This window comes from Anser cygnoides, chromosome 3, assembly GCF_040182565.1.
Source record: "Anser cygnoides isolate HZ-2024a breed goose chromosome 3, Taihu_goose_T2T_genome, whole genome shotgun sequence".
Taxonomy (NCBI): domain Eukaryota; kingdom Metazoa; phylum Chordata; class Aves; order Anseriformes; family Anatidae; genus Anser; species Anser cygnoides.
The window spans coordinates 72,726,218-72,965,890 of record NC_089875.1 but is presented as its reverse complement, the minus strand read 5'-3'; the positions used below and the strand labels follow the sequence as shown (position 1 = coordinate 72,965,890).

At 40.9% G+C, this 239,673-nt stretch overlaps 4 protein-coding genes and 6 long non-coding RNA genes across 15 annotated transcripts; 6 read left to right on the top strand and 4 right to left on the bottom strand.

Annotated features, from left to right (window-relative positions):
- Positions 1-5,848: 5,848 nt before the first annotated feature.
- Positions 5,849-14,339, top strand: LOC125185035 (uncharacterized). Its single transcript, XR_007169879.2, has 3 exons — positions 5,849-5,990; positions 10,667-10,790; positions 14,209-14,339. It is a non-coding gene; the product is annotated as an uncharacterized lncRNA (long non-coding RNA).
- An 11,660-nt stretch (positions 14,340-25,999) lies between these two features.
- CDK19 (cyclin dependent kinase 19) lies at positions 26,000-153,729 on the bottom strand. Of its 3 annotated transcripts, XM_066994423.1 has the most exons (13): positions 153,470-153,723; positions 135,042-135,117; positions 105,900-106,010; positions 93,953-94,093; positions 62,812-62,869; positions 61,486-61,617; positions 44,173-44,316; positions 43,851-43,920; positions 42,593-42,665; positions 39,566-39,663; positions 37,936-38,014; positions 33,778-34,044; positions 26,000-30,151 (listed from the first exon to the last, which is right to left on the bottom strand). In XM_066994423.1, the coding sequence occupies exons 1-13, from the start codon at positions 153,595-153,597 to the stop codon at positions 30,020-30,022; spliced, it is 1,509 nt and encodes a 502-aa protein (XP_066850524.1). In that variant the 5' UTR covers positions 153,598-153,723; the 3' UTR covers positions 26,000-30,019. The 3 variants fall into 3 exon arrangements, with proteins under 3 accessions (XP_066850524.1, XP_066850525.1, XP_047937055.1); XM_066994424.1 differs by lacking the exon at positions 135,042-135,117 and having other exon boundaries at positions 153,470-153,729; XM_048081098.2 differs by lacking the exons at positions 135,042-135,117; positions 153,470-153,723 and adding an exon at positions 122,662-122,811.
- LOC106032588 (uncharacterized) lies at positions 122,977-126,048 on the top strand. Its single transcript, XR_001204947.3, has 3 exons — positions 122,977-123,096; positions 123,870-123,975; positions 125,931-126,048. It is a non-coding gene; the product is annotated as an uncharacterized lncRNA (long non-coding RNA).
- Positions 153,730-156,202: 2,473 nt separating the features above from the next.
- Positions 156,203-168,407, bottom strand: LOC125185039 (uncharacterized). Its single transcript, XR_007169890.2, has 4 exons — positions 167,017-168,407; positions 166,722-166,934; positions 161,509-161,561; positions 156,203-157,900 (listed from the first exon to the last, which is right to left on the bottom strand). It is a non-coding gene; the product is annotated as an uncharacterized lncRNA (long non-coding RNA).
- Positions 168,408-169,863: 1,456 nt separating this feature from the next.
- On the bottom strand, positions 169,864-182,905 carry LOC106032587 (uncharacterized). The gene is made up of 3 exons (XR_010830423.1): positions 182,766-182,905; positions 174,820-174,906; positions 169,864-173,362 (listed from the first exon to the last, which is right to left on the bottom strand). It is a non-coding gene; the product is annotated as an uncharacterized lncRNA (long non-coding RNA).
- Positions 172,628-176,397, top strand: LOC125185040 (uncharacterized). The gene is made up of 3 exons (XR_007169891.2): positions 172,628-172,766; positions 174,426-174,555; positions 176,233-176,397. It is a non-coding gene; the product is annotated as an uncharacterized lncRNA (long non-coding RNA).
- Positions 182,439-199,458, top strand: AMD1 (adenosylmethionine decarboxylase 1). Its single transcript, XM_066994425.1, has 9 exons — positions 182,439-182,897; positions 192,092-192,178; positions 193,670-193,796; positions 194,286-194,388; positions 195,199-195,241; positions 195,332-195,476; positions 196,472-196,564; positions 196,644-196,799; positions 197,319-199,458. Exons 1-9 carry the CDS (start codon positions 182,767-182,769, stop codon positions 197,457-197,459), a joined length of 1,026 nt encoding a protein of 341 aa, XP_066850526.1. The 5' UTR covers positions 182,439-182,766; the 3' UTR covers positions 197,460-199,458.
- An 860-nt stretch (positions 199,459-200,318) lies between these two features.
- Positions 200,319-224,348, bottom strand: LOC106032584 (uncharacterized). Its single transcript, XR_007169877.2, has 3 exons — positions 224,263-224,348; positions 214,414-214,524; positions 200,319-200,457 (listed from the first exon to the last, which is right to left on the bottom strand). It is a non-coding gene; the product is annotated as an uncharacterized lncRNA (long non-coding RNA).
- Positions 220,060-227,186, top strand: GTF3C6 (general transcription factor IIIC subunit 6). 3 transcript variants are annotated; one of them, XM_048081096.2, is made up of 6 exons: positions 220,060-220,216; positions 221,022-221,102; positions 223,923-223,986; positions 224,543-224,587; positions 224,731-224,841; positions 226,538-227,186. In XM_048081096.2, the coding sequence occupies exons 1-6, from the start codon at positions 220,154-220,156 to the stop codon at positions 226,909-226,911; spliced, it is 738 nt and encodes a 245-aa protein (XP_047937053.1). In that variant the 5' UTR covers positions 220,060-220,153; the 3' UTR covers positions 226,912-227,186. The 3 variants fall into 3 exon arrangements, with proteins under 3 accessions (XP_047937053.1, XP_047937052.1, XP_047937054.1); XM_048081095.2 differs by having other exon boundaries at positions 224,728-224,841; XM_048081097.2 differs by having other exon boundaries at positions 220,077-220,100; positions 224,728-224,841.
- A 1,327-nt stretch (positions 227,187-228,513) lies between these two features.
- On the top strand, positions 228,514-239,351 carry RPF2 (ribosome production factor 2 homolog). 2 transcript variants are annotated; one of them, XM_013175575.3, is made up of 10 exons: positions 228,514-228,689; positions 228,860-228,992; positions 229,826-229,863; positions 230,533-230,572; positions 231,539-231,620; positions 231,729-231,805; positions 233,246-233,345; positions 237,690-237,792; positions 238,787-238,931; positions 239,085-239,351. In XM_013175575.3, the coding sequence occupies exons 1-10, from the start codon at positions 228,667-228,669 to the stop codon at positions 239,262-239,264; spliced, it is 921 nt and encodes a 306-aa protein (XP_013031029.1). In that variant the 5' UTR covers positions 228,514-228,666; the 3' UTR covers positions 239,265-239,351. The 2 variants fall into 2 exon arrangements, with proteins under 2 accessions (XP_013031029.1, XP_047937051.1); XM_048081094.2 differs by having other exon boundaries at positions 228,661-228,778.
- The last annotated feature ends 322 nt before the right edge of the window (positions 239,352-239,673 follow it).

The window sequence follows — 239,673 nt, the reverse complement described above, 5'->3', positions numbered from 1 at the left end:
TGTCACTCGTAACGCAATTTAGTAAGCTTTTTTTTCTAACAGTAAGGTTTCGCATTTTCAGATAGTAAGGTTTTTCCCCCCCCCAGAGCACTTAATTTCCATTCTCGGTTAGATCCAGGTCCCTGCGCTGAGGGACCAGCCACGCTCCAAAGCCTCCTTCGGAGCCGAGTGACCCTGCGGCTCTTGGATGCAAGACACATTTCCAGCAGGCTGCGTGAGCTCTGACTGGGCTGCTCTCCTGAAAAACAGGAAGAAAAGAAAAAAACAGCCAAATCAGTTCCATCTTACCGTACGCATATTTTATTTTATTTTTTTAGGAAGCGCAGAAAAAGCTCCACAGAATAAACCACAGAATTTTCTTATTAAGTCCCTTGAAGCCAACCTTCCTCTTCCAGAACGTGCCCCAAATACTGCTGCTAGCACTGCCTGGCCGGACTCGGCTTCGTGGGGCTCTGGCACGCAGCAAGCACCACAACTGCTGCTTTGCACGGAGCAGATGTTCGTGCTACGTGGTGACAATCTGTCCCAGTGCAGACCTACAAAAAGCAGATGTTTGTCAGCCCCCTTGGCTCCGAGTGGCTCCTGAGCGGACCAGCAGTGAGCAAATACCACGTTACGCAGCCAGGAATCTGAAGAACAGGTCCAGGAGAGGATTCCTCCTCACAGCTACTGTGGTATATGCCCCTCATCTCACACAAGTTTAGAAGCATCGCTGTTTGACAAAGCTCACTGTACATCTTTCTGCATCTGCAAAAGGTTTTTAAAATACAGAGCCTGGAGTGTGCTGCTGCTACCTCCTTAGGGTATGCGAACCAGTAAGTCCAAGGACTGATTTGTTTGTTTGCGGTAAGATTTTTTGTATTTGTTTTTAGCTTAAAAATATCAACATTAAATTTAATCGACCTTGTTTTTCTCTGGAGAATGTTTTTCAGGTCGAAGTGGTACGTGCTTGAGTGCAGAACTGGTACTTTCACAAAGTGTTTCTTTCTCCGAAGAGCCACACTAGTTAAATAGTTATTTGCAAAGCCAAACAGCAACGAATAGTAAACACTCTGGCTAAATATTGCATTGCTGCTCTTCTGCCTGTTTTTAGTGTCTTGCCTCCTACAACAAGTAAATTCATTAGGTTTCAGCAGGAAGATCTTTTTTCGGTGTAAAGGTCAAGCAGGAAAATAAGAGAGAAGTCCCCTTCAGCACCATTTTTAAACCTAAAAAGATCCAGAGTTCTGCAGAATCTCTCGTAGACATTCCCGCACACATTTCTCTCTATGCCTATGTCTTTACAAATATCATGACTTTACTGCCTGTATCAGAGTAAAGATAGGAAATTGGAAATCACTCCTATTGAAGTTAATACCAACTCCCACATGTCTGCGTTTCCAAAAGTTATTAATGTAATGTCTGCAATGCCAGCTCTCTTAAACATGTGGTGGTCACAGATTCACCTCCTTTCTTTCAAGCCTCAGAAGATGCACTACATGCTTTAAGGCTGCCTTCCCACTATCCTATTACACCAGTGCTACACAAAGTAGTAACTGTGCTTTTAGCTGCTGTTACTCCTCACCGAGTTGTTTTTCACCAGAACCACCTAGAAACAGTTACAGAGGTCCTTCACTGGCTTTGTTCACAGACAATACACAGCTTTCTTTCACTCTTTTTCTGCGTGATAAATTCTCGTGCTACAGAAAATACAGGGAACATCTGAAGAAGAAATGGAAGATGTCTGTAATTAATATGGTGTCAAAATGAGACCATTCACATTCATGCTCTACTTAGAATATTAGGGATTTTATTAGCAGAAGGAACTGAAAGGAGCTTGTGATCCCTTTCCTATAATATCTCTCGAAACCACTGGGATGGGATGACCGAGGGTGATCACAACATTATCCAGGATATTCCAGAGGTTTAAAATGTTGGTTTTTTAATCCCACAAGGGGAATATGCAGTGGCTCATCTCAAAAAAAGAACTTTAGTTACAGGTTTAACCTCATTTCTGGCACTTGCAAACAAGTTGATGTTCAACAGAGGCATTCAATATTGCACAATCCTTGAGGAAGAAGTGATCTTAGCAACTCGTAATGGGAGAAGAGATGGCTTGCAAAATAATCTCCCTTGGTTTGTCATTCCCACTGGGAAAAATCTGGTGTCTACTGGTACAGACTGTTCCTGGCCTCCCCTTCTGTAAGTCAAATTACAGTGTCACCAAAATACGGAAAGTGTATGAGGAACATGCCTCTGATGTGGATTTACTGTACGTGTTCCGATGCATTCATACATGCATGCCGAGCTTCAAATTACAGCTGAACCCCAAATACCAAAGCGGAGTGGCCAGTAGATAACTGGTAGCATCACCAACACCTTTCCATAGACACAGCTCTATTTAAGAACTCATTACCTAATTTCCGACCCACCTGTTTCCCACTTCTTCTGACGTGGCTTGTAACCCACAGATGAGGTATTACAGGGAGCGCAGGAACTTCAGCTGTGTCAAGTAAGAAACACAGGTGGTCTAACTATTGCCACCAGCACTCACGTACACAGGTAGAGTCCATCCCTGAGTGGTCTCCGATGTCTGTTTTTGTCACACTAAGGAAAAACAAACAAAAGCAAACAAACAAAAACACTGGAATCAGCCCTATGATAGCTTGAACATAACATTCTCCCCTCCTGTTTTGAAGTTACCTACCTCTGTTCCCTTCCAAGGAAAGCCAAGCAAGTGGCTCCTAGTTGTGCTCTGGACATCTGCAAGGATACGTTTATCTATGACCCTTCAGTGTGTGCTACTTTAGCTTCATATTTTCAAGAATTCTTCTTCCACAGTACTTTTTTGTCTGGAGTCATTTCAGCTGTACAGGTGATTAAAGCATATGAACAAAATCATGGAAACTTTCTTTACTGGTCCAACATGAGTAAACAGTCTTGTTGAATAATCGAAAATAAATCTGAAATTCAGAAAAGAAAGATTAATGTGCAGGAAAGCAAGGAGAGCTTTCTGGGTCATTACTCCATCTAAACTCTTCGGGTTGACAGAAGCCCATTAGTCTAAAAGCAAGATGGCAATGAGAATTTATCTGAATATTGTTTTAGTACATGTAGACCTTGCCCCCTGTGCAAAGCAGAAACTAAACTCTGTGATATCTTTAAGACAGAGTACTTCACGGGTTCCTTGTAAAAGTCAGAGAAGTCTGGTAGACATCTTAAGAAATACATCTTTTAGCAAAATCTGAATCTAAAGAGAGTTCCAATTAAACATAACATGGTACGCTCAAAATCCCAAGTCCCTAATTTTGTTTCAATTATTATTCTCTTAACATGTTTCCTCCTTTCCTGTGAGCGGAGGGATCACATATTAACTAGGGCACAGCATCAGAAATCTTCCACAGAACACAGGGCTTAGTGGCAAGGTCTGGGCAATATTTTCTCCTGCTCCATGTGCTCCAAGGTTTTCAGCACAACTCCTAATCATTAAAGTGACCGGGAGAGGGACAGCTCTGCCTTGTGAACTCCACGGACAGCAGATTTGATTGCAACAACACTGTTGTCAGGGTTATAATATTGCTCCCTGCCAATCCATATTTAATTGGGGAACAAAAAAGGCATCCTTAGAATATGCACCATCTAGAATATTCTGCACTTCATACTAGAGAGATTTTGCTGGTTTGTACTTCTTACAGATTTTTATCCACAGGAGAACAGAAATAAAAGGTATTGGGAGGAAAATTCACCAAAGAGGGGGAAGCGAGCTCACAGTTTAATTCTGTAATCTTGTTAGAGGTTAAAAAGTGAGTAAAAGTTATGCTGCATTAAACTTGAGTAAGGAAAACATACAAGTACCAAGAGGCTCTTTACGCTATCAGAGACTGAGATAATATACGCCAGAAGTTAAAAGTTAAAGCCAGATTTATTGAAATGAGAAAAACAGGTCCATGTCCATAGCAGAAAGTGTAAATAATGATTGGAACCATGAACCAAAGAAACTGATGGATTGTCCAATCCTTGAAATTTTCTATCAAACATCATCAAATGAGATGTTTTTCTCTTCTGCAAGTAGGCAGCTACTCTCATATATATAGACCTTCCCTTACATATGGATATTCCATTACACAGGGAGAGATGTGTCAAAACAAGTTAGTACTAAAACAAATTGGAAGTCTAGGTTCTTCGCTATGCAAGCAATCAGCCATGCAAGTAGAGCCTTCTAGCTTGTGAATATATTTAGTGAGAAAACTGAAGAGAGGAAAGCTTTGTTGCCACTGATGGATTAGTTAAACTGATAGATTGGGAGTGCAGGCAATGACCAAATTCCTGTTGCAGCTGCAATGCCAATATATGGAGCTGGCTCTGAGAGCTGGAGTTTCTCCGGGACCTCACAGGCAACCACTGTGGTTTCTTAACAGTGCAGAGCAAACATGGCAGGCAGCATATCATGTTAGCTTCAACTATTCAGCACAAATAACCGAGGACTCAGTCGAGAGAGATCTGACAGATTTAGATGAAGTGACTGAAGATGATACCAATACCAGCTGTCTGCTTCGTGGCCCTCTACTTGATGCCTCAGCGAATATATGGTCTGTGAAACAGGCTGGCTGAGGCACAGATTTCATATTAGTTGGCCCTGTCTTTGCTGGCAGAAAGGTGGGCTGGACCCGAGTGCCAGTTACGTCTTAAACCGCTGCATTTTGGACTCCCAGCTCCTGTCTGTTGGTGGTCTGCAATAATGAGGATGTGGCAGCACAGATTTCAGAGCAGGAAGGACGCCAAGCACAAGTGCCTCGGGGCTCTGGAGTGCATACTGTGTGTGCTGTACGCTGAGAAAGAGCACCCAGGCTAACAAAGCAGACAAGCAGAAATTACGCTCTGCACATCAGCAGAAGCTACTTATTTCCTAATGTAAGATGACTTAAACACAGTCGTGAAGAGCAGTGAAGCATAATGGTTTGAGAAAAGCACTTCCTTCTTACAGGAAAAGTACTAGAAACGAGAGGTATATTTTGCGTGTGTTTGACAAAAATCAGACAGAGGCTGTACGCAGATACGCAGCCAGGTCATGTCAGGTGCTCTCATGAATAATTCGCATTTAGAGGCAGAAATGTTAGGTAACTTTGCCAGCAGATTCAAAAGCTATTGCTACAGACAGTTAGAGAATCATTCCCCCCCCGCACACTAATTAGGGGTACAAAATGCCACTGGTGAGTTTGTATTCACTGCACTGATTGCATTTAGGCTATGAAGAGCCGAAGGAAAAAGAGGCTTGCTCAGCTGAATCCAAAGACACATCCAGGCACCCCTCAAGCCTGAAAATCCAATCTCAGGCTGACATTGGCCATGTAAACACTTTAAATCTTTAAAGTTTACTGCAGAACCGTGGCAGGTAAAATCCACAAATGGCTAGAAAGCAAATCCAAAATCTAAATACTGCAATTTCGTCCAAGCACAACCCCATAGAAAACCTCATGCAAAGTCCTGTTGCAACAGCCATCGGTTCCTAAGAGATACGGAGCAGCCACTCGCATCAAGCAGTACTCCAGATGGGTTTTCCCACACAGAAGCAGTACAAGTAAAGCAGGAGCAGATGAAGACAGTGCCAAAGAGATGCAGCACAGATGGCAACGCTGCAGCACGGACTTTCCAGAAGTCCTACCAAGCAGCAGTCTGGTCTCTCCTTGCAGGCACACCACCACCCCTCGACATCAGGGGCAGGAAAAATGGCACGCTTAGCCACAGTTCGTTGTTCTTCGGACAAATGCCACTGTGAAAGTACTACATGAACTTTGACAACATGCTAGCAAAGCCGGTAACCTTACAGCGTTTCCGCTGTCTTTATGAGGGTACTTTGCTTTCCCTTTGACACAATTGCCTCTCAAATCTTGCAGTGGAAATGAACCGACTTACACTGATTTTTTTGCAGTTGTTTTTCTCCAGTTGACCCAGTTTGTCTTGTACTGGATGTGCTGACGCCTGCTATGTGTTGCAAGACCACAGCGAGGCAGGTATGCTCAGAAAGCTCTTGCCAAACCTTTAGGATTAACAGTTTATTTAGTATTCCTCCTACAGCCCGTCACGCTGGCCTGTGTGAGATTTCACGCAGAAAGCGGCAATTACTTAGCATGCTTCCACTGTTACTTTTAAATTCGTTTGGCTGACTTGAGAGGGACTGAACTAGGTCTGCCCATGCTCAGGGACTTCCAGTCCTCCCAAGGCAATTATTTTAAGGTACTAAATATCGTTTCTGTTCAGAACAAATCACAGAGGGTACACAACTGAAGTTTCCAAAGGATACCGTCAAAGCACACAAGGCTTAACATAAGCACTTGATTGCAAAAAATATAATCCAAACCACTTGGTATTTTGACAACTGTAATACAAGCAAGTCAGGAAACTACGGGAGTGACTTTGTGCACCAACGATACATCTTATGCTTCTCTGAGATTCTCAAGTGTGCAAACACAAATCATCCCAGGTCCCTGACATAAACTTCAGTGAAGGGAAGAATCAAGTCCCCGACTCCTGTTGCTGATTCAATTCAGGTAGAGAAAATGGGCAGCATTGTGAAATGAAAGAAGCAAAATAATGAAGCTCTGGATTTTCTTTTTTTCTTTTTCTTTTTCTTTTTCTTTTTCTTTTTCTTTTTCTTTTTCTTTTTCTTTTTCTTTTTCTTTTTCTTTTTCTTTTTCTTTTTCTTTTTCTTTTTCTTTTTCTTTTTCCTTTTCTTCTTTTTTGGGAAATATCAAATTACGATCAATTTCAAGCACACAGAAAAGAGGGGACAAACTCAGCTGGTTTTGGCTTTGGCTATGTTACTGAAGTCCCTGTTCCAGCAGGCTATGCCCGTTCCCTGGCAAAGTGCCCTCTTCTTCTGTTTCCTTTTGTGTGTCCGCATAATTTCCTGATTATGCAAGTGCACAGCAAAAACAATTCATCTGAAAATGAAAATCAAGACAAAACACAAGACTGAGCTGGTACAGGAGGTTTTTGTGTCATATGTCTGCCATTCCACAATGGAGAGCTGGACAGTCTGAGTTACAGAGGACAATATTTGAGCGTGAGGGTGAGCAAAAGCCTGAGCAGCAGAAGCAGGTGATGTTCCAGCTTTCTCCTCTACCCTTTTCCAGCACAACTCCTGCCGGACTGCTAACGTTCCTGTGAGATTCCCCACGGGTTTTCCATGTTTACCAGATTTTGTTATTTTAAAATTCCAGATTAAGCTATAAACTCTATCATGTTTTTTTTAGAAGAATTAGGCTACTTGTTAATCATCAGGAAAGATGGCAATCAGATGGCTGAGGGAAAGCTTCCAGATGGCAGCACCACGTTCAGAGACCCTCCTCCTTCCCAATATGCTTTTGAGCACCTTCCTCTTCTTTTCCTTCACACAGAGCTGCACTGAGCCTAAGCACTTTATCAGAGGCTTTGTTAGTCATTTGGAATGAAATTCTGGAATATGAAAAGTCCTCCCACTCTTGTGCCAATCCATAAGGTGCTTCTGTCTTGAGCATGCATAGATTCGGTCCTGAAGGGCAAAGGCAGCCATTTTAGCATCTGAGGGCATCAAAGCCCCCCAAGGGCTCGAGCCTGAGGGAGATGGTACCTCTCTCCCATACGATAGCACTCTTTCCCAGCCCAATATCTGTTTCTCTGTGGTCTTTCTGCAATTATCCTCTGAAGGGCTCAGATTCTGAAACTACAGCAGGGGTGAATGGTGTCATTCAACTGATGCACTCGAGGAAGGTGTCCAAAGGTTTAAAACAGGATGAGAAGCTATCAGCTATTTCATTTCAAGTGGAAAAGAGAGGTCGTTAAAGGGGCTTGGAGGTGCCCTGTCGATATTAAAGCAAACTGAGCATGGAGGCAGGCGGGCACCGAGATCCTCCCCAGAGCCTGGCTTCTCTGCCTGCACCAAGAGAAGTGCCTGCAAAGAGACTCTTCTCCTTCAGCTCTGTAGCATCTAAATGGAGCAGAGGAAAATGAGCTGCCTTGAAAAAAATACATCCCTTCTGTTTGGAAAGCAAGTGTGGTCAATTTTAATCACTAACAGGGTTAGTAATTGCATGTTATTTTTAGTGCTTACGGTGATTTGTAGACAACTAAGAAGCAGCATTCCCATACATTGCTTGAAATAAAATCTTCATCAGAATTTGCCAACACATTTAAAGGACCTGTCAAAATAACAGAAGCAATATTTGCATTTGCTGACAAGACTTCCCTCATATGAAGATAGGGTTAATGTGCCTATCCACAGTTCTTGGCTATCTTTTCAAGTGCAGTCACTTCGCAGGAAACGCTGGGGACATCTGATAGGAAACATATCTGGTGGCTGAGCTTACCAGTTTTCCCAGATGCCATGAGGATGATAAAAAGAGGCAGTGAGTGTTGAAACATCTCAGCAATCAGTTTTCTTGCTAAAACTGAGTAATGCCATTTTTTTCTCACAGTTAGAAAGATAATGGCCCTTTCTGCCTCCGTGTTCTGGACCAAATCCTTGTAAATAATTTAAAGGGAAGCCTGTTTCTACCAAGTTTCTAAAAATCTGCAAGGAAACACTAGGTGAGATAACGCTGATAACTCTTAATTACACTGAACTAGATCCCACTTAGAAATCAAGTACGTAATTATAACCTAAACCGTAGGAGGCACATTTTTAATCCTAGCTACCTGGTATAACAACATCAATGCTACTTATATGGATGTTAGTAACACAATAATATGAAATCACTCCTCTGCTAGCAGGGAAATCGTTTGGATTTGTAACAGTGCAGCTGAGAGCAAGTCAGAGCCTCATATTTATTGAGCTTATTCACATCCAGTGCAGCCGTTGACACCAGGGTAGCCATAAACCCTTGTGCTGTTGTTAACCAAATGAGCGAGACTTTCAAATGTATTTCTATTCATAATTTTACAGCTGCTACAGCTTCCTGATTGAAATAGATAAATATTTGTTTAAGGATTATTGTAGCAGGATTATAACATGTCTAGAGACAGATGTAATATTTTTTTTTAGTATCAGACGAAATCCTTAAATCCTGAAATACTTCTTCTGCCAGAGCACGATTTGTAGTTTGCATCTTGATTTCACCACTGACTCAGCAGAAAGGTACTTCAGGGCAGCTTTTCCAAAAGCTCTTTACTGTTTTGAGAAACAACATTGCATCAACGTTTAACGAAGCTTGTATGTCCTGGAATGGCTGCATCGTTTTTTACAATCAGGCCTTGGGTTGCTAAGCCACTGGGGAGCTGCCAAAAAGCAGCTCTTCCTGGGTTCATGTCCATGCACTGAGTGGGGCGGCTCCACATCTCTGAAAGACCCAAGATGTTCTTAGGGCCTGAAAGCTTTCCCTGGTCTTGCAAATATCCATGTGGTGGAGATGTAGCTTCATAGCGAAAACAATACTTTGGTTGAACATAACAAGTCACAGTAACACCAACCGTAGCGACGGGTGCTCACTGCCAGAGGGACACTCACGGAGTGGACAAGCTTGGTGTGAGGACCTCAGGTGAGGCACACCCTTGTGCCTGAAGAAAGACGTCCTGACAGCACTCTCCAGACTATTCTTCCTCCCTGCATTTTGAAATGAGGAGAAGGAGAAGGAGAAGGAGAAGGAGAAGGAGAAGGAGAAGGAGAAGGAGAAGGAGAAGGAGAAGGAGAAGGAGAAGGAGAAGGAGAAGGAGAAGGAGAAGGAGAAGGAGAAGGAGAAGGAGAAGGAGAAGGAGAAGGAGAAGGAGAAGGAGAAGGAGAAGGAGAAGGAGAAGGAGAAGGAGAAGGAGAAGGAGGAGACAAAGCTAAAATTAAGAATAAAAAATCCTGCAAGGCAAATGGTAGTGCTTCAAGGTTGCATAACTATTGAACTATGAGAAGCTCTAGCTAAAAGCCATGGACCATTTTCAAAGTAAATCTTAACCAAGTGGTCATGCCCAGCGTGGAAGCACTGATCAGCTCCTCCCTCTAGAAAAAGAGCAGGGCATGGCTGGCACTTCCCACATAAGCATGTATGTGAAAAATGTGGTGTCAAAATAATTTCTAGACTACAGCTCTCCTTAGCTGGCCTCCTCAAAGATGGGGATTTTTAAAAACACAGTAAAGTCCCAGCTGGTCATTTCCATGTTATATAGAAGTGACAAAATGACCCTGTTCCTGTGTTACATATTTAGTTTCTTCTTCACTACAAGAATCACAATGCTGTTATATTTTGTTTCCAACTGTTGTGTACCATCCCTGCATACCATCCAAATACCTGTGCTTGCAGGGTGCATGAGTTGGGGGCATGGGTATTTTTTAAAGTGTCTCTCCGTATATTTATGGTCTTGTATTATTCTTCTGCAAAGGAGTGAAGAAAGTTTTATTAATAAGGTGTTCTGAATGTTGATCTGCTTGGCACAATCAAATGGGCAACTGAATCCAAAATAGTCACTGCAAAATATATTTCGGAACATATTTTCCCTCTGATCCAACATCAGCGGTTGCCAACAAAACAGTGAAAGATGGCTGAGGCGCAAATTTTCATATTAAAAACATGGTTTTTTTTCAGTTGTTGTGTATTTTCACAATGCCTTTCTTAAAAGTTTATGTTGTAGAGCTCTTCAGAGAAGCCTAGGATAACCCAAATTCTCAAAATAATGCCTGATTTGTTGATACCCTTGAAAGACTGCTATTTTTGTTTTTCCTTTAAAGAGACAGTGAAAGTGAACTGCAAAAAAAGCACTTGTACTGGAAAAAATAACCAAGTGAATGATCCATGGACGTGGACAAGCATTGCCAGTGCAGTCCCTGGGATACTGAAGGAGTTTTTCAACGTGTAAGGAACACAAAGCTGTAACTAAGTCTCCCTCATATCTCACAGTGGTACAGGGGGAAAAAACAGTAAAGAAATGTAGCTCTAGCCTTGAGATCAGGCATTACCTATTTGCAGTTCTCATCATCTTCATTTGGCTCCAATGAAGATCAGTCAAAGCAAAATAATCGGAGAATGAGAACAACAAAAACCTTAATGGTTGTAGCAGCAGTGACCTGGTGAAACACGCCTCTGTCCCCCTCTGCTCCTGGGAGAGGCAGAAGGCTGCTGCAGCTGCCCTTGCTGTGGGGTAGGAAAAGCTTTGCTGCACCTCCCAGCCTGGGGGCGGCCCCACGTCCCCACACGTGCTTCTCCACTATCCCAAAATGACGGCTGCTTCGCATCCGGGCTGTTGTCCTCCTTGCTGGCTCTGTTCCACAAGCCGCACCGCTTTTGTGGTGGTGCATAGACAGGCGTGCAAAACCAGCAAATTAAAGAGGGACATTTTGTTTTTCTGGCAAAACTGAGAGCCAGGAAACTATGAGAAACCAGATTTAAAGCTGTCCCCGGGCTCTTGCTCCTACACCTTCAAACATTTGCCCTGGGAATTGATCGTATAGCACAGTCATGTAGTTCAGTGCCATATCATAAGGCACAGGTTGAGCGATTTGCAAGGGTCGCCTTTTAAAGTTAAAGAAGGAAATTTTTTTTTTGCAACTTTAACACCCTCTCCTCCTCGTGTCATGTGTTACTCACAAGAGAAGGGTGGGTGAACTGGGGAGCCCGTGAGTTCCAGGCTGGGAGACTCGCTGCCTTCCCCCAGGTTGATATACCAGGGTTGTGTGGCCCACTGAAACCCAAAATATTTAACTGTGCTGTGACAACATCAGGGGAGCCCCCGGCACCGCCTGCTTCCTCCTGGCTCAGCAGTTGCTCCTCCAGCCGCCTGGCACAAGGGACAGCAACTGCTTGGGCCAGGGCAGCAGGCTGTTACTGCTGCAGCATGCTGCAAATGCCCCAGACAGCGTAAAGAAGAAAGGGAAACAGCACTGATGTATGGACAGGAAGGTTCATCCTGAGCAGTATTTTCTTGAAGCCAAGCGGTATTTCTCTTGGCTTTCTGATGGGCTTTTGCAAACAGAGGGAGGTGATGGTTGTAGTGCCTTCTGTAAGAAAAAGCATACAACAACCTAACGGCGGGGTGGCTTTTTGTTCCTCTCCCCTCTGTGGTTGCAGCCCCAGCTGCAGCCTCTTGGAAGAGTGTTAGGAGATAGTTTAGAGCAGACCCTTTCAAGTGGCAATCAGAAGCAAAGTCAAGATTTGGTAGAGCCTGGTGGTGTCTATCCTAGGAGGCAATGTGACCTGTCTGCTGGGTGCTTGAGTTCCCAGCAATTCCTCTTAAAAGTGTGCAGCACAACGGGTCCAGGAAACTTGGGAAGAAGCAGCACGCCTCCTGTGCACCTTTACTGACACCTGGCACCAACGTAGGCACAGCGTGCCTGCCCACACTGAAACCTGGCTGCTGGCGGCAGCCTTGCAGCAGTGACGTGAAGATCAGCACAAGCTTCAAAATCCAGCCAGCAAGTAGGGGAAACGCCTGTGTGGGCAATAAAAACTGAGCCCATACTGTAACCTCCAGGGTGGCTGCCACCTCCACACGCTCCACACGTAAACCAAAGGCAAGGTTTTATTTGAGGGCAAAACACTGTGGGGAAGAGGGACAAGAGCTGCTGTTGGAAGGAGATTCCCTCCATCACTGTCCCCAGCCATGCTCACCCCTGCCCTGAGGTCTGTGCATGGCTGTGGGACCCCAGACCTCCCACTGGGGGGCTTCTGGAGAGTGCAGGCAAACCGTGGCCACGCTCGGCCCCACTCCTCTAGCAAGTACAGCAGCAAAGTCGTGGGCTGTGGAGCATCCCCCCTGCCATCAGAAGATGACTCCCAACTCCCTCCTGGTCACCGTGGCTTGTCACATCTCCACCCGATTGCAGCAACCCATCAACAGGCATGAGTCAGGGCAGCAAATAACATCCCCCTATCTTCACACACGCCGCACTGGGTCCACTGGTCACTTTGCTGCAAAGGGCGTTGCAGAAACCGTATCTTTCCTGCACTTGGCACCTGGCTGTGATGGCCGGGAAGCGTCCCAGCTGGCTGGAGACCTGTGCCCAGCCCCTGCGGGGACAGCCCGGCTGCTTTCTGGGGCAGGGCACAGCCTTCGCCGTGTCCCATTTCCAGGCACCAAGCCACCACTGCCCCAGCCCATTGCAGCCTCGCCCAGTACGGCACGCGGCCCCTGGGCCAGGAACATCACCCTGTCCTGCACACGAGACCAAAAGCCGCAGGGTGAGGAGGTGCAAAGCAGAGCTCTGAGCTCCTTCCCTCCCTCCCTGCAACGTCTCACACAGGTACCTGGCCAAAGCATGGCCTATTCCCTCATTTCATTACCCGCTGCGTTATTTTACCGTTATCCTTTTGGCCGCCAGTAGATGGTGATGCTTTATCTGCATCCAAGATACAAGCGTACATCGGAGAGGCAGGGGGGCAGCATTACAGCCTGTCTGAGGAAAGACTGAAAAATGAAAAGAGCATATAAACCCCAGAGTAAGTCAGTCAGTCTCCAGGCAACCTCCTGCTTGTGCAGACACTGATTTCATAGAGCCTTGCTAATATCCCTGATCTCATATGGGAATCCCAGCTACTTTCCCAGAGGTGCAAAAACTGCAACTTCGACTACATCCTTGCCTCCTGGTGTGTTAAAATGAGCACATGTGAGAGGGCCTGAAGGCCTCGCTCTTCATGGGCACGGTGCAGTCTGGAGACCAGAGAGATCAAGCAAATGTATTTTTTGCTGAGAATGCAAACAACATCCATCTCCATCTGCAAAGAAGCGAGATCCCGGAGGTATTTTTGGTGATTGCATTCCCTTGAAAGCCTGCCTGGCCCTAAACCCCATGGCCTTGCAGGTAGGCTAGTGGTGACTGGGAAAAACGTGGACCACAGGAGATCTCTCCCCTGCTGTTGCTCCAGCTCCAGGCCTGATCGTTCCCTCCCAGAAGCTCTGTGGATCCTGGGCTTACCACGTCCTGAGGCAATCTGCTCCATAGGCCTCACCCTCTCGGTGGGATCCTCAGAGCTGGTTTCCAGCAAAGTGCTACTGCTAAAACTGAAGAGGTCCCGCTGTGGGCATTAAGACAGCACCAGTGTGAGCCTGTACCAGCTCTCCCTCTCACCCAAAGGCTGCAGGTCACCCACTGAGTGAGTGTCCGTGAGCAAAGCAGCCTCGGGGAAACCTCCCGAAAGGGAGACGGCAGCTGTCGGCGTGCTGCCAGCCTTACCTCCTGCACCGCTCGCAGTGGCTAGCAGCACGGTTTTATCTCAGAGTACAATTTCCAGACAACTAATTTGGACTCAAAATCTGTCTCTCTCTCTCTATCTCTAGGGTTTGAAGTGGACAGAAACCCAAATTCGAGAGGAACCACCTGGATTTAGGAAGAGGCTTTTAACATTTTACCAAACGAAGAGAATGAGCATTGGCCAATAATTTTAGGATACCATAAAAGAGACAGAAATCCAGCCAGGCAGACCTCAGAGAGAGACTTCCAAAATACAGATATAAAAATAGGAGGTAAAGCAAAATTCAGTCCCTGGGAGCTGCTGCCCAGAGCAGTGAGGTGGGGCTGTGCTGGTCAGGCCGCACCGCGGCGATGCTCACCTGCTGAGACACGAAGCCCTGCTTTAGCTTTGCTTCGGTGCATGGGGAAGAGCTCGCTGCAGCAGCTGGCAAATGGCTCTTGTGAGAACAGCAAGCGCCACCATTAAAATTAAAAAAAAAAAAGAGTGAGAGCAACAGATATGTTTGACAGAAAAATCGCACTGGAGGCAGGTTACGGGGAAATGCCTGAGGAGAAATTGCAGTATCAGGCTGAAGCAGCGCCTGCTGTGCCCATCATTAGTTAATTACCTTGGCCCCCAGCCCTTTCCTGGCCGGGGGTCTGGCCCTGGCCCCTCTGCCTGCCCAGTCCCACCAAGCCCCTTTCACCTGAGAGCCCACCACTAGGCACTCACCGTGCCGCTTCAGCATCGGAATTATTATTAATTATCAGTGTCGTTATTACACGGCGCCTACGAGCCCTGGCCACCCAGCAAAGCCCCGCGCAGAATATTAAAATGCTAATTTCCCTCTCAGATGAGGCCTTGCTGCTGCCTCTCTGCTCATTTGCTTGCGGATGCTGTTTCGCTGTCAGGGCTGTGCTCCCTGCAGGCACGGCACCAAAATGCTTGCATAAACAAGCCCTGTTCGAGGAGCCACGTATCTCACACATTCGTGCATTACAGCCCTAATTGGGATTACTGCCACACCAGGAGAAAAACACTTTGCTTGGTATGACACGTTTTGAAGATGCCATCGTGTCTTCAGCGTGCCGTGATGGATCGGCAGCCGCGGGATACATGGACGAGGGCGCAATTTTCCTCCACAAAGCGTGGCGTGGCTGCCCATAAAAAGTTATATCAGGGCACAGCGCGTTTCTGTGCCCCGTCAGAGGGCCCCGGTGTCGGGTTCCCCACTCGGGGAGCGGGCGGCTTTGGGCAGCCATCCCGGGCCGGCAGCCAGCGACACGCTGTGATCCTCCGTGCGGGTAAGGAGGCGGCCGTGCAGCAGGTGGGGAGGCTTGCAGGGGCTCGGGCAGCGCTGCAGAGGCCTGCCGCCAACTCCCACAAAGAGAGCATCTCACCGGGGTGAGCCGTCCTTGAACCGCCACCCCAGAGAGCACAGGTCAAGCAGGGCAAAGGCTGCAGCTCTGCAAACGTGCAGCAGCAGAGCTGAGAGGAGCTGCTGCCCCTTCCCCACACACACTGAGCTTCCCTGGAGAGCTGCACGCGAGGTGTTGACATCCTGAGCATCATCCGCACATCACCTTCGCCTCTCACTGGCGCCTGGATTCTCTTAGCTCCTCGATTTTCAGCACTTGGTGAAGCAGAGGCATTGCTTCAGGCAGCATCTTTAAGGTATATAAAGCAGCACTCAGCCATACAGCAGAGGGACCAAAATCATTCGGCACCAACAAACACAAAGACAGCAGTTCAGCTTAAACAAGCAAGGAAATGAAACCAGCATCTCTCCCTGCAGGTATTTTTTTGTAATAACCTGCCATTACTTTCCTTCTGCCATTAAGCAAGAATGGCAGCGTTTTCTTACATTGTGCAAGATCCCCAATGTTTAAAACTATTTCAACAGCTCTGAATCATGGCGAACAGAGAAACGCAGCCAGAAACTATCTTGGAGAGAAAGATGGTCAAAGTTGTACAGCATTATAGCAATCTTCTCACACACAGATAGCACAGGACATCTCGTTAAACAGCGCCTTCCTTCTTTTTACAGCACCTGCAGCCATCCCACATATAAATACTGCATCTGTCTGCAGATGCTGCTACAAAGAGATCGCAGTGGGGCACCCCGTGTCAGGTACTCATGCCCTCCCAGGCTGGGGCAGTCGTGTTTGTCTGCGGTGTATTATTACAGGAGAGGCAGTGCATTGTTACAAGAGAGGCATAACCGAGCAATGCAAGAGAGTCAAATGGACTGTGACAATTTGTACATAAAAAAAAATCAAGGTTAAGATGCAGTAAAAAGCACACCAAGTACTTGCTCCTGCAATTTTTGGAGCTAAAGAAACCACCGCCGCCACAGCCAGATGTGGAACCCGGGGCCGCTTGTCCCCTGGTACCAGAACTGCTCCTGGTGGCGTTTCTGAGCTTCCCACATGTGGCTTCAATTCAGAAGTGGTTCAAGGCGTACAGCAGACACGCTGGCTGGTTTTGCCTGGACAGATGCACTGGAATCCCACAAATTTCTCCAAAAATCTCACCAAAAGCTGTTCTGCACCACTGGCGCTGCTCACAAGCAGGGTCCGGCACTACTCCAGACTGTCCAGCCACAAAACCCATCCTAATTCAGTCCTGGTGGGAAAAAAAGGAAGGGAGCAGAGAAATAAAAAAACCAAACCCACAACCACAGTGGGCAATGCTGAATGGTTCAGCGCAGCCCAGCTTTTCACAGAGTGGGACGAAGTCCCAGGCAAAGAGAAGCAGGGACGAGCCAACATCAGGACCAAGGTCTGGGTCTGGCCTTCTGCTGAAGCCCCCGCTTGCTGCCTGGGGACTGCCCAGTGTCCTCTGCCACCATCGGGATGCTCCAAGCAGCTGCCCCAGCAGGAGGGGCAGGCACGGGCCCTCCTTTTGCAGCTCCCTCCCAAGCTCCAGCCATCCCGTGGGATTTGCCAGCAGATGGCAGGCAACCCCTGGCAGAGGTCCTGCTCACCGGGCTTGGCTACTGAGCTCCTCAGCCCCATCCAGACGGCAAAATGGTCTCCTTCCAGCTCTCCTGCCCCTTCCCCTGCAGGCCGGTGCCAGGCACCACACGCAGCTGACCACCTGGAGGTGAGGATGGGTGCAGTGAGGTTTGGTGGGAGCTGGCAGCACTGTGAGGAGCTGGGTGAGGAGCCAGTGCTCAGCTGAGCGTGCACACAGGCGTTTGGTTTGAATGCCAGCAGCAAAAGAAGGGAGCCACACTCAGTCAGCCCAGCAAAGCACCTTCACTTCGAGATTTAAAAGGAAGAAAGAGCAGGCCAGGTACCACCTGGTTAGAGATGTGATCTCTGACCCCACATGAGGTTATCCACTCTGATCAAACATCAACAGCAAATTCTCATTTAGTCTCTGGAGTAAAAGGGGCCTGGCAGCAGAGATGCAGGGCCAGCACCAAGAAACAGGCCGATGCTGCACTCCAGATTTGGGGTCCTCGTACCAACTCACCTGGGTCCTGAGTACTGCTTTTTGGCCAGAATGCAGGCAAACAAAAAACACATTTACAAACCCCATCACAGGCCTGTGGAGGCTTGCCAAACAAAAATAAAAAAAAATAAAAATAAATAAAAATAAAAAAAATAAAAATAAAAATAAAAATAAAAATAAAAAAAAAATAAAAAAAAAATAATAAAATAAAATAAAATAAAATAAAATAATAAAATAAAATAAAATGGGCAACTGCTGGGGCATATATTTTGTTGTATATTTTGCTTTCAAACCTCAAGAAGCTGTTTGCAAAAGCCAAATCAGACTGCAGCAGCTTTGCTCTGAAGCCAGCCAGTGAAGCCAGCACAAGCCTGCTCTCCAAAAGGCTCTGGGAAAGCAATTGGCTCTGACCCGTGCTAAAGCTGCTTGTGGTTTATGTGATAGAGAGCCCTTAGCCAAACTCCTGTCAAGAAACGTGAATTTCAACATCTGCATGGAGTTCTCTATCAAGAGGGAAACCCACAAGACAAAACCCCTAACTGATAAGCAGCGCTAGCTTCCTAAAGAGACACCCCGTGCTGGCAGGGCAGCAAAGCCCCGGCTCTCCCCAGCTCTGCAGGAGGATGTCCTGGTGCTTGCTCCGCCGCCATTTCGGGGGGCTGGTGGGCAGCAGCGCTTCACTGCTCTCCCCGTGCTTCAGCTTGCAGGTGCTCTCGCCAGCTGCCACGAGGCAGCGCAGGTAGCTCGTACGTCTGTATCAAACAGGTCGGAACTGACCCATCCCTGCACGCTTTGTAATACAACAGGAAAGGCATGGATAGCCCACATGTCTCCGGACAGGGGGTGGGAACCACGGGTCCGTGATGACCCCGCCACCTCTGAGGTCCAGCAACCACTCAGCAGGGAGAACGAGAGTGCTGATGCTCCAAGAGCCCGGGAGAGGACTCAAAGTGGGGATGCTGACGAGAGGACCTCATGCAAAGACCAGAAGCCAGGAGAAACTCCCGCAGCATGGCGCTTGCTCACTCTTCAAGCCTAGGCAAGGTTGGTCCAGCCCGCTCCCACCGGGCCCGCTGGGCCTCGCGCGCACACGTGGCTGCTGAAGCGTGCTCTGGTGACAACGCGGAGTGATTCAAAGGAAAGTAATGGGGCCGCTCCCACCTGCCCGTGCGAGCGTGAATCATGCGTGCTCGAACCCCAGCCAGATGCAAATCAGCAGATCGTAAACGAAATACACAGGAGCACCTCCTGGCGCCCGCCCCCGCCCCTCGCAGGCCGTCAGCCATCCCAGTGGGCTCTGGCAGGGCTGGTTCGTGTCCTCCCCATGCTTTTCCCGTCAGCACCTGCAAAGCGAAGCCAAAAGCCTTGTCCCAAGGGCTTCTTGGAAAGGTCCGGCTATCTTCTCGTGGAGTGGGAAGGTCATCGCAGTCGGTGCAGGTCTTCAGGTGTTTGTCCTTCCCAAAGCTCTGGGTCAGGCAGGCAGGTTTGCAGAGGGAAGAGGCCAAGGTGATGAAGCCGGGGCTGGTGGGGTGCTGAGGGCCCCTCCACATGGAGCATGAGAGGTGGCCAGGCCCCTCCTCACCGTCAGAGGCCTCAGGTCACCCTGCAGCCTGGACACCTTGCTTCACCACCCTGTGGCCTCCCCTCTGTCAGCGGCAGGACTGGGCCTCTGACTGAGGGCTTGTACAAACCTCCCGCTGTGAAATCAGGGCTGATCAGAGCCCTGCACCTTTGCAGGCTTTCTTCTGCCTGTTGCAACCACGGAACTCACATTTCTCTCAGCTCTTTCTGCTTGACTTGCAGGTCACAGAGATGCAATTCCTCAGTTAGACTCGTGTCTTCTGAGCAGCAGACCCATCTCATGGCAGATGATGCCTGCAGCACACAATGCTTCCATCTGCTGACGGTATAATATGCAAGAAAACTTGAAGACAAGAACACCAAGAGAGCTCAGGGCATGCATTAAAATGCACCATACCCTTAGACACCCTGACAAACAAACACCAGAGTTGTCAGCCAGCTCCCTGAGACCACCAGGACCCAGACAGCACTGGTGACAGGACAGCCCTTCTGGCAGCAAAAGCAAAGTGAAACAAAACACCCAAGGGCTCTCTGAATATACTCTGGTTTGGTGCATCTACCATTGCCTGCAAAATTGTATCCAAGAGTGCAGGCTGCAGGGGGTCAGGAAAAGAAAGGGCTTGAGTAGGATTATACCAACAGGCCTGGGTGAAGTTGAGCCACAGTATGAAGTGAGGCATTTGGCCAAACACTGCATCCAGGAGCCAAAGCTTACAGCTGCCCTAGCAGGTGAGCAGAGCTGGAAGGAGAAGATGCAAGAGGCTGAGGCTTTTCCCAAATCCTTCCAAACCCAATGAACTCCCAGTTCCAGCATGAGTCTTCAGTGAGGCAAACACAACAAAATGAGGTCTGGATCTGGGACGCTGCAAAGAAACAGAAGGACATGCTTCAAAAAACTCTTCCTAAAGTCCTACTGTCACCCAAGCATGGGACTTGTTGGACCTTCCTAGCAACATCAGCTGGCACATCGCTACTGGCCCCAATCCTTTTCACATTTTCAGCTGCTTGTTCTCTCCTTGGCAAAGGCGAGATTAATGATCGGACTTTGGAGAGTTCAGAGAGTTTGCCTGAAGAGTCAGAGTTTGCAAAGCGTCCAAGAAAACAGACCTGAACACCAGAGCCTCTCCCGCCCCAGCAGCGGCAGCACAGCAGCAGCAGCACCAGCCCCTCCCGGCTCACCTCAGGTACTTCTGGCACCTTTCCTGCGACTCCCACTCAGCGCAACGCGTGTTGACAGGTTGCATAAGGTGGGCCCGTTGCTCCCGGGGATTGGATAATCATCTCCCTTTCCATCTCCACACGTGGGCCTCACAGTTGGAGCTGCCCCATGACAGCGCATTGCATTCGTGGCTGGAGCAGCAACCCCAAAGAGGACCTCTGTGCCACCCACACCGCTTTCCAGCCGTTCTTGGAGGACCAACTCACTCAATACTTTGCAAACACTGCAGCCCACAGCCACATGACTCTTGCAGACAAGATGGTTTGGGCTCAGGACACCCAGGTCTCGGTCAGATAACTGAGTTACCCAGCAGCAGCTACAGCGCTGGTCTGGCACCCCGCTGCAGGAAGCGCTCACGTTACGTGGTGGGGGACATCTGGCCTGGAGCATCCGAAGCTGCCGTGCGTCGTGTAAACCTGAAACCCATGATGAATGCTCAGCACGGTTATATTTAGTGTGCATAGCTCTTTTGGCTACGCAGGGTATCCTGTTTTGTCACTGCATTTTTGGGGAGCAGACTATTCCTTAACTCCATATTCGGATACGTGCACGAGAGGAACGAGACATAGGAAATTTGGTCTTTTTTTTTAACTCAAGAGAAGACTATCACAGTCAACATGGCTTTATTAGCCACATCGGCCTAAATAAACTTAGGACATTTCCTAATAACTTAAATAAGCATACTGCTGAAGTTCGCCTGTGTTGCAAGAGCCTGAAATCCAAAAGCACAAGTGTCTTTCGCTTTGACATCCACACGTGGCATACCCAGAGACCATCCCCGATCCCACAGAAGTAGGGACCCTTCCCACTCTCTTGCCCTGTCCTCTCCACATTCATGTCACATCCCATGCACCAGAAGCTCAGGGCATACAAGGGCAAAACTGAATACCGCTGTGGTGCTCTTTGGATTTGATTTTCAAGGTAGTCTGTAGGCTACACAAAGCCATAGACCAGTGAATTGCTGCTGTCCCCACAGTACCATGCAAAACATCATGAAGGAGCTAGGTAGAATACAAATGGATTACCTCAGCTCTGACATACGAGAAGTTGCAGCGATAACACAGTCTTGGAATAGCACAACCACTGTGTATTAATAAAAGCATGACGCACTGCAACTGATATATGAGTTTGGCACATTAGGGGGGAAGAATATGCCTGCTTCTGATCTAGCTGGCGGGTCATTTCTTACATCTTCCAGCACACACAGCCCACTGACAACTGTTTTATAAGATTTACATTAGCAAATCCTAGTCGAGCCTTTCTCCACAGACCGAATATATGTAAACGTTATCATGCAAGGCCGAGTTCTCAGAGATGAAAGCATGCGGCCAGTATGCAAACATGATACACGTCAGGATCTCAGATGACTCAAATACACTTAAGCAGCTCCAGTATCACTCTGGATGATAACAGAAGTTACTTCATCCCTGCTGCCTGGACCTGACTGTCTCAAAGTCACAGGGGACTTCCAGCTTTCACCCGGCAACAGCACTACGTAGAAGAAACTCTTCTTGTAAATCCCCGCTGGGACGTACCCACCAGGGCGTGTTAGTAGATGTCTCCATTGTTTCGTTACATGGGTAGGGATTTGTTTTCTGTGCTTGTGGGATACTGCAAGCTACAGAAAACACCCAACAATAATAAGAAAAGCTCTTAAACAAAGGCTCTATTATTACCAGGGGGAGTATTTTGAAACCATAAACTATGCAAATATTCATGCATTTATGGGCTGGTAAGACCAAAGTCCATAAGCTTTTTGACATGAATGATTGAGTCGGTTTGCTTGCTGTGTGCAGAGAACTTAGTAAAGGTGACTCATTTATGTCAACTTACCTACGTACAGCTTCTACAGTTGTGATCCTATACTTGAGATAGATGATGCTCTTTAAAACTCAAAAGATTTCAAAGAACTGCAGTTATTACACAATGCCATAATATAACACTGCCTGCTTGGATCTCTGCTGTAACAAGAGAGGGCACCAGCAAGGGAGAAGCCCTGATCTCTTTTAGTTTCTCTTTGTTAATATTCAGAGTTTCAGTGCCAAAACCAAAGTATTGGAAACTGTCCTTCTTTCTTGTGTACCACTGCAAGAATGACTCATACAATTCAAATAGGTTGAAAACAGAAAATCACAATTTCACAAATGACTTGTTCTACATCATATTAGATAAAGGCAAGACCAAAACCAGATGTTTTTGTGCTGTACAGTCTAGCACTAATAACACAATCTGACGATCTACAGACATCTCCTAGCACTATCTATCAAACAGAGCTATAGGAGACTTGTGGTAAGACTTTGAGCCTTTTATTTCGTAGTTCTCTGGTTCACTTTTCAGCCAAGGAAGTAGGATTTCTTTAAAAATCAATTGCTCTTCCACAGACCTGTGAGACCTAAGTGCACAGGTTAAAGGTCAGTGTCCACTTGTTTAAATTGTCTACAAGGCTCCGAACTGACAGCCATGCCCCTGGCCAGGCCAAGCTTTCAGAGCAAGAGGTCACCTTGCCAGAGCTGGGCTGCGCCACGTTCCACAGATAACAGTGGGAAGTATTTTTAATGTATATGTTAAAAATACATTTTCAAATGTATTTAACAGTTCGTCATGTTCTGGAGAACTTCTGGCACCTAAACTTCATAGCATTATAACTTGTATGATGATAGCATTATAACTTATATGATCAAAAGGCCACCATATTGTCACTCCTTTGCTTTCTAACATCCCAAGAAATTCCTACAAGTGGAAGGAGGGAATTATCTTACCAAGCCACGCATCATTCAGCAGGACCTGGTCCATGATTAAAACTTTATTTGCTGAGGATAGCTATGAAGAATTCCTTTCTTCAGTGCTTTGCATGTTGGGTTTTTCATTATGTAAGACACTTTATTAGTCTTGTGAGAAAGAGAGTGCATAGAACATGCTGGTCACCACACCACTGCTGGTTACCACACTACATCCAGGAATTGGTTAAAAAAAAAAAAACACCTGCTTTCTTTGTTCCTCATTTTTAAAAAATGGTATTTAAAAAATAATGCGGATTCTCCTTTACTAATTTATTGTATTTTTAATAACCTTCACTGCTAGTATTAACAAAGCAAAATTCCATTCTGAAAACAGACTGGGACAGAGTTGGAGGTTCACATAGCTTCTTGCCAAACAGCATTAGAAGACCTTTCAGCTAAAGGAACATACTGCTGAATATTTCCTGTAGCTGTGTGTTTGCTGTATGCAACACGCCTGTATAGTTTACACGCTCCCAAATTCTCTACCCCCTTCAAGATACTTTGAAGAACATGCTACGTATTAATCACAGAAATGGCCTCTTACAGACCATGCAACACACTTAGCAGTACAAAGCTGGAGAAACTTATCCTATAGTATTCCAATACAAGCACATTATATAAAAATTATTAGGCAGGTTGGCATTGCTTTCGGACTTTAAATCCTAATGGTTATATTTTTCAAAAACATCTACCGTGGATTATCTTGAATATCTGTTACATACAGCTGTGGTACTCACACAGCAATTTCAACAGCTCAGCTATAACCGCACACATATCTTTCATAACCTTGTTGGTGGTTTTAATCTACCTCAAACAATTATTGCTCTAGTAAGTATTTATTTGGCCAATGAAAAAATCGTTGTAGTCATCATGCAATAATATTTTTCTTTGTTCCTATAAAAATAACAAAATAAACCGAAGCTGTTTTTTTTCTTTATTTCTCTGAAGTCTTAAACAAGGACATGAAGTTCTCTGGAATGCAAAAGATGTATCCACCTGTTAAAAAACATTACAGGTAAAGCACTGAAATTTTTTGGCTACTGGAATGATGCTTGCTGAAGTTCCACGTTTGGCCAGATCAAACTGATAGTATTTGGCACCAATACGATGTTTTCTGTGTTCAAACAGCACGTGAAAATTGCTTCTCACACTACTACTGCATATTGACCTGCAGTAAAAAATGGGGCATTCCAGTGATCGTTATCTGTAATACAGAGTGCCTGCAAGCACTCGTCACGAAACTACTGCATTCGGACAAACTGACCCTTCCTGTCCCAGGGAGCTTAAAATGACCACGCAGAGAGGTGACGGATGGATAGAGACAGACTGGAGGGTACAATGAAACGCCGAGGCAGCATCCATTAACACGGTAGGTACGTACGACGCATAGCACACCAGTTGCTTAAAATATTAAACTTTCATAGATATCAAAGCTGAAGTGTTTCGATGACGGATGTGTAAGATACCTAGCTGGGAGGGAATTTTTCAGAAGCTTACATGACAGGTCTCCAGGAGCACCGATTATGATGGGCCTGGATTAGACTGTAAATTGCACAACCACGCAGAAAAAGCAGCGAGAGATGCTGTAGAAGAATGAAGACTGGAGCACAGCCAACATAAGAGGCTTTAAGAAGGACATCCACATTGACGCACTGGCTGAGCACAACCTTACCAACAGACAGAAGGCAGAGGCAGAACTATGAGGAGTGCGGAGCTGGTGGTGCTCAGCTGTTCTGAGGCCAAAGCAGCAGCTCTTCATCCATGAGGCTAAGCTCTGGGTTTGGGCAGGAAACAGATTTGACAGCAGGATTGTACTCGAGTTGCAGATACCAGAATTGGGCTCTGATCCTTTAGTAGCCAAATTAGCACCAAAGACAATTGCAATCCGATTGCTTGGCATTCCAAAACACACCACTTTCCTTTCTTAAAATTACAGCTAATGAAACTTGCCATTCAGCTGATCGTTTAGCATTACATATGAATCCTTCTGAGAATCCTGTGCCCCGTAAGTATGGCCTGAAATGCATTTACATCTTTCTAGGAGAAAGACATTAGAAGTATAAAAACAATCCTTGGAAATATCATGTACAAATCACTCATGATTCCTCTGCTAGTATTATCCTTGTGCAAAAGGCTAATCCTGACCTTACCTTTGTGCAAAAGGCACGTAGGGAAGTGAATCCTCCTTAATGCCATCTGTAGTGCAAGTAAACCCCAACCCTTCTAACCTGCATTAAGCATTATGGAGAAAACAGTGGGATTTTTGGAATAAGTTAACTGTCTGCGAAACAACAATTAGATGGGATAGAAATACACAGATAAGCAAAGCACACAAAAATCCACTTTGAAAAACACCAACGTGCTCTAGCTCCCGCTCTCTCCTTGTTGCCAGCTGAAATCCTTGAAATCCTCCAAGGTCCAGTGGGAGGAATAAGTAAGAGGACATTTAGGCTCAGCATGCAGTAACAAAGCGTTTCTTTCTATTCCATTTATTTATTTATTTTTCCTCCCAGAAGACAAATCTGTAGGATCGTCACGCTGGTAACAATGGATCTCAACAAGTGGCATCAGTGTGGCACGCTGGAATACTTTTCAACAGAGGACAAAACCTAAAGAGAACCATTCCGTCCATTCTGTTTTCCATAAGGCTTCATTCTATTCTGATAGACGCATAACCATGAATATCCTCGTGGGCATTTTAAAAGCTATAATTTCAACTCTGAGGTTTTGCAAGCTTTGTTTTGTGTGGTGTATGCTATCATAAACATCCTGAATATAATTACAACTGCAATTTTGTGGGCTGTATTCTTCCCTCTTTGTAGCCCTAAGCCAATGTTTACAGAAACTTTTCAGCACGCTTATGTGATTTCAACTTTTTATTATTATTACAAATGTATATTATTTTATTAAAAAAATTCACACTGAAGCAAAGTCAATTCCATTTCATTACAACCAAGAATATAAAATAAATGCAATGAACTCATAGTTTAGTTTTAACAGTCATTTTGAGAGTGACATCAGGACAACTTAAAAGCAGTAAACTCTTAACTCTAGAATGAGAAAAGTATTTCGCTTTGTGGTTTTGCTAACCCATCGACATGGGCATCGCTGAATGTGGCCACCATTGATCTGAAGCGGCAACGTTTTGTGGCAGCATGAGGCGCATACACAATAATTCCTAATGAAAACTACAAAAAATGAAAGATGCGTGCATGAAATTATTAGAAAAAAATAACTGAGTAGAGACAGGCACACTTCCACAAATAGTAAACATGGGAAAATACAACTAGAACAATTTGAAAAGTATACTACCTTACATATATAAAAAGTTCTTTAAATTGCTGTTAAAAAGGACACGTTCTGTCCACATTTTGTGTAATACTTTTTAGTGTCTACACAAGACAAATTTTTAAAAAAATTAAATAGTATTAATTTACTACTAAATATTTAGGAGATAACAGTGCATTAAGGACTTCTTTTCATATAGTAATACACATCGCTCCTGTCTGGCGACATTTTTTTTTTTTAGAAGATTACGTATGGCCTTATGTACAATACATTTATTTAATCCTAAAACAATTCTTTGCTTAATGGTGTTAAAGTACCATTCCTGAAGATTACGAAGGGGAACTAAGCTTATTATGTTCATATAAAATATTATACATACGTGAACACTTGTAGCTTCCCGCCACCCCTCCCGCTAAGGATGCTCTTCCCTCCCCCTCCCCAGGTACAGTGTCACAGATACAGTGCAGGACTCGCAGCTTTCCTTTTATTTCTCCTTCACCGTGCAGTTCAGCGGCCTGCTCTGCCCCCCTGCACACAAAAAGGAGCGCCCACCTCTGCTGGCGTCCCTCACCTCTCCACGCACCAGTGAGAAACACCGCCGTGGGGACAGAGCTTATGGGCAAAGGCAAAGCTGGGAGTACTAGCCAAACTGCACAGGCGGAAACTAATATAAAAGTGACGTGGTCCTGGCTTCCCATGACACACTACAGAGTTCACTTCCTAAAACCTCAAGAAACTACCCCTGAAAAGCAAGGCTTCTTTCACAATGACTGCCATCACCCCAAAAATGCGCAGCAAGCTCACAAGAAAAGGCAAATTATTTCCCAACCAGAAGACAGAAAAGCTAGAGGAGCGTGCACGGCTTACACTTTCCAGCAGACGCCTTTGCGTTTGCTCACTCTCCTTTCAGTTGTTCCTTTGAAGGCAACAGGAGTCAGCTCAGCTCTGCATGTGTGCACGGAATCTAGAGGGGACTGGGCAGGGCCCATCTGTCTGGTCTAGCAGATGCAGAAACATCCGTTCGGCTTGGTCACAGGGCATGGCAGTTGCTCTAGAAGCTGGAAGCTCACTCAATTGAAGGACCTTACAGTGCTGGGAGGTTTCACACTACACACAGACTCATCTACACCATGATTTTGCCTCGTTGGCACCAGAGCCCAGCGTAACCACACAGTAACGTGTCTCCCCGCCACTACGCGAATGCTGATCGTCAGCCTCAGGTCACGGCAGGGAAAAGAAACGTCAGGAAGAGACAAAAGGATCTGGGGCAAACTGAAGGCTGAGAAGAACAGGAGGGGACAACAATTACTCTGCCATGGGTTAACTTTCAGAGATGTGAAATTCATTTCACAAATATATTTAAAAAAAAGATGCTTCATGGCATTGAGCAGATGTCCAATAGCTCACGGTACCTCACGCTAACGTCAGTAAGAGGTGGGACATTCGATTTACAGGAAGAATGTAACCCCAGATTCACTGCAATGAAATAAACGATTAAAATCTGTCCTTCCAAACAGGTTACTGGGGTACATGTAGCATTTCAAGGGCTACACATTAGAAGTATCCTCTGGGAGACCATTTTTCCCCGGAAAACAAATGTGATTATTTTTCTTTCAAATTGCTTCATTTCCTTTTCACCACCTTCTTACCTATTTGATGACAAAAGCAGGTTTTGGTCACTCTTCTAGAGAAGCTGGGTGTGGTCAAAACCACATGATGGTAGATATGTCCAAACTAAGCCAACAGCTCGCAAAAAAGCATGAGAACAGCATTTTCGATAGGGAAAGGGGCACTAAAGGTGACCAGGAGATCAAACCCAGTAGAATTAAGTTCCAGTCTAGCTGTGATAAAAAGCATTCTCCTGACAGCAAACAGATCCAACAGCATTTTGCTGGGTCTGATCACAACTGCAGTGTGAACGTGTGCAGGTATATACAGTATTTTCTTTTTTTTGTATGGGTACAGGACAGAGGAGAACACGGTATATATGATTGTAACATTGACTGTTTACATATAAACTCATCTCACTGTACCTCTTCTCTGAACACCAATTTTAGAAGCTCACAATGTTACATTGCTGGTAGCTTTCTAACCTCACTAATATTTTTTTCCAGGTTTTCTGCAACAAGAATCAGCCTTATTTCTGAAGGCTGAAGGAAAAACGAAGCTGTCCCAAATTATACGTTGTGTCTCTCCGAATAACTGTGGTTACAGAAGTTGGACAGTGATCCTCTGATTATGCTTCTGAACTCTGCTTAGTTACTGGGGATTTTCTGCCAGCTACCCATCCACTTACAGTCCTTAGGCACAATCAAAACATGTTTGCTCTAGGGAAAAAGAAACATTTCAGTGCAATCAAGCGCATCTGGTGTAACTAATCTGGGTTAATCACAGCAATGTGAGGGACATAGAGTATGCATCACAAACATGAAAAAGGAAGAATTTTTAACATGCTTCTCAAACTGCACAGTAATTTCTCTTAATTATTAATTCTAACATAAAATGATTAAATGTATTTGTTTTTATAAGTCTTAGTATTTCTGTCACACTCAGGAATGTGAAAGAGAAGCTAAGTTTACAGAACTCTCGCATACATTAATCAGCTGCTTAACAGAAAAACAAGCCACCAACCACATTCCTACTGAAACTGGAGGGCAGTAAATACATTTTCCTGACTATTTTGGTGTCCAGCCTGGGAAGACATTCCATTCTTCTGTTCCAACAAATCCTGAAAGCATCTCCTTTTTCTGTGACTGTCATGGTCTCATTTAAAACAACGCTTAATTTAAAACCAGTCAGAGCACGATCACTGTGATTTCAAGAATTCAATGTGAATGAGTTAAGAAATATCAGCAATCTTCTGTTTGGTGTTCAGTCCAGTAGCAAGAAGCATATTTGTCGCTGCAAAGACTTGGGTTGTTTTTTTTCTTTTTCCTTTTTCTTTTTTTTTTCTTTTTCTTTTTTAATTTTTATTTTTTTTAAGACCTCGCCTGAAAACTAGACTAATAAAAACAGAATAGTAAAATACTCTGGAACAGTAAAATTTTGCTGTTCTTGACATCCATGAGCAAAACAGTAATATCCTGTGAAAATAACATAGTGCTTTAAAAAGGTGCAATATACCTGTATAGCTAAACTGGTTTGCCTAGTATAAAACTAACTATATACAAGCTTGAAAGCCTGGGAGTTCAAGATTTTAAAACTTTAAAATCCCATCAAAGAGATTGAAAAGACAGATTTATGGCAATCACTACAGCATAAGGAAGGTGCACCAGGAATCCTTCAAAATTCCAAAGGTTAAAGAAGTTAAGTGCTGGGTTCAGATCAGAAGGGTTCATTAGAGTAACCACAATGGAGCACATGCAAGGGAGGGAGGAAGGAAAACTTCACGAGAATCTCCTTTATGGCAATAAAGGGGCAGGAAAAAAAAAAAAGTCTTCAGTAAGTAAAGTTTTCCTTTTGCAATTGTGAATTTTAATTCTGCATCATAGTTTGTGTTTTTGGTTCTTCTCATCATTATGAACTTCATATTGCTGGAGTCTTCTGGCTTTTAGTCCGTTCTTTTTTTTGAGTGCAGTCTCTTAAGCCTCTCAGTACCTGTGAGACTGGTGAGATTGATGATACTGAGAGCTCTGCTGAGATGATGTGGAATAGCCCATTGTACTCTGGGACTGAGAAGATCCCTGAATGTTGCTTTGGTAACTCAGGCGTGAGCTGGAGTGCTGGAGAAAAAGAGAATGGGAACAGGGGAATGAAAACCAGCCTGTTAGGACTATGCAGCGCAGGAAACTTTCAGCCTCTCTGAAGCTAATTAAAATTTGACTGTTGGAGAAACTAACTAAACAGTGTTACTGTTTGAAGTCCCATAAAATCTGATCTGTAATCAGGCTTAACACACCACAGAAAGTATACCACGTCACTGGCAGATATCTAGAAGTACAGCATGGACACACCTATTTCTGAAGGAAAAATACACACGACAAAACAGAGAAAAATGCACAAGACAAAAGAGAAAGCAGCTGTTTCTTAAACTTATGTCTATCATTATTGTAAGCACTATTAATGCAACAACGAACAACTACTAGTACCAAAAGCACCCTTTTCAAGATAGGCAATATTAAAACGTTACAGAGAAATAACTTACTCTGTTCCTTAGAAAAAGAAAACCACGACTTAAGAACTACTTAATTTATCTAACCAAGAAGATGTCCACTAAGATAAAATATTCTAATTTTAGGTGAGTCTTTCAACCTAGTGATGGGTGCATGTATGTTCAAATTTATATGTATGTGCTAAATGTTTTTTTCCCTCCACTCTTTGAGATATTAGCTCAGGGGACCTCAATCTCAGCAAGCAAAATTCATGGATCATTTGTGACCTCCAGCCTGCTTAATTTGCATGTTTATTACCATATCCATTCCTCGTCAAGAATTAATAATGACCTGCAAAATCACGTAAAGCTGCAAAATCACTTGTATGAAAAGTACTGCTCAGTGTATAGGAGACTCTCTAGCAAGGTAAATCCCATCCCAATCCACAAGAAAGGAGCGTCTACAAAAAAGGTACTATTTAATCAGCAAACAATTTCTTTTCAACAAAGTTAACTGCAGGGTCAGGCATCCATTCAAAAAAGATTACTGTTCACTGTCTAGGGGATTGTTCTACCTGGCTATGTCCAAGAATCATCAGCAAGACTGGCAAACTATGATCATCATAGAAAGAATGTTAAAAAACTACATTCTGATTAAATATAAAAATTAGGAGTTACAGAAAACCTCTGGAGAAGTTAGAATTCTGAATGGAAATCCCACAGATAAAGCAGGTCCATAGTACAGCATTCTCCACAACTGCTCAGTGAAGGTAAGAGCCAAGTCAGTGGTCTCATCTACCCACCAGATCCCAACTAGGAGAGCTGTGAAAGCATCCTGGCAACTTCTCAGCTGGATGATGAAGAGTAAGAACCTAAAGTTCAGGCAATGTAAAAACTTCTGCCCTTTCTTTTCCTGTGTGTAGTTTTATACTCCTTAATTTCACATAAACTGGAGAACGGACTAAAACCTAAAAATAATTGCATTACTTTTTGTGTTCTGCCTAAATACAGGAATATGAAGGTTGCTTTCAAGGTGAAACACAACATTGCTGACTGTCCAATCTTGCAGACCACTGCTTCTCAATATGGTATCAATATAACCGATAGATTGTACTGAGTAACTTCACTTGTTTGCAAGGGTCAGTCTGGGAAATAACAGCTCACCACGCTGGCTTTGGGAGAGATGTCTCCCAGTGGCACACATGCTCTTAACCAGATTTGCTTGAACTGCGTGATTAGATTGTTTACAGTGCTTACAAAATGGCTGAAACATGAAATTTGCCTCAAAATTCTGAAAGTTTTTACAACTTTTAACAGGAAAGAAAAAGAATTGTGATAAATACTATGACTTTATAGGAACTAGTTCTGGATGAAAAGCAGCAGCTTACTGTGATAAGCAAAAAACCTGAGGTCTCATAAGGAATGCTCAGTAAAATACAACAAAAATTCCTATTGTCATTTTTAAAAGGAACATCTATTGTTGATGGTGAACTACAAAAAAAATTCAAGTTAGATTTTAGATCACTGTCTAAATGAAAATCAAAGCAAAAGGATTCTTCTTCCTACTTCTGAGTATGATAAAATGGAGTAAAATTAATGCGGTAAGACTACAAGAACATATTAATTTGCCCGTGCTTATTTTTGTTCTGCAGAAGAGAATTCGCCTTTTTTTTTTTTTGAACAAAGTCAGACTTGTACGAATTGCCGACATTCCTTTTTTGAACCGACGACAGTCAGCTAGAATTTAAGGGCAGATAGCCAAATACAAGTGTAAAAAATGATAATCAGACCATACAATTTAGCAAGTGACGTAAAGGGAACATACAGATCGTTATTTTGATGCCTGTGCTGTTAAAGCTTAGAAGGAAGGACCATAGGGGGTAAAAAAGAGTCTATCTATCTCAAAAAATGGAATTTAGACAGCTAAAAACTTGTGAGAAGCCTGCCGACATTTCAGAGAGCTCTGTAAGGATTCTATAATGGACATCATCAAACGCAGCACACCAGTCCTCAAAATACAGACCAAAACAGGCCAGCCATAAATACTGTGTAGTCAGACAGCTGTAGTGATCTGTCCAGACCTCAAGGCTGTCTGGAAGTTTTCAAAACAAAAAATAAAACAACTAAAAACCCAACCTTGTTGTCTTTACCCTTAAGTTGCCCTCAATGCCTTCATGATCACTTGTAATTAAGAGTAAAACAGAAATGAGAGAAAAATGTCTGGCACTGAGAAATCAATTGTGTGTGGAGGAGGTCTGGATGGGTAAGTCAAAGCAATTCCAGAGCTGTTTTTTTTTTTTTTTAAATTCATCTGCTTATTTAAGTTTAAAGTAGCCTGAACAGCATTCTCCAAGGTTGTATCCTCTTGAAGCAGAGAGAATCCCTAACATCTGTCAAAATATACTTTTACTAACTACCTTTCTATTATTCTACTTTCAACTTATTACTGTTCTAGTGAGCATATATTCACAAGTATTGAAGAGCATGGTTAAATCAACACTTTGTACATTTAGTGCAAGTCACTTTTTCAGTGGAAAATATTTTAGTAAGCGTAGACAAGTATGCAAGTCAAAAAAAAACCTCAGTGATACTGCTTTTACTAAAGAATGTTACTGCACTGGAAAACATGAAATCCATTCAATGGTCACATTAGAAACAATGCATGTTTATGCCCTGCTTCAGCATGAATCATACTGATGAACCAAAACATCATTCCTGTGCTAACATGCATTTTCTCTTTAACTTTAGAATTAGATTTAACAAAATATTAGAATAAACTACAGAATTATTCCAGACGTTTGATGATATGAGGTAGAATGAAGCAGAAATCAAATGGAAAAGCCTGGCTCTAATTTTGCTTTCACACAGGATTTAATTTTGCCAAGAGCCAAGTATTCTGAGCTTGATCTAACGCAGCGTTTACACTCATGAAATAGTTCCACTGGTTTCAGTATGATTACTTTCGAAGAAACTTAAGCATGTGTTTAAGTGCTTTCCTGGAGTGGACTAGTCCTCAACCCTTTACAGGGTGCAGCAAATATAACTCATATTCTATTGAAAATTACTCACCATAGCACAAAACCTTTTTACTGCCCTAATAGGCTTTAAGCCTGCATTTTTATCTAATGTATCAGAGCATGCCTGCTCAGGTTACAAGAAAAAAAAATCATTAAAACACAATTCGTTCTTGCAGCGGGGAAGGGAGAAAATGACATTTTGGCTCTACGTTATCGGAAGCGGCAAAAACTCGAGAGGTACCTGATAATCTGAAGGCATGACAGGCCCGCCTGAGTTAGCGCCTGAAGGCCCTATGCGTGGTTTCTTGTTTGGAGGCACCTGGTTGAGGCTGGAGTCCTGGCTGTGCTGGAGTCCTGCGCCCGCGCCCCCGGCGCCCGCGCCCGCGCCCCCGGCCGTCCCGTTGGTTTGGGTGCTGTTTTGCTGCTGCTGCTGCGGCGGCTGCGGCGCGGCCTGCGGCTGCTGCTGAGGTGCTGTTTGCTGCTGATGTTGGTTCTGCTGCTGCTGATTCTAGGGGGGAAGAAGAGACACCACGCCGTTATTTCCTCCGTGACCGTGGTGGGGTCACCGAGCCGGGCGGCGCCGTGCCGATGGGGCAGGCCCAGCTGCTCACCGGCAAAGCACGGCAAGGCTTTCACGCCTCAGATGGGGGTATTCCGCTTGTGGTTCACCTTTATTTTTTGTTGTGGTTTTGTTCCGTGAACAAAGCAAGCTTGACTAAAACTGGAATGAGAGTCTGGTGATTTCTGCAGCTAGCCAAGCACTCAGCCCTGAATAACAGAGAGGAGGGTGGAAGGAGCTATTTATAAAGCAGTAATCACCTAATGAGCTGAATCAAAAAACCCCAAAATTTCACTAGTGCTCAGTGGCAGATGTGGTGAACCACAGTAAATTATTGTAAGTGCTTCAACAGCCCCATTCACCCAGAATCAAAACCACTTTTCCAATTTTCACAGATGACACAATAATGCAATAATGCAAATAATCCGAAGGAGGCTGGCAGCGGTATTGCCAGAAAGGTAAGCAAACCGAGACTGGAGAAATTACATAATTTCTTCCAGGTTGCGAGGAAATTTTGTGGCAGAACCAGCGTAGTGTCATACCCCTTTTGCTCTCCAGTGTTTTTAAAAGCACCTTGGAAAAAGCGGTACACTGGGAATGCAGTCCAGCGTGGTGCCTAGGTAGGGGGTCATAAAATCTTATTGAAGTTGCAGAAGGTGAAAATCGACCAGAGAGAACCAGCTGACGACAAAAGAGGAGGCCACAGATGAAAGAAGAATCTGCTAAGAACAAGTGAAAAATAGCAAAGGAAGAGAAGCCAGCGAGTTAAGATGATACAGTGGCCTAACAGGAAGAGAGACAAGAGAAAGGTGTCACAGAAGGGAGAAAAAAGTTAAGAAAGGAATCATAGGAGCAAATGACACTGTACTCAGAGGGCTTCCGAGGGCTACGGACAGAAAAGAGCATTAGAAAACCAGCAGAGTGCATCTCTGCCCTCCACGATCAGACACTTAGAAGGAAACCCACCCATTTGCTTGCTTGCAAGCACCAGGGAGGGCTCCTCCACAGAGCAAGTAAGAGAAGAGCAAAGAAAAGCAATTTTGCTCTAAATGTGAGATACGTACCTTGCTCATCGTGAAAAACCCTACAGTTTTCATGGCTTGAATTAAAAAGCCTTACAGTTAAGTAACATCCCCCAGACAGACAGACATACACTATACTGCCTGGTAATATGGAACATTTCAGGACAGTCTTTTCCACAGAATATCTGCTTACGAAATTTTCAAAGCTTTGGTATGGCAGCCTTTCATCAAAACCTCACATTATCACTTTCTCGGAAATCACGACAATCAATTGCCACTAGCACAAAATTGATGCTCTCCATCACGAGAAGGCATTTTGTTACCTCAGACAAATGACAAACATCTGTAACTGCAACATCCACCACCACAGTTTCCCAAGGTACATTCAAATCAAATTTGCCATGATATATTTAAAGATTACAAAGAAGCCTTGCATCTCCGAGGACTTAGAGATGTCTTGTATTTCCATTCCACATTTAGCAAGAACAGGAATATATCCTACCATGAGTAGTCCTCAAATCCCATCCCAGTTGGATTCTGCTTCCAGGGGGATTTAAACTCTTAAAAGTTTACGTCACGCTAGCTTGTCATAAACTTTGTTAAGAAGCAATTTATCTTTTAAATCATGGTTTGGGCTTCACTTATACAAACAAGCACCAATAACTAAGGCAGTGTTTCTGCTAGATTCTGAGATTTGTGTTTTCATAGGGATGTTGGGATGCGAGTGAGATGGTTGCTACTGTGAGAGCTGAAAAACTGCAGTTTTGTTAACTGTAAAAAAAATACAGCAGGAACTCTCACAATTAAGCATCACGGTTTGTCATGGGTCTAATGTTTGGCACTTTGGACATGAGCACAAAGTTTACCTAACTAGCTTGCTCTTCTGTGCAGCTACCACTTCTACTGCCTTGGTAGAGACTGAGATCTACTCTATTGCATTCTGGCTGTTGCCTAACTGCACCACTTCAACACATGGACACAGCTCACAACTGCAAAAATACCCACAGGTCGGTTTATTTCACGTTGGTTCTTAAATAAACACTATACAAGGTCTAAAGTTAGCAACATATGACCATGTACCATCTCTTGGACATGTCACCAAAATTAAATTCCGATCCTGACAGAATTTTAATGAGGGAAGAATCCTTTAATTTTGTTTTACAAACACTCAGCTTAGCTTTGCTGACTAACAATTAGCCACGTTGAAGAAAGGATGCTTATGTTAAAGATTATTCAATTAAGATGTGAGTTCCAAATAAACAAACAGAACTCCTCCATATTTCCTAAGGCTATACAAGGGCTTTTGTTTTAAAAAAAGATCAGAAACTAACTCTATCATAAATAAATAAATAAGTCCTTCCACTTGCAACATCATCAGAAAGAAACAAAGCATGGAACAGATCCAGTTTTCAGGATATTCTTTACCTTCGCGTTTTCTACACTGTGAGAACAGATTCAATGAGTAATGCTTAACTTAAATTACCTACACGGTCTGAAAAAATTTTATTTGGAGTGTGCATAAATACGTGACTGTCCCCAGCGATCTCAAAGATTGTTTATATAATGGCTGTTTTAAATATAAACATTCCATTGTTTTTTCTTCGCAATACTCCCATGGAAAAGACAGATATTTACTTTTAAATACACTGCCTAAACAAAAGCCAGAGTAATTTTAATTCATAAGGCTTGTTCTTATTTTTAAAGTTGTGCGAGTTAGAGCTACATCAGTAACTAAATCACAGTCAAATCAGTATCACGACTTTGACTGTATTTTTGCTTAGGTCTTTCAGTTTCCTCTTTTTGAATAACTATCTGGACAAAAAAATCCAGGACATTACCACTTGTTCTCAGTACAGAAGAATCCACAATTTCTGTTCTGAAAACAAAATCTGCTGTCTGAAATGCATCACAATAGGCACACTTTTAAACTCAGCTGGTTTCTCATGCTACAAAGAAAATCTGAAAAGAGAAGCACGTAGTCAAAAAGTTTCTCAAAACAGTAACAGTCCTCTAGCAGCCCTCAGATAATTACAGTTTATGGTTGTTTTCTTCACATTTTGCTAGCTATACGTTACAATTGGTGCCTCATTGTACACTCTTAAGAAAAAATACCAAGCTGGTTCATCACACACTATAGCAGTATTGTTCAGCCTTCACACTATAATGGGACAACCACTGCTGTCACGTAGCATGGCTGAACTCAGATAAGTTGCAAACACACCAAAACTTACTACGCAGACAAACAAGCTCTTGCTCGTGTCTAAGGGACTATGGGAAAGAGGGTATTCAGAGTGGATTGTCACTACAGAACAGTTCATGCTCCTTAAAACTCTTTTGTCTGAGGGCCCTTAAAACACGATCAGGAAACGGCGTGCAGATGGATGAAATGTTCTGATGTAGTGCCAGAAGCAGGCTGCCGCTATTTATTTGAGACCCTGACAACCATCTCCTTTCAAATGGCTGGATGCATGCCATTCATACAATGGAAATGCCATTCTTTTCCCGTGATCGCAGTGTATTTTCATTGTGCAGGAGGAGGTAGGCAAGGTCCTCCTGGAATGATGGCAGCTGAAAGCAGGCAACTGCTGACAGAACTCAGCCAGCTCATTCCCTGCAGGTCAGGGCAAACGGCTGGTGATACCACCCAAGACACCCCGAAGTCATCTGATACTTACTTTTAATCTCACTGGAAAGTGGTTTTAAGACAGACTTGCCTGGAAAACACATTTTTGCTTAACTGTTCACATTTATTAGTTTTCATTTGGTAGCACCATAACTCTTCCTTACTGCACACTTAAAAAAAAAAAGTTTATTATACCTTATCCCCTTTCTCTTCAGGTTCATCTTCATTAAGGAATTCTCGTTTAGGATACGGAATCTGACAGCCAGCAAATACACTGGAACACAGTAAACACACAATAAATACATATGACAAAATACATATGACGTACATTTACTTAATGCTATATTAAAAATACAGATATAACACAATTTAATTTCTTTTATTTCATGATTCCTGTTTCCACAAGCGAGTGGCACTGAACACCCAAGCAGCAGATACCAGCAGCTAGATGCTGATCATAATGTCTTATCTCTTTGCTGTTGGCACGAGACCATCATTTAGAAATCATGGCATGGTTGAACATGCCCAAATGCCACAGCAACCACTTGTTGATTCCGATGGCAAAATACAGCGTCACAGCAGCCAGATGTTCCACAACACCTGGCTGGAGCATGCACGGCTCACTGAATAAAGAGCCTGATCCAATGAGAGTTATTGCCTTGTAAGCCCCTACTCGACTTACAACAATCTTAAATATATTTGCCAATCACAACTACTGAGTTATGTTCAATTAGCTTCTCAGGTCTTGTGTAGAGGGAAAAGACAGCTTTTAAATTCGCCTGGCTAATAGGATTTGGAACATTCCTTTATGTTTATGGCAGATACTTTATCATAATGTTATCCTGTAATCCCTGCGGAGCTATAGGCCTATGTACAACTGCATAATGTAAATGCTACGTAGAAAATTACTGGTAGATGCTGACCAGTATCAATTTCTTATACTTCTGTGCCAGCATTCAGAATTGCCGAAGGCATTTAGAATATGATACAATCAACGTGGCATATTTTTTTGAAGTGTCTCAACAGTGCCTAATCCAGGTGCTAAGTAGTGTTTTGACTTATCTAATCAGAGGAAAAAAAAATGAAGGAAGAAAAAACTAGTTTCAGCTCAACTTCATTTGCGCTCCAGTGACTGTTCCCTCCTTTCAGTGTTTGTTCCCTGCTCGCTGAGGAAGCAGTGAAAGCAAAGGTGGAAGTCTCTGTGCATCCAGCTCCTACAGATCATAATCCTTCTGAAAACTGGGAAGAGAAACTAGAAGGGGAAAGTCTGCCAGTAGCAACTGCATCTATCATTTGAACGTGTCATGACAGTAAAATATACAGATACACAAAATCTGTACTCTCCAGCCCCTTGAACAAGGAACCTGTGGGACTTGTGGTAGTCATTGATCCCTTTTCTCTCCTCACACTGTTATGACCCGACACAAAAGGGCATGGGAACAGGCTGTAGATCGGAGAACAGCCCTAGTCCTAGGGAGAGAGGCAATGAAACGAAGTAACAGAGAGCAGGGCTCTGTGAGGTAGAACAGAACAGGGCACAGATGAATTCTCTAAATACTGTCATAATACTGCCACTGGCTTTGATAGCACATTCAGAATTACAACACCAGTGCGACAGAGCGTTGTTGCCCATGACCGCTCAGTTCTGGCACCAGTAGATAAAGACACTGCAGCTCTACACTGTTTCTACTGAGCACGCCTGAGCTTCTGCATCTTGTGGACACAGGTGGGCACCTGTGAATTCTTCAGCTGTCATCTCATGACAGGGACTGGCATTTAGCAGAAAGTAGACCTTCCTGAAAAGCACAGAAGAGGGAATACATACTCTGATGTAGGCAGAGGATCCTCTTGGAAGTAAGGGTCCTGCAAAGCCTGCTCTGAGGTAATTCTCTTTGTAGGGTCCATAGTAAGAAGTTTCTGAAGCTGTAAACAACATTACAAATAGCAAAAAGCTTATCAAACTATCACTTTTCAAACATACAACTTATACAAACGTTAAATTATCTGCGGCTTTTCCAGACAAGCCTAAATTAACATTTCTTGTTAATTACCCAAGAACTAGAATGAATATTCCCAAGAGCCACAAAATGCTGTGGCTGTGAATGGCTCTCACGTAAGAAACGGCTAAGTGTAGCAGGCGGTATTAATTGCTAAGGCCAAACCACTGTCCTAAAGTAACATTAAATTCAGCTATTTCAGGTTCATAAAGCATAATTTCTAAATAACTGTGCTGTGACACACACATAACTTTTATACTGTTCTACAGCACTGACACAACAGGAAAAGCGTGTCAGAAGAGACTGAATATGACCAGACTCTCCTCATCACTTTCAGCCATAAACAATAAATCTTCACCTCTCTAACCAGCAAAATTTCAGAGTCAGAGCGCACAGGTCCCAGTCCTACTCTAATTGGTTTTGAGATGCGAAAGAGGAGGAACATACCCTTCCTAGTAACCTTTTTTCCTTACTAGGCAATAACAAATTTATTAGCTAGAATGCTGCTGAATGCAGCAGGCTATAAAAGAGGATTATAATATATTAGTAGTATTAAACAGGAATTATAGGGATAACATGCCCTTTCTAGTCATTTATCACATTCTGATAAACTCACTGTGGGAAATTTGGGTGCTCAGATTATATTGCACGGTGTCATGCTCTCACATAAGTCTCTCTTAATACAAGTTAACAGTGAAAATAAAATTCCTTCTGTAAATGGCATTGTAGCCCAAACTATCTTCGATGCCTCCAACAAGAATACTCAGGAAATCCAGCAAAAGAAAATGACATATTTCACCCTCATCAAAGGCTGCCTCCAAATATGTTTTGTATTCTTTTTCATTTAAGGACAGTGTTATTGTACCACAGCAGAGAATCTAAAGATATCCAGAACCTTTTAGAGGTCTGCTCACAATCTTAATCATTCCCCTCTAACCCAGAGGATATAACGAGTTTGTCCATTCCAGGTGATGCTACACACGACATCACTCTAAGGGAGACACCCTGCCTATCAATGATACCACTCCGAAACAGCTTTCTTCGTCTGGTTTTCTGTAGCTTCTGTTGCTTCTAAGAAAATGAATTTTAAAAAAAGTCTGGATGCAATTTGTTTTCAGGTAAGCAACTGCTAATACGATATAGAGAGCCCGTGAGACTCGACTTCATCAGTGTCTCGTACCTCTCAGCAGCTCTCAAGCTCACTGATTGTCAGACTCTGGCTGGCCTGACATGATAGCTATAAATACAATGCTGGTAACTTTTCCAGAGCAGCAAGAACAGATGCATCTCCCTGGACAGAAGACATTCTCCCTTTCACGTGGACATGAACATTCAATGTCAGTCAGCAGAGTGGCACAGTATCTGCCTCTTTGTCAAGGGTCATTTGCTACCCTGAACTGGTCTACTTGGTACCATATTCACCAGTTCTGTACGTGCCACACATTCTGTAAATACTAGTGCAAAGTCTTGCCCAATGAAGCAGATGTCTTATAGGTCATCTTGCAAGGTGCAGGTTACCTCAAGAAATAACATTACTGTCTTTGATGTGAACAAGGAGTTTCAGGGAGTCTGCTTCAGAAGCAGGTGCATTTCTAATCTCTCTATTTGGAGGACTAATGCACACCTTATCTCCAAACTCCGCTGGTTTTAGAATCTTTCACAAGATAAGGCAGCTACTGAGGCCCTTTGCTATAGAATGGTTAAGGCAATTTAGGTACGTGGACCTCCTCAGTGCAGAAATGAGTTATCAAGACAGTTGTCCGTGCTCCTGAGCACTCATGCAGAGCCCTGGGAGGCTCACTTATTTGAGACCAGCCTCCACCTCTGTGGTCAATGACTAAACTATACCTCTATCCCTATTCATCCCTGATTATTAATAGTGAAAAAAATTTGACTACAGAAAACCTACCTTGCTAAGTGAACTAAGTCTTCTTTGTGATGTTCAGAAAGAACACTGAGACCTTAGGAAATCTCAGTTCTCATGCTCACAATTATACAGCAGAACACATAGGTAGACACCTACCTGTTTAATCACCCTGTAATAACCCTGCCTCTCTACTTCTCCATCATGAAAACCTTATTTGCTTTTGTAATATATTTTTGACACCCTTTGGTAAGTTTTTATTCTTTAGAGATTTAGTTAATATATGCCCCTGGAAAAGCAGCCTACCCACCCCAGATGATTCAACTTGGCATTCACAGCCTTGATGAATTAGCCATAAAATCTGTCAGCAGCCCATTTCCTTCTTTGCCCTTCCACAAAAGCAGGCTTTCTGGTGGCTTTCACCTTTAGTAGGAAAGCAGGGAAATTCAGGGGCTTATTAATGATGTCTGTTATAACTGTAGTCTCTTCAGTTAGACTTCTCCTCCAGATCATTCTAATTCTAGCCCAGAAAGCTGAGTTTAAGAAATTCTAATTATTTTTTCTTGAAGTCTCACACTTCTTATGTGAATGCCTCCCTTCACAAAAAAAAAAAAAAATTCTTTAAGATGTTCCCGAATATGCATTTTTATTTTCCTTTCCTCTTCCCTGTATTTCACAGAAGTCTTGAACTCTTGGGAGCTCTTTAGCTCTCTGAAACCATGTGGGACCGAGGGTTTGCTGAGGCGGGGTATACAAATGCCTTGCAGATCATAAGTACATGAAAGCTTCAGATCTGGAGTACAAGCAGTTTAAACACGCCCTCAGCATGAATGTGAATGAAGAAAACGTATCTTAAAACTAGCCAGTTGGTGATAAATAGCTTTGTTTTTTATCAGTGTTCAGTAGAATGAGGTAATAGAACAGACACAGACATTAACATTAGAAATGCATTTCACTCCTGTGATCACAGTGATTTTCAATTAGTACCTACCAAAAGAAAAACTTTGCTGTCAGGCTTGACTTTGTGTTTCTCCATGTATTTTATGAGGCTACTATTGGCATATCTGAAAAATATTGTTAAACAAAGACATTTCTGAAATAATATAGCATTAAGAATATGGGAGTATACCAAGTCACCACAAAACCACCAGCCTTTAATACGTGAACTGTAAAAAGAACTACTATCAGAAAATACGTCAGATACTTATCAAGCAGTTGACACTATGTATGCTTTTCACTAATAGCATTAGTATCAACTGTGTGCAGATTATTTCCATAGAACATGCAACTTTTTATAGCGTATGGATAAGCTGTTGACATTGGCATATGACAGTGAAACTCAACTTGAAGTTCACACTTGTTTTCCAAAGCAACTCCACCACAGAACATGTACAGCAGTTTCTAACAGTTAAGCTATTGTTTCCAGTTGAGATTTGGCAGAGAAGTTAACCTTTCTGTCTCCTCAACCTGCAGCAAACCACAGTCCTTATAGTTTCCAAGCTCGAAAACGCCCCAACTATGTATGACCTGTGCCTGGCCTTGAATCTGCAAATCCAGAGGTTAAGTACAGCCATTTTCAAAAGAAAGAAGCCTTGTGCACAGACAGCTTCACATCTTGTCTAAAGCCAGCATAATGAATCCATGGCAGAGCTGGAAACAGAACCCAAAACTCCCAAATCCCTGTCCCTTGCATTACAGCAGAAGTCTATGTTGCTCCTTACACCCTCTGATCTATCACCACCCACTACTGACTAATTTAGCCAAAGCCCCTGGCAACACTAAAAGAAGGAAATTCTCAGATCCCGGATAGGCTTTACATCACAACCTACTGAACGCATGACCTTCGTACAGAAACTTCTGCCACTACTTCACTGTCTCCAGATCTACGCTGGACAAAAGGACCAAGAGGTGCTTCCCTCTTCCTTCTCACACAAAATGAATGAAGTTACCTTGAACATCTAATGCAACTGGTTAAATCAACTTTGTCTGTCTGTGCCTGCCGTAAATCAAATTGCACTTGAAATGATCCCTTCTAGAGAAATAAGGAGGCAACTCAGCTGATGCTTTTAACAAGTTCCTGAGGGAGAGAACACCATTCAAGCAAAACACCTGATTCATAACAGAACATGTCACAGCTTTGGAACCCAAACACTCCAAAATCCCACCCCCCTGAAAAATTTTCAAGATAGTAGGGGCCAATTTCTGCCTATCTCCTACATTCACTGAAATGTTGTTTTATCATCACTTACGTTGTTCTCCTAAAATCTTTCTGAAGAGTTGGATATTCTGGCATCTTTCTTATGTCTTCCCAATCTTTATCTTTGGTGGGGGGAAAAAAAGAGGAGAAGCATTTACAGTTCTGGAAGTGAATGTTAAGTAACACACAAGAAGAAATAACTACAGAGGATGTTTAAGTTTGTTGGCCAGTGCTATTGTTCCATAACTGTCAGCATTTCCAAATCTATCGAACTGACAGTTTCTTCACACCTATGCAAACAACTAGTCATTTCCTTTAGGAAAAAAAATCAACCTAGTAGCATTATGCCTGAACCTTTAATGAAAATAAATTACCTGCAGGGAACCCCATTACGCTGAAAATGCGATCTAGCTGATCGTGATGAAAGGGATTACTTGTTTTGATGTCCTCCTGACGACAGTGAAATATAGGTTCCGATGTCAATAGTTCAGCAAATATGCAGCCAATTGCCCAAATATCTAAGGAAGAAGGAAGATCATTCACGTAAATTTACTGCACATCATCACTCTGATATTCATTTCTGTACAGTTTCTCAAAAATATGTATAATCACAGTAAGATAAAATGCCTCACTGTATGATTTCATATAGTATTTTAAAAATACATTAGTATAATAAATTAAAAAGGATAAAATCTGGGGAGACGGGTGTTTTTTTTTCCCCAAGCAAAATTAGACAGTCTCCAAATGCTGTTTCAAGTTGTATGCTGGCAGTCTAGCACCTAATGTATTCACAATTAAGGCAGAAACCTACGCAGTATTTGTTGACGACATACCTTAAATGGCATTAAACTGACCATCCAAACCACAACATTAATCCCCCATAAATATACAATGAACTAAAAATTGTATCATTTTCAGAACAATTCTAAACCGATAATTGATAACTAAATACATGCTAATAAGGAAAAGAGCCAACGATTCACATGCATAGACAAATAGTGTGAGCTACTTTAAATGGAGAAAAAAAGAGCCTAATTTTAATTAAGAGTAGAAGAGTGATTAATAAATTAAAAAGAAAAAATCATACTTGACAACTAACTCCCACTGGAACAACACTGGAACCGTTTCATCTGTATCTCATGCACATACACAGAACAGCATAATTTACTATGCTTTTATGAAGGTATCAACTGCTTTTTCATAAATTTCTCATTAATATGCTTTTCAAAATTAAATATATTGTGGACAAGAACAATAGCTTCATTCACAGGAGAAAAAATCTCTAGGTTTTATATAATCACTGCAGTTATTACTATCACCACCATCTTAGTGTTCTGCATGACCCAAGTGCTTTACTATGCATCTTAAAACAAAAGTGTGTATTTGTCAGTGAGAAAAAGGTTACTAGCAGAAAAAAGAAAAAAAAAAAGGAAAGAAGAAAAGGATTTGCTACATTGACAAATGCAATGTGTCTGGGGTATAACTCTGGAAAAAGACATTGAGATAGATGAGTAATGAACACTGCTGAATAAAAGACTGGAACCTTGCTTAATAGTTGAGGTTAAAATAGATGACACTGGGAAACCTTTTGGATTTTATTAAATTATAGGATAAATACAGAAAGCAATTTATTCCTATTTTTAAAATCTAATAGATAAAAAAATTACCTAACCGGAGTTTGGTTTATTAGATTCAGACCAAAGACAGCATCAAGAAGAGTCTCTTGGTTTTGTTACTTGCTTGCAATTAACCTGAGACCCAAAATCCCACCTCCTGTCAATGGTGCTGTTTAGATTATGCCACCTAAGAGAAATGTGGTCTTCTGAAGAAAGCACACCTCTCTTCATGAAATCATAAGGATGAAGAAAGAGTCATTACACACACTGTGCAAAAACATGTCTGTTCCCTTTCCATTATATTACAGGTATGGAGTTTGGGCTTTTAGGGCTGTCCCAATTTCTAAGCCTTTCCACCTACTTCTTTTACTGTCAAGGGTGGTAATGAAATATTCAGACTTTACAGTTTCAACAGGATATAACTTGCTCCATGTATTACATCACTTTCTAAGGCTTTTATCTTCCTTTGATTCTCTCATTAGCCTTATCTGCATGAAAACAAGATCTCCAGCTCTTGAGATTTTATCTGCTGAAGCAGGTAATATGGCATATTAATCACAACTCCTACTTGGGCAGTCGGTATAAGTTATCTACTCCAGTATGGAAATTATTTATTATTTGAAGAATAACATGTTAATTTAATAACATCTGTTGACTCATTTTCACACTAGATAGCAAGCCCTTTTGGAGATGGCTTATCTAGAGGCCCAAGAGGTTGTAACCCCGTTGGTTACCCTGACTTTCTGCAGTGCTCACTGACATAGTCAGGGTAAATCTGGGCCTCTGCTCCTTCTTCTATTTGCAACTGCTGTGTCCAGACTGATCTTTTCCATTTGAAGAATTGAGAAAACAACAACAACAACAACAACAACACCTAGTATTCTGTTGACAGCAAAGTTGAACTAGGAAATGTCCCTGACCTGACACAGCAAACTCTGTCCGTTCATGAGATGAACCGTGCAAGAGAATTATCACTGTGGCAATGAATTCCCACTCCTGACTCTGTGATTAATACAGAGAGCACATTTTAAACCCTTTGAGAATTCAAAAAAAAAAAAAAAAAAGACATCTTAGTAACTGGTAACTGAAAGTTGCATCTGAACAAACACTGACAGCTCCCAAGTTGGTGTTTTATTTGTTATGGGATGGCATTACTAGACAAGTCAAGCATGAAAACACTTCAACCAGTCATCTAGTAGGTCACAGTACTGAGGCTCAACCCTTTAAGTTTCTTGCTAGATACCCTGCAGCTTCAAAGTACTTAGTATAGAAAACCTGAAGCTTTCATTTCCGTAAGTGAAGATTAAACAGCTGGAAAAGGCCTTATAGCCTTGTAGCTCAGGCAGGTCAGGCTCTTCTCTTTGTCAGTCTAACTTCTTTGTAACTTGATCTTGAACATATCCTTGGCGCATATTGAAACCATTCTCACTGTTAATGAATTTCTGCCAAATTTGTCTAGTCTCCCCTCTTTTTTTTGGTTTTATTAATAGCATTCATAATTTACAGTGACCATTTACCACATGTGGCATTCTTCTAGCAGGAACACCTTGTTAAATTCTGGCTTCAATACGAGCATCCCTAATTGGTATTTATCTCCCACATTGTTCATGTTAGTCAACCAAATACAAACTTCAGATCTGACTACGGAAATATGTGGCAATAATTAGAAATTTCCCTACCAGGTGCCATTTTAAATGGTTTTGGTCTGTGATCCCCAACAAAGGTTAATGATTATTACATGATATTAGAATCAATGTATTCCACATAAGAAGTACTGCCCCTCAGAAGTAGGCCTTTAGTGATTACGTGTTTTAAGCTTTGCTTCTGTAATTTTCAGCCACAGTGCATTATTACTCTAGTGCGCGTCTACCTCTAACACAACAGGAATTTCTGAACTTGTTATGAAATTTCTTTTAAAAAAAGGCAAAATCTTCTAAGAATTGCTTTTCTCAATCCCATTAAATTAATAATCGAGAGGTTAAGTTGTTTCATTGCTCCTGAGCCAAAGCTGAACTACATACTGTATCCACTTTAACTTTTTTGTCCCAGAACCACTGAAAACTGCGCCACAGAGGACCTAAAAGGTTGCATTGGATACTAAATGTTTTCCAGTCTGATGTCTCAGAAGGACCCTAATGAATTTACCAGAGTGATACAACCATTCCTGTAAGGTGGGTTCCATTTTCTACAGTTCCCTCCGCTGTCATTAGGTTTCAGAAATGATCTGTGGTAAAAGGTTTCCTCCTTGGTGAAACAGCTCAATGGAATAAGCATTCAGGAGGTAGGCTGTACAGAAAATATCCGTAAGCAAGGCTCTTGTGGAAAGCAACAAACTTCTGAAGGTCCAGAGACTTGATTGGTTATATGTTATACAGAATATTTGTATGTCTGTCCATGTCCCAGTTTTAAAACCTGTGACCGTGATAGCTTTATAGGTCAGCAACTAAATCTGAGAAAATCCTACATGACCCACTCTACTTCAGTGCTGTAGCCAAGGAGCAAGTACAAAAGGATGCCAATAAAGCTCATGTAATGATAGGGTTGACTAAACACACAAATGCTCATGTATTCTTTCCTTTCTATGGCAGAATAATCTCACTGCTGTATTTGTTTCAGTATTTTGCAAACATTCTTTAAGAATACTAAGACAATTTAAGACAATAAGACAATTCATTGAACAATAGCCTTGATTCTCAAAACGAAACATCTTTTCCCATGCATATTAACTAAAATGTTTCATTTGAAGACAGGACTCATTCTTTAATAAAACTGTTGAAGAAAATAAGTTAGGAAATGGAAAAAAAAAAATCATCAATTCAGCTGCAACCAATAGGGAACTCAACAATGGCAAGGTTTCATTTAATAGCATCAGTAGTTCAACCAACCTGGATTTTTTTTTCTGGTTTGAATACAAAGTTTAGATTTTAAAATATGTGCGAACACTGGTAAAGGAAGAGAACAGAAAAGTGATGCCAGAATACAGCTTCTCTGGGTCTGTCAAGGGTTAATGCTACAACCAGGGTACCAGTTATCTAGTTAGGAAAGGCTAAAGCCCAAACGAGGCACCCCAGGTCACATGTAGGAGCTACCATGTTTATGTAAGATTCACCAAAACCTTCAAATCAAGACAAGGACAACAAATAATCCAAGACACTGGAAACCTGCGAAGGGGCTGTGCAGGCAAATGTGTCTAATTTTTTCAGATAAGTATCAGTTGGTCTAATCACAGAATCACCTAGGTTGGAAACAACCTTCAAGATCATGAAGACCAACCACCAACCTGACCTACCAAGCCCCTCACTAAACCATGTCCCTTAGAGCCACATACACGTGCCAAACACCTCCAGGGATGGTGACCCCACCGCCTCCCTGGGCAGCTCCTTCCAGGAGCTTAACTTTAACTTAAACACCCTCAACACGAGGAAAATTTTCCTGATATCCAATCTAACCCCACTCTTGGAGCAACTTGAGGCCATGTCTTCACGTCATGTCACCTGAGAAAAGAGACCAACACCCTCCTCACAGGTAGTGGTAGAGAGTGATGAAGTCTCCCCTCAGCATCCTCTTCTCAAGACCAAACAATCCCAATTCCCTCAGTCGCTCCTCATAAGTCTTGTTTTCTAGTCTCTTCATCATTTTTGCTGTTCTTTGAACGCATTCCAGCAACTCAGTATCCTTTTAGTAGTGGGGGGCCCAAAACTGAACACAGTGTTCGAGGTGCGGTCTCAGCAGTGCTGCGTATAAAGGGACAATCACTTCCCACGTCCTGCTGGCCACACTATTTCTGATGCAAGCCAGGATGCCACCAGTCTTCTTGGCCACCTGGGCACAGTGCTGGCTCACGTTCAGCCAGCTGTCAACCAACAGGCTATCCTTTTCTGCTGGGCAACTTTCCAGCCACACTTCCCCTATACCGCTTGAGTCAAACTTCCCCTATACCACTACACCTACGAGCATAGAGACCCTGTAAGAGTTTATTCATTTTTAAGCTCATTTTAAATGCCTAGACACTAGATTTAAAAAGAAATAATACACTTTTAAAGGGGAATTTCTCTTTTTTCTCCAATATGGTGATTACCTGTTGCTATCACAACATACCTGTTTCTATCACATATGCACACACAAAAAGGTCTTCTCTTTCTTGAAGAGGTCTCAGTTTTTGTATATTTCATTTAAACTTCAGTCAGCAAAATAGAAGGCTGAGGAAAGAGAGGTCACTAGCCTTTTAAACCTGACACCTATGAAGAATTGATAATGGGTCAAGCATTTAAATGTAACAGATTTTTCCAAGGGAAGCAAAAAACTGTGTCAGGTGGTGAGCAAAGGGTCAGAAATTGGATATCACTTGTTCACAAATTAGGCAATGTTTTACTGATCTTTAACAACCAGCGCTAACAGAACTTCACTGAAAAACAGAAGTTTATACTGTATTATTTTAAGTTGTTGAATTATTCTCCCACTTAAATTTCTATTCCTCAGTATATTTCCATTAAATGAAGAACCTGGGATCATACGACTTCAGACTTCTGCTGTGCATTAGACATATTAATTGGCAAGACTACACTTAACTTACTACAGTAAGCATGACAACACAGCTATAGTAGACTTAGTATGGGGAGTGGCAGTAAGATGAGGGGCACTAGTAAGTCCTTTTGTGAAGCAAAAACACAACTGCAAAGAATCCACATTAAAGAACTTAACTTTTAATTTACAGACATTCACATCCAAAAATTTAGAAATTCCAGATTTATGAGTTTATATGCAGCTTTCTATTTTCCCTGTACAACCCATGTACTGAAGTAGACAGGCATCCTCAAGGCAGGCAAAAGGCAAGCTTAGCAGCAGTCATAGCATAAAGCAAAAGAACTGAACTTTTACCATTTTTTTTCGTTTTCCAATATTTTCCAAGTTTCCAATATTTGCCTTTGCAAAATAATAAAAAGTAACATTCTTTAAATATACCACTTTTATAATGATTTTCATTGCTTGTCCCCAGATCCTACATATCATATTTTCATCAGCAATTCTTAAACTCTTCAGTTGTATTTCCAAGACTACTACTGTATAAACTACAGCTTAACTACATCAAGGTCAGCAGTAGAGCAGTAACATCCTTGAGAGAAAGAATAGAGTGGTGGTCACATGAAAGCTGGCCCATCTTTTTTCTCCTCTTTTCTCAGTTCTTCCAGAAAATGGGGTGAGCTCCAACCTTCGGTGATGCCACCTCAGGGCAGGGAATTAGGTCACTGGGACAAGTGCTGAGCTCTGGGGAGGGCAGTGTGTTACAGCCTTGTTTTCTCCCTAATCCTAAGCCTTCAGATGCGTCGGAGAAGGCAGAGGGATATTATTTTTATGTCAGCTACGGTACCTCCAAGATGTAGTAAAGCACGCACTGCTGCTTTTGTTCCAGCAACTGCAGCGCTTATATCTCGGAGGGTCCAAGCATTACGTTGGCAGGCTGCCAGAGCTTTGCAGGGAAACAAAAGCAGAAGAAAAATGTTCTTTCAGTGACAACTCATCAAAAGCACAAGAAGTGTAACGGGTGACACAAAGGGCAGCTTTGTAGCCGGAGGGCTACTTCCCCCTACTAAATATCAAACAAGTGCAGCAAGTAAAGGAAGTAGGAAAGCTTTCCATCGCACAGGTCACAAGAGCCTTTTATGCTCCAAAGTACTACGCACATCTAATACAGAAGTTGTTATAATTTCCTCCTACAATGAGGAAAGAATTAACAACTGGCAAGATTTGCCACTATTTGGTAAAACAGTATTTACAAAGCTTTTCAGGGAACACCCACAGTTTTGCACATTCACTTCATCCATGCAAAAATGCTCAACAGTATCACCTGGTCATAGGGCTGGAAGGCCAGGAACTCCTGATTCCTAATTACGGTGCTTTACCATTAATTTCCAGTTCCCACTCCATCGTTTTCCATCTCAGTCCATCACTGTAGTTAACGTGTCCAATACTGTACAATCTATATTGCACAAATAGCAGAGCACATTAGAAAATTGTTGCCATTTTCTGTGCTCTTCTGAACTGTAGTGAATGAAAAGACAGCAGTACATGTTCTTTGAAAGGGAAATACACTTTTATTCTCATGCCTAATTAAATGCAGAATTCTGTATCAGAGTATCTTAACAAAACAGCTTTTCTGTTCACAATGGAGCTCTTTGGAGGTTAACTCCATGCTAAATGAAGAGGGACAATGAGTTTATAGCCTGTCATGTCCTCTCATTTGGTTTGTGTAAGTAACTATTACAACTATTTTTACTAGGTCCGGCATGTCAGCACCTTCTAGTGCTAACGTAAGATGAGCAAAAGGCCTGCTATCTGGTAGTCTGAGTTATTACAAGGAACACGTGTGGAGAGTATTTTCATGGCCTCTTCCATTCACAAGTCAAGACGTTCTTTTCTGGGAATTACTGAAGTTTTTGATGCCTACCTTATTTCAGTCAACAGAGAATGCGCATGAAGAAATCTCGTCTCTTAGATCCACAGAGAGGCCCCTTTTTCCCTTTCAATAGAACCCCTCATGATCTCTTAACACTTCTGTTACTAAGGAGTCCAACCTTACAGCTATTTCTAATAAGGTACTGGGAATAACTCCTACATAATTATAAGCGTCTATATTGGCTAGGCAACGAAATAAACGGCTGTGAAATGCAATTCTGCTGTCAGTCACAGCTACTGCCAAGACGTCTACTTGTGAAGCAATCCCAACTGTCCTGGTAACGAGTCATTCTACTGAATCAGTACCGCAGTGTTGAAAGTTTCAGTTTATATTGCTGAAATAATTGTGCCTGAATGTCAAACTGATGAATTAACTGAAATATTCCTCCACACCTTGTTATATTGGTAGGTACCTGGTTTCCAACCCAGTTCGAAAAACAACTTTTGTGAATGAACTGTTTAGATTTGGTAGTAAATAGAGCACACTAAAAGCCTTCACTACTGCACTAGTTAGCTAGGGCAAAATGTTTACAGAACCAGGTTTTGTAACAGACCACCTTTTGGATCTTTAAATGATAACCTCGTGTTTAATTTAAGAAAATAAAATTAGCCTTTGGTACATTGCCTTGTAAAGAAAGGAGAAAAAAAAGCAGCGCCAATCATCTCTAAGATGCAAGCTCAATTCTGCACCAAACCATTCACCTGTTCATATGTATGTACAAGGAACAATGTACTTGCAGTACATTCCAAGGAATCACAGTTTATCCTGACACATACAGAACGGTGCTAAGTATGAAGAGAAGGTGGGCAAAATGCAACTCAGCTTCCTCCAAATGCTGACTCTTGCTTTCTCATATCATCATTTACTTTCCATTTCCACATTAGGATCCATTATTTAGTCTGGGCTGTGGCAGATATTGCAAAGAGAACTTCTGTCTTACCCACCCTAAATCATTTTTTAAACTGAGCTCCTGGAGCAGGCTGCTTGGGGGGGGTGTTAGAGAATCAGTGGTACTGCTGCACAGCTCATCTGCCTGATCAACAACAAACTCGGTGAGATACAAGGGAAGGGAAACACAGGACATGCTTGCTCCTGAGGCCCCATGATTGTTAACAGCTGGGCAGAACATGAATCTGACAGGCTGAGGGAAAAAGAAATTAGAAGAAAAAAAGAAATGGGCAGACTGTTATGGGCAAGGAGGGTTTTTTGGCCCATAAATCACAGACAATTTTTCATGTACACTGTGCTAAGCATAGATGGATGTTTGAAAGCACCTCTTGCTGAAAGTGGTTTCTCAACATAAAGTCATTGCTACAGAAGATATTGTGCCTTCTAAATATTTTTGATGTTATTTTTCTACTCTAAAACAATCCACATACAGTTAAGTCAGAGTAATCACCATGCAATAGCAAATCTGCCAAAGTATTGAATAAAAAGGCAAAAGCATCTGTTTTTTCCCCTCAAACATTTTGAAGAAGAAGAAAGAATCGTAAACGTATAAAAAAGTATGGGGTGACCACGGGTGGAAATTTTTAGATTAATTTATAGAGCAATCTAAATCAGAACAATCGGCAGACTCAAGGTATGATTGACAATTCAGTGGGGTATCTTTGTTTGCTTGTTTTTTTTAAGAAGTCCATAATGTATTTCTTAACAGATGCTAAATAACATCCCAGGTTCTCAGGCAAATTTTTACAAAAGTTCTACAAAGTTAACAACAACCAAAAAATTGATAACACTTTTACTGGAGCTCCCTATTATCATTAACTGATTCTGTCTTCAGGACGCTACCATTAAGTAGCATCCCCATTTTATAGATAATGAAGCAGCACATGGGATGGATTAAATGACATGGTGTAAAAGACCTACAACACTTGGGACTGAATTCATATTTAAATCTATGTCTCCAGAGACCCAGCTTATTGTCCCACAAGATAAAACTTCTGTATGTCCCACATTAGAGTACATCCCATGGATTTACATCAGAGACGGGTCTGACCCACGGCACTGTGTGCCAGTTCTCATTCTCCTAATTCTTAAGCTAATGGACACTTGAACACATATCCCAGACTCTTCCGAGTTGACAACTGCCACAGGCTTTACCAGCTTATTTCTAGACATCAATATATTTGAGAATACATAATATATTTGAGAGCAACCTTGCAGTTAGAAGAACTGCTATGATGGATCTCAAAGTAGTTGAAATGTGTTAAACTCTGTAACAATCCCGTGGATGGTATCCCTTGAGATGCTGTCAACATCTCAAGTTTCATAAAATACTAATTAATGTAGCTTTAAAACGTTCTATTCAAATGACCTAATAAATGACCCTTTATAAAGCTTCACATTTTTAGGTGACTGCTATGATAAGATTGTGGAGGATAGTAAATGATTTTTCTTTTTAAAGAAGTGTATACTATTTCAGAGATCACTGTCAAGCAAGAGGAAAAAAACAGCAGTAAATCATGTAGTACCTACAACAACTAGATAAGAGAGCAACAATTAATCTTCGGTATTTAAATGTTTTGCCTCTCAGAAAAAGAATGAGAACAACTGTGATAATCAAAATGAAGAAAGTTTACCGCATGCCAAAATAAGTTTACCACAAAATATCATCTGAATCCAATTACTTCCCATGTCGTATAACATTGCCCAGGGCATGAACAAGGCTCCCTTCCTAGTGTATCCTGAGTTTTTCTTTTCAGAGTGCATAAATGAGTATTTTCTAAACTTCTCTATACTTTTTCTTTTCTAGTTTTCCAACAACCCCTTACCCCCCAAAATGAAAGTCTCTGACAAACAGGGATGCAGATCCCTATGCAGCAAACAGAAGTTAACTGACTATAGATTTGCCCTTCTAAATTACCTCAGGGACATTTAAAAGCACTCCCCATACTCCCATGGTCCACAGACCACAGGTGGGGAACCCCACTCCTGCATTTTATTTTATTTTTTTTTTCCTACAGACTACTCAGCCTTCTGGTTGGCCCCATTTGTAGTTTCTGGTTTACCAAGATTTTCCAGATAGGTCTTATTTCAACTCCTCCCCACACACCCTCCCAGAACGAGGGACCAGAAGAAGCTGAGGCATTGGTCCAAGATTTCCAGAGGCCCCACGGCAGGGCCAGCATGCCAACAATCTGCGCACATGGCGAGTACATCTGATGCATTCAGAACGTGCGGGACTCGCTGCACGGGCAATATGGAACACATATGCACATATTTCCATCCTAAGTCCTACCTAATACACCCCAGTTATTTCCCTTTCTTCTTTTCCTGCACTGAATTGAGTTGTTGAAGCTCTAAGGGACCTCAGCATTCAATATAAACTCCTTCCCTTTGATACAACTAATATTTTCCTGTGACGTTTGCTTTCAAAGGCATTCTGATAGCAGCTTATACCTTTCACACATTTCCAGCTCCCATATCCATATGTCAGTCTGGAAACAGAACAAGGTGACAGCGTGCAGCCCAAGCTTTATATTATGTTTTTTCTATATGTAAATCTTGTTTGGGCTGGAAAACACAGTTGCCACATGGCCATTGCTGACATCCCTGCTGATTTACAATCTAGACAAGTGAGGAAAGGTAACTAGGCTGAAGAGATACCTCAGGTTCTCAGATTGGTTTTTCATAACAAACAACCCCATCCTTCTCTGGGGCAGGACACTTTTAGTCTTACTAAGGGGGTGGCTGAGGGATCATGCTAAAGAACTTTTTATGCCAACAAAATCCAAACAATCTAAAATTCTATAAGCCATCTGCTACCATTTATCAAATATACTAATTCATTAATTAAGGCAAGTGATAAGGAAAGGTAAGATAATGTTATCTGATAGCACTGCTAACTATACAAGCTACAACTTGATTAAAAACAAGCCTTAATTACGCTCTTTGCTTGGTATAATGCTATAAGATGTCCCAGAATGAATCACAGTAGACTTACATGCTTTCTTAAAAGCCTATGACAGAAAAGTCCTTACTTCTTATTTTACTTACAAAGTCACTTTAAAGTCTTGTCTATTTTGATATGCCTAGAATGTAAAAAATCTGGCTAATGTCACTTTTCAACCTGACACCCAGTTTACTTTCTCCTTCATTTTGTGTCAATCACTTCCTTTATTTTTCCTTAAAATTGTATTGCAGAAGTCTTTGCCCATCAATGAAAGGAGTATTGAACTTTGTGGCTTCAACCTTGTTTCTTTAGTATTTTCAATATAAAAGCATTTTCTGTTGTACTGCCAAATTTTTGAGAGTTCAATAACTTTATTAATGTTTCCACGATCAAAAGCATTTTATATTTTTCCGGTCATGTGGTTTCACCTGAAGTTTGTTCAAGTTACTTTTCTTTGCATGTTGTACTTCTTTGTTAGAGTAGTAGCATATAATAGACATATGGGAACAGATTCTGCTTTTGAATTATGGTGCTGGAAATTCAAACCAAGGCTTGCACAGGCTACAATAAATTTAGTACAGATTTATATTGTGGTAATAGAATAGAAAGTGAACTTTGACTTCTACAACACCATTTCTCCCAGTTCGTATTCCTCTGGTAAATTAGTTGCTTGTAACTATGGTAGCAGATTATATAGGAAACTTTATTAACAAGTAGGGCTTAGATTATAAATGTTCACAGTTCAGGAAACTTATGTTATTCCCCATGAAACTAACATAGACTTTTTACTATCCTTTTAACATGCAGAAAGCAAAAGATATTTCTCCATTTTTAGCAACCGTACTTTCCTGACTCCTGTGTCTCCTCGAAATATGATGTTATACTTGTTATGAACAACTTCTTGTTCGACAAGCAAATAAATGAAAAGTACAGTATTTCATGAGGATGAAGGGGAATACTAAACAAAGAGAAAAATGTCAGTAAAAAAACTACCACTTAAGCAATGAAATATGCTTACATATTGTTTTGTGTAATACTTAATTATTTCTATACAGATTGTATTGAGTGCAATTTTTCCCCAGAGTTAAATCCACAAAATGTAACTAACATCAGGTCCAGGAAACAAGACAAAAGTCAAATTCTTTTCATACTTTGATCACATACAAGAATTATTTACATGTAAGCAAGCATATACAAAGGCTTTATGACAAGAATAGAAACAAATTGGACACTATAGTTGGCAGTGTCCAGGATATTATGAATACACTACCAATAATTTCAGAAGCACACTTGCTGGTATGCACATTATATGTGAAGCTAAGATAAAGAAGAGTATGAGATACAGAACATAGAAAATACACCAAAAAAATTGAAACTAAAAGCCAGTAAAAACTTAAGCAAACATCTGAATTTTGTAGCAACTGTGCTGGACAATGTTCAATGTTCTGCAGTAGAGAACCTTTGACAATGCATTCCTTGTAAATTCAAACAAAAGCATTTCTCACAGTGACAAAATTGGAAAAGAATAGACCAAAGTTGATATGACCACGCTTTTAGCCTGATTTTATTGATATTTATAATTATACAATTTTTTGTACTATACATAAGGAATAAAAAAACAGCTATGTAAAATAAACTATACCAAGTATCCTGCCATTTACCTTTTTGTAAGTTGCTGTATCAAATCAAATTTCTTTTAAATGAGTATGTTAAACTGAACAGCAGTTAAATTAGAGGCTTATATAATTTATGAACAATTACGAAAAGTGATACATCAGGGCTCCTGAGGATCATGTAAATTTTAAGAGACGTTAAAATTGTATTTCTTGCACAGAGATTTAAGAGAGCTTTAAGAACTGCATCCTCTGCCAAAAACCTTCATGTTAAACTGCAACTCTCACTAGTGTGATTAGCTCATTAAGTCTGCCTTTTTATAAGTACACATAACGCTAGAAGCAAAACACAAGTCTAGACTCATTAAGTACGTTAACATCACTGCTGTCATTTTGTTACTAACTTCTTCCCTTTACTTAAAGCTGCAGACAGATAGCCCCTATTCATCTTTTTTTCTTATCTTCTTCAGTCATATACTCTTCTCATCTTCTGTTCAGCCTACAAACCTTACCTTGCAGCTCTCCTCATTTCCATTTCCATATTTTTTACTTTGCTAGCCAAGCAATTTTGAATGCCCTCAATACCACACTGCATGCTGTGTACTACCCATTCAGTACCCATTCACACTCCTCTTGGAGATTCACGGGTGTACAAGAAATACAAGCCTTAGAAATAAGAAACTACTAGGAAAAAACGATCTCTCTGAAGTAGCATTAATGTCCAAAATTTCATAGGGACTCCTGTCTGTGTTTTGGTATAGACTGCACATCCCTCAGGAAAAGAACCAAGTAACTTATGACATACTAATAATAAACAACAACAACAAAATGGCATTGTACTAATTCATTCTTCAAACAGAGATCCTGAGATAATGTTACTCACCAAATCTGCAAACAATAACTATCAAAACTGGGTAACTGCCAAGTAAGGTAACTCGTCACTATCATGCACACAGATCAACCAGTAACCAGCTCACATCAGTGTTTCACAAGATCTATGGGGGCAGGGCAGTTAAAGTATCTCATTAATTTATAAGCATTTAAAGTAATTCCAATGATATTTTCTTTAAACACTCCTAGTAACTCTTTTCATCTGACGCAAGATGCAGCAAACAGACTTTAGAGGCCAGCTGGCCAGTCTGCATGGTGGCAGATGCAAAGTAGGCCCTAAAAATCTGCTCCAGACAACGAGGGATTGTGCAACACCCAGGAAGGAGCAGGGGAACACACTGCAAGGCTCCATTTCCAGCACCCACTGAGAAGATACGCTGGGAAATCAGAGGCCTCAACCAAGGCGGAACTACAGAGGGACAGTGGTGACACCCAGGACCCTGGCTGCAGGGTGACACTGGCCTCACCCGCCCGAGGTACGCTGCGGAAGGAGCTGAGCAAGATAAGCAGCATCAGGGAGAATAAACAGGAAATGAACACGGTCGTCACAGGGACTTCTGGAGAATACTGAGGTGAATTTTTTCACACAGATGCTGCAAATGTCATCTCTCAAATGTCCTACTTAGAAAGAAGGAAGAACTGGGTTGGGGTTGTGAAAATCAATGGCAGCTTTAGCTGTGACACCCACAAAACAGTGGAGTGATGAAGGAAAGTAGCAGATTACAGTCTGAGAATTTCAGGAAAAATTGTCTTGATCATCAGAGTCTGAGGACAGTGGTTAATTAGTTATACTCTGCCTGAAGGCTGATTACAAGAGAAGTAACAAAGAGGTCTATGGGACATACCCAACTTAGTATCTTCATCAGTGATGATGAGCTGGAGCAGGTCCTTCTCAAGTTTCTGGAGCATGTCCTTCTCAAGTTTTAGATAAGGGAAAACCAGGGAAACAGTCAATATGCTTGAATGTAGAGCTTACGTTCAGAGGGAGCCACATAGGCAGGAGGAACAGGCCACAGGAAACTCAAGAAGTTCAGCGAGGACAAATACAAAGTCCAGCACCCATGATGGACTAACCCTCTGCAATAGTACAGGTCAGGGACAGACCAGCTGGGGAACATCTCTGCAGAAAAGGATGTGGGGTGTCTGGTGAACATCAGGCAAAACATGAGCCAGTGATGAAGACTAATAGCATCAGTAGGATCTGTACTGGAGCACAGCCAGTAGATTCAGGGAAGTGATGACTCCTCTTTATTTAACACTTGTTGGATGAAACTTGAGCCACTGTGGGGGCCTGAATATAAGACAGACTTTAATAAACCAGAGCAAGTTCAGTGGAGAGCTATCAGGGTGGTCATGGTCTGGAGCACCTGCCCTAAGAGGAGAGCCTGAAGGACAGAGACTTGTTCAGATGGAAGAGAGATCTATAAGCAGCCCCCCAACTCCTATGAAGAGGTGACTGAGATGATGGAGCCAGATTCTTCATGGTGGTATATGACAGGAGAATGAGAAATTATGGGCATAAATCGAAACAGGACAGGTTGACTACACGTAAAGAAAAAAAATCTTTACTGTGAGAGTGATTTAGCACTGAAATAAGGTCATCCAGAAAAGTTGTGAAATCTTTTTCCTTAGAGGTTTTCATGACCTGTCTGGAAAAAAATACCTCAGCAGCATGCTCTGAATTCAGAGTGGACCCTGCTTTTTTTTATTTTATTGTCCCAACCAAACTTCTCTCAGAGTACACAAACTTAATTCCTTTGGCATGAATTAAACCAAAAGATGTGCAACAGCCACTGATGAGCAGTAGTCCACTGAATCACACCAGAGAAATCCCAAAGTACTCCCTTTTCTCCAAACAGTCTGTAATATGGGTGCTAGGTACTCAGTACCATTTTGCTTTATGGACACACTTTCTCTTTGCCACACTACTCGCTAATGTAGACATTGCCATCTCAAGAGTTAAGTTTTTCCACTTCAACAAAGGAAAAGGAAGCCTATCATATAAACCCTTTTTCCCTTCTTCATGCTGACAAATTTGGTCCAAAGATAGAAATGCAGATCACCTGCCCGCAAGACTGAATCTGTATATCCCCAAAAATGGGAACACGCAGCTCTGATGATAGAAGGTTTTCTAGCTATGATCATTGACTACAGTTATGGTGAAGTCTTTTTGCCCTTCTTTACAGATCCTGCACATTCTGAAGGCAAGATCAACAAACAAGCATTTTGTGCAGCTCAGCACTGGATGGATGCTCTGCCTAAGCGGCAGAGAAGAGAAGTAAAGAAACGTGAAGTGCAAGTCCACATCAAAAGTCAGGTGATTCATTTTTAAAACTTTTTCGGTATACTCATAGATAAGAGGACAGTTTGATAAACAACTGTTATTTGAGACTATGAAACCTTATTTAGTCTACCCAACTAAGATGCTACTTGAACATGGTGTTTTGTACCTTTCTGAACAAAGGCCCACATAGCATGTCTGAAAATTGCTGTAACAGGAAGATACCTGCAATTGCCAAGAAAGCCGACCTCTGTACAAATAGGAATGATTTATTTCCTTTCAACTTCCTTAGCAATTCTCTTCTGATACAATCACCTGCACAGACAGGATGCCTCCTGTGCATCTCAGTGTTTTTATTCTCTGAACATTTGGACACTAAGGCTGATTTTGCTTCTGGAACCTATGAAATAGGGAGGAAAACAAGAGCCTAGCTACCAGCATTTCCTGAAAATGGAGCTTCAGAAGACCTCAGGAATGAGTGATCTGCAGACTGCACACATTGCAGGAGACTGCACTTCTCTTTATCAAGCCATACACTTCACAGAAGCACCTGGATACGTAGCACTCTAGATGAAAAACATTTTAACAGCCATAGCTTTTTCCCTTTTGAAGATTTGAGAAGATTCTAAGACCATAACAGAAAAACATATAGACCAATCCAAATAATATTTTAATAAAAAAATAAAGAACAGAATACGTTTAAAATATGTACCATTAATCTCAACTCACATTGAAAAAATAAAAGCACCAACTCTTCAAGGAGTTTCAACCTGGGTTAATTTTTTGTAGATTGGATCTATCCACTACAGACTGGATCTATCCCCTCTATCTACTGCTACTTCAGGAAAAAAAACAGTTGGTCAGCTTATCACCATATCTACTACAAGGCTACCTTCCAATAAAAAAACTAAAGCCTCATTCTTACACCAAAACTTACCAATAGCCTTTGTGTAATGTCTGGCTCCAAGTAGCAGCTCTGGAGCTCTGTACCAGAATGTCACCACAACTGGATCCAAGTCTGCCAATGGCTTCAAAGGTGAGTTGAACAATCTGGCAAAACCCATGTCAGCTGGAAAATGCAAAACAAAAAAGGAACATTTCAAATTTTAATATAAATAGCAAGTCAGAATTTAACAATACTGCAAAAAGACTATTAGAAAAAAAAAGCTCAAAAACATTAGAACATACAAATTAAAGTTTCTAAGTAACCAACAGGTTACTCATAACAATACTGGGCCAAATTTATCTCAGGCTGAATTCCATTTACTTCCTTTATAAGACTATGAAGGAAAACATTTGACTTTTAAGTGCTTCCACCACGGTACTGTTAAACTATTCATACTACAGATGCCCATTTATTTAAATAGAACTGAAATAGAAACCTGTTTAACTAAATTCAATAGGAACTGCTCTCTAAACCCAGCGTGCCCTTTCTCTTCCATTTTCACATACAAAGCTATTCTGAAATGACATGCCTTGTGACTGCTACAGCTTTATCTGAAGTGCAAAAAACAAAATAACTACAGCATAGATTGTTTTGCCTCATCTTTGATCTGGATAGACTGCCTTCAGGATCAGGAAAAAAATATTTTCTCTTTCAGAGAATCAGAATAAACAGGAATTAATGAAATTAGCTAGTGTACACGGCTACAGAGAGATATATGAAATGAAAGCAGGGATTTTACCTAAACCTAAAATTCTCTCTAGAAACATCCTTGTAAGTAACTTTAAGAAATGCTAGAAGAGAAAATACAGAATGTATGTATGTATTCAAAACCACACATTTTATCCAAATCTGAAACTTATCTTTTACCCAAACTTCACCTCTATCTTTCTGCTTCCAAAGTTATGAAATGCCATGTACGTTTTTCTTACAGTTACCGATACTAATACAAGTATATGAATACAAAATGGTTAACTGAACATTTTGAAATACGACAGAAGTAAATGAATATAAAAAGAGGTTCCAGTATATTACTACTTTCTTGATGATTGCCACATGCTTTATTAAAAAAAAAGTTTATATCCATATGACTACGGCTTACGTTCTGCACAGGTAATTAGATTTTGGATAAAATCCATCACACTTACTGTGGTTTCCTACCCTGATACCCAATAACCTTTTGCACAACAAATCTCTGGACCTCTGCAAACATATGCATGATATTTACATAAAAATAGTTCAGAACAAACACAATATATAAATAGCAATGCTATAGTAACTAATCCGAGCTGTGCAATGAAACTTTCTCAGAATGTTTACCTATTTTGACTCTTCCTCTTTCAGGACCTTCACCCATTACCAGAATGTTTGCTGGTTTCTGAAAAACCAAAAGCAGAATGTTTAGTTGACCAACTTTTGATGATTACCTTTAGGAATAACAACAACACGTATATTTATTTTACAGAAATAAGCATTTGCGTAAGTGAAAAATAAACATTTCTCTAAGTACTTTTAGATGTCTAAAATTACCACACAAGTTTTGCTGACATTTGGTTTTTATTCCTAGCTACCAATTTCACAATTAGAAAAACTGTGAAGTACTTCAACATTTCACAATAAGAATTGCAATCTTTATTTAAATTTGCACTCCCACTTTTACCAGAATGGTCATGTTCATTTGTGAGATTTTCTTCTACAGGAAATTTTTTTACCATGTAATGTTTATCCTATACATCCATAATACAGGAAGAATTACTTTTGCCAGTATAGCTTATTGAAAATTATGCCTAATCTTAGTATGCTAGAAATGTATGAATGCTAGAAAATTCCATTGGCAAAAAACATTTTTTTCCATAAGGTTGATTTCATGTGAATTTAGAGAGAGAATTTGAGAGATTCTCAAATGAGAATTTACTTAGAACAGGAATATAATGCAGCTACATCCAGGAACTTTTTTGGACTGTAGACAGAAATATATACAGGTAGAACAAAATCTTTATAGGCATTTTGTGCAATCTACGGTTGTTCCCAACAAGCTGTTTGTGAACACCATATAAAATCTGCACAAGACATCACAGCATTTGTTCTGCATTTAGGATCTAGATTCCCTCAGACATCAACAGGCATTCCTTGGAAGCCTTTGCCCTATTGTGCTAACAGCTGTAAAAAAAGTGAACAAGACTGAAAACATTAAGTGGTTTGAATGAAGAGATACATAAACTTTCAAAGCAGAACTTTTGGAAGGTTTTCATACAAACATTAATTATACTTTGATTCACAATCTACAGTCTCTAGTGCCCAAAGAGGTCTGCTCAAACAGGATTTGTTCAAGGATCAGAAAGAGACATCAAAATCTCACTTCACTTCTCGATTCTTAATGTTTGCCATCATTTACCTGAAATAAAACAGTCAAACTAGGATTGCTAGTTTGGCTCAAAATTGCATGCAGCCAGTTATTACATTTATAATTTTTTTTTTTTAAAACAACAACAACAAAGCTCCTTCCCTCCCTCCCCCCAAAAAAGCAAAGATAGCACTATTTCAGCTATTCTACTTCAGTTATTCTTTCTCCTTACTATCTGGTCCCGTGAAGTTGTTCCCCCTTCCCACCCCTGCCCGGTGCCAGACATTGCTTTTTCCTTGGCTCCAACCATGGTTTCTCTTTCCCCTCTCCTTCTAACCCTGCTCCAGATGCCATTGCCTCAGTCCTCCTCCTCACTTTAAAAATGAGCACTACCTGCTGTTTTGTTTTGTTTGTTTGCTTTTTAAATCTCAGGATAATTTCCTGAGGGAAAATGCACTCCCTTCTTGGAGAACGCAACAGGTATTTTAATTACCTGTAAGTTAACACTCTTCAAATTAACTACTAAAAGTTTACTCATTAGACACTCCTTTCCTTGAGTTGATTAACACTGATAAATCACTGATCACTTAGATATCAGTTAATATTGGTAAATCAATAATAACGACAATTTTTAAAAGTAAGGAAGGGCTTCTGCTAACTTATCTTGAGTCATCTGTCACCAGCAAACCTAGGAAAGAGAAAGATGATTCTTGCTCTCAGCAATATTTAGAGATAATGAAATAAAACACTTCAAGGCAACTGGTCAAACTCAGTATTATGCTAGATTCAATCTTCTGGCGAGCAGAACAACCCCATTCTTCAGCAATCGAAGTACACAAGTTTGTAAGACATTTTATCTCTGTTAAGAATCACACAGCTCTAATTGTCCCAACCAAGGCAGCAAAATTTCAGTTTCCTCATCAGAATTCTTCCCTAAACTCCTACCCGGCAACCTTGATTGAGACTTGATTAGAAATTAAAACGACTTCTAGAGACCTTTACATTCAGGGTTGGATTTTAGGAACTAAAAAATGCAAAATAACTTTATTTTCAAATAAAAGGAGCTGATTTTAAAAAGTGGTTATTGCAATAATTTCTAATTATTTTTTTCTATTGAAGAATTTTGTTGTGAGAAATAAACTGTGTAACACCAGGAGTTGTGCTAAGATAAAATTTTAAATTTAAGCAGATAAAACAGGATTCTCACAACATCTCGTAAGACTCATATTTTATCTGCAATATTACAAGGTTCTTCAAGCAGCAATTTCTTCACAGAAATAAGCTCTATTTTACCCGCTGACAAAAAATGCAATAATCACGGAATGGCTGAGGTTGGAAAGGACCTTTGGAGACCACCGAGTCCGAGCCCAGCAACTAAAAGCGAGGCCTGCTGCAGCAGGTTGCTCGGGGCCGTGTCCAGCTGGGTCCTGAACAGCTCCCCGCAGGGAGACCCCACAGCCTCTGTGTGCAGCCTGCGCCAGTCTTCGGCCACCCTTACAGTGAAATAAATAAATAAATGGCTTTTTAGCATGCTTAGTGGAATTTCCTGTATTGTAATTTACACCGTTCACCTCTTCCCCTGTCACTGGATAGCACTGAGAAGAGTCTGGCTCAGTTTTCCCTCCTCGCCCTTATCAGCTATTTATACCCATTGAGAAGATCTCACACGAACCTCTTCTTCTCGAGGCTGAACAGTCCCAGCTCTCTCAGCCTCAGAAAGATACCCCAACCCTTAAGCAACTCGTTGGCCCTATTCATACAAGGGATACGCTAGGTTAGAATCCATGGAAGTAAAAACTTGAGGATGCAGGCAGCATCCTGATGCCGGCAGGGTCCCACTGGTCTGCAGGCCACTGTCTCGTAACAGCTCCTGTCATGGCAGCTGAGAGGCCTTAAGCCAGGGGGAGCACACATCCAAACCTGCTTCTTATTTCCCACTTGAGCACATCGACCTTTTTTCTTTTTTAATCGGCCACTAATAGATTATAACTTTGGAAGTTCTTCCTGGTAATCAGGGCTGTTCTGGTTAGAAAAGCATTTTAACTGCAGGTACACCGAGCCACATGAAGAGGAACACTACCCCGATAGTTAGGACACACCTTCCTGAGATGAGACACGAGATAGTCAGTTCCTGTGCCCACGGATTTTTATTTAGTCAAAATAAACCGCTTCAAAGGAGCTTAAAGCATAGGCTACGTGTTTTGTGGTCGTTTTTATATAATGATGGCTCAAACACCAAGAAGTAAACCCCACACACACCTCCCCAGTGTCTTCACAACATGCAAGCTACACCACGAGGAACCCAACCGGTTCCTGCAGAGAGCAGCGATGCTTCCCCCGGGCCTTGGCTTCGCTGGCAGCACCAAGGCAGAGTGGCAGACCTTCAGGTGCTCAGGAACGGAGAGAAGACTGCATTATTTCATGGGTTTTCATTTGGTATCAGAGAACCTCATTGCCGTCATGAGGTAGGAGAGAGGACGGCTGAAGGGAGTGCAAACAACTTCTGCTTTTTGGAGAAGGAAGAGTGTGGTGGTCTCATCTCTGGGTATGCAGGAGGTGTTAAGTGTCAAAACATTTTACTCAGAGGTAGTCACTTAACAGCCTATTACAGAATTATAGTCTACTCTAATATAGTTAGTGTACAACTGCAAAAATCAGAGAAATTAAATAGCTCCATACCTCAGGTACGTTCTGAGTATGTGAAGGTCATAAGCACGATTCGAGTTACAGAAACAAACCTTACTGTTATCCATGTGATGACGAAAACTCCACTTTAGGTGGAAAAAGGCCCAAGCAGCTATGAGATCCAAATTGACACTCAACAGTAAATCACACCTCATTACCAAGGACAGAATTTCATTTAAAAAAGTTTGAGACACCCTACTTAAAATCCTTAACTAACTCCTCTGTAAAAGGTGAGGTAATCCAACAACGACTCGCCTTCAGAACCAGTTACATCCCAATTAAAGCATCCCCTATTTTCCTAAAACCCCTCTTGCTGCGAACACAAAAACACCAGCTGCGAAGCAAAGTGATACTGCTGCATTTCCACATCTTCAGTTGCTATAGAAACCTCCGAAACAGTACGGGTTTGGGGTCTCACGTGTAAGATCGGCTATAAAAATGAACAGGCTAATCCCTGCTGAGAAATGCGGTTGAGGTTTGACTGTCTACAAAACATGAGAAAAAAGGAGCAAGGTCAACAGCAACCGGAGCAAAAATCTGAAATATCTGCAAAAAGATGTGGATGTAGATGACTATGATTTAATGGGTCCTTTAGAAGTACTGAGCATAGATACTGGTATTTACTTCTCTGCATCAGGGGGACAGTGGGAATAAAGCAATTAGCAGATCTTGGTGGGAGAGAACTGACTGTGTTGGGCTAACAGGCATGTTTTTTATAAATAATACACATATCATGAATGAGATATGAATCCTCATTGACATCCATATTATGTGAATCAATGGGCTTCCCATTTAAACATTTAGACAGGGGACTAGAAGAAAGGTGAAGGAAAAGAAGCCATCTAGTCTTGAAAGAGAGTAATGGGTCAAAACAGGAACAACAGCTGAACAATAGATGGCAATGCTTCAGTTTTAATGGTTATTGTTGTTATCTCCTTAAGTACAGCGGTGACACAATTCTTAAGAGATTTGGTGCAGAATTACATTCCTATGAGAAAACCTCCGCAGGGACACGCCACTTTCCATACACCATTCTTTATTGTTTATACCCAAACAAATGTGTTTCCCTTTTGGAATGTATCACTGGACAAAGAATGAGCTGAAATTAGGAGGCTTCCATTGTAAGAGATATTGCAAGTCTTCTAAATAAAAGTTCTCTCCACAATTAAAGAAACTGGCTTGTGATGAGGTCTTTCCAAGTCTTAATCATTTAAAAAATTGCAGACAGCACAGTGTCATACATAGATGCGCTTTCAATTCACAAGCAAAAAATGAAAAATAAAAAAGAAATGTAGAAACGTTCCCAAAGAAGAAGACACATGGGCACTGCTCAGAAGATCACTGAGCCATAAAGTTCAAAATGCAGAGGGAGCTGCAGAGTTTTCACCTAAGTTTGCAAAAAAAGGCTTTTGCTCTTCTCATCTGCAAGGAAACGTAGGCACGTTTCTGTTTTCACCCAATGCTATTCAAGCCCAGACATTGTCTTCAGATAAATATTGCATACTCCTACTACTGCTTTTGATAGCAATTGATCTCATTAACGTAGGATTTGAAAAAAAAAAAATTGTTCTTTAAAGATTTTACCATGTACTGCAAAACTCCAAACCATTATCACTTCCGTTTCATTTTCTTCTACATACTGAAATACATAAAGAAAATGTGTTATCATCACTTTCCTCTCCTTTTTTAGAAAACCATTTGGTCAACATTTTTTCTGACACTGAAGCAGTAGACAGAAATGAACCACAAAGAGGACCGTATCTTCACATCTGTTTCTCTTTAGGACCCGTACATTGTGTGAACTCCTATCGGACTCACTGCTCTGATTACACAGCATCACTCTCAACTCATTTTTTCAGCTGAGTTAGACTTAACTTCACGAAAAACTATTATATTATCTGTCTAAATGTGTAACCCATAGTTTTTTTCCCACTATTTCTCTATATTACTGAAATGCTCTACCTGACAAAGTACTATCATTAAAAATCCCAACAAGATATTTATCATTTCATTCCAACCAATGTTTCTAGAGATATTATCAAATTGAGCAAGGCCAAATATAAAATCAATCACTACAGCACATGGACTAAAAAGGCAGTAAAAAGGACTGCGAAAATGTTTTGAAGTAGCAATCATTAAATGAAATCAAAACTTATTTAAATCTAAAGAGGAGAAAAAGAAAACAGAGGCAAACAAATTAAGTAAATATATGACAACACAGGAACCAAAAAATACCACGGAAAGCTTTTAAAACTAAACTAAAAAAAAAAAAAGAAAAGAAACAGTCCAAGAGCCACTATGTAATAACAATGAAAATACAAACAAATGCGGGCATGTAAAACTTTACGCCTAAGTGTTGCCAGATTTTTGCCTTTAAAATGCATCAATGGCATACTTGATAATCACCAGAGGAATACCGGTGACAACAAAAACATTTTCAAATGCACTCACGGCAGTAATGCATAGAAATGTTTTTATTAATATAGTAATAAATATGTGCTAAGACTATTTTTATCTCCACACTTGCTTCTTATAAAAATAATTTCAATATGAAATGTATACAGAAACATAGAAACATAGAAACGTGTGCCACTATTCGAGAGCAAAAAAAGCCTTTTGCATCATTCTGAGCCATGGAAACTAGATGCCCCATCATAAACCATGGTGTCAGAGAATGTTAGGGACTTATTTATTTCATAGCTGCTGAACTGATATGGTCAAAATAGTCATTAGCTTCAGATACCAGAAATTCCAATAGCAACAAGAAGCGCAGAATTTATCTTGGGCTCTGGGACTAACAGTGAAATGAATTACTGCTAGGAACAAACTATGGAGAAGATATCTGAAACATTTCTTTGGAATGTCTTAGATAAAGATTTTGGTTAAACACATTCCTTGCCCGTATCCGTTACGTGTTGAGAGGGGAAACATAGTGTTTTCATATCAAAGCTATCTATCAAAGAAATATTTTCATGTTTATATATTCCTACGAAACTCCTCTATGCAAAGAATGCAAAAGCAAAGGAAAGCAGGAACACCAAAACTATGCCCACAGTGCAACCACAGATCTGCACATATTAAAAATAATAATAGTAACTAAAAAAAATATTAAAGAGGCCCTGCGATAAACTTGATATTATCTAGCCTACAGCAACAGCAAAGATGCCTACGTGGGCTTCAGCATGGACCAATTTAGACAAGCCTAGGACTCTGAATACTTACCTGAAGAATGGGTTAAAAATCATACAATACTTCGAGGGATGGGACCTTTGGAGGTCAGCTGGTCTCAAGCCTGCCCAAAGCAGGGCCAGCTTCAAAGTTACAGCCGACTCTGAAGCTGCATCAGGTTGCAGAGAGTCATAACCAAGGGAGCTGCAGTCCTCCATGGCTGGAGATTCCTCAGCCCTTCTGGGCAATCCACGACCGCCCTCATGATGAAAAAAAAATGTGCCCATCACCTAATCAAAACGTGTCCTGTTGCAATTTGTGGCTGTCCCCCCCTCCTTCCTCTGCATACCTCTTCAGATTCTCTGTCACGTCCCACGGGGCAGCTCAGCCCACACCAGAACGCCGCACACTGCTGTCTGAGCTCAGTGGCACGAAGCTGCTTCACGCAGAGCTGCCTCGGTTATCCTGTTTTGCTCCTACTGCACCTCGGCTCAGCAGCGACACCGCTACGTGCCCAGCACTGCAAACACGTGTCTGAGGTGACAGAGTCAGCCGTCAGCCTAGAAGTCCAGCCTGAGGAACACACTCAGCATAAATGTATTCTACCATGGGAAGGAAGGACTTGTCCTTCTTTTTACCCAAATCACGTATAACAGACTCATACGATCTAGTCCATTCTGTGCAGGTTGCTATGCCTTCAGTTACTCTAATATCCATCCTTATGATAACGAAATCAGTGGTCAAGTAAAGTATTCGTTTCTGTTTTACCTCATTTTTCGTAGGTTGGGTGTTCTCATGAGAGCTGTTTAAGCATCTACCTCAACTGATCGTAATTCTTTAAATTCACTCCCGTCGGCGCTACCCAGGCACTCTCCAGAAATGGCCAGGATATTTGGGCTCCTTATGAGAATTTTCTGCTTCAAAATCGATTTGAAACAATGGCTTCATAGGCAATTGCTAGAAAGACCGTTTAATTTATAAACTCAAGGTGTTTGGTCATTGTTGACGCAGGAAAAGTCTATTAGCCAAACTCTATTCCCTGGCTAACCAATGCATAATGAAGTTGCAGCTGTGTCACTGGAAAGCGGGTTGCCAACACAAGGGTTATATGAAATAACAGTAATCACAAGAGGAGAATGTAATGTTGGGCTACATAATAGCTCAGAAACGAAACCATCTTCCTTTCATACGCCATTTCTTGCAGGTTTCTTATGGCTAATGGTGCATTAAATTACTGCAGGACAGAACTGAAAACTCCAGACAACTCTGGACACCGGGCATTGCTTCTACTGTAATAATCTGCACAATGCACTTGTGGTTTCAACCCAATCCATGACAATGCAGATCAAGAGAAAAAAGGGGAAAAAAAATGAAAAAAATGCACATCAGGAGAATGCCAAAACATTTGACACAAATTAAAGTTTATGTTGCTATGCAACATTATCCAGAGCATTCTGCTGGTGCTGGTTCACAACAGCATGCTCGAACAGAAAACGTTACGTGTAACCTTGAGGAGGACAAAGAAGGGGGAAGACAGATGGAAACAAAGAAAAATACCATCATAAATCATCAATGAAAAATTAAGCGTCATAAAGCAAACATTTAAATAATACGCTGAATTCTCATTGTTCCTGGGATTTTCAACACGTTACAGCACACGCTGCAGCAAAATTCCCGTGCAGTTGCTCCGCAGTCACTGCGGGCCCTGTCTTCAGATCTCGTCTGGGCTCTGGGGGCAGCAAGACCAGTGGGGGACAGGATCCCTGCACCTCTACTACGTTATTTCTGAGCAGCGCAGAGGTGCAGGCCCGTCATGCACGGGAACAGAAGAAAGACTCACCTCAAAAGCAGTTAGGAAAAATGTTCTGTGTTTTCATAGATGACAAAGAGGAAATGGAGAGAACAAATTTCCCTCCATGAAAGCACAGTTCTTCTGTTGGGGCTTCAGGAGATGCCCTGAATGGCCCAGACACTACAGTGAGCCAAGCCAGTGCATCTCCGCCATGAAGCCCTGGCTCGGCATCCTTCACCATGGAATAGCTACCTGAAGGCAAACAAACTGAGAAAGCATTTGCACACGTGGAACACTACAACCAACTTCTTTACCCTTTTAAAAGCAAAACCTAAGACCCAGGTCTGACAGAATACTAACGTTGGAAAGCTTACGATTGCACTAAGCTTGAAATGAGAAGCAAATGACATAGGGTGATTTATACCTGTCTCCCTGCTGCTGGAGCTCTTTGTTTGCATAACTTTGTTTCTGTTACAATATCCTAAAAATTACACGCCATAATTGCTATGTCTGATAATTCTTCCAGCTACAGCACTAAACTCCCCTATTGTCAATTTCTGGTATTTGTTTTATACGACATTCTGACTACTCCTCCCCTTTTAGTAGTGTTATTAAGGCAGACAGATGAAGCTGCTAGCCAATCAATGTACAAGCAGCTGACAATGAGACTACTGACACGGTCGTAAAACATTTTGTTAATTGCATTTCACAAAGTATCTTCGGCAGTAAAACTCCAATACCTCCATTCCCCTAGGACCCTGGTAGAGTCAAAGAATTAACAAAGCTTTTCTGAGTGCAGTAAATAAACAGATATAAATGTAACCCATTTTCATTACAAATATGATTCTGCTCGGATAGCTTAGATTGATTGAATTAGGTTGAAATACTAAAAGTCCTTTAATGGAAATTTCAAAGGAGAAGAAGAATAAGAAGGTAGCACAGTTATTTAGAGAGGTCGCTTCCATCTTGAGTGGGTTTTAAGTGTCCTTTTTTGTCTGCATGTGGACATGGGAATACAGCTTGAGGGATAGAACAAGAAAATTATTTTATTTTATTTTAGGGTAGAAAGTTTCAGCAAGATTTTGAAAAAAAATAAGTTTTGAACAAATCATGTTTATGTCTAATTATATTTCATATTGTTAAATTAATTCTTGTCAGTTTATTACATACACTATTCTGCAATATTACACTAAATTATTTAACCGCTTTTCATATATGCTGTCTTCCTAGGCTCATAATCTCAAGGAAAAAAAGACGAGGACCCATCTCCCCTCCCCTTTTTTCATGCTGAGTATAAAGACTAGAAAATCTAATCCTTACATAGGTGATGAATGTAAATTTCTATTTTACTGTACAATCAACTTCTCCTTCACGTAGAAATAATTTAGATCAGCAATTTGCAATGTAACCCCAATCTTCCTGTAATCTTTCTCTGAGTATCTTCTTGAAGCAAGTGCTTGCCTTCCAGTATCTGCAGGGTAAGTTACTTTCACACCACGGACCATCCAGCAGATCAGTGCCCAGGCTTCAGAAGAAATACTGTCACCCTAATACAAGTCCTGACACCTACAGCAATACCAGTTAGGATTTAACAGTCCGCTGGGGTGCAAGGGCTCAGACTAACAATCCAGTCACCATGTTACAGAGGACTTTTCAGTTGCAAGTTGCATAGAGGACTGTTGGTTGAAGCAGCACGACCTCACTTGGCTTGCAGAGGAAAAAGGCAAACTATGGACTGCAAAGCAAACAGATTTAATTACAAATTAAATTAAGCAAAACATCTCCTTGAAAAAACATCCTAACTGGAACTCTTTCCCTAGCTTATCACCATCACTCTGCTCATCCCAGACCCCAGACTAAATCTCTCTACATCTCCCTGTCAGTTTACACTGAAACTATTCCTTTACTCTTCAGTTTCCTGACTTTTGGGGGATCCTTAGGCCCATTCAGGCTCTTATTTTTAAGGAGAAGAGCACCAATGGCCATATTCTTTAGCAACAGTCATACTTCAAATCTAGTCTAGTATCACCAAGTTGGAGAACGCTGCTTCTCCTAATTTCCCTTGGAAGCTGTCTCCCCATTGGAACAAGCAGCTATGGGGTTTTAAAAGTAACTGGTAAATTTTGTCTGCTTGAGGTATGCTACAACTGTGGTAACAACAGCTGAATTTTGCTTCCACCATCATTCAGACAAGTAATTGTTTCACAACACCAGAGTTCATGGGAGTGCAGAATCCCCAAATCCTCTCAAGCTCCATCCTGCACCCCTTAAAGCTGGGGCCTCCAGGGAGCCAGCATACCCCACAAGCCCCCTGCTCTTGTGCTGGAGCTGCTCAGTAATGGCTGGGTACACATTGGTTTATTTAGAGTGAAATTCAGTAATGAGATTTTAAGAGGTGGTGAAACCTAACAGGAGACACAGCAAAACATCTTTCACTCACTGCCATTCCTTTACCCAGTACTAGACCTCAATATTACAAAGTTAATGAAAGACCAACGTGATACAATGATCCTCTTATGACTTTTTCTTCTACATGAAAATAGACTAAAAAAGTTAGAGGTAACAGAAGATAGGTTTGAAGATAGATTCATAAGTTACAGGATTTCTAGGTCTTTTGTGAAGCCTGAGATTATTCAGTATCTGCTAGTTTTAGGTATTCCCACACTCAAATGAGAGATGAAGATTAGTAAATGGCTTGCATTTATGTTAATTATGACTTTTTAATGCATGTGAAATTTAGAAGAATACTGCACTCCCTTTCTGCTCACTTATTCATTAAGTGCTACCCCTATGGTGGGTAGATCTGACTGAACGGGTAGGGCCCAGGGTTTAAATCAACACAGATTCAGAATTATCAACATCTTAAAACAACTTGAAACATTCTCAACATGAAAATATTCTGGGTAAATTAAAGGCCATGTGCTTAAACAGATTTTCCACCAATTCAACGTAATTGTCTAACAAACCAGGTAGGAACAAGCACAAACCATTTCAATCCAGCATGTATTTTTGTTAAACTGTAAACAACTGCAAATTACAGGTCTAGAAAACTGCTGTTTCAAACATGACTGACATACAACAAGGCACATTCCACAATAACCAAATTCAAGGAATTTATTGTTTGTTTATGCAGCCATTCTGGTACACCAAGGGCGAAGTGTACTGAAGTGTACTGAACTAATAGCTAGTAGGCCATGAATCGGAGAGGGACAAGCCAGAAGGATAAGAGGAGGGAACACGGAGCAGCGTGTGCTGTGTGGGGAAGGAATGCTAACTGCACAGATGGGGCTTGGGGAGATTTGTGCAAGGCAGGGCACAAGCTCGGGGAACGTTATCTTATCATAGAAGGGCTAAGGTTGGAAGGGACCTTAAAGATCACCTAGTTGCAACCCCAGTCTTGAGAGGTTCTCTCAAGCAAAAACAGTCTGGTAAAACAGCAGAGTTGGCAGGAGCAAGGGAAAGACAAAGGGAATGAAGGATCGTGTCTGCAACCACTGGCAGAGCTGGTGGAGATGGAGAAAGGGATGTGAGCAGGAGGGAAAAAAATGGCTCGGAATACAGAGATTGAAAACCTGAACTTGGTTCAGAAAAAAACAGAGCTATTGATTTGATAAGTCAATTAAAAAAGTAATGGAGACCACAAATTATCTTTTTTTTTTTTAAAAAAAAATGTCAAGCATTTACTACAGTTACTTAGCTGCCATAGGTATAGCCCAAGATAGTTAAGTTTTCTTATCTAGAAAGGGAGAAATATTTTGGTTTCTCAGTTACCATAGTATTTATGCCGCTTGATAAATATTGATTTTCAATATCGTTTTAAACATAAAACAGTTCTTGCTTTGTAGAATGGCATCAGTAACTTGTGTTTTAGTATCAAGTGTCACAGTCCAAGGCAAGCTGTAATGCCAGTACATACACTGGCATCTTGGACACGAAAAGTACTTTGCCCTACCCATAACTGCTTCTACAGCTTCCGGGTTTTAACTCCGAAAAACACCCCACCTTTTCTGTAATATTTCCTCACTCAGAAGAGAAGCTGTCTTTCTGCAGAGTATTTTGCAGCCATTCGTTTCAAACACGGGTCTCCAAGATTTCAAAATAAAGACTTTGCAGATACCAAGGCAAAGTATGCCGGAGCAAACCTAAGGAAGATTCACAAACCCACACACAATATTACCATTTGAAAGTTGTGAACACTGCTCCTTCCCTTCTATCCCATGCATCTCTTACTAGCAACTGGAACCGGAAAGTAATGAGACTGTGTTTGCACACGAGCTTAGACCTCCTGTTCTTGAATCTACAAACCCTGACCATGAACAGCTCACAGGGCACTTTAGTGCCTTGTGGGAAAGGCACTGTCCACTCATACCTTTGCTAGAACAACCAAATGCAGTAGTCTTCGTACGTTTCAACAGCATAAATGAGGTTAAATCCCTTTAAAATGGTTTACATAGATATCTGTTAAATAGTCACAGTTACATTCTTAAACTTTTCTACAGGCATTTTTGTGTGCAAAATGACCCATTTAGAATAGCCTTAGAAATTCATGCAGCTAGATGAACAAATTATCTGGGTTAAGTGAAAGCGTGAGCTGTCAGCACCTCAGCTAACATGTGGGGAACTGCCATGGGCACACTCTTATCATGTGGTATCTTGCAGCAAGCAATAAACAGCCTGCTTCTTTTCATGAAGGAATAAAGGTATCTCTTATTTACCACAGGATGCCACTGGTAAAAGTGTGCCCACAGGCAGGTAGAACAGCTAAGAGGTTTCCAGTGCATATTCTCACTTGTACTCACAATAAAGTTGTCTCCACCAAGAAAACATGCTTGTGTTCTGACCTGCAAGACTGAAGAGGCTCTCCAGTTTAGAGATTCCACGTGTCTGATAATCAAGTTGCAGCAGAGCAGTGGAGAAATCTCTTCAGAGTAATAATGGGTTTATCTGTCTGCCCCGATTTCTCACTGTATTTACAAAGTCGATGTATGATTGATCAACAACACTTTGTCAAATTCATGAATATTCCATTAAGGCTTGCATAATATTTATGGCATCTCTCAGCCGTCAAAGTAAAAATAACCAAGGTAAGTTGAAGAAGAGCATTTGTACTGAGCATATTTGATAGAGTGGTTTGAAGTGTTTATAGAAATGGCAACAGTTCATTAAAAACTGCACAGTAACTAGTAAAATGTTAATCTTTCTGTCCTAAAACTGCGTCTTGATTCGTGAAAGAAAACGGAAGAAAAAAAGATGTTGGCAATCAAGCCAAAATAATTTATGGAAAGAACAAATAATTTCTTTGCTTCCATTTTGGAGAAGTGTAAAAGAAATTGGGGGGGGGGGGGGGGGGGGGGGAGGGAGGAGATACACTAAACATACTTATTTCACAGTATTAGCCCTTCAGATTCCAAAAGTTTGTTTCCTTAGTATATTGCTAGTATCTTTATTTTTTTATTTATTACCAAATAAAAATGCATCAGAATACAATTATGTTAACACATGCTTGCATGAACAAATATGATAGGTATTACTCGTCCTCATTAACGCAAACCAAAAAGTAGTTCCTGGCAGGATATAAATTGGTGGTGCTTAAATATTTTAGGTAGCCAACTTAAGAAAAGTTAATAGAATCATAGAATCGTTCAGGTTGGAAAAGACCTCTAAGATCATCTAGTCCAACCTTTAACCTAGTACTGACAAGTCCACCACTAAACCATGCTACTAAGTTCTACATCTAGATGTTTTGTGAAGACCTCCAGGGATGACTCCACCACTTCCCTGGGCAGCCTGTTCGAATGTCGCACGACCCTTTCGGTAAAGAAATTTCTCCTAATATCCAACTTAAACCTCCCCTGGCACAACTTGTGGCCATTTCCCCTCATCTTACCACTTGGTGCTTGAGAGAAGAGCCCAACCCTCACCTTGCTATAGCCTCCTCTAAGGTAATCGAGTGCAATAAAATCTCCACTGAGCCTCCTCTTCTCCAAGCCAGACAACCCCAGCTCCCTCAGCCACTCCTCGTAAGACTTGTTCTCTCGACCCTTCACCAGCTTCATGGCCCTTCTCTGGACACAGTCGAGCACCTTGATGTCCTTCTTGGAGTGAGGGGCCCAAAACCGAACACAGTACTCAAGATGCGGCCTCACCAGAGCCTAGTACAGAGGGGCAACCACTTCCCTAGTCATGATGGCCACACTATTTCTAACACAAGCCAGGATGCTGTTGGCCCTCTTGGCCACCTGAGCACTTTGCTGGTCATATTCAGCTGGCTGTCGGCCAGTACTCCCAGATCCCTTTCCACTGGTCAGCTTTCCAGCCACTCTTCCCCCAGCCTGTAGCACTGCATGAGGTTTTTGTGCCCCAAGTGCAGGTCTTAGCCACGTTGAACTTCATACAGTTAGTTGGCCTCAGCCCATCCAGATCCCTCTGCAGACCCTTCCTACCCTCGAGGAGATCAACACTCAGGCCTAACTTGGTGTCATCTGCAAACTTACTGAGGGTGCAACCGAGACCCTCGTCCAGACCATTGATGAAGCTATTGAAGGGAACTGGCCCCAATACTGAGCCCTGGGGAACACCACTAGTGACCGGCCTCCAGCTGGATTTAACTCCATTCACCGCAACTCTTTGGGCCTGGCCACCCAGCCAATTTTTAACCCAACGAAGCGTACACTCATCTAGGCCTTGAGCAGCCAGCTTCTTCAGGAAAATGCTGTGGGAAATGGTGTCAAAAGTTGAGGGAGTCTTTTGAAGATTAACTACTTTCAAATGACATATGCAGCACAAAATCAAAAAAAAAATTCATAAACTCATCTTATAAAATTTTAACCTAACACTTTATCAATTTGTTTATTAACTTGATCATGTCTCTGGAGTTACTTGCAATACTTTTGTAAGAGTTTTATAGTAAACATCAAGACTCCTCTTATATTTTGTACTGCTGTGTATCTAATACCTTGTGAAAAAGCCAGTTAATTATTGATTTGGAACACCTATATCGAGTTTTCAGCAGAAACTGTTAAGAGGCTTTAAAATCAATCACTAATCCAGGCCAGTTCTGCACTGAAGTCTATGGTTGAAGATTTTTAGACACATTTACAAACTTACTGCACAAAATGTTTACAAATTAATTAATGACGATTTGGGATCAGGGATCAGCTTGACACCTCTAAAAACAGTTTTCACATATACTTCCCATAATACAAATACTACAAACATTTCTGGAAAGTTAGTTTTTATTGGTCATTTTGGTTAGTTGCTTTTTGTCTTTTTTTTTTTAAAGTAGGACAAAAAGTCCAAAAAATCTAAAATGGATAGACACCTTTTCATCTCATAAGGGATTTTTCCAATAGTCTCCAAATCCTTTACAAGAATTAAACTATTACATGTCAGAACTATAGACTGTAATAGCTTAAACATACACGACCATGATGACACTAGTCATTCTTAAAGCTACTAATTGGAGTTAAAATTTAGAAGGCAGAGAAAGATTATGTACATATAATTAAGTAGGGAAACACAGGAATGCATTTGGGGGAGATATATGGGAGGACAAAAGCTTTAAGAAAGCTGTCCTGAGTCTGTTTAAGAATTCTGTTCTGAGCAGAACCACCGTGGTCAGGACCATTACCAACTTCAGAAAAACAGAACTTACAGAGCTCTGCATTTTAATGAATCTTTGAAGTTTTCAAATGAGTACGTTAACTTTTAACTAGATCCTAAAATAAAGGAGGATCACTGCATCTGGAATGAGAAAGCTTTTCCTCCCATATTGGTCAAGGTAAGAAATGCAGAATTCTACCTGCGATAGCCACTGTAGAGCTCGAAGTTGTGAATGCCAAAGGGAGGAGCAATAATTACTGTTGTGAAGATGAAGAAAGAGGAGTATTTCAGGAAAGTCAAAGCTGAGTCAAGGTTATATGAGTAATGTTAAAGAGATGGCAAAAGGTAGATCAACAGATACAGGAACGTGGGCAGAGGAGCAGGAAGCTGGAAGCAAATGAAAGATTTGCGTCAAGAAAGAAAACAGAAAAGAAGAGTTGTGAAGAAGGCCGTGCCTGCCAAAACCAAAATCTGAAATAGTTCAGAACTAATTATAATATTTTTCCATTCAACAATTATGCCATTTTTAAAAATGAAAAACAACTTGCATAGGCATGCAGTGGCTGTGAGATACCGCCAATTCCTGAGAAATGTTCTGTGATTCACGCCAAAAACATGAGCGTGTTCAAGTGTGGCAGGTCAAGCTGTCCTAATCTTTTATTTTATTTTTTAAATTAAACAACTCCAAGCACATAGTACACTTTCAAAGAAAGACGTGATTGTCCCAGCAGCAGCAAAGTGGCCTCAACTTATCAGGAAAAATTCTGTGTTGTTAGCGCTCCAGATTTATGCTTTACCTTGCTATTGATGTTGCCGGCAAGTCCTTGGACATTTTCACAAAACATCGAACGCTTAAAATGCAAATAAACTCCCCAGGGGATTTTTTATTATTATTATTATTTTTCAAACTGCATAAATAGGCTAAGGGCTCAACTCCTATTCCTCAAAGCCAGATTACAACTTCTTAAAAGCCTGCAGTGCAACTAGTTATCTCTGAAAAAAATAGTTTTCCCAGCATACCGTAAGAGCACTTTTACTCTGAGGGCATACGTCCTGGTTTCAGTTGCGATGGAGTTACTGGTTTTCACGGGGGCTCACAATGCCGTGCTTTGGATTTGTGATGACAATAGGGGTGATAACACGGGGATGTTCCAGTCACTGCAGAGCAGCGCTCGCACAGAGCCAAGGCCTCTCCTGCTCCTGGTGCTGCCCGGCCAGCGAGGGGCTGGGGGTGCCCCAGGAGCTGGGAGGGGACACGGCCAAGACAGCTGGCCCAGGCTACCTGAGGTTTTACTTTTTTTTTTTTGATTCTCCAGATTTCCAATTCTTAGTGGGATTCCTTATCCCACTGAGCGGGGAGTGAGTGAGCATCCATGTGGTGCTCAGCTCCCAACTGGGTTAAACCACAACATACTGTCTTATATTTTGCATATGCTATGCCCACCAGCTAAAATTATTCTCTGTATTTGCAACAACCATTTTGAAAATAGTCAAGTTACAAACTTCAGAACAGGGTGAAAGTCTAAGGAAGTTTTACTAGAGTCAATAATAGACTTAACAACTGTAATGTCCCTACTATTAAAAATCCAAACACTGTCAGCTGACATGGCAACTTGAAATCTGATATTAATAAAATGAAAAGGGATACTGAGCCCTGCTCCTGAACACCATTTTTGTGAGACTGAAGCGATTGTCCCATGTTAAACACTAAACTAGACATGAACTACAGGAGGACTGTGCCCTAAAGGATCAGTCAAGCTGAGCTCTACAAGCTCAACATATGGGCACCAATCAGGAAAAAAAAACATGCCATGAAGTCATTACATATTTTAGTTACCAACATTTTAATGAAATAACCATCAGAAACAATGTAAAATAGACACTTGAAAAATAACACAGTATCTGTCCAGTTTTAACAATGGTAAATATTGGGCAATTTTATCTTATTCTCATTAAACACGGCAGTATCAAAGGACCGTGCATCTTCTGCAGGATGAAAACACGCAGCTGAGCAGTTAGTACAGAGTGGCTAATGCAGTGCAAACCCACACCCTAGGCTGCCTTGCTGCAACTTGTTCACGCAGCCATACCCTCAGCGTTAGTATAGGATTTTCAACTACGCTAAATTAAGACTACCTAAATACTGAAGTAGGGTTCCAAGGTGCGTGCACCAAGAAAAATAGCTGCAGCAGTTGAAAGCCTTACTGCCTGTAGCAGCCCGCACTGTCTCTTTGCTGGAGACAAGCGCCCTGACAGCAGACAACTGATGCGAGCGCAGAGCAGGACAGCCCCAGACTGCAGCATCTTGAACTGGCGTGGACGAATCGAGCACCACTCGGGTTTTCAGACTGCTCAGAGCATCCCCAAAGAAGGCTGGTGTGATTTAGGTGACCTATTTCAACAGTTAATTAATACTTTCCTGAGCACTGCTGTGCACACAGCCCCAAGGAGGGAGAGATGAGGGTCTAGTATTTTCCCGATGAAGCAAAAATAAAAATGATGAGCGACAAGGACTGTGGAGATGACTGCTTTAGCAAGCTACATATTATCGAGGAAAGAGGGATAAAAACAAGCTAGCATCAAAGCTTCCACCATGGGAGAAGTTGCTGCAAAAGGAGAGAACCTAGAAAACAGCTTGATCTGGTGTTTTTTCAAACTGAACACTGCATGCAGGTGGTTTTGTGCTACATCAGAAAGATGACTTTTAGGTCCCCCTGTCCATTGCCACGGCAAACCTCTGGCACCCAGCAGCAAGCACGGAGGAGGAACAGCAGCTCCCGAGCAGAGCCAGGAGCCGCGCAGAGAGCAGCAGGCTCCCGATCCCCATCCTGCCACCAGCGGCTGCCAGCCAGCAGCAGCCTGCGGATCTGCTCATAGTAAAGTCAGCAAGAAGAGACTGCGAAATTATTACACTACCCAGGTAACCAGAATTTGGAGCATACGCATTATCCAAAAATTAAATGAGTCTGCAACTCTCTTGGTTTCAACTATCAAGAATTCAAATTAATATTTGCTTGACAGGCAATCAGATCTAGGGCTGAGACTGAAATTCACATCTTGAATTTAAAGAAGTAAAAACAACTTAAGGATCCCATTTAGAGACTTACTTTCAGCTGAGCTGGCAAACAGCTAATCATACCCACAGTTCAACGGCCATAAAAATAATTTTCATAGCATTACAAGTCGATATCAGCTCATTAAAACATAGTCTACTGGATTTTGCACACATACTTCTAAGAATCATCATCCACAACTGCTACATCAAAAGTAATTATATTAAAGGCAAATCAAAGTAAGAATGTACAAGCATGTTTCACGGAATAAAGAAAAAATTTAGAACAGAAAGACACATTTGTGAAAAACCCACTCTTTGGCAGTGATTACAGCATAAGACAAAATGGCTTGGGCAGCTGAACACCAAGGGGAATTTAGGAATGCAAAATATTGTCTGCAGAATTATTTTCACAGACATGAGTTATATGTGAGAACAGCAGCTATACAGAACATAACCATGTTACAGGTTGGGATTTTGGCTCAATATTTGAGCAAGTACAAACACTTAATACCATCTTATTTAATTTTTATTACTATTTGGACTTTTTTTTTTTTTAAAAGTAAAACCCTATAAAGAAGTGGTTAAATAGAAATAAAACTAATATAAAAACCCTTTCATTCAAAGCTTATTATACCAATAAGAATCAAAGCAACACAGTGGGGGATTACCTCTGGGGGTGTGACATTTGTTTGAGACTGCAATATCACAATCCCAACATTAAAAAATATTTTTTAAAATTTATTAGCTTAATTAAAGAGAACAAAAGAATTTCTATGCTGCCTTTTGTGTTTTTGTGATTTTTTTTTTTTTGTACTTTACCAAGTAGCACACGAAGGCTACTAAATTGCTAGGTAAGTGCTCCCACAAGATTCCCCAAGACACTAAAAATACAAGCGAGGATAAAATTTAGTTGTGCTCTGGTATCGCTGGGGCACTGAGTGAAGGGGAGTGGGAGCCTGTCTAAACGCCTGTCACACGTCCAGATGGGCTTTAACTTGCAGAGAGCAGAGAAACAGAAGAGCAAAGAAAGAACAAATGAAATGGTTAAAGCAAAATCCTGTTACTACCTGGGTTTGGTATATGGAGAGCTGTGTGTGTTCAGAACTGGCTACTTGCTCTATGACTTCTTCACTGACTGGAAAGCTTTGCTACCTCACTGTGAATAGGTGAAAGAACATTAGAAATACTTTTACCAGTGGTCTAGATTTGCTGAAGGTTTGTTCCCGTATTTCTTAAAGTGACTTCAAAAATTAATTCAAAGGTGTTTTTACACGTAATTCAGGAAAGCAAATGTAAGACCGCCGTCATCCTCCCTGAAGAAGAATTTGAAGACCTAATGCCCTGTTTCTGAGAGGACTGCCTCACACAGTTGGTCCCTGCACAGCTGGCACAAAGTATTTCCTTCACCTTCCTTAACTGACGTGGCTGTGTTGTTTGGTAGTGCAGCTACAGCAGGAACGATGATTTCTGAGACATTAGGCAGAAAGCAGAAAAGGAGGGATGCTGGAGGAGACAAGGAAGCCTTGAGATAAGCTGTCAGCGAAATACCAGCCCATCAGTCACTTACTGCAGCAGGGTAAGTTTCTTTGACAAGGTTCACACAGAATAAAACTGAGAAAGAAATTAACGGCCTTTGTTAGTCACTGCAGCTTACTGGATCCCGGATCAAAGATACTTAATTTAAATGCAAGACAATTTGCAACATTATTACAACATCTTAGTGGAGCACTAATGACTTCGGCATGCTTGCAAATGAAGAGAAATATGTAAGAGAATGCACAAGAAGGCAAGCGACATGAACAAATGCAAGGAAAAATGAAAACATTGCACTCTCATACGTACATTTAATTTTCTTGAATATTATCTTGTCACATATAACTTAGCTATCTTCAATGATTTTAACATACTTCCTTTAATCTTCATGAACTTTTGTTATTGTAAGAAAGAACATGCCAGCGATGGGGTGACAACCCTTTTAACCCTGTTCAGAAAGGCCAATGAATCCAAACAGAAAAGATCTGACAGATAAACTTGCAGCCATTGATATTAGCCCAGAAAAAGCTACTTTCTCCAAGGGGAAAAAAAGTGATAGTCTTTTATAAAAGAAAAACCTCTAAAAGCTGTTCGTGAACTGTGCATTTCTCATTTGGAACATAATGCTCAGTTTGCTCACTCCAAGGGTCAGCTGCACCAGTATGATAAATACATCACAGATTTACTAGAAGGCTTCCCAGAGAGGATGGATTCTGAATTGGGGCTATTGGAAAAGATGACATTTTCCTTCTGTTTTCCCTTTATCGGAAAAATAAATAAATAAATTCTGGAATTACTTTTATATTTTTGTTCCCTTCTCGCCCTTTTCCTACCTCAGGAAAAGAGATATGAAGCTCACAGGAACCATATGTCATCTGTTGACTTTAGCAGCAAGACCCAGCCAAAAGAACATTAAATCAGTACCTTTGTTTCTTCTGACTCATCTGAATTTATATCCAGTCAGGGTTTTATGGGCGTAAGCTTGTTTCAGAACCTGGGGCAAAACATTTTTCTTCAACTGTAATTATTTTTATTAGTAAAAATTAATCTACAAACATCTTCTTAATACTCTTGCCAGCAACCAAAGGTATGCATTAGTCAATCTCTGAAAAATTGTTGTTTCCACGTACTCAATGGATGCGATACTCTGTGCGTGTCTTCTCGAGTCGTTCTACACCAGGTGACGATCAGTTTTTACAGCTGAAGGAGAAAAAGTTCTGAGTAATGAGAAATGTGTCATTTCTGAGCAGGTGCCCCTCAATATATAGAGAGCAGAATAGTTCGGTGTGAAGGGACCTACAAAGACCATTGAGCCCAACTGCCTGACCACTTCAGGACTAGGGGAAAGCAAAAGTTTCAGCATATTACTGAGAGTGTTGTCCAAATGCCTCCTGAACGCTGACAGGCTTGGGGTATTCCCAGCCACATCAACCCCCTCCCCATGAAGCTGATTCCAGTGTTTGACCACTCTCATGGTACAGACATTTCTCCTTATATCCAGTCTGGTGCAGCTCTCTGCCAGCCCCATGCATCCTGTCGTTGGTTACCAGGGAGAAGAAACCAGCCTGACATTTTGAAGAAGAAGAAAAGCATATGCTGATAAAATGGTTTGCTTTTCAGCATGTAAAACTTTCGGTTTGTTTATCTATCTGGAAGCACACATGCACACTGACAAATATATAAGCACACATAGACTGTTGTTCCTCAGCAGTAAAAAAAAAAAAAAAAAAATGTATCTTCTCTCTCTCTAATGGGATCTAAAAGAAGAAAATTGTGTTAGTCTTTCTTGCATTAATCTTTCAAATACCAAATTCGGATCACTTTCTAAAGCCTCTCTCTTCAAACACATAGGTGCAGCTTCCATTTCCTTTATTTTGGAAAATCTACGAGCTGTGTATAATCACTAATAAGGTTTTTTGACAGTCGACAGTCCCCTTCACAGTAATGGGATCGCACAGATGGAGCAATACGGGCTTCAGAGGCCCTAACCCTGCCTGCAGAACACAACACGGGGCTAGGCAAGAACGTCAGCCAGGAGCACGTGTAGGCCCACGTTCACCCGTCCTCTCACACACTTACCCGCAGGCCCTGGCCACAGAACGGTGAGGATGACAATTAGAAACTGTTTATAGAAGTGTGAAGGCACTGGCAGGCAGGATGACCCGTTACTTATTTATAGGAGCTGGGGTGCCCGAGGGGGCACGCGGGGCCGAGCAGCCTCCCGAGCCAGCGCACGGTCCCTGGCAGGGGCAGGCCGGCAGCTCGGCATTCCTGGCTGGCAGCAGAGGGCTGTGGCAGTCCACGGCTAAATTTACTGTTGATATCAGCCTGTAAAAATCCTTTTTTAGAAGTGCCGCTGAAACAGGGGGTTCCCGCACGCGTCGTTTCACAGTTTGTCTTTCAAAAGCACAGTTCACTTGCCTAGCGAAATGCAAGCAGCGTGTTCAAAACCCACGTCGGTTCTGCTGCAGTTTAGGTAACTTTTCTTATTGTTTACTGGCCTGGAAAAACTTCTTGGGAGGGCCAAGGGAAGAAGAGGACAGAGTAGTTTAGTGTTATAAACCAGTAGTAATAAGCACTGAGAGTCTTTTCTCATTTCAAAGGCTTTGACATGAAAGCAGAGGTAAAACGTCAGTATCCACTTAAATATATTTTTTCTTTTTTTTTTTGATGTCTCCATACAACATGTAATTTATTTTAATTCCTAGTCTTTGTTAATACTTCCGTCTCATTAGGATAAGAGTATCAAACAAGAAAAAAAAGCTAACGACATAAACCACACATACGCTGCTTTCATTCAAAGATTTCGTAGCACGTAAAGCAGTAAGCTACAAATTAAAGCCATAAATAGCTACCAGATTGGGAAACGGAGGCTAAGGCAGGTTAAATGAGTTGTGTAATGTGAGAGCAAAGTTCAGAGCAGGGTCCACTATAAGAGACTGCAGATTTACATCACGGCTGGAGGAGCATTACTACGAGGAAATAATGACTGCATTAAAAGCCAGCCAGTCAACTGGAAATCTGAAAAGCGCTGGAGCTTTATTGGATTTATTAAAATTGAAAGGATGAAAGCCTACTGAAATGTTGCTATTCTATACAAATACCATGAAGGGTCATCTAAAATACTCATTTGGATAATTTTCTGAATAATTTAATAATAGATTTTTTTAATGTCACAAATTATCAGCAGAGTTAGATGGAAACACCAATCAGCTGAAGGACTTCTGAAGACGCTGAGCCTTTGAGGGAGGCTGAAGTTGCCAATCCCCACAGAAAGTCACCTGGCTGGTCGATTCACATCAGGCTTCCCCCCTCCAAGAGTGGGAAAAAGCCAGTCTCCGGACAGCTGCAGCCTCCAGGCAATCCCATAAGAGAACAACCACTACATCTTCCACCACACGCCGCTTCACAGGAGATGCTGGGCTGCAATACCAGAGGAAGCAGCTTGCTCCACGCACCATACAGGCCAGCTTGAGCCAGCACCAGCCACTGCACTGGCTTCTGGTGGCTCTGCTAAAGATGTGCCCTTGGAAAGAAAAGCACTGGGCTTGTTGCTGCAACAGCTGGCTATTCGGGAGTCCTGGTAAGAAGCCCGGATCTGGGAGCTTATGTGTCTGGTCATCCTAAAGGCAGTGTACAGACAATCTCTATATGAAGAGACACGCTGGCTCAAAATTATACCAAACCTCAGCTGTCTGCTATGTCCTTCCACTGAAAATCACCAGATTAGCACTCCATAAATTCTGCAGGTGACAGAAGCACATGAGTGCTTTGTAATCCACTCTGGGAAGAAACACAAACTGATTAGCTGAAGCACTCAATGAAAATAGCTTCAGCTATTACAGATGACATGGTGCAGTGAAGAACGCGATTCCTCCCCCCTGCTTTAAGAGAAACAGGAATGGTTAAATAAATAAAAAAAGGTGGAGATGGAAAACTAACAGCAAGTTTTTAATCCACCACCATTGGATTTGTCCTCCGTCCCCTCTCAAAAAAAAAAAAAAGAAAAAGTGGTCATCTGCTGTCTCAAATTAAAACCCACCTCTATGATTTTTAGCTGCAGAGCAGGAGAGGAGCCCCTGAGGAACTCTGGGATGAGTTGATCAAAGCAGGGATGCACAGCCAGGAAGGTGCTCTGGTCCCAGCCCTCTCCCTAGGATGCTGCACTTGCTAGGAAAGGGGATTGATCCTCCCTACTCGTTTTTGTTAGTCTGAAGCTCTGTACCTTCCAGGGAGTGGCAGTGAGGTGCAAAAGATGAAGAATACTAAAAACGAAGGCAGGGAAAACAAAAAGCAGGGAGCTGCATGCTGGAAAACCAAATCTACAAAGTGAATTTACTGAAATAAAAGGCAGAAAGTTGCTTTGGAGAGAAAAGGTTACACTGAGAAATACACGTGGGCATGGAAACATCACCAGCTCAGCCCTACTTTGCAGCTGAAGTAGTGGGGAAAGGCCAGCTCAGGTGAGATTTGGGTGTGACTGGAATGGTGGGGTGGAACACGACAGAAATCCTGAGAAAAGCAAGCCTTCACTGCCAGTGAGGAAAATGATGCACAGTGGTGTAGCTTACAGGGCACGTACACAGAGACTGCTGAAACAGAACTGTAGAAAGAGGAAGGTTCTCCCTGTCACCGGTTCTCCCTCCTCCTCGCTCTCTCCTTTAGCTGTCTTCTGAAAATATCCATCCTTGTTTTAGTTTCTCACTGAGAGTCCTTTTACCTGTTTTCCTTCCCCATTTTTAATTTCCATCCAATATCTCTTAGTCATAAACCAACAACAAGACACTCAGCTGACGTGTGCATCACCTTCAGAACTCTAAAACATTTGTTCTCTAAGCGACAAAAACCATTCTTAAGCTTTCAATACATCTGCCTTTCTTCACCGAATAATACCACCACAAGGGCTGTTCTATAGCGCACAAGGACCCTACAACCAGAATTTGCTTCAGGATTAAGTCACTCAGTTGCAGAGAACTGTGATGTGTTACCACCACCTATCCACTTCCACAGCAAAAGTAGAAAAAGTACCTCTTCCTTGCCACCACAGTTCACAGTTAGGATATTTGCTTTAAATGCCAAAGAAGGTGTATTTATACCGGCATGGTAGACCATAAACTTGACAACCCAAGATACAGGTTCCCTCTGCTTTCTGTCACTGGCAAAAATATGATTTCCAACAACTGTAACTAGATTCCTCACAAAACACAATTCAAAACCCCCAATCTCACATTTCTGATGGATAACATCAATATGTTGAGAGATTTCAGATGCTTGTTTTCACTAGCCAAAAGGAACCAGGAAATTTACAGGTATCAAAATCATTACGGAGGAGAAGGATCATAGATCATAAATGTAAAACTGCCAGCAAAATACGACAATGTCACTGAAGATGGAAGTCTCCCCTCCCCTTACGCCCCATATCCTTGCCCACACATAACACACCTTGCCCATACACCCATCTTACGCCAGCATTGGCGTAACTGCATGCTGAACCAGATCAGGGAATGCACTCACATACAGACCAACGCTTTCTTTGTGAGTCTCCTTTTAAGTGAGCTTAGTTTTGCAACCCCCAACTTGGAAGAAGAGGAGCACAGGGGAGCAGAAAGGAGCAGAGGCAGCACGGCCTCCTGCTGCATCGACAGCAACTTACACATCAAAGAGCTGAGGGAACCACCTTGTCTAGAATCTACGCTGCCTTGTGCTTTAAACACCTACATCTTCTCCTAAGAGGAATAACACAAATGATTAGAATGAAATGGAATGTTTTATATCTCTGCAACGTTACGACTCACGGACACCTTTTGTCAGAACATGTTGACTCTGCCCTCTCTATGCAAATCAAAATTGCGAGTCTGAAGGCGTGTCAATTGCGGAGCCTTTTCACCCATATCGCTTTGTTCCATCTATTCAAAGTTTTTTTTTTTTTTTTTGCTATAAGTGCATCTCCTTAATTGTAAAATGACACACGGTGTCAATTTAAACATTCTAAAGCTGTAGAGAGGCAAACGAGAAACACTGGGAAGTTATTAGTCAACAAGTATTTAATAAAATAATAAAAACACTTCAGGAGGGTGGCTCATTTTGTCAAGTTAGTTTACAGGTCTATTACAACGAGCAAGTTCCCAATGAGCAGGTTTCCAGTTTCAGAATGTGGAAAGCAACTATTTAACATAATCTCAGGGGAGAAAAAAAAAATCCTTGTTTCTCTGTAAAGCTTAATTTCCAACATTTGTTTTCAACCAGTAGTTTTAATAACATTAGGCATTATTCTAGAGACATGCTCAAGGACATAAGTAGAATCTTAAATGAATTCCTCAGTATGGTTTCTGTGCACTTAAAACATCTTGTAGATAACGTCCCGCTCCAGGAGGATACATCCTATTACAAATAGGAATGACTTTTATCAAGTTCTAAGGGAAATGGTCTCTGCCTGTTTTTATCCATAAGCAACTAACACCATTTACCAAAGGGTTATTTAACACAAGAGAAACTGCCAAATTCCTTTCTTTTGTTTACGTGAACCCACACCGTGAACAGTACATGGAAGATCTCCATTTTCAGATGCCTCTGCGAAGCAGGAAAATACAAAATTATCTTTGCCCAACAATACGCAATCCGATAACAAAATACCATTCCAGGTGACTTGAGAGGACAGCAAATGTATGTGTTTTTATAGACTTACATCAATTCCACAGTGAATAAACTGACACCGTGCTACCCAAACCAATCAGAAACCCTAATGATCTTGTCCCATATTCTGCACTGATTTGAGTCTTGCAGTATAGGAAGTTACTGCGAAGTATTTTTAAAATGGCAGAATTTAACAGCTTAGTAAAAAAAAAAAATATACCTAAAAGCCAACCAGTACCTTTCAGGATGAGAAAACCAGAAACAAAATTTCCCTAACATTACAAGAAATTAAACTATACACTAAATTAAATTACTTTCATATTATTAGAAGTATGAGTACAAGCTTATCTGGTACTATAATTTCCCTCAGTTTGGGCACCTTCCTGAATTTGGACTTGTGTTGACAGTTAAATCTGATGTTAGTTAATCTGATGTGAGTTAAATCTTACACCAGAAAAGATTAAAGGTAGACACAAATTTAGAATTACAATGGAACTAGATCTTTTAAACACACTTGCACTTTCACCTAAGTTTAAAAAGTGCATTTTAGCAATAAATTGATCTGGTCTAATGCTAGGTGATGCCAGAACAACCTGTTCTGCTTTCTGACACTGTCTGCAATCTCATGCTGCCTTTGCACCAACCAGCTCCGGCACACATCCCACCTCCCAGTGAGATTGTTCAGGGAGCTAACCTCACAGAAAATTCATGCTTCAGGAGAAAAGTGAATACTTTCTCTGCATTTAACTCCCTGAATGAGCTTACCATGAGTTAGACGAGTGTCATCCACCAGCTAATTAAAATGGGTGGTAATGCCTTGGTGGTATTGAAGAGGAGACTGAGACTGTCTCCTTGTGGTAGAAACTATCCCTTAGCTCAGCCCAAGGACGTGATGATACGTATTGCAGGTCTGCAAATTCACATAGTTCACATGCATTATCACTCTATAACAATTTTGCTGGCTAATGCTGATCTTAAAAATAACTTCAGGGTATTTAACAATACGGATCCATTGAGGATGAGATTCTTTAAGAAGCAATTTGGTGTTCTATCTTCTTTAAAACGTCTTTTGATTTAAGACACCACCAAATTAAGATTTAAACCCTGCTCCTCAAATACCTCCAAGCAAGTACCTAACCTCTCATGTTTGTATTTCTTATTGCAACACTTGTTAAATAAAAGGCCATTTCTGTGATTGAGGAGAATTTAACTAATACTATGTTATATATTCTTAGAGAACCTGATTTTCAAACAAAAAAAAGCAATGAAATAAGCATAACACGACTTTTATGGATGTCACCATCTTTGGTCTACATCCAAACACATGCTAAAAATAGTAGGAACAGAGTTATATTAAACCAGGAAAGTACAAGGTGTCTTGATGCAAAATATTGGCTTACATAAAATAGAAAAATATTTTTCCCGTGGAAGTAAACTAAAGGAGCTAAGGGAAAAAGCATCAGATGAACTGTACTTTGTCTTAAGAAGACGCTGGAGATTTAGTTCTTGTTATTACACAAGAAACTGAACCTAGTGAAATCGGACCTGAGGTATGATTCTTAGACGCAAAAATCACGGGTATGAGTGTATGAACAAAAATAATACATATATAAAAAAATAGTTTATTTGAATTTAAATTGATTACTAACTGATTGTATTAATACTAATTTCAAGAGCAGACATGACACATGCAGAATACCATCACTTGGTTGGTGTTCAAGATACAAACCAACAATTTGAAATACCTGAATTCTTCAGAGATCCGCAATGATTTAAAAAAAAAAAACAAAAACTAAGAATTGTGAATATACCTTTAAATCACCACTGTACCAAAGCCATTTTCAATGTTTTTCCTTTCTCTCACTGAGGTAACCAAGAATTAGTTTAAACTTATTTGCATGACAAGAACACACTAGACTTCACAAATTTCTGTTCTTCTCCCTTTGTAAATATAACATCAGTCAAACACTATCATTCCAATGATATGAAAAATGGTCTTTTTCATAAAAGCGGTCCTTAATTCCCAAAGTTCAAATAGAAAAGTGAGAGACAGTACGCACCAGCTTTGCTATAACACATAACAACCAATACAACCTGTAAAGTAGCAGCACTGGTCATACAAAACACCTGGTGTTGCAGACTGGAAACACAAACACTTCAAAGAAAATTCTCTAGGGTATTTGTTGTTGTTGTTGTTATCCTAAATACCATCTTGTATTTCCTATCAAGATAACAAGTTCATGTATGGCATTTGACTGCATATATACTTCATAGTTCCATGAATACGTAGGTTTCCCTTATACATAGCTGAATATAGACTTTTCAGGTGTTCCTTTTAACCATATCTAACATCTCAGAATTCAGGCAAAGCAGCAGCTGGCTCCTTAGGAAAGCAATGATTGTAGCATGAGAGTCGAAGATGTACTTGCTTCCTGCTTTTGCTCATTGCTACTCTTCCAAAGAAAAAAAAAAGGCCTACAAATATACTAACATCTGGAATTTAACAGAAAGATCAACAACAAATCCCACAGAACGAGGTAAAAAATGATCCATACCAAAACCTAAGCCCCAATTCTGGCCACTGTTACCACGTATTATGACTAAAATTAAATAAAATTTATTTCAGAAGACATCTGTAACTTCCAGAGCTGTCTTAACTTATTCGTACCTCTTAAGAAAACATTTGATCTGCATCCAAAAATGAATCTAAGCCCCTTAATTATTATTAAAAAACCTGAGAACACTCTATGTCTACTTACTAAACTATAACAGTGATTATAAGCTCCTGGACATGCATCCCTGGTTTGACTTACCAAGGTAACTGAGAAACATCCAACCAAATAAAGACAGGGGCTTCATACACAGATTACACTGCATTTCCCACCATACTTACTACCAATCTTACTCTACCAATGCAGCGTAACTACTAGAACAGATTTATCATATTAACCACCATGTTGTTTGCCTCACGCCAAAAATTCTGGCTATAATTTAAGTGGCAGCAGGCACTCTACCCATATGAATATTCTTCTTTTTGTAACCATTGAGAGCAACTCACTGAAGTATTAGGAGTGGTGGGAAACTTTAAGGGAAAAGGGTAACTAAGACAAGGCAACTGGCTGCCCTTGTAATCTGCAATCAACTTAAAGAGCCACTTCAGGTCATGAGAAATTTCTAAGATGACAACTCCTTCAAAGTTCTCTTCCCACGGTCAGAAAAAATATCACATGGAAAAGAAATATTCCATGAAAAAACTACTCTTTCACTAGCTTTTATGGTAACTTGCACGTAAGCCAAACAATGTACAAGAGTATCAATCACTTTCCTAAGTGCCTTTTCAAAGTAGTGCACAAACCTATAAGAAAGTTCAACGAATGTATACCAGTTGGCTCATGTACTGTTTTCGGATATTGATATCTGCAGCCCTTTTACCGGATCTAGCGTCATTGTCCGAGCTCAGATGACTCAGACAAGAACAATGTAAAAACATCGTTTGTTTTCATGTTTAAAATCTCCATTGGTCTCCCACAACAATAACAGGAAGAACTGTACGGATCGATATGCAAGATTACTAATAGGGACTTTTCTCTTCCTACCCAATGACAGGCACGTGACACTTTCTTAACCAGGTAAAGCATGCAACACTTACCAGATCTCTATGAAGCACCCAGTTTGCATGGAGGTAATGGATTCCATCAAGGATCTGGTAGAGTAGTGATTTAACCATAGATCTTGGCAACTGCATGGGCTTTTTGTTTGCTTTTGAGGCACGGTGAAACTTGATAATATGCTAGAAATAAAACAAGTAGAAACATGAAGCTTGTTAGATAACCAAAAACCTTTCTTTTAAAAAAAGGTACTAATACTAAATAATGGAATGAAATACAAAGTTCGTTGAAATTTGCAATTAAAAATAATAGTGATGTACTTCCAAATTTCTTAAATTGTTTTTATCTTCCAAGTTGCTTTAAAAATAGCTGTCAAGCTCTTGATAACATCCGAAGACTGGCTACTTACCTCCAGTAAAATTTCTTGGACATTCTCCTCCCTCCCTCCTACCCATTGGGGATCCTCTTACCCACACCACTGCTGGATCAGAAGCTTCTAAAACCAGTAGCATATACTGCAAAGAGGCCTGTGCTCTATGCTTTCACCCCCTTCCCTCCTCTCCAAAAACACCTAGGACAGAGCACCTACCACACTTGAGCGTTCCCCCCCAAATCAGAATCCAGCAGAGAAAGAAGAAACAAAAACCCACATAATTAGGGTGAGACTATGTGAAAACATCTAAAAATGTGGTTACATTCCCACTTCCAAGTTTTGGCCATATACTTCATTGATGATGACAAGCAAGTCATTCCTGGGTTACAGAAGTCAGTCAGTCCACAAGAGAACAAATACCACTTGAAACCATGGAATGCAAAAAGGGACCCTAGCATTAGTCAGTTGAAAGAATGAAAAAGAATGAAAAGACTGCTGAGAGACCATGAAATATTCATAAACTAATTAATATTTATTGTAAGATCAACATGGAGATGATGGGTTAGTTTTGGTTTTGCTGCACCATATAACAAGTGGGGTGAGGCCCTTCTACCTGTTCAATCCTCAGGCAAGGTGATGCTACTCAAGGGGCTATACAATCTCAACATACCATCATTAAGCAAACAACGAAATCTATTCATTCAGATGAAAAAATATGCACCCTTTTTGAAGGAGGTTCAAAGAAGCATCACAAATAACGAAATAGTTTCCAATTATGTGCTTTTTGTGAGACAGAGGTTGCAAAGGCAGTTTGCATTTTTAATGAAAGTGATTCAAAATGCTAATCTGTACAGCAACAAGACTACTGATTACCCAATTTTTAAAACAGGATTTGTCTAGCTCGAGATCATCCCCCTCCAAGCGTAAGAGAGAGCCAATGCCTGTGCTTTCATTAGACCTCTGCTCCCTCCAGCACCACCCTCCACTACATCTGTCACTAACGATCCCAAGGAAAATGGTTATGGGTTAATGTTTCCTCATGGTTAATGTCATCTCTGGCTTTCACCGAACTTCAGCCACTCTTAACGCTTCAGTCACTGTTAAACTGCACTTGGCAAATGTGTAGATAATATTGTTTAAAGAGAACTAAAAAAAAGTAAATAAAAAAACTGCTTAGTCCCTATTAACATTAAAGTTTCCATTGATCCTTTCACTCCTACATGTAACACAGCAGTGGCTGTCAGTATATTAAAAAAGTTTGAAAGAAATCTACAAGAGTATTAGATTAATATATAAATGAGGACCAGCAAACAAAGCACTTAGTACCTGATTCTGTAATTATACAATCACTCTGAAAAGTATAGTGGAAAGCTTTAAGGAATTATTTCCCCAGAAAAGTTTTCTTGCTGTCATGTCACAAAGTGATCTTGCGTCAAATTTTCAACTGGGAGCCCCTACCCTCCAGTACTGTACAATGCTCACAGGATAACCACCTTCATGGGTAATTACAGTATGATTTAAAAAGCAGTAACCATACTCTAACATCCAAAATTAATATCTTTATTAATACACGGTATTATTTTATTTTTTTTTAAAAAAAAAAGCACCAAAAGGCAACGGTTATATACAACACACAGACCCCCAAACCAAGCTCAGCCCTTTTTTCAAAGCACATGCAACCACTAAAACAGATTTTTATGCCTATTTAAGAACTGACTAGGATCCACAAAAAACATTATAACACAGGAATACAGAAAATGAAACTGCAAAGGTTCTCCTAGGCCACAACGTGACTAAATCAACACCTGGTACTTCCAGAAGGAACTCTACCCTTCTGGCCCCAGTAGTGCTGTCTCAGCTGCATCCCCTGAGTGCAAAGGCACTAGGCCCCCTGCTTTCTGTCTCTGCCCTCTCATGTTGCTGCCAGCTTTCTTCAAATGAACCAAGAATGAACCAAGAACCCTGCCGAAGGCTTTGTCCCTTGAAATATTAAAGGACTAAGACTTTTGAAGTAATGGGAGAGCCGCAAAGGAGCGGGATGCTATTTATTAATGAAGCAACTAGTAGCATGCCAGGACCACCCACTGGAGCAAGACCTTTGTGAGGGTGCAGGATGGGAAGGTTTCCTGTTTTTCTGCCGTTCCATGAGCATGCCTACCTGAACTTTTGAGGCAGGTATCCACCCTTATGTTGAATGTGAGGTACCTCTAAACCAGAGCTAGCACAACTGTATCAATGTAGAGCTAAGGTGAAGTACCCTGCCTCTCAACCAGACTTCGTAGCTCAAGCTACCACTTCAGAACACGGAAAGGACGAGCTTGCTCTTTCTTGGCCGTCCACTTGACATACCACTTCGATATATCCTACATCATTTTGCTCATTTGCTGGTTTGTCCCAGTCAAAGGCTAAGAAAGCATGTTCCTTTGTCTGCTTTCAGCTCAGCTACTTACGTGACCTTGTTTCTCTCAATCCGCATAGCATTGTCATTTAGTGGGGATCCTCAGGGCTCCATTTTGGGGCCAGTTCTCCTTGATGTTTTCAGAAATGAACTGGATGCAGGACTTGAATGCATACTAAGTAACTCTGCAGATGATACTCAATTAGCAGGAGCTGTTGGCACCCTCGAGGGCAGAGAGACCTTGCAGAGGATCTTGACAAATTAAGAGAGCTGCACATGTAAAGTTCAACAACAGCAACAGACAGATGCTGCACCTAGGACAGGACAACTCCAGCTACACATAACACGCTGGGGAATGAGAGGCTGGAGAGCAACCCTACAAAAAGGAAGCTGGGGGCTCTGCTCAGCAGTGAGTTGAACACAAGCCAGCAGCGTGCCCTAGCAGCCAGATGGGCCAACCATACCCTGGGGTACATCAGGAACAGCACTGGCAGCTGGTCGAGGGAAGGGATTGTCCTGCGCTGCTCTGATGCAGCCTCACCTTGAGCACTGGGTGCAGTTTGGGGTGTCACAATTTAAGAAGGACATAAAACTATTAGAAATTGTCCAGAGGAGGGCTATGAAGATGGTGAAGGACCTGGAGGACAAGATGTATGAGGAGCAGCTGAGGTCCCTTGGTTTGTTCAGCCCCGAGCAGAGCAGGCCGAGGGGAGGCCTCATGGCGGCCTGCAGCTCCCTCACGAGGGGAGCGGAGGGGCAGGCGCTGAGCTCTGCTCTCTGGGGACAGCGACAGGACCCGAGGGAACGGCATGGAGCTGGGACAGGGGAGGGTCAGGCTGGGGGTTAGGGAAAGGTTCTGCACCCAGAGGGTGGTCGGGCACTGGGACAGGCTCCCCAGGGCAGTGGTCACGGCACCGAGCCTCACGCATGGTCTGATTTTTGGGTGGTCCTGTGTGGAGCCAGGAGCTGGAATGGATGATGCTTGTGGGTCCCCTTCCAACTTGTGATATTCTGTGGTTCTATGATTAAAAGCCCTGCGCGTTGCTGGCTGTGAACTTTTTCCAGTCTTCTTGCAAAAGAATTAGGAAAACTCTTGCTCACAGCTATGGACAGCCCCCGGTCCCCAGGTGCCTCAGCATGAACAGGGCCCCTGCTCTGCCAGAACCACACACAACAAATGGCTCGTGTGATGTCTAGCGAGACATCCCATGGGACAGGTTTACATCACCTTCAAAATTTCCTATCCTCAAATACAATGCAGAGGGGAAACAAAAGAAATGTCAAAAACACCGCACAACTTTGACAGCAGCAAGACATTCAAAATTAATAATACGAAGATAAAATAGCTCTATCCAAACAGGGTTAACTTTACATGTCTAAGTGTCTACTGTACATATTTTTGAATTTCAGAGGAGAATTACAACTGATAGTTCTGCTTTATAGCAAGCAATATCACCACTAAATAAAATTCATTTTCCTACAAAAGTAAATAAAAATTGTTGCATACTTTGATATAAACAATTTTATGTTACTCACAAGAGCTAATTTCACCCCATCACAGTTTAATTTCTGCTCAGTTCAAATCTAAACTGAAAACATACCACAGGGCCAAATAGTAAAGGGAACTGAAAAGCCGTATTTGCCCCATGCCATTGGAATGCATCCACAGTGCTTGTGATCATGGCCAATTCTCAAGGGGTTTGTGAAAAAAATAGTTGTCCAAATTTCTTGTATGCAACTACCCAAATATATATATTTTAAAAAGAGCATTACACACAAGCAGCACTAAACAGCAATTTTAATGCTGCTTTAAAAAACAGAAGGGGAAAATGGTGTCATTACTGAACGGCATCTTTTCTACTGGTGGCAACAAGCCCAGGCTTTTACTCATTACTTTGTAACTTCAGAAATAAATCTGTGTAGTCCCTACCACTGTTGTAGGAAAATATTCCTCATATAAACATTAAAAATAAGAGCACTAAAACAGAAATAAGTGAATTGTCATAATTTGACAAAAGTTTCTCAGATCAGGCAGGTCACGTGCATAGCCAAAGATGCTATACCACCACAACTATACTAAGGGAATTTTAACCTGAGCAATTCTGCTGATTTTTGCTACAGCAAGGAGATGCGCCTGGCAAGACCATCTTAACTTTAGCAAATCCAAGACCATATAAATGGCAATAGATAAAGAAAAGAAATATAATTAAGCATTCTGAATGAAAATACGGTTGCAACTCATGAAACAGTATTCAATCCAGTAGTTCGTGTGCCTTCTGTGTTGCCCAAAGTGTTGAAATTGGCTTGAAAATTGGCTCGAAAATTGGCTCATGAGGAGCCACATACATTTTCTAAAGCTTCCACTGTAAGTAACGCAAGCAGAATGCAAGATAATATAGACCAAATTAAATTAGTTTTTCCATGAAAAGCCCTAGTATTTACATCAAGTAGTTAAATGAGCATTCAAAAAGATCCTTATTTTATTCTCCTTGTAAGAAAGTCAAGCTGATATAAAACACACTACGTTTGTTTCATCCCATTCCTGATTTCAAGAACTGCTGTTCGGTATGACAGTGGTTAAAACCAAGTTAGATCTGGCAAGTTTTCATGGAAGCAAGTCCCTAAAGCAGACATTTCACATATATCTTACTAAAAGAAGTTACAATACAACTGTCACCTCAACAGACATGAGATGATCCATACAGGAGCTTGACCTCAAGACACAACTTCCTAGAAAAACTGATTTCTTGAGTTCTACTGATCAAATAGTTTTAAAACTACACGCATTTCCATCAAAATGAAATTTTATCTTGTCAACGCAGATGCTTCTGCCCGTTGATGTAAATTGTCTGCCTGCTCCTGCACTTCAGCAAAACCCTTCTTTCTATGCAAATCCTCATCTAACTTTTGAGAATAAAACACAAGCCATGTCAGGCAATTCCAGTGCACCAGTAAAAAGTAAAATTAGGCTTTATAAATAAAGCGATGCAGGTTACATACACATTAAATCTGTGCCAGGGTCAAGAAAAAGGTTCAGAATATAAGGCTTCAAGTCTCACTTTAAACCTCTCTTCAGCAACCAATACTCAAATGAAGGTGATTAGCATTGTTATGTGTTAAAGCACTTAAACGGATATAGAAAAATAAAATCTAGAAGTGGTACAAAAACTAAATGTGCATTGTTTGCACAATTTTCAAAAACTTGAAGCATTTAACCTGAGTAACATTTCTTGTTGCAAAAATAAATCACAGCTTCACAAGCCTAAACTTAGAACTAATTTCAGACACCAAAGTTTAGACACAAAAAATCCGTCCAGGGTATATCACAAGCAAACTAAAATCGTATCAAAACAAAAGTGGGTAGAAGTATTTCTACAGAGATTAAGTTTCCAATTTGGGGTGCATTAAAACATCACACAGTGGTCCTTAGAAAGAGGAGGAGAAAAAAATAAGCTTCAGCACCCTCTCTCTAAACAATGCTGTTCCGCAGCCATTCTTAAGTATCTTCTTTAGAGTCCCATTAACCACATAGCCTGACAAAAAAATCCATTTCCAAGTGAAAAGAGGTCAACATTTTAAGTAACTTTGAAAGGAGCTTTAATACATTAAGTTTTGCTGAACGTTACTTACTCTAAATAACTAAACTTTGAAGCAGAGAGTAAACGTGAACATAAAACAGATTCAGTATCTCTTTCCCAGGTTTTGCAGGAGTCTCTACTTTTTCTAGATCTTTAAGAAGTAAACCTTTTAAAAATTAAAGTCCATACAATAATCTTAAGAAGTCAGGATTCAATTATCCTTTCAGCATATATCTGAAATAACCAATATTCATGCTACTGTTAAACATAAACTACCCTCAACTCCCTACAGCTTTAGCAGAAAAAGCCAGAGAAATAATCTAAATCTTTTGTGATAATGACAAGTGCATTCTCAGAACAGACGGCGATCAACACGGAATAGTGTTGCTGCCTCTAAGTCCAGCTATCACTTTTGTGTCAAAAAAAACCACCCTGTCTACTATAACTGGAAAGGATAAATCATGGTGTAAAGACAACCTTCTGTAACAATGGCTGATGATAGAAATTATAACTTGAAAGCAATCAAAAACTATTCCAGCCCACTCCCTTGAATAAATCTTACATTCTTCCCTCATCTAGCAGAATCCTGTATTGGTAAATATGTACACGACGGGTGACTGTACAGAGAATCACCTCATGGACTGGGACTGAATTAAAAATATACACATGACTACAAGCAATTAGAAGAGAAGAATTAAACTGCTACACTGAGAAAGCTATCTTCAAGTAAGTAAAAATATTTGTGATTGACTAGCATTTGGATTATTCTCATGATTAAAAGCTAAATTGAAGCCTAAAGGAAGTTAAGAGTTATAACTGATTACACCAGATCTGAAGACTTAAAACTCAGATCTATTAAAAAACATTCATATGATTAAACAAATTTGCAAGGTTATTGCACAAATCAGTATGCAACACCCTCATAATTTTATTTAGTATACAAGAACATAATTTCAGTTATTAAAGTACATTTTTTCAGATATTGAGCGAGGCAGAGTGTTATGAAATTCACATACTGGAGGAGTATTTTCTCCTTTTCATTAATTGATGATTATTTTTTTTAAGTACACATGACTACCCCCATCCTAAATTTAAATACCCATGACTACTCCCTAAGCTAAATTTTAAAAAAGCAGAATACATATGCAACAAATATTTCATATAGCACAAAACCAGTCTGCCTATATATTTTTTATTATTATCAAAGATAACTTTGAGCTGAATTTTCAGTTTCTCAGTGATATTTGCTATTAAACAGTTACTTCTTAAGAGGTCACTGGAATCTAGTAAGATATAAACATTCAACAAAACCTAAAAATACCCAGATCATTGTTTAACTAGTCTTAGACAGCAAATGTATGATCACAGTCAATATCACCAAATAGTTTTTAATAATTTAATCACTTATTAAGAACCAGGAATGTTTTTACAGCTATGAAACACATTCAACACATTTTACCATGATAAAAGTGTCACTAGTTTTCAGAAGGAGTTTAAAAAAATTTTTTGAATCATTCTAAATTATAACATAGATTTCCAGAAAGGGGAGACCTTAAAACTTTGAAATTACACATACATGTTAAATAAGACTGTGAATTAACTCTGTACTCTGCAAGAAAAGGAGACACCCTATTAATTCAAAATATAAGAACGAGTTATAATATCATTTTTAACAATGTTAAAATCCTTTTTAAAGATAGAGAGACTGTGGAATTGAACACATTGATCATGTGCTTGTTTGCAGTACTTGAAAAACGTGTGCTTGGATTACTACCAGTATTAAAAAACTGATGATGTAGAAGTATAGGAGACTAGCTGAGAGCAAAACACAATCTCTCAGTATTATAACCTCTCCAATGGCTAAAAGTAACAGTAACTACACTTTCAAGAAACAGAATTCATCCTTAGTGCAGATCTCACTTGTATCAATCTTTAAGAGAAGTCCAATTAAGTAATCATCATGCATTTAATGCTTTTAATATAGTTTTTAATAATGACTCAAAGTTTTACATAGGAAGTTCTGAAACAGTAATACACTGCTTAAGACATAACGTATATGAAAGTTGTATACAAATGTTATTCCTTAGTGATAAAACAACAAGACACATGCATTCAAAATAACCTTTTTTTTTTTTTTTTTTTTTACTTTTAAGTCATTAAAAAACATAGAAGAAAAAGAGATGTTATCAGTTAAAGGAATGACACTTGTTCATCCATGCATAGTTTTACTGCAAGACTATGAAGTCTGTGAACTGGAAAAGGTAATTTTAAAATAGTATCAATTCCACCCGTGGACTTAAGATTAATTGAGGTATATGTTAACTATTAAGTTACTTATATATATATTTTTAATCTAAACATGAATTAATCGAGAGAAAATCTGGATACAATTTGAATGAAAAGCATCCAAGACATTATGAGTAAATATTGAAAAAGGAATGTTCCTCGCTAGAGAAGGAACAAGAGACAGCTGGTTCTCTGGCTGTGAACATCTGAAGCTGAAGCTTTCAGACAATCAAAGCACATAGCAAAGGTGTGAGACTGAAGCAAATTATCAAGAGTTAAGAAAGGATGTGGCCCATAATGTATAAGGTATTCAATAACAGCTGCAGCCATGCACCTTTATAAACCTTCTGTCAGATGCTTCCTTTACACATAGTGAGGTACAAGCTAAGGAATCTTGCATATAATTCATAGCATAAGCATATGTAAGCAGCGATGACACTGTAGACAATACGCTCTAAGTTAGCATATGTGGCACATTCAATATCCCAAAGAACTTTACTAGTTGAGGCTAATAGCCCAGAAAAATCACAAGGAAATCATCTGTGGGTTACACTGAGAATTTTGGTAATTAAAATAAACACAAGGTATAAATCAATTCGTCAAAAGATCTACTAAGTTCTTAGCCATTCTGCACTGTAATCTCATGAATGATTGATTACACATTGCTTTGTATAACGTAACTTGAGAGGTGATGAAGGAAATATCTGTGATAGGTTTAGCAGTCAAACTGTGTATGTTTGTAGGCAATAACAACACTGTAAGTCTTCATCAATACCTGTCAAAACTAGTTCTAAATAAGCATAAGCTTTCTTCATCCCCTGGTAACAATGTCAACAGGAATTACAGCAAGTTATAAAGTATGTTGCTATCTTAATTCAAACTTCAGATTTGAGCAGTCTGATCCTTGGAAATTAAATGCAAAGTTAAAAAAAAAAGTTGTTGCTCACCATAAAAGAACTTTTTAATAAGCTTAATTGGCACCATCACTTTTCCTCATTAGAATGGGACAGTTTTTTTCAGCATTACAAAACGAACAGAAAAAGATAGCATCTAGTACAGTTTATTCATCTCTTGCCAAATGTTTCCAGTACAGAAGCTGAAAATGTAATGATTTTAATTAATCTGATGTTTATAAGTAATGAGCATTTACTCCTCTCATTGAAGCCAGTAAGAGTTACTAAAGCCGGGCAGCTTTGAACATGGACGATTCCCATGCTTAAAGACAAATCTTGGTAAGTAACTCTAAGATACCTACATTTACAACTGTTTGTCTTTGGGAATCCATGTTTCTCTAGAAATGGTACATCTATCAAAACCTAAATCCTACACTGATACCCACGATAAACCAACTTACTTTGTTTTTAAGTAGTGCTGGGGGAGCACGCGGTGCAAACCAGTAACAAAACGTTACCAATCCCCTAGCACAATTTCTACCCCAAACTGCTGAAAGGGCACAAGCTGTAAAGCACAGGAAATGCAAAACACAACACAACACAGACAGAATGACAAGTGGTTGTTATTACTGAAATGCGTTACAAAATAAGTGGATTTTTAGGAGGTTTTTGAAGGAGGATAGTGAAGGATCTTTACGTACGTTAATTGGGAGGCTGTTCCATGTGTAGGAGGCAGCGTGGAAAAAGACACAAAGTTGGGAGTGAGCAAAAGAGACAAAAGGGGAATCAGGAGTGATGCTTGGGAAGTGCTGACGGTAAAGGAAATGAGGACCAAGGTTAAGCCAGAACCAAGAGTGCCTTGAATATGGCTAATTTTATGCAAAGAAGGAAAAAGAATTCCTGTAAAGGCTAAAGAAGCAAGGAAACATGGGCAATTATACAGGAAAGGAAAAATGATTTGTGTTGTATGTCTCATAGAAAAAAAAAGTGTTAGGAAGTAGGAGACCAGTTCACATCAAATAACTAGTACAACATTCAATCTCAAATAATGGAAAAGAATTAACTTCACAGAGATTATGACCAATACCCAGCCAGATGTAACAAATGGTAAGAACATCAGACCGCAGTGAGTCTTTATCTAAAGCGTTAAATGATGTGAAAAATCACCATGTAGTGTAAGAAGCACATGCCCCAAATAAATTCAAATGGAAAAGTTTAGAAAAAAGGTGTTTTAAACAAGTCACTCAATGTAGCAGTAAAATGTGTTTGCTGTGGTTGGTCTTTAAGATGAGTAAACCCAGCTGATGCACAAACAATTTCTACCCATACAGGGTTTTATCTGCTGCATTTCTGTTCATCTTCACTGTCACCAGTTGTGAGAAATACACAAACTCTGTGTACACTGAAATTTGATGAAGAAAACTAAAATACAAAGCTGCTGCCGTACAAGAGGAATCCAATTATTTTTAAGCATAAGAAGGGGCTGAAATGTCATGACTTTAATTGTTCTGAGCCAAAAATACCTGTTTGCATGGTCTAAGTTTGTCCTCCAGATTACATTTTTGTGTCATTTACAAGTGCACATGCTCTTGAACAAAAATGAGCAACCACTATCATTATTAATATCAACTTGTGTATTACTGAAGCCTTGAAAAAGCATTATCAATATTAATATTACCACCTTCTCTCCTTCACAGTACTATCAAAGGAAGAACAAACATATTAGTTACTCTTAGTGTCTGATACCTTTTGGGTTTAAATTCTAACCCAGGTCCAAGCAACTCACTTCTTTGAAAGGTTTGAAAGGTTTAGAGCTTGAGTATTTGTATCTGAGTTCAGCTCATGCTGTCACTCATGTCCACCTGTACAATAGATTAATCGAATCCTATCACATTTTGCTGGAAGTTTACAGACATCCAAGTCTCCACTCCCCTTCAATATAGTGACAGCACGTCAGTAGGCCCAATCAACAGTGTTTAGTTCTTTTCTTATTTTCATTCCACTCATTCTGCCAGAAATTCACCATTCAGAATTACATGACTGAATGTTGGTCACTTCCACTGTATCTCAGTGAGGGAACTCAGTGAAGTAGTTCCTGTCCCTCTTTTTTTTTTTTTTTTTTTTGGCAAAACTGTAGGGAAAAGAAAATATTAAATGCACTTCCAAACCCTATTTTGCAAGGTTTAATTTAGGAATACCCTCTTTAACTCCAATTAAATGTTAAAAGAAAATTGTTTTAGCTTCAAAACGAAGTTTGACATTTAAAAAAAAAACCTACACAGCTTTTTGCATGTTTTAAAGGAAAGATCAAAGTATACTAAGAACAGGATGTCAGTTAGACCCTTAATTACAGAGCAAGAAATTTATGCATCTGTGTTACATGAAGGTACACCAGACACACTTCAGTTTGTTCAAGCTTATATTACACTATCTCAAACGCTCAGGGAAATCTGTACTTACCCACAAGTCATGCTCAGCATAATCAAACAGCAGCCAAACCTTTCTGTCACTGTGAGAAAGGAAAACCTTCTGTAACGCAATCACGTTAGGGTGCTTCAACTCTCGTAAAAGCTGCAAAGAAAGAGACAAGCTTGCGTTATTTCTATGCTTGTTAAAAAATAAAAAATAAAAAAACAATAATGGTGTCTTACCACAACTAAACAAACCAGCAATCCTAAAACAGGCCCTAGAAGAAAAGGTGCCACTGACCCAATACCTTGTCTCTAAAATGTCGAAATTAGGAGGATACAAATAGCCTCCATAGTATGGGCTTGTTGCTCTGCAAGCACAAGTTGACCATCACTAGCCACATTGCTCTCTTCCAGCTTATCCCATCTGTCCCACTCACCCTCAGCTTCTATCTTAAAGATATGTTATACAGTTCTCTTATCAAAAGTAAACGTCAGAATTTAAAAAAAGCCGAAGTGAAGCTTGTGCAGCTTGCCAGTTCTTCATGTGAACAGTCCAGTTCCTGATTACCACACAATTCCTGCATCACCTATCATTTTTTGCATTGCAATCCTGCCTCACTTGCCTAGAAGTCAATGAGGTTCTTGTTTTCAGTACATAAGGGTGTTTTCAAAGGAAAGTTTATCAAAAACTGTTTTTAATGGTTCTTTCAACTACTTTCCTATAACCCAGAAATAAATCCGAGCTTATTTTTGCTTGCCAGATTAAACTAGGTCTTGTGATTACTACACTCATAATTAGAGAGCACATTAAAGCATGCACTGCTGCTGAAGTCATGGCTCTGACAGATTAAATCAGTCCTCAGAGGGACCTAGGAAGAAGTATTTCCAAAAATATCATTTCCATGGAATCTTTTTTTCTGAGACACTGTCTTCCCAAAAATGATTGATCACTTCTGTTTTATCTGAAAATTGCTTGCATCTGCAGCACTACTATATAAATTGCCAAGCATCCGTTTCAAATGGCTAAACAGTAAATAGAGTATGTCACAAGGCACATCTGAGAGACAAATCTACCCTTTTCTCCACAGAGAAAGTCTTCGTCTTCAGATGTTTATTTCATGGGAAAAAATAAAGAAAAGGCTTAATTATAAATTATACTGTCCTTTGGCTATACAGATATCTGCCAAGACAAGAGATCTGACAAGATCTTCTAAAGAACATTAAAACTGTTTAAATCTATTCCACTTTTCCAACAGATGAAATAATTTAAATACTGCTTCTACCATGCAGGAAATACTCTTTGTTTCTTCGTCTCCCTAACACCAGGGGCTTCTAGCTCTGAAAGAAGTTCCTGCCTAACAAATTGATCAGTAGTCATTCCCAGGTATCACTAATATGATGCAGTAAAAAAATATTATCACCTAACAAATAGTAACATTACTTCTCAGAATTATAAGCTACCAAAAACTTACAGATTAAAATTGCAGCTCTTTGACAAGTATCAACACATATTGCCGTATTTCCTTGTTTTTAATAATACTAAAAAAATACTTTCCAGTAGGGATTTGATGTGATGCTTCTGCCTTTTATGTAATTTAATATAATCTTATAGAAGGCAACTTTATTGTTATTATTATTACTATTAGTTTTTTTCTTAAAGACACTGTTAGCAGCAATACTGATAAAAAATAATTTCAAGTTTTCAAATCATAAATGAGACGAAGTAAAGCATTCTCTCAGAATAACTAAAACTTTGCAGGAAGAAACAGGCAAAGAACATACAGTTCCATATTGAATGGCAGCATATAATAGAGAAGTTAACCGAAATACTATGTACAGCATAAGAACAAAACAAATGCCAAAGTATTCTGCATTAACTGAAAGGTGCCATACAAAAAGGAGAGAGGCAGCGTATATTCTGTAGTTCTAAGCAACAACGCTGCTCAAGCCAGTCTGAACAGAGGACTTTTAGGCAGCAGTGGTCACCTACCAGAACAGCCTGATTAATAACCAAAGCCTGAAACCTTTCCTTTTCGTGAAAGTCATGAAAAAGGAGGATGCTTTCATATTAACAAAAGTGGTAAGTTTCTTATCCACAGCAATGATATGTGCTCATTTATAAGGAGTAGATTATTTTTAATGCATCTTTCGATTCACCTCAGGTAAAACATCTTTATTTAAACAGAAGTTTTCAGAGTCAAGCTCCTATTGATTTCTACGAAAAGCATGGGGAAAATACATTAGTTTTATGTTACACATGTTGAGCTTCTACCAGATTTTCTGTATCAGACCTGAAGTTGAAGAACTGAATACTGTAAGGCCAAAGAAAGCAAAGAAAACGTATTACGTGTGTCTTTAGCTACTGAATGACAGTTTACAGTTGCGGTCAGATATGGAAAGAGTTTTCACCAAATTGGCAAGGTCTGCTTATGCACATTACAGACACACTCTGCCTGCCTGCTTTTTAAGTCTGCTCTGCTCTGAAAGCAAATTAAGACTCCTAAAGAATTTCGAGAGGCTACCTAATAATTTTTTCCAAGTCATACTGTAAATGAGCATATTAAAAGCAAAAATATTAAAGTTGCAATCTAAAAGAATATGAGATGTTCCCAAAGCTTTGATCATAGGGCTTACACCAGCCTTATAAATAAAGATGTATTTTTTCCTCAAGAGAAGCAGTTACAAAGCAAAACACTTCACAGGCATAAATGCTTACCAAAACATCTATTAACAGTCATACTTAAGGGGATATTTATAATTTAACACAGAACATTCATAGAATTGATTGCCTGACCTTAAATCATTCTGTAGTTATATTAAACACCAACAAATATTAAAAACTAGATCAAAAACTTGTCAAATCTCCTTGTTCTATCTAGAAGTATGTGACAGAAAATAGCCATAAGTTATTATCAAGAATAGATAAATAAGGTTGTTACCTACACTGTGCTCCAAGAGATGAACAAATACATTAAGTAAGGAGAAAGACAACTCAGTTTTTGTGTTAGTCTCATATTCCTATCTTAAATGAATGCTTTAGTGATTACCACGGATAATCATTTTGGAAGTTCTTTTATAGTCTTAGAGAATAACAGACCTTTATACCTTCATCTTCTGAGCCACAACCTTAACATAACAGCAGACCAAAGGAAATTTCATGTAAAACTCAAAACTTCGAGTGGAAGAAAAGCTTTTCAAGGCTTTGTTGCACACTGGCCATCAGGAACATCGGTCCCAGAGCAGCCAGTGCATTACCGGCAGAAGCCAGACCAAAGAAACAGTGGCTTTGAAGTGCTCCAACACATTGGGTCAAGAACACTAACTCTGTTTTAGCTAAACTGGGTTTGCAATCATGCTAGATGCCGACTGGACGAGATAAAAAACTACAGCTTAGGGTAAAAGCATGAGTCATGAACAGAAATCTTAGAGAGAGATGCCTAAAAATCATCCCCTCTAGAGATGGACTGCAGCAGAAGTGAGGGTGGCCACAGGGACCGAACTGATGTTACTCGTGGGTGTTTAGAGAGCGAGGGTGAGGAGAATGATTCAAGAAGCACTGGGAAGACATGTTGAGCAGAACCAAAAAGCACAGCCATGGAAATCAGCATGTCTGAGACAACTGTTTCAATGGCAGGTATTGATCTAAGATTTAGCTGTATGAAATCAGACTTTGGAAACAGTAATTTCATTACAGCTGACAGGTAGAAGCCAATAACGTGAAACACAAGGATGTATTTAAAGCTATTTATATCTTATTTGTATCAACTACATACCCTAATGACTTCCGTGTTTAATTAGAATTTTGTCAAAACATTTACCTGCTACGCCAACCATTGAATCGTGTCATCATTATTTTGTGACTAACTGGCTTCGTAAGCATGTGTTGCTTTAAAGGAAGCCAGGGTAGCATCTAGTTCTTCAGTTACCCCTACTCTTGAAAAGAACAGCCTAACTCACCTCATGCCAGATTTGCCACTTTTGCTTTCCTGTCAGTTTCTGCTCTGACAGGAAGGGGCTGCCTTTTGCCTTCGTACAGGTGGAGAATTAACCCAACCCGAAGTTCTTCGAATGAGGGAACAGAAGTCACTTCTACATACATTATCCAAACAGGAGATACAAGGCAGAAAAGGAAAAAAAAAAAAAAGATTTGGAAGACTACAGTTAGGTAAAATTGCAGCCTAGGGGCTCTCTAATGGCTCTCCTTGCAGTTTCACCCCTCCAATACTCACTTTATGAGCTGACACATGCCAAACATGTCTAACAGTTAAGTCATGCACCCTTTCTCTGAAATGGCTATATGTCATTTCTCCACCATAAACACACTTCACAAACGTGCATTTTAGTTACACCTAAAATCCCAAGACAACTTCACAGCCACAGTAAATCATTCTCTACAGCCTTTCTGCACCGCGGATTGCTGTATAAACTTTAAACATATAAACTGGATTAAAGAAACAGAATACCATTTTTCTTAGGTCTTGTGCAGAAGTAAATCAGCTTGGAGATTTGATTAATTCAAGTCTAACACCAGAAAGAAGACACTAATACACTGTCCTAGTACTTGAAAGACTGCAGTGTACCTGATGCACCTTAATACAAGGCAACAACCAGAACACAAAATGGATCTGCAACTGCTAAGTGAACAGAGCATCTTATTTCAGTAGTTCTTCAGCTTACTGTTCCTCCTCTACAATTTAATTGCCATTATACACACCTTAGAGTAAAATGCTAATAAGAACCTGCCTCTCAGGAGACTTACAGCACCCTTCTCTCTTGGTAACAGCACACAAAGCAGTTTAGGCAGAAAGCAATTGAGAAAGACGTCAGTTTGCACTGTCAACATCCTGAGCAACTCTGGCTATCCTGTACAGTATCTCTCTTGCCCTTATTAGATACTTATTATTATTAATTTGAATTATTACTTTTTTTTTGTATTATTCTTCTGGTCAAGAGAACTGACAAGGCAACTTTGCTTGTCACAGCTCCTAGTTGATGTCATGGTCACCAATTTTAAAATGTTGCATTTGGATAGCCCAAATAGGATGAAACAGCTTGCAGGATTCCTGGCAGCTACACAGCGTACGTAGAACTGGTGGTCATTTCTTCTGCTATTTGATGTCTTTTTCCCTAGGGACATTCAGCATTTCCCTCACAAGTGAACGTCTCTTATAGCAGAGGAGGGCTGGGGGCCACAATGGGAAAGCCTGCCATGTTGGAGAAAACATTAAGTTGGCAACAGAACTTGTACAAAAGCATAAAGGGCTGGAAATCCAAGCTGTCAGGGGTCAGGCAGAGTTGGACTTCGCGTGGAAAGTCAAACAGAAAAGATTGTCTAGCCAGGGAGAAAGCATAAGAGAGCACGCAAGCACAAGAATAAAAAAAAAAGTTAAAGAGGGATATTATCTTGTTAAAAGACAAAAATAAGTAACCAAATTAAAAACTCTTCCGTGACATAGTTTTGAAATACTATACGTAGTTTTTAACTATGCTCAAACATCTCCTCATCCACACACACAAAGAGATTAACTCACCCTTATACAGGGAAAGGGTGATTAAAGGAGCATACAGTCCATCCCTCAACAGGAAGCCTGCTCCATTACTGTAACAAATCAACTATTGAAAGGAAATAAGATTGATATCCACTAAAATACAAAGGCGTAAACACCAAAGACGAAAGACATAATTATGCTAAATGGCAACAATGGTTGGAGAACAAACAGATACAACTGATAACAGATAAATTTACCCTGAAAGATGGCATCTCATAAATATGAAGGCTCAGGAACAGCTTCTCAACAGCCGAGGAAATGGCATATCTCATTTGCAGCTCGATCATCGTAGGAAATTCATTACCTGATGAGTTTGGTTTAACAGTCCGCCACTAGATCCAGTGATGCAATGTCTGTGTAGTACTGTGTTTTTATAGAGGCTTTCACAAAAGGTGGTTTTGGTGGGGTTTTATTGTTGATACCTTCAGCAGATTAAAAAAAAGTACCAACAGCCAGCTCCTACAGTAATTTGTTTTGAACTCTTTGAACTTAGCCTACAAATTGTCTATCACTACAGCGTACAAGTAATGGTTGCATGACTACCAGCTAGGAAGTCTCTTGCTGTTTGAGGTATAGAAAGTTCTACTTTTTCTCCCCAAATTAAAAAAAAAAAAAAAAACTTCTGTGAGAAGGATGGAGGAGAGTTACGCTGTTAATACTGTGAACAAAATGATCAATTATGAAGGCATTTAGCACCTTTAAAAATAGTCAGACCATACATTCCTCAAGGAAATAACTCAGAAATGTGTTTCACCATTGGATAAATAACACTTTCTAGCTACCACCTGCCAAAATGGGGTGAAAACAGACACTTTCAACTCACTGTGAAGGTAAACTAAGAAAAATCAGAGAAAACACGAAGACAAATACTGCTTTCAATATTTACACCAGTAAATCTTGCCATAAACATGTATTTCTGTGTCAGTGAAGACAAAACTCATAATCACCTTCAGAAACGCATTCTGAGATCACATCATCTCATCTAAGAGGTGTTCACATCTTCCACAAAGTTCACTCTGGCCTTCTGATCTACTTAATCTGTTCAGGAACATCCTTGGTAGTTTCTTTCATGGAAATGCAATGGGCAATACATTGACCTGCTTCCAGGGTTAGAACCAAGACCTTAGACTGGCAGAGATGTGGATCTAAGCCATCACAGGAAAGACCAAAGCAAAAGCCTGATGGCTCACAAAAGACAGTCGGACATTGCAGAATTTTAAAGCCGCCTACTTGTGTGATGAATATATTCAAAGCCTCTTAGGTCACTGAAATTTACAGGCTGGATCGGGCTTTGAGCAACCTGATCTAGTGGGAAGTATCCCTGCCCTTGGAAGTAGGGGGTGGGGAGGAATTATATGGTCTTTAAGATCCCTTTCAACCCAAACCATTCTGACTCTACGATAAATTGGTTTTAAGTTGAAGTTCAGATTTTCAAAGGAACAAAGATCACCATTTCACTCCCACAGAGGCTCTTTAAAAATTCCAGCCTATTCAGATGCCATTAATCAAGACTCTGTCCTTTCCTCCCTGTTATTAATATTATTCTTTTCACATAGACCCTCTGATGCCTATTACCATACTGAATTCATGCTGCAGCTTTTCCCTCAGGGAGGTAATACGGGCATCTCTCAAAATCAAAAAATAAAACCAAGCATCCATTAATTTTATTTAACTTGTAAGAACCACCCTTTGTTAACTTTAACAAGGGTGCTACAGATCCCAAAATTATCAGGCAAGAATAAAAAAAAAAAAGAGGGGAACAGGGACAGCGTGCCACATTAAAAAACTACTCAAAATCCAGCTTTGTTTAGCAACCCAATTGATGCTTAAGCTTGGGATTTTCCAGCCTGGATTCCCTTTTCTAGCTGGGGAAATTCCATTTCCAGAGCTACTGCACAGCTGAAGTAAAAAAAGTCTTTACTCAGTCATGACTTCAAACCAAACTGGTGCAGAGGTTCACTTACCAGCCCATACAGCTGTAAGCTGCCTGTGGCAGGCACACATATAAGAGGTCTGACAAAAAGTTGTGGGCAGCATATACAAATGGATATGCATACGGGGGGAAAAAAAAGGAAAAAACAGAAAAACTGCCGGAGGAACTCAAGGAGAACGCTCTGCTTCAGCGGGGAGACATCCTCCGTATGCTGGTCCGTTTATCCCTACCCATAGATAGCCACTGGCACACAGAACCAAGGCGGGTAGGCAGACTGAAATGCCAAAAAAACAACTGGCATTCTTACATGAACTGCTATGAGTTCTGCCTCAGTTTACAAGGCAGACTTCACATGAAAATTGACAAGCTAAAGTATCCTAAAGCATGACTTCAAGCTGACCCTTGTTCGCTCTAATTCTCCTATTTTATCCCAAGCAGATCCTTGAAGCATCCCCCGAAGTCTGCTTTACACTTCCTTCAACCTTTTCCTTCCACACTTCCATCCATCTAAATCAAGCAGCCCCTGAGCTGCTGGGACTCCAGACTTCCACAAGAGAGGGACAAAGAAAATTCTAAAAAACAAATACAGAAAGACATTGAAGAGAATTCTAGCCAGTAACTCACCAAATGTCAGGACAGGAAGAGGACAAAAAAGCTGTCACACCCTGCTCCTATGACAAGGATCAAGAAAGTATTTATAGAATAAATATTTTCATTTCAGGAGCTCAAAATGGTCTGGCATGGCTAAATAACATTATTCAGAAACAAAAGCTTGGCAAAAGACTTTTCCAAAATATTACATTTTAACTAATGTAAACGAAAAGAAACTAGAGTAACTACATTTTGAATTCTTGAGGTTCCCAGAAAAAAAAATTAACTAACTTTAGCCTTTTGCTTTAAGAACATATGAAGAAATACTATTCTTTCCATTTCTTGGTAACCAATATGGTATAACATGGCATGGATTTTTCAAATAGAAAGGACTATTATAAAATTACACCTAAAACAAGGAAACTTCATTTTTAATACACCTATGTAAGGAAATGCTGACATTAAAATCATACGATGGTAACTTGGCTCCAATACATAGATCATGTATATCATTTATTTTCATGGCTTTGCTATGAAATAAAACATCTAAATGAATATTAAATATCTGCCTCTGAAAAAAACAAGTTTCCTTTATGATGTGTCAAATATATTAATTTATGAGGCTCAAGAAATACATTATTTCAAAACATTATTTCAAGAACCAGCTTAGTTAAATCAACTGAGTGCAAATTTGCATTTTTGGACCAGAGGGAGGAAGAAAAGCACATTTTAAATGGAACCTCTGGTTCTTTTTTCTATTTTTGTTTTGTTTTTAAATCAGATGCCATGCTCTCTCTTCTCTTACAAGATTGGCTTTTTAGTCAAACTTGGTCAGCCTGCCACAGAGTTAACAACCATTTTCCTTCCAATGGAAAGGTATAGAGAAATTTAAGCTCTCTCTCTCTTCTCTACAGAAGATTTTTCTCTTTAGTTGGCGTACAGCAAAATGGAAGAACACTCATCCACTCAGATTATACCAACAAATAAACTGAAGTCATCTAGATAAAGTAAACTGCTGAAAAGCAATACAGATTATTTATCACTTCTGAAGATTTTCAGGTATTTTCAGATTTTTGGATTTGCTTTTCAGTTGATTAGAAGAAATTCTTCCATTACTGAAAAGAGAAAGGACTTTCCCATCAACATAACAAAGATACTTAAACCTAAAGCCATCTAAGATCAGTCTTTATAATGAGGGGGAGGAAAAAAAAACACTTTGGTAATGTACCTTTAAAATTCAGAGGTACATAATTCCACAAACCTAAACATTCAGTCTGGGTTTTTAAATTGCAACTAGCCTACACTTAAAGTGCTTATTCTAATGTTTCTGCGCTTTTCAGATTCCTGACAACCTCTGCTCTTGCACTGTATCTCACTAAGAATAAACGAGGCCAGCAACTGATGTTTTCCAAAACACCTGTAGAAGGTCAATGAACAAGATCAGACACCAATTATGATCAATTTTCCATTTTTCTAGGAAGGTTTTCCTCTCAAAAGGATTTACAAAAGAAACATTAATAAATCAGAATAAGAGGAATATCATTTCTGCTTTTGTAAATTTATAGAAAAAAATGTTTGTTCAAACCTACATGTGACAAACTATCACTATTTTTGACAGTAATACACCAAAAGCTACAAGACTGATACCAAGTTAACTGTTCACGACAGTCCAGTTTGGGTTCCTTGCAAGCAAAACTAAGGGAGGTGTGGGTGAAAACATCCCAAACATTTTAATGTATATAAGTGGAGCAAAACAGTGGTGAAAAATTATGTTTGTCCAATTTGAACTCAACTAATTACGGCATCACAGCAATGCATCTTTCAAGAGGCAATACATCTCTAACCTATGCCAAGGATTGGGTAGTGACTGCGATACTATCCTGAAAATTCACATCTTAAAGAGAAAATGCATTTGATTTCCTGCAGAAAAGAAATACGTATAATGCCACTTTGACTCATTATATATGTGGACCAGACAATAGAGAGATGTTCTCACTGTCTAAACTATACTTACTGTAAAAGTTTACCTATCCATGGACCTCAACTTGGCTGTATCTCGCAGTTGTACATACCAAGTAACTAGACATCTAAACGTAGATTTACACAAACTTGTGCAGCGTCAAAGACTGCTGAACACATTTAAAATAGCAACAGTAGAAGAAAACAGTTTTGTCCTACAGTCTGCAATGGGATACTTAAAATATACGCTGCACCCCTATATCCAAAATCTCAGCCAAAGGCACCTGTAAAATCCAATCTACAAGGGGCTCCCCCAGACTAGACAAAGCAGATTATGCTCAGTAACAAAATGGCTGGGAGACTGCCAGCACCTCCTCTTAATCTGACAACTCAGCAACCAAAGCACTCCCACGAAGGGGAAACCTGGGTTCAATTTTCTTCTCTCCTTCGCTGCTCTGCTGAGTGAAAGGACACAGTGGCTGGAAGGACAGAGCTCAAGCGCGTAAGACTTCATGACAATACTTCCCAGAAAAGGGAGGTGACTCGCTGCAGCTTGAAGGAAGGTAGCCCAGCCCTGGAAAGGCCATGAAACGTTGCACACATAACGTAATTTAAACCCTGGTAGCAAAATGACACACCTCCTCAACTGCGCATGCTGAATGCTATGAATCCATCTCCAGAATTTAGCTCTGCCCCTGCTTTGTAAAGGACAAGTGTATTACTCAAGGTCAAAGAGCAGGCTACTAGGGAGTACTGTCACTGAAAACAATTATTTCTCAGATACAAAAACACACGGGAATGTAAATTAGGTGGTATGATTAGGAAATGCGCCAACAATAATTTTCCAATACTACATGAGAAAGGCAGTCTCATAATACCAAGTATTAACTCAACACACCTATAATTCAGAACTATCTGGAAATTTGTGATGGCTTAATTTCACATCCACTGGTTGCATGCTAGGTCAGTATCTGCTATCTTGCATAATGCCAGCATAAAGCCCATGATTAATGCTCTAAGAAACTAAAAAGAAATGAAATCAAGTGTTGGTGCCCCATCTGGATCAAAGACTGGCGGGTGACCCAGCAACGCAACGGCAATCTCCAGGTAGCGTACACTTCTGCTGGGTTCTACTTCCATGATGTAGAATCAATAGAAATAGTAGATGTTTCAGGAAGAAATAAAAAAAATCTTGGTTAGTTAAGTAAGTTTTCCTTGATAGTATTACGTAGCATAAATATCATGTATTTTTGCTCTTCAGGGTTAAAAGAAAAAAACATTACATTCTTACAGATAGAGAGAAAAAAAAGGAAAAAGGGGGAAAAAAAGGAAAAGAAAAACTGATAATTATTCTTCATACATACTCCAGACTGGGAGGCAGAAGTTTAGATTTTTAGTTCGAGTCATCATTAAATGGAAAATTAAATCAAATCAGAGCTATGAATTCGAAACATATTAAGCACATTAAACCTGTGTTCCTTACGTGAATCAAGTTAAAGCTCCTTTAGCTCTGAATGACAGCATCCATTAAAGTTTGATGTACTTGAACTGATCTGCCTAATGTCTTACCTCTCGTTAAGCAAGCTAATAGACAAGCCCACAGTTGCAAATATAAATTCAGTTTAGCACCATGCTCACAGTGAGAAACTCGCCTGCAGACTTGAGGAGAGAATATTTTGGGGGTCTTGACTTCCTTTCATTAATTTGGGTCTGTTTAAAATGGCAAAAAATTTGCACACAGTTTTACAATCAGGTTTCTTGTTTGCTGTTCAGGATAACACTCACTTGAGAATATTACTCTTTCAGAGCTTTTATTCAGGAATTATAGAAGTGATTAGTCTGCTGACAGTTATTTACAAGAAACTTAGCATTTCGCTCTGGAAGCACAAGGCTAGAATGTTCTTTGAGTTTATTAACACAATTACCCATTAGATTTGTTATGCTTTTGCCCACAGGTTTTCACTTCTTACCCAAATCTTCGACAACCTTTTAGACACACGTTAGATAAAACCAATGCGTGAAGCAAGCTAAAACAAGATGTTCACTGGCTGTCTCCCAAGTCATTAAACGCCTACCACAAGATTCCTCTCATACTCTCAGGATCAGACTGCAACTGGAAAAAAAAATCCGTTTGTAATCTAAAGTCTGCTATTTCCTCATTCTTCAATTAAATATGAAAAGTTCTCCGATGAGGCGGTAAACGCGGCAAAACCAGTATTTCCCCAGTAAATACTGATAAACTCGGGAAGGCTTAAGAGGTGGCTAAATGCAATTCACAAAATTCAGTAAGCAGAGATGAAAATATAAACAACGTATTTAAATACGATTTTGTGGCAACCCATAAGGACTCAAAACAATTCCAGTTTTCTGGAATAGATTTTGAAACAACAGTAGGTAATAAGATGAAGAAACTAGTAACTGGCTAGTATTTACCACCATGACAGCATTCAATCTTGCACTGAATACAACCTCTCTCTAAAGTAACTTCTGCTTCAAAGAAATGGGTACTGAACTGACTTCTTGCCCAAGGCAGCAAAAGCAATGCAGTGCTGAAAATAACATACCGTGAACACTCATGTTAGACTTTCTTCCTGGGAACCAAGAGCAAATACTTTCCCAGATATTATGCAGAAATGAGTAATTGGAAGAAGTCATTCTTGAGACCTACAACAGACCCGGTGTATCTCATTAAGTGTGCAATGAGCAGTACCAAATAGCATTTTTATAATGCCAACCAAAACGACGGGAGTTCATTTCTCTGCACCTTCCTTCTGGAATAACAACTTCAGACTGCCTGGAGAAAAAGAAAATCTTTCAGAAATTAGTAAAGTTTCTTACACAATTATGCCATAACCCACTACTAAATCCCTGAGACTACGGCAGGCCTCCTGCCTTTTTGCTACCTCTAACTTGGCCAAATGAATTGTTTGGGCTGAAGTTTTCCAGCCCGGGTGCTAGTGAACATCTGATTGTTCGCAGAAGCCATTTACGAGCACACCATTGAGAACAAAATATGCAGTGCAGGCGTGTTCTTACTCAAAGAAAGAAAAGCTGCTGTACTTGACTCAGACTCGAGATTAGTTTTGAGTCTGCTTACTATCCTGTCCCTGACGCAGCTGAGGCTAACGCCAAAGAAAAGAACACGTAAAGCAGTGCGGCCACAGCGCGAGCCTTCGTGGTATGCACAATCAGCTTCCAGCAATCCTCCGCTTCAGGGACTTGAGAACCACAGGTTAAATCAAGGCCCTTCACTGGTTTTGCTCGATTAGCCCTCAAACACATTCCCCAGTAATATATATTCTTAAATGTAGCCCTATCCCTGTTCCCTACAATATTTAGAGCTGTGTTTCAAAATTAACATGGTACTGGGGAGAGGTTTGCTATTTTCATTCAGTTGCCCTAATTGTTCTGTTCTGATAAACACTGAATAACCATTCCCTAATTCACTTTCCCATATAGTTTCTTGATTTTAGACCTACATTTTCCTTTGGTTTTCCCTCCTTCCAATACATTTTCCAATAGGAGGAAAGTTTTTTTCCCCATGTGCAGATTCCCAGACGACTTTATGTGTAAGGAGGTAGTTCTGTATCACCAGCTTTGTTGGCTCCCCTTCTCTTTACCTTCTCTAGTGCTGTTGTATCCTTTCTGAGGTGAAAAGGGAACTGAATGACAGGCATATGAACACACAACATCTGAATGCACCAGGGGTTTATGAGGTAGACCGAGTCTCCTTTGTTCTCAGGTCTTGACTTCAGTACCTCACTTTAAAGTAATTCTAGTGACCTTGAATTTGCCTTTTTGACTGCTCCTGAACTTGGAGCTGTGTGCAGAGGAATAGCGATAAACATCCTCCTCCTACTCTACCAGTAATGATCATTCAGATCCATCACTATCTGTACATAGATAGCATGGCTTCTCTCATTTCCACCACATTAAAATTCAACACTGATACACACGCACATTTTTATCACAAAAACTACTCAGTATTTTTGCACTTCTACATAAGTTAATAGAGAAACAAAACTTAGCCAAGTAATTTTGTATCATCAGCAAAATGTCACCTGATGCTTCACTTTCTCTTAGTGAAAAATAGACTTAAGACCTTTAAAGCTGTTAAACAATGCGCTTCAGAGACAGCTCTGGCACTGAAACAGTGGAGAAAGGTTCACCCGTTTTCCTCCTGCTTTAGTTCGGTCCCTGGGGAGCAGGCTGCTTTCTTCTGGAGCAAGGGCGATGGTCACTTCAGGAACAGGAGAGGCAGGAAGAAGGCGTAGAAGGAACAGGCGAGGAGAACCACCCCAAGGAGAAGGAAAGACAAGCAACAGGCAGGAGACAAGGACACAAACTGCAGCCACCAGAGCTGGAACCAGCAGAGAAGAAATGCAAGACCTTGAAGAAGGACACCAACTAGAAAAGAGACTGAACTGGGCTGAAAAGGAATTAACTAGATAGGAAAAAACAGACTGAGGCAAAAAGACTAGTGGAAACAGTAAAGATAGTAAATGTCAAGGGGGTAGAGGCACGCAGAAAAGTGTCCAATACAGCAAATCCCCCTCCTAACCTTGGTGCAAAATCCAAAGCCCCACCAATCCTCTGGCAAACATGCCCTTCTTTCTTCAAACATGTCCTCCTTTCTTCTTTTACGCCTTAGCTACTCTCAAAGAAGGGCTTCTTAAGCCAGGATGCTAATGCCTGTGTTGAGAGCAGAAGGTCAGAAAGAAGAACAGAAAATGGGCTATAAGAAAAGGGAGGCACTGCAGACAAAAAAGAGGATGTATAAGGAAGAAGCTTCTATTTCCAGGATAGACAGTGGAAGAATATACAGTAACTGTTCAATTCTTTTTTTCCTTACAGCTTGACCTTCAGAAATGAAATCAGTCAGATTCATACAAAAAGGGAAGACTGAAAAAGCAGACGGCTCTAAGAATATGTCAAGAGTGATAAAAAGAATCTGGGACTGAATATATGTAATACAATTAAATTGCAGAAATAAAAAACACTCACGAAAGCAGGTGCCAAATCTGCAGAAACTGATTGTAAAATTTCATTATAAGCACCCTAGCATATAAATGGAGCAGCAAAAGTAGCAAATATTGCTGCTGACAGACCCTGTGATAGAACAGGGAAACATGAGGAGAATCTAAAAGTGCATCAACAGAAGAAAAGCAAACTGGAAGGAAAGGATATGAGAAGTCATGAATACTTTTACACCAGAAATCATAAGGAAGTCTAAGCACCAGAGTTTGAAGAATACACCATGTTCCAAGCCATTATACAACAACAAAGTTTTAGAATAAGAATTTGAGAGACAAAAATGTTTGACCAGGACAACAAAAGAGCAGCTCTGCTAGTAAATGTGAACATTTAAGTAGTGTTTCCCCTGACTGAAGAGGCGAATACAAGCTAATAGTTAGAGAGAGCTAAGGAACCAGATGCATCATCTGCGTTAAATTATAGAGGATGAACACAGAAGAGTTCGCAGGAAGAGAACCAGGATCCAGGATCAGAGGAAGAATAACAAGCAAAAAAGAGTAGAAGTTATATGCAAGTAGCCTGGAAAGAGGATTAGAAAACCCTGCAAGTCATATTTCTCCCTACTCTTGACCACAAATGTTTTACAATGGTTATTGAAATAACTGAACTTATTAAGACATTTTGTCCCAATCAACATGTCACTACTATACAATAGGATAACTTGGCCAAATAATCCAAGAAGTGCAACATGCATTTTGTTTCCACTCATTATGACATTTTCCACAGTTAGATAAAAATCAAAACATCACGTCCTTTATCAGAGCCTTATAAAAAGAGAGCAGGTCAAGGATTCTTCCTTTATCCTATTATTGCCAAGACAGAAAACATGTTTTTGCAATGCCCTTCCTAAAAACAGAGAAGGGACCTTTTATATTTGGCAAGAAGCATGGAAAAGTTCAGGCAAGGGGCCAGATGTTTTGTTAAAAATGCATAATGGTATGGCTTAGCTTCGCTGAGGACCCAAAACCATGCCCTGAGAAATCTGGTCCCAACGCTCTCTGTTCTTACTTAATGCCCAGCACCAGACTTGGTTCCAGAGGTGTAAGAATGTATTTTATAACAGCTTTTGGGGAGCTCATACAAAGACAAGAGCAGAGGTCACTAACCTGTGCTGGAAAGGCTACAGTAATTTCCCAGGAAGACAAACCTATAGCCACAAGCATATTAAATACTGTAATTTGTACATGAGGTTACTTTAGCACAACATACAGCTGATGAGAGCTGCAGTGGCACTCCTTGTTCCACACTGCCCCTTTCCCTTGAAGCTCTCCTTTTTGTCTTTCTTCCCGCTGTCATCAACTGCTTTTCCCACAAAACACATGCTATGTCCCCACCTAGGCAGAACCTAGTAGGGTTTCATCTATACACCTCTGTTTGGCTCTACATGCCTCTTTTGCTCCAGCTTTGGACGGTGCAATTCCTATCAGAGTAGCCGTACCTGAATTTTGCCACTGAACACCAAAATCTCAGAAGAGATTTACCTAATTTAGAGAAGGCCCTCAGTCTCCATTCCAAATGTCCTTTTACCCCACTGGCCTCAGATTTTTAGGAATTTTAAAGAAAAAAGGTAAATTAACGTGATATTACACTGACTTGATACAGCAAAAGGACTCAATCATGAAGGAGACATTATAAAGACTAAATAAAAAGACTGCACGATAACTGAAGAAAATACGATAAATGGAAGTGTGAAAAAGAACATTGATGAGTGCTATTTTTATAAAAGGCATATATTTTTCAAATACCTCATTCAGAAAATGGCATGCGAGGAAGATTCCTTCCTTTAAATTTTCTTTACTATTCATAGCCTATGAATTAGACCGTATGCAACGACAGAGCAATTAGTTTAAATACTGCCCATATTCTCCCTGGCGATAATTGGTTGCTTCTTGTAAGAACATCTGTTCTGTCTTTCTTAAGAAATGAGGCACAGACCCTGTTACCTAGACAACAGAATCCTTCGGAGCATCACACGCTGCAAAAGGGTAACACCGACCTAAGTCGCACTTCTTACTCGTTCTCCTCACTGCTCCCTTATCACTGTTAGCATAACCAAACGTCTTCACTTTTTAGCATGTCCTACCAGATCTTGACGTTTCGGCTCTGTCTGCTTGAACGTTGTCCAGAAACATCTTTGCCACCACGGCCGTGGATTACTGGAGTTAATCCATCTCATAGTGGTAGGTGCTCACTAGTGGCCACCAGTCAAAATTAAAGAGGGTAGCAACAGGTTAACCTTTGGAGGACGCCTTCTGTTGCCTGAGCAAACTCACCACAATGTCATAAATACTGATGAAACACGAAAAACAATGATGTGCACCAGACGACAGATTCCCCCACATGCTTTAGTTAGTTGGATAGCTGGTTTTTTCTCTCCTATGTGCACATGATCGAGGACCAATGAACACGGAAGCTCAAATGATGTGTGAAACCTAAGAACTAAGCACTCACAAAGGAAAAGACAACTCACTGGGGGAAAAAAAAGCTGCAAAGCAAACACCACCAACCCAACATCTCCTTTAAATTCATACCACTTCGTCCTCCTTCTGGCAATGCCCTAAGCTACTTTCCCTCCTTTACCTTCTTCCCTTCTTGACTGAAAGATGAGGAGGAACACCATTATCTTCAAATATATGTGCTATAGCTGTCCCTGGTTGGAATGGAAACTTCTGTAGGAGAACCCCTATAGCTTTTACAGTTGTTTTTGCACACACAATAGCAGTCAGGCCCTGGGTACGTGTTTAAGGCTTCAAGTGAGTCAGACAATACAAGTCAATAGCAACAGAAAATGCCAAGTAAGAAAACGAGGAAACACTATTAAACCAAAATATAAACAAGCAGTTTACCACAGACCACACAAGAGAATTTAGCACTTCAGGACTCTACTAATGCAAACATGACTGATATTTTTGAGAAAGCTCTGACAAGTTGTATTTCCACGTATTTCCACTAGCATGCAGAACAGCCCAGAAGTAATTACTTGAACATCTGATAAGTGAGTAGATGACATTTTGAACATTCACTAGAGTAACCAGGAATATGAAGTTTAACCATAGAAGGTAAGACTGGTTTTCATTTGTTTTGCAAATTTTCGCATTTTTAGAGGGGTCTTCCAGTCACTTAACTTGTAAGAGAGAACAGGAATGGTTTAAAGGAAGACTTCTATAGCAGTACCTTATACAGCACTGTTTTATAGGAGAAAGATACCACTGAAAATAAACCAAGTGGGATTCTTTTTTCAGTTCTATATGTGCTGAAATAAAAAGGAATTCTGGAAGCACAAAAAAACAGCGCCAATCCAACAAAGTAAGAGCTGGAAAACGGTCCAAATTTGAAATGCCCAGAAGAAGGAGAAATGAAATAATCCTTCTGGCCTCAGACTGAAAATCTGAACAATGGAGATAGCTGAAAACCATTAAAACTTAAAATCACAGAAGAATTCCTTATTTAGACTACAAGAGTTTGAGCAAGTTCAGAGAATTTCAGATGTGGAACAGTACCAAAAAAAATTTGCTAGTGGTAAAATATTTAAGCCACAAATATTATAAATGGTTATAGAGAGAACGTAAAGCTGCAATGATCACTCCACCTCAAATAAATAAATAAATAGAAACCCTAGATAAAGCCCAGGCAAGAACAAAATCCCTAACCCATAACAAAAAGAATATGTCAAAAAGGAAAGAACAATTATTGCTCTGAAACACAAAGATGCTAAGGCAAACAAGGATACAGAACAAACCTTGGAGTTTGGTCAGAGAAAGGTCATTAATCACAGTAACAAGAACAGTTTCATTAGAGTAGAAGCTTAGAGAAGTCAAATCAAAACAGATTCAAGACAGAGCTAGTGGAGAGGAAACCACTGTATTGCTTGCAAAAATTAAAGGCATTTGGAGATAAAGGGAGAAGAAATCAGAGAAAATAGTACAAAAGGCAACTGAGATAAAGAAACTAAGAGTAATTTAATAAGTAAGTAAAAATACAGAAAGACAATGAGAGATGAGAAAAGCTCTGCAGGGGCCATGAGATGGGAAACACTTGTTAGTACAGAAAGAAAAGGCTTCCTCAAATGACTTCAAGAACTGGCAGCATTTGTCAGATTTCATAATCTGTCTATAATCAAAATTATTTTACTGATAACTTCCTTTAATATGCTGTTCACATATTCCAAAAACCAACTTCTTTTTCTAATGGTATGGCCTGTCAAGACTACCCTAATTTTAATACCCTCAGATGAATGCATAGAAAAACGCTCAAGGTCAAGCATACTGACCATCAACGCACACCCACAATTTAGTGCACGCACAACATACAGGCAAAGAGCAGGTAAAAGGCAACATCCTGATGCTGCTAACAAGCGTAGGAAGGATGAGCATGATGTTATTTCTACAAGGCAGGAGCATTTAGCCAGTCGGACAGCAAAATACAGCAGAGAACAAATCCGTGATGCTCACACTTTATTTTTCAAACTCATCAAATGCTACACAGTAATAACAGAATTCAAGATATCCAAGCAATTCATTTGGTGACTGCTGTACTGTTAACTGGCTTGCAAACAGACTTCGGAAAGCACCCCTGTGTCTCAAAATACCCACACAATAATGTATCAAATCCTCGCGAAGACGAGGAAAGTCACAGGAAGATTTAATGGAAGCTGTATTTAAACACAGCTGGTTTTCGACTTACAGAAATAGACACAGAGGTTCACATGAAAATGAACACCATACTGAAAGTGTGAACATAATGAAATTCAATGAGTTAGTAAAGTTTCAGTGCAAGGTACCAAGACATCTTGCCTGCAATAACAAGGCTGGCTACAGCTTAGATACAAAACCTGTAGAGTAAACAATTTTAGACCCAAAACTCTATTTATTTAACCATACACAGAGTTGAAACCAATACCAGGTGAACTACTGAAAAAGTTACCTTTTCATTAACGTTTGATGATTTTCCCACTGATTTTCTATTCTCAGTTCAGCTAAGGAACTACTAATACCATTTTATTTCTGCCTCACAGACTCAATGGGCACAGAGAACAAGAATGATGAGCCTCTGTATCCAGTGTATGGAAATACAGGAACACTGATTTTAAGAACTGTTATTATTCTGTATTATTTTAATAAAAATGTTTCATCTCTAGCCAAGTTAACTAGAAAAACAGTTGTAGACTTGATAACACAATCAAAATTTTTAATGATGATAAAATCTATTGTAAAGAATGTAAAAATCAAGACTATTACCCTTTAAAAGAAAAAAAGTGCTCCAGGGCTCTAACATTCTGTACTCTATAGATTTGTAATTTATTCACAGTACAAAGTCATTCCCATTCCACAGTGCAGGACGAGAAACCACGAACAGGGATGGAAAGCAGAGGGTGCACGATGAAAGGATGAGACACCCCTCAGGACCAATAAATCAGAGCAAACGGAAGCCTATCTCAAGTGTACGCACACTGATGCGCGCAGTCTGGGAAACAAGAAGGAGCAGCTTGAGTTCTGCATGAGGTCATGGAAAAACTGGGACATGGTGGGACAGCTCAAGAAGCTGCTGAGTGCTGCTAGGGGCAGTTACATCCTCTCAGGAAAGACAGGCAGGAATGGAGTGTTGTCCTCTACGCAAAGGGACAGCTCCAACGCATGAAGTTTCTGTGTGGGACAGATGACAGGCTGGTCAACAGCTCGCAGGTCACAGGGCCAGCAGAGAGACCACTAGGGATGCCATCCTCTTGGGACTGTTGCAGAGCCACCTGATAAGGATGGAGAATCAGATGAAGTCTCTACACCTCAAGGAAGTCTCTGAATCACAGACCCTGGTTATTATGGGAGACCTCGATCTGCCTGACATCCACTGGAAGAGCAGCATAGCAGGGTGCAAGTAAACCAGGTGATTTCTGGTGGACATCAGGGACAACTTCTTGATATACTTACTGGATGGACCAAGAAGGCTGGCACACAACTCTTCAAACAATGAAGAGCTGGCTGGAGATGCAACAACCAATAGTAGCCTTGTGTGTAGCAACCATCAAACAGTGTAACTCAAGATCCTGAGCAAAGAAGTCAAGCAGCAGAGTACAAATCCAGGGCTTTACGAGAACAGACTTCAGCTTATTCAGGGAACTGGCAGGTGGCCATGGGAGGCAGGCTCTGAAGAGCAAAGGAGCTCTGGAAAACTGGCAGGTCTACTCAGAAATACAAATATCAGAAGTCTGGCTTGGCTAACCTAATTGTCAGAGCACCAATGGGCAGTATAGAGACAGGGCTGGAAACAGGGATGGGCTACAAAGGAATAATTTCAAAGCATCACCCATGCATGGAGGGATCACACGAGGAAAGTCAAAGCTCATTTAGAATTGACACTTGCAAGAAACATCAAGGGCAACAAGAAGAGTGTCTACTACTACATTAGCTGTGAAAGGCTGAACAAGAAAACGTGAGCCTGGTGCTGCAAGAAGCAGACGGAGTAACTGAATACAGAAGAGTCCTGCCTTAAAAAGAATCTATCATCTGAAAACCCATGCAATCGCCTTTCAGTCTGAGGCATCAAAAACAACCACACACGATGTTAAGTTAAAGAAAGACTTGTTGTAAAGTTTTGTTGTAAAGTTATGTAAATCAAGATATCATGCAAACAATTTTACAACGCTACACAGAATTAACTGAAAACTTATATAAACTAATTTTGCTTGACTACAGAGAAAGGATAAATGGAAGAACAAAAGGATAATATGTAATGAAAAACATACAGAAGAGAAAAAAGGTAGAGGACAAATTCACAAAACAGGATTTTTAAAATGTACCATCTGAAGCATTAAAACATACACAGATATGTTTTTGTACACACACACAATCTTGCAAGGAATATTTGAGTTTGGCAAATAAGTACTTAAGTTTTTTTCTATGTTATCCGCGACTCTTTTCTTCTTTATCTGAGTGATAAAGCAGCTGTTTCCTTTCAGTGAGTTGCTGCCTACAGCTTAACTTAAAGAGGCTTGGATTTGCTCTTTTTGTTCATTTCTCTCGAAGTCACCATCACTTTGGGTGCTTCAGGATGCCAAGTCAATACCAAATTTAAAGTGAAAACAACCAAGTTGCAACAACATTAAACATCAAATTCCCCAACTCAACTTCACTGGGAATTTGGATTATATCCTAAATGATGTCAAGTACCGAATTCATAGAGAAGCTTCTTCTCTGCATTGGAATGGGGCAAAAGCTTTCTTCTTAAGAAGCTTGCCACAGATTTGTTGATAGTGGTTTCCTGCTCTGAGCACAGAGATACAGTTTCAAGAAAACGAAAATAACTTGTGTGAAAAGTTTCAAATACTGTAGCTAGAAAGCAACTGGGTACTGAAAGCAATGCTTCTCTTTCTTTCCCCTCTGCATGCCCTTTTTGTTAAACTGCTGAAGGAGGTGGTTGTAGTTAGATAATGGAGCTGACCGGCTTCTTCAGATGACACTCTACTTTTGTCATAAATGACAAAATATTGTACTTCAGGCCTGTGAAACCTATTTTCATAAATGTTACAGTGCTTTTGTGTGCTGATAAAAGTCAACTTAATTGATTAAAATAAAAATCTCTTTTTATTTAGCAGATTTATTACCTGTATATTTTTTCTATTTTATGAAGTTAATTTTTCTTTCAGATAAAATAGAATAGGACACAAAATGTCCACAGAACCCTTTTGAAGAATAACCAAAGCAGGAATTTAGGTACTCCCTTACACAAAAAGCATTTAAATTACACAGATTATACAAGATTAGGGCATGTAATTCAGAGAGCTCTTATTCATCCTATGGCATGCAAAACATGAGTTGTCATGTAGCTGAACCAAAACCTCCCTTCCAGCTGATTCATACTTATAAAATCATGATAGGCAGATACCTCTAGCCAACACATGCCCTAATTTTCTAATAAAAAATCCTTTAAAAAAAAAAAAACAGCACACGCCTTACACTTATTTCACTACCTCCAGCTATTGAAAGAGGGAGCAGAGTTTCAAAATTTCCACAAACAGAAATGTAACAATCTCTTCTAATTAGGTGGTAGAGAATTTATGGTGAGATTTTATACTGCCAAATGCTTTACATGTTCATATTATCTTGGCTAAGGGAAAGCAGTTCTGACATTCAAAAGGAATCTCCTACAGCAAATGTACTGACAGAGGCACTTTTTTTTTTAAACACCCTGTTTTACCTACAGTTGTCTTAAACAAAGCTAAAGGCCAAGGTTAAAAACTTATTTGTCTACGTAACAGCAAATACTGCAAGCTGCTGTGATATTTAAAGTCGATGAAAGTGTAACATAACCAAATCAAAGGACTTGTGTCAATTACGAAATTCTATGTAACTGTACTTGCAAGGAGTCAATGGTGCTACACATCTTCGGAGTGGTTTATTGATACCAAAAAGTTATCATTAGTCCTGTACAACAGCTGACCTCTTCTACATCCCTAAGACATATAGAGACAGGTCAAAAGGTTATTAGGCCAGCCCGAACCAGGGTCTCAAATTAAGTAGCCTAATGCTTAGCTCATTTGAGCGCATGGTTTCCAGCCTGTGAGGTGAGAGCAGCTTGCAAGCGACGTGCAGAAGCTTTCCCAGTGCTCTCAGCAAGGCACGACCTTGAGCACCGTGCACTGAGCTGCTGGAAGCGCACAGCAAAGACACAAAGGCATCAAGTCTAGCTGTACCTCCTTGGCTCAGCCTCAGCACCATGACACCACGGACCCCAAAAGCCGGGAGGGGCGAGAAGCAGCCCCAGAAGAGCTGTCTACATCCTAGGGAAAGCCAGGGACAGCAGGGAGGAGGAAAAGAAGAATACAAATACTGAGGGGACAGAGCCTCACTCGAGAGATTTGAACACACAAAGATTAGAAAACCATCGTTTAACCAGCCAGGCTTCTAAAACATTGCCCACCCTTGGAAACCGAGGAGCCCAAAATATTTGTACCCTCTAGCACTTGGTAATATACTTTGCATCAAGAGGCAAAAGGCCTGAGAATAATTTGTGCAGGCTAAATTGTTTGAATGAGCTTTCAGTAACTCATTTAACATCGGCCTGAATTATTTTAGCCTGTACCCGTAAATGCAAGCCTGAACACAAAGGCCAGCTAATGCTCCCACCAGCGTCCCACAGCGCGCTGGCACCACGTCAAGGTCTCCCAGGAGGAGCAGCCTCACTAACAGCCGGCACACACAGGCACAGGATGTGGCGGCTGAACGGGTTACGCATCCCAGACCCCAAACTCGCACGGGGCAGAACTGCAACAACGCAGAGCACTCATGAGCAAGGCTAGGGGAAAAATGCTGCTGTTTCATGGCCCTGCTTCTCCCGTTTCAACCGTCTGTAACGGCCTCATCCCCCCTGCCCACGAAAAAAGGCTACTGAGCTATAAAAAAAAAAGTGCTGTAACAAAAATCCAAAATGAAGCTTAGAATGAAGATCACCGTTTATAGAAAAGATGGCTAGCGCTGATCATTTATCCCCGGAAGAGGGTAAATTCTCGGTATCAACGGTGGGAGGGAAAGCTGGACAGAACCAGGAGCTGACAGCCAGCCTCCTAGCACCTAATCCAAGTCATTGGTTTGTGGGAAAAGAAACCTTTATTAGTCGTCACCTTTGTCTACAGGCTATGCATTAGGGGGAAAAATTGGACTTGTAAAAAAAATCTTATAAAAAAAAAAAAACCTTCTTCTTCCCCTTTTGGATTAAGAAGAATTTCAGAGTAAGACTGTACACACTGTGGTAGAAGTGATTTACAAACACCCATTGGTTTCCAGGACAGTTTTACTACTACATGCAGTACTGTCTCGGTAGAACAACAACCAGAACACACTAAAAACATTGACTGCTTTCCAGAAACTTACTTCTGATTTCTCATTGCCTTTTTTGAAAATATGCTTAACTCATACCAGGGAACTGCTTTAAATATTAGGTTAAGTGTGTGCTTTGGTGAGAAACTGAGAAAGAGATCAGGAAAAAAAAGGGGGGGATAAAGTTCAGACCTTTCAAGAAAACTTCCAAGAACTTTGCATAAGATACCTAATTTCAGTGACCAGTCAGAAACAGCAACTCAGGATAGAATCAGGAGACCAAAAGGTACCTGTATCTTTTATTGGAACAGATCAAATAAATGTTTCTTCATTGTATTTCACTGCAAAGTAGCGTATAATCATTCTATTTTGTTACTGAAAAATATTTATCTGCTTACTAGAAATACATCTTAAAGGCGTGGCTCGATTTCTAATAAATGGAGAGAAATACTAGAAAATTGTTTTACAGAATCACAGAATGTTTCAGGTTGGCAGGGACCTCTTAAGATCTGGTCTAACCCCCCTGCTCAACCAAGGTCAGGTAGAGCAGATTGCCCAAGTTGTGTCAAGTTTTGATCATCTCCACAAGTGAAGACTCCACAACCTCTCTGGGCAATGTGTACCAATGCTCAGCCACCCTTGCAAGAAAAAAGTTAACAACAACAACAAAATGCTTAAGCGTTCACATGGAATGTCATGTGCTTTAATCTGTGCCTGTTGCCTTTTGTCATGTCACTGAAAAGTGTCTGACCCTCACTTCTGTGCACCCTCCCTCCAGGTATCTACAGACATCAATTAAAAAAAAAATAAACAAACTTCTCCAGCCTCCAGTCCCAGCTCTCCCAGCCTCTCCTCATATGAAAGATGCTCCAGTCCTTTAATCATCTTTACAGTCCTGCACTGGACTCCCCAGTTGCTCCACGTCTCTCTTGCACTGGAGAGCCCAGGCATGGCCTCACCAGCGCTGCACAGCGGGGAAGGACCACTTTTCCCAACACTGCTGGCAACGCTCTGCCTAATGCAGCCCAGGATGCTGTTGACCACCTTCGCCCTGCGGGTGTATGACTGGCCCATGGTCACTTTGCTGTCCACCGAGGCCTTCCATGCACAGCTGTTTTGCAGCCAGTCAGCTCCCAGCACGTACGGGTACCTGGAGTTAGCCCACCTCTGATATGGGACTTGGCATTTCTCTTCATGAGATTGCTCCCAGTTCGTTTTTCCAGCCCAGCAAGGTCCCCCCAACAGCAGCACAATGCTCTGGTCTATCTGCCACTCCTCTACTTTGTATCACCTGCAAACCTGTTGAGGGTGCACTCTGTCCCAGCATCCAGTTCAGTAATGAAGGCTGTGATCCTGCTTCTTGCTGGGCTCACTTCTGGGATCCTAAATGCCACCACCTCACCTAAATAAGCCAATAACAATAACACTGTAGCTCCCCAAGTTGTTCAAGACTTGAACCTTTCTGAGATCTTCTGAGCACTGAGAATCCTCTACTACATTCAGCCTTATGGTTTCTGCAATCCCTCATGTGAAAAGCAACAGAAAACCACAAATTCTGAGTGACTCAGCCACTAACTCTCATTCATATTTTCCAGCTTTACTTTTCAAAAGTATTTATGCTTAAGCCCAGCAATAAACTGTCTGACAAGAACACACAAATAGTTGGCATTTCAGTTATCTTCAGAGTAGACTCCAGTTACAGAGAATAAACTAACTTTTTGGTTTTTGTTTTTGTGTGTTGTTTTTTTAAGATACAATTCTTTACCGTATAGGACTGTCCTCTAGCATTTTCACATTCTAGCACAACAGAATTGGCTGCAATATGGATTCCTGCTTCGGCAGGTATCACCCCACAGTCGAAAGAAAGTAATCATCACTCGCCCCGGGAACCACTGCCTGTCTGATGTTATCACTGACATACGCCTTCTTCCGTGAAAAACCCATAGTAATAACGGCAAAGGAAGCTTTATGTTTTCCAAAATATGAAGCAAAGACAGACCAATTTGATCTGTAACGCCAGCAGAGATGAGTAGTCTGCCTTTTATCTTAGGGAAAGATAACCAGTAGATCTTATTGTGAGTATGTAGGCAAGACCATACACAAACCAGGCTTGGACCACAACACTGAATGCCTTTCAGTTCGGCAATTTATTTCTCAAGCACATTGGCTACGTCTTCAGGTTGCAGAACTACTGAAATATTCTGAGCGCACACAGAACCAAGTACACGGATGTTTCTTCCATGTGAGAATTGGTGGGGCATGGTAAGTTAGACATCAAAAGAACTACCCACAATATTTTAAACGTGGCCTCTTTCCTGGCTTATAATCTTCATTTAATCAGTAAACACTACCTGTTTTGCTACCTGCTTATGCTTTTAAGGACAAGATTAACTATTAATGCATTAATCATAAGTCTGCTTCTCTTTGCGGAAAATATACTCGATCCTGCTTGTTTTTGTAAGGAAAAAAAATAAGATTGTGGTTCTTTTTCAACTATTTCACCTTTACCCTTTACATATTTCCAATATTTGACTAGCCTGAAAATTCACTGAGGCAAGCAGTGATTTGCTACATTATCTCAAGTTATAGTTTTACTCTGAAGTTTGGAGAAGAGTAAAATAGAATCCATGGAAAAATTAAAGGAGGAACTATTCAGAGGATTTAAACGATTTATGGAGTAGTTATGATATTTCCCAGGTTTTACTGAGCTTTTTGTACAAAACACAATCAAATTTTTAAAAAATAAATAAATAATCAAGAATGAAATGCAGATGTACTGTCAGAGGACAAAATTATTTGACACTATTTCCTCACGATGTTGCTTCTAAATATGACAGAACCATCTCCATACCACAGTGCTATCATGACAACAGAAAAGTCTCCTGTGGGCTATATTCCACACATTGATTCTTGTCTTGAGACCAGGCTGGATGTGGCTTTGAGCAACCTGCCTAGTGGGAGGTGTCCCTGCCCATTGCAGGAGGTTGGAATTAGTTGATCTTTAAGGTCCTTTCCAACCCAAACCATTCTGTGATTTAGTTTTTTGTCTGTTTTAAATTATACTACTATGGAGACAAAGAAACTGAAAAATACTCCACTGCTGTCAAAACAGACTTTAAAATAAAAAGAATATGATCTAGTCTTAATGTTAAAGGACTTCTTGTTCCCTTTAAAGGCAAAAATATTACCAAAAAGGTGATTGAATAGACTGTGTGTAAATTAACTGACAGCAACAGAGCCACCTCTCAAATCCAGGAGTGACCTTGACCTTCTAGTGACAAGCACTTTGAAAAGATAGTACTATTATCTGCCAAGTCTCTTGATAAAGCACTGCCACGTGCACTACACTACACACAACACGGTGTTCTGTTCAGTTCATGAACATCACGAGTTCCTAATGCTTCACACCTGAATACTGTATTTCTATGCAACACTAACAGATCATAAAAGCTTTGGGCACAAATCTTGTGTTACATTTCAACAGCCCTCAGCATAGTGACAGCATTCAAACAAGGTAAATATTTAATCAAGAAAACGCACTTCTTTTGCAATGCAAGGAATTCTTGCATTACAAAATTTTACTAAGTGACTCAGCACTTTGACAATAATGTACATTTTCAGTCATAGAATAAGCATTTAAACAGATTTAAATTCTCTCTTCATATAAAAATATGATTCTTACCTCCTTGGAAGGACTTTAAATAGATATATAGATATAGATATATATACACACACATATATGCATGGACACTACTGTGCTCAGACGTGAATCCATTTTTTCCTCTTAAGATACATGCGATAAAAACACGATTAAAGCTGTTTTTATTTTGCTATCAAAGTTCTCTGTACTTAACAAAGCACATAGAGAATGAGGGGAACAAACTCATCAGGTACCAAAGAAGAGTAAGCTACCGTTAATCTGAATAAAATACACTGTTAGCAAGCTGACTGGTAATGGCAGTTGTAATCTTTCAGAATCTTTTTCCTACAAGTTATTTTAAAAACATCTGGGCTTAAAATAAATCTTCATTAAAAGACTCTCATTTATTTCCCTCAACACATAAAAGCATATAAAACAAAACAATACCCTGAAAGAGGCATTACCATTAAACTAGCAAGAACACCTCATTCCACACCCAAAAAAAATTTGTAATATTTACAAAGCATTTTATGGAAAGCGCATGTTTGAGTAACTTTCATGCTTGCATACTTCAAGGAAAACATTTACATAACCTTTCTGTTATCTGGTGTAGAGAAAAGAAAATATCTGTTGAATAATAATGTCAGTAAAAATACTTTCATTTATGCACACTTACTGCAATCTCTCTACAGGCCGACATGGATATCCCTGTACCTTCAATTTGCTTCAGTGCATACTCCTTTTCATCTTTTCTGTACAAAAAAAAGAGAGAAAGAAAGAAAGAGGGGAATATTTTTAGCTCTGATTTATATTACACCAATCAATACAAGTATAATGATTTATTTTGATTTGGTCTAGATCAAGAAGCTGAAAAGCCGATCTGTTTTTATGTATAAATTACACTTTGGTATTAAAAGCAGGTTTCCTTTTTAACAGAGACTTCCAAAAATACACACAAAAACTCCTGTTTAAATAAGCTTTGTTTACCTATTTCCACTTCTCTCTAAACCATCCTGTTAATGGAAAATACATCTATAGGGTATTTTGATGGACACTTTTCCTGAAATTTTCGAATTCTCTCTATCATGAAAAAGCAGCACATTCACATCCCATGCCTGAAAGACTCCCCTGGAAGTACCTAGAAACTACAAGGATCTTACTTGATTTTATGAGCCAGCATCAATTGACTTTTAATTTAAAAACATAACAGCATTTCATAAGTAATTATACATTGAAAGAACATGAATTTCACCGGGCAAGTCTGTGTTTGCCAGCCACAGGACTCCTGTCAAGCACTCACTACTACGGACCCCTACACAGTACGTGAAACTGCTCTGCCTGAACATGGTATTATCCTTTTAAATAAACATAGTTGGAAGTAATTTCTGGCTGTCAGGGAAGACAACCAGAACAAGAACATGAGGAGTACCTCAAAGCCCTTGTGACACAACATAATCACCTTAATGCCCATGGTAAGGTTGGGTAGGATTCAGCTGGAAGCGATGGGCGTTGATAAGCAGCATTACCCACAGTGCTGACGCACTTATGCGGGCCCACCGACTACAACTTCTGGACCACTCAGTAGTCCACAATCCCCCATCCAAATTCCCTACAGCATCTCTGGTTGACTCAAGTTTCCCCCTTTTCTGGTCCCACACTGTTTCATTTTGCTGCCCTGGTTTCAGTTCGTCTTGCTCCCACCTCCAGGTCCAGGTCCTGCCCAGCTCCAGCGTCCTCGAGAAACCCCATCTCTGAAACTCGGTATGAGCGGAGCGATGTGGGGAAGGGATGGGATTGACCAGAAATTAAAACCACCTACACATGTTTGTAATTACCGATTATCGTTTTTACCAACAATTTTCAGTAGCAATTAAATCCACAAAACGTATCTATAGCTAAGATTGTGGTTAGCTCCCATTTTACCTGTTTCACACTACATTTTTTGACGTGAAAATTCAGCAAGAAAAATTCCAATCTTATTCTGACTACAAATTAAGTTGGTGCACTGCAAGCTTTGCAAAAAGGTAAATCCACCTCTGAAGATGAGTCATCCAGCAGCTGTTCCAACTGGAAAACCTGGGCTCTGTTATTTCACCCTAGCTCAAAAACAGTTGTTACTCCTCTCTCAAACAAGCACCTACGTGAAATCTTTGGAAATCATTTGCTATGTTTGAAAAGATATCCCCTCCAAATTAAAAACAGAGAAAAATCAGTGGTAATGGAGTTACCATCTGCTTTATTTTAAGCTGGGCGTTTCATTGTGTTTGGGATTTGGTGCAACAGCGCTCCCAAAGCAAGCAAGACTAAGCATGTTAGGCTACAGGCTCCAACAGGCCTCTCTCTACTGATAGGCCTGGAGAAACAAAAGGTCCTTCTGCAGCTGAAAAGAAAGAAATGGGTTACTTTAAGGTGACCTACATGATTCTAGAACTGCCAAAAGGAAGAAATACCTTCTCATTCTGCACTGATCTGTGGAGAAATACAAAAGGACAGTAGCTTACACCGTGCCTTGCAACTACATCAGAAATATTCACTTATTCGGACACTTGGATGCAAATCTTAGCAACACATATGACAAATGAATATAGCAAGATTAGACTCTTCCCTTCTAAAAGAGGCTCTTGTTCCTTTATGCTAAATAAATTAAATGCTTTATAACACACTATTTTGAACATATAACTTCAGATTCTGCACTGAGGGGAAAAAAGAGTTTAAGAAGTTACCATTACTAAGATTAGGCCACCCACTGCATTAACACAGATAATCCGTAAGAGCTGCTCACCAAGGACCCTTTTAGGAACAATTTCAGAAATGGAAGAGCCTCCTTCCTAAGCAGGACTCCTCACCAGGATCTACTGACATGATAAATCAGATTCCATCTTTGCTCCCCATAGAGCAGCCCTTTTTTTTTTCGTGAATTAGTCATTTACAAGAACTTGGATCACGACACAGATACAGAACCAAGAAATCTGTGCCTTTACAGGTGATAAGCTCATATTTTATCTTTTAGAAATTTAGATTTCATTAAATTTTAAGAAGTGAATAATAAATGCTCATCCCCTCTCATAGAGGGTTCTACCTATGCAGATAGAGATTTACATAAAGTGCGAAGTATTAACTTCATTATTTGGATCACGTACTGAAACTATGAAGACAAAACTGTGTTGTCTGCAGAACCCAAACCAACTCCAGACATTTAAAATTGCTCACGGGTTTTAAACTAGAGTCATGCTCACACTACACAGTACAGAACGATCCTGCGCTTACCAGCTGAAGTCCCAGTACAAAATGGTCACTACAAAAGTGAAGTGCGCCCTTCCTTCGGCACATCTCCTTAAGCAGGCACACCACCACACGGATACAACAGCACTGACCTAGCTCTGCAAGGCAAGCATTAAATTCAGTTACCCAGGCCTGGGCAGACTGAAGGACGCTGCAGAAAACGGGTAAGCTGTTTGGCATACACTGCATTCAGCAGAATTGCTTAACACCACTGCAAGTCTGTCATCATCTAACACCAACCATTCCACATAGGATTTTAAGATACAAATGAGAAACGATGAAAGATGCTTAAAAAAACAACACATCACCATAAGACATTAGAGCACGTGGGTTAAGAAGACAGTATCACTAAGCAGCAAACAACATGCTTCTAGGACATCGGGTTTTGTGAACAGTGAGCAAAAATGGGGATAATTAAAACACCTAAAATAAATGGGCATCAAGTACAAAGAACTCCAAAAATACCATATTCTAGGTCTCACAAAACATCTGTTTGTATTTTACCAACAATTTCAAATCATAGCCTCCTTTAAGTATATCAATATCATTTACTAGTTTTGGCAGAGAGGCAAGGTTATATGAATATGTTTCCAAAGTTAAAGGTTCTTATTAAGCAAACATAATGGCTGCTTAAAGCACTTTCCAAAAGATCTCCACCAACTGGTACTTTAACAATATTTCTCATTTAAGAGTAACCTCAAGATAATTTGAGAAAGGAATATATTTAAATCATCGACACTGAGTCAGTCCATGCAATCTGATGAAATACACAATTCTGTTCACTCAATAAAATGGTCTTAAACAGCCAAAGAAAAAATAGGTACTTTATTAGCTATTTCTCTGCTGTGAGAGTTCCATAAATAATGTAAAACGTAGTGATATGCAAGTATACTGTTCAACTCCCTCGAGACCTGTGCTCTTAAGAAACACCGTGGGCAGAGGGAATTATTTCTGCTTAATGTTGAATATACAGAAAAGCTCCAGTGAACCTGAAACATATTTCAGGAACTCATATGGAACAATACAGTTTTCATTTTCATAAATTCTTCTCTGACAGATGCTACATCAGTGCATTTTTCATTCGAGAGTGTAGCAAGCAGGAGCCAGGTTAGAAAACAAAGCAGAACAATGAGCTCCACAGGTCTGGGAAGAGGCAGAAGGCACCATGACGGGGGCAGCCAAGCAGAAGCAAGGTCCCTGTGCGAAGATACTACCCTCGGGTCCACACTACCAGTGTCCTAGAAGCCAGCCCACGTGCCAGGAGGTCCTGCTCTGCCCATTTGTGCCTGAGGGCAAGGGAGAAGGGTGCATGGCAAAGCTGGACCAAGAGGGTTCAATTAGACAGCCACCCCAGCACAAAGGTGGCAATGTGCTCTCAGGTCCGAGGGAAAACACAGCAGAACGCAAATGGAAAGGAAATCTGTCCTTTAAGAGGCTGCAACTTGGTTTTTTATTAAAACTTTTCAAAACAGATGCAGAGGAGTGTGACTTACAGAACGGCTTCTCTCCAAGCTCTCACTTCCCTTATCCAAAACTAGGAGTAGAAATTAAAATGAACGGTGTTTCTAGGCTCAGAAGCATTACTATTCATACTACTTTAACAGGAAATAGCTTCTTACAAAAAAAAAAAAATGAGACTGATGATGAGTTACTCCTCAAAACTTCCTGACCATGTATTCCACATTACCGAGCACAAGGCTCCCTCAAAGCCTACCAGCAATCGTTCAGAACATCTCTCTGAGAAAAACCCATACCGGTGTAAGGCTGCAGCTTGGTCTTTCAGCTTAAGCTTTCGTCCCTCACCAATAAAGATCCCATTCTGTAACTCCTCAAGGTTAATGTTAACATTTTAATTTGTACAGTGCAAAGGAAAATTCTGTCCTTTCCCCACAAAAACGTACTTAGCTGGCTCAATGTCCAGTTACAGCATTCAATGCAGAAAATAAGAAATGTTACCTCCTGGGTAACACTTTCACTTTTCCTTTTCCAGATACTTTAAAAAAAAATCACCTTAGAAGTGTACAGTTCGGATGACTTACAACACAACAAGAAACAAGCCAACGGAAGACTAGAAACAGCTTGTCCAAGACCATAAGGAAAAAAACGGAGGATCTGAAAATAGCACATGGTTCAAACTATTGTTTTATCCATATTATTCAAATTTTTCAACTTCTAATGATGGTCCCTCTTGAATTCAAAAAAAATTTAACATACCAAATCCATAATTAATTAGCCACATCAAAGAACTGGCCTGGAAACCTATAATCATACTTAAGCTACAACTGTGACTATTATACCAGTTAATACAGATATTAACATTATACCATATACTAATTTTCTCAATTAAGAGCAGAGCATTGAAAATAGAAAATAAAGCGTGCAATGCCTTAAACAAATAAAGTACGCAATAAACATTCCAAGACCTAGCTAGAAAACACTAACAAAATAACAAGTCACCCTTGTAAGCAATGCTAATGGAATAATCACATTTTTGTGGCGCGCATAATTGTGCCTTTATAGGGCAAAGGCCGGGAACACTACACAGCCCAGCGTCCTTGAAGCAGAGTGCTGCAGGAGCACCACATTCCCACAGACAGCCAGTTCGACTCTAATCACTCTGTTTAATTGTGCCACTCAGCAAGAAGTTCAGCAGTCAGCCAGAGATCCCCAACAAGAGTTACAAACGTTTTATCCCCTAAGCGATGACAAAACCATGACACTGAAGAACACCTAGAAATTAAGTGAAAAATCCCTCCGTGGTATTTGGCTCACGAAGCTTTCCAGGAGCAAAGCCACTAAAGGGATCCCATTCGGCACTGGCTAACGGGCACAAGCTGCCCGCAGATACAGAGCACGTGGCCACAGCCCTTTAAGAAGGTATTAGCAGCAGTAAAAGTGAAAAGGTCCAGAATTGACTGGAAAAGGTGTTCTGATCCTTCCAGGAGGACAAGTGCGTTGGGCACAGGAAAGGAGGACAAATGTGTAGCACACATGAAAGGACCATTCATATGGATACAGCAAACACGCATCCCTTTGCGTGCTTGAACCTGGGCCTGGCTTTTCCTCTTCACAGACAGGTAGAAAGCCAATTTCCCTAGCAGGCAGCAGCTACGCAAGCCCAGCACCATTTCAGAGTCCTGATGTCCAGCCCGCAGGCACAACTACCACATACACTCCTCTGCTGGTGCCATCCACACTGCCTGCAAGACGGTGAGGTTCATCCCTTCCGGGATGTACTCTCTGAAAATACATGCCAGTGGTTGGAGCGTGGTGTCGAACAAGTCCTAAATTTTCTACCTTCAAAAGATGGCTGTAGGAAGCTGCATTCTTCAAAGCCTTTCATAAAACACTGTGACACTAGGAATTACACAGAAACAAGGTGAAAAAAAAACACAAGAAATGGTGCATTCATTTTTCCAGAGGGCTATGAAAAAAATAAAACAGCAATTACAAACACATGCTCAAAGGTGACAGACAGAATATGACAAACCATTTTAGGGGATTTTCTTTAAAAGTTGCTATCAGTGAAATGGAAAATGATATGCAGACTTAACTGAAGTCAAGACCAAAAAGGGTTGCAACAGAAAATATGCTATTATGCCCCCTAGAATTAGAGAAACTATTTCTACCTCTAGAACAGGAGTTAATGTCTCATTAGTATTAGCATCGTTATACTAACGAACTTTTTTTTTTTAAGCAAATCTTTGCTATGGTTTAGAGCCATATTAACCAAATGCTGCTTCTTGGTTTTCACTAGCAGACCTGAACAATTTGTGCCTTTTGCATATGATTGTTGCAACATCAGACCAAAAATCTTGGGGTTGAAAAGCAACCAATACAGATTTGCCTTTAAAAAAAAAAAGTCAGCATCACCAAATAGAACTCATTTTGCACTCCAATGTATACTGAAGCATCTCAGTAGCATGAATCTTGGAGGACTAAGGAAAGAAAAAAAATAATTAAAGCTGAGTTTGCATCTCCTCTGCAACTACATGGCTAAGTAAAGACATTGCAAGATATGTTCAAACATGGAGCAAACTGCTTACAACAATTAGCCTTAAAAATAATAAAAAAAGACTTCCATCACATACATTATAAGAAACACACAGGAGAACAATCTCACAGAGCTTAGCCTGCTGGAAAATCTGACACATCCCAGCGATGTAAAAGAGCTCATATTACAAGTACCACTGGCATCAGGCTATGAAAAGACACTCAGTGTTATCACACTACCCTATTAGAAGTTGAACTATACCCTGATTTTGTTCTGTTATCTATAGAATATCCTCGGGTGTACCTTTAAAAACCACTATTGATATGGCTGCTCTTCTGTCTATTTATTCCTCTGCAAACCAGTCTATGAACTCAGGAGGAGATCTGTGCGTTAAAGAAGAAGGCAAGTTCTCAAAGTGATGCTGGGGTACTTGCCTTTAAACATGACACCCTTATACTCTGCCCTTCCACAGAGCCTCACAAAATATGCAAAGTAACCATTAAAAAAGAAATGATCTTCACAATACCTATGATAGACACTCTTTATGTATGAGAAGACAACTGATTAAAAAGACAAAAGAGTGAATCTGAGCACTGCTAACACTCTGTATGTCTTAAAAAATACTCCATTTCCCCCCATATTAATTTGATCAGACTGGGAGTGGGGAATAGAGGTCTCTTAACATTAACATAAGACTAGGACTGTTCCAGCACCATTAGACTTGACCTAACCAGATCCACTACCTTTTTCCAGCAGTTCCCAATTCAGAAAATTAAAAGCAAATCTTTATAGCACAGATACCGTCTATCTGTTAACAACAGTTAGAGACACTTTCACAGCCGCTGACAGATGTTCAAGATCTCTCTAACAACAGAGAACTGGAAAACATATCAGCCATAGCTAAGCCTTTACATAATAAAAGGCAAGGAAAGAGAGCACTTCAGCCACTGCCACTCAAAAGCCCCTGGAGAAGACCCAGAGACCTCAACCAGCTACAGGGCTTGTGCCACTGCTAGAACCAGACTGGCTCCAACGAGTGGTTGAGAACCATCAAGCTCATGCGAGTAGGTTTATTTTATAACAGATTGGCATAAGCAGACTCGACAGCTTGCTTATAAATGTGAAAACCAAAGTGTTCACATTCAACTTGCAAAGTTGTAAAATTATTCTGTCACTCCAGGTAACTTCTTTCAGCATTCGTTGTATTAAAGCAGGGGATGGAATGGTACCTGACCTTATTTATAGGTTCAATTACAGCTAATTAACAGCTTTAGGAAACACCTCCTTTCTGGAAAGGCTACTGATTATTTGTTGGATTTTAAGGATCCATATTTGAGCATTTGTTACCTTGAAATAAGCAGCAGCAGCAAGAAGAAAAAAAAACAAAAACACTGAAATAAGGAGAAAACGAGCTTTTATTTATCAGTGAATTATGTTTCAAGGACACAGATACAGGGTCCTTTAGACTATGCCAAAAAGAAATCTGCCTTTTGTTTCATAAAATCACTTTTGAGGAGCATGTTTGTGACTGACCACAAATGTCAATAACATTAGCCATCTGTTTTTCAGTAATTTTAAAAGTCCTAAAACCTCAGTGTAAAACCATACTGTAAATACACAGCTCAGCTCACTGCACACCATGTCTCTCTCTGTAGTGCATATCTGGTTAAATACTGCAACTTGGATAGGTGGGAAATTGCTATTAAAACAACAAACACTATGAAGCCTGTGTTTGTTTTAAGTCTCTTCAGCAAGAACCTCGGTTTGAAACACAGCACTTTTTTTTTTTTTCTAAATTAGTATGATGCATTAGTTTCACCCAGAGCAGGAAGAAATTATTGACTCAATGTAAGACTTAGACAACAGCCTAAAAACTGCACTTATTTAGTTTTCCTTTCCTGGTTCATGACACAGTAAGTGTCTCCTCTAAAGCGTGTAGGAAGCACAGATTTATCAGAGATCTGTCACACTTCTGCTCTTCTTTTTCTCAGATGTTTCAGCTCAACAGATTGAACACATGAAGTCTTCAACTCTCTTCACTAAAGCTACACGAAAGTTCACACAAAGTGAATGTAATTCTTAGTTAATAAACTAAGTTAGTTAATAAACTAGCCTTTATGTCCAAAATCTACAGTCCAAATCATTAGCAAGAAGCAAGACACAATGTTTATGAAGCATCTCCATTTTGCCTGAGGTTGAAGCAGAGAGGAAATTAGAACTCCACACAGCTACAAATGTCTTATTCCAGCCACTAAGAGCATCCTGCTACTTCCCAGCAATTAGCGAAGTCTTGAGTTAGCAACCATCTTATCTGTTCCCAAGGAACCCCAGTCAGGTGCTGCTTCCTTTGAACTTTAAGCCTGTGCATGCTCTCTTTTTGGGTTAAAAACTGTCTGGATGGCCAGGTCCAGAGAGTGGCAGTGAACAGAGTTAAGTCCAGCTGGCGACCAGTCACGAGTGGCATTCCCCAGGGGTCAGTGTTGGGGCCCATTCTCTTTCATATCTTTATTGATGACTTGGATGACGGAATTGAGGGCACCCTCAGTAAGTTTGCAGATGACACCAAGTTGGGGTGAAGTGTCGGTCTGCCAGAGGGTAGGAAGGCCCTGCAGAGGGACCTGGACAGGTTGGGTTGATGGGCAGAGGCCAGTGGGAGGAGGTTCAACATGGCTAAGTGCCGGGTCCTGCACTTTGGCCACAACAACGGTACAGGCAACACTACAGGCCTGGGGCAAAGTGGCTCAAAAACCTGTGCAGAGGAAAAGGATCTGGGGGTGCTGACTAATGCTTGCCTGAACATGAGCTGGCAGTGTGCAAAGGTGGCAAAGTAAGCCAATGGCATCGTGGCTTGTATCAGGAGTAGTGTGGCCAGCAGGACCAGGGAGGTGATCATCCCCCTGTACTCTGCTCTGGTGAGGCCACACCTCGAGTGCTGTGTTCAGTTTTGGGCCCCTCAGTACAAGAAGGACATCGAGGCCCTGGAGCATGTCCAGAGAAGGGCTACGAAGCTGGTGAAGGGCTTGGAACACAAGTCCTATGGGGAGCGGCTGAAGGAACTGGGGTTGTTTAGCCTGGAGAAGAGGAACCTCAGGGGAGACCTTACTGCTCTCTACAGGTACCTGAAAGGAAGCTGTGGGTCGGCCTCTTCTCACAGGTAACTAGTGATAAGACCAGAGGGAACAGCCTCAAGTTGCTCCAGGGGAGGTTCAGGTTGGAAATCAGAAGTTTCTTCTCAGAAAGTGTAGTCAGACATTGGAATGGGTTGCCCAGGAAGGTGATGGGTTCACCGTCCCTAAGGGTGTTTAAGGAAAGGTGCTTAGGGACATGGTTTAGTGGATAATAGTGGTAGTAGGGGGACGGTTGGACCAGATGATCTTGGAGGCCTTTTCCAACCTTAATGATTCTATGATTCCATAGTGAAAACAGGCTTCTCTTGAGCTCTTTCAGTAGCCTTTAAGGGCAGCTTGGATCAAGTTTTACACCAACATTTTCTCCCTACCACTGAACCCATGCTAAAGGTAGAATAAATGGCATTCAACGGGTAATGGTCTTTTCTGACGTGAACTGAAGTTCAAATTAAATTTGGTAGTTCATCTACCTCTGTTTCTCATTTGGAGCATGACAGAACTGGGCCAAGAAACACCTGGTTATCCTCTGCAGTGACTGGTTTTAATCAAAGGAATGAACACAAAGCTAACTTTGAAGTCTGCAACGTCCTTGGGAACATGGCAACAACTCACACAGGAAGTCTGTTTCAGGAACAGAAGCACTCGAAGACACAGGCTGAAAGCCACTGCTGCACCAACAGCACTGAACACAGCCACTTCGGAGTGAGCGAGGTGCTAAGTCTTATCGTGAAGCTGTGGTAATCCATGGAAGCATAATACTGGTGAGAATTTTCTCTAAACGCCTTTGAATTTGCAGAATTCATGAACCACAAGACAAGAGGCTCCTCTTCTAAAACAATCTGCTTCGGAGTCAAACAGCTCATCTGACGCTGCCAGAACTTCACGCATGAGCGGCCTTTGTATCATCAGATCTCTTCAGGCACAGGGGCCCCATGAGACAGCAAAGCCACAGGAGAGTCAAGGGCACTTGTGGTCGGAGCAGTCCCAGTGCTACCAGTCTGGGTGCTCTGAGCACTCTGGTAAGGGCAGGGAAAGAAAGAGCGCGACAGAAGAGGCAGAAAACCTTTTCTGGCCACACAGAGATGACTGACTCTTTCTGCAATTAATGCATGAGGAAACCAGATACATTGCTTCAAAACAGCAGAGTGTCCTACTTTACCTCTGGACGTCGTTTCCTTTCTGGAAGATCTAGCTTCTGCCTCCCAATCAATTGCCTATAACATTCATTTTCACTTGATTATATAAAGAAATCAATAGCATCTTCCACTTCAGTCAGCAGGGAATGGCAATCGACAAAATAACCTTACTGTACACGAGGCCCAGTTTATGAGAACATATGTTTAAATCCATGTTGTCTAAGGCTGTCCACAGTTCATACTTGTGCTCTTATTTACACCAGATCCCCTACCTGTAAGTGAGAAATTCAACACTGCTAACACGCACGGGGAGCTATAGCTGCTGCTTTGCCTATCGGAAAGCCTGACCTCTGTGTGGCTTCATCTGCACAATGCATGACCCCAGAACTGTTGAAATCCATAAACTCTGTGGAAAACAGATGACAGCTGAGGGAGAAACAAGAGGTTATGCAAAAGCCTCAACCTAAAATATTCATTAAAAAACTGCTAATCCCAAAAAAAGACAAAAGTAAACAGAAACAATGTCCTTCAGAGATCACCTGTTCCAGTAACCTCTGCTCCATCAATCTTTCTCACGGTAAGAAAAGGTACTTATACTTTCCAATTCAAAAAATAAACATGAAATAAGACACCCATTCTGCAAAGATCAGTTTACACAACCTCAACAACACTCCTTTCATCCTTATCAGGTACACTAATATTTCATAAATCCTTTAAGAAAATACTGCTAAACCAGACTTGTACTCCCACAGAAAAGCCTAAGGAAACATTAATGAAAAATTCAGATATAGAAGTATCCATTGATTTAAAGGCTATCGCAGGATTTTGTTAATAACAACTAACTTTGATTTGAAAGGTTTCCTTTTCTGTAGTTTATTTGTTCTCGAATCTACTGAGATAACTGAAGCTCAGAAGAGTCATTATTTCTAATACCCTCACAACTACCATTTTTATCTGTCAGTCAAATCAGACTATCTTATAGTCAAGTGATCCATATAAACAAAGTCCCCAGAGCAGGGAGGTCTTTTATAAACCTAAATTATTTAGATACATTCACTCATAAGTCAAGCCAAAACAGTAAAGGTTTTGTCTCTGCTATACAAGTAGAAATTGTTCTTCATTTCCTAAAGTGACATTCTGAGCTAGGCAATTTAATCCAAAAGCAGTTGCCCTGGACCAGCTTCAGCATTCCTTCAGGCAAACATACTGTTGTTGAAACAAATAATTTTTATTTATTTTTTTTTAAGTTCTGATACTTTGCAAAAGAAACTAAAAAAAAAAAACCACAGCCTGTGTCAATTCTTGAATACTCGGAAACAAGCTCAAGAAACAACATATCTTTGAAAGACAAAGGCAAGAGCTGAAAATCACTTCTCCTAAAGATCCTTTCCTGTATCATACACATGGACCGTGCGATATCCTGAACAATACTTCAAGCAGCAATAAGCATATGTAAATATAAACTTATTTTGCAGCATAGAACTCGTGAGTTTAAAAGAGAGGAAAAAAGATTTGGGTCAGACAGACAGCATCTGTACAAGTCACAAGTTCGATTAAGGCCACAGGAGAGGCAAATGCTCTTTCAGGAGATACTTTCAAAAGGCATAGGAAAACGTTACGTCACTAAATGAGTCTCTAATGAAATTTGGTTAGACCATCTCACAGAAATTCTGATTACATGTGCAACTAAACATGAGGCATTCTCAATCTCAGCAATTTTTTTTTTTCTTAAATCATGCATGATGTGATAATCTTGAAGGTAAGTTTATGAAAGAAACAATTCTACCTACAAAGCAACAGATTAGATAGGATGACCCAGAAATACACCTACATGTTAAATTTCCAGGTGAGGTAGTTCATGTGAGAAATATTTAGCCCCTTTTCTATCTTGCTTTGCACCTTTTTACCAAGTGGGGTGCCAAAAGCAATCTCTTCTCCCTCCTTTGCTCTCACTGCCTTTTCCTGTAGCGTTATTAGAAAACTCTTAACCCTCTCCCCCTGTAACAGGAAACTTCTTTAAAAAAAAAAAGAAAAAAGCTAAATCTTGAGAGATTTTCCTTCATAGCTTATTCTGTGCTACCTTATGCATGAGTCCTCCTCTGCAAGCTTGGCAAAAATCTTCATCTGCTTCTCTCTCAAACTCAACCTCTTCTGCTTCTCATCACCCACACTCATCTCATTTCTTCTTCCATCTCCTACCACCACCCCGATGCCTCTGCACTTGCCCTAGCAGAAAATGAAACACCAGCTGAATGCTGTTTGCGTTCTGGCAGGCCACGGGCCACACGGCTCATCTCTGTGCTCAGAGGGCAGCAGAAGAAAGGACAAAAGCGCTATGGGGGAGACCATACGCACTGTGGGAAAAAAAATTACTCATCACCACTCACACTGTCCTCCTGGGCAGGAAGCTGAGCCACCAGCGCAGCTGGACTGCCAGCTCTCAGCGTGGCTCAATTATGAAATACTAACGAGCTCTTCCTACTTCAGGGGAGAAGGCATTGCAGACAACTAGTTAGACAGGTTTGTTTTAATTCAGTTTCTTCTCACACATGTTAACAGCGCTTGCTGCTATGAAGCGTTGTCAGGATTTGCATGTAAGCCTCGTATTTAGGCTTCCTTAGCGAGGAGAGATCATAGCAAGGCATGAACACCTTTAGCTATTCAATCTTCCCCAGGGTGGCAAGTTTCATCAAGGGGGGGGTACAAATGATGAAAGTAAGGAGCAAAACACTGCTTCTCACGTATCATCACAGGTAGAGATGTTGCTGCAGAGAAAGGTAACTGGTCAGGATCCGTCGCCTTCTGACTTGGGTCAATATTGCTGTGACGGAGCCTGCCACAGGACTGTACTAAAAACAGCAACCCCCACTGACAATTCAACTCACTTAAGTTCAAGACACTGTCAAACAGAGAAACTGAAAATTAAGTAAATAACACATCACAGACTTTCAAACATCTTACAAGCACTTACTTGCACTGGTACATAACTCTCCAGTTTCACATCCAGGAGAGTATAATGCTTGCCACATCAAGGAGCTGCCTCTCTCAACAGTAAACCTAACTGCAGTATCCAAGCTCTCGGTTCCCTGTGATTTTTACCCCCAGCACTGTTCATTCGCAGCACTTAGTCAACTCCGGTGCGAATTTCATTTCCTGACACAGTTGTGCTCTGTTACTTCAGCAATTTAAATGCTGAAGAATAGCAATATGGGGAGAACTGTACACAAATTATTGCTATACTAATATTGATTTAACAGAATAAACAGACTGCCTCTGCCTGTTCTACATCGAAGGTTTTCTGCCACCGCAGTGATCTCAGCCGTAAGTGTGACCAGAGGCAACCTCTGAACAACCCAACTCTGTTCGCTGAAGCCACGGTGAGTCGCAGCAGGAGAAAGGCTGTTTTTCCAAGGCATCTGTGCCTTGCAGCATTCCTCTTCTCTCTTTATCAATATTTTTCACTTCTGCTTCAAGCAAATAAGATTCATAATATAAATAAATAAATGAAAGTGAAGGTTCCTTGGCTGGCACCAAAACCAGCATTCCTAGGTTAGATTAAACACTTGCTCTGGCTACGGACTTCCCCTTCCTTTCTCTTCCCATGCCCTTTCCCTGAAGTTCACCTGACCTTGGGCAGACTTAGATGCTGTAAGCACTTCAGATCAGCTTTAAGGACTTCACGTTCACACTTCTACACACCAACATCACACAGAAGAGAACAGGCTCCCCCCCTTTAGTTACAAGGCTACAATACTCAAAAATGGGGGAGGAAGGGTGAATTTATTCATTTCCCCCCCTCCTATGACTGTAATTTACAATGATGTTTTTGAATCCACGTCACTGTTGCCCAGTTTCCAGAAGGGAATTCTGTACTTGGCAGTTAAGGTGGAGCCTGTTTTATACCAAATCTTATTTGGAACTTCAGGATATTAATAACAGTGCAATCTGACAACTTACAAGTTGCGACTTTCCTTTTAAAAAGTGTATTACTCTATCGGCACATAAATCAGTGCTCTTCAATCAGCAGATACATCGTATTAATCAAGAGTGATTTTATTACTGCAGCAGAGCACCGGGCAGTGCCAAACTGTATATACTTGCCAAGCATTAAATGGCAGGGTGGTCACTGCTGTCATTCTCTGCACTTACGTGCTTTCTAAAAGGCACTTTGAAACATGAGGATTAAAAATATTACATGCATTGTTATTTAGGGAAAAAATATATCATTTGTAATTGTATTTTAATAACTGCTGTTGCCCAAACCCAGGTAGTGAGCCAAAGAACAATAACGTGGCCGCAGCATGAGGGAAAGCCGACAGCTCGGTTGTTTGCTCAAAGGCAAGCAGGAGCGGCAGTACTAGAAAGGTTTTATTCACATGGAGCACTCAGGACCAGCTTCGGCTTTTACAAGTGTTACATCTGCTACTGCAGAACGAAGAACAGAGCGGCCTGTTTCCCGCTTGGATCCTGAATCCCATTATTCCTGGCGCGTCCCTGACTCGTCAGCAGCGGTACCTTTTCAGCTTGCTGGCTTGTGCAAACACCCTCCTGCAGGTGAGCAGACATTCAGATGAAGGAACAGAAATACTCTGCAGTGGCCTGAACTTACAGACTGATCTTTCCCGAAGAGTAAAGGGAAATAATTCAGACACGTACAACAAAAAAAAACAGAAATTCCAATCCACACGTCATCCTAAAAACTGCCTCTGATAGAAGTACATGAAGTCAAGCAACTAAACACACCATGGCAGCTTAAACCGTGGTCAAAGTAGCAGCAAGGAATGTAACGAGGAGATGTAAGATGTGAAACTAATCATACTTTCCTAGCCATGACTGGAAAAATTGCATTATTTTCTCTGTTTTACTGGACAAATGTGAACCAGTGTCCAAAGAAGCGTTAGCAGGAGTCAGCATGACGTATTTGAGGTAATACGCACACAGAAAAATAACTACAGATTTTCCAGCTACATGAAGAGCTAAACACTTAACGTTGGCAGCTGAGTTGCCATCCCAAGGTTTATCTGTATATCACTGTTCCCCCTCCAGTGATTTCAGCGTCCACTGAAATAAACCATGGGACAGCTTATACAGAGACCTGTTTTCTAGCCCTACTGGACTACAAAGATATCACTGAAAGTTTTGCAAACCCAAGTGCCTAATTTAGCTGAACACATAACAAAGGTAATACTCCAGACCTTGTCAGACCACACAAACACTTCTGAAGTAAATGGAAGCTGCAGGTGCTCAACATCTTTAAAAAAAACACACTCATTCAGTACATGCAAATGTCAGACCAACTATTTTTTTTTTTAATAGGCAGTCAGGTTTGAACAAAGTCTTTCATAACTTAACTTTCACAGAAATCAATTGGCTCACTAGAAACACGCCCAATGATACTGCATTCTAGGCTGAAAAAGCCAAACTACATTGCTATTTGTTTAAAAACTGCTTTTATGCCCAGGCCATTCACTGAAATCTAAGCAATGCAACCCCTTTTTTTTTTTTTTCCCTAAGCAAGCATTTTATCCAACAGCTTGCCAAGCTCCGTATAAACACATTTTACTATTTCATAAAGTTTATATGCCAAGTTTTTGAAACATGAAGTGACAAGCTCTCAGTGGAATTTCTGCAGAGCTACATGGTTCTTACTGCTCTCAGCCCCCTGAGACTGCAAATTGACTATGAGAAGCAAGTAGCCAGGATCTTTTTAGTTGATACAAGAACGCTTTGCAAACTTGAAATACTGAAATAGTCTCTCTATGATCAAGCAAAGAAGAATCCCTTTACATGTGCCTCAAAATCCCCCAGTGATCAGCACGCTATAAATATGCATCACTGCTGGGTTGCTGTTGTTGCCAGCACTGGAAGAAGTTTCTCTCTGTCATTAAGAAACCCTTACATTTAACAACTAATGGTAAATATACTCCGCTGCACGTTTTAGGTAGCTTTATTAGCTTTAGGTAGCTTTATTTCATAAAGAAATCACCCCATCTTTATTATTTAGGTCACTCTCTACATTTTCCTTATGTCACATCTCCGTTTCACCATAGGTCCTAACGTCAAACAGCAGCAATTGAGATTGAACTTACTGATGGTGTAAAAAAGGGGGTAACAACCCAGTTTCCGTGCCTCATGAAGTAAAACCTCTGACTACAAAGTACAGTTGCATTTGTGCCACATTATATTGCATTTCAATCAAATTGACTGCCTACTGAAACTTTTCACTTCCTTTTACCAGCAGGCCTAATTACAGCTCAAGGTCTCCCTTAGCTAATCAGTCAGAGCTGGAGATAATCTATCTTTTTTGCCATGTTTACTTTTGGTTTATTGCCCATTTGTATTTCTAATACTATTATTTATGGATTTTGTAGACACGTTCTTCATGGTGCTTCGCAGCATCCATGCAATCCTTGCAACAACGTTCCGTTACTACTGAAGGAAATGAAGCAGATAAGTTATAGACAGACATCAAACTTCTTTTTTTTTTTTTTGGTCATAGAAAGAGTAAACTCAAAGTTCCAACTCTTTTATGTTTTTCTTACAAACAGTAATTTTAGGACTACTGCATCACAGAGCAGCAGCAAATATTTTATCAGCATTTTGGGTATTTTTACCACAGCTTCCTCTCATATAACTTTTATATATGTAATATATCCACTTGTGAATAAGTAACTTAAAATTATAAAACCAAGACGACTAAATCCACCAATATTAGGAGAACTTGGGGGCATGCGTAATACCCAGAAAGGCTTTAAAGTTTCTTTTTCAAGTACGTTATGTGTAATTGTTTTTTTTAGGTTGCAGAGCCAGTTACAGTCAGAACCAGAGCTCCTTTCTCAGCGTTCAGTCCTCCACCTGAGCTGGTGTGCTAACTTTCAGTTACTGATCTCTTTGATACTGCGTCTTCTTAACTGAGGGCTTAGAGTCGAGACACACATGAATGCAATTTACTCCTACAAAAAAAAAAAAAGAAAAAGAAGAATATCTGGGTTTTTCTATTAAAGTTAAAGCAGCATTCCATCAATCACTTCCAGAACTTTGTAAAACAAACAGAAGAGGGTATTTTTTTTTCATATTGAGGGGTTTTCTCTTTCGAAGTTTCGGTTGCCTGGAGAGGAAGGCTCTTCAGCTTTCTGCCTGAAGGGTACCGTGTGAGATCTGCAAGCATGTTTTGCAAGTCTTTATACAGCACGGTTGGCACGCTTCTACAGACACGGCCTATGTCATCGCAACGAAGGGGAAGCGCTCGATGGCTCCCGTGGAGGAGAAGGGTCACTGCCAGCCCCTGCACCTGCACGGGCGCCTTTCTGAGGCCTCAGCCCCGCTCCCCGAGGACCCGGCGGGGTCGGGGGGCTGCAGCCCGAGCCCGGGGCAGCTCCCGGCCGCCCAGCACGTGGCCGGGAGCCCCCGCAGCACCTGCGGGAAGGGGGGCGGCACCCGGGGGGGGGGGGGGCCGTGCGGGGAAGCCGGGCACCCCGCAAACTTCGGGGGGGCCGCAGGAGGAGGAAGAGGAGGATGAAGGGGGGAAGGGGTGAGGGGACCCGGCGGCGGTTGCCGGCCTTACCCGTCCTTGCGGCGGGCCTTGTAGACGTGCCCGTAGGTGCCCCTGCCCACTTTGCAGCCCTCGTACTCGAAGAGGTCCTCCACCCGCTCGCGCTCGGCCGCCAGCTTCGACTTGAACTCGTAGTCCATGTCTCGCCCATGGGCAGGGCGGCGGGGGGGAGGGGGGGGGAGACCGGATCAGCACCCCCGGCCGGCGGAGCCCCCTCCGGCCGCCGCCATTTCGTGGGGGTGCGGGGCGCGCGGGGGGTGGGGGCGGGGGGGGCGGTTTGTTTTTGTTTTGGTTCGGGGCTCTGCGGCGGGGGGAGGGGGGGGAGCGGGGGGGAGGGGGCGCGCGCCGCCGCCGCCCGCTTCAACTCGGCTCCCGGCGGCGCGGCGCGGGGGGTGCCGGGAGTCGTAGTGCGGCGGCGGGAGCAGGCCCCGGCGGCTGCGGGCGGGATTTCCAAAGGGGGGACTACAACTCCCAGCATGCCCCGCGCCGCCTCCCTTTCACTCCCCTTCCCTCCCCCGAGCCGGGCGGGCGGGTGGGCGGTGTCGGCGCACTGCGCTCCCCGGAGCCGGGCTGAGCGTGTCGGCGGCCGCGGGGAGCCCGCCGGGCACCCGGCGCTGCGGGGCGGGGGCGGGAGCGAGGGGAGCGCTGCCGAGCCCGGGGCCTCCCGCCGGGACGGCGCCGCGTAGCGCGGCCGCTTGTTTACCCAGCCGGCTGCCACTCAAAGCGTTAGCCCCGCCCCCCGCTGGATGCCGGCCCCTGATTGGCCGGCCCGGCCCCGCCCCCGCCGCCCGGCCTCGGGGAAAGGCTTCGCGCCCGCAGCCGGGGCCTGGGGGCGGGGCGGGGCGGCCGTTGGGGCCGTTACGGCCGTTGGGGCGCGCGCGGGGCGCGCTGAGGGGATCGGAGCGGGCTGAGCGGGCTCGGTGTTAGAGCGAGGGGCGCGGGGAGGGGCTGACAGGGATCACACGGTGACCCGCTCTTGGTCATGAGGTGTGGTGCTTGGGGATCCTGACAAAAAGCTTCAGTACCAGCCACAGAGATTTGGGGCAAAGGTGCCGCTACCTACAGGATCACGTGTATAAATCACATTTCAGTCAATTATCCCTTTTAAAATCACATCTCAGTCAATTCTCCCAGGATTTCTCTAAAAATATTACTCTCTGCACGCTGCCTTGCGTCACAGAGATCAGACCTCATCCCAAGGTTATTTCCTGGCACACAAGCAAGCTGTGGCCCCTGCCTCGTGTGCTCAACCCTACCTTACAAGTGGATGAAACCAAACGAATCAGATGAAGGAAAGAGTGGAAAAGGAGGTTGCACGTAGACAGAAACCATCCCGTGCCCGGCCAGCCTTAGCTGGTTACCTGCATGGAAAGTTTTTCCAGGTAGCGCGGCGGCTGGGAGGGGTAGGGTGGCTGATGGGGAGCCGTCGCTGCTGACGAAGCACAGGGAGGGGTCCGCTGCTCGGGGAGGCACTGTGTGATTACCAGCACATAGCTGAATCATGAGGTCCCGGCCAGGAGTTTGGTTCCCAAACAGTGGCAGGAGTATCACCGTTTTGAGGTGATTATTTCTTCCAGAAGGCAATGGCTGGTCCAATGTGCCGGGTATCTAACAGTCAAAATTCTCAGAAAACTGTCACTCCGTCACCAAAGTAATGTTTGCCACAGAACCACAAGTACTTTTTTTTTTTTTTTTCAGCTGCAGATACGGATCTTTCTGAATGAGACCAGATCATGAACTGGCAATTATCCTAAACACAGCAGAGAGTGGGCCATTTATCTTTCAGCATCAACATTAAAGACCTTTGCTAAAATTAGAGCTAACCGTTTTAATTTTGCAAAGCTCTCACATCTTTAGTCACCTGGTAATCAAATCCAACGTTGAGAAGAAAGGGACACAGACTCACAAGGACAAGCATGTAGCTGCTGCAGGAGGTTGTGCTACCTAGGTGCATTAATCCAGACTTAAAGTCACAAGGACTAAGGAATACCTTGCTGTCAGTAATAACAAACTCTGTGAGTTCCCGTTGCCCTCAAAGTAATAATTGTTATTTCCCATTTTCATCAGTGACAGTTGTTTTCTTCTCTTTCCATTACACCATGCAATGAAAGCCTGCTTCTTGCTATAATTTGCTGCGTGTCTGCAGCCCTGGTTAAGAGGGCTGACAGCACACCCAGGTACAGAAGGTCAGCTAGGCTGACATTTGTAAGCCAAGGCAGCTTAATTCCCCTCTAACCTGTACTGTACCCGGCTCCCTAGCGCTGCAAATAGTTTTATCCTTTCTTCCATAAATCGATTATGCTTTGGCAGTCAGTATTTTGCCCCTCACTGCTGCTCCTGGGAGCCTGCCCGATAGAAACCTCTCTGCCAGGTGGAAGCCTTTTTTTAAATTCCAAGCCTGTGTTTCCGTGTGACCAGCCTACATCCATCTTTTCTTCCCATGCAAATACTGCCCTAAAGTAGCCTTTCCCTCTCTCCTGTGTGTGTCCCCTGCCAAAAGTATTTATAGACAGCAATCTCATCCCCTCACAGCCTTTTATTTTGCTGGATTAAACCAGCCGAGCTCTTCTCTTTCCCCTCATTAACTCCCAACCCCTCTTCTTTTGATCATCCTGTGGTATTTGCCAATCCTGCGAAGGAGAATTTACATTAAACATTTCATGTAGCAAGCATGCCATTGCATCTTAAACGTATGTTTTGTTAGAATCTGAAATGACCTTATGAATTCTCATAGAAACAGTTAAATAAAATGCATTCCTTTTTATTTAGAAATTCATTTTCACTTGTTTTACCCTTGAGAGGTTTGTGTCTGTTTAATAATAACACAAAATGGGACTCCCTCTGATCACTGTACCAAAAATGGGAGTTTGGCTGATTCTAAGCAAGATAAGTAAAAAGCAAAATGTTATCTGTGCTCCCATTCCTTCTCTCATGGCATAGCCTTACTTCCAGTTTCTGAAACCTTCTGCTGAAAATGTAAACGAACACGTAAAGCACAGCATCAGCTCAGCATCAGCTCAGCATCAGCTAAGATTAGGCCAGCTCAGAGGGCGGTAGGAACGAGGGTACCTCCTGCAGAGGTTTTATCAGTTCATGGTTAGAAGATGGGCACATTTGTCTCGTCTGGAAGTTGGGGCACACGGCAGGCTTCTGCCTCAGCTCCATAAAGATGGAGAGTGTCGTCGTCCGTCTGGCACAGCCGCCACGCTCGCTGGAGAGCAGCTGCTTGGCACCCCGTCCGCGCTGTGCCCCACGGCGAGCAGCCCTGCGCACATCCTGCGGGCAGCAGCAAACGGGCTGAGGGAGGGAGAGCGGTGCTGTGCCACGGCCGCTGCTCTTCCTAGCGTGGTCGCGGTACGGGTCATACACATCTTGTAGCACTCACTTTTCTAAAAAGTCCAGCAAACAGACTCTGGCTGAGTGGAAAATACGGGTGGGAGGTAAAAAGAATCAGATTGTATTTCTCCCCTACTTGGACAGTCTCCAGTTACTGAACTCCACTTTGACACTGATCCTGTTCTGAGAGACTGTACTCCCGTGGAAATGGCTGCTGCTTATTCAGAAGTTTTTCTACCGTTCTTCACTCTGGTTTATTATCGTGTTATTCACTTCTAATCAGAAGACAAGCGAATGTAACACTTTAAATATATAATGCCCTACCCTTTGCTGATTGTGCTGATGCAGAAATTCTGAAAAGCCACATCAAAAATAGAAAGTGAGAGGCTTGCAGACTGCAAGCATGATTCTGGGGGGCTGACAGCCTAACTGAAGATGCAGGGCTGTTGCTGGTTAGAATCACCATTTCTTCACAGTCTCAAGCTGCTGAGGCTAAGGAGTGCCCAGGCTGTTGGACAGGAAAGGTGTTTAGAGCAAGTCTGAAAGCTGAGGAATTGCATGTTCTCACCAAGTCTCTGTTCAGTTCTCCCAAACAGTAAGACATGCATTTCTTGTGAAAATAATAATAATAATAATAATAATAATAATAATAATAATAATAAAATAAGACAAACAAAATAAAAAGCAGAATTTGTTTTTTAACCCTTCAACATCAAGAAAGTGGTACAGACCATTTTTCTTCTTTTCAGATTGCCTTACACACAAAATACACTTTTTTATTTCCACTTTGTTTTAAATTAATTCCCTGTCTTAATTAGTTGCATTTTCTGTCTTAGCCAACCACTTACTCTTTCCTGTTTGTGTATGGGTGAGACCAAAAAAAAAATAGTTTTTTAATTTTTTTTCTAGGCTACATCTGGAAGTAGTTGCACCTTTTGTTAACTTACTCTTTGTAGATTTTACTTGTTAATCCAGTAAGAAATTTTGGACTCTTAGGGATCAGGGACAGACTTTTTCCAGTAGATCTTGAGTGGGACATTAATAAATGTATGGAAGCAATGGTTACTTACGTCGGTCACATTGGAGTTGATGTTACTTCTCATGCATCTCAGAAGCCAAAGGAAATAAGAGTAGAGAAAATTCAAAAGGAATAGCAGTTTCTCATGAAGTGCATTGTTATCTCTACAGACACAGAGAAAAACTAATGGTTCTGCCCCAAAGTGTAGAAATATACTTGGGAATTTTAAACATATTGGCATGAAAGTGTGAAGAGCCTGATTAGAGGCTTAGAGCATGTCAGAGGATTTTTGGTAGGCATAGCTTAAAAAGTCTTTGGCTGTACGTTTAGGTGTTTTAATTCTCAGTAAAACTCTATATTTTGGAACCTTTTATGTCAATTAACTTCAAAACACGTATATTAAAAGTATTAACTTTATACATTTAGAAAATAAAGTACAGCACTAAGGCGCTCTATCAAGATTTTGCAGTAAATCCAGAAAGAGTGCTAGGAATGGAAGATGGGAGGCCTGACTTCTGCTCCCATTATATAATTATTTGGCTAGCTCTGTGTTTTTTAAATTTGTTTTTTACAGTACCTTAATCCAAATACTACTAAAATAGAAACCTTGTGTTGCTTTTCTTGAGTATAATCCAAAAAATGGGTCTCAAAATAGGCAGCACTGCTTTTAACCATTTTTTTTTTTCTTGAGAAAAAGAGAGCCCTCACAAAAACTCACAAAAGCTTCTCCCTAACTTCTCTTTACAGACAGGCAAGACTGAACAGTTACCTCACAGAGACAAAGGAGTTCAGTGTTCAGCAGGTAAAAAAGCGGGACACAGCAAAGTAAATCAAAATAATTCTGCATTGCTTGGTGTGCAGCTACGATTCAGCCTTATCACTGACCCACCAGTGTCATCAGGCGTGTGTCTTAGCACATCCACTCACTCCCTATGAATTGTGAAGCAAGATGTATGAGCTCATTTCAGCTGGAAACACAACATGCAGTACAGCGTGCTTGCTTCAGTTTGCCAGAAAAGGCAAAAAGTCAGAGGATACAACTAACTAATGCCATCACGTTCACATAATGAGCCTGATAGCTGGTTTAGAGGGCCAGTCATTACAACCAACGTTAAGCAGGGATTTAGAGAAAGCCTTGAACTATAAAAATGTAGAATCTGCACTTAATTATGGAGAAAGCATAAACTTTAATTCTGAATATAGCAGCCAAAGAATTGGAACTGGGAGCCATGCAGTCAGTGTAACTGAGTTTCCTCGGCTTTTTCAATCCACGTGCATCATTGGCATTCCAGCACTACCACTTTGTACCTACTACTGCTTCCCTTACGATGGTCACAGTTTTCAGAAGCTAAAATAATTCTAAACTTCCCAGTAGAATACACTGACTTTTTTTCCATGGACTGGGAAAGACGGTAGTATATAATGAAAAACGAAAGATGTTTCTTTAATTTCTAGGGAAAATACACGTGAAGAATACAGAGGAGAACGCATCAAAACAGCCCAGTGGGACAGCTTTCTGAAGTTAAATCTGTTCCCACAGACGAAACAGAACTCTGCTAAACAACCTCAACCTTACTGAGTTCTATTATTCCACAATAGTAACTGCTATGTTTTCAGCTGTTTCCACTGAGTATAATACATTTTATACCAATTTACTGGGAGAACCCATCCTATGGATGGACAGCTATGGCTATGGAGTTGTATTTCATGACAAGTCTATAGGACAGTATTTAATTTTTGTATTCCTTTTACCCAAATAGATTGTGATGTCCTTATTACAGCAAATGTTCAAAAGGGCTTTAATAAATCATCAACAGATAGGAGACACTGGACAAGACTGGACAAGATATAACAGAATTCAGTTGTACCAAGTGAGATTTATGTATAGAAAAACATCTGAGCAGTAAAGGTATTTACATACTTGAATTTTCTGGAGATAGTCTGTAATCATTAGATTAAAATCATTAGATATTTTTAAGAAAAGTTTAGATAAACCTCAGACAGAAATTTTGTAGGTAATGAAGGTCAATATGATGAGAGGAGAGGGGATAGAAATTAAATTTCTTGCTTTTTTTTTTTTTTGTATTGCCCTATTTTTCTATGACACTGATTCTATATGACATACAAAGGAGTGTCATCTCATGGACAAAGTTTAAAGACAAAAGACAGAAGTAAACCACGAGTTTCGATGACAGAAAGGTTATCCCATATGGATTGCTTGAAGCTGAGTCATTCACAGCTCATAAATGGACTGGGAAAAGGAATGAGTGATGATGTGACAACATTTGAAGAACATATATAACAACTCAAATCTAAAGCTGATTGAAAAGTGCTGCAAGAGAGACTCCCATGACACCGTGTGAGTAGTGGTAGCTGAAAAGCACTGTTCCAAAGTGCAGTGTAATGCACACGAGGGAAGAAAAAAAAAACTTGCATACGTGATGACGGACTCTAGAATAGCTAGTATCAGTCAGGAGAAAGTCTTGAAGTACAGAAGGGGTTATGGCTATGTGCTTGCCCTTTTCTTGTTCTCTTTCATTTTTTGCTAGATGGACCACTGCTGTGAACTACTACAGCCGTTCTTATCATCCAATGAGGAGAGACTAAATAAATTTGGACCAGTTAGATGGGAAAATGAATGAGTAGGGGGTGATGAATGATCAAGAACTAAACTGATTTGAAAGAGGTTGGATAAACTTGGTTAATAAAGTGTCATTTGTGGCTATTATATACAGTGTTTCAGAGGAAACTACCAGCTCCAAACAATTCAGCTTGGTAGAAGCTGAGAAGATGAACTGGCAAAAGAAACCAGCAACGCAAAAGCTGATTCCATCCTGCCTGGGAATGATTTTGAGCTTCGTGAAACTATGGTGGAATTAGACTCAAGAAAACCAGAGAAGAACTCTTATGTTGAGAGCCTTGATACATTACTGAAGTTCTGTTTTTCTTCTCTAATTTTATTATTACCTAATTCTATCCATGTCTCAGTGGCAAAATCCTAAATTATCTAGGTTCCAGAACTATATTTACAGCCAAATAGGAAATGACAGAATTGGCTGCTGGCTCATTATGCTGAAGAAGTTGAGCAACTCTGAATTTTAGAAGAAAGCCAGATGGTCTAATGGGAGCAGGAGCCAGAAGTGCCATTGCCATGCATTCTTTTATTTGGGTCCAGGCTTTCTATCTGTAATATAAGGCAGCGTGCATCCCCATCTTTAGGAAAACTTTCGGATTAAGGTTCTACCAAAACTATCACTTAGCTTTACTAGCTATGTCCGTCCACCAGTAAAGAATTTGCAGTAGGCCAAATGTCAATCAGCCTGAAAAAAACAAGTGACCAAAATCTTTTTACAGTTCAGACTGTGATCTCGCCACTACAACTCAGTAAAAAAGATTCTCCTGAGACAGATGTCTACTGCTAATGCCATGTAGAGAGAAAACTAAGCACCAACTGTTGGAGCAAACCTACTTCTTAAAGCCTTGCCACCAGACCCTCAAAATTTTATTGTCAAACACCTGCAGTGCTTCTCTCGGGGTGAACTATCAAGGAGAAGGTGACTGGTGACTTTGGCCTGCCAGAAGGTGCAGAAACAAGGGTTTATGCAGGAGAAGAGCGGGATTGATGCATCCAGACACGATAACTAGTGGCTCTTACTGCAGTATGTTAAGACCTTTACAGCAGAGTAAGACTTCTTACCTTATCACCAGTTTCTGTGTTCTTCTTACTCCATTGTACACATAGAGACTCAGCTAAATTAAAGAAACCAAAGGTATTAAATTAATGCACCTAAACTGAAGCACTTTCAACTGCCACACTAATGCTTCTTTGATGTATAAAGTGCCCTTGGTTCTCTATAGTCTGTGAGAGCGTACTGCATCTGGCTGGGATGGAGTTAATTTTCTTCACAGCAGCCCGTACAGTGCTCTGCTTCAGATCTGTGACCAAAACACGTTGATAACAAACCCAAGTTTTGGCCATTGCAGAGCAGTGTTTGCCCAGCATCAAGGCTTTCTCTGTTTCTCACTCTGCCCCCGCAGCGAGTAGGCTGACCCAAAGTGTCCAAAGAGATATTCTGTGCTGTATAGCGTTGTTCCCAGGAACAAAACTGGAGTTTTTGCAAAGTAGCCTTTGCTCACAGACTGGCTGGGCATCAGTCTGCGGGTGGGAGGTGATGAGCGAGTGCCTTTGCATCACTTGTTTCTTTTCTTTTTTTTTCTTTCCTTGACTTATTAAATGTCTTTATCTCAAATTTTGTCTCACTTTTGTCCTTTTAATTCTCTTCCCTCATCCCACTTGGAGCAGTGAGCAAGCAACTGGGTGTGGGTTGAGCTGCTGGCCGGGGTCAACCCACCACAAATGGGCAAGGTCTGGGAAAGAATGAGAAGGAGGGGGATGCATCCTACCTGGCTAATTGCCTTGCCTGACTCTTGCCTTCTGCAATGTGTATGGGAACTACCAAATCCCTATTACTAGGACTGCGTGGAAGAAGTCACAGTTACTTTTCTCCTTCTTATCTGCTGTGTCAGTGAGAAGATATTATGGATCTCAAAAGGATTCACAAGCTGGTTGTTGGGTGAAACAACCAAACAAACGGGCTGCTTCTTCCAACCTCTAATGCAGGCATAGGCAGCCTGTAGCTCTTAAATCGCATGAAGCTTATGTGTGGCTTCTGCAAGAGCTACACCATATGACAGACAGCAGGCAGCGTAAGTACAGAATTTCCTGCAAATTCTGTGTGTCCAGCTGTTAGAAAATGCAAACACTGGAGCTGATGAATCTGGAATTACCCTGTTGCCTTGGACCTAGCTCTACTCTGCACTGCAATGTCTGTGACAGACAAGTCTGTAAAATCGTTTTGCAGTTCGACCACTCCTTTGGCATTGACAAGATGCCAAGTGAACTTAAGCTTTCATCTCTCATATTCCTCATCTGAAACTTTGATACTGCACAACCACACTCAGACTCCATGACAGCCAAACTGCAGTCTTCCTCTGATGGGAGTTTTCTTATTAGGTAAACTTGCAGCACAATAGGCTCCTCCACCAACTCCGTGACTCCTGACGAACTGTAGGAATTTGGATTCTATGGGTGCATGAGCTTTTCAGGACTGTGTGGAAGAAAAAAAAAGTGGAAAGTTTTGGATTTTTTTTGTTTGTTTGTTTGATCATTTTTTTGCCTTTTTTTTTTGGTTGGTTGTATATTTTTCCTCAGAGTGAAGAAACTTAAGTTTTAAGGAGTGAAATTCATATACTGAGCTTCAATAGTAACTCCTTGGAACTGCATTTACCCCAGAGTCTATTCTGAACCTCATTTTCACCATTGGAAACCTCCATTATTCATGTTTTGGTTCTTATGTCTATAAAGAGGAACAATAGACATCCTTAATAGGACTACATAAATTTAATTGATAACCTTGGGCAGAAAGCTCAAAGCTCAAAGTATTAACCATTATTTTATTGCTATTACTTCATTATGGCAAAACGATAGTTGCTAGTGCAAACAGGACTTCCTTCATATAACCTATAAGTCCATCACTTACAATGGATTCTTTGGTCTAAGACCAAACAAAAGGAACTGAAACTTTAACATACTTGTTATAGAAACAAGCATGGCTTGACATAGAAATTAGTGCGTTATCAGTGGTAACAAACGGTAACAGTAGACAAGTATCAAGTTAGCAAATTGTTCAGATAAGACGTCCGAAATATTGCGTGTATTGAACTGGATGCTTATGGAAAAGAAGATAAAGTAATATAAATAAAATTTCTTTAAATGGTGACCATTTTGCTGGTTCTTTCTGGGTGTCAAGCCCCTTCAGTCTGTCTAATTTGGTCGTGATGCTTTTGACTCGGGATATTCCCATTCGAGTTGTGCTGTTACGAAGAGGCAGAAATGAGGCCCTGGCTTCTCTGGATCTGCGTGCCATCCTTTGTCCCTCCCCTGTGCCACAGCTCGGGCTCGGCCCATCATCCATCTTCCCTTCCCCCAGTGCCCCCAGCTCCCTCCTCCTGCCTCCCAGCTCCCAGCTGGTGACAACCACTGGGATGTGGCTGCTTTCTATCCGGGCATGTGCAGGCTGGCAGAAAAATAAATACAATAAGTTTTGAGCTCAGGCATCAGCCTTTTCTTCATGGTAATAATTGGAAGGAAGTGATCTTTCTTTTACAATTCACAAACTTGAAGGAATTTCGGTTTCTGTTTCAAACGAAGTTTCCTGTTTCTGTATCAAATGTAACTGCAATAAGCTCGTGGGTTCAAAAGTTATTAGAGAGGGTCTGACAAGATCAGCAGGCAAATGGCATTATCACCTAAACCCTGTTTCCTAAGGCTTCGAGTCAGGGAGAAGTGCCCTCTGATGATAAAACAAATATAATAACGTCAAGGACAGGTCTGGGCAACAAGGAAAATCTTGGTCTCCGGAGTTTCCAAACCATTTAGAACATTCAAGGGGGTTCTCCAAAACCATTTAGTGGCATCACAGCAGAAAAACTATAATTGTTTTGATTTATCAGGATTAATACAGAATTTAGTAGAGACCAGGGTGGCATTTCAGGAGCCAGAACTTGAGTCTTTGAAAAATGTCCTTGAATCAATTCCCAAACAATAAAATTGTAGTTTGTTGTCAAAAACCTAGGGCTTTTTATTTTGAAAAAAAAAAAAAAAAGTATTCATAGGTGCTACTATTTGGAATTGAAAGATTCATTGGGAATGAAAGATTCCCACTGCCTTTAGAACTTCTTGTGTATGAAAGGCCTTCTACGTGACCATCCATAGATGAGAATCATACGCCATGTATGGGTGTGTTTTCTGCCTTTATTAAGTGCATTCTTCTTTCACATTGCCAACATCCTAGACTGTATCCGGCTTAAATTCAGATACAAAAAGAGCTAGTTTTGGCACAGCACAGGTAACAGATGGTACCTGTTCTATAGTATGATAAAACTGAATGCTTTCTTTTGTGTGTAATCTCTTTTCCTTGATATCACTTAAATGTTGATACCACATGTCATCCTTATCCCTCCCAGAACACATTAAAAGCGAGGGGAAAAAAAAGCCAAACATCAAATTCACCTTGGTATGACTTTGATGGAAGTAAGATAGAGAGATTAGATGAACTCAGTGGCTTTACAAATTATTTTATTTTTGTCTGTCAATAATTCAGTTTTCATTGAAAGTCTGCCAGGTCACTGAAATGGTAGAAAAAGCCATCTAGTGTCAAAAAGATGTCTAAGAAGAACTTAATGTGTGAAAGTAGTATCGTGGTTATACCAACTATGGATGAACTGGAAGCAGAGAAGTAGATGTGATAAACTCCTGGTGAGCAAACAGGATGCAGTGACTATAGCTCGTATTGGTCGGGTGGTCGGGCACATAATACACTTTCACAGAGAAGTGATATAATATAGAAGTTCTGAACATCTACATAAAAAAGGCTGAAAATAAAGATAAAAGATGGAGGAAAGTCCCAGAACACGGGGAAGTTAATTTCCCAGTTCAGTCTGGTCACGCAAAAAAGCAGATCCAAGTGCTATGATGTGAACACTGCAGAGCTTTAAGTGGGACAAATCCTGTAGAATCCCCTCCAGAAGCTCATTCCTACGTCCATAAGCTATACGGAGTAAATTCAAGCGATGTTAACTACAAAAGTTGAATTGTTGTATGTGGTTTCTCTTCTGTTGACTTAAAGCTGTTTGTACCTGTTTATTTTACAGTTACACCTTTAGGCCATGAGCACGAAGTAAGTTTGCAGACAATTGTTCCCTTCAGAGATGCTACCACTCCCTACCTCCTCCTCACCGACCTTTTGCAAAAGGCCACCTAGTCCTGCAGCTCTGCCGGCCTGCTCCAAAACGTGCCAGCCTGTGTCAGAGGAGCAGCTCCCAATGAAGCCCCCAAGGGGACAAGCCAGGGAGCACCGACACAAGCCCTGCCACCAGGAGAAGTGGGTGAAGTAACCTGCTGCTGGGGGTGACAAGCCACAGGACATGTTATCTCTTCAACTGTGCCAGGTATGTTGGGAAGGGAACAGCAGCCCACTGCCCCGCTGACAGCTTAACCCGTACAAACAGATCTAAACCGTGCTAAAACCTTGCCTACACACAGCTCTGTGTACTATTCTTGCCATATTGATCTGGAAAATCAATAGAGCTGACGTGGTAAACCCCTCTTCTTGAATAGAACACTATACATAAAACTTATTTATAGTATTCTACAGTTATTTTTTTTACTGATGTGATATTCCTATAAATTTAACTCTAATACAATGTTATTTTATCATATTCTACAACAGGAGGTTGTGTTGCATCCTAAGCCAACGTAGAAACATCCTAAGCCAATGCAGAAGCACAAAAGAAGATAAGTATCTCATCTTTACTCACATCTTTTATTTATCTATCATCTCAAAAGACATTTTAAATTTAATCTTGTCTTAAATTATACTGTAACATAAAGGAGTACAACTTTAAGTAGTTCTAGGAGGTCCTTATTACCCTAATGCACAACAGGAACAGCGGGAAAGCTGCTGGGCAGGGCCAAATGAAGCTGCACCACAGCTGGCAGGGCTGCGGGTCGCGAGGTCGCTCCCTGCTAGGTGGCACACTGAGGGGGGCTGAGAGCCCCCAGAGGTCTCCTGAATGCCTGCTGGTGGCATTGGAGTGGATACAACTTGAAACCAAGTAAAACAGCAGAAAAAATAGCAAACTTCTCATCTTAAAATCCTTCAGTTACACAACATATTTCTAAATGATGCTCCATATTTAAACAGTATCTCTTTCTTGAGAAACCTAGCAAAAGCCATTACTATATACAAAATACATTCAATGCATAAATGCATAGCATATAAAAGTATTGTGTTTCTCTAATTATAAGGTTTCATTAGCAGGGGTAAGATGAAAAAAAAGGCTCCTTACCTGCTCTGATTCTTCTATCTGTACATTCACTTTGAGGGTGTACTCTATGGTTGTATTGCAGGTTATCAGTTTTACAGCTGCAGGATTATTGCCCGAATTGTAATCTCCAGGTGCAGTTTAGCACCATGCCACCCACATATGTACGTAGTGTCATCAGGGTCTGTTCTTCCCTTTCAGTTTCCATGAATCATGTGCTCCTCATGACTTATCTTCCTGCAGAAGGAAGTGAGCTGTAAAGCTATACACACACACAACAGACCTGCAGAAACAATTCTTAAAGGCAAGTAACGCATACTCAAGCCCTTGTCAGTGCCTGTGGCCACACAGTGGGCAAGTAGCGCCATACTCAACCCAAGTCCCTAACAGAGTATGAACTGTGTGACGGTCTTCCCAAGGGCAGCATCAGAGTTAGAGACTTCAGAAATGGCTTAATACTTGGTAGAAGCCCCACCTAGGCACTCCATACATCTTAGGAATTCAAACAATTTGCAGCACTCTGTTCCTAGTAGGAGGTTCCTTCTTTAATCTCATAACAAATCCAAATGCAATCATTTTATTCCGTGGGACAATTTCCTCATGAAAATAGCAAACTCGGATATCTTTCTCAGTCAGAGGATTTAGAGCTTAAGTCATTCTGAAAGCCCCACTCTAATTAAGAGAAAAAAGAAAGTGCCTGCTTGGCAACCAGCATATGCAAGCAAGCTTTTTTTCTTGATTTAAGTAATTTAGATAGAGCAGCAATTTTATTTAGGTGAGACATTACAAAAATCATACACGAAGACAGGAATCCATCTGCTATTTCTAGCCAAGGTTCAGTTTACCAGAATAAAAGCATTTTGACAGGTATGTACCAAAAAGTGGTGGCATGAGGTGATACCCTGGTAATGATGGTATATTGTATCAGGGTATATCCCACAGGAGAGGCAACTTCTGGGACTGCATGCTAAGAACCATAACAGTTATTTAATCCAGAATTGCTTTGCCTGCCCTGGAGTTAATGGGATTGCCACTACCCTTTCCTGTTTTTTCCTTTAGAATAACCTTGCGTAAACAGAGAGTTTGATAGAGAGTGTACATAGCTTCCCAGCTCAGGAATCAGAAACACATGAGAAGGACCCTGAAGATAAACTACCCCTGCAGCAAAGATCTAGCATTTCCTGTTAAAATTCAAGATACAAAGAAAGCTTGACATAAACCCTGTGTCGGAAAATGTTTGACAGATCTTGACTCCATACTTCCCGTCCAGTAGCTCGAAACAACTGGGGCATTTGGTGCTCTGGGTAGGTGGCCTGCAGGGGATGGCACTGCCTGTGCACTCTCTTGTGTAGTAGAGGGCACTTTGCACCACCCCCTTTGTTGATAGAAAACAAGGGAGTGGTATATCCCTTTTTTTTCAAAACAGATGATCTCAGCTCCTGGCACAGGACATTTGAGATGCATTTCTCTGAGTTCAAGTAGATCAACGTGTGGCCTGTGCTGTACCAGGGACTGCAGCCCCTGAGACTGTCCTTTATCTCTGTGAGATGCTTATCTGTCACTGCTGAGACATTTATGCAGAAAATGCAGGAACTCTCAGCAGCTTGTCCAAGGAGTGTCCCTGAAAGACATAAATACCTTGTAGCCATTTGCATGAAGTTTAATTTACTCCATTCAATCAGTACAGACAAACTTGTACCCCAGAAGAGCTTAACAAACCCAACCTTGAGAGAGCTGAATTTATACAAAAGCTTTGCTGTTCCTCGAAAGAAGTCCTGCTGGAGATGGGGTTTGAGAGGAAGATAATCTGTTGTTTAACTGGCAGACTTAAGGTGTATGAGAGTCAGCTGTGACTTCCAGAAATTTAGCATGAAATCGATACTGGTGTATTCCATTCTATGCACTTGTGTCATTAAAAAAAAAAAAATCAATAGCTGCATTATCTTTAGATTGCCTCATATATTGTGGCACTGTGAGAAACTAGGTGTAGGAAATAAAACCTTAAGCCACCCAAAGCCACTGCAGTTAATCATATTTAACACCTGGCTAAACTGGGCTCACCCAGAGCTTTTGGGAGGGTTGGGAATAAACAATCCTGCTCGAATCGCTCTGTTGTATTACCTGAGAGCCCATTAATAGGTGCAGTTTCTATTAGAGCCGTATGTAATTGTAGAAGCCATGGGCCCTGATCAAGTTTAGGACAATTTTGTACTTCTCATTTTTCTGTTCAAGCACACAAATGATACAGCAACCCTTGGAAGGGCCTCCCATTAATTTTTCTATGACCTACAGACAGACTGACTATTGACCATAAATCTATTTACTTTTAATTAATATAGATTAATTAATATATCATTATGAAAAGTACATGAGAGGAAATTGCAGAGAGTACGCTCTGCTGGTCAAACTCCATAGCGATGCCATAGCACCGAGTTGCAAAAGCTCGGTGCTTTGAGATTTGCTCAGTTGCAAAAGAGTTGTTTACTCTCTTTAATCTATAACGTAAACGCACGTGCTCTATGACAATTTCCTCCAAACTGATATAAAAGCTCATCTTTTGTGTTGCCTGAATAACATAACTTCCGTGAACAGCTCACACTTCAAGAGGAACAACCAAAACCCTCTGAAGAGCAGAGGGGAGAACAAAGTGCCAAGGTAGTGCAGGCACCAGTGGGGAGAGCCAGTTCTTTGAAACAGCATGGGACCAGAGACAGATTCCTGGAAGAGTCAAGATGAGTACAGCAAGGAAAGGGGAGTGGAGCTCAAGGATTTCCTGTTGCATTTTAATTTGAAATGTATGCTTTTTCATTTGCAGCAATGCTTGAACCTGACTTTTTCCTCTCAAAAAGACTGCCTTTTCTTTTTTTCTGTGGCTTAGCATAACAAAGGGACAGGCTTTTAATGGCAGCTGGCTTTTCTTTGCCTTTCAGACAAGGGAAAAAATCTGATTACCTCAGAATATGTATTTTAAGTGTAGAAAAATGTCCTTTTTATCCTCCTGGATCCTTACTGATCCCTTCCCATACTCGAGTTCCCAAGCTGTTCTTATCTTTACCCAGTGAAGATAGGCCTTTGGGTACCCGGGCGCTTGTCACTGCAGAGGACATTATGGTGGCCATAAGCACTGCTTCCCGTATTAACATTGCCTCCACTGCCCCAGTGCTCATACTTCAAGGTCCCCTGTATCAGTTCCCCTTCCATAGGACTTTGGGCTCACAGGCAGTCCCTGGCTATTTAGCATCCCTGCAGCAATGCTGATACCCAGAGCAAGCTGTCTGGAAGGAAACAGACCCTCTGTCTTGTATCTGGAAGACCTTCATGCAGGGAAAGTTATTTAAAGAAGTTCCAAGTTCCTTCTCCTTCCTGTTAACGAGCAAATCTTAACGATCTCTCATTTGACAGACGGTCCTAGAAAACCACGGTTTCCATAACTGCTGAAAGACTGACATAGATTAAGGGGAAAAATGGGTTAAACAAGGGATAACGTGCTTCCAGAGCCTCTTTATTCCATGGAGAATGGTGATACAGATGAACATATGCAACAGAGGGACAACATGCTGGGGAGATCACAGAAAATATCACGTTGCTGAAAAACAACATCCTTCAAGAAAAACAGAGAGGCAGATAGGTGCATCTGTTATCAATCACCGCTTCAGACAACAAGTTTAGGAGTCACGGAGCAAAAGAAACAAGCCTTCCCCCCAAGGCTCAAATTCCTCCTTGGAATTTCTTCAATTTTCGTGTCTGCAGAGCTGTATTTCCTCGTCCACCCCGTGCACAGCAGCTATTGCCAGCCTCTTTCCCAGGTTGACTGCCCAGCCAGGGAAACCAGCAGCATCTTGACAACAAAACGCACTGGCTGGCTACGAAAAGACACAATTGCTTTCACAGTGCATTAGCAGCTTTAGCCCATTAATCTAACAATCCCAGAAAGTGTTGATCTATTCCCAATCACACACGTATTCAATCATTGATTTTTTTTGTCTGTTTTCAGTAAGAATATTTAAATTACAATATTAAATTCCTGTGAAGTTGTCTATAGTACCGGTTTGGCTTGAGAATGTAAAACTGTAGAGTGCATTACCACTGCACCAAGTGCTCATATATTCACGTTAAAAACAACCAAAACCCAGCAGTTTCCTTAGTGTAAGAATAGGCTTGCTTTGGAATTCCAATACTAACTGAATAGCAAAAATCTCTGTAAACACCACTGCATTTAAAGCTGGAACATGTGTATTTGTATTATTTGCAGTCTTCAGGCCACTCTGTTCTGGCTCCCAGCTCCCCCCCCATTCCCAGCTGCCGCAGGTACACGTGTAACCCTGTCTCTCCCTCCAGGCAGCCCAGTTTGCCTTGCCCTTTACTCGTCCTTCCCGAATTCCCGAAGGCAATGGGGGACTTCTCGCTGGGAGAATGGGGCCAGAAGCGATGAGCTCCTGGGAGGGGGAGAGAGGGGAAGTGGACCGCAGGGAGATTGGCCCAGCCATATGGAGAGGGCAGCTTCAATAGCACTTGGTTTTGGAATTGGAGCTTGCTTTTGAAAGGAAACTTTTGATTGTCCCCATTCTTTGTACCATGCTTTGGTCCATGCTGTAGAGTGGTCCTACCGTACACAAACTAGATTTCTGTAGGCTAAAACTGTATGTGAGAGCACACTGCAGGAGCACACATTCTGTTTTTTAATGGATATTCAGTCTTGGGAGCAGACTAGAAACAATCCAAAAGTAAAGACCCCTGACATTCACACAATATGGATACTGAGCTGTCAGAACCAGTTCTTTTGTTCTGCAGACCCGTTCCCAGAGACGTGCCTTACGGTCGTGTGTACATCAGCAAGAGCAGGACCTCCAGCAGTACCCTGCGTTGGTGCTGTGCGCTCCCTTTGCTTCCCAAGTCTTTTATTTTGCTCCTGGATATTTCCAAACACTCCTCCAACCTACGGACTCCAATCTCCAACTGAGGAGAATTCAGTAATGAATGTAGTTAATTTGAAACTGATTATTTTTTCTAAGGTCAATAATGGGAAAACCGACTATCAAGCAAGAGCCCTCCTGAGAACACAATACTACAGGGATCTAATGTTACCCTTAACAAAGCAATGCTATAACAACTAGCCTGATGTGTGCCTGCTCAACCTGACAACCTACTGCCAAGCTTTCCCTATTGCTTAAAGCAGGCTTCACAAAAACAGAACTAAAAGTACCCAGTGGTTACAACAGCATGCTCTCTTCACTGCAACTAGTCTTAATACGATGTGTCGCTTGTCAGTTTTAAGTCATCCAAAGTCACCTCGCATTTGCTGAAATGAGCGTTGAATCTCTTGAATCTCTCCTTTTTGGTTTCTGCATTTGAGAAGGAAAGGCTAAGTTTCACTGTCCATGCTTCAATTAAAAAACAAAACAAAACAAAACAGTCAAAGATAAATGTTTCCTGTAAGTATTGCACGTCTTTCTTGATCAGCCAGGGTTTACATCATGGACAAATATGCCTATTTGTATTCAGAGGGTGCAGACTCAGGATGCGTCCCGTCTATTTCCCTACCACAATCTCACCATCCCCTGCTTCAGATGGCTCTGTTCCCCAGGCACCACCCTGAGTCATAATCTTAGGAAAGTAGGAGATACTTAATGGTCTTGCAGACCTGCATGACAACTGTCTTTATTGTGGATTTTCCAGCCCAATTGATTGCCCACTGTCTGGTAAGCATGCTAGCAATGCAAACTTCTAGAGCATGATTGGTATTTGCTTATCTGTCGTCAGAGTGGCTCTCGCTCTGATGTCTCTTTGATGAAGGGCCAGAGCCACTACCTCTTCAGCATGCAATTTCATTTTTGTGGCTTTCTTCATTCTGAATTTCTTCATCCACCGCTCGTCATCCAAAATCTGCAACATGCACTTTCACCCTCCGGTGTGTTTTTCAGGCCCAGAAACATTATTATTCCATGGTCTGAAGTTATTTTTTTTCTCCTCCCCAGAATTTCGTCATTCTTCTCCCATTACTCATCACCATTTTAGAAGGGGTTGCTGAAGTCCCACGTATATCAGAGATATGCGAACCAGAAATGTAAGGTACATTAGCCTTTGCAGATCTCATGTTGATGGCAGAGAGACAAAATAGCAAAATATAGAACTAATAATTAAAAAAAAAAAAGTTTTATTTTAGAAAACACCATGTAATAGAGAATTGTGGGAGACTGATCCTAATATCTTGACACTGGAAGAATTCTGCAGAGAAGTGCAGTACAAGTTGGTACAAGGATGCCTCCTGACATTTTGCTGTGGCTCCACCCAACACAACCACACATAGTGAGGCTGGGTTGTGTCAGGCTAAGCGGCTACGTATAAATGTACTCTGATGTTGCAGCGTCAGCTGTTGTAGGCTGACAGCATACTTGCTCATGTAGTCATATCTTTAAACCTTGGGGTTGTCAGTTACAGACTCGAGGTCTAGAGAACTAGCTGAGATGCAGACATCAGTAATGCAGACATCTCAGGGCAGATAAGACAAATTCCAGTGCTGATGCTGTAAAGGCGGAAGACAAAAGCTCTCAGATCGATGTAGGGATGTACACCTGAACAGGGGTATTTGTAGCCATTCTTCATAAGTTTTCTAAGAAACTTAATATGATTTTCTCTCCAGCAAAAATGCATCAGTCTTTCAATCCCTGAAACAGAAAGGCATGCTTTGATGCAGCATTCATGCAAAATCATTGGCAAATAGATTATGTTAATAAAATAAATTATTCCATATATTATTTTTTATTATAACTTAGCTTGTAGTGCTCTTGAAAATGTGTAAAAAGATTGTTGCTGTTTCTGCATAGGAAGTTAAGTTCTCTGCTCACTCTTCCCAGACTGGCCATAGAGTTTCACTACCTCCCTGATGCCTACTCTTCCATGTTTTTAAACCTTTCATGAGCCCTTCACAAGAAGCTACTATGGTCACAAGAAACTATTTGTGGGACTATGCCTCATTTTTGAACATCAGCAAACACCATTCTATTGAAAGAGGTTTGAATGAACTGTGACACTTTTCCCTGTTTTGGAAAACTGCATGGTTTCAAATTAAACCGAAAATAAATGCCCCAAAAACTAAGTGATTGTATCCTGAAAGAAATGAGAGAAAGTTTACATGCTGTACTGTTGGACCTGTAGAACAAGTAGCCCCTTTGGTGTACCTAGAAAATTTAATGAAACCTTGTCTAAAACAGATCAGGTGATTCATGCCCTAGACATACCTGTTCTTCTACGCTGACCACCAAGTGAAGCACTGGGTGACAGGCTAACTTATCAACATCTACATTGCATATGTAAAATTAAATGTCATGAATTTCTCTGGTTGCATCTGTAATCACTTCAGACATTTCCTAGCAAAAAAAGAAACATGATACCTTCCAAAGAGCTCAAATGCATGGCTTTTGAAAGGCGAGAAATGACTTGGAAGTTCTTTGACCAAAGGGAAATATCGATCAACTTTTTCATGAATAGTTTTGCCACAGAGCAGTTGGACATCTTATAAGTGTCCACAAAGTAAGCAGACACAGACATCGTTGAGAAGAATACTTCAACAGGGAAAGGTGCAAAAATACGGAGCAGACAATCAGAGGCAGAGGAAATAGGCGGAACCTGGGCAGAACTTATTGAGGGTCTGTATAAAGAGTATTTTCTATTTTTCTATGTAAAATTCAATACGTGAAGTTTCTCAAACTAAAACATGTTCTGTTCTAGGCTAGAAAATTAAACTGAGCAACCAGTAAAACTTCACCACTCCAGTAGTCGTAGGAAATGACATAGTGATAGCATGCTGAATTACATTATTTTTCTGACATAAACAGATCTGATATGGATATAGAGGAAGGTAAATAAATTCTTAATTACTTGTCTAAATCTTGCCTTTTTTCCTTGTAAAACTAGAGATTGAAGAGAATGGCTAAATTAACACCTTTAAATCACAGAGAAATCAGAAGTAACATTTGTACATGACGCTTTACAATTTGAAGACATAATATTAAGTTATTAACTTCTTGTACTCCCAAGTACATCAGGTGACTGTGAGTCAAGAAAATGTATACTGTCTCCTACAATTGTCTGTGTATGTCACTTACTACAAGGACCAAATTACCTTTTCTTGGGCAAGTTTGGATGTAGAGTATCCAGATCAGAGAAGTTCTTCAGATGACAAGTCTTGAATACCTTGTTGAAATATGAACTAAAGAGAACAGAGAGAAAGTAGGAGGGAGATGAAAACAGAATCATTACTTTTTATAGTATGTTATATGTTGCAACAAAGGTTAATATATATATATATATATGATTAAACTGACTATATTGCTTAAGATGTGCCTTTTTTTCATAACCAGACAGCATGTAGTCTATCATTACACATGAAAGGAAATTGCTATTAAGAGATATTCTATCCGTTGATCAAATGACAAAAAGACCCTTGAGCTTGCAGTCAGTAATATGTGCAAAAAGGTTCCATGTCTGTCATCTACCACAATGAGCCTTACTGGTGCACAAGTTCAAAGCTGCAGCCAAAGAAAGTCGTGCATTGCAGACCTTAGTATTTTGAAAACATAGAGGCAAGGGTAGCATTAAACTACTAAAGAAACATTCATGAACGGTAAGGGCCCAAAGTACACTACAGTTTAATTCAGGACTACTGATCCATGGCAAAAAGGGCAAAAAGGAGACAAGAAAAACTAGTATTTTTTGCCAGAACCTTGTAGGATGTTAGCAGCAGCAGCTCCACTTATGTACAAGCTTTGCCTTCCAGTCTTCAAAATGGATAGATTACTTCTTTCTGTCATACAAAAGTATGCGCTCTGTCATGATTTATCCTAGACCAACTTTCAGAAATGAGTCACAACCTTTGTTTAAAGGGTGTTGGGTTGTTTTTTTTGAAATGCTGACACAAGCTCAGCTACTGCATTGTCAACAGGGAACACTACTGCGGAGAGACGTAAATGACAGTCGCACAGAGTAGAATAAATTAATTCAATTGTAAAACAGCCAATTATACATTACATCTGGTATCTACTCTTCTTTGTTATAAGACAGCTTTTTTCATGCTATGGATGAAATATAGCAGCCTGCAAAAGCAGTGGTAGAGCCATTTTGCTTTTATCATATCAATACTGTTCAGTGTCTTATTTTAAGGTTTGTATTTCTATTCATGTGATAGCCTCATGTTTTCTTTTGGCTTCAGTTTCAGAGTTTTAAAATTTTGCCATGTACACATTGAGAAATACCCCAGAGGTCAAATCCCAATTTATTGATGTCTGAAATCTCATTATTTTTGAACAAATCTCATTAGTTTAAGACCTAACTGGTGATTTTTTATTCTTAGGCTTATTAACATTGATAATAATATAACTAATGTATATCTCTTCTTTATATAAATGAACAATTAGAAACAATATAAGCAATTGCAAGCAATATAAATATTTTTTTTCATTGCTTTTGTGACAAATGTGATGAAATTTTCCCTGAAGAGGGTTGATTATAAATCAATTACAATCGGATGTCTCTGCAGAAACGACCAGTATGAAGAGGAGGCAGCCTGGTTTTCTTCAGTCAATTCAATAAAGAATGAACATGCTTCACCGCCAGCACAGACTACATGAAAACAAAAGGAACATTGTCTTAAACTGAACTTTGGGTTTACCTGTGCACTCTTTAGGAGAAACATATTTTTCACTGTTTCAACGATGACTTCCTGAGAATCCTTTTAACTTCAACTATAGGCCGTGCATGTCGGGTCATAAAAAAAAGGGGGGGGTGGGGGAGAGAGAAGGTAGGGTGCATCTCTGTTAACTCTGTGTAAATAAAATTCCTCCATATGGTTGAAATTCCATCCTTCCCAGGCTGGGTCCTTCAGATAAAGCTCTTATAAAGTCCAGACTGGATATTTGAAAAGTTGGAGTTTTGACTTTTCCTTGAAGTATAAGTAATTTTTGCACTTTTTGCTGAACCAAATCATCTGTTTTCTCTCTTGACTGCTATGACTATTTTGGTTTACCTGCTTATCAGAAGATAATGGAGAGAGGTCTCAGGTACAAACTGTTAATGATCTAAATGAAGGAAATGAGACAAACTAATAAAGATGTCTTGTGTTTTCATTTAGCATTTAACTACAGCACGTGTCAATGCAAATGTTAGAAACTATTTAACTTAAACATCTAATTTTTGGGTGATGTTTCTCTTATGCACTGGGTATGGGTGGGTAGAGTAGTAGGTGGGTGGGAAAGTAGATGCGACCTGAATTCCTGTTGTGAATACAATTCCATTCTACTGATTTCTTGACCAAAAAAAAAAAAAAAAAAAAAGATAAAAAAGAAAAAGGACAGCATCCATATTCCTCTGTGGAAGCCCTCCTTGAAGGTCACCTCTGATTATCTTGTATCCTGATGACAGAATATTATAATACTAAAAAATTACCCTTTTTTCCTCTTAAGAACCTAAGAGGAATCTGCTTTTCTCATTGTTGTCCATGCTAATACTTCAGTACATGAATTGCATCATAGATTTGTGTACCTCTATTGATTTCAAATTAGTTTAAATGTTAAACATATAAATGTTTGCAGGAGCAAGGCCTTTGTTTGCCTTTGTTACTCCTTTAGACTGGAATCTCATGACCGATATGATTGGGGTATCTGGAGATTGCGTTTGGTCTTAAAGTATGTAAGATTTCTATTGACTGAAAGCTTTGTTTTCAGGTGCAATAGGAAGACTAGGGTCATAAGGAAAGCTGTTGGTTTGCCTCATTTAGTAAGGTAATCTTGGATATTTTTAGGATCTCAGATGGTAATTTTCTTGCTTTGTAGCACTGACTGAAAATCAACATTGCTTCAAAGTTACTACTGATGCCATACCTCAGAGTGGGGGAGGTTTAGGAGAGTCAATTTATTTTCAGGAACACAACTGCAAAACATCTCAAGCAGCAGTTTCTGTGTGGTTTTTAATTATCCCAAGGTAGGGATTGATACACAAATTCAGAACACTGAAAAAATAATATCACTATGAAAAAAAAGGATGACTACCTAAATCACTTTTTTCAGTCCCCCTTTGAAGAACACCTATAAACGCAAGTTTAGAATATGGTTAAATTAAGACCATATATTTAATAGATTAAATATAAATTAAAAAGTGAAGTAGAATATAACTCCAACTTAGATAAAAGCATTTATGAGCAATCTTCATAAAGACAAAACATTTACATTTTAATCCTTACATTGTGAATTACATTCATCATTGCATTCAGTGCATTATATTAATTAATCAAATGTGTATAGGCATGATAGTCACTGCCTAAAAAATAGGAGTTCAGATTAATGACAGAAGAGGGCTACAATAGATAGAATTTGCTTAGGTCAAAATTGATTTGGGGAAAGATGGTAAACGCTCCTACTCCAAGAGTAAACAATACTCTCAATTTCAAAAAGACAAGTTTGATAAATCAAGGGAACTTACCTGTGAAGTCAGGGACTGAGGAATCCAAATGCTGAGGATAATGTAATTATTTTCTATGAAAAGGATCATGGTATGCAGACTTTTTGTCTTAAGAAAGCAGGGAAAGTTCTAGAGAAGGGCTGCAGAGCTAGTTCAATAAATAGCCATAAGCAAAAACTGAAACACTTAGAAAATGGCAAAGAGGACTAAACACAAAGGAAAAGTTATCTGAGGGATCACGAAAAGGAAGGACAAAATGAGAATTGCCAAAAATCAAGCTGAGTTAGACTTCAAAAAAGATATGAAAAGCAAACAGCAACAAAGTTTCTTCATCCCCATAAACAAAAGACAATAAAAGACTGTAGCTGCTATGCAGTGGGAAGTGGACAGAGATGGAAGATAATCTTGGCAAAAGATAAATTGTGCTTCACTACTGATCTGAAAAAAAAATAATGTGCCTCAGTTTTTAATGAGGACAATGACCGATCATTGGAGCAAAGATGGTTTAGATATTAGCAGGAGTATGGAAAAGCATAGTTCAGAACAAAGCAAAAATCAGGAAAAGTAATGCAGTCTGTTCAAGAGACTGCATCTTGAGAGAGACTTCTCCATCTCCACTCCATTTCTGAGAGGAACAAGCATGTAAACTCAGGGGTCTAGTACCCAACGAATGGAGAGAAACCAGTTTCACACCTATCACCAAAAAGGTGGCTAACGCCTGCAGTGGTGATTTTGTAGCCATGACGTGTGGGCCTCTAGAACACAAACTATCAACTACACATTAGTTCAGAGTTGAAATTCTTAGTGTGTTTATTTCATTCACATTTTCAAAGTGGAATCAAGTGGTTATTCTATTGGCCAAACATTTGCTCCTAGACATTTAAGCTAAACTTTGAGAATCTTCAGTAAATTAATAATAAAAAACAACATACAATGTCCAAGTATCAAATGAATGTTACGTCTACTGTTGCTATTCAATGTATACAGAATTTTACGAGAATTAATTAATTGTCAAAGTTTCCTGGGTTTGATTGGCAATTGCCATTTGTTGGCAAAGTGAGTGTCAGCGCTACATTTACAAGTTCTGTCAGTCAAATCTGAGCTAACTGCAGTGGAAATCATAATGGCAACCTGAGAAGGATTTCATAGCAGGACAATTCTTTGTATTTATTTTTCTCATTTAATTTAGAAGGATATTTGCTGGTTGTAGACAAGAAGTAGGAAATAATCATTTGAGATACTTGCGATTCCAATTTTGTGCTAAAAATTGCTCGAGTTACTAAAATGCTGCTGTTGCTTGTTACTATAGTAAAACAACTCAGAACTTCCGTAACGTAAATGAACAGCCCAGATTTGCTACAAAACTGCTCCTGACTTTTGACTCACTGAAATGTGAAGTTGGCTCTTGTTGCCATTCTCCCTGCAAGCAGAAATCTGAGAAGCGGGGCAAGTAAATTGAAACAGGAATGGAGGAGCAGGGCCAAGTTGGCCATATTAGAGATGAATGCTTTTGTTTTTTAAAAAACATGGGGGAAGTGTCGTGAAAGTCATGCATTCTCTGGGCATGCACTGGCTTTCTAGAAACTTGCTTTTTTGTTCTTTTTGTAGCGACCATCAAAATGATTGAGGAAGGCAGCAAAGGTGCTCCTCCTCCTCACAGCACACTAGTTTTTGTTTCTCGTGGTCACATACCAGGGTTGCAGAGAACTAGCGTAACATTAACCTTTACATAAATATTACAATGAATGTTCTCCTTCACAAAGAGTGAGCATGAGCCTTTGCTGCCCGTTGGGTGGAGGGCTGGTAAATGAGGCTTTATTCCATATTTGAATCTTCATTATTCTTGGCAATGCCTCTCATCTAAGTTGGCAGCTCAGAATTACTTTGCTGCCACAGCCCCCTATGGATCGTTGCAGCAGCTCAAAATAGCTGTTCAAAGTGAGGAAACCTCTGCACAAGGAGTAGCCTCGAGGGAGAAATTTCAAGAACTCTACAGCCCCTTTGTGCTACTGGAAAAGTGTAAAGAGACTGGGTAAGAATACAGAATTCATCGTTGTCCTTTCCTCACAATAAAACATTCATACTTTCTCATCTTTCTTTCTGGACTTGGTTATTTGTTGACACTAAGCTTGCCAGATTCAAGAATACGGGTAAGAGCAAAGACTGCTTCTTGCTGGCTCTGGGAGCTCTGTGTCTGGCAGCTGGTTTGGTAAGGAAAACGGGGAGCAGCTTCTGCGCCACACAAGTCTGCATCCTGTTTTGGACTGTCCAGAAGCTCTGTTTTGGCAAGCAGCAACTCTGAATCATGCTGACTGCTGGGCTCGGTTACACACCTAACAAAAAACAAAGTAAAACCAAGCTGATACAATGACATCAGTTTTGTACTACACACAAATTCCTCCTGTTTACGGGGTAATGCACCTGGCCAGTTGCAGCCTGCTGCACCAGCAGATCACTACAAAGGAGCCAGATCATAAATAATTTTTGGCCCTATGTCTCACGATCATATGATGATGCCTGAGCCTTCCTGACTTCCAGAGCCTGCCTTCCTCCAGATTCAATTGTTTGACTAAGGTTATTAAATCAATTTTAAAACTGCTGTGGTTAAATTAGTACGACCCCTTTGACCAGATATTTTGAAACCTGCAAGTCCTTCGGCTCCATTCCCATCCCTTATCTGTGGGTAATCTCACTTGTAAACATGAATTCAGCTACCATCTTTCCAACGATGACTCACAGAACCTCTCTCTAATCCACAACAATCTCCTTCTGTCCTTCCTGAAACCTCAGCCTGTCCCTCAGACAATACTTTGTTCATGCCTACTTGCCAGTCAGGCTGAAAAAAGGGCTTTCACTGCTCTTTTCTCTCCTCCACCTGCTCTCTCTCTATTTTTCAGCAATCAAGCCTCTCATGAAGGAAGGCCTGCAGCCTTCAGCAGTAATATAAATCACTCTTCAGGTGTTCGTACCCACACTCTCTGGCTTCAGATATTCTACATCGCCCTGCTGCTTTTCCATTACATCAAAGTACTTGTCTTTGTTTCCAAATTCTTTCACGGCTTCATCTTACTCAGTGCTGAGATCATTTCCCTCCTCACATCAGCTGGTGACACTGGGATGCATTGTCACATGTTAAACTTTCAAACCAGTGCTTTCCACTGCTTTTTAGGTTATTCCCTCACATTGAGAAGCTTCCTAGAAATAAGAAAGAGGGACTTTTTTGTTGTTGTTGTTGTTTAATATCGTCCTTTTCTGCAGTGTCTTAAAGGTAGTCTTACGGATGATTGCTGTGCCTTAAAACCAGGAGACAACTGCCACAGCTAGTAGGCTAGGCCCACTCAGACTAGCGTCTGGTAGCAGCTGGGAAGAAATTGAAGCCCAAATTGGAAAAGTAAGAGAAAGTGGTGGCTGAATGGGGCAAACAAGAACACAGAGAGCCTTTGGGAAATGCTGGAGACGGTACATACACACGTGGTCCAAGTCATGGGGTGAAACTACACTGCAGTCAAGGGTCAGCAAGGCAAGGGCTCCAACCAAGACAAGACGATGACGCGCCTGGATGGAGAAACATCACATGGACCATTTGCAGACAGAAAGCGGGATCAGCCAGATGACTGAAAACTAACATCAAACTGACAGAAGATGGGATTTGGGATTAGTGTGATGGATGCAGAAACAAGTGTAGGGGGACTAGTACTAAAAATAAACGGGGTCTGGGGCTGGACAGAGTTCACAACCTCACGGCTTTGGCTTCATAAGCACTTTAAGGTGATATAACCTTTATAACTACTGGAACAAGTGGTCCTGCACTCCCCACCGGAGGTTTCTCGTTTGTGCCCTAGCACAATCTCTTTATGCCAGCACAAGCACTCATGTAGCTGGGACACGGACCAGCTCGGGGACCCGATGCAGGTTAAAGCCGATCATGACTAAAAACTATTAACCGTGATTAACACCGAGCAATGAGCATTCAGCCTGACGCAGCGGGGAGCACACACAGGGCGGAGGGGGAGCGCTTTATTTCACAGCGGTGACAGCTCGCACCGAGTTCGCCGGGACCGCAATGGGGGAGCTCCCCCCGCGCCTGAGGAAATGGCACCGGGGAGCGGCCGGGCCGCTGCGGGCGGGTGGGGCCAGAGGAACCGGCATACCCCTGACGGGCGTCCGCGCCAGCCTATGAGAAGCGGCGGAGGGCGGGCCGGAGAGGCGGCGGGCCAATGGCAGGCGCCGCCCCGCCCGCCCCGCCCCCGCCGCCCCGCGGGGTATAAAAGCGGCGGAGTGCGCGCTCAGCCCTCGCTTACACAGTATGGCCGGCGACATTAGCTAGCGCTCGCTCACCGCTCTGCTCTGTAACAGGGGAACGCACGGACTGCAAGGAACCGCACCGCATCGCCCGCGCCCCGCTCGGACTGTAACCCCCGCACGCACGCTCACGCCGCCGCCGCGCACTCCGGGTGGTTTAAAAAAAAAAAATAATAATAATCCTTCATCTTTTTTTTTTTTTTTAAATTAATATTAAAAAAAAAAAAAAAGAAAAAAAAAATCCCCCCCCGGAGGTGAAACCCGCGGCGGGGCGGCCGTTAATTTCTGTGGTTGTTGGTTGCCGAGTTGTCTCACCATGAAGGAGAACGGTGCACACTTCTTCGAAGGGACCGAGAAGCTGCTGGAGGTGTGGTTCGCCCGGCAGCAGCCCGCGCCGCAGGAGCCGCACCAGAGCAAGGGGTCCGGCGACCTCCGCACCATCCCCAGGTCCGGTAACGGCCGCCGGGAGCGCGCGCGGGGAGGGGTGGGGGGGGTGGGGGGGAACCGTCGACCGTTGGTCGCAACGGCCGCGCTCGCGCCCTCAGGGCTGCGGAGCTGGCTCTCCGCGCCCCCCCGTTTTCCAGTCAGTGACAGCGGGGGTCACCTTGGGCAGCCCCCCCGGGGTTCTCCTCCTTCCTCCTCCTCCTCTGAGGTAGGGCAGGAGGCCGCCATTCCGCGGCGCCACCGCGTGCGGCCCGGTGCGGTCCCTGCTGGCAACATGTGGCGCCGCCCGGTCCTCGTCCTCCCCCTCTCCACACCCCGAGGAGCCCCCACAGAGACCCCCCCCAAAAAAAAACCGGCGGTACCGGGAGGGGGGAACCCCACCCCTGTGGCCGGCACTGGGGGGGGGGTTGGGGATCGCCCCCTCCTCCCCCCGGAGTGCGGCTGGAGCGGCGATTTACACGTGAGTTTCTTGGCGCTGCTCCCAGACCGCGCCGCCTGGCTTTTTTTTTTGCCTTTTTTTTCTCTCTCTCCTTTCCCCTCTCCCCCCCCCCCCCCCCCCCCCGCCTCATTGACAAGTTGAAGCCAATGAGAGCTGGGCGCCGCCGAGGGGTGGGCCCCCGCCTTGTCACCCAATGGGCATCTGAAGAATGTGCTGGCGCTTCTTTCGCTACCACCCAGCGAGGCAGGAAGAAAGGCCCGCGGCCCGCACGGCCCCGGCTGCACACGTGTTCCCCAGGCGGGCCCGAGGGCAGCCCCCGGCCCTGCTCCCGCGGCCCTGCTCCCCCGGCCCTGCTCACATTAGGCAGACGGGACCGGCTGGGAGGCTGCGCTCCTGTCAGTGGTTCATTACCAGGCTGGCGCCTGGAGGATCTGGTGTCTTCGGTGTGTCCAGATTTGCACGTGTATATGGCTCTGATCCGGTGGTCTTTGGTCAGGGAGCTTGGAGGAGATGTTGTGATGCGTTGGGTGCATGTACTGCCATAGTCGCTTCTCCATTCAAAGGTACATACTTAGGAAAAGGCAAATTCCACGTGCTTTGTCTTGGCATTTCTCAGCATCTTTCCTGTGTAAATGTACTGGTAGAGTTAGCTACCCAAAGATCTGAATCACCAGTGAGCAGATAACTGCCTTTCCTGAAATAATGAGTGTCTGCCTTGTGCATGTCTGTCACTAGCTCACAGGTAGAAGCTTAATTTCTGCCATGACAAAAGCAGTGCATGATACGTGTTTAGCTCTGACCTGTTGCGGTGTGGTGTTCTCGTGTAACTCTGACTTGCAAAGCTGTTCAGATCGCTTTGACTTTACGTTTGTAACATGGCAATGATGAGATATAGGTGGTTACACAGTTCTTTGCTACATAGCGGTACTGCAGATACTATAAGGTTAGAATTTGTATAGTTGATGTCCATGCAATCCTGGAAGAGCAAATTCTTGCTGAAACGGGTGCTGCTGATCTGAAATATTATGTAGGCACTTCAGGGTTCCTGTCACGTTTAATTTCTGTAAATGTGAAAGATTCCAAGGCTTGACTTCGCATTCATGTGCTGGTGTTGGAATATGCACATCTTCTAGTTTAGGGATGGCATTCTGCAAATGCTTTCCTCATTGACGCATTCATACTTTCTAGGCTGTTTGTGTTCTGAGGCTCGCATTAAACCAGCAAACTGAATTTTTAAAATTGCTTAATACAATTTAATGGAATTGTAAGGCAGGTACTTCCTCAATTCCTTTATGAGGCTTAGATATGGCTGTAAAGTTTTAATAGGGCAGATACAAACTGTTAACTGTTGAATACGTGGCCTTTAACACGGTTTCAGAGCTGGGAGCAAGCTTTGAAGGTGTTTGCGTTAATTGGGTCTTAATACAAGATGTTGATTGAAGCCGTCTATCTTTTGGGTAGGGGGTGTGACATGTTTGAAAACTGCTGTTAACCTGTGTTCAGGGGTAATGGTGATACTGTGTTGTTAGCATAAAAGGCAGTTTCATAAACATCCTCTTCTAGAAAAATGTTAAAAGGAAATTATTTCACTACAGCTAATACATGCAAATGAGAAGATTCTGAATACAGTATACCCCACTATGCTAATTCTATAAAGGCAATTGAATAAGCTAGTTTTTTGAACAGAACTTGAAATCAAAGCTGAAACTGAGAACAATAGCTAAATTAGAGTCAAGTTGCAAACCAGTTGAGCTCGCCTTTTGTACAGTAATACCTGCTTAGTAGTGAAATGCTAGCCATTCATCTACTGAATGACTAAGCTGGTGTTCAAAGCCAAAAATTTCCATGTTGTGTGTGCTTGTTAGAGATCAGATAGTTTGAAGTCTTTGCTGGATATTACCAGCTATTAAGGAAAAAAGTTCAAGCACTGGTTAACTAAGAAATTCTTCACAACTTTCTCCTGTGAGCAGGCCTGTGTTCAGAAGAATAATTTGGATAGAGGTGTTTCAGAAATTGACCTGTAATTTTCTGTTTCAGTACCTTCAGTAAAAACCCCAGCTAAAAACTCAAAATGAATTATGGGCTTGGCTTTGTTGAGATTTGGGGGCTTTTGGTTCGTTTGCTGATCGGTTCTGCAAAAATGTCTTGTGGTTGAAATAATGGCCAGCATCTGAAGATGCCTACCCCACTCATACCGAGAAGTGGAATGAAGTTAACGTTTTTGTGGTTTCAGAATCATTTGCTTTAACTTAGTGCGTGTTCTCACTATGCTATGTAAAGCATGCTTGTTAAAAATAGTCTTCAGCTAAGGATGAGAATGAGGGCTTGCTGGAAACATGACGAACACGCTGTGAGTGGAGTTCTGTGATGATTGAGTAGCGCCTTCACTCTCTCCAGAGTAAAGAATGCAGTTTATGCCTTCAGATGATTGAGCAGCTCTGCATTTCCTTATCTCAAGGCTTATGATCTTAATTGTACAGGCATTCGAAGCCACAGGTTAATGATTCTAGTATTTGGGAGCCCATGTCTCAAGCATTCAAATCTGAAAGATACTCTGAAATAATTTATGGACTTTTCATTTGTTTCTTTGCACACGTATTATGTGGCCACATGATAAGAAACTGGAAAAAGAACAATGCAGGAATGAGCAATAGGGAGTGACACTGATACTATGAGGTTCTCAGCCTGTGCCAGATGAGAACTCCTAAGCAACTGCACAGTCAAGTATCTGAACCAAATTTGTACAACACCCTGCAGCCTGAGTCAGCTCACTGCTGTCGTGCCATAGTACCTCCCTCTTCCCCCAGCCCTGCAGACCGTAGCGGGGCTCTCTGCGTGTTTCGCCACGCAGTGGGGCACCAGGAGGCTGTGAGTCTGTCCTGCCGTGCTCGTGCTCTGCCAAGCTTCTCAACGGTGCAGAACTGGGTGGCACCTGCAGAGGGCAGTGCGGGGAGGTGATGAGGGCTCTGTCACGGTTCTTTCTGAGCTCTCTTGCATGCAGTTGAAAGATAATGCGGAGAACTTTATCAAAGAATTCAGTCTTTCCCTCATCAAACTGATGTTCTTAGAAACCAGATTATTGCAGACAAGTTCAAAATTACAGATAAAATAGGTTTGCCTGTAACTCTCAAATGATAGAAACGAGCCCCTTTATGCTCAGTACTACTACTAATTGTGATACTGCTTGCAGAAAGTTATGACTTGCACCAAGGCTTTTTGATGTTTTCCTACCTTACCACTGAAACTTCTGAAGGACTTGGTTAGTCACTTCCTGTCAAAGATCTGGTCCCCTAGTGACACTTCATAGAGTATCCTGTTAAGATGAGTAGCTACTCATATGTTGAAATGGCTTTCCTAATGGCTGTTTTCTCAGCCAGGAGAGCAGGAAGATTTGAGGCAGGTACTTGTTGTCTTACAGCACGTTCCTTCTGGAGAAGGTTAGACTGATACTTGCCCCAAAAGTTGCCTATAAGACCTAAGTTGAAGTTCTGAGGTGCCTACCTGGGGCTTATGTGTCCTGAAACATCTTGTGTGTCAGGTGAGTTTCCTACTTTGGCAGAACAGGACTGCCCCTCAGATATCTGTGGATGTAATGGATGGAGTCCTACGATAGTAAAGGACCTGTGAGAGTAGCACTTTGCAGCCTTTAAAACAATAGGATTCTCTTTAGTAGTTGGCTCAGGATCTTGTAGGCAAAAAGTACCTGGTGGGGAGTGCTGCTCGGAATTGCTAGTGCTGTGGATGTCGTTTGCCATTCAGGTGCTTGCCTTTAATTTGAGGTCATGTGCGTGCCCCTGGAGAGTTTCTTAGGCTTAAGATAAGGGAGATGCAGATGGTCTTTCTGTGCATCTGTGTGCAGAGCATATACAGGGTGTGTAGGTTTTGTGCGCTCCACAGATACTGCAGCAGTACAATTATCAAGTTGCAACTGCCTTGTGTCTAAACTCAGGGTGGATACATGATTCAAGGTAATCTATATTCTACAACAATTTATAAACTAAATTACAATTCCAATAGGAAATTAACTCACATAATTCACATCTGTCAGTTTGCAGGGGGGGAAAAATATCGGCTGCTAAGAGATGTTTTAAAAAGTTTCATTTGAGTAGTTGGCCTGTACTGCTTCTGCCTGTTTCAGAATCCTCATCAGTAATATTGCAGCTCTGGCACTGGTCTTGAGTCAGCTTCTGTGCTCCTCACCTATAGCTCCTGTGCACAGGTGGGTTAGACAAGGCATTACACTTCTGACTGTTCTGGATCTTGAAACTGGTAGGAATTTGCTTCCTGAACTGTAGCCTGTTAATGAGGTAGCTAATGCATCTGTTGGCTCCCAGAAATCCTCAGGGAACAGGTGAGGGAATGAAAGGTGTTCCTCCAGCTCAATGCTTGACTCCAAACAGGGTCTGAACAGTAAAGTACAAGGTAAAAATTGGTGATTGTTTGCTTACTACAGGCTATTGAGTTGTCTTACTTTAATTGGAAGTTTTGTAGACATTTTCCTTAGAATTCCTGCCTTGCTGCAGAACAGTTTTTTTTCCCAGTGCTATCTGGGTTGCACTAGCAGGTTGTACCTAGGTACTCTTACTGGACTGGGGGGGGGGGGGTATGTTTTTTGGAGGCTGTTGACTGTTTAGAAGAGCAAGTGCTCGAGATGGTTCCAGATCAGTTAAATTGCTGGTACCCCCTTCCTAGTTGGCCTGAAATGCTGTGAGCAAACATGATGGTTTAGAGCTTTACTGAGATGGACCACTGACTATTCATTTCATTGCATACTAAAGCATATACCTCCTAAAACTAAAAATACCCTTGAGTTCTGATAGGATTTCCTTGCTGACATGCCTGGGTGGAAGATTGAAAGGAAGTTATTTGCATTCTGGCAATGAGTCCACTGATAAGACAGTAAGCTTTGCAACACAGGTGTAGGAGTAGATTGCTAAACCTGATTCTTTTTCCTTTTTAGTATAGTTTACTATTCAAGTATAGAACAAGTAGCTGGCTATCATTTAAGTACAGACAGTTGTTCACACTTGAGCACATGTATTCTGGTTTCATTTCATATTCTCTGGGCAGGTGTGACCATTTAAGAAGTACATTGCTTGCCTACTGGAGAAACTGTGGAATTTCAGTGGGTGTCAATTATTTTATGTTTGAGAAAGAGGACTTTATAGCTTTGGAGGGGGTAATAGGTTTCTGTGACTGAGTAGTGCTTTGTCAGTTTGGAGTTCCAGTGGATGCAGGTCTGCTACAGAAGTCACTTAGCTGCCAATGATACTCAGGCATCATGTTCTCATATATTTAGCCCAGTTATAGGGAAGCAGGCTCCAAACAAAGTGTCCAGGGCTGTCCCAGTGATGTCTGGCTACAGAAAATGTGGGAAATAGTAATGCAATCCTCAGTTCCCTTGAAGGGGGAATTTTGAGGAGCAGAAACCTGTGACGGCATCTTATTGAAAAGTAGTCTTGCTTCTTTTTCAGTTGGAAGTTTTGCTTCACAGGTAAAAGTTAATTATGAAATAGGATGTAATGTTCTTAGGTCTTTCACAGTTAATAACTTTGAGGTTCTTCTGCTTGACAAAATAAAATGGGATTAATTATAATACATATACTGGTAATATTGAATTGCTGTTTTAAGGTGGTATATGTCTCCAACCTGAAATACTTAAATAATTCTACAGATTAACCAGAAGGAAGAAATGCAAGAGTTAGAATTTTAGTAAACTCTAAGTGGTACAAAGCAGTCCCAGATGTTTTTTAGCTCTGCTTTAAACAATGGAAAATGTCAAATACTAAGGTCATCTTGTTTAAATAGATTATATTGAGATCAAATACAGCATGTTAGTGGCCTTTCGGTAGTTTTTTCCTGTGCTTAGCTTCAAAATGCATATAGATACAGGCCAGTATCTCCACAAAACTCCGCAATGTGGCCAAGTCTCATCCTGGCTGCTGCAACCCGGTATTTTATGTATGTTTCTGGATCAAGCTTGGTATCTTGTGTATTTCTCAATATGAAGGCTTTTTCTTTCTCAATGCAACCCTTATCAGATCAAATCGCGAACTTCATTCCCATAAATGAATGCATGAACACGTAGCATTTGCTTAGCTATGGCTTCTGTACTTGGATTAGTGAAGGGTTGAGCAAAGCTTTAATATTCAAACATCTTGTGCAACGGTTGTTTTCGGCAATAGAACCTAAATATCAATTACAGTACTAACTAACATAAAGTAGACATGCTCTGCCTTGGACTTAACATGCAATATTGCAGTATGCTGTACTGATCCCATCACTGTTGGGCTTCTTGAACACCAGAATTTTTACGTCTTCCACTAATATGATTGAAACTTGGGTAAGCCATTTTCTTGAAATGTCCAGTGCTGCAGTACACTGCTAGTTAGAAAACTTGTTTGCCTATGTAATGCTAGGGCTTTGACTGACCAGGTGTAAGAAGCCTGTGAAGGCAGAGACTTAGGCTTTTGCAATGCCTGAGATAGTTACGTATCATTAATGCTCAGACTAGTACAAAATCAGATCTGTGGTAGTGTACCTGTAGGTTTACTGCAGCTCAGCATCAGGCAGGGTGAGGGAGCTATGCCTCAGCTTTCCCAAATGCTGTGTTAGATGCTGAGTATTTCTTTAGTGGCAGATAGAATATCAACAGGAGTGCTGCTGAAATGTTTTGGATGATTATTCCATGATAGCAAATACAGCTAACACATCACCTAGTTCAGTTCACAAGAAGATAATAGGATGTTACAGGAAAGTTACTAAAGCTAGCAAATGTATGCAGGTATGCTGTAGCTTCCAGAGAAAACCAAATCCTAAAGTCCTCTTCTCATCAAAATTGCCTGGTTGTCTAGGAATTTTTTTCAAGTTTAATATCAACTATTTCAGTCTTTGCATTTGCCAGGTTGCTCAAAGATGAGCAGACTGTTGTATTTTCTTACACACTTGAGTATCAGAAATGGGCACAGCCCATAGCAAGAGCATAGGATCTAATGAATGTGTGCGTGCATTAAAAACAAGCTGGCTAATTTGATCTGCAGGTCTGAGTGGGCTGTACTTTCATGTCTCTCTAGCTGCTGAAAAGTGTTTCATCAAGGTTCACTAACTAGAATGGTAGGGAGAAATTCACTTTGAATATCTGGATGGCTAAAAATCAGAGTTTATGAACTGGATCAGATGTGCACTTAATCACAAGGGATTTTAAGGTGCAGAGAATTCTTTTAAACTCATATGTAATAGCTTCACTTTTATCTGAAAGGAGGCTATAGAGAGTCTGTAAGTTAAGTATGTTCTGGTTGACTTGTATAACAGTTTAGTCTAATACAGACTTTAGAAGAGTAAAAATTCTCAAGTGTTAGTAACAAAGGTACAGAGTTCAGTTGTAGGAAGCATTTTCAAGTGAGGGAGAAATGAGAGGCATTTTTGTTGGGGTGTTTATAAAAGCAAAGTGCATCTGGATTACAACTGAGATAGCATCTAATAGTTCAACTTTGCCTTGAGGTTTCACTTCAGTAAATAGGCTTGTTTTCTATGGGGAGGGATTGGTAGCTGCTGGAGGAATCCTGCTGAAAGATCTAACAGTGAGTGCTTTGTCCTGAAGTACAGCTACAGAGCTTTTGCAGTGCCAAAGGGTGAGAAGATCTGACTCCTGAGGAAGGATTAGGCTGACAGTTACGTGAGCAGCTTGGGCCAACCTAGGAGCTTGCCTGGTGACCAGAAAACATATTTTCCTCCAGTCTCCCAGCTGTGAGGAGGCATCTACCTTCTGGCTGCTGGTAGAAGGGTCTTCAGTTCTCAGTTGGTTCAGCTCTGTAACCTGGTGGGTAGTTTAGCTTTATGCTGGGTTAGTCAGTTCCCTGGCTCATGACAGGTCTGAGCACAAGAGCCAGCACAGACCCACAGATGGGATAGGCTGTGGGAAGGGAGAGACAGGAGAAGCGGGAAGCTGACAGACAGTCCTGTAATTTTCTGACTTCAGGAAGGTGTATCTGTTCCTGCCTGTTCTGTACCAAACTTTACTTCTATATTGGACTCTACTAATCTATGTAGACAAGAGTGAAATGACATGCATGGTTCTTGCAAGTCTGTCACTTCTCATGAGTGCTTGGGAGTTTTCTCTCTCAATTTGAGCCTTTTGATTTTCAGTGTCTTAGTAGAATTCCTTGTAGACTGAATGATGACAGTAAGTAATTGAAATGTTAAACACACTATCGTAGTGAAATCTAGCAGTGTAGATTCAACGTCTTCTAGAGGTAGAAGGAATTCTATAATCCAGATTGATCAAAGAGGAGTTCAGGTCATTGAGATGTACTGGTTCTTAGGGCTGATTTTCAATTAAATTGTGCATTTGAAGCTGTACAGATAGAACCTATTAATGTTAACATGTTGTTGTATTGCATTAATAGCCACCAATGGCTACTGAAATGGAAAGAATGTGGATATTCAATTTAAAGCATACATTGCTATAATAGTGAATTTTATTTTCCTATGCGTAGAATGTAGGACATGAGATTTATCCTGACTTGTCTTGTTAGAAACTTGGCGTTGCTGTTTAACAGTTGCACTCATGCAGCAGAATTGGATATTGCTGTATTGTGATATGTGCAGTTCCTATGTGAAGTCTTGAGTTGCTAAATCTGAGAGCGTGAAAGGCGTGGATGAGAGCTATAATCCTGTTTGAGCTATGCTTTTTTTTGAAACCAGTGTTCCAAAAAGCTTCAGTTTAACCTGTTTGGGCTCTTCTGTAATTTCTTTGCAGGATTGAGTGGGACAAACTTCTGGAGAATGTGCATTGTTTGATCATAAGTGTGACAAAAACTGACAAGCAGGAAGCTTATGTACTCAGGTAAGCCAGTGGCGGCGGCTTATAGATTCCTGGAGGTAAAACACCTAAAGCTGTTGTATGGGATATGTTTGGCCAAGAATCCAGTCTTGGGTTGAGATCCTGCTGTTAACAGCTACAGCTTGCAAGGGCCTCCTAATCATAGTGCTGTCATGCTTGTGTTCTGTAGCAGAAATGTTTTCATAGTAATTAGTGTTTGTACTTTTACTTTCCTTAACAGGATTAAAGGCAGGTATTTCTGCACCTGATCATTGATTTTTTTGTCCTGGGATAGATAATTATTCCCCAGTTAAGAGTCTTAAGTTACAGAATTACTTCAGCAGAACAGTACATTTAAGTATTACTCTTAGATCAGCAAAAACTATCAATAAATTGGCTTTAAGGCCAGATAATGCAATCAATGGAACAACTACTACAGCTGAGGTAAGGACATCTGTAAAAAATGTAGCTTTCCTGAAATCTTGGAATTCTGATCTTGTGCAGCAGTTGGTCGTAAGGATACTACTTTTGCCATGTGTTTTTCATCTTGCAAAATATTTTCATGCTTTTTCTGCATGAACTTTACAGACATATTGACGTTCTCTGCTTTACTTCAGATTACAAAAACTGAAGCTTTTGTACTCGGAAAGACTGCCTGGAGGGCAAGGTTGGGTTAACAGCAAGCCAGTCAAAAATTGTGCTGAAGTTTTGTTTCTGCAAGCTTCATATTTAAAACAAAATTCTAAAGGGGAAAAAAACGTAACAACTGACTTGGATAAAATATAACCTTTACTTTGCAATCTTAAACAGCCTTCCAAACGAAGTTAAAACTATTTAATCTAGACTTTTACTACTGTCTGGTTACTTGGTGAGAAAATACTTGCTGTACACTTCAGCATACTGGATATAGCATCAGTGCTTATCTCCAATTCAGTGGGCCTGTAGATTTCTTTAAGTCACAACTATATGTAAACTTTATCCTATGCGTAAGGCATATGATGGAGCTGTGGTTATACTCTGTGATTTCCTCTTCCCATGGATAGGTGCTGATTTACCACTTTCTAGTAGTTAGTTTTCTTAGAAGATGCAGCCAGACATACGAAGTTCTGATCAGGACTTTGCCTTCTCTGAGTTGACTTTCTCAAAGGCCTTATTTCAGCTGAGAAAGTCAGCTTTCAGGTCTGACCCTGTTCTGCAGCTGGGTTAAGAATTTCATGCTTTCTGTGTACCCACTTCACAGCACCTGTGTGTTTCTTGGGTAGATTGAATACAGATTTTTCTGTAGTGTGGTAACTGTGATAACACAGCTAGAGCAGGTAGTTTTAGGAAATCATAATAGATCTCATGCTTGTGAAAATTAATAAATTTGACCCATTTCCCATTGTGTTTATGCATTATATGCTGAATGTTCACTTGCAGTAGTGCATTTGGTTGGGATGAGAACCAAGATCTAACCATTCTCTCCTGGTTTGTTTTAATAGAGTGCCTAACACGTTCTTCTTGCATCTTTTACAGTGAGAGTAGCATGTTTGTCTCCAAGAGACGTTTCATTTTGAAGACGTGTGGTACCACCCTCTTACTGCAAGCACTGGTTCCCCTGTTGGAGCTTGCTAGGGAGTACAGTGGGTTTGACTCAATTCAGGTGAGGTCCTAAAAATGCATCTCCCTTGGAATGTACAAAATGCTTTTTATTATTTCATATTCACTTAAATATTCTGAAACTTTTGCCATTTGTGTATGGTTCCTGTAACAGGCTGTATATGATTGACTGCTCTGCTAGGGGATTTATCTCTCTATTTGCCTATTAAAGGATGGTACATTATGAATGCTGCTGTGTTGAGTTAAGGTTACTTGAGCATGAAAGACTTGAATGATTTTAGCACTGACAAACATGGGCATGGATTTCTTCTTGTGGAAAACAAATTTGGACGTAAGCTGTCTCTTGTAGCTTACTAATCAAACTAGGAATAACCGTATATCTCTGAAATAGAAGTCTTATATACAGGTAGCAGCATTTTTGACAATGAAAACTCATGTCCTGTGAAAGCTTATGTTAAATTCTCCAAATTGTTTTTAGATTTCTAGGTGGACAGATATACTTAGTATCTAAAATGCATCTTTACTTTTTCAGAGCTTCTTTTATTCACGTAAGAATTTCATGAAGCCTTCCCACCAGGAGTACCCACATAGGAATTTCCAGGAAGAAGTAGAATTTCTTAACGAAATTTTCCCAAGTAAGTTTATAAAACTTAAGCAAAGTTGCATAGCTTGTGTAAAGTGTTGATATGAAGGGAGAAGCAGCACAATACAGAGACTTGTGAGGCCATTGATTTAGCAGACCTTGCACGAGGTTCAACTGCACAAAAATAAAAAGCTATACGTAACTCTTTGATGCTCACTTGCCAAGATTGAACTTTAAATCATACTAAGCTTGACATCTAGCACCTTATTTTAACAGACTATGTTCAGGCTTCTAAAGGGAGTATAGTGAATAAGCCTGCAGAATCCAGCTCATGCTGACCCTAAAAGCCTCATCACAAAGGCAGAGTAGTAATGTAAGGTAACCAATGCACTGAAGAAAAATGTAAGCTTTGCTCTAAAGAAACAATGCACTAAAGATGGAATTCAAACATTTAATAAAATCTAAAGCCTACAAGAGTAATCTTAAATATTAACTATTGGCAGAAAAGTTTTTTTTGAGGGAATGTGGAAACTAGTACTTTAAAACTGAGTGTTTTAAAAGCAGAAACCCTAGCAGTCTTGAGCATCTATCAGTGTGTAGCTAAAGCTATAGTATGAATTTCCTGCTAGTAGGCTCTGAATTGAGGGTGCTCAGGCAACCTGAGGGAGCCTGTTTTTCTGGCTGTTGGCTTTATGCTCCCGAAGTTAAATGTCTGCTTATTTGGTACAAGTGCTAGCTGTATCAGTGAACCTCTTAGTGTCCTGTGAAAGACTTAAACTTCCTTTAGATATGAAATGAGGCAAATCTCTTACATAGGGGATCAGCTGTGGTATGTTAACTGGAGCCTTTTTGTCTTTACTAGATGGAGCAGCTTATTGCATGGGACGTATGAATTCTGATTGCTGGTATGTATGACAAGACTGAAATCTTCGGGGGCTTAGAGTAAACTTGGTGCTGTTAATACCTATTACACAAGTGCTTTATATCATGCGTAGGTACCTGTACACCCTGGATTTCCCAGAGAGTCGGATATCCAATCAGCCTGATCAGACACTGGAAATTCTGATGAGTGAGCTTGACCCAGTTGTTATGGACCAGTTCTACATGAAAGATGGTGTTACTGCAAATGATGTCACTCGTGTATGTTTGCTTGAAAACTAAATACTTTGGGGGTGGTGGATATTAGGTAACAGAATGCTTTTCTTGCATTTAATATAAGCTTTCTTTTATGGTAGGAAAGGTCTTATAGAAAATGTCAGGTTAACATTTTGGGGTTTCTCTGTAATTTTTCCAATGTCCTTGCTTTAATATATTGAAAGGAGCAATTTGCAGTGCTTGGAGTGATCGGAAGCCTACTCCTCTGGAAAATAAAGGAACAGGCATAAAGGCACAATTGAGTAGCTTCCACTGAAGGATGGAGATGACAAGAAAGTAAGGTTTAGACTGAAGATAATGAATAGCAAAGGAGTCTAGCTGTCAAGATTAAATCATGGAGCTGCTTGTATGGTTTAGGAGGTAGTATGAGGGAGGGTTAAGGCTTAAGCATAACTCGATGGTTTTGCCTCCTTTCCTCTGATTTTTTTTATAAACAGTCAAGTCCTGTTACATGCATGACTTTCACTGATAAGTACATTGACTTCATCTGTTTTTTCCCCTCTTAAGCTTTGATTCTTATTACTGTATTTGCTACAGAGATTTGGCTGTGGCTCAAGTACTGTGTGGGGAATCAAAGTGCTTGGGATTCTGCTGTATTCAGAGTATAAGGAAGTATATCCATATTCGAGTAAATGTAAACGGCCTTTATTTTGTGAATACTTGTTGATCAGGAGCTCCATTTTAGTTGCACAAGCAGTTCTGCGCTATAATTCTAGGCTGCTCCCTCTTGGAGCTATGCAGCTTGGTTCTGTGTGTGTCAAAATATCTGATAATTTGCATGCAGCTCAGCACTTAACAGATAAGTGATAGGATGCAAAGCAAGTTTATCTACAGTGGTACAAATTATCAGACTTCATTGTTATTGGAAGAATTCTGGTGTCATAGGTTCTAAATTGGTATTCATTCTGTTTGAGTTAAACAAAAAACAAGCCTAAGGATATGTGATGAATTGAGTGGTGTAATTTTAACTTCTCTTTCAGATGAGTGGAATTCGTGACCTGATACCAGGTTCTGTTATTGATGCTACAATGTTCAATCCTTGTGGGTATTCAATGAATGGGATGAAATCGGATGTAAGTTTTTTTAATCTAATGAGAAGTTACATTAAGTTTTAATTATTTGGTGGTGATAACTTGCTTTTTTTTTCTTCAGGGAACTTACTGGACTATTCACATCACTCCAGAACCAGAGTTTTCTTATGTTAGTTTTGAAACAAACATAAGTCAGACTTCTTATGATGACCTGATCAGAAAAGTTGTGGAGGTTTTCAAGCCAGGAAAATTTGTGACAACCCTCTTTGTTAATCAGGTGAGTACCCTTGCAGTAGCATGTTAGCTCCTGAAATGCACATAGAAATGTGAAGTGCTAGAGATGTTTTTACTGGGGTACTAGTAGTCTTCAATTTGCCACTATGATTGGACACTGATTTGTTTGGAAAATAAAAGTACTCTTCAGTACTGCTCTGGCATGCTCTAAATCCAATCTCCAGAAAAGTAAAGACATTTTAAGATAAGGCAGTCCAAATTTAGTATTCCAGTGATATCCTGTAAAGTCTTGTGTAGGTGTAACTTGCACTTTTCTGAATTGGCTACTTTAGTCAGTTGTAGAAGTGCTGCTACCAATGGTAGTGCTGCCAGCTAATGATTCACAGACAAGCAGTACCCTATGTAAGGAGCAAAACCACTGCTTGGGGTTGAAACTTCCAGCAGCATTGCTATGCGACAGTTGGAAGCATGTTACGTGTCACAGGAACCACACATTAAATACATACAGTGCTAGTCTTAATGCTAGATTAAAATGAAGTAAATGTCACTTTTTGTTTTCTAGAGCTCTAAATGTCGTACAGTATTTTCTTCCGCCCAGAAGATTGAAGGGTTTAAACGTCTTGATCACCAGATTGCTCAATTCAGTGATTACAACTTTGTTTTTACCAGTTTTACAAAGAATCGCCAGCAACAGCACAGTTGATTAAGAATGAAGAAAAAGCGCAAAAAGAGATCCCATAGAGAAGGTGGTGGTTGCTTTCTAGTTAATGATTCAGGGGGCCATGCTTTCCACTCCCACCACCTTGTAGTTGTGGAAAGCCCTAGGTGTAATCATAGTATAACCATTTTGAATTGTATGCATTATTATATCAAGGAGTTAGATATCTTGCATGAATGCTCTCTTCTGTGTTTAGGTACTCTATGCCACTCTTGCTGTGAAATTGAAGTGCATGTAGAAAAATCTTACTGTATGAAACTTAACAACACTTGTAAAAATGATTCAGGTAGAATTACACACAGTATAGTTTTTCTCCAGGTATCGCCAAAAATTCCCCACAGACAAGGCTTTCGTCCTCATTAGACTTCAGCCTCAACCTACTCACTGGGACAGTTCTTTGTTAAATTGTCACTGTTTTTTCATGTATGTTGTGACTTCAGTCTAAAACAATTTTTGACAAACTTGTATGATTTGTAATGAAACTGATTCCTAATACTTTCATGTTCGGAGAAAGTTCTTAAAAACAGTTACAAATGGTTTTGCTACTACAGGTGGTGGTTGATTTATTTTTAAATCAAACTGACTTTTCATGCTCTAATCAAGCTTATAGGAATCTGTTCAGCTGTACTGTAACACTGGGCTAATGCATTGGTCTTTCACTTTTTAGAAACTTGGGTACAGGTACTAATGCAGGTTAAACTTCATCTTAGCTTAATGCTGATATTTATCTGTCCACATCTAAAGCTGTCACATCGCTGCACAATGGCAGAGTTTGAAGAAGGTCAAAGACTTCATGGGGGAGGGCTGAGGCAGGATCTAAGTGTTTTGGCATAGTTGTGTGACAGCTTTGCAAAGTGCAAGTTCACGTTGGCACCAGACATTTTTCTTTCCTAATCACCAGTTGTGACTGACTAAGAAGCTGGTGCTCTTGAGCGCTGGCAGGTAGATCTAGCAAAGGAGTGGAATTTGCCAGGCTGGTGTATTGATTGGTTTGGATTTTCTCAGTAAAACTTCTGACCTACCATTTCTGACTGTAAAGAGTGCTTCTAAACTGCTCCAGTGTCACTTCATTTTGTTGTTCCGAGCAAAGCTAATGCCTCTATCTTGTGACAGTCCTGTGACATTGTTGTGCATGTGACTTATGTTGTATTTGAGTGTTGTGACTTCATCTGTTTTTTCCTCCTAATTTCTAAGGTGGTTCCTCTTACTGTGACTTGAGGGCATTAAGTGAAGGCATAGAACAAGAACTGTCTGGCACACCTGGACAGAAGTGAAGTAGAATGCTATTCATAGACCATGAATAAGTGTAATTCAAAGTCACTTTAATGGGTATTGACTAAAATGCAGACTTTAAAAAAGCTGGCAGACTTTCAGCTATGCCGTTTGCAAATACTGGGATTTTAACAGCTGCGAGACCAGCACATTACCTACAAAATTGAGTGTTTTTTTCTCTTGTCCTTGCAATGTTTTGACTCTTTCTGGTTTGACGCAATGGTTTTTTGTTCCTTCCGTATTTATAAATGAAGCACTTTTTCAGTGCTTCTAAACTAAAGTCTGCTTGGTTAGAAACCAAGTGGTTGGAACATTTTGAATTTTTTATTTTAAGCATATTGTTGATGTTCTTTACCAATGTTATCAATTACATGCTGTAAATGGCACTAATGCTTTTTGGTGTTAATATTGAGGACCAATATTTCAGTGGTTTTTGTTCTTAAATGTTGTCCCGACTGATCTGACATTTGGCTTGAGGTCCTTCAAGTAGACTGAAGATCCCTTTTCAAGTAATGCTGAAATACACATTTTATAAATAGAAGCATAAGCCTTGGCTATAAAAATGAAAGCTGTTGAACGGATTATTGAACTATCTAGGGTGATCAGGATGGGGGGAGTATGGTGTTTATAATTTCTGTGGTGTTAGACTTTGATCATTTAAAAATATCTGTACCACAACTTAATGCTTCAATAAAAGTTTGCTTAAATTGTTTGTAGTGATGATCCAGCAGTTTTGCCACATGCACTCACATGCTTTTTGGTACCACTTGGTTTAATTCTGAAATAGGTTTATGTATTCCTTATCCTGAATTACTTGACTAAATTCACTTTGCCTTTGTAGGAGATGCATCTCAACTGTTCATATTGGTAGTTCAAAGTGAGATGGCATGTCAGAGGAAGCCAAATGAAAATGTTAAGCTGCTCTTGAGGCTAAAAGTGTCTATAAACAAACACAGATTTGAGATCTGTCATAATCTAATCTGTATTTTTCCTTGACATTAAATATTTAAAATACTCTTCTGAATTAAGCCAGTTCGTGCTTCTGCTGGTCTTATGTAACAAGCCTTGACATGTGTTTATGGTACCTTAAAGTTTATGGTACCTTAAAGCTTAGACTGACTTTGAGAGTTGAAGGTGAAATTTGTCTCTTGAGATGAAGTAGGCATGTACCTAAACTGGAGACTAAACGAGACTGGAAGCTAGTGGTTAGGATTCTCATTGCTAATCAGATGCAAGAAAGATTAGTGAAATTTCCACATTCCATGTGAACAGTCCTGTAGAAATAGCAGCATCAGTTTAACCCTACTTACAGTTAACCCTACTTACAGAGCTCTAGTGATGCAGATATCCACAGCAATCAGCTAGGTGTTTAACTGAAGTAACCAGGTATTTAACACTGTTGAAAATGCTTATTTAGGCCTCTTTAATTAAAAGACGACATTCCAGGTTACAGCAGTGAGATGCTGTCTAAATCGGAGTAGTCTCAGCTATGACAAATTAGCAGTAACTTAGCTCTGAAGAATATTTTCCAGACTGATGTTTCCAAAACTAAAGATCCATCTCCAGTAGTCAGTGTTCTTCTAGTTTGGCTCACTTTGCCTGAAGTTCCCAGATTTCCTGTGAAATTACTCATCTTCACATTTTTCATCTCCAGTTGGTTCTTCAAAAGCATTTTCACAGTAACCCTTCTGTCTGTAAATGGTGCTGGTGTCTGACAACAGAATACAGGATCTTTGTCATTCTACTTATCGCAGCAACACACAGGTGAAACAGATAGACCAGTAGAAGAAACAACTGGTTGCAAGTTCATGTTTCTTCCACCATTTTACAGAAAGGACCACTGCAAAGGGGTGGATGGCCTTGAGGTAGCAAACTGGACAACAGTTAAGCCAAGCTGTGTTTAACTCCTAGTGTAACTGATACACTGGGCAGAGTGGAAGATGTTGTAAGGACTCCCTGTAGATGACCCATTCTCAGATGAATTCCATCCAGTCCCATGGGTTTGTGCATGTCTATTTTTAACAGTCAAACTTAATGCCATCTGTAGTGTAGGGAGTGTATCTCTTTCCACAAACTCTACTACTAGGCACAAAGCTGTGTGGTATGAGAGGAGATGGTCTTGAGACTTAGTTTTTTTCTGGTGCTGTCACATGCTTGATTTAGCAGTTTAAAAACAACTTGGCATTTCTAGTTTCATTTCTGCATGCCTAGAAACTTCCATATTTTTCTCCTCAGTAGCCTGTCTTTAATTCGATATCTTGTGAACTTTTTGCCTTCAAGCCCCATCCAACCTGATCTTAAGCACTTCCAGGGCTGCTCTCAATTCATTCTCCACCCAGCCTCTATTTGTGCTTGGGACTGCCCCAGCCCAGGTGCAGGACCTTGCATCTGGCCTTGTTGAACCTCATGAGGTTCACATGGGCCCACCTCAAAAGCTTGTTATGGTCCCTCTGAATGGAAGGTCCCTCTAAATGGCATCCCTTCCCTCTGGTGTATCAACTGCACCCTCAAAGGTGCTGAGGGAGCACTCACTCAGGTTCCTCAGATAAGAATGTTTATTCAAATAGTCATTAAAAGCCACATGGTTTTCAGTCCAAGGTCTCTACCTTAATGTTTTGGCCAAAAAGATGGAATCTGCACTAGTACTCGGACTAGTACTCGGATGTGAGTGCAGAACAACTCTAGGAAGGGGTACCTGTCAGTCTAACTTTTGGGGTGGTGCAGGATTAGCTATTGGCAAAGAAATGTTGAATTGATTACTTCTGCTCAGGTTTCCCACCTGGGGTGATACAAACCTAATTTGCCTAGTGATAGTCCTACAAGCAATGCAATGTGCCCAAAAGGCACAAGGCTTGGAAATGATGCTGAGAATCTTTTCCAGAAGTGAAATGTTCTCCCAAGCTGTACAGCCAAAGTTGTTAGAGGTGGAAAAAATTGCTTCCATATCCATTATACATAATGTGAAGCCTGCTGAAGCGTTAAAGCAGAGCCTGCAGCCAAAGCCTAGAAAGAACAGGACAGTTGAGCAATGACCTGCTAAGTTCTGTGCAACCACAGCAATGACAATTCAGTAGGAAAGTTAATGAGCAACTGAAGAACTGCACTGACTCAGCTATAGGAAGCTAAGCAAACAGGGTTCTTTTGAAAGGAATGCAAAGAATCAGCTGCATCTTCTTAAATACGCTCAAGTAAAAAACATTCGGATTTCAAATGCTTGCAGAGCTGCAGTGTGATTGTGCCTACAGACGAGCACTTGGAAGAGAAATCTGTCATTAAAAAGCTAGTGAGACACATTTCTTGGAAATTTGTTCCATTTGACTTTCAATTACAAATTTAATTTCAGACTAAATTACTCCTGCATTTCATGCTGTGAAATTACTCCTGCTGTCCTAGTCCAAGGGGTGTTTCGCATATTGAAGTTCAGGCAGGCACCTGCTTTTTGGGGGAAATTGGATTAGTGTAAAAATTGCTTATAATATTTGCTGTTAGTACATTTCATGCCCGCAAGAAAGTACCACTGAAAACAGTAAGGTTTAGCCAAATTCCGAGTTAACGGTTCAGTTTTCTATTATTTTTTGTTACACACTGTACTTAATACCAGAGCTGTTGTTACATTAAAAAAATAAAATAAAGCAGGCCCTAGAGTTGCTTCTGCAGCTGCCTGAGAGCTGTATCTTGATAAAAAGTTTATCTGCAAGGTGCTAAACTCTGCCCTTTGGCAACTGGCATCAATTTTAAATACATATATGCACATGCGTAGTCACATTTAAGAGCAAATTCAGACACATGAATATAATAACCTTTGCCTTTTTCATTCCTGGATTAGCTGAAACACAAAGCCATGTTTTTGCTGTTACTTAGCTCCTATTGCGCATGTTTCATTTAAACTGTAAATTCAAGTTACGTAATCTAAAATGTCCTTGTTATTTTCCCCACATTCTTTTTTTTTCTAAATTATGCCAATTCACTCAGTCCGTTGCTCTAAATTCATCTTAAATATTTAAAATTTACGGTGCCTGCCCATCTGAAGACAGGCACTGGAACTACTGCTTTTTAAGCCTGGAATGAGCAAGGGTGCCAGCGCAAGGTTGCTGATGCTCCATCCAAACCCAGAAAAAAATCCATTAGCCCCAGGAGAAGTCAAACTGGATCCTTAGCCAGTGACCTTTCCAGGCAGGGAGCAACGTGTTCTGTGACTGACATCCATTTGTTTAGCAACTTGTAGGCTTCCTTGAGGAAAAAATGTATTTTGTCAACACCTTCAAAAAAGAGCTCAGTTTGCTGCCAGTCTGAGCTGGGTTCATTCCAGCTTTAATTTTTCTACGGTCTTAAAAGATAACAAAAAGTGCAACTTCTTCCTCTCCTCCATCCCTGCTATCCACTGATTTTTACTTCACTTGTTTTAATGAGTAGCAGAAACTTAAATTTAATTGCAATAAACAGGAGTCCAGGTACAAATTTCAGATTATCTATAGTATGTAACATAATATTTTGTGACTTGAAATGTGTTTCTGACTTGAAATCTTTTCATTTCTCTAGTACCACTTGAGTATGTTATGTTCTCAAAAAAAAAAAAAAAGATTTATAATATGCAAGGTGTTTGACCTCAGAAAGGCTAAATTAGAAATCCATCTGGTTTTCAAAATGTTCCTCCACTCTACATTTTGCTTGACTGACTGATACGTGCAATCTAGTGGACTTAAGTATCACCTGTTAAACATAGCTGGAGTAAACATGTAGATGCTGGCACATCAATTACTGTAAACTCGTAAACAGCAGCATGGGTTAATTAAGATAACTTTTACTAGGCTACTGAGAGGATTGCTCGAGTGCAAAAACATAAAGCATGTGCGTGACAGCCAAACCGCACCCGTAGACATACGCACAGTCTATGCTTGCTATTTTTCTGCTTCTATTTGAGCAGAAACAAAAGCTCTTCAAACAGGCTGCTCAAGATGAGCTCCGTAGCACTGGACCTTCTTTTGAAGGCTTCACTGACCAAAAATATATCCATTCCTGAAGATGTGTTAGGAAGGCAGCTACCTCTTGTTTATAGCTTCCTAAATGGTTTGCTCCAAAGTAAAACTCTGTGTGGATGCAGCACTTGGTCTCAGTGATCCAGATTGCAATATTTAATTTGTGTTTCATCTTGAGTAAGATGATACTTAGCAACATTATTTTGGAAATGCAGAGAGATTTTAAATTGAACTTCCCTTAAAAATAAGCATAGATTTTGACTTTGAGACTGATAAAACAATAGCATTATTGTTAATTTTGCAACTACCACAAATAAGTTACAGTTATATTATTTCACATTTTTCTCAAAAGGAAGACAGACCACACACCTGTTAGGCAATTCCATATTATAGCTCGTCTTTCTGAGAACATTTTTTTTTGTATTATATTGTTATGACATAATGTGATTGTGCTCATATTTCACAGTTACAAGGAAATTATTGTGCAAATGATTTCTATAGGCTCACTGCTTTTTGACTGTAGGTATGTAGATACCTGCCTCCACGTTAGAGTTCTGGCTTGTTTGTGAAATGACCATAGAAATGGAAGTTCTGGTTCCATTTGTTTAATTCCCATCTGTTAAATCTTATTGTCTTTGTGGGCAAAAGTAAGGATTTAGTACTTGTTTTACTCTTTAGCAAGCTGTACCAACAAAGCTAGGAAAATTGAGAAAAGCAGAACAGGACTGAACAGAGCTGTTGGTTGCAGTTCAAGGACTAACTTCCATCCTCACTTCTGTGTGCTGTCCGGTCCGTCTGTAGAGGGGAGCTGAACAGACAAATGTTGAACAGACAAAATGTTCCAAGTCCATTTTTCTTGCTCATAAACTTTAGTCATAAGGGGCCTCTTTGTCAACTGCTTCTTTCAGACAAGGCACTGGCCTCTGAACCTGACAAAGGTTACTCTTTAAAAGCAGTGCGTGTCGGCCCCATACCCACAGCAGGCATTGTATCTTCATGGCCATCTCCAGTCCCGAAGATTGACTTGTATCTTACAAAGAGGAACTTCATGTGAATCTGTCGGCTTCACTGGATTCATCTTTAACAGCACATGATATTAGGGTTTAGAAACTGTTTAGCCAAATTCAAGGTAAGATTTCCAGTTGCAAAGTGAGAATCCAGGTTATAAAAAGGCAAATAAAATCAGACTGTGCTTAAGTAGAAGATGCCTTCTGAGCTGCTCTGGTATCCTGCAGCCACAATCCCTAACAGCCTCTGCAGCAGTAACATGCATTTTCCACACTATTTCAGGATGAAACCTAAAACTAATCAGAGGGAATAAGCCCTTGAGGGCCATTCTGTGCTGGTAATCCTCTCCAAACTCACTGTCTTCTCTTTGTTTGAGATGACTCTCTCCTGTTTTTACTTTATGATGTTCTAGAGCAAAGATAGTACTGCTGCATTAGCTGAGAGGAGGGAGGAATCTGGGGTTTTTCAATTATTAAGGCATTCCCAACACCGCTACAATATCCAGTAAGGCACTTACGATATGGAGAACTCCTTATACGTTCATTTGCCTAACTGGACTTTGAGATGTGTTGTTTACGTGCTACTTACTGCCTAAAAGCAGTTACTAGTACAGTTACAGATAGGATGTGCTGTCCCAACCATCTCCCTCACAGCCCAAATTTGCCAGTTTTAAGGGTTCTTACGGACTTGTATTTTACAGACATACTCAATACACATCTATATATATAATACATCAGAAAAAATAAGGTAATCAAAATGACTCCTTCCCGTTACAGAAGATATATTGTACCTAGTGCACTGTTGCACTATTGGGAAAGCTGGCACATTTAAGAAGATGACAAAATACTGAAGTCTCCAGGCTGTACCTGTTGAAGCTCCAGTACCTACAGCTCATGGATACTGAGCATGACATTGACAGGACTAGTGGAAACAAGTAGAAATGATACAAAATGAACGTGTGAACAGCCACCATTGTGATTGACGGTACTCTTCAGTGATTAATATTGTTTTTAATGTTAGTATTTAATTTGCTCAGCTGTGCTTTTACTGGTTTTAGCAAGATAATCGACTGTAAACTCATAGTTCTAACATTCTGGTTTTAAACTTTATAAAAGGTTTATTTGCAGCTGTACTATGTTATTAAGTGCCATGACATGGAAAAGCTGAACAATTTATACTGGTGCCTTTCAGCTCTTCCATTAATGTGCTGCTACAGAACAGGAGGATATGTTTTCTGATTACCTGCTCCCTTAACATCGTAATCTCTCAAATACTTCATTCCTGAAATATTTCAGCTATGCAGACCACCCAGAAGGGCTCAGCAGACAAGAAGTTACAAACTGGAGACTTTCTCTTCAACTCCTCGTGTTAGTGGGCCAAGCAGTAGGTAAGAAATGAAGCGGCTCCTGGAGAAAGCTATCAATTTTTAATGAAGAAGCTATCAGAGACACAGAGAAGTCACCAGCTTTCATAAAACTGTCCCGTCTAGCCCCTTTTTAAAGAACTGTGATCCAGCTGCAAACTTGGACAATTGCCATCTCATTTAGCCACTTCTCGGTTTCTTGCAGCAGTAAAGCTTGACTATCGGATTTTAGTGGAAAAGCCGACCTACGGATTACATTTGTTTCCTGACGTTACAGATCTCAGTCAAGCAAAGCCAGGAGAGCACTTCATTTTACACAACATAAATACACCTCTTTGTATGCTGGAGAAACATGCTAGCACTGTTTTTAGTCAAGCTATATTATTATGCGTTTGGTTAAAAATGTCAAAACCTATGTATAATTACAACCACTCCTTGTCCAGGTCAAGAGCTCTCAAAATATGTCATTGTCTAAAATAAACACGCATCTGTACAGAAATCAGAAGGGTGTAAGTGGAGGGTACTGCTTGGTGTGACTGCGTGCGTATATTGAAGAACCACTACAGAAATACCTACAGGAGGAACAGCCAGCCACAGTCACAGCAGGGCCAGTAATGACTCAAAGAGAAAAGCACAATGATAAAACTATTAGGCTGAGTGCTAACTGAAAAAGAATGGAAGCTCTGAGAAACTATTCTGCTTGATCTCTTCTGTGTTCAGAGAAGCAGGACTCTGTATATCCTTTTTGTTGCAATATTGTATACAAATCCCTGGGGAATGTGGCAGATTTGGGAAGAAGGATTAAATCACAAAACATAGGTGGTTACATAAACAGGTGGTCAGTTCATACTGAATCTCTCAAAATATTCTCTTTCTTCAGTTTATGTGTTGGTGATTCAAAAAAATACAATCTCTATTCCACGTGATACATATTTTAGATTTAAAAAAATACACCTGCATATACTTGTATATAAATATGCAAACTATAAACACAACATATAAACAGTTTTAATATACTATTTGCTAACAGCCCACCAAGTGTCTTATAATTCTTAATATTTGAGATTGTTCAAGACTGAAGACTCTTTAAACTATTTTGACCTCTCTGTTTGCAAATCTAACCAAATTTCCCTGTGGCTAGCAGTAGAGCCTGATCTCTATAAGACACTGTGATGTGAAGTTGCTGTTACTTCAGGAACCGTGTGTCCTGTACAATTAGATTTCTGAATGGACCTCTACCCTTCTGCAGCAGGATACATTTTATGCATCCTGGAACAGAAAGGGAAAATTTAAAGTTAGGCTTTTGCAAATGATGGATCGTACTTTCCACCACTACCGGGACCCTGCAGGGGTGTGAGGAGTGGTTGCCTGCTTGCCTGTGAGAACACAAGCGCGATAGGCATCTCTCCCTTGAAGAACAGGCTGAGTGGACTCAGTCTCCTAAGGAACTACTGCACAGCATGAAGCAAAAGTACAAGATGCCATACAATCCAAAGAGACGTGCAGGATTTTACTCTGCTGATAAGCTTCCTGAAATACAATTAAATCTGACGTCCTCTGAAACCACCCAGGAAGATGGCCAACTATCTGTCCAAACTTCTGAAGGACCAAATGGGAGTGAGACGTGACATATGGGTCTTCCTTCACCTTGACACCCAGACTTGCAGTGAGTCAGTACGACTGTCTGCAGGAACTGAAGTCCTTATTCTTTTCATGATCTTATAAACCAGTTGTTCAGCATGGAAATAAGGATATTCTACTTCACTTGACACAAGCACCAGTGGCAACCAGGATGCTAGAAAAGTGGCAATATGCAGAGGCTGAATGAAATGGTCCCTCATTAGCAATGACCCTGAGTCCCCAGTGTAATGAGGATTCCTTTGATAAGACAATCTTAAGGCTACATAAGAATAAACATATGTGTCCTGAAGATCAAGAGGTCTGATGCTCTCTCTTCTGAGAAACCAAAGTGACATTGATTGAAGTCACCAGCTTGAAGATGTAGAGGTCGACTTTTCTGGAAGTATAGGGTAGATCACCACCATTCTCCAGCACCAAAGATACTCATCAGAGTATCTCTTGTTTCAGAGCTGCATGAGGATTAGTTTCTAAAATTCTTGAACACACTTCCTGGGGGAAAAAAAAAAAAAAAAAAAAGGATGCAGCTGGGGAATTCCATAGAAGCAGCAAAGCCAACTACACTTTGGTCACTCTGCATCTGCTAACGTGGGAGGAAGAGCTGACTGGAAAGGCACAGAAGAAGGCATGAGGCATTTTCTCTTCACTTTTTGCTTCTAGTCACAAATTCAGGGCTGTTGCCTGCAAACTCTGAGCTGATTAAAGAAACTGAAGTAGAGAGAGATGTTGGCAGTGACCACTGTTCCTGCTGGAAACGCCAGAACTGGCCATTTTGTAGCTCTTGCCAAACACACAGTCCTTTGCCCAGACCAGTCCAAAGCTGGACTGATACCAGCAGAATCTTTCCATCTGGATTGTTCCCAAAATGAAGACGACAGAAGGGTTTTTGTAATGCTTGTAATGCTTTTTGCCTTGCATTTTGTGTTTGCCAGAACAGTGAAGGCTGAACAAGCTTAAAGAAACTCAGATGGAGCCAGCTACACACATCATTACGTGCTTTAGCACACTGAATATAAGGGAGAGCAAGTCTAAAATGCTGCTCTGTAGCTTATACAATGGGAAAAACTTTTCTTCTTCCAGGTACTGGTCATGCTTTCATATATATGCATAGTAGAAGTGTATGGTATTAGTCCTTAAAGACAGAATGACTTGGGTTTTGCCATAGCACCTTTTTTAATGTCCCCTTCAAAATGAAGTATTTTGGTATGTTAAAATACCAATTTTAATTAATTGGTGGGTTTGTCATTAGGGCATCTGCATCTAAAAGCCAACACAGACTTCAATTTATTAAAACAGATGGGAAGAAATCTCTTTCTTCTTTTCAGGGAAATCCTGAGCCCATGATAGATAGTAATAATGGACCCAAATGCTAAGAGGTTCAAGTCTGACATTTGGAATGTCATGCTCAGTCCTTTAGGGAGGTTAAAGCAATAACAACAGATCAAAACACAGATATGTATGGCAGTTTAAGTTTAAAGGGTATTTTCTCTCATCTCCTGTAATTCTGTTGCTCAATTGCAGTGCAAAGGCCCTGCCAGATAAATCAGTACTTAACAGCAATCTTGTAGTATTTGTAATAACTCAGGTACCGTGTTTAAATGAATGTACTTCACTATCAATCGCCATTCAATGAACAATATTTTATTCAGTAGGAACTAATCAGAATGCAATAAATGCAATTAAAAGGCATAAAATTAGTTACAAAAGAAGGTATTGGAAGCTTGCCCACTGGGGAGTGAATGAGTCTGACTACAATGCATGCTTACAAATTTAAGTAATGCCTGTTTTAAAACTCTGGTTAAAAGGATGTACAACATCCGCTGCTCTGTATTATTTTTACTTTGATAAAGTAACAGATTAAGGTTTTCTATCCCTACATAAAAATAAAGTACCAAAGACCAAAGCCAAATCTAACAAGAGTGTTTCTAAATGGTCTGTTTTAGGAACAGCCCATAGTGAATATGCGGATATTAAATGTTCCCTCTGCGTGTGTCCCTCCACATCTCATCCTGAGAAAAGGATTTGTTGGTGTTAGACTAAAACTCATTTTTACTTCTATCAAGTAGCTATCAATGCATTTCCATTTCCAGGAGCAGGGGAAGAACAAATCACCAACTTAAAAACAAATTGCAGAATTTGGACAGCAGAACGATCTTGACAAACAAGAAATATCATACAAGACCTTACTTAGAAACATAAATGCAAATGAAACTATCAAAAAAAAAAGATTTGTTATTATTATTATTATTATTATTATTAAGAATAATATTCAGTATTTAAGAATCATAGGATCACCAAATATCCGGAGTTGGAAGGGACCACAAGGATCATGGCATCTAACTCCTGGCTCCACACGAGACCACCCAAAAACCAGACTGAGAGCGTTGTCCAAACACTTCTTGTACTCCATCAGGCTCGGTGCCGTGACCACTGCCCTGGGGAGCCTGTCCCAGTGCCCGAGCACCCTCTGGGTGCAGAACCTTTCCCTAACCCCCAGCCTGACCCTCCCCTGTCCCAGCTCCATGCCGTTCCCTCGGGTCCTGTCGCTGTCCCCAGAGAGCAGAGCTCAGCGCCTGCCCCTCCGCTCCCCTCGTGAGGGAGCTGCAGGCCGCCATGAGGCCTCCCCTCGGCCTGCTCTGCTCGGGGCTGAACAAACCAAGGGACCTCAGCTGCTCAAACGTCTTGCCCTCCAGACCCTTCACCATCTTTGTTGCCCTCCTTTGGACACTCTCTGATAGTTTTATGTCCTTCTTATACTGTGACACCCCAAACTGCACCCAGTGCTCGAGGTGAGGCCGCACAGCACAGCGCAGAGCAGGACAATCCCTTCCCCATACCGGCTAGCCGTGCTGTGCCTGATGCACCCCAGGGTACGGCTGGCCCTCCAGGGCACGCTGCTGGCTCGTGTTTAACTTGCTGCTGACCAGAGCCCCCAGCTCCCTGTCTGCAGGGCTGCTCTCATTCAAGTCCTGCATCCTGGTCATTTATAGAAGTATTGAAGAGAGCTGGCCCCAAAATGGAGCCTCAGGGAACCCCACTAGTGACTGGCTGCCAGCCTGATGTAACCCCATTTACTATAAACTTTCAAGCCCCATCCGTCAGCCCATCGTTCATCCATCATACCATGTATTGGTTTAGCTGTGTGCTGGATGTTTTGTCCAGAAGGATACTGTGAGAAACAGTACTGAAAGCTTTGCTGAAATCCAGAAAGATTGCATCTCCCGCCTTCCCTTTGTAGAACTGAAATTGGAAAGGGACTCCTGAATTAGCGATATGTAGAGGATATAACACATGTATTGCTGCTGACTATAAAAGACGGTCCTAAGTAAACAACATGCCTCCAGAATCTCCATGAGAGCAAATAAAAAGAGCTAAAAAGACCAGCACCAAGGGGGTTTGATATCTTCCATTTTTATTACAGAACTGCATAGAGTGGCTGAAGAAGTCTATTCACTGTTTAGAAATCCTCGAGAGAACTTATAAAGTTTTCTGTCCTCAGAGCAGATCTCCACAGCAAGAAAAGAATCAAATCATCGGTAGGTACTGCCGAGGTATTTTCAGACAGCTAACCACTCCTCCAGAGTTTCCTAGATTCAATTTGGAATCTGAGCTCTCTCAATTGCTAGCTGGGAAAAAGCAGCTATGTTTCCCTGCAAACGTAAGTAATAAAGGATGGCGAGGTCTCTAAGCCTTAAGGGTAACCGACCTTCGGTTTTTAAAGTGTTCATTTGGATTTCTAGGGAAAAAATCTTTAAAAGGACATTTAAAAAAAGAACACAATTTTGTATAGTTCAGAAGTCAAAAGTGTGCATTCCTCAGTATTGAAAAATATCACAAGCTCACTGTTAATTGAAGCAGTTGTCAGCACTGACTTTTTCATTTTTAAATACAGGTAAAAGTCTCCTTGACAGCAGCAACAGAAATATAGAGAAAATCCCTCAAATTTAATCTCCTGACCTGCATTTCTGAGTAGCTTGCAAGCCAGCACAGTCACGTCTTTGCTCTACTCCTGCTTTGAGCCAGCTGGACGGAAGACCAGCGCCTTTCCAGAAATCATGTGGCCACATTAGCACGGTTCTGAGACCGAGCTAATACATCCTGCCTCTCAGCCAGCCTGAGCTAATAAGGCTGCAACACATGCACCACGGCTCCACAGCTGCTAGATGGGAGCTGGCTCCCAGCTGGCTGGTTCAGGGCACAGGCGGAGAGAAGGCGTCACTGCCTGCACCCATCCATGTAGATGTACCCTCACATGACCCTAGGCATTGTGTGCTGTAACAAAAGCTTTGTTTTGTGAAGTGGTTCTCCAAATAATTGCACTTTAATTACATAATACAAACCACATTGAAAGTGAAACAACAAAACCTTACAGGATATGGTGGTGTGAGTATTCATGTCAAAACAGCCACATCAGCGTGGTACCTGGTTGTGTCTACGAGCCAAGTCAAAAAACACTGAATAGAACCATTAACTTGCTTTATACTTTAATTATTATTGAAAATACACAAATATGCATTGTCTTGCAGTAGGAAAGTGATACTTTATAGAATGCTACTTTACCAGCTAATACTTGAGACCACGTCATTTCCATTGTTGCATCTGAAGTGTTACTCTCCTCTTAAAACAGCACTACGTGTAAGATATTTTAAGATCTAATGGGAATGGAAAAGATTATCACGTTGCATTAGTTTCCTTGCTTCCCAGACACATTATCTATCAAACGAGGCAAACCAGGAAAGCAAAAACTACTGGAAGTGTGGTTAACTATAGCAATTTCCTAGCTTCAGCTTTTTGTTTGTCATTTCTTCCTCAAGAAGTGGAAATGGTACAGATTTGCTACAGATTCAGGTCCTTCTTTCCCCTCCTCCCTTCATCCTTCCTCTTAAAAACAGAAGCAAGATATGCCGTCAGTGGCTCAGTGCACTGGGTTTGCATTGGACAAAGCCAGCGTAACTCCTCAAAATTACTTTTCCAATAGCTTCAAAGCCTTCAAAATCATTCACAACAGTACTTGTCACAGTCTTCCTCTACAGAATTCCTTAAGAGCTCAAAAAGAGTCTTTGCCAGGTAGTGATGCCTTCTTAAGTAAAAAGCAGTAATTGTAAGCGTACCAGCTGCCATGGTATGTTAAGTGACAGCAGGATCTTTGCAGTGATCTCCACCGTTCATTCTGTCATCTGCTGTGATTCATCTACTGTGTTATATTCCTCTGCTTCTGCACAAGTTGAGTTAAGTTGCAGGAAAGAAAAAAAAAAGAAGCTACTAAACAGAATCTAGGAGCAGATACAAGGGTTCACCTCTGGGTCTAGTGAAGAACGTAAGTACACACGGTGTACTCCCAAATGTTCTCAGCTCAGTTATGTCCTGAGTCTGGTAAGATTTGCTCATTTGCAGTCCCCAGTGGATCCCTCTTTCAAGTACTGGTCCAGTCTCCCATTGAGTCCATTTACAATTTTAGGAAAGGAGTCTCACAGGTCTGTGATCTGTTTTGTTTGTCATTCTGAATCAAATACTTAAGGGCCCAAAACGGCCATGTTTTGAGCTAGATCAAAACATCCACCAAGTCAGTAAGTAACTTTGTTGCCTAAATCAGCCCATGCTGAATGCCTGGAAGAGAGCACAATAACAGGCAGGACCAGCACACAAAGGTATTTCACCTTGTCAGTCTCAATCCTCAGCAACCTTTGGCTCAAGACTTCCTAAACCAGAGAATGGCTGAAATTCACCTGACATTTTATCATCCAGACACTCATGTGTAGGTCTTCGCAGGAGGCTTTGATTTGTACAACCCCAAAAACACTGAGTTATCATCCACTTTCTTTTTCTTTTTGTTAAGTAATTTAGGAATATTTTTAAGAGTACTAATTCCCATAGAACTCTGCTAATGATCTCTTCATTTTGAAAAGAGACCATTTACTCCTACCAAAACTCCTTTTGTTTCCCGCCATTTAACCATTTGTCACTCCCTAAGAACAACTTCGTATTACAAGGCAGCTTAATTTCTTTTGATAGCCACAGTCTGCAGCACTCATTAATGCAAGCAAATCTTCATTGTGCTGCAAGAGTATCAACGGCAGGTACACTCGGACCAGTATTTCAGAAGGGCTCTTTCCATAAAAGCACTTTGAAGCTGACCACACACAATGGTGATCAAGAATCGAGCCCAGAGTTAGTTTCTATCCTGTGGGTTCCTTCACTATTCCCTCCAAGAAGCCCAAAATTTATGGCACCAAGAATTTAAGTCTCATCATCCCAATCAATATGACATTTACCTAGAATACTCAAGAGTACTTGAACAGTATTTTCTTTTTCATTTTCTGTTTTACAGTGCTTGATTTTCCATATCAGGAGGTGATTGGCACCATCTAGGTATTACAGTCCCAGTAAGATACTTTTTCTACTAAGGAACTGAATTTCAATTCACAGCACTTGTATATAAATTATTTTTAAAGATGTATTTTAACTCTGATTTGACTGAACACTCTCCAGCAGTGCCAAAGGCTGTTTTTACCATCTCTACATGTTTTATACAGTGGCATGTTCCAGTGGTTATCCTCCCACCATCAAATGCCTAACATACGTGGTATTGCATTATGTTGATTTAAGAACAGCTCTTCCTATTCTCCTACTCCGGATTTGGGTTATTCTGGTGCTTATGGGGCAATGGATTTTTAGTACTTACAGAGATGCACACACAGGTAACTCAGCACATCCTTCTGTATGCTGCTTAACTGGACTTCGTTTGTTCAGATGACTCCACTTCCTACTTCACTTTTGGCAGTTCTGTCCTGTTCTTTGAAAATACAGAACATTTATGAATTCACCCACATAGTAGGAACTAACGTTTAAGAAGCAACATTCTAACACCTTGTTGTAATATCATAGTAAGAAAAACAAATTCATATACCATTTACTCTCCCTCAGGCTTCAGTAACAAGATTCTTACTTTTTATACTGGGTGAGAAAAACTTTCTGTAGGTCAGTGGACATACCCACAAAAGCACTAAACTACCAGGAATTCCAAATCGCTGCCAAGTTACACCTCAATAAAAGCCTACTGAATTAAGACTCTGATGTTTCTGATGCAGATTGACTAATAAGTACTTTTTATTTCCTGAGCTGCAAGCCACTTTGGCAGTTCTTGAGGTGTGGAAAAAAAAATGCTTTTAAAAGCACTTCACTAACAGGCAAAGCAGTGTTCATGTATAACGAAAACAAAACACAATTCAATAAAAATATTTCACTTTCATAAAACTAAGCCCTGGAAGCACTGATCAAAATCAGTAAATAAATATGGAATATAATCTGCTTTTACATAAATTGTATGGAAAAAAAAAGCCAAGTGCCTTTTATATCAGTTTGTTTTAAGCATTTTTAAACAAATACAGAGAAGCCAGCTGAGGCCATAAGAGCCTGGCCCTGAAAAATAATGAGTATTCCCAGTGACCTCTGAAGTCCAGGGCATCCAACTGCTTTCAGCCCAACAGGTGTAACAATTTATGTTTATATATCTCAAATAACTGATGCCAAATAATCTGAGGTCACGTAAAAGACTCCAAACATTAACATTTCGTAAATTAACAAGTCACTTCCATAGAAAGCCACCCTATTCTGAGTCAGCTGGATAACAAGTAAACATCATTTACTCTCCATTTGTCACCAGTTGCTTCAAAAGACGATCAGCTGCTGAGTTTTACTGGGAGGGATCCCAGCTCTAGGACTCCACGCAGGTCACTGCAGCAATCCTGAGCTCTGCGCTGCCATTCTCCTCCTGTCCCATCACTCACGGGCTGAAAGACGTCTTCCTCCTATTTATGGATACAGCACCAAGTTCCCCGGGATGTTCCCATTGCTATTCCCCTCATACACCCCAGGACTTGGTATCAGCAGGAGACAACTCCTCACTGGAAGTAAGGAGTTGCAAGCTCTGAGCTGGCTGTGCGCAGGAGGCAGCTTTCATTGCTTTTAAGAGCTGAGCCCTTTTCCCACAAGGAAAAGGCAGCGAGACAAAATGAGCCATCTTTGGCCTCTTCCAGGACCTGCTTGGTGGAGTCCCATGGGATAAGGCCCTGGAGGGCAGAAAGCTGGTTCATATTCAAGAGTCACCTCCTCCAAGACTAAGAGTGATCCATCCCAACAAGTAGGAATTCAGGCAGGAGACCTGTGTGGATGAACAAGATGCTCCAGCCAAACTCCAATACAAAAAGGAAGTGTACAGAGGATGAAGCAAGGATGTTTAACATGGGAGGAATACAGAGGCATTGTCCAAGCATCCAGAGGGGAAGTTAAGCAAGCTAGAGTCCAAATGGAATTGAATCTGGTCAGGAATGTAAAAGGCAACAAAAAGTGCTTCTGTAAGTACATAGGTGACAAGGAAAATGAGGGAAAATGTGGGCCCATTGCTGAGCAAGTCAGGGGACGTGCCTTACACAAGGCAGGGAAAAGACTGAGGTACTGAACATCTTCTTCTCTATTTGTATTAGCAAGACCTGCCTTCAGAAATTCAAGGTCCTAGAGACCCAAGGGAAAGGTTAGGAAAAGGAAGATGTACCCTTGGTAGAAGAGGATTGCATCAGGGAATATTTAAGGAAACTGTAAGTACACAAGTCCCTGGGCTCTGATGGGATGCACCCACAAGTGCTGAGGGAGCAGGCAGACAGATGTCATTGCAAGGCCACTCTCAATCATCTTTGATCACTCGTAGTGACTGGGAGAAGTGCCTTAAGACTGGAGGGGAGCAAATGTCACTCCTACCTTCAAAAAGGGCAAGAAGGAGGACGCAGGGAACTGCAGCCCCACCTCAGTCCCTGGCAAGGTGAGGTAGCATCTAGTCACTGCTTCCAGGCACATGAAGGAGATCATCAGCGGTAGTCAGCATGGATTCACCAAAGAGAATTCATGCCTGACCAACACCATAAGCTTCTGTGATGAAATGACTGGTTTTGGTAGATGAGGGAGAGCAGTAAATCTTGTCTACCTCGACTTGAGGAAGGCGTTCAACACTGCCTCCCATGGGATCCTTACGGAGAAGCTGCTGTGATACTGGAGAGATGAGCAGAAGGGGAGGTAGACTGAAAACTGCCCGAACAGCCGGGCCCAGAGAATAGCGGTGAGTGGCACAAAGTCTGCTTGGACGCTGCCAGCTGGCAGTGTTCCCTGGGGGTCAGTCAATACCAGATGATCCTGATCAACATCTTCATTAATGATCTGGATGATGGGGGCAGAGTGCACTCAGCAAGTTTGCTGATGACACAAAACTCAGGGGGAACTGGGACAGCCCGCTCTCTTCTTTGAGGAGAGGCTGAGAGAGCTGGGGCTGTTCAGCCTGGAGAAGAGGAGGCTCAGGGGGATCTCATCATAAACACCTGAAGGGAGAGTGCAAAGATGGAGCCCAGCTTTTTCAGTGGTGACAGAACAAGAGGCAAAGGGCACACACTGAAACGCAGCAGCTTCCATTTGAACATCAGGAAACGCTTATTTTTACTGCGCAGGTGACTGTGCAGGTGAGCGGGGAGGTTGTGGAGTCTCCTCCTTGGAGATCCTCAAAAGCCACCTGGACATGGTCCTGGGCAAGCAGCTCTGGGTGTCCCTGCTTGAGCAGGGGGTTGGAGCAGGTGGCCTGCAGAGGTCCCCTCCCACCTCACTGATCCTGTGATCTCACAGGCTGTTACTTGTATTATTTTTTTTTTCATGGGCTGTTTATGGTAAACTTCCAGATTAGGAGTGATGAATCCCTGGCAGTGGCAGAAACTGAAGTGCACTATCTTAGCTGCTGAACTGGTTATAACTTTTAAGGATCTACAAGTAAATGCTGGAATCTGATTTCAGCTAAGATAAAAGCAGAAGCCCAGCAGAACACTGTAGGATCATTTGTGCCCAAGAATCCCTCCCAGCCTCTCCCTCCCTCCTCCTACCATGCTTTTGGTATGCTGATTCCAAGACAACTGGAGTGAGAGCACCTAAATTAAGAACTTGGAATAAAAAGGACTCCCTCACTCAGCTTCTTCTCTCCCTCCTACTGTGCTGCATCTCACTCCACAGTCTTCGATGAGACATACTAGATAGAATAAACACTGTGGAAATAAAACACCCCCTTCACTTTACTACTTTTCCCTGGCTGTGCTTTGTCTAACAGGGTTGCTAGGATTTCTTTACATGATCTTTAAGGGGCTTTTCAAAAAGGCAAGACAGACACAAAGGAATCTGGCAGACTTTTTTGGTGACCCCTATGAGCAGGTTTGGCTTGCAAATTCATAAACAAAGAGGCTCATCAATGTAGCTTTAGGGAAATTAAAATCATCCTCTGTAATACTACCAGCAAATTACTTTTGTCCCACAACTGATTTATGTTTTGTAACCCTGACCTCCTGTCCAAGGTCTACAGCCAGAAATACACACTAGTCTCTCACAAGCCTTCTTCTGTGTCTCTTTGCACCTCACAGCACTGTATTTAGCCATTTCACACAAAAGTATTTTACTGAGGAGTCCCTTCTGATACTCACAGGCAATCACGTTTTGTCACATTATCAATTTCAGTTACATTTCCAATTTAAAATAAGCCTAGAAACTACAATGCTCTTCTGAAGCAGACAATTCTGCAAACAGTACAGACACACTGACTATATGTATATATACAAACATACACATGTATACCTAAATATATCATCTATTATCATTTTGGACTACTAAATTCTGTCTTTTTTCACTACAAAATACAAAAGGGTTTTGACCACAGGCACTCACCATCTAAACAGACAGATAAAACTCAAAAAATTAAACAAAGACTCTCTCTCATTCTGTGTTTTTAGAGAACATTTAACTTTTTACTTAGACAAACTACAGCCAGGGCCTCACAAAGAAAGTAAGTGTTTAGGAGGGAATGAAGAAAGGGCAGTTGCTTTCTGCAAAAGGATTGGGAAGGAATTCCAAGCATGAAGATAAAAATCGAAAGAAAATGGAGAAACAAGAGAAAATAGAAAGCCAGATTTATTCATTATGTGTTTTGGTGAACTTTTTCTGATTTTCTGTAAAGTAACTTAACTGCAATAATGTTTATTTGCTAAAAAAGGAAGTCCAAGTCTCTAATCTATGATCTTCCACAACTAAGGTGTGCAAACTTAGACAGCTCAAACTAAAATATGCATTAACATGCTTAAATTGCAAGTAAACCCACAGAAACCAATGCATACATATTAGAGATGTAGATCTCAAACATAATTGTTTAAATTTACCATTTGGTTGTCACTGACTCAACCTGACCTATGTACCACCTAAGTACTTGCCTCTTGCAGCATGCACAAATAAATCCCTTCAAGTACTGACAGGATTGCTAGCTGAGGCCACAGAAATCCAAGCCCTGGATCCTCAAAACATATATTTCTGTGTTTATCTCATCAAGCAGTTCAATCTCCCTGGCAGACTGCGAGGATCCTTACAGCATCATTTTCATCCAACTCATTTAAGAGAGAAATTGTTGAAATATGCTTGCAAGGATATGATAGACCAAGGCAAATCACCACTGCCCATGGCAAGTTCAGCTTGACAATGAGCTAGAGCCTCTTTTAAAATACATTTAGCACTAATGCACCAAAAATTTCCCATCACCCAACCGCACACCCTGACTCAGAAGACTGAGATGACCCCGGTTACTACATGACACTGAGGCTGGTAATAAAAGCAAAGAAATGTACTGGCTCCTTTGTTAGCACTTCATGCCAGCCTGTGATTTACACAGGCTAATCTAGCCCACACTGACGTTCTCATAAGGGCTTTCAGCACTTTTAGAAAGTCACTTAAATTAAAAGAAGACAATGGTATTAATCAGATGTTATAGAAGCTCTGTTAGTTATGATGATTTTTAAATGTGTATTTAGAATAGGGTGTTTATTCTGATTTATTCGGGCAGATTTTTTTTTAGAATCGCACTAATTTTACCTGAAGACATAAAGACCTGGCCCAAAAACGTAATTATCAAATACAACCATTCAGTAAATAGAAAACAGTTAAGAACCATTAAAGGGTGGGTTCACTGCACATGTGCTTGTATGATGCAGGATAAGGTCAACTACCAACATTTATATACACCTTTAAAAGCTACAAGCTCATTAAAGAACTCTCCCAAAAGCGTTCAATGAGCTAAGCACCTATTTATCTATCTCATTCTAGTGGCAGGCCATGAAATTAGATACTCAAAAACTTATTTTTATTTTTCTGAAATCCTTAAATACCCATACAACCTCCCCAGCCCGCTCCCCCCCTCCGCCGCCAGGGGGCCGTTGCTGCCGCGCCGCCATTTAAGGGCCGCCCAGGCGCCCGCCTCCTGCTGGGGGCGGCGGGGGGCGGGTCCGCTCGCCCCCTAAGATGGCGGCGGTGCGGTCACGTGGTGTGCGCTGAGGGGAGGGAGTGGGGCGGCCGTCGGCGACATGGCGGCGGTAGAGGGAGTGAAGGGGGGCGAGAGGAAAGAGGAGGACGAAGAGGAGGTGGAGGTCGGTCAGCGCGCCCCCCGGGCTTTCCCCTTCCCCGGAGCGGCGTTAGGGGAAGGGACGCGGTGTTGCCGCCTCCCTGTGGGGCTTGTGTCCCACTAAGGGCTGCCCGGGCCGCGCTGAGGGAGATGGCGGTTTTCCTTTTCTCCTCGCGTGTCTGTGCGGCTCGGGGAGGCCGCGGGAGGAGGCCGGGTGTGTGAGGAGGACCGGGGCGAGCAGCTGGCATGGCTCCCCCTGGCTGGGCAGGGCAGTCGCGTTGCCCTCAGCCCGTTGTGTTTCTCTGTCTCGTCAGGGGTCATGTTTCCAAAGTTACATCCTTACGGTTTTACTTAAAGTTTGCTGGAAACCAGTATTAGCAGAAAGCACTCTCCTGGTAACAGTTGTTTCTTATCACTGTAACGTCTGAAAAGATGAACTATTGCTTTTTCTAATCTTATGTATATTCACATTTACTCAGAAGTTTACAGTTCTTGAAAGCTTTGCCTTCAATAAAAATACTTAAAAGTTTTTGTTTTCTTATTTTCTTTTTGAATTTTCCTCACCCCAAACATCAAGGAGTTGCGAATAGTAATGGATTTCAAGACAGTGTGTTGTAAAGAGTTAACAGTGGTCATATCATACAACATTTGCTTCACTTAACCCCTCATTATAATATCTTGTCTAGGTAAATACTTAACGTTTGGAAAATGTAGGCAGTGCAGAATAAGTTGTTTTGAGGGTCTGTTTATTCTGAAGGTCTTCATCTTTGTATGTTTTCAAGAGTTCAGATACATCAGTTACAGATGTGTGTTATAAACTTATCTTGTAGGAGCAGCTGGTCATGGTGGAACTGTCAGGAATTATCGATTCAGACTTCTTAGAAAAATGTGAAAACAAATGCAAGATTTTGGTGAGTGATTACAGCACAATAGGAAAGGGGTAAGTGAGTACACGTGTGAGCAAGGGAGTGGGGATGTTTCCAAATTCCTTAAAACTGATAACATTTGCATCAAATCTTTAGTAGAGAATTGCATGCACTCTCTTGACTGTGTTTGGTTGCAGGTTGTGGTCTCTCACTGTCAGAAGTGGCATGTTGTTTCTGAAAACAATACTACACAAATATAAAGAAATATTTTCAGAGGTATCTATAAGCTAGGACCATTATTCCCTCTGCTTTTAAGGTCTTAGTTGGGTATTAAATAATGTATTTTACACATTTAAAAACAAAAAGAAATGTTTAGCACATTTCTTAAAGAAACTTAGACTCAGCTTAGAGGCAAAGACCACATCTGTCTGTGTTGCGCTGTACTTAAAATGTTTTCTTGTAGATACTGCCTGACAGGTTCCAGTGTTGTAAAGGATAACTCAGTCTCAAGCCTATGGTAAAAAGTTTTGGATGTGTGGTTGTTTGCTTCTCTGTGAAGTTATTGTAAGAATTAAGCTTACCTGTCTTTCTATTTTGAGTTGTTTTAATCATTTTCTCTGTATGGGACAAATTTGATTTGCCTTTCAAAAACCTACTCAAGCTATGAGAGTTGTGTAGATTGTACAAGTACTACTGACATGCGGGTAATTTGTGAAACCAGACTTCTATTACAGGTTGTCAGTTGCTAAGATGGAAGAGTACATCTCAGAGCATGCCATTGATCAGACTGTCGGTGAGGTGGTAAAGTCAATTTTGAAAATCTCAGATGTAGAAATACAATCCAAATTCAAAAGTTAGCCATTACTGGATGGTTATGCTTTTATAAGCAAGTGATTTTATAAGTAGGTTTTCTTGGATCTAACCTAAGTCAGCTGAAATGTGTTAAATTGATGATTTAGTACTGGTTGTTGGATGGCTGTATGTTTTTCAGTAATGTTAATGGGATGCTTTTAAATGTTGTGCTTTGAGATTCTCTTATAATGCTGCTAGAAAAACATTTTAGTATCTTCACTGTATGCTACTCATACAGAAATCCTCTTGCTCTCACTCCACAGAGTAAGCATTCCTTGAGATTTTTTCATATATAATGGGAAAACTTCCTAAATCTCCAATAAAAGATTTTGCTTTGTGGTATTCTGATCATCACATTTTCTGTGATGCTGGTCATATAAGGGGAAGACAGTCTCCATTTTCACATGATCTAAAAAAGGACTTCCAATCAACCAAAGAAATAAAGTATAGAATATTAAAAACCTTATAGCTGCAGCATAGTACTGTTCAACTTTTTATGATTTTCCTGCTGTATAAAATAAACAGAAATTTTACCTGCTAGCTTACTGCTATTGATGTTCTCAACCTCAACTGCTGAAAAAAACTCACAGAACATTAATCTTAGGTACTTCTATTCATTAAAAGTATGAGAGGAAAATTGCACAAATTCCTGTTAACTTGTATGATACTTTGCATTTTACGAGATTTACTACATGGTGCCTCATCTTGAAAACTTTTGGCATATACTTATGCATAATGTTTTTTTTAATAGGACACTGTAAACATTTTGCCTTAAATGTGTTCTATCCAGGTGATCATTTTTATATATTAAGAAGAATATTGAGTTCCTGGCCTATGCGTTTGGAAAGGCTTAGTGTCTGTAGAACATGGGAGGCTCTGCTGTAGTGTCAGGAACAAGCTGATAGAAATGCTGCCTTACTCCCCCATCCTTGTTTAATAACAGCAATTTCCAACTCCTGCACAGTAATGACAGGAGTTTCTGTGACCCTGCAGTTGAACCGCTGCTTTTGTAATGCTTTATGCTGGACTCTTTGTCTTTTCCAAAAGCTTGGGAGTTTTCCTGCTCTGCAGAACTTGTGTTAAATGGAGCTTAGAAAATAACTCTTTTTTTTTCCATGCAAACTTTTTTTTTTTGTGAACTTAACACTGGGGTTAAATCAATTTCTTAGAAGAAATAAGTGTTTTAAAATTACTTACTATAACCTAAGTGGATAGTTTGTTGAAGTTTGGTCTACATTCCTCTGGTCCTTTTTAACATACTAGAGCCTTTTCTATACCAGTTCAGCATTATTGATTTTGCTGTAATTAATAGACCAGTATTATCTGGCTATTTCCTTGCATTTAATATAGTTAAAGTAGCACGTATGGTGGTAGCCTGAAAAAATTGTCATGAAACGTTGTTTTTGTTGTATTTTAACAGTACACTGATTCTACAGAAAGACTGCCTATACCATTTGTAACAGTTATTAGCACTGTTTAACTAAGCCTCCCAAAAAACCTGAAAGAAAACTCATCCCCTTGCCCTCTCACCCCTGGGCCTAACATTGCAGAAGGCTACAGGGCCAATTTAATGACTACTTCTATTATGTTTTATGGAAACTAACAAATATTAATTTAATTGTATCTCTTCACCTTCCAGGAATCTGCTGGCTTCTGTAAAATAATAGGCTCTGCTGAATTCTCTAATTCATTTGCATAAATCTTGTTTTAACGATGTCCTTTTCTTCACATGAAGCTGATAGTTTGGGAAAGGTTTACAGTCTGGAATGCACTCCTCTTCTCTAATACCTAAAAAAACTTCTTACTTCATATGTGTAATGTGATGGAGTACTTATTTTTATTGTTGCTACCTGATGTTGTTTTGTTGTTGTTGTTTTTAACCTGCATTTATCTTTCCAAGGAATTAACGTAATCCAGATTCTGCTATATCTGTCTGCTCTGGTCCTTGAGTAAGAAATTTGCCTGGACTAACAGACACGTAACATATATGCAATTTTTTCCATCTTTTTGTAGGGAATAGAGACAGAGAGGCCCATTTTACAAGTGGACAGATACGTCTTTGCAGGGGAATACGAAGGTAGGAAAAATAATATATCTCCTTTTCACGTAACCCAAAGAACTTTCTTAATATCAGTTAATTTCACTGCAAATGGAAGATGTGAGACCCTTAAGCAGTGAAGTTCTGGATGGTGTCTGAATAATACTATATAGAGCAGCACCAGCTAAACTAGCCATGCATTCACGTTTAGTTATTGGAAGGTGTGCCTGGAAGCTGACTCTGGGGTGTACCAGCTGTATTTCTGAAAGAAAAACACAGAATATAAAATGCCCTGGAGTGCCCCCTAATGCTTACTGTCTCGCATACAAGCAGGACTCATGTGCTGTGCAGTCTGCGGCTTTCCTGTTTGCCCCCTGTGGTGACAAAATAGGGAAGAAAACAATCTGGAACCCTCTCATAGTAACATTCAGTGACTGTGGTGCTCCTGTCTGCTTCTGAGTTGGCAGTGGTTACCAGGTGCAGGGCCTTTAGATGAGGCTGGAAATCAGAACATTCCCCGAGCTGTTCCAGTGGGTGCGGTATCTCTGGCTGATGAAAGTTAGTCTCTAAGGCTGTCGCACTTTGTTTTCCACAGATGCCTTGGGAACCTGCGTGGTCTTTGAAGAAAACACAGAGCATGGTAATTGTTACGATTTGATGTCCTGTTTGCTGTGGCAGCCTGTGAAATTCAAAATAATTTCATCTTGTTTCAGCTGATAGTGGAATTCACTATAATGATTGGGCTTTGGGTATTGTTTTTTTTTTCTCCTCTTTTCATAGTAGATGCAGAAGGCAACCAAAAAGTACAGCTCAAGTACAAGTGCCATACGATGAAGAAGTTGAATATGACACGGACGCTTCTGACAGAGAAGAAGGAAGGAGAAGAGAATGTTGGTTAGTGCCTCTGTGCTCTTACTCTTCTAAAAGTTCGGCACTGGTTTTCAAATCTGAGGCAATATCTTTGCATTGAATTGTTCTTCACTGATTTTTTTTATTTCCATCAATATATGGAATGACTTCTTGAGTCTATGTAGTAGTTGAAAATTCACAATGTCCTTAGCAAGAAGTTCCATATTTTATGTACTATAACTAAATTGTTCTTAGTGAATTTACCGTTAATTGTACCTGAATTTAACTTACTTGCAAGGATATACATAGCAGAGAATACATTTTGGTTTTTCATTCTGTAGGCAGAACTCAGTGCTTGTATGTTTGCTTTACTTCTGTGGAATTTTTTTTATACAAAATTCTCCTGCATATTCAGGTACTGGGTATCCACTACATACAGCAATGCTAATTAGCAGCATCCTGCTTTTAGTTGCTGCTCTTCACTCAAGTCAGCGTTGCTGCTTCACATTTTAAGAACACGTAGCCGTTTAATGTTAAATGTGAGACAGTCAGTGGGACATTGCTCATGGGAGATACAACATGAAATGTTATCTAGAAACTAACCAGAGATCAGCGTTCTTATCAACACCGTGCATTCTTCCTCTCCGTGTCATTAAGTAGGACATACTAACACTGAAACTATTATTTTTGAAGTGACATTAGCTAGAGAATGTGCTGCTTAATAAAAAGGCCGATTTATTTCCCAAGGGAGCATCACTGCTACCTACTGCAAAATACTTTGTGTTTCTATACCCTGAAGGAAGCTTAGTATTGTGCATGCAAAGTAACTAAAACATCTTGCGAATTGGCAGTGTGTATTGCCTAAAAGTCGGTTGAAGGGGGAGTGGAATTGCAGTTCCCTTTGGGGTCTGAATATGTATCGCAAGAGCTTGATGCTCCTGACTTTGGGAGGTGGTGCATTGGTTGCTCTCTGTATCACTCCCTGTCATGTTACTAGATGTTCTGAGAATCAGGTGAACAAACATTGCGTTCTCTTCATTGTATTTGTAAAATATTTTCTTTGTGTTTTGAAAGATATAAACATCCCTCTGGGCTGCCTCCTCCAAGTAGAATTCTAATCTCTCTTTTAAGTCTCTTTGGAGCTAACCTTTTGCTTTGACCAGTTCTGCTTTCTCTCTAGTTTTACAGTATGGGTTGAACAGGGCACAGTGTTTGTGCCATGAGCATAGCATAGTTTTGTGCTTTGTCATAATGACGTTCCTACTCTTCGTTACTTTCCTAATAATTGCACCTTCCTTGTGACTGTTCTTTCCACACTGAGCTGATGAGTTCAATGAATCATACACAGTCATTCCAGTATCTTCTCCTGAATGACAGCAGATAAATACCCATTGCTATATAATATGTCTTACTGAAGTAAGTTTAGCCTATGCATATTCTTGTTAATTTATCAACAGCTAAGTTTATCTCTATTTTAAACAGGTCTTTCTTTATCGAATACCTTTGTTATTCATAGCCCTGTATTTCAAGGAAAATGAATGGTATGAACCTGGGGTGAGACTCAGCACACAAATTGGTGTTGCTCCAAATTTTTGATAGGTATCTTTGTATCCCAAGTGACTCTTGTACTTAAATGTTTTTCTGGCTCAGGGTTAATAAACAACAAACTTAAGCTAAGAACAAATGCTGTTAAGACTTCACTTCTTTAGTCACTAATATCAGTTTTCCTTCTTTGCATCAGATGGTGTGGAGTGGTTACAGATCAAGGACAGAGACTTCTCCTACAGCAGGCCTAATATGATTTGTAGCTTTCTGCATGAAAAGGAAGATTCTGATGAGTCAGCTCAGGCCCAAGACAAACTAGCTGAAGAGTCGGAGGGAGAGGTGAGTGACAAAGGAAATTCTGACACGAACTGTGATCAGGCCCAAGACAAACTAGCTGAAGAATCAGAGGGAGAGGTGAGTGACAAAGGAAATTCTGACACGAACTGCGATCTGGGAAAGCAGCACGGCTTGGAAGTAGATGCCTCTCCTCTTCCTCTGCCTCATAGTCCTGCTCCTGAGGCAAAGGGTTCTCCTTCTGGAAGCGTTGCCTTAGATGATACCCCTCCGTGATGTCAGCTCTCATCTCTTCAGGATTTCTTCGTGGAATTAAATGGGCCAGCTTTTGAAGACCAAATGTATATGCTATGACATGATTTCCAATTTATCTGAGCAATTAGCGGGGGAAAAACTGACGTGTTCTTGTGCATTCCTTTTGTGTTCGGAGTTGAGTGGGGAGAGGTGTAGTGCTTCGTTTGTTTTTAAATGCCAATTGGAAATGTGTGTATCTCTACCTCAAATTGAAGAAGAGGAAACAGCTACATAATTAAATGCCTTTGAAAAACATTGATGTATTGTACTGTTTGGGATGCTTTGTAAAAAGGGGAAAAAAAAAAACATTGTTGAAAGTCCTGAAACTCAGGTATAGCTTCACCTTGTCACAGCTGCCTACTGTGTGTGTTCTTGTACTGCACTGACTGAAAGAAAAATTCAAATAAAGGTGGCTTTCATAAGGTTTGATAAAATCACTGGTGTTTGGTTACTTGTTAAACTACTTGTTAAACTTACTTTGCTTTTCCTTTACTTTGCTTTTCCTCTAGCATCTTTTGTTTCCCTGACTCATCTGAGAAATATTTCCTGTAGGAAGGGACTTCAGGAGGTCTCTAGGTTGGCTTCTTCCTTAAAATAGGGTCAGTGCTGAGTTCAGGCCAAGTTGCTCAGGGCTCTGTCTAGTCAGGTCTTGGGAACCCCTGGGCGCTAGTCAGCGGCTGACATCTAGGGCATAACAAGGCACCCGCCACACTTCCCTTCTCCATTTTCTGTATTGACATAATGTGTTACATAAAAGGAATCTGTTTTTCTCCCACCCCAAAAAACTTACGGGCTCTGGTCTTTTCATATTTTTCTGAAGGTTTTTGTGCCTACACTCTGTAACTGCATCGGTGGTTCCTAAAGTGAGCCACCTGACTGTATGGTGGTACCCAGCTAGTCTGTGGGTTGATAGTGCATACTAACACAATTTATATTGCTTATTGTACTTTCATGTAAAAAACGAATGTGTGGTGCATTCATGACTTTTTTTTTAAACCCAGCATTTTTAAGTGCTACTGATTTCACCCCAAAAAGCCGAACATGTTGGCTATTTGGAGTACAGCTCAAAATTGAAAGGGGGGAGGGGGGCTTAAACTAAAAAGGGTACTGGGTAGATGTGGTATCTGAACACAGAACTACGGCAGTCATCATCCTCGTGGGGTTATCTTATACTGTTTGTGCCCGTGTGCATGGATACCCGACATCACTACAGCCAGCTGCCCTGTCTGACATTAAGCACTGCGTGACAGTTGTCAGTGTGTGCAGCGTGCTGACTACTGATAAAACAAGCATTCGGTTTTGGTATTTGCACTGAAAAAAAAAAATACCTAAAAACCTTTGGAATATATTTGGAGGCAACCTGCCCTAGGGCAGGGGAGTACAGAAAGCGGAGCCGTTTCGTTTCAGGAAGGGTACGAGGTGATTTTGAATTAGTTGTAGGTGGGCAGGGGAAGATTTTTCTGCTTAATGTCTGAGCATTTTATTGGCGAAGCGTCCCCTCTTGAGGGTATTTGGTGCGCTGCTGACAAAGTGCTTTCTGTTAGGGGTGTTCTGGCTTTCTTGTGCCTTCAGCTCACAACCGCGTGCGCGCCCGAGGAGCGGAGCCCTCGGCCCGCGGGAGCGGCGGGGAGCAGCACCACCAGCCGGCTGGAGGCCGCCTGCTCGCTGCCGCTCTCCCTGCGGTGGATGTGACGTGCTAAGGCCGAGCCGGCGGCGAGGAGCGACCGCGAGGCCGCGATGGACGCGCTGGAGCGGGTGGTGTGAGTGCGGGGCTCCGGGCAGGGGCTGCCCGCTGCCGAGCGCGGCCTCCCCGCCGCCTCCCCTGCCGTCCTCCCCCGGCGAGGGGCAGGCAAGGCTCGGAAAAGCCCGGGGCTGGGCTCGGGAGGGAGTTACCCGCGCGGGGCCCTGATCTGGTCGTGTCTCCTTACAGGAAGCCCAAAACCAAGAGGGCGAAGAGGTTTCTGGAGAAGAGAGAACCCAAGCTTACGGAAAACACGAAAAATGCCATGCTTATAAAAGGGGGAAATGCAAACTTAACGGTGACGGAAGTGCTCAAAGACATTGTAAGTTGTTGGGTGCGTGCATGCGGTATTTCATTGTATCGCCTGTCGCACTATACTGACGTACCTTCCCTTTGCTTTTCCTTACAATTCACGTGTTGTATGCTGCAATATCAACATTTTCTTGCTCTCCTATTCTCTAGATCTCAGATTGTGACCAGTACTCCAGAGATGTCATTACCTCCCCATCAAATGATGTTTTCTTTTTTTTTCTATTTCCTTTCACTTTGGCAGAAGCTTTCAGCTTATTCTCTTCCTTATTATTTTTCCGTATAGGGGGTGAAGCATTGCAAGTGCATTTAAAAACAAGAGGACTGGGTACAGAATTGGGACTGGATCATGCAGCTGAAATCATGTCTCAGGATCTTATAAACCTCTTCTGTTTGTTAAAGCAGAGCATTCAGCCAAAACTTGCCAATCCAGTCCTCCAACTCTGTACCTGAGAATATTGTAGTTGCACTTGTGCTATTTTTTCTCCTTGCTTTGTCCTTTTAACATTTTATGCTAATGATCATAGGGTGGCTGTTCACTCACTGTTTTTTCTCAAGCAAGCAGAGAGATTCTATTACGTGGCTTTGATTTCAGCTGTTCCTTAGCTTATTTCTCAGTTTCAAGAAATAAATCCATCCCCAATTAATTGAGAGCCGAGATTAGGATTACTGACCTGGAGGGTTTTATTGTGAGCAGGCTTTTTGAGGCGACTTCTTTTCTGCATTGTTTTGCACAAACAATTATTGTACTTCATGTGGTTGTGTAAGTTGTAGGGTTTTAGAAAGAGCAGTTCTGTGCCTGTAGGTGTATTTGATATAATGCATGTTTAACTTTGTCTCTTGCAGTATGCTGTGAAGAAACCTTTTGCTGTACTGTATAAAAAGTAAGTGGTCACGTACAAGACAGCATTTGGTCATTTCCAACCATGAAGAGAGATGCTGGCTAGCATGGAGGCTTGAACAATGGAAGGGGTCACAGAAGGTGGCAGAGATTCATCTTAAATTTTAGTAGACTGGAAACAAGCAACAAGTGATCGGTGTTGATGTTGAGCTCGGTTCTGTGCCAAGTGTTACAGAGCAGTTATAGCAAACTTGAGCGGTTGGCTTCTGCGATTCTGCTCTGTGCAGCCAGCTAGCGAGGTTCTGTGTCAGGTGGGTAGGCTGGGCCGGTTATGGTGATAGGTTGGGCTTGCTCAAAATGGGAACCCGGTGTCCGTATAGATGTAGTGCAGAAGCATTAATAACAGCAGCTAAACTGAACGTGGGATGAACAGGCAAAGCCAGTTGTCTGTGAAGTGCCGGTGGCATAGTTGTCAGTGGCACAGGAGGCCCCAGGGAAGCTGCAAAGGCTTACTGAAAATGTCAACAGGCAGTGCCAAGGAAGGAACACCTGGCAGTATTAACACTGCTTTTGGTAGGAGCTGAAACTGAACTTCTAATGCTGGGGTTTCCAGCAGAATGCAGAATCTTAGCGTTATTAGAAGATTAACTAAAGTGCTCATCTCAGCTTTTACTATTTTTTTAATCTTTTTTTTTTCCTTGCCGCCTCTCAGGAAAAATATTACCAGGCCTTTTGAGGATCAGACGTCATTGGTAAGTATAAGCCATGTCTTTTCTTATGAGTTTTTGTAGCTGTAAATTTATTTATAACTTTATTGGAGGATAATTTTCTTTCAGTCTGTAATAAATTAGATGAGAAACCAAGTCTTTAATAATTTTGGGTAAGCTGAAGGTAGGGTTACATCTACATTTATGGTGCCAGTAGGCATTTTATTCCTCTAGCTTCGAGACAGAATCCTGATATCGTGGGAATGTTTTTTGTCTAAAATGCATGTTTCTGTAAACTGACAGGCAAATTTAGGAGTGATGTAACAGTACTTCATATAAAAGAAAGGTGTTTATTTTGTCTTTCTAAAAGCCCGTCCTTTCAAGTGCCACAGCTTATGAACAACTTGTTTTCAATTTGGTGAATTCATAGGTTAAAGCAGTTACATGGAGGGGTCGTAGCTTTCTGTGACTTTTGACGATACTTGAATGGGGGAAGAAAAGCTCAGCAGAGTACCAAATACTTTCATACTTGCTCTGCTGATTCGATCTGAGCTGAGAGTTCTCTTCAGCATTCAGTAAAGAACTGTCAGAAATGTGAGCAATTTCACTTAAATTGTGAAATTTAAAAGTTGTGGCAGACTTGCAAATGTTCTTCAGGCAAAGAAAAATAGTTAAAGATGTATTATGTAAAAATAAATAATGAGGAATTATGAAAAAGGACATTACAGATGAAGTGGCAAGAAAAAATACCTAGCTTCATCTATAAGAAAGAGTGCTTTGGGAAATAAAAAAATAGATAAAAGGAAATTAGTTGTTATTTGAACATTGGATCCAGCTGTCAATTTTAGCTTATGGGGACTGAGACGTACGCTTTTCTGGTAAATACTATTGTTCTTCTCATTAAGCAGCTCCTAAACTCACATGTCTGTGACACATACCTTCTCTAAATATTTTTGAACACTTACGAACCGGAACTCGCAATTTATTACATTTTCTTTTTTCCAATTGTAGGAATTCTTTTCAAAGAAATCAGATTGTTCTCTGTTTCTGTTTGGCTCTCATAACAAGAAGAGACCTAACAACCTGATAATAGGTAATAGATCTGTCTTGGGTTTTTATTTGGATGAAAGGTCTAGCTTTCAATAAATATTTAAGTATCTGGATTTTCTTCCCCTCTTTTTTTTTTTTTTCTCCTTTACAGGTCGCATGTTTGACTATCATGTCCTGGACATGATTGAGCTAGGCATAGAGAACTTTGTATCCCTAAAAGATGTCAAGGTAAGGAATTACTGCGGTATTTCAGCGACATCTATTGGTGAATTTTGTTGGTGCATTGGCGTTTTCCGTGCATTAAAGACCAGAACCTTTTTTAAAAAGTGTTTCATGCAGTGTTTGGGGACTGCTTGTTTGTACTAGTGTAGAATATTACTTTTTTGCTCTGCTGTTTGTGTGGGTTGCATAGGGCAAGCTTGCTGTAGGCTTTCTACAACTTCCTTTAAAAATTTCCTTTATTCCTAAAATGTTAACTTTTAATTAAAGAGTTACATTTACAAAATTCCTTATTGAGATTCTGCCCATGGGAAGTTCCTATATAAATTGGCATGCACTTTTAAAACTGATAACACATTTAAAAACCAGAAGGTGGTCCAGCCATCAGAAGAGACAGCACTGGGCAGCTGTGCTTACAACCTCTTCCCGCCTCCCCCCAGTAAAGTTTGTAGTGCTGTGCAGCAAGTGGGTTTGCAGAATTGATTTAATAGAAGACAAACCCGTAGCAAAGGGGAAAGGTTATTCTCCAGCTGGGTTATCTTCATGAACACAAATGTTGGTGTGAAGATGGATTGACACATGATGGGATCACTTCTTTCAGCTGCAGCAGTACTCCTACCAGTTTGAAGTGTTTTATAACCGGAGAGTCACTCTGCTGAAATCACTCTGCAATTTGTAGTCTTCAGTAGCATATAAATGCCAGTTTTCAGGGAACTGTACTTACTTCAGACAGACAGCTAACATTTTGATTATTTAAATTCAGAGAAAATTCACCTTTTCTTGTCATGTTATGTTTTAGTCTTGCCAAAATGAGCCAATTTTGTACCAAACACTTCATGTGCTGCAAAAATAAGGTTTATGGTCCTTGTTTTCATTAGTTCAGTGACAGGACAGTTTAGATGGATAATGAAGGAATTTACTTTTATAAAGGTGAATCTTTCCCATAAATTCAGATAGTTTGTAGTAGGTATCTTCATAGCATTGCATTCTACATAGATGGTAGCAATACCTATAACAGGGAAATTATAGTCAAGTAATTGTATTTGTTCACCAAAATTAGAATGAGGTGACTGACTAAACCATACTTTTAGCTTTTTTCATGGACTCTCCAGTGTCAAAGTATAATAGATCTGTTTGCCTCTAGTTTTCTTGGTAGTAGTTGCAGTCAAATTAACCTTTTGTTTTCTTTGCAAGGTGTTACCTTGCGTGTTTTATAGTAAAGAATCTCTTCTTTTACCCAGCACAAAGAGTAATGCAATTCAGCCATTTAGAAACAGTCCTTCTGTATGTTTACGGTGTTGTTCAAGGAGAAAAGTGTCTGTTCTGTTCATGTTGATCATAGGTCACAGTTTTTCATTCCATGTTGAATGGATAACAAGCCATTAAGTCAATGATATGTTCCCTAACATGGTCTGAATTTTTCTTGTGTTTGAAATTCTTATTCCGTAGAACAATAAATGTCCTGAAGGAACAAAACCTATGTTGATATTCGCTGGTGACATGTTTGACCTAAATGAAGAATACAGAAGACTGAAGAACCTTCTTATTGGTCAGTGTTTTGATTATTTGAGCAGGGGGATTGCATAAATCTGTAGCAGTGTGATCTGTTGGGAAATGCAGGTTTGTCAATAATTGTTTGCTTCTGTTCAGCACAGAAAGAAATCAAAAGGGGGCACTTGTAAATTTCATGTGACGTGAAATTAGAGTTAAGTAATCACCGTGACTGACAGAGGTAAAGAAGACTGGCTTAAAAGATTCCAAAGTGGAAATTTTGTACTCACTGAAATTCATAGTTTTGATTGTAAGAAAACTTTGGCATTTTTCAAAAAGTCTTTTCCTTGTAATTATACTGGATTATTACTTTTCTAACCAAAAAATGTTTTGAAATACCTAATTTTGAATCGTTGGATTAAGTTCATGAAGTGGATGGGATGTCTTTGCTTACAGAAAACGTCACATCAGTATAATTGAGCCTTTTTTCATCATGCAAGCATTTTCTGCTGGAAACTTGACCAGTTCTAACAAAAGTTAGATTGATCTGACTATTTGGAATTAATATGTGTATTAAAAATTAGCTGTAGATAAAAGATGTGTCATAATTTCAAGGCATGCTGGGATCTTAGTAAAGTAGGTAGCATAGAGTGTGTGGAGTTACTTTGGTTTGGTTTGTTGTTTTTTTTTCCCCCCTTCTGTTTCAAGGTTGGAAGCATCAGAAGTTGAAGCATGTTTTAGGATTTTTCCAGGGAACTACAAAAATGATGAAACTTCTCTTAGGGTAACTTTTGGGGACCTAGAGGTTGTATGTTACAGCATCTCCTGACACTAGAGGGAAAAAAAGTCTTGCTAGGGTGGTGGGGTTTTTTTTTGCCTTTTAATGGGTTTCCTAGAAATAGGTTACTTTTTTTTTTTTTTTTTTTAAAGCTGTAGTAGAATTGTGAAACTGGCCCAATAAAAGCAGGAGTGTTCCTTCAGTTCATTCTTGGGTTGTAGCAATTCATAACTGTTGGTCTTTGTAAGATCTCCCTTTCATGTAGAGAGAATATAGGTTGGGCTCCTTTTTCTAGGCAAACAGACAGAGCGATTGCTCTTTGGAAAGCAACCTTAGAAGTGGCACTTCCCCCTACCCCCCTTGCTCTTAGGATTCCTTAAAGCAAGACGCTGCATCTGGAATGAGACTAAAAAGGGAGCAGGAATGGAGAGCACTTGCATCCTGTCAAGACAGCTGATTCTTCCTTAGAGTAGATGAAAGATTAGTAATTGTGCTTATAAACTTTTGAAGGTGGTGACTGTTGACTGTGAAGATCAGTGGCACAAAGGTGCGTTATTTAAACTCACTGTAAATGAAAGTTTACATTGCAAGAAGCACGTACATTATTTCCTAAGGTGTATCTTGTTCCGACATCTGCATGATGTTGGTGATTGGCATCCAGGTGTGCTCCTCCACCCCGTTATCACACAGCTTGATACTTTAAATGGAAGACATGCATCCTTAGATAGTTGCCAAATAACTAACTAGTCTTTCCTGTCCTATTTCTTTTGAAAAGAAATTCTCTCTCCTCTCCTGCTAATTTGCCTGTAATGGCTCTCTGCAGTCAAATGTGCTGAAATTGATATCCAATTTTTCTTCTTGAATGTACTCCAAGTCTTGATGTTCCGTTCTGTGAAATGCCTGGATGCAAAACAACAGACAAAGGAAAAGGTTAAGTCATACGAAGGCTTGAAGGTATCAACAACCAATTAAAATAATTTGGCTGATAATTTGAGTGCTTTTCCCTGATTGGGAAAAACAGATTCATTCTGTTTCTGCATAAGATTTGTTTTTAAGCTGCCACTCTATTGCTAAGAAAGACAAAAAAATGTCTTTAACAACAGCAAGTGGTTTGTTACCGTAGCAGTACTGTTGAGATCCCAGAGGGAGTATTAGATAGCAAACAGCTTCTTTTTGCCAAAGCAATGTGATGCCAGGGATGCTAGCGAACAACCAAGCTTTCATTGGCTTTTGTGGTATCAAAAGGGTTTGTGCATGTTTGGAGTATTGTCTTACAGCAGTTTCTGTGTAGAATTAAAAAGCAAGGGTGAATTATTGTTTTCATGGCAGCCAAACCATGGTAAAATGACCTCTGTCACTTCAGCTGTGAAGTGCAAGAAGTTATTTAGAAGGTAATTAAATGGCAGCTGCATTTTTCTTTAGAGACCTGGAGGGCAAAGACATCCTGTTCTTTCTCTTTGGCTTTCATTGCCTAGCAAGATGGTAGTACAGGAATCCATTTACAGTGTGACTCCTTGGAATTCAGTTCATAAAACTCTAATAACTCGTGTTTATTAAGCATTTCTTCTCTTGCAACGCTGCCTGCTGGCTCGTTCTGCTATTGCACACTACCAGCCATTTAGAAATGGCTAGGCATTACATGGCTTGCTTATGTTCTTTCTAGGCCATTGATTTGTAGGAGTCCTCTACAATTTTGGATTGGCTTTCAGCTTGTTCTTCATACTGTCTTACACGGTTATTTTTGGAGTGTCTCAAGGATTTGTGGTTTCTATCAAGCCAAGAAAGCGGATGGCTGGGGGGAAAAAAAGTCTGGGATAGGCTTTAAACTCCTCCCATGATAACCATGGCTACAGAAGTTACAGTATTACCAGCTTTTGGATATGAACTGATGCAAAAAGAAGTGTATAGGCTCATGGTCCAAAAAAAATTAGGAATTTGAAAGTTAGGAATCTGAAAATGAAAAAGGTTCTCTGAAGCTCTCTGCAGGAAAAAGTAAATTAGAAGTGCTGGAAACATGTTGAGCGCACGAGGAAGAACTAGGAATGGAAAGAGAGGAGAAAGCAGTTCTCTAGTCCAACCAAAGCAAGAGCTGTAAATTAAAAATACATTAAAAATGTCAACTCTCTGGGTATACTGAAGCGTAAAGTTTCTGCAGCTGTTAAACATTGCCAGGAAACAGAAATTCCTGACCACCTGCATTTGTTTGGAAGAGATCGTCCGGTGGGTAAAAAGATGTGCGATGCCACAGGAAAACACAAAAGGGAGAGGTTGCCAATAAAACCACTAACATTGTGAACCTGCAGAGAGCTTGTCAACGGGAAGATACATGCAAAAAGAAAAAAAAAAAGTATTTTATTTGCAACTTTTCCTCACTACAAGCTCAACCCAGGAGAGGAAGAGTTGTGAGTATTTAATTGACCAAGGACATTTCCTGGCTAGACTCCAGCTGATGTGTGCCAGCAAGACTTTGTTTTGGATGTCGTTCCACTGCTGATACTCTTGAAAAAGGTAGTGGAGGAAAAGACAACTTGCCGAGGAATCTGCAAATGGGACAGAACGGAAGAGACTGATGTGTTTTGCATCTGTTAGCAGTTCTCCTATGTTTCGGCGTTGCCTTGTCATGTTTATTAGCACACCTTGTTCCCTCAGACAAGGTCACGTTCTTTCTCCACCCTCTGCATGTGTTGGACAGATTGCTGTGCTTGTTGCAGGCTGTCTGATTGCACAGTATTTTTCATGACCTTACATAAGAACCCGGCTAAAGATGGCTAATTTTGTATTTAACCTGTATTTCAGTGTTCTATTTGCAAACGGAGTAAGTACTTTTAAGTGTCTATTTTTATAGGTGTGTTTCATTTATTAAGTAGAGAAAATATTAACTGTAATCACAAATACTGCGTGCCCAAAGAACAGAAGTGCTTTGTTGTGGGGAAGGTATGAAAGAGCTGTGAGAAAACCTTTTTCCCTGGAGTCACTGAGAGAGAATGTAGATGAGATTAAAGAAAACGCAGTTTTATTCTGTGTTGTACTGTTTATCACTTCTTTGCACTCTCCCAAATTTGGCTCTGATTAAGTATGTTAAGTATTAGTTTGCTGTCTTAAAAAAGATATCTGAACTAATGGCTTCTCTGTGCTAATCTATGTTTAGCTAAGCTTGAATTGGCCTAAATATCAGAGACACATTTCATTTTTATGACTTTCCAGCTAAAAATTTAGAGGAGTAGACAATTCAGTTATCCCAATCACCTTAATAAAAATAGGTTACTGCTCTGAAAGTATATTTGCTCTGATCCATTTACTTGGTTTTAGATAACATATATATATTGCTACTGAATTGTCTCTGGAAAGTTGCTCTATTCCTGTCAGGATCACAGAATCACAGAATCATCTAGGTTGGAAGAGACCTCCAAGATCATCTGGTCCAACCTCTGACCTAACACTAACAAGTCCTCCACTTGAATTCACACACAAAGACCTTATTTGATGTTAAAAAAGAACCTATATAGGCATCACATCACTGCTGTGACGTGGATCTATTATAAAATAAGCTAATCTGTTAGTCATCTCTTGGTTTGATTCTCAGTCAAGAAACCTGTCTCTTATTCTTTTCAAATGTCCTTTTAGACTTCTTCAGAGGTCCTACTGTGCCCAGCATTCGCCTGGCTGGTTTAGAGCATGTTCTGCATTTCACAGCTCTAGATGGGAAGATTTACATGAGAAGCTACAGGTGAGTGTGTGTTTCTTCTGTGTTTACTTTTTCAGTACACTTGTCAAGGTTTTCCAAATCTTAGCCTGCAGTTGTGTAATTGAACTGCCTGGAGCAATGGTTTACTCCATTTAGAAGACTGTTGTGTGTAGAGGTTACCCTCAGAGTAACTTGCATGACACAAGGGAAACGCTTAAGACCTATACCAACTGCTTCCTTCCGTGTTGAGCTCCCTCTAGCTCGGAGGGCTGCTCTCTGATACGGTTGGATTGGCAAGGTGTAGTGAATTCAACCTTGTGAATTGGTAAAGTCTGAGTGCTATCTTACGCGTCAGAGACTGATCTCAGGCTAATTTATAGGGCTCTCCTCACCTCCATTTGTCAAAGAATGACAGGCGGTAGGCTGTAGCCAGAGATACACAAGGAAAACACGGACAAAATTATCTTCCTTTCCTGCATTGGTGTTTGCTCACAGTCCATGGCCTTTCCTTAACAGGTTGTGAGTGTTCATAGCTTATGTGTTCTGTGAGACTTTATTGATTTCTGTTATAACAAAATATCTACAGTCTCATTCTAAAAAAAAAAAAAACCTTACACAGCAAAACAACAATGAACACCACCACCAAAAAAAATCTTGGCTAGGGCTCGGAATGTTTTGCTATAAACTGTAGTACTTGCTTTTTCCCCGTCTATTAATACACCGGGCACTACTTAGAATTTGAGGAATGGCATGGCTTTTAGGGTACTGCAATTGAATTTTATCCGTTGTAATGATAATGCTAGTCCTATTTAGAAATAATAATAAAGTGACCTAAACTAGATTATATTTTGGGTACATTCAAGTTGTGCTGGAAATGAATTATAAAGGATTATTGACAGACATCTTTTCTCAATAATGGAGTTTGCAATAGTAACTGTTTTTAGTAGTCTTCCCAACCACATGATTGAACGTGCCCTTTAGGAAGACAAATAAATCTGTAGCACAGAGGACAAAGTTGATGGTTTTTTCCTTCTAGGGTACTTCTGAAGAAATCTGGCTGTAAAATACCAAGAATTGAACTGGAAGATATAGGGCCTTCATTAGATCTGGTTATGAGGAGAACACACTTAGCTTCAGATGACCTTTATAAGCTGTCTTTAAAACAACCCAAAGCCCTGAAGGTACGTACCTTGGGAACATAAGTGGCCTTGCTTTTAGGCATTTGATTTGGTAGTTTACTGGTAAATGTGGATAGTAAAGCCAGATACCTGGCTTCTCACCAGAGCTATGGGCACGCGCTACTCAAAAATACTAATGTACGTCTTCCCTTACAGCCTAAGAAGAAAAAGAATATATCCCATGATGTGTTTGGTACAACTTATGGTCGAATCCACATGCAAAAGCAAGATCTCAGTAAACTGCAAACAAGAAAAATGAAGGGGTTGAGAAAGAGGCGAGCAGAGAAGTCAGCTCAAGATGGTGGGATTAGTCCCAAAAAGGCAAAATCAGCGTGATAGTCTGGAACAGCTTTGGAAACTCTTTTGTATCTTTGAATTTCTTACATAAATTGTAATATAAAAATGTCAGACATAAAACACTCAGCTGCCTTTGTTGCTTTTTTAATTAAAAAATATTTTTAATGATTTGTCGTTTTAAAGGGAACATTGGGGTATTGAGCTTTAGCATGAAATCTGGTTATTTAGAAGAAAAAAACACGATGAAACTTGCTTAATTTTCCGAAGTTGAATATTTATTCTCTTGGTGTTAGCAAACATATGCTAGTTAAGCAGGTGATTCATTTCCCAAACAGTTTTGTGGCTATAATGTTGGGAAACCTTGATCAATCAACCTATCTTATAAATTCCCTGCAGGACCGGAGAGTAGCTTATATGCATAATACATGCAATATGATTTCTGTGTTCA

Coding starts and splice junctions, on each gene's coding strand:
- CDK19 (XM_066994423.1), bottom strand. CDS start 153,597: ATGGACTACGAGTTCAAGTCGAAGCTGGCGGCCGAGCGCGAGCGGGTG. Junction 94,094..105,899: donor ATGCTGAGCATGACTTGTGG/GTAAGTACAGAT, acceptor TTTTATTTCTAG/CATATTATCAAGTTTCACCG. Junction 39,664..42,592: donor ACAGCAAAGTTTTTCTTTTG/GTAGGTACTAAT, acceptor TGTTGTTTACAG/CTTCAGAAACTTCTTACTAT.
- AMD1 (XM_066994425.1), top strand. CDS start 182,767: ATGAAGGAGAACGGTGCACACTTCTTCGAAGGGACCGAGAAGCTGCTG. Junction 194,389..195,198: donor TCTTAACGAAATTTTCCCAA/GTAAGTTTATAA, acceptor TGTCTTTACTAG/ATGGAGCAGCTTATTGCATG. Junction 195,242..195,331: donor CGTATGAATTCTGATTGCTG/GTATGTATGACA, acceptor TATCATGCGTAG/GTACCTGTACACCCTGGATT.
- GTF3C6 (XM_048081095.2), top strand. CDS start 220,154: ATGGCGGCGGTAGAGGGAGTGAAGGGGGGCGAGAGGAAAGAGGAGGAC. Junction 224,588..224,727: donor TGAAGAAAACACAGAGCATG/GTAATTGTTACG, acceptor CTCTTTTCATAG/TAGATGCAGAAGGCAACCAA. Junction 224,842..226,537: donor GGAAGGAGAAGAGAATGTTG/GTTAGTGCCTCT, acceptor TCTTTGCATCAG/ATGGTGTGGAGTGGTTACAG.
- RPF2 (XM_013175575.3), top strand. CDS start 228,667: ATGGACGCGCTGGAGCGGGTGGT. Junction 231,806..233,245: donor TATCCCTAAAAGATGTCAAG/GTAAGGAATTAC, acceptor CTTATTCCGTAG/AACAATAAATGTCCTGAAGG. Junction 238,932..239,084: donor AACAACCCAAAGCCCTGAAG/GTACGTACCTTG, acceptor CTTCCCTTACAG/CCTAAGAAGAAAAAGAATAT.